The following is a 259,894-nucleotide window of genomic DNA, read 5'->3' on the forward strand; positions in this document are numbered from 1 at the left end:
CTGTATAGACTAGCTAGAGCAGACCATATTCTGGTCTCCATAACACTAGACCTGGACAGTTTGCCTGAGCTGACCAGCTATGTTAAGCATGACTGTGAAAAAATAGATTGGGCAAAGCTCTCAGAATATGATCTTTGGAAATACAACTGTCAAACTGACATAAGTCTTAGTAATATTGATATTCCTTGTGAAGCCATTATATGTGATGACATAAATTGCAAGAGCCAGTAGCATCACAGTGATATACTTAAAATGTATGAAAGAATGGTGACCAGTTTAATTAATGTCAGTAAATAATTTGCTCAAGAGAAAAGAAAACACAAAACCATGCCAGGGTGAAATGATCAGGTGTCTGACTTATATGCTGAGGCTAAAGAAGCTTTCCACAGATGGGAATTAGCCGGAAAAGTCAGACATGGGCCTGAGTTTGAACACAGGAAAAAACAAATGCTAAGTTTAAATATGCCATACGCTATATTAAAAAGAATGAGCAGATGATGAGAGCTAACTCCATGGCAAGGAAACTTCAAAAGAATGATGTCAATGTTTTTGGAAGGAGGTTAAAGTCATTAACAGCAGTAAAATACCCCTGTCATCAAATATTGATGGTGTCTCTGGTGATGAAAACATTGCTGAGCTATGGGGAAAACATTATAGTAAGCTTTTTACCTGTGTTGAGAGTGTTGAGTTTAATGTTGGTAATGTTGTCGACAATCATGGTATGGTGATTAAGCCATAGCTACAGACCTATTGCTCTGGCAAGTACACCTTCTAAGGTGCTAGAGTGGATTTTATTAGGCAGACTCCAAGAATATGTAACAACCAGTAAATATCAATTTGGTTTTAAAAATGAGCATGGCACAGATCTGTGTGTGTATGCACTAAAAGAAGTAGTGTCTAAATATAAGAGGCACAATACAACAGTGTTTATGTGGGGTTTTTTGATGCAATGAAAGCTTTCGATCGTATCAACCATGGCAAGCTGTTCACTATACTACAAGAGCGAGGGGTCCCCCCCTATTTGATACGTATCTTGTACTATTGGTACACCAAGAAGAGTGTGGTTATGATAGCCAGAACAAAGGAAGACCAAAAGCAAACGTTTCCTTCTTTTTTTCTGTCTGAGCAAGAACTTTGTTGTCACCAAGGTTAAATACCTGGGGCATATTATTCGAGATAACCTCTGTGATAATGATGATGTGCAACGCCAATGCTGTAAGCTATATGCTCAAGCAAATATACTTGCACGCAAATTTCACATGTGCTCAAAGGATGTTAAAATTGCTGTCTTTAGAGCCTACTGTACACCACTGTATACAGCACACCTCTGGTGCAATTATAGCAAAGTTAAGATGAATAAGATCAAGGTTGCGTATAATGACGCCCTTCGAATCTTATTGAGGTACCCAGGATGGGAAAGTGCCAGCCATATGTTTGTGACCTGTAATATCCCTACATTCAATGCCTTGCTCAGGAATTTTATTTTTAGTTTATGTGTAGAATGTGTCGATCCAAGAATGGAATCATAATGTCTCTGACTGACCCTACACCGAGTGACTCAAGATATACCTCTATGTATTGGAAATATTGGCTTGAACAACTGCAACTTTTTTAATTTGTGTGTGGACAGACATAGTGCTGTCTATATTGTTTGTTTGTCTGTTTGTTAGTAACCTGTTGTCTGTTTTTAACATTGGACCTGGAGTCTGTAAATAAATAAAGAAGATTATTAACAATGTACACAAATGACTAAAAAATAATGCAGTGATAAAGGTTGTCTCTTACCAACAGGAACAAGAAAGTGGGCTCTCCTGAAGTCTCAAAATGGCGACTGTGTGGCACCACAGAGAAACTACAGGTTGGAAAAAAAACATTTTGACTGCATTGCACTGCACAATATATGCACCTATGCTTGTTGCAACAATGCACACAAACTCTACAATGTACATATAACCTGTACTGTTTATATACAATATTACAACCAGCTAACAACATATTGTAAAAAGCCCAGCCTTCACAATTTCACTCTAACACTTCCTTAGCCAACTGCATTAGCCGTTAGCATAAGAGTTGTGAGTTTAGCTTAATGTCTCACTCAGAAACAGTTCAACTCACTGGGAAGAGTCCCAGTATATCCAAAAGTCTCTCTTAACAGATAACATTCATTAGCCTGTTGGTTAACAAAACCATTTCTGACCATTTTCGACTGAAAAAAGGCATTATCTTGTTCTGACCATAGGTTCTGACCCAGAAGGTGAAGTTTATTTGCGCAGTTCCTTTTAGCGGACACAAGGGGGCAGAGTTTCCCCCCTTTCGCTTCACAGATTTTCAAAATGAAATTCACCTGCCTTTAAAGATAATCAGCACCAAAACAATTTATTTCTAATACCTAAGAATAGACTGATGTTTTATGCAACATTATGAATAAATAGACACCCTCCAATCAAATCTGGGCTAGTTTTATATGTGGTCCTCTATCCGATACACAATCATTAGTCATGTGACCTCTGTGAGAACAGTCATATTGGAATTCATGTGTCTCTCCATACATATATGATTTTTCCACGTCGTACTTCACTATGAAGGCACATATCTCTCACAGTATCGGAGCAGTCAGTTGAAACTACAGAATGCCGCTGTAACCGTACTGCTGCTGTGGTATTCTGCCCCAGTTGCCAGCCAATAAAGTCCAACTGTCAGAGGCTTTCTGACAGGGATAGCTTGCCTACATTCTGACTCCTGTCAGTGTGGTCATGACGAACCAAGAGAGATATTGGAATTAGCCCTGGACATAAAGTTTTGGAGAAACTGTTCCTCCATGAAACCCTTGACACCGTGGCCCCACCACTCCTGAACTACCACAGGGTGGCCATGGATTCGTAATAAGTCTTAAAAAGTATTACATTTTATTCTAAAAATTTAATGTCACAAAATGTCTTATAAATCTTATTCTTACTAGTGAAAGTTGTCTCTATGTCGGGATTTGGTTTCCATATTGAGTTAGCATTATATGATTGATTACTAATTTTTTTTGTGGATTTGCATGTAACATCTTGCATTCAGGTAACTTATACATATGTTGCACTGTCTCACAAACTGTGAATGGAAGAAAACGCTAGCATGATGAGAAAACTCACCTAGGGTGCATAATGTGCTGCACACTGCACTGGGGCCCAGTACTCTTTCTTGCATTGTATAAAACTTTGGATCTATGGGAATTTTTGAGAATAATATCTGATTATTATTGTGTTTTTTCAGTCTTGAGACCATGCTAATATAGCTCTACAACAAATAAAATACATAGGATTGTATGAGAGTCATGTAGCAATACATGAACATTTATTTTTATAGAGCATCAACCTTTATTGAACAATGGCGCTTGTAAAAATGGGGACAACCGCCACTGATGCAAAAAGGATTGGTCAATATCCCCCAACTTTCAAGTCTGATCGGAAAGAGGACACAAACACTGACTCGCCTTCCAGATATGACAGCACACGTATCACTTCTCATCATGATGACACAGTAGCACATTAAAACATCTCCCCTACTTTCTGTTTAACAGGATGAGCCGCGGTTGTTTGATCTTAACACCTAAGTACCAGCTGGCATCACGCATGAATAGCATCTTTCCTCTCTGAACAAATGCTCGGCTTGTTGATTCGGCCGATGTGACGGGGCCTGTGTCTAATGGGTTGAGAGTAACAGGTGGACTTGGCAGAGTGGTAAAATTGGCCCACCTGAGCAGACCCATCTTCCGCCTCCTATTACAGTATATAAGACCACAAAGTAAGAGACAAGGGTTAGAGACAGACACCACAAACAAGCAGAGGAACTAACAGCACCATTCTTTGGAAAGAAAGAAGAATAGGTGAGTTGTGTTTTGTTGCAATGGAGAAACCATTGTACCTTTAGCTAAAGCTTTTTTCTGATCCAATATCCAATGCAATCCAATATGTGTGTGTGTGGTTCTGTGGTGCAGGATATAACCATGAAAAGCATCCACTCCCTGGCTGGTATCCTCCTGGTCCTCGGCTTTGTCCAGGGCAGCTGGCAAGTTTCTCTGCAGGAGGCTGATGACAGCTCAAGGTACAGAGATCACATCTAAACAAATTAAGTTGGTTTCGCTACTTTTACTACCTTTGTATTAAAACCCCAGAGCACAGAAACAGAAAATTCTCTGTCGCAAAAAGGGTTTAAATCTGACTGAATCACAATTAAAACTGTGGTAATGGTGGGTAATTTCAGGTCAAATTCCAAATAGTCAGCGTGGTTTGATGTGACATGAGACAACGAAAAGAAAGCCAGGTTATATGTGGCATTGAACCCAAATCTGCAAAGTGATGGGGACAACCATGAGAACAGATCTCAAACTGAAATTTGTTCCTGCAAAGACCCCAAATGTGTCTAAAACAAAGAGGATAAAACTTTTAGAATTATAATAGTTTGGTATTTTCCGTTAGTTTTTTATTTAATTTTTAGTTGTTGTTTTCAATGAAGTTTAGTTTCCTTTAGTTTCCAGAGTGAGTTTGCTTGTTTCAGTTTAGTTTTTGTTGTTTTAAAATGTTTCGCTTTTATCATGTTTGGATTTATTTATTTATTTATTTTTTAATAATATGGTGGGTATTTGTCAGGGGCAAGATAAGTTGCCTCGGCAATGACTCAGTCATGTAGACATCTCAGTCTCAGTAAACTCACAAATTTGACTAAACTGACAAAGACTAAAATTAGAGACATTTCCTGTTTATGAATTTTATTGTAGTTAGTTTTGTAAATAGGCTACGTAATGTTTCATTAAGTTTTCCTTTTTTTCCTGAAGTCTAGTTTTTATTGTTAATAATTTTTTTTCACACCCAGTTTTACTTTTTAGTTTAGTTTTAGTTAACTATAATAACCTTGGATAAAGGTAATTTTAAGAATTAAACCGTGTATGATATACTGTACTGTACATTTCTCCTAAAGACGTATGCTGCTTTAAATGTGGATCATCAAATTGCTAAAATACAACTAAAACAATGGAAGACTCTTGTATCAATGAAAAATATGAGATAGATTTGAAAAATATGTTTGGAAGATACAGAGGCTGCATTTTATAACCCCAAATAAATATACTGCATATGATTCATCTGCATCATCTTAAGTGTTGTGTAGAATTCTGTGCAAACCTGACCCATATATTTTGGTCATGTGAAATCAAATTGATCATACTGTTCTCCCTCCTGCACTGTAGTTTTGAGGCAGACACATTAGCGGAAGGGCCGAGGGAGCTGGCGAGCATGAAGAGACATTCAGAGGGAACCTTCTCAAACGACTACAGCAAATACCTGGAGGAGAGGAGGGCGCAGGACTTCGTTCAGTGGCTGATGAACAACAAGAGGAGCGGGTCAGTACGGGAACAAATTCCTGAAATTATCATAAGAATTTATATTGTAAAAAAGCTTTGACTTGTTAGCCTTGTATTTAAACAGTGAAACACTGGCTATGTTCAAACTCAGGATGTTACAATCAACAATTAAGGGACTAAACAGCAGTGGTGGAAGATGTGCTCAGATTTATTACTTCTTAATTAAATGAACATAAAAAGTATTCATTCTGTAGTAAAAATATGTCCTGTGACTGATAAGTATATATGAAATCATTGGATTGCATAAGTGTATAAGCAGCATTTTAAACTACTGTATATACAGCTAGTTTGGTTTGAGCCCCTTCAAAGGGTCACAAGGTAAATCTATCTATCTATCTATCTATCTATCTATATATATATAGATATATATATATGTTGAGCCACTTAAGTCCAAAAAGGTTATATGTTTAAGTTTTGGGGCGTCGTACTATAAATAGAGAGAGATGTCTCTTTGAGGGAGCTGCTAACAGACATCTAAATTCAGAAACTTTTTCAGCTCACAAGCCAAAATTGGATTTTTACATGGATGTGTTGTGTTAGAACAGCTTATTAAAACTTTAAAATGCTGTGTTTTTAGTGCTGATGAAAAGCGCCATGCAGACGGGACCTTCACCAGCGACGTGAGCTCATACCTCAAGGAACAGGCAATCAAAGACTTTGTCGCCAGGCTCAAGTCGGGACAAGTCAGAAGAGAGTAGGCTGCCCCTCCGTCCTTCTCCTCCTCCTGCAGTACCAAAACCCCTGCCGGCCTGCCTTCCTGTGTCTGATTCCACCGTGATGAGAGAGACAGAGTCAGAGAGAAAGAGCTAATCATCTGCTTCTTGTGTCACTCCACCTTTTTCCTTTCTTTGCTTATTTTCTCGATGTTCCTTGTGGTTGTGCAAAAATAAATCACCTTAACTTTTTGCACCGCGTTGATTGATGTGTTTCTACACTGTGTGATGATTGTCTGAAATGATTTTACACAAAACATGCAAACAGACAATGAACCAATCACAGAATGATCACAGCAACAACATATTTGTACTCATCAGAAAAAAATAACAACAACTAACGTGATGATTCCCTGATTAACTCAGAACTGCGGGTCAAATATAAGAGCTCAAATGGCAGGTTTCAACAATGTGGGGCTACTGACCCTTAACGGGCAGTGTTTACATTATGTGCCTGTGTACATACTCAGATCTGAAACGGACAGGTGGGGTGAGTCGTTCAGCAGGAGGCATGTAGATGGAAGCTTCACCAGTGATGTGAGCAAGGTGCTGGACTCCATGGCTGCCAAGGAATATTTACTCTGGGTCATGACCTCCAAGCCTTCAGGGCAGAGGTAAAACTGAGTCACATGGCTGATGTGATCATTTCCAAAAATGCTGAACTCAACATGATCGTGATTTTCTCTCTTTTGCAGTATGAAAAGACAAGAGGACCAATGAGGCGCTCATCAAGGACTCCCTCTGTGTGCTGCACACAAAGCCATATTCAGGAGGAACAGAAAGCCATACTGCTTTGCATGTTGTAATGTCAACACATCTTTTTTTACTTACCGTATGTAATGCAAAGATACAAAAACTACTACTCTTCCATAGTTTTTATGGTGCACCAGAGAAAAGAAATGGAATTGAGGGCATTATTTTTTTCTACAAATTTAAATTATTTTCTATATTTATTAGGTGAAAACAAGAACACAAAAAGTGAAATCTCAGGTAGGCCTACAGAAAACACATGTAGTGTAGTTGGTTTTCATCGCATATTATTGATTCGCTCTGCAAAAATAAAGTTGTTCATTGAGTGTTTGTGGCATTATTTTAAGATAGACATCTTTAATGAGCTTCATATAAATGCTTGAACTGTGTCATTGAGGGTTAGCATTACAACATTTTTTCTTAGTGGAGACGTGAAGCTTTAAATACGGCTCAATTTTTTTTAAATTTTTTATATCTTAATTAGTGATACAGAGTAAGGAGATAAAGAAGGACAAATAACAAAGACCTCCAGCACAACTAAAACCTGGAACGTTATGGTTCATGGTCAGCGCCTACAACTCCTTGGCCACCACAGCACACCATGAATTCGCAATAGCTGTGTCTGCCAAAGTGCGGGGGCATTTTTGTGGACCAACCAAAAGAGAGAGCGAGCTGTAGAGCTGTAGATCGCAGCTTAAAACACTCAGTAATTCCCTAAAACAGCTGGTCACTGGAGTTCCTATCATAGGCTACTCAAACAGTAGGAAACAGTGTATTTGTTGGGTACTATTTTCAGCAGTGGATTAATCCAGAGTTGGTGCTCTAGTGTTTGGGGTAGCAGGACAGTGTTTGTGGGACCATGTCAAGATAAACTACAGAGTGTGTTCTGTTACAGGTGAAGTCATGCATTTAACTTTTACATTAAGGTCTAGTGTGTAGGATTTACTGGCATCTAGCTGTGAGGTTACAGACTGCAAACCAACTCAAACTTCTCCCACATGCCAAGTGAGTAGGAGAACAACTGTGGCTGACGAAAAAATGCAAAAATGGCTCTATCTAAAGTCAGTCTTTGATTTGTCTGTTCTGGGTTACTGTAGAAACAACATGGATAATGGCTGACTTCATAGAAGAGGAGTCGCTCTGTAGATTTTAATGGCTCATTCTACGGTAACAAAAACTCAATAATTCTTCAGTTGCTCATAAACACATGAAAACATACATCTGCCAATGTGTTCCCCTAAATCCTACACACTGGATCTTTGAGTAGAAGTACTCAAATTCAATCTGGGAAATATACCCATATTAAATTAATACTGTGGTATGAAACCAGCTATCGTCTTAGATTTTGGTAATAAAAGTTGTCTTTTCCTGATCCCATAGGCTGTATTACAGTAAAGTGATGTAATTTTCTGAACTTACCAGACTGTTCTGTCCTGCTACTTGCCACTTAGTCGTTATGTCCACATTAGTAACCCAATATTTATTGAAAATTTCAATTTTTAAAATATCTTGAGAAAGCACCAATAGTCAACCCTACAATATTGTCACAATATAAATGTCGAGGTATTTGGTAAAAAAAAATATTGTGATATTTGATTTTCTCTATATCACCTAAACCTAACTTGACGTAAAAATACTAATTATGCATAATGGCTCATATCAGAATAATATATACATTACTGGATTATAATTATCAATGCATTAATGTCACACATCATTATCTTAACATATATCAATATATTATAACTTATTTGTTGATTACAGTTTGTATTATTCATCTGAATCTGCAATAACTAAATGAATGGAGTACAAGTGAAACTGAATACTCAAGTTATGAAATGAACCGCAACTCTCAATGAAAATTTCATATAATCCAAGCCTGTCCTGTCTCCCACATTTCATGGCATCAGGAATCAGGGAAAGCCTCACAGCACAAATCATAATAGGCCTGCAGGAAGTGCAACAGTCTTTACAGATTCCTCCCACTATTTCTGATATATGATTTTAAACAAGGATACTGGTCTCTCTGGGAGCATCAACAGCAGCATCACGGGTCAGTCACCTCCTGTAGCTCTGCCCCACGGAGGCTAGAGGAGCTTCAGCCTGAGGGTGCGGGCTGCTCTGCACACCCCTGCTCCAATGAAGCCAAAGACACGGAGCTCCTGGGGTCAAAGGTGGAGACAAGACAGCCAGTATTCACACACTACTGACACTGTATCTGGAGAGTAGTATAGAATAACTCTGGGGTACAGTATGGTACAATATTGAACAAATATTTATATATAACAGTATGGTGAGAATGAGCTATCCTATGTGACCTCTGACCTCCCTGTAAACAAGAGCAAGTAAAGGGATCAATAAAGCACCACATGATTTCAGCAGTTTGTTTAAGATCTTTATTTATGCTTTCACTCAGTCACACTCTCATTCTCATGAAACAAATCACAATATAACAACAGATCTGAACTGATAGGTTTCTATACAGGTGACTTAAATTATTAAACAGAAAGTGTACAGCTATCACTACCAAATTTAAGGCAGAATTCCACACAGAAGTGGTCAAAATATTTGATATTGATATAATTCTGACCCCTTATTAATTTCTCTAATCAACTAAGAACCATCAATTAGACAATGGGAAAAGAACATCTACAACAAAAACCTGCCTTCAACACTGACTTCATGTTAGTAATATATTAGTAACATTTTACATGAATAAAATATACTATTTATTATACATTGTTAAGACTCTTTACCGTTTATTACATGTTGCCCTTCCCAGAAAAAAGGTATTATTGCATCTCTAGAAGTAACCATGGTCCTGCAGCGAGACAGTCAAGTCTGTTTCGTCATCATGCAGGTGTTTTCTTTTTAAAACAATTAGCTTCAGATGCTAACACATTGAGGGTCATTTGGATAGGAGATCACATGTCCATGGATGACACTTACTGACAAGATGACAAAGAGTATGCAGGTGGAAAACATAGAGCTGTCTGTACAGTCACCCTAAAGTTCAGCATTCACAAGTTGGATGAGTTTTTAAAAAGCCAAGGCCAAGTAGCTAAAGGTGATGAAAGATCCAGGACTATGCTGAAATGCTAGCTTGAAAATGTTCCAATAAGCTGCCCCCAAAGTACATTATCATCAAGTGAATAATTTTGGGAAATATTCACTTTCTTGCCAAGAGTTAGATAAAGAGACCGATACCTCTCTCATTTCTGTGCGCTAAATATTAAGCAATTATTAAGCAAGTAGCGAAACTAAAATGAGGCGTTTTACAGTTCAGTTTTTGTATGGATTTAGCAAACAATATTTTAAATTTGTGAGTTTTAGCCAGATTTTGTCACATTTGGCAGAGCTAGGCTAGCTGTTCCACCATTTTCAGTCTTTATGCTAAGCTAAGCTAGGTAGCTGCTAGCTCTAGCTTTATCTTTCGCGCACAAACGTGTTGGGTATCAATCTTCTTGTCTAACACTCAGCAATAAAACAAATAAGTGTATTTCCCAGAGTGTCAAACTATTCCTTTAAACTCGTTTGGAGACATGCTTTATTGGAAGGGAGACATTTATTTGTAAAATAGCAATGGAGAAGACTCTGGAGTGATATGAGCTGTCACTGTCACAAAAACATTTAGATATACAGAATATATAAAACGTTTAATCAATACTTTCAAAAAATTACTAGATTCGCTATATAGCCGACTCTTAGATACCAGTGAAATAGATTAGTATTGGCAAATATCTACTTTTTAAGGTTTTCTATTGTGAAATCAAGTCAATCGCGGCATTAGATGCTGCACACAAAATCCCCTTATTTGCAGTTTGCTGTGGCAGGTTTCTTAAAAGGACAACTCACAACTGTTGTTGTTGGAAAAATATAAAAACATACAAAATACAAATAAAATAGATTTAAAAATTGTTTAAAATGTTTACGTTAATTGGCCCATTGACACAGCAGTTACTGTAAGTGTCATGAAGTTCTGGCTTCCTTCTGTTGCTGGTATCACCAAACATTGATATACATAGAAAAAGAACACAAATGTGTCTCGGTTCCTCGTGTTAATACTGTTTCTAACAATTTTTTTCTTCGTTTTACACAACTTGCACACGGACTTACATGACAAAAACACAGTGTAGCACAGTACAAAGGTGGTTGAGTGTGGCACGGTATCATTTTTTTTGTTTTTTGTTTTTTGATCTACTGATTGACAGCACAGTGGCACCGCCAGTATGTGTCATCACAAACTTGTCTCCCTGTCCAAGCTCTTCTCATGTCTCCGGCGCTTGTGCCGCTTTTCGCCGCCGCTGGAACAACTGCACAAAAAAAGTATTTAAACCAGGAAAATATTAAAAAGAGAACAAGCAAGCGTATTGATGTTTTGGGACAACATTCTCACAATTCAAGACACAAGTGCAGAATACAGATGCATTGCCAGCTGGCTGATAATCACTCATTTAATCCAGATCACACAGCATGCAAATATGTCTCATAAAGCTTAACAGCAGTTTGCCCTAATACTTCAATATCTTGTGACACTAAAATATAATAATAGAGCTATTCATTTTACAGCTTTTACAACATGCAAATAGCATCATAAAATGTGTCCTTGAAGTAACATGCACGCCCAGGCCATGCTGTTCTGTCAACACCAATTTATTACTGATTTATCTCTCTATTTCTTGAGTCAACTTCCATCACCGAACCATTACTTGCAGCACAGGCAAACACTGTTTTCATCATGCAACAATCAACAGTCATTAGCAGTAAACAGAAGACACAGGACAAGACTCTCCATGCTGAGGGACTGGGAACAACTTACCTTTGGGATATCAGCTTCTGAGAGGTTAGGAAGGGGAGCTTAGGGGTGGAGTGGAATGAGAGAGGCAGGCAGGAGACACTATGTTAGTCTACTCTGTGGGAACTCTGTGAGGGCAGGGCTGCTCTTAGATAAACCATTTTTATCCAAACATACTAGCTCCTCAGTTTCCTGGAAAAATAGAAAGTAAATGTTCCATAACAATTTAATAGTAAACATCTGCCACTGCTTGCTTTGACACTCAAAGACACAGTTTTCCCCTAGAAACTGACATTATTATGACCCTGCAAAAACACATTTAAATCAGCAAGTCTCTATGCAGCATGTGGTATTGAAGCCAATACTAATCTGGATAGCTAAGAGTAATGTGGACAAGGAGGCTCACCTTTTAGTGCTTGGTTCCTTCTTTGTGCTCTCACTAGGGTTGACACTCTTCCACACATTTCCAAAAGATCCTTTAGACATCTCATCAGTGATGTTCACTGTGGCTGGGTCACACCTTCAAAAACACGAGCAGAGGGACAAAAATGATGATTTCCCTTTGCTGAAGAATCATGGACAAAAGGGAGACAGGTCGAGCTATAGTTGAACATTTGGGGAAATGATCTGCCGTCTTGCTGAGCGTTAGATAAGAAGACTGATATCACTCCCACATGAGGGTGGTATCAATCTTCACCTTGAACTCTGAGGCTGAAAGAGAATGTGATTATTTCCCAAAATGTCACACTATTCCTTCAGGTCTGGAAGGAAACTCTCACTACTTTTAAGCATATCACTTAATTGAACATAAACAACATATCCAGCTCAAGATTTTAAACATAGATTCATATTTTACAGTAAAATAGCAAAATACTAAAGCTAAATACCTTTGACTACTGCATTTAAACAGATGTAGTTGCTCTGACTCTGTCTTCATTTGATTTACTCAAGTACTGTACATGCATACAGCTGTTATGTACTTGTAGCAGTTTACATGTATATTGCATCACTGACAAAAGAGAAGAAGATAGAGAATACGTAACAAATGTGTTATTTTCACCTATTATATTTGAATATTTCTGCACACTGGTTCCAACAGTATTGGAATTGCATAATTTGGGTATGACTGAAAAGCCGAGACTCAGATGTATTTATGCATAATGATTTTAGCCCCCATAGTAGCCATTTCATTGTAGTAGCACCATTTTTCAAGGGATCTCACTGTATAAAATGACCTATTTTGATGGATAATCACAGCCTCAAAGTTTTTGATGCAAAATCCCAGCATGGCTTTTTCTATGGTGTCCCTCAAGGTCTTGGTGTCTTAATGAGGTGTTCTGGAGGGATTTTTGAACATTTTATCTAATTCTCAAGTAGTCGAAAATGTTTAAATTTAGCACCAAATCAGTGTTACAAATGGCCATCATATACTTTCATCATTATGTTCTAAGCTACTATACACTCTTAACCTTTGAAGTTTGATTAGGTCCCTAACCAAAATGTTTAATGTTTATTACGGGTTTATAGCTAGAAAAACCTGACACACAGTGCTGAGCTGCAGCTCATATTAATCCTCAGCTTCCAGCTTTCAGATGATGTACACCACTTTTATGTGGCATCTAATGTTGACCTGCTTTCTCCCCCTAAAGATCCCCTGCCCCCCCTAAAAAAGACAAATATGGGGCTATGGTAGGGAGGGGTGGAGTGGAAGAGATAAAAGACCAAAATGACTTACTTATAGTGTCCCTCCAGTGGCACTTGTACAATGCCTTCTTCCTCTGCAATAATACTGTGCTCCTCCTGAAGAAAAAGACAAATAGAGAAACTGGTTGGCAGCTTTGCCGATGCAGTGGTGGAAATTTGAAGTCATCACTGTTGGCATTTTGTCATCTCTGCTGTAGTCTGTTCATGAACCTCCTCTGCTGCATCCTCCAGTTTCTTCTTCTTCCACTCTGGCATCAGATCATCCAGCCAGCTTAGTTCTCTCTTGCTGAAGATGAAGTCTAGCAGCTTACGAATGAACACCAGGGCCAAGACCTGACGCAGCAGAAACAGAGAGATGTCAACCAATCATATAAGCACAAAACTAAACATACATACACAAGCACACTCTCTGGTTACCATCATGGGGAAGACGATGGCGGCTCTGGAAGTCTTGATGACCCAGAGCAGGATCAAGCAGCTGAGCTGGATGATGGTAAAGAGGTGCACCTTCCTCAGTGGGACGTGACGAAGGTAGATGAAGTCTGGCTGATGTTTGGCCGGCATGCCAAACAGCCTCAGACGGTCAAAGAACTGCACAGATGTAAACACAAATCCATTCAAGAATTCATCCTGCTTCTTTTCTCTGTTACTCCTTCTTGTAAAATACCAGCAGGCAGAATTCAGAGCTCACCTGAATGCCTCTGAGTGAGGAAGCCCCCATGTACAGAAAGACTCCGTACAGCACAGGCATGGGGATAAACTGGAGACAGACGGAATAATAATTATGTTTCTTCTAAATATAGTTTTTATTGTCATCTTGAAAAAATAAACTGCAAAGCTAGTGAAATCACTGTGTATATTTTGGTGTTTATCCTCTCACCTTCAGCACAGAGGTCATGAAGACAGAGCAGCCCATCAGGGTGAAGATCATGAAGCCAGTGAAGCGCTGCTCTCGGATGCCCAGGAACTTGGGCTGCTCTCCGGGGGCCGAACACTCCGACTCCAGCTTCAGGCTGTTGACATGGGAGATGGAGAGCACGGTGGCTGCCACAAACCACGGCAGGCCCATCACCGAGCACACGCCCAGCATCACCCCCACCACAAACAGGTCCAGGTGGTAGCCACAGCCTTTCTGCAGGGAGCCGGACAAGGACAGTGGGGTTTAGATACAGCAGTTATTACTTTAGGGGAGCTCTGTTATTGCTTGACCCACTTTAGGAAAATCAGAGGTCAGGGTCGATGACAGAACAGCAGTCCTGGAGCTGGCAGGAATATTATTTTTGAGATTCATTAACACACTTGTTGCGCAAGTGGGGAATAACTAGACGACTCTATGGCTAAGTGGTTTAGGCACTTAGCACATGGTTGGCCAGACCATTTGCTGCATGTCATTCATTTATTTGAAGTACAATTTTACCTGTACTTTACTTGAGCATTTCCATTTTACACCACTTTATACTTCTACTACATTATATTAAGGCAAACTTTTTACTTCACAGAATTTATTTAGAAACTTATGTTACTTTGCAGATTCAGATTATCAATACAATATTCAAGAACTAAGAAATGATGATGCATTATTACAGATTAAACTGACCAGATCTTTTAGTACTTTGAGTATAATGTGATGCTAATACTTTTGTTTCTTTACGTGGTTTTGAATGCAGGACTTTTACTTGTAAGAGGTTATTTTTACAATGTTGTATTGCAACTTTTATTTAAGTAAAAGATCTGTGAAGTTAGCATTAAATCTCATCCTAAATGGTATCAAATAGGGCCCGTATTCACAAAGAATCCTAAGACTAAAAGTAGCTCTTAGTGACATCATTCTAAGGAAAAATCTTAGAATTCCTCGAATTTTAAGATTTTTCTTAGAATTTTCCCTTGGTAAGATAAAAGTTATTCACAAAGCATCTTAAGCCTTAAGAGAGCTCCTAAGGTGAAAAACTGTTAAGAGGAGGGAGGAGGACTTTTAAGAAGCCTAAGAGTGTCTTAAACAGAGAAGATGGCAGAAAGACAGAGAGGAAGGAGAGATATTCTCCGTATATTGAACGACAGTGATTTAATAAGACGCTACCGGCTTGATCGTGCAGGGATAATGTTTGTGGCTGACCTCATCAAGGATGAGCTTACTTTTCCCACCCAGCGTAGTAACGCAATAACGCCTGAGATGAAGGTCATCACAACATTGCGATGCCTGGCTACGGGGAAAATGCAACAGTGTGTAGCAGTAATGACTTGGGTCTGTCACAACCCTCTGTCAGCAGAGTGGTCAGTCAGACCATTAGGCTACGGCGCTTTAACAGCCTCGTATTGCTGCAATCTCCGCTCTCGCTTTGGATTGCAGCACGTAGGAGCGCTTCTCACACTCATCCCTTGTGCATAAAAGGAGAGGGAACGAGGCATTGATTTGTCAGGCAATGCGCTCCCAAGTCTGCCTATTCCCTTGTGCCATGATCCCGGGACCGAATTTCCCTCTTAAAACTCCCTTGTTCTCTTCCACGAGCTGTGCCAACAGCAGGCACTGCTCTTCTGTCCAGTTCGGCTTTCTTGTTCTTTTTTCCTCCATTTCATTCGTTGTTTTGGTCATTCTGCCAAAGCAAACTGCTTTTTACAAGGAGGCCAGCAATCACAGTAATTGCTGACGGCTGAGTCTGCATCCACCATTAATATCAAATAGATTATGTAGTAAAATTACCAGCATGGCGAGTAAACATAACAATAAGCAAATCAATATAATAATCGGCATGTGAATGAGGTACGTTCAAACATTTTGAAGCTGTGTAACAATTAATTTAATTTTGCTGAGTTTCATCATCATGACATAAAATTATTTTCACGATTACGCATTTCTTAATACAGTCTAAGTTCTATGATCGGTTCATTTCACTGTCCATTCATTACTAGGAGCGCATTTCTTTTTTCCTTTCCTTTCTTTTCAGCTTTTAGAAGACTGCATCATACCTAGCAACGGGGTCAACCACACCTCCTCACTAGGATAAAAGTTTCTGTCCCTTCCTTGCTTAGAGTTGCTCTCAGAAACTTCCTGAATCGCTCTTAAGCTAAGATTCCTTGCTAGGAATTTTAGGCTAAGTTAGGAACTCTCTGAGAGGACTCTGAGAATCTTTGTGAATACGGGCCCAGGTCTCTAAATGTCTTGGAGAACCCTGGGGGTACCATGTAAACCAAAGTTTTGAAATGCCTTTAGTTTGTGCTCCTTCCTGTTGATAATGACGGCTGTGATCTGTTGGTCCATGAAGATGAGGATGGTGCAGAGCAGCGCGGGGACAAAGGTGATGATGGTGGTCCACCAGGGATTAGGCCCCACAGGGTTTATGACCCAGCCACGATCATCCCTGGTTGGCTAGGGGAGAGTGAAAAGAAAGGCAGAAATGAGTTGAAGAATGTGTTAATACACAGAGAATATACACACACGTGTGCTTCTACAAGCTGCCTGAACTAAAATATATGTTTGATTCCATACAAACTAGCTTCATGGCTTTAACTTGGCTTTCACAAAGGACTTCAAGTTGATTTCCTGTTGCTCAAATAAGTGTTTGAAGAAGCTACGACCAACCAAAGGATTGACAGAATTATGAAAGATGTGCAGAACAGTTTACATTTCTCACAAAAGCACTTAGATGATTTTACAAAAGACTCTCCAACCACGCTACCAGTCTGAAATACATTTCAATTGTGCAATCCATTTTTGACAATCTTTCTGCCAAGTTTAAGTATCTGGAGAGTCAATCAAAGAGGAACAATATAATCACTGATGAAGTCTGTCAAGAAAAAAGTGATTATAGCTAAATATGCAGATTGCAAAGAAACATTTAACAGGCAAGCTAACAGGCCACAATCAACTGTAATGCAGCTCTTAAGATTAAAGTAGCAATTCTTTGTCTTCTCCTGTCACATCTGTTTTACTTATTTAATCTGATTTTATGCTGTTACACAATCAAATGTGTGGAAACATATTTAATCAATGTTAAAATAACATGACCCTTAGCATCAATCTAAATGATATTCTTATTATGCATTCATTGGAGTATGCTGTTTAAGATTTCAAGGTGTAAAAGAAAGGATATGAAATTGACGCATGCAGCAGTTTTCATGTGGACTTACTTTGAACTTGCTGGGGACCTGTAACTTAGGTGAGGGGATCCCCAAGGCATAATCTATGAGAACCATAGTGAGGATGGTAATGAAGACCGCAAAGTCACTGATGATGGCGCGCACCTGGATGGAACAAAGAGAGACACCCTTCAGACACAGTTCATGTTACGTCAAAATATCATAGAAAAAGGTGCTGATTCAAGAAAAGAAAAAAAAATCTAAAGACAGGATTCAGACAAAAGATCAACACACTGTACTGATAGCTCCCAGCTAATCTTATTTTACAGATTTAAACATTAAAACCCACTCTGGACACTAACTGTAACTAAACTACACTGAAAACAAAAGCTTAAAAAAAAAAAAAAAGTAAAATAAAACCAAAGGAAAAATGGGTAAGTAATATGTTATTATTATTAGTTTCTATTTCTTTATATATACATTTCTGTGTAGCAAATTCTATAATCGTTGTTTACTTTTTGGATATTGTTACATATACTGTATATTTCTTTAATTTTTGCTCTTTCCATAGAGGCATGTTTTGTCCCCTACATACACACTCAGTCCAGCTGTCCAGCTCTGCTCTGATGGTCCAGTGTGAGCACAGACTGACTCAGTCGCCCCCTCAGTGATGAGTGTTTGTGTCCACATGTGTTTTATTCTGCTGTTGTTCAGATGTTGATTTGACAATGATCTCTGTGAGACTGAAATATGGCTCTGTTAAATTTAATTTACTGTGAGCTATCAGAAAGATTCTGTTGCAGAACTTTTCTCTGGCTTGACATCTACATTAAGTACTGTACAGTCAGACTACAGTGTCGTTATCATCACCACAAGGTGGCGCTGGTACACTATAGATGAGTTTTCCAGCATCACGCCACACATTAGCTCATGAGTGTCATCTCAATGATAAATCATAGAAATTGCACACATAGAAGGGCCACACAGTCTGCAGGGCTTCTGCTGTGACACAGACCAACAAATAGATGGCAGTAGAATCTAAAATGACAGACTGAGGCAAAGCTCTGGCATGTGAAGCAATTTCAGTCCCATAACAAAATGAGTGAAAGTGAATGCAGGACTCTAAAATTAATGAAGCACATCAATTTTACTTGAACACAGTGTCGAGCAGGTACTCTAAAAGAGTGCGTACTTCATAATGGATGCAAAGATTTTAAAATAATGGTAAGAAGTGGGTGTTTGAGCTTTATTCAGGAATGACTATAGCGTGATACATGCCTTGGTGGGGAAGTAGCGGCTCGTCTTGAACTCCTTGAGGAAGGCGGACATGAAGACGGTGGAGAAGAAGAGGACCACGCACCAGAAGAGGACATCGGGGATGTAGGGGCCGTGGGGACTGCAGGCGCTGCCAACAAACTCCCCGTGCAACATCTCGCACTCCTACTGGCACCAGAGGACACAGTAATGATGTTGATGAGGATGAAGATGGTGCCGATAAAAATGATTATAGGATGGCAGAGGAGATAATGGCGATGATGAATGTACGTGTCAGTGGTGCATTCAGTTTTGATGTATTCAGCACTCTAGGCTTTAAATATCTATATAGTACATGATTCATCCATTTGCATACGCTCCCAGTGGCCTCCCGTGCCTCTCGAACTGTTTGCTGCTATACCACTAACAAGCATGTGTAGGAGTCACATGCCGCCACTGGCACGACTTATTTGTGTCTGACAGTGAGAGAATCCACTCTTCACACTTCATCTCCATGCTCATTCTGCACGGCTAAATCCCGTCAAATCCTGCCCACATGTTCTTAATCCGCGCCTAGACTTATGACACTTCTTGATTGAGGCAAAGTGTGGGAGACACGATGCCGTGCCAGAGACTGTAAAACATATCACCAACTTTCTTGGGTATTTTGTTTGTGGCTGCGTAAGTGACTGTGATCAGATGTGCTATTTCTGTCTCCACAGCCTATCCTCTTCTCTCCTCCTCACTGCTATTTTTTAACGTCTTATGTTTTCAGATCTTCTTTGGGATTCTATTAAAAGTCCACCTGAACACAAGAGCTAAAGATTTAAGGCTAAAGATAATCCTCATTTCTTTGCGCCTTATGTACAGTTATTTTGCTGTTATTCACCCCATATTGTCTCGGGTTCCTTACCTTGACCTCCAGCATGGTCCAGTTGACCTGTGAGGCTGTGATGTTTCTCTCCTCCCAGTACCGCAGAGTCTCATTGCTGGGGTCCATGGGCTCCACACACGCACACCTATAGAGGATATTTTTATTAAGTTTTGTCCAAATACTTATCAGAGATCAAGATGTGTATAACATTAGAAAATAAAAACAAATTCATTCAGAAGGACAAATTCAAAAGACTGAGAAAAACAAACAAAAGAAAGTCAAAACTAACAAACGTGCGACGTAACTTTCGGTAAATAATTAAGATTCTCAGTATCTTCATTAAGGACCATTTGTGTTCACCATACTGGTTACTTAGGCTGCTACTGAAACTGAAATTTCCTGTACCCCCTTTTATATATTTGATTAGGATCCCATATATTTACTCTCCAAAGCCCTGTGGTGAAGATATGCATGGAGCAAGACATCTCACCGCTGAAAATCAAACCTGTCAGTGTTTTATAATGTATAATTTATGATTCAAAATAACATCAAAACAATCTTGGGCATTTCTGCACTGATATTTCTTGTCATTCCCAAGTCTTCCCTATTTCAATGTTTGAAAATGCTCCAGTAATGAGTAAGAACACTGCAGCTGGGGCCTTGGTGGCTTAGTGGTAGAGCAGGCGCCCTATGTACAAGGCTGTTGCCGCAGTGGCCCGGGTTCGAGTCCAGCCTGTGGCCCTTTGCTGCATGTCACCCCCTCTCTCTCTCCCCCCCTTCAGGCTCATATATTATTATTCTAAGTGTCAACATTATGAAAGGATCCTTAAGGAGATAGGCCTTTTTTTTATTAAGAGTAAAATCATTTTCGTTTAACCAGAAACGTCCTAAGAATGGCTACTGCCAAATTCACCAGAGTCCATTTAAATAAAAAATCATTTCAGCATCATAAAACCTTCATTCATTGTCAACAGAAACAAAATAAAACTCACAAAAACCATCTTGGTACATCTTTCCACTGCTCCAACAATCACAAACCTTGGTTTGGTTGAAATGAACCCTTAATTTACCTTTTGAGATGTATACACATGCTGGTTGCATACACAATTATTGTTTTCTTAAATAAAGTCTGGTGGGTTTGGTGATACAAATTTCGAGGCTGTTTTTGGCTACAGAAAATGGATCTTACTCTTACACAAAAAGGTCTATCTCTTTAGGGATCCTATCCATAATGATGTCAACACTCATAAAAAAAGCCTGTCAGTGGCAAAAACAAGCACTTTTACTGGACGCAAATTGACGGTTCGAACAACTGAGTGGTTACACTGACATCCTGTGTTGCACCTTGCTAAATACTAGACATGGAAAAATAGGGTCCAAGTTGAAAAACACAGAAGTTACCCTTTAGAGAACAATCCACAGACTGGCAGTTGCAGCAATTATTTGCTGCATTTGAAAGCTTTATAAAAAGATTAGTTATACATACATTTCTTCTAAATAGATTTGTCTTCATTTTGTGCTTTCACATACCATGGCAACTTCAACAAGACAACAAATGCCATTTAGGGGGATGTCCACCCAAAATTTTGTGGCTTGTAAAGGTTAATATCTATTAACCACAGGATCGCATTTTATGATTAAATCATAATAAAACCCCGCAAAGATCTCTACAGAGCTTTTCGGTACAAATACAGAACATGTATAACTACTATCTGTTGTATGAGCAATCTAAAGTCCCACTCACTGATATTGATCATTGTTTTAAGTCTTTTTTTAAGCCAAAGTGCCAAAAATTAATTAAATATTAATATTATTAATTATTATTATTATTATTATTTATTAATAATAAATATTTGCTGAGCTTCTTAGTGTCCTGGATATTAAACTAAATATCTTTGGATTTTGGACTGTTAGTGGCACCAAACAAGCAAGTTTAATATGTACACTTTGGAATTAGTGATGGGCACTTTTTCCAATTTTATAGAGGAAACAATTCATTTAATAATCAAGAAAATTATGGGCAGATTAATTGCAGTCCTGCAGTGTTTCACTCTTCATTACACACCACTTCCGACACGTTCAACCATCAACATGAAATGACTTATTCTGCTGGCATTTTACAAAACTAAATGTCAGCATCCCCTGCTGTCCACTACACCAGAATAGAAAACCACAGAAGGAGCTCTTGGCTTGACACAGCCACCAGCCAGCTTATGTGTCGGGATAATGCACGATGCTCCTGACACACGCTCAACATGGGATTATTCACCATAAAGCACCATTACTGAAAAACTGGACAGTGTGTCTACTATACCACTGCACCATCTGTCATTTGATGATGCAGCAAAACTCTAGAGCACGTGGGTGTAAATGTGCCAAGTTGGATACACTGTGTATGCAACGCAGGCTGCAACAACAATGGCAACATCAGTACAGAATGTCTCAAGGGTCAGAGTGGATATTTGACATCAGTTAGCTCATAATTTTTCCAAACAGATATTTAATGGGTGGTCATGTTTTGACTTCACTCTAAATTCAAGAAAGGAAATTATTCCTCTGGCAATGAAAGCCTATGTCTCAGCCAAAAAGTTGCATATGAGCACACTGGAAAGACTACAGCTGAAGGCCATCTAGCACACACGTTCTGTGCCTGCATGAGAGGAAATAACTCTCCACACCAGGAGACGGCGGTAGTCTGTAATCGTCATTCAAAAAGGGAAACCTTAACACAGTCCAGTGTTGAAAGAACAAAGCATATTTACCGTTGCTAGTGAACAAGACCACAAACCATCAAGCAATGTTTCTGCTAAAGAAAATATTATAATTTAATAATAACAATAATAATAATAATAATATAATTTATAATATTGTAATATTAAAAAAAAAAAAAATCTTACCGTTTGTAACAAGTTTGTTTTGGTCTCACTCCCTCTTGCCTTTAGCTCTTTGTTCACTTTCCTGACTTCTGTTTCTCATCTTGTGTGCTAAGCTGAACTGCCAGTCAGAATGATTTAATTCACTGAAGGGCTCTGCTGTCACTGATTCAACATGCGTAATCAGCAAAAAATAAGCCAATGGTTGCCAGCGAGGGGAGATGGTGCAGGACACACACTGCACCAACTAGGGCAACAGACACTCACCGATGGCCCAACGTTGACTGACAGCTAACTGTCTGTTTGGTGTGTCAGGGTCTTTGGTCACACTGAATCTAAAAGTATGTGTATCATGTCTGTGTGTTCACATTTGAGTTTGAGTTGTTTTTCCAAGAAATAAATTCAGGCTCACTCCTCTCCCTCCTCTGTCTTTATCCAACAGTCCAAAATTACAATCAAACAAACACAAACAGCAGCACTTATGGATTTTCAAAAGAGCACTTACGAGTACTGTGTAAGTTTCTGAAGGTTGTTGTTTTTATTGATGGGGTAGTGCACCCCCAGGTGGATCAGCTTCTCTAGTGCCTCGTAGATGAAGATGATGCAGATCAGCGCAGCAAAAGCTTCCTCAGTGAAGCGTGTGATGTAACAGACAAGTGAGCTGGCATCCGTGGCCACCAGCAGTAGACAGAAGAAGGCCGTCCAGAGGCCAATACAGGCCCTCAGGGAGAGGTAGGAGAGGCCATACTCCCTGAGAGAGACAGGACACACACACACACATACACAGGAGTGAAGGGATAAGCAATTAGATATGGCATCCGCACTCAAGCAGAAAGCACACACTTTCTAGTACGACAAAAACACAATTTGTACTGAAAATCGAAGATGATAACCTACTTGCAGAACTTGAAGAGGATTTTTTCAAAGACAAGAACAGGCCCAGTGCTGCCCAGGATGGTGAGGGGCTGGCCGGCGAAAAGAGAGTAGGCTATTCCAGTCATGGAAGCCCCAAACAGGGACTCAATAGCACTCTGGAAACACAGGAAACTAAGTAATGTGAGACACTTTCCTTGTCTAGATGCTGTTAATCATTTGTTAAAAACACAATCTAACATTTAGTAAATATTTCTGTTTCTAGAAGAACATCATTTCCCATAAGCCCTTGACAATTGTAGGTAAAATGTCACAGTTCATACAAACGGTATGGATGCTTCTGGACAGCAGAGATCGAACTAACAGGTCGGGGGAAATGACCCTACAAGAGAGTGTTGGTGAGCTTTATGTTTATACTGTATATCTTAGCACTAAACGTCAAGTGGAGCTAAGTCTGATAGGAACATCATCAGTTTTGCAGGTAGTTTGTCATAAACCAAGTATCGCACAAACAAAATTTTGACCTGATGATGACTGGAAATAAATAGCCTAAGAGGGGTAAATCTGTGAATCAGTGAGTTGCTGGATAAAAGACATCAGGTAAGATAACTTTACATTTGTGCATGGAACACAGCTCAGTTACCTTGCAAGCTAGCTAGCTAGCTGGTGTTGGTGACGTATGTCGTCCCGGATGAGAGATGAAGTTAACTGGTTTTTATATAAAATTAAATGGTACAACAATAAACCTACAACAAACTGTGCCTTTCTTGACTTGCAAAATTATGTTGAAAATCGACAAACATCATATGTGTAATTCATGGCACAATTTAAAAGGGATCAAAAAATGATTTGTCTCTTGCCATTGACTACTGTACATATTTTTTTCCCAAAATAAGATCCCATTAGGGACAGTGATTAGGAAGGGATTTTGCCCCTCTCTCGATCCAGTTGTTTTTGAGACATTTCATTCAAAACTACAAATATCAACCTAATAGTGACACTAAATCAGGTCAGGGGATCACCAAGTCATATTAGGATCAATTGTCTGGGTGCCATGAATGCCTGTACAGATTTTCAAAGCAGTTCATCCAGTGGATGCTGAGATATTTCACTCCAAACCAAAGCGGTGAAAAAGCCAACCAACAGACTGACATTGCCATCCCTTAAGCCGCAATATCAGTTTTAAATGAAAAAGAAATGTATGTAGGTATGTGTAGATATGTGGAGCACTATCAGCAATTCAAGCGAGAGTATGTGTTCTTTTTACTCAGAAATTAGTTTCAAGGAGCCTGTGAGCAAGACCTGTCAAGCCTTTGTTTCAGGGTGCTGCTGAAAAAGAGCGTGTGTTCTGAGTCATGTCCTCCCCAGATACTCAGGCAAAATATGTAGATTCAAGGAAATATCTGACCTTGGTTGTTTCTAAAGTGTTTCAAAACTCTACTCTTGTGAATATATTGGCCATGACTGTACAATGACGTGGTGATGATATATCAATGTTGTGGTCATGACTTCAAGAATCAGTTATTGCAAGTTTAAGACAAAATGTTTCGGTGTGAGTCTCAATAAAGATGTTGCTTCTTACCACACGTCCCTCTGTGGCCTCACCCAGGAGTCCTCCGAAGGTGATGACAGGTGACATGCAGGCGCAGTAGAGGAAGAGGAAGGAGGCCAGACACTGCAGACTGACGGCATCTGTGTAGTCGGAAAGGTAGTGAGGAGCCTTTCGCTTGATGTCCATGACGAACCCGCCAAATAACCTGTGGTGAAACAAGAATTTTATTTAACAATCGCTCGCAAACATTAGGTATACATATGCTTATGGCACCACAAATGGCATCTGGGGGTTCTGTGAACAGAACTTGAAACACAGTTCGACATGACAGTGGTATTGATCTTCTCATCTAACTTATTTACTGTCTTAATAAACTGTATCATGTTCTAATGCTGCAGTGACTAAGACCTCAATAATTGCAGTTTGGCAGCACTTCTCTCCGCTGCTGAACAAAAGTGAGCTTAGCAGAGAAGTATTAAGAGTACTAGCTCCTCTGCTTTCAGTATATATAGTGTTACTCATGTGAACCAAAATATTAAAAAGGGACAATGCTCCCACACGAAGCCTACTTGCGTGTTGCACGTGATAATATCCATGGAAGTGTGTACATTTGTGGACTCACGCATCTATCTCGGAATGACTCTCAGCCACAGTGAGCAGGCCTGCCTGCTGCAGTGAGCCGGGACCGCGGTGAACCAGCTAGAGATGGTTGCTATGGCAACAGTGGGTGGGACATTATGCTTATTTCAGTCTGAGGCAGCAGTGCCATGTCCCACGAGGTGCTGGTGGAGAAGTAAGGGTGGGGGGTGGGGTGGGGGGTGATAGCTGAGACTGAGCTTCCAGCCAATCTTAGTTGGGATAAGATCCTGTACTGCAGCATGCCACAGCTCAGCGGCACCACATCACTCACTCGCCTGCAATTAAACCAATGAGATGTACACTTAACATCCCTGCACACTGCTCTATCATTTCATTGTTCCAAGCTGGAGCTCAAGAATCCCCCGGTTGCCATCAGGGGATTTCTGGGTGATGACAACATAATGCTTTTTTCATCTTTATTTCCTTCTGTAAATATTAATATCTGGCTTGTCAAATCATGCTGTCCCTTTGCACCATCAAAATATGTGAAAACTTAATTCTTGCTGTCAAGACTTAACAGAAATAACAACAGTACATTTTGAGTTTTAACCCTTAAAAGCCTGGGTGCTCTCTCACACATTTATACATAGCCTGGGACTTTAGAGACAGATCTACTCTTTCTCCTTCGTTGAGAAATTATAGTTATACGATAACTATATCCGACAAAGCAATCTGATTGGTCAACTATACATTTAGAACATGAGCAAATCACCATGACAGCACACCTTCCTCATCACTCCAAAAACACCTTGGTCCTGCTGCATTACTGCCCTGCCAGTAATGACAGTAAAGCACAACCTCTTGTGTAATATTGTTTAAATGCGGCCATTTCTCCACCCACCGCTGCTTGTGGCAGGTTTTGCATTGACTTTCGGCTCTCTCCAGTGCTCCTCATGCTAGGCTGACTGGTGAAAAGAGCAGTGTGCATCAAGATTGCTAATGTTAGCTTTAGTGGAATCATCGGAGAGATTCAGCCGTACGTGTTTAAGCCTCAGTCAGACCCAGACTCAGATAAGGAGTCAGTATACATACAAGTCATACAAGTCAGAATGGTCAAGATCAGACATTTTAGGGGACATAAACAGAAGAAAACACATTTTTGATTGGAGGAGGGACTTTGAATATATTTCTAAAAATAAATAAAAGTATACTGAAAAGTAAAATACTAGCTCTGCAGAAATAGTTCATGTGACTGATATATTATTATATATGACATTTTTAGATTGTCAATACAGATGCATCAATGTGTAAGCAGCATTTTAATTGCTGTTATTGCCCGAGGTGGAGCTTATTTGATCTACTTTATATATACAATTAGGTAGTTTAGTCCAGTGGTTACCAACCTAGGGGTTGGGCCCCTCCAAAGGGGCACAAGACAAATCTGAGGGGTCATGATATGACCCCTTTTTTTGGACTTTTTTCTAATTTTTGTTTTTCTTTTAAATGTTGGACAATTTGTCCTCTTTGGGCCTCATACAGTTATTTCAATGAAACCATCATGTGAAAGGCTGAGAAGGAAAATTCTGATTGAATTTTAAGAAAATCAGAATAAAAAAATAACATTTGAAAAGAATCCTGTAACTTTAGGTGTCAGATAAATTTAGTATTAAGCATTCAATGGAGGTATTCAAGTGAAGTACAAGCACCTCAAAACTTTGCATAAGTACAGTATTTGAGTAAATGTACTTGAACGAGGCATGGGCTAAATAATGTCACAATGTTGTAATATTGAAGAATGTACCTTTGTGTGTGATAAAGTGCTGGACTATCTAAACTCTTAATGAATAAAACTCAAACAAAAGGTCTTTGTGGAGTTGAAGTGTGAGGAATGATAATGGGCCAGTACGGTAGTCTGCCTCTTAAGAGAGCTATATTTATAGTTTGGGGGACAGCGAGACAGCTAACAGGCGACAGGAAGACAGAGACAAAGACGCGCTCAGAGAGCTCAAGGCTGTACAACACAAATCACACCGTCTCCATGTAACACTCACCTCCCAGTGCGCTGGAGCTCAGGGCCACCATGCCCTCCATGTTCCTCCGACTCTCCAAGATCTGTCACTCCGTTGGGAACGGGAGGAATCTTTCGCTTTTCCTGTACAGTTAAGATCACTGTCAGTCAACTGTCTGTTACTGGCCATCATCATGAGAACGATAACAAGCGCCAGCTGCACTAAAATCTCCACTCAGACATTTGTTGCAGCAGATTTTACAGTTATTCCAACAAACTTATATCCAAGCCAAAACGCAAAATGACTGATATCTCGTGCATGAATCTGGCAGTTCTGATACACAGTTCATCAGCACATGCAGTCTAATTGCACAGTGGCATGTCATTAATTCACCACACGAGCCTAATGACAATGAGGAAAAGAAAGTCAAGACTCTTTTAATCATCTGGAGCAGCTTTCTGTTAGATAACAAAATTTCTCTCCCAAACAAGATGGCGGATTTTCAAAGTAGACCAAAATAACTAATGGAGAAAAGATAACTACTGTTTTGGAGAGGATTGAGAGCAGAACCCTGGGGAGCGGCATCAAAGCACAGAGTACAACGCAGTTGAGATTAGAGGAGAACACAGATGTTTAAATATTTCTCAGCGGGCGGTGTGACGCAGAGGAGACTCACAGGCACATTTTCAAAGAACAGTGATATATACAGACTGTCCAACTGTAAACAGTCTAGTTTTGGTTGAGCTTTTTGCGTGGCAACAATGAAGGGGGTCTTAAAAATGGCACCAGTCATCCTATGTACTTCATGTTACAGATTCCACCCAAACCCTCAATAGGGGTTCAGTTCAGAACCTTTGAACCTTTCCACCTTCTAAGGGTGCAAACAAGAGCCCACCCAAGGGCTTCTACCGAAAACCCTTTTATATCCAAAGGGTTTCATCTAGTACCCACCCAGGAGGGCTCTTAAAATAATAATAATTGACAACATTTCCCATGGATCTCTCTTGCTCTCATCAGGGTTTTAGAATAACAAGTTAGCCTGGAACCAAGGGAACCACGTCCTGCAGCCTCAGGCATCATGAGGCTCCTAAAGCGCTGGGGCTGATGTGCTCCAGCCAGCACAACACTCAGGGTTCACAATTATGTTTTAAGGGGGAGCAGATTTAGTTAATATTATTTCAACGTTGCAGTAAAGTTGTGAACCAAAACTCTGTTCCAGAGATCCAGATACAAAGGGACATGTACTGGGTACATGTTAAAAAAAAAAAGAAGACGACCGCAGGTATTGCATGGCATGAAAAGATGGTAAAGATATCAACTATGGCAGAGCAAAAGTAAAATGAATTGATTAAGGGGATTCCAGAAACATCTACATCTTAAAACACCATTTGAAACATAGGTAAACATTTGAATATTTTAGGGTGAAGATCTTTTAACACCCATGCTTTCAACAATCCTTGAAGAACTCTCTGTTTCAAAAAGGGTTCACTGGATGGAAAGGATTCTTAATGGAACCCTAAAGCTGTGTCTCAAATTCAGGGGCTGTAGCCTTTGAAGGAAGCGGCCTTTGCGGTCGATGTAGTTGTGCGGTCAAACGGTCTCCAAAATGGGACATCCGGTCTGCGGGGGATTTCCTGGTTGCATCACCAGTTGTTCTTGCCCCGACCCATTGGCGTTCATTACTTAGCAACCAGCTGCACTTGAAAAAAGAAGGAGTAAGTTAGTTAGCCCTAAATCATGGACCCAGAGATTGTTATTATGTATATTTTTTTTTTTATTTAATACTTGAGGAGATGATTCACCATCGTAGACACCACCATTTTGATATATTTCAGGCTGATGGACTGTTGTCAGGTAAATTTATTAAATTAAGATTGTTTAAGCTGTGTGCTTTTCGCTAATAGTAATGTTAACAACAGTTAACCGTTAGCTAGTTAATGACTGTTACTTAACGCAATATATAATCGTCACCAGCCTGCAGTGCATCTTTGGAAAGGCTAGGCCTCAAAGGATTCATCCATTGCATTCTCGGAAAAGAAGGCTGCATTTCTCGGCCGCATTTAAAGGAGCCTTCGAAATGGGACGGCCGTGGTCGCGCCAATGTGACGCAATCTGCCCTCAAATTCAGCCTTTGAAGGCTGCAGCCCCTGAATTGAGACACAGCTTAAGTCTTACAAAGAACTCTTGAAGGACCCTTTCTTCAAAATAGGGTTCTTCAGAAGCAAATGGTTCTAGGTAGAGCTTCAGCCCTTCGTGAAGAAGCCTACTGGAACCCATATTTCTAAGAGTGTACAAACAACCAATCAATTTGTACCAAAAAACACACTTGAAAAAAGAAAAGAAAAGAAAAGAAAAAGTAAACTAGTTTACCTGAGAGGGAACGTTTTTGGGAGGCTCTATTCTGATGGAAGGGTCCCACTCTCCAGGGGGTAACACTGTCACCTGGTCCAGGAACTCATCGATGCCTGCCACCAAGTCATTCCTGTCTTTGGCCTTGTAAGCAACATCATGGAAAATCTGTGGAGACAGATGAAGAGAGCTCTTTTCTTTAACAGTCTGTTCTGTGCTACAACGCTGAGTCACTGAGTACATTTAAATCGATTTACAAAAGTCATATACCAACGCCATAAAAGGTTTTGTCAGTAGAGGATTATTACTATCACCATACATGAAATAAACACATCAATGTGAAATATGCAGAATGTCAATCAGCCGTCATCATACTGTATTTATATGGAAAACAGAATATGATTTTTGCACACAGTGGCTGTAAAGCATATCATAGTGATGGGTACAATTCATTCCCATACATAATGAAGTAGGCTGACATCCATACACTTCTATTTTCATACATCCCACAGGACCGCTGCCAACAAAAGAAAAAAAGCAACATCTGGCACTTATGACAGTCAGCTACGTTAGCTCATGGCTGCACTGGGAAATCCTGTCACTGTTTTTATGACATACTCTAGATACTAGAGCTCTTAGGTGGATTTACAGGATGGTTTCCCTACTCCCTAAAATACCCTAATGCCATATATAAAAATTAAAAAATATATATAGAAAATATCTCACATCTACAGTGAGTAACTTAAAGATAGAGTTTTATCATGGAACTGACATCTAGTGGTTGAAAGCACATCAGTATATCTCCTCAAGCACTGTACTTATAGCACAGTCGCCACACAAAAATGTTGGCACTGTATGTTTCTGCAGACCACAAATATGTTACATTTATACCTTTACTGACAGCAGTAAACAAGCAGTCCCAAGTGCTTTTAAAGAGGCAAGTTGGGGTGGTGCACGGGTCACAAAAAAAAAAAAAAAAAAGTTTTCCCCCCAGGACTTTTCCCTCGAGTCATGTGTTCGGATCTGTGTGAACTTTTGAGTCATTTTAAGGTACATCCTCGCCATGTTACTCCTCCTAAATCTAACCACAGTAACTTTTATTGCCTAAAACTAACCTCCATAACTTTAAGTTAATTACGTAGCTGTACCTTAAGGACGTAATGTCATTCACGCGAATATGTTGCAGCCTGAGCATTTACACCAAAAATACACAAAGCAGTGGTGAAGGTTGGCCTGTGGTGAGATGCAATTATTTGATTTAGCCGTTTGATTCCCGGCTTCGAACGACTTATTTAAAATAGGAAAGGTGACATGAAAACTAAGTATTTCTAATAATCAATACAATAGACAAATGAAAACATTTTAATAGTTATGTTAAATATTTGACAAAAACCAAAAGGATCTCTTTAAATAACTAAAGCAGGCAGGAACTAGAACATAAATAAGTGATTTTTATGGCAGAATCATTTACATGGCTGCAGGGAAGAAAATATATGCTGGAGAGGAGGTTAACACTATTAAGCTACTCGTTTATGAGTATAGATGAATCGATTTGATAATGAAAGGTTATTTTTTTTCTCATCTGAATTCAGAGTTTTCCTCATTTTACTCTGGAGCCAGCTGCTACAACTAAAGGTGTGCATTAGGTTATGGAGACACTGATGCTTCCTGGTCATGTTATTCATTAATCATGACAGTCTGGCAGAGCACCAACAGCTTAAACTACATTTAGTAGATCATTTTCAATATTTATGGGTCACCAAGACAAGTCTGCTCAGCTTTTAGCCTTCATTTCTAAAGTGAGTCCAGTCTCAAAGCACAAGTTCTCATTTTTGTTATGGCATATGTTCACATTGTTGTATTTCCACTATCATGAAAGTAAAATAACTGAATAGTTTGTCCACCACTGCTAGCATCAATACCACAGCTCGGATCTGAACCTTGATAATGTGCCTCACCTCATCAGTCATCAGTGTAGCAATAGACCGACCAATTTCATGATACTGTGGACCCTTTCCCATCGGGCCAAGCAGGATGAAAAGAAACCTGTGCAACACAAAGGACAACAGGTTTGGGTAAAAGTCCAATCCTTTCCTAGTGAAGCATTCAGGGGATTATCAGCTCATCTGTCCAGACTTGACACAGAATACAGAGAGAAAGAGAAGCAGAGAGAAGCAGGGAGCTTTTCCAGCAGTTTGTGTATAACCTGGTGGTGATGGGAACCTCAGCCAGGCCATTGAGCAGCACAGCAGGAGCCAGGCGGACGAAAGCCACCACAGGGCGCTCTAGGAATTCCAGCTCTCCCACCAGGACGTTAGATGCCTCAGCACCAGGAGGGATCTTCTTCATGAAGTGGAGGTCAATCTGTGTGACAGAAAGAAACCATCTTTAGACAAAACACATGTATGAATGTTCTGTTCTGCTTTTACCTTACAGATTGACTGTGACTATTATAATAAATAATCTGAATTAAAATCCAACACTGGCTGAATCTGTCTCCACACAACAAAAGAAAACAAACTTTACTCCTGTTAAATTCCAGTTGGTTTCCCAGGGTCAGAGGCTTATAGTGACCATTTCACATGTAACCCAACCTTGGTTAAATATGCAGCACTAGTTATGTTTCCAGATATCAGTGGCTGTAGATAAACAGTAGGATCAGTGGTGGGTCTGGTTGCTCACCTTGCTGAAGTCGACTGCGCTGTTTTCTCGGCTGACGTCCTGTTTGCCCTCATTGTTAGCTGGCTGGGATTGAGGTGAAACCGTTTGGCCTGTCAGGCAGAGCAGGAAAGCATCATTATGTCAATTTTCACGGAGACTCAGCCTATTACAACACTACTTTCCCACACAAAGACAAAGGTCTCCAGTGAGTAATGAGAGGGTACAGTTACATTCTCTGAAACAGATGATACAACAGTGGACCCCTTTGTTGTAGGTGCTGTACATTTACTGATAAAAGGGGTTCAGCCCTAAAGACAAAGGACAATATTGTATCTGGTTTCAGAGTGTACCTGGTGAGTTAGCTTAATATAAATCTGATGAATACTCAGTGGTGCAGTGGACACAGTGGTTATACTTAGACCTCAGGCTCAGTCTCTCCAAATCAAGTGTAATTAAAATAAATGAGGTACAATCTTTAACTTCAATTTCAAATTTAAGTGTATCAACAAATAGAGTGCTCCAGGGAGTTGTTCTGTTGGCTGACGTGAAAGTTAGCGTCGCCTTGGTTCCTCATCAAAAAACACACTGACTTCAAGACAAGGGAACTGTGAGTACCGTGAGTAGTAAATACTAACTTATTTTCAGGTTGTAGGACTCATTCCTGGGACACGCTATAGGTGCTTATTTAAAATGGTTTTTTTGTTTCAGTTCCACTGAAACAAAGTCAAAGATTGCTCCTTTTAAACTTAAATCTCAACCAACAGGGAATGGGAATCACAGAGCATTCTAAGGCGGCGCCGCCATCTTGGAAGGATAAGCTAAGGTAGCTACTGGTCTAATCATCTCTTATCTTTGAAATGTTCATCATCAAAAATGTAAAAATATTTGCGAAAGACAAATGTCTGTATAAAGAGGAGCTCTTGATAGAGGCAAAGGAGCAAAATATTACAAAACTGAAGTTAGTTAAAGCTATTGATCGTTCGAGACATTGACAGCTTGCCACTCATTAAGGTTATGGGCCCTGATGTCTATGTAGTGTTTGGTGTTAGCACTGACACCTGTCTGCAATTCAAAAACTTGGAGGCCCAATCATCTGGACAAAGATAAGCTAGCAAATATTACGCTAACATAATGCTAACAAAACATCAACTAACAATGCATTACTAATCTACCAGCATCTATCAAAATGAAACACACAACTTTAGCCTACCTTTGTGTCTGACTGTATACAGTATTTATGACAGTTTTTTGAATCTCTGAATAGTGTTTTAAGCAGTTCTTTTTGACACAGTAAACAGCAGTGGATGGTACTCTTACCCTTATCCTTCCAAAACGTCCGACCCACCGTTAATGACAACACATTCCCATTTCCTGTTTGTGATGTGAATGCACCTGTTGCAGCTGTGTGAGCTAAATACAGCACTTGAAGGCAACGTTAAAATGTGGCTTGTTTAAAATGACACCTGTTTCAGTAAAGGAGTGATGCTACTACCACTAAAGGAATTGTTGGATGCTTTAGGATATATTCTTATATGCTCTTCTGCAGAGAGTCAGATAAAAAGATTGAAACCACCCTCATGGCTGTCAGTTCAACATGAAGCTATAGAAGGCCTGTGGCCAGCAGCTGGTTAGCCAAGTTTAGCTAACTAGAAATAGCTAGCCTGGCTCTCCAGTGGTAACAAATTCCTTGCACTTGCATCTCTTAAACTCACCACTAAGCTAAGCTAACCAGCTGCTTGCTGTAGCTTCATATTTAGCATACGAACATGAGAATGATATCGATTGTCTCATCGTGCCCAAAATGTTAAAAGATTCCTTTGAGAGAATAGTTCAGAAATACATGCAACAAGTCGGATGAGAATATCGATACCACTCTCAAAATTAAGGCAGAGCCAGTAGCTGGTTAGCTTAGTTTAGCATAAATACTCCAGAACATAACCCTCATCGTCAAACCCCAAACAGTTATTTTTACACTTACCTTTTAATACAGACAAAAAAAACTAATGTAACGTGTCACTTAGTGAGTTATGGTGCTTGTAGGCAGATTTTTATCACCCTCAGACAAAGCCAGGCAAGCTGTTTCCCCTTGTTTCTAGACCGTATGCTAAGCTAAGCTAAACAGCTTCACATTTAGGCTACCGTTAAGACATAAGGAGAAACAAAGTGGTGCAGGGATGACATTTTTTTTTAAGCCCACAAGGAAGTTAACATTGGCCCTGGTTCCCTTAATACAGGATTTTTTTAACTGGATTTTGGATTATTGCAGAAAATAAGACCTATGACAAACAAAATTAAGCTCAATTCAACAAGATAAACTTCACAAATGAACATTATGTTTATGATTTTTGAAAAGTAAATGCAATCACCAGAAGTAAAAGGCAAAGGCTTCTTAGCAACTATCTTTATTAAGACATGTAGAGGCTTCAAAATTCATGGGTGGGGTATTTACTTATGTATTTTATGTCATAAAACAAAATGTGAAAGTCTCTTAAGCTTGTGTTAACCGCAGACCTTATTTCAGGCGTCTAACCATAAACCATTCAAAAAAACCATTGACTTTGAGACAAGGGAAATTGGAGATTCAAGGTGATAAAATGCTAACTCATTTCTGGGTCATTCCTGCACCACACTATAACTAACTCTCTGCAAGAAAGAGCATATTCCGAAAATATTGAACTATTTCTTTGAATGACAAAGGCAACAAAACAAAGATTAAATTTCGTGTTGGGGTGTCACACAATGAATAAAGCAAAGAGCTACCACTATTACTAATTAGACATTGTTATGGGTGAAAAACACGAGTCACAAATCTCCTATGGTTTCTAGTCATTAAACAAATTGTTGACGATGACAAAAAGTGGAGAGCATTACCATGACAACACTGCACCCGCCCTGTTTGGCCTTATAAATAATTCTGTAGAATGACTACTACTTAAAAATTATTCGAAGATACTTAAGATACTTAAAGTACAAAAAAGGTCTGCATACTTTACTACATCCTTTTTATTTTTTAAATAAAGTTTCAAAATAGAAGAGCCAAAGGAGCATCACGACAGTGAGCTTTGAATACGGATGCACGAATTTAAGAATGCAGAGGTCCTCTCTCTTCTTGACTGCAAATAACCCATTCTAACCTTTCATGATGATGCTCTCCACTTTAATTTGCTCCTTTTTATTCTATTACTACAGCAGGACTATCTCTAGGCTTTTAGTGTTAAGCATCAGCTTGGGCGCTCTGGTTGCCTGTGCAGATTTCCTGCTCTGTGTCTTCATATGCGATGGGACAGTAGCCCTGTGCAACTGCCTGGAGACCACTAAGGCGTTTGGTGTTGGTTTTGCCAAAGGGCGTGTCTGGGGTCATGTGGCCAAAGCTCCTGGAGGAGCTAGATGGAGGGGTGGACAAACATGACACACAACACACACACCGCCGCCATGCCACGCAGGAAAAGGCCTTCCTAGGTGGAGTGCTCTTGGGGAGTTCAGGCAAACACTTGGGAGATTTCAAAGTGTAATAATGGAGGCCATTTACTGGTTAAGTGAATGACACACGTGCACACACACACACACACATGCAACATACAGCAGACAAGAACACATACGGAGAAACACGGAGAAACACAAACAAGAGGAGAAAATGAGACATCAAACAGCAGTAAAACAGCAAGTCACAGATGGACACACTTTGGAAAAATCATGCAAAGGATTATGACGTCATACATATAATACATCCTGTATATATTAACATACAACAACATTTATGGTCACCATGGAAAGAGTAGAGAATATAACAGGGTGATGTGTATGTGCTCACCATTCTTGTCCATGGAATGAGGCTCAGATTGCTTCTTGCCTATGTCAGCGAAGGAGCGTACAATAGGTATGCGGTTTGCCAGTTTCTTGTGGTTTTGGTGGTGGTGCTGTTTGAGGAGGGCTTCACGGATCCTCTTCCTGGCATCCTGACCTACAGTGCCCGACAACTCATGCTGATCCAGAACCATGTCTGACAAGTAAAACACACATAAGGGAACACATAAATGTAGGTTTCCTCATTACTCATTGAACAGTTCATTTTAAACTCACAAAGGCTACTCCTCCGGCCAGAGATGCTAAGCTGATTATTCCGACAAAAACTGACCCACTGCTGCTGATTTAATCGCACCAAACCAGGTTAAGTTCGCCAGATCTCTTCAGTAGCACAGTTTTTCCCACAATGACATAAACACTCTGCCCTCAAAAACTAAAACACAGTTTTCTAGGTGGACATCTGTTTACTGGTCATGATGTCAGCCTTGTTGACCTGACTTCTGCCCCGCTGCAAAGCTTTCAAGTTGGTTGTATTGTGAAGGGGAAAGTCTCTTACAGGACTTGTGGGCTATATGTACTGCATATATGTTATAATGCCTTCTGTGGTTGCAGAAGGAGCTGTGCAAAGTCTGAGTAATTACCTCAAGTGAAGTCAGCTGGGGCCGGGGAGACTTTAAAAACTATGAATGTAACAAAGGCCCAATCCCATTTCTTATTTTTAGCCCATCATTCATTTTCGAATGCCCCTTTGCCCTTCAGAACAGAGTAACAGGGAGTAACATTAGTGGTTAAAATCTTCCCCTCTGAAATGGGACGACCCTTTGAGACTCGGATACATCATCAGTATCGTTATGATCATTGATGGCATTTTCTAAGATAAACTAGGATAAAGGTCTTTATAGTTTTAATATCTTTATTAATTTCTCATAACTCTCGGTTTTGAGTAAAACATCTCTGTTTGGAGGGCTATGTAGCCCTGACACTTCACCCGACCCCTCTATCCCAACAAGAATTAGGACACGCTTGACATGAATGTGCAAAACAGAGGCATAAGGGCTAAGTAATAGGGACAAGGGGTGTACTGGGATTGAGCCAATATTACATATGTCAAACCAGGGGTGTCTTCTTTTAAGTAATTATGTGTGTTGACTGTGTAATCATGTTAAGATACTTTGTTTATCATAATCTGAGGTAGTAAAGGTTAAAAAGAAGAGGCCCGCCAATGGAGCCTTGGGGAACTCCACATAATTTTTGTTTGCTCAGATGTGGCACAGAGTGTTTACCTGCAATCTCCTCCAGAGAGTTGGCTCTCATGTCCAGCATTACGGTGCCATTCATGATGCAGCTGCGAAGCTCAAAGAGACTATGTAGAGACAGAGTGGCTACGTAGGGTTTACTCCACCGCTCGCCACCATCCTCAACATCCTCCTCAAACTTAAGCCACCTGCACACATTAATATCACAACTTGGTAAATACATAAAGATGTGAAGCATTTATGTTTGACAGTATAAAGTATAGAGTAAGTAAGTATAAAAAGCTGATTTCTTATTAAACATGCCTGCACAGATCAATTTTACTCTTGACAAGCAGCACAATTAAGGTCAAAATGTATTTTTATAAGAAGTGCTAGTAAGCTTTGATGAAGTAAAAAAGCGTGTAGTGTAAAATGAAGTAACGTGTTGACACCCTTAGAGATACGTCGCCATAACAACAGCCCTGTGATAAAAGCTTGCAGTCAAACACGAACAGGATCAAACTCTCAGGTGCAACAAAGGAACAATGGCACAGCTGGACAGATCCAGCCCATGTGGCCAACTGCAGTGGTGTACCTGGCTGTCTCTTTCCATTCTGCGTCCTCACCCTCCCTGAGGCAGATTTCGTCCAGCTCGGTGAATAGGGCGTGGGGGATGTGTTCCTCATCGCCATCCTCTGTCCCCAACAGAAACTGCACCCTCTGAGCTGGTGTGTCTGCTGCACCAAATGGGACAGGCGGAGGACGAGTGGAGATTGAGAATGAAGAAGGAAAGCATGCAACAGAAAAGATTTGACACAGAGAAATAGAACGTGATGCACACTGGTGGAAGTGGTTTGGAGTTAACTCAAATCTTCCCTAAAAAATGAGATTTTTCATATTTTTTAAAGTCAATTCAGTCAATTCAAGAGTTAGCATCAGTCCATTTTGAAGACCTACTGTGTGAAGGGGATTCTCTTCCATCATCAGCTGAGGAGTCCCTCTCCTTGGACCTCTTCCTGTGTCTGTGTCCGTGGTGACGGTGGCGTCGGTGCGACCTCCTGCCCAGGGGAACGTGAACCCCAATGTAGAGAGTACGGTGACCTGGAGACAAGATGCAGCAGACAACATTAGATTCTTCCATCTGTCCTTTAAATCTAACACTAATTTGATCTTTCTCACCCTTTTACAATGTCATCCATCTCATGTTTCCTTCTACCTAATTTAAAAGTACTTCTTTATAACACAAATTTAAGAGGCTTCTGACTCTACTCATGCACTAGGAAGAGATGTCAGATGAAGAGGTTCTTGACTGCTGCTCTGAAAAGAAAAAGAGTGCAAAGGCCTAAGAGTTTTTCAGATTGTTCATCACTTCATCTTTTGCATGACACATAGAATCAGTGAAGTAGGTAAAAATGCTACAATAAATTATCCAAGGCCACTTCTTTAGGTCATCCTCCTATCACACCGAAGGAGAAGGACTTATTATTCCTTTTTTCAGGTTCATACTTGTATTTAAGATTTCTACTAGAATGTATACATGCTTTAATGGTAAAAAGAGTAACACTTTATATTCTTCATACTGTCTGTGCTGTACCACCTGTTTTTTTACCTCTGTCAAAAACACTAAAAAGCCCCGTCTGTTCTAATTGGTCAGTACCATCATTGCAGCTGGGAAACGACTGTAAAATCACCATTAAAAGCTTCTAAACACAACCACACATGTTCCTGCAGGACCAAGATCTGAAATTAATGACAAATGACCACCAGCAACAAAGATTACAGGTTTCCCTGATGTTAGGATGTAGCTACTTGTATGTTCACAACATACTGGCAGGCGGTGAATAACTGTAATGATGACATGTTTCACCAGGAATCTGATCTGATACCTGAGAGAAATCTACAACATCTGCAACCAAGATTACATGTTCCCCTGATGTTAGCATACAGTTTTGTTTAGCAGTGTAGGCTACGTAATATAAACAGTAGTGTGCCTGTAGCATGCCTGCATACTATGACATCATACTGCAGCCAGTAGAAAAAACTGCTGGACACACACAACAAACAAACACAGAACAGTAGGAAGCCTGAGGTTTTTGCTCTTGGGGTTTTCTTTTGCATACATTTACCTTATTATTTGAAACTTTGGCCATGTTTTATATGAACATCCTTTATTGTAACAGTATATAAGACACAAAATACATGAAAGCATAATAGGTCCCTTTTTAAGGCTGTGCTACCTCATCTCAAAAGGGAAGACACCTACTGCATACTATTAACTCTCACAGATCAGTTTAGTGAAAGAATAAAAACAGGAGTGATGCTCATAATTCACATAAGGTATCATGAGGTTGGAAATAAGGTAGGCTTTCAGAGCTCGTAGCTTCCAATATTGGCAGTGAGAGCAATGACGTGACTGTGACTAAGTGGTTGAGTCAGTAACCCTGAAACTCACATGGTCAAAAGAAATATGCAGTGAAAAACAACTATTGAAACACAAAGTAATAGACAGTAGCACGTCATGTAGTCACTTAGAGTGGAACCAGAGAAGCAGCTCTTAATGGATCTTCTGCCATCTCCACGCCCTCCTGTGCCCACACTTGAATAAAAAGCTATTGTCCTCTTTGAAATCGATTTTGAAACTGGATGACCTTCACAATTATGAAGATTTTAATTTTAAATCAATACAGAAGAAATAATGAGACTGGGATTCTGAAAGGATATTGTACAATGCAAGCACAAGGGCCTTTCTCTGATGTGTGTGCGTGTACGTGCACACATGAGCGTGAATCCACAGGGTCAGCGTGAAGATAATGCGAGCTGACTCTCTCCTCCTTTATTGCAGGCGAGCTGCCTGGCCGCTGTTTCCTTCCCGCCGGCTTTCGGCTCAGTGGCCGGACACAGACAGGACTATCGGACACCCTGTTCTCTTTATCTGCCTCCTGCACTGAATGAGGCGCCATAGTTTCCAGCATAATGTGACACCAAGGGCAATTTGATGCTTGAGAGCTAAACTGGGGTCCATCAGAGGATAATAAATTGATTTCCTATAACATATTTACCTCTTTTTTAAGCACAATGACAGATTACAAAGGGATCATTTTTAATAATACATGATGCTCACTTTACTGCTAAAGTACAGGCAGTCCAAACACATTGTTCCATGTTGCAAAAATATTCTCAGATAACATTTTTGAAACTGTGATGGAACCAATGGCAGAATTCTTACTGATGATGGGGTCACTGTTTGACCTTATACGCCCCATATTGCCTCTCAGGCAACATCTAAGCTGCCCTACCTTTTTAGTGGGGCTGCTGGGGCTGAATGTAGCTTGAGAGAAAGGCTGCAGACACTATTCAGGGCTGAAAAAAGTTCCCCAACTCTTCTGCGTTTTTGGATAAAAAATAAATGATTCTCCTGAAAAAGATGCAAGAACTGATCCTTAATAAAGGTTATACAGCAAAAGGCAGAGCTGTATGTGACATTCAGGGTATTAATATACCAGCAAACTCTAAGCAAAGATATAGTGAAGTAATGGTGCCCTGAGCAGAGAATGAAGTCACACTCCCTCTGTGTGTTGTAATGCGAGCTTCTCTGTTCTTTGCTTTGGTAGACGGGCCTGCCAACGTACATGTTAGGCAAGGCAAGGCAAGGCAAGGCAAGGCAAGTTTATTTGTAGAGCACAATTCGTACACAAAGTAATTCAAAGTGCTTTATAGAACAAAAAAAAATGTTAGTGCATGTGTGAGCCTGTGTATGTGCCCCAGCTAGCTAACAGTTAACAGTTAACAGTGGCAGTTACCACTGATAATGGCATCCCGACCCACAGTGGCCAAATGGCATCACTGCAAAACACCCCCCCCCATGTTAACACTGTTCATTCTGTTAGCACTGTTGCCTTTGTTAGCACTGTCTATGCTGTTAGCACCATTAAATGCTAGCTGCTGGCTCAGTCACCTCCATGTTGAGAGCCATGTGCAGGCAATCCCGGCCCATCCTCTGAATCAAACAGTAGATACGTATGCTCTAAATTTTGCATACAGCCCCTTTAAGGTTTAATTGCTGACACTGGAAATGGTCATTTCTTTTGTTGTTTTTCATGTAACATAATAATAATATTTATCAAAAGCTAACAGACCACTATCAAGGTAAATTGTATGTTATAGTGCAGTATAATGCAGAAATTCACGTGGCTTTTGTATACTAATATTATCATGAAAAGAAAACAATCATAAATTATAAATTGTGAAGAAAATAAATAAATGAAGAAAATGACATTGATGTTACTTGTTTATCACTGTGAAAATATACTATTTGTTTTGACTTTAAAAAAAAGTGTTCGGGCTGCCTTCAAATTTTACATTGACTGAATTTGTGAAGGCAAATTGAATCACTACAAAATAACCTCAAACAAAAACTTTCTTTTTACAGTGTACTTGTTTTTTGTTTGTTTTTTATAAAAGAATCCCTGACTTCCTTGTGTCTTATTCATCTCTGAAACCAACCTGTGCCCTTGATTCTAATCTATTAAAAATGTTGGGGAACCCATTTTGCTTTCAAAATGAAATCCAATGGCTCAAGTTCAGCCATGTGTGCAAGTTCGGAAATAACTGAGCTCATCCTGTTTCTTATTGTCAGACTTACAGTGAGAAATCACACGATATTTTCATTTTGTCTGAGGGGAGGATATCCCACATGAACGCCTTAAATTGTTTTCACTTGCTTGGAGACACGACTAATCACATTGTAGCACTCTAATCAGATTTAAGGAATGCACAGACATAACATGAATCACCTAAGAGCATGCTGACATCACAGCATTTGAAGAGACACTTACTCAGTATCTAATCCAGGACAGAGGTTAAGTGAGGTCTCAGAGAACGTAATGAGAACTAAATGTCAAAATGTCTTTACACTTTGAGAGTGTATTGTACTCTGTTAGTGTATTGCTGAAGACGCATTCATCCAGAGCAAATTACTGTTAGCATTGCATAAATTATGTATGTAATAGAAGCAGAGGGAAGCCCGACTATGCACATGAAGCAAATTTCAAAATAAAAGGCACATTCCAGCAGACAGGAACAATAAGGTATCTGAGGAAAACATAAGAACGGGGCACTAAAGCTTCTGAGTTCATGAGTCAAGACTCGTGAGTGGAGGACTTAAATAGCTCGCCTCCTCCAGGCCTGAACTACTGCTGATGTCATACAATCTCTTCTCTTTTCTTCTGTCAGTCAAGGCCTGAATTCATGCAGCGGTGTGTGACGTGCTGGGTTTCGGCATTCCATATCCTGAAGAGTTTCTGTGTGTATTCATGTATGTACTTCTTTACATGGCCACTGAGTACAGCACTTTTGATTGGCTGGGGGTTGTGTTCTCTTCAGACAAGTGGCTCCAGCTATGCGGCTCTGATGCTGGAGCACAATCGCTTCTCTAAATTATTCTCATAGTTGCGGTTACAAGGTAATGACTTCTCCTACTTACTGGGGTTGTAAAGCCAAATTTATTACCATGTTCACTCAAAATTTCTATTCAAATATCATAAAAAAAACTAATATTTTGACTTCCAGAAAGTGCTTAGGTGCTTTAATGAGTATTTGGGGTAGCAGGACAGTGTATATGGGATTGAGTCAAAATAAGCAACAGTGTGTGTGTTCATGTTAATGAAGGACCTTGTTGCCCAATCTAATGTTCTCCCTTTATTACCCCTGTAACTTAGAGGCTGGAAAATGTACAGTGTAGTGTACATTCTGTTACTGCTTGTTCCAATGCTTCACAAAATGCTGAGTGATATGATCAAATCAAATGGTTGCATAATTCTTTCAAATAGAAATCTTGTATATTAGGCTGCTGTTTGTGTCTCTGGCTCCACAGCCATTCAGATAACACTGCTTAGTGTGATAAATGTATTGTAGGTTTTGTTTTGAGATTTGTCAATGGTAAGAAAAACATAAAATATCACCAGACTAATCCTTTAAATCCCCTGGCACTGTCTCTTTCTCAACCATCTTAAAAAATTCAAGCCATAACACAAAGTAATAAACCAATCATGGACTCCCAATAGAAACAGATGTCTGCCCACTGTTTTATCCCTAATGTGAGAGTGTACGAAAATGAGGAAGCAGGTGAGTGCTGGAGCGGAGAGGCGCTGTATGTATGAGCAAGATAACTTCAGAGGATCTCCTTCTCCTGCGTGGTGCTAACGCAGTGTCAGCGTTACCGCAACACCAGACAGAGAGCTTGTCATCGCGGCAACCATCATCCGAGGATGAGGGTCCTTGAGATGAAAGCACCATCTCACCGGCACTGTCAGAATCAAAGAGTGACATCTTTGCCGGCTGCCTCAGCGAATGTTGCCTGGCAACAAAACTACAGTGGATGCTGACGGGGGAACCAAATCTCTCGGTGATGGACTTTTATTGCCTCAATTTTCTCATACTTTACTTTCTTGTCTTACACATAATGCAGCTGTCCGGCTGCAAAAAGAAAAAGTTCTCCCTAATAAACAAGTCATATATGTCATCAGGGACACTTCTGTCAGTATCAGCATTTTCCTGAACGTGAAACTTCTTAACAATAAGGATAATACGTTTGTACCTGGTTGTTTATCCTTTTTCTCTGCAATAATGTTTAAATAATTGCACTACCTTTACCTGTATTGTTTTATCTTTCCTGCTGTTTTTTATATTTTAGCATGCAGTTTTTTTTAAATCTATATGAATATTCAAATAAAGAATCTCAAAAGTCTGGAAAAGAAATTGTCTTACATCAGTTTATATTCTTTGAGAGAGATTCTGCTTTCACTCAGGAAAGACAAAAAATGAGTTTTCAGAACAGGCCCTGTGTCAATTCAGGATGCTGTCGGTGCAGAAACAGGCATCTCTGTCTCTTTTACGATGGATGAAATGCTGATGCAAACACACGTGCAGAGAATAAAGCCCTCGCTCTTTGATGCTGCAGGACTCGCATCAAAACCTAATATCCATTTGTAATGATTTGGACAGGTGGTCGGACAAGTTTTCTGCTATTAGTAAGCTCTGCTGTCAGTAAATCTGCCAGGTTGGACAAGTTTACTGCTTTCAAACTGTAATAGTGCTTGGCTAGAAATATATTGTAACATCCCATCAATTAAAGTTGACTACAAAGGTAGAGACAATACACCTCCAAATGACAAAATGGGGCAAAAATACAAAAAAAAAACAACAACAATGGCTCTTTGTAAACGTTGAGGCACATCATATTGTGTCACTTAAAGGTTATAGGAATGCAAGGCTAATCCCAAAATCATTTTCTCCATCTAAAATATGGAATGCAGCTGTAATGTCCTCTTGATTGTGTGATGTAAATGTTCAAGCTGTCGTTGGTACAAAAATACATATTTGTCATATTTGCCGAAACTGTCACGACATCCTCACATCAGTGCATGAGACATTTAATCTGTAGAGGAATTAAATTCCTCCCCCTCATAGTGCTTCTCATGGTATTTGCTAGAATGAACAAAAATAACCAATCAGAGCTGAGGAGTCTCAAAAGCAGCTGTCAATCACTGCTCATGAACTGCAGTCAAACTGTCAATCTAGGCATGCTGATCAAATACGAATCAAGATTCTGTTACTGCATTGTCTATTTCTGACCTCAAATGTTTGTTGGTTATGCTGACAGACAGCCAGCTGGCTTGCTTTAACATGCGAAAACATAGCACACTTGGCCCACCCTCTGGTCTCCACAGGTTAGCTAATGTTAGCCTTGTTTGCCATTATTATGATGGTGTATGGTCGCCACCTTCCGCTCTCCCCTCAGGTCATCCTGGCTAGTAAGCGGCTTCATTTTTAGCCACAAAACCCCTTTAGCCATGTTGACTATGTTAGCACCAATAGCTATGTTGACACCTCTAACAGCACTGACAGTAGTGATCAAAGCTGTGGGGGTTAAAATTGAACCGCTTACTGACTGGGGTGACACGGGGGGAGAGCAGGAGAGTGGGCCCAAAGTTTCCATAGCAGGGCTGCTGGGTGGGCGTTATATTTACCAAATAACGGTTAACTGCTGACATCCCTTCTTCAGTGTTCATGAGCCTTACGTTGTAACATGTAAACAACATGGCAGCTTCAAAGAAGATGTGCCGTATTTTATCGCTCAGAGTATTTGAACAACACGGTGACAACAAAGAGCAAAGGAAATGGATCTGGTGAGTAATAAAATATGATTGGGAACTAATTTTTCAGATTATTCCAACACCGCATGAATGCAGCACAAGGCTGCAGAGGCAACTGGGACATCTGCTCAGTTGAAGAACCACAGATCGTTGGACAGTGACATTTCTGTAACAATGTCTTGAGCTTACACAGCCTACCTACATACAAGTGGGATGCTGAATCAATGCATTAAAATAAATATTTTATTTTCATGAATGTAAAGTTTTGTGGAGTGGGCGGGACTAGCTGTCAAACATGCATGTACTATAACAAGAGTGACACAATGAAACTGACACCATATTTTGCAAAAAGTATCTAAGCTCAAAGGAACTTTACTGTGAAAGGAATCTGTCCACTCGTCACTAGGATGTAGTGCCAGTTTCAGCAAATATGACAAAAAGGGGTTGTTTTTTTTTTATAAAAGTTACCAACTGTAGTTTAATGATCACTTATGGGAGTTACCTTCTAGTTCTTCCTTTTCAAAGTTGGTGTTGAGCATGGAGCGTGTGCCCCCACGGTCCACCACTGCCTCCTCATCAGTTCTCTAGAAGAGACACGCACAGAAAAGGATGCATGTTACACAGATTCATACACATATACAGTAAGTACATTGGAGGTTAACGTGAGTTGACACATGACACTAACTCTACACTTACTCAGAGTTAATAATTAATACAAGTACATTTGACACTCCTTAACACTGATCTCTGACTCCTCACGACACATGTCCATCTAGAGCCCGTCTGTCCTCACTGAAGCAAAATCCATATTTCATCTAAATGCTACAAGTTGTTACGTAAGAGCTCCCCCTCACTCCCCCCCTTGCCTAGTGGGAAGATGTGTCCTGAAATGAAAACACACAAAACTCAGCATCATCACGCTAACTTCCCCCGACTGTCACCATGGCAACAAAAGGCAGCCAATCGCAATTTGAAAAAAAGGCCACGCTCATCTGCTGAGTGCCAGATTACACAGTTTTTGAGTCATGGTTTTAACAAGAATACATCATTGTGCGTAAGCCTTAAATCATGTAAATGCTCTAGCACCCACACCTCTGGCAAGATGAATGTCTGAACTGGAGCAACAGCAGAGTGGAGGGAACAAGGCCTGGTGCTAATGGGTGCAACATCGTGCTTTTCTCGTTACTCCATGCTATAAATAGCTCTGACCTTGAAAAATGAAAAAGGGACGGGTCTTTGAATGCTTACTCTGCTTTTTAATATTTAATGAAAACACTGGCTTGGTATTCGTGTTTCCAGTTGTTTTCATAAACTTGCACACCATCTCATCCTGAGACAGATCATATATAAGGAAAATGATCACACAGAAACACTGCTGCAGAGCGAAACTGTTAGCTCTGATAGTGTAGAAATCCCCACTTTGTGTCTGTACGTCTGCACCAATCAGACTTATTTTAGCTCTTTTGATCATTTTGAACAGAAGACCTCAAGCCATATCAGCGCTCCAATCAACACTTATCAACTCAAAATATATGTCACTGAAAAACCAACCCTTATTAACACTGAGGGTTTAGTAATAACATAAGGCTGCATGTATCCAGTCATGATCATCAAGCAAGTGGACAGTGATGCTGACATTTTTAGCCTCAATATAGAGAGATGGCTTCCTGTGCTTGTTTAGATCAAACTCAAAAACTTGCTGTCCAGGGAGCTGCATGCCAATACCGCCATGAACACCAGGACAAGAAGGTGCTCTGGTTACACTTCCTCCATCACCTTCTCCCTCCTCTCCTGCCTCCCTCTGGTCTGTGTATGTGTGTGTGTGTGTGTGTGTGTGTTTGTTGTGTTTATCATTAGGATCATGTGTTCTCTGCCCTCCAGACGTCCTCCATGTATTTGCTGTGGGTCCTGACTGTGTCCTGCATCAGGTCATTAGTGCTGTAACAGCACTTATTTTTCACATTGGTGAGTTGAGTCATTCTGTTACTTGTTTATGAGCCTACCAACTACTACCAATAAGCTCAAACATAGTTGGCAGAACAATAAGCAAAACATGTCATCGACTTTTAGAAAAAGATCCACACTTGGATTCACGCTTGTATGCACACTGAGAGCTATAAATACCACATATATAATCTGTAAAGAAAATCATGCCTCCGCTTCTTTGTTGTGGTTCTAATGGCATTACTGCACAAGAAAATCAACAACTGACCAAAGCTGAGGATTCTCTATCAGAGCGGTCAATCATGTCAATCACTGCTCAAAGCAATGTCCTGCAAGCAGCTCTACAATGAAGGAAGATTTTCCAAATAAGTGCACAAGTACATCAGTGTATGGGAAACACTGGACATTAGAAGGGAAGTACACTCTGCTGTTGGATTGTTGTTGTTTTCCTGTTAGCTATGAGACAGATGACTCCAGCTTACTGTACGTCATGACAGCGTAAACAATTTGCAATGCTGCATTAGTTTGCAAAATTATAAAGTATTATTTGTGCATCGCTAATAGTATATGAGGTTTGGATTTTCACAACAAATTTATGTGTAATAAACTTTGACAAAAATGACAAAATTATTGGTTTATAAGCTATACTAGATTGACTCCAATGTTCAATACAATCTGATGATTAAAAAAGACTCAAATGTCAGCAGTTTTCATTGACTTAAACTATACTGAAATAGTTATGGCTTTCTTTGACTAAGAGATAAAAATGTGCAGACTTTTTGTCAACTACAAATTGATTTAAAAACTACATGATGAGGTTAAATAAATATGGTAAAAACTAACAGGGACATTTGACACTAAGACTAACCTTTGATGTAAAAAAAGCTGACAAAATTAACACCATACAACAACAATCTGCTTAGCCTGGTCTAACTCTGAGGACATCAAAAAGTGTCTCTTGGTCAGTGGTATCCTCTGCATCAGATACAGACACACAATACAAGTGTCCATAAAAGACCCATCTGGCTTTCAACTAACTCCAGTGCAAACCCATTCGCAACATTAATAGATGTTTATAGCAACGGACCGAGTATAAATAGTGCGAAAGTCTGTTTTGGGCAAGTGGGAGAGGAGGTGGAGGGGTTCAACAAGCACAGGACTTTGACCAAGGAGATCAGGGATTATGTCCTGTGTGAAACCAAAAGTCAGCATTGAGTTATTTTGTCAAGTCAGTTGACTCATGTGACGAACATCAACCACAGTCTTGCCCTCACCAAGTAGTTTTGTTGCCTAAACCTAACCGCCAAACCCTTGCGTCAAGATACAAGACAAAAGGCTGCCCCCAACATCAATACAGTGATAATAGCTTGGGCAGAAGCCTCGGTGGCAATATATAAGGAGCAGGGATGATATCAGATTAATCTGCTGTACATGCTTTCAGTCCTCAATCAGATTTGCCCACATATGATTTATGGGCAAGATATGAGATATAATGCCCTTAATGGATTAACCAGCATGGGAATGTTTAAATGAGGAGCTGAAGCTGCAGTGACTACATGAGTCTATGGGTATTTTACAATGAAGGCATACAGAGTGGAGGTAAGTCTGCCTTGACTGAGCTCAGGTTCTTTTCTCTGAGTGCTACACAATACTGTAGACAACTGCATCAAACCATGACCGACACAGGGGGCATGTGTTATACTGTATTGTGACAAGCTAAAGGTGGCTGATGCTGGCCATCAATCCCTGATCCTGAGAGATTAAGTAAGAGCAGTGGTGGTACATCACTCTCACACACAGAGACACACACACACATGCCCACACACATGGCTGACCATGTGAGAAACAAGCTAATGCATCAAAGGAGTGTGTGGACAGATGCTGAGAACTGACATGGTGGGCTTACTGTATAGGCAGCATTAACAGAGGAAGTCCTCTCCTAGACATGCAAGCACACATACACACACAGACACAGGCCGAGATGAGGAGTCATTATCAAGTCCCTGTAGACAGACTTCCCGAGATTTCCCCTGACAGATGGGTAATGGTAATCTGAAATACTTTGACATTTTATTAATGTGTTAATTTGTCATTGTCCGTGCCTCTGCATTCCAATTCACTCCGATCCAGCCCTCCACAGACTGACCACTGCACACCATCTACTGTGAGAGGAATCACAGGCATAATCAGCACTCAAGACAGAGAGGTAATATCCAAATGCCAGAGTGGGCAATATACATGCATAAAGACTTGACAGACTTGACTATAAAATAATACATTCATTTTCTTCTTTTTTGCCTTCATGGCAGTGACAGCAGCTAAAATGTGAGTGTTCTTGACAAGCCTATGAGAGAAGCAGGGGTTTTGGCTCTGTAGGTCCATAGAGAACCTCAGTCAGTCTCAGTAACGCACTGTCTCCCTGTCTCTGACCCACGAGAACAACAAAAATCTAAATACATAACAATGCATAACAACCCTGAGATAACTGCGGGACCCCTTGGAGAAAATAATTTGAGGCCAACATTACTGTCTTTAAGAGGCTGGGGCATGCTCCTTTTTTAGGCTAGTGCGAAGGTAGTGGTATCCTGTTAACAAGACAACCTAATGCATCCATTGGTACCAACCATGTCAGCATAGCTTGACTGCAAGGGGACTACATAGTGCTCCAAATTTATGTTAAATTTTGGTGAGGGAACAACTGGCTTGGCCATTCTCAAGGATGTCCCTTGAACTCTCACCTCAAGGTATCTGAATCAATCAATCAATCAATTTTATTTATAAAGCCCAATATCACAAATCACAATTTGCCTCACAGGGCTTTACAGCATACGACATCCCTCTGTCCTTAAGACCCTCACAGCGGATAAGGAAAAACTCCCCAAAAAAAACCCTTTAACGGGGGAAAAAAAACGGTAGAAACCTCAGGAAGAGCAACTGAGGAGGGATCCCTCTTCCAGGACGGACAGACGTGCAATAGATGTCGTACAGAACAGATCAGCATAATAAATTAACAGTAATCCATATGACACAATGAGACAGAGAGAGAGAGAGAGAGAGAGAGAGAGAGAGAGAGATGCAGGTAATGACAGTATCTTACAACAACATTAATGGAAGTAATAATATTATAGTTATAGTTCTGGTTACTGCGGTACAATATGTTGAAAGTATGTATTAATATCTGGCAGTATACATGTGTGACAATAATCATATGTGTATAATAACAGAAGAAGTATGACTAATGACTAATGATGGCAGCAGCAGCAGGAGGCATCTGGCGGGACCACGGCAGCAGCACAACCACACACGTCACGCTGTCCAGGCACCGCTGCGGTATGAGTTAATCTGAGAGACAGTGGAGCACAAAGGCTCCGGAGAAGAAGCCAAGTTAGTGACATCCAGAATGGCCGGGTTAGCTAGATGCAGTAATAGGATACGAGAGAGAGAGAGAGAGAGAGAGAGAGAGAGAGAGAGAGAGAGAGAAGGGGCCCGGTGTATTATAGAGGGGTCCTCCGGCAGACTAGGCCTAAGTCAGCCTAACTAAGGGCTGGTACAGGGCAAGCCTGAGCCAGCCCTAACTATAAGCTTTATCAAAGAGGAAAGTCTTAAGTCTAGTCTTAAATGTGGAGACGGTGTCTGCCTCCCGGACCGTAACAGGAAGATGATTCCACAGGAGAGGAGCCTGATAGCTAAAGGCTCTGGCTCCTGATCTACTTTTGGAGACTTTAGGGACCACGAGTAACCCTGCGTTCTCAGAGCGCAGTGTTCTGGTGGGATAATATGGCACTATGAGCTCTCTAAGATATGACGGAGCTTGACCATTTAGAGCTTTATAAGTTAACAGTAGGATTTTAAATTCAATTCTGGATTTTACAGGGAGAATGAATGAAAATGAGTTCAGTGGATACCCACTAGTCTCCCTTAAACTTGAGAAGGCTTGTTCCCAGTAAATGTTTTGTTCAGTGACAGTAAAATAAGAAACCAAAGTATATCAGTATGCAATTCCTTAACTTTGATATTGACATAGTTTTCAACTAGCCTGTTTTCTTTGACAGGACAATAGAATTCCCGAAATGTAACTGTGGCTTTTAGTTTCGGTGTGCCACCGTAAGGTCTGCAGTGGCCCCATCTGGCAACCCCTCTGAAAAATTTCTGGGAGCACCACTGAATGAGACTTACTGTGTGTAACCCATTTGTCTCTCTAATACATGTCTACCAAGTACATCAATAGCCATCTCTGTCTATCCTGCATCTCCCCTGCATTAGCACTGCAGTGGTCACTGCACCACTGTATATCAAAGTGTGACAGGCAAACTGTAACACATTTATCCGAAGTTGCCTCACTGAGGAAAAGACACAGGACAGCCGTATTATCTATAGTAGAAAAAAGGTACACGCACACTGGTATCCTCGCAATGATCACGTTTTGGACATGCACATGTAAACACCATCAACTGGTGTTGCAAACATACATAAGTCCTTACCATGATCTTGAGAAACCTTGATATGCTTGGGGCAGGGATTCTGTAGCATGTACACAGGTTTCTAATCACTCTCTGCCAGGTGCATCATCACCATTACCATCGTTAATCATATGATCCACACGTTAAAATAAATGAAAAGTTTGACTTTGGTTATGCTGATCATACATAGTGTTGTGTCACCGTGTCTTATGTAACATCTTGCAGACATGCAGACACTGAAACTCGCTGCCATTACAGTACTCAATGCCATTTCACAGTGTCATTTGAATTTATTATTCAAGACAGTTGGTGACCTCACCACTATAAGTTAATAGGTGAAAAGGTGACATCCAAAGTGAACAGCACTAACTACATGTGTAAACAACCACCAGGACACATTGTGATCCCATCACTCAAATCACTTGCAGATGGGGTCTGGAACCAATTTGACCACATATCTTTGGTAGTGTAAGCGCTAATACATCCTGATGCATCCATGACAGGGACTATGTCATCAAAGCAGAACATGGTGGTTGTCGCTGTGACAGTGGCTGACACTCCATAACTTGGATGTTTTATGACGAGTTGGACAAAGTGTTGCGTGACCGTCCATCAGTATTGACTTATGGAAGGAGATGTGTTGGATTCTGCTGACAGCGATATCTCCAGCTGTACCGACAAAACTGCTAATGTGACAAGTGAGCAGCTAGTGAGAGCGTGGACGTATTAATTGTGTGTGGGGCCCTTTGACCTTCTCGTGTAATTGACATAGGCGGTAACAAAATCTGAACCCTAGAGGTCAGCTGGAGATGCATGATTGACACAGGTATGAATGGCGATGTATCTCTGCTGTCTACTTGTGTTCAGATCACAAAAACGCACATTAATACCAGGTATTAACAGACTCTAAGCTCTGAGATATTTAACTTTATCTCAATGGAGCTTCCTGAATGAATAAAGCCTAAAAATCAAAATATATTAATAGTTGTCTGATTAAATGTCAAACTATGATTGCTTCTCATAAATTATACTGTTTTCACTTCATACTACCCAATGCCAGTTTTGATACCAATGAACGCATTTTCGGATGACAGAAAAAGTCTGCAAGAATATCCGGGGAATACATTTCTTTAAACATTGACATGATGTATTCTGCTGTTCATTGACTGTGAAACATTTTCCTTAACTTGTTTGCCCCTTTAACTGGATCTATAAGATTTTATTAACATGGAAAGAAGTAGGGCTTTATGTACATTTACAATATTGGTTTCACCTAAACAAAACAAAAACACGGTCTTAAAAAGAATTAAATCCACCTCCTTTCCCAGCTGATCTGAAATAATGACATATCTAAGCCTGATGCTATGCCCCCTCCGCTTTGTCCCAAACAAAGCTTTACCCTGTTCAGTACGACATGAGCCAGAATCTCCTGCCCGCAGGTCTCTGCTCCTATTTATAGACACTGGTTTCTCTACCTCATGATGCTGACCCCAGACCAGCCCAGAGAGTTGCATCCCTGCTCGCCAATCTGGGTTGAGATTAATCTGCCAGCCTTTAAAACCTTGTCTCTGACCATGGGATCAGTGATGGAGGGCCCTGCGTGGTGGAGAGAATTAAATCAGCCGTTTCTCGGTTGGCCCGCTGGCCGGTGATGAAGGCTTCGGGGGAACGAGAGCAGAAAGCACGTGACCAAGACTCCAGGGGAGTCCGAATGGTAGAGGTGGAGGAGGGGTAGACATGTGACAGGCATGATAAATACACGCACGCTAATATAACATGAACGTATATTCTGTCTACATTTTCTCACCATGAAGCTTTTTTTCATTATAAGCCTCTTTGCTTTACTGGTTATTGATCTGGATACACAGTCCTATACTCATTAATTACATGTGCAGCATGTACCAACTGATTGAATGCAGGCTGCACATGTACACAGGGGCACACATCATACATCGGCCTGCTCATGCACACAGTTCCTCTGCAGGCAGTGGTGTGATGGGGCGGAGCAGTGTACATAAATGAGCCACACACAGGGGGAAGAGGAGCAAAATGCTTCAGGCCTGGACACAAACCGAGGACCAGAGGATGTTCTAATGTCACACTGTGTTAAGAGTGCATGTGTGTGTTCGTGTACTGTATGTACGCACAATGCAAGCATTTATGCAGTGATGGTAAGTAGAGCATCCTGACCTTGAAAGGACTTCATCTGATTTTGATTCAATGCACAGTGTGTCAGTGTATACAGTATAGAATCAAAGTCAATATCCTGTATTGACATAGATACTCTTGCTCATTAGTTTTTGGTTTTAATTTCATTTATTTAACGATGGAATAAGTAAGTTTGTGGCTTGTGGTATGTAAACGCAATATTAAAGTTGCTTATGATTTGGCGTCTGGTTGCTACGTTTTGATTGAGTCCCACCCTCACACCTTAAGTGCCATTTTTGGGTGGGGGCTACACAACACTGCCCAAAGGCTTGCTGCCTGAAACGTCCCAAACACATCAAAATAAGGAAATCCCCTATCATGAACAGGGAAATTAGCTATAGAGACCAAAACTGTTTTTTGTACCAGGCTATAAACATGTTTTACATTCAATCACTTCAGGGGCAAACCTCAAACTGCATTTTAGGCACTTTCCCTATTTACAGGCATCTCTGGAAGTACTGGATCTGTGAGACAGTGCACAGGTTTCCCACAGGTTGATATATTATTCGTGGTGTAAGCTGGATGTATGTGGGGAGCTGCAAGAAGCATTGAATTCACACAGTAACAAGCATTTGCACTTAAAAGCTTTAGAATGCATTTTCTGGGGCCAAATAAATTCTATACAAGGGCATCACTGGACTCATTTCTTAACCAATCTATCCGCCACCTCTCAACACCTGATTCCATGTCCCGACCACTCTTCCTAATGAGTTTCATGCCTGACATTGTTAAACAGTGCCTGCAGAGGATGGAGTGATTGTCCTGAAAGGGCCAACAAAGCCAGCATATCCTCAGGATCACCAGGCAGCCAACACTCTGGCTTCAACACATCTAATGACCACTGCTGAGCTGAAAAAGAATGAACTATCGTGGGAAACAGACAGAACAATCTTTCCTTGTACACATACACACACCTGCACTTACTCCTACTATCCTAACTGCACTTACAGCTACTTTGATATTCATTGAATTGTTCTTGAGCCAACATGGGACAAAGGATGACAAAAACGCGTGGTGTACTCTCAGCGTAATCCTGTACACAGCATCTTGTGGTGTACTTTCATCGGATACATGCCAAAAATAAACCCAGCCAACAGTGAAAGTGACCTGAAATGTGTCTGCCTGAACTCAGATGATACTCTCTGAACATCCTGCTCCAAAAACAACTCTATCAAGACTCATTTTACATCTCACAGATCCAAATTTCCTCTACAATATGCCCCAGTTTCCTCCTGACTCTGACCTCTCTGTGTAAGTGCAGTAAAAGGTGAATGCCACTCAATTGAAACTGACAGTGACAGGCAAGTCAGCATTCCTTCAGATGTACAGTTATAAACCACACAGCTGAAAACTAGAGAGCGAATTTAATTTGGTTTGTCATAGCAGTGTACTGCCTGGGGCTACTGTAGTGACAATCAATGAGAGACTGACTTTGTTGACTGATGTTGTTTGTATAAATGCAGGAACTGTTTGAGGGTACTTTTAATCACCATCAACCCTGATTATATCATCATGTAACTTAGTTTTATAATTTATAACAGGAAGCCAGCATTACCAACAGGAGGTGTGAAAGAAGTTGGCATTTAGGAGTCAGTCAGTCTCCAACAGGGTCAAGGGTGGAGGTTTCATTTTAACATTTGGGGGGGGAGTGTACATATACAACTGGGGGTTTGGGAGTCCTCCATCAGAAAATTCTGAGCATTACAAACTTAATTTCCTGTTTCAGCCCATTTTTTTGCCTGCATAATTTCTTGGTGTGAATGTCTTTAATTGTGTTGCTGAGTGCCTCACTTTTTCCACTCGATGCACCTCACATTTTTGCAAGAGCTCCTATACACCAAAAACAACAACAAAAAACCTCAACTCAGAGTGGAAAAGTCAACGTCATTTATGTTATTTTCCATTGTCCATTCGGATGACTTGAGAGGCAGGCCTTCATCAATGGTGATGACAACAAACTAGTGGTGGCGATTGCTGGATACTTGGGTCTGCATGACTTTACCAACCGTAGCTACCATGATCTGACAGCAACACAGGGTAAAAAGGATGTTAGTTATAACAGCCAGTCAGTTGCCAAACAATAAACCTTGATATTAGAAAGTAGTCGAGGCTACAGTTTGTTAAGATATGTCTCGCAGCCTCCCAAACTGACATTGAGAGTGAGCAAATGTTGGCTTGACACAAACAATGAAATGTATGCTACCCAAGGCCCTGATCACACAGAAAGCGTTTTAGCAGCTGCAGGCGCGTTTTTGTAATTGTTTTTAATGAGAATGAAGCTTTTTGCTCGCATTTTTTGCGGTGCGACACACCTTACGTTTCTGTGCTCTCGTTTTTTGCCGAAGCACTCTGAACTCCTTGAGTTGGAAAAACTTCAACTCAAGGTGGAAAAAGGCCCAAGGTCTGCTCTTTTTTTCTCATTCTCCAATTGGATGATTTGAGAGGCGGGCCTTCTGTGGTGGTCACGACAAGAAGTTTACAGTTGTAAACAAGAGAGGAGAATCTGGTGGTAGCGGTTGCCGGATACCCAGATCTATACAGTCTGACGATAGACAGCAGCTTGTCAAACTGCCCCTGACTCATCCTAAAATATGCCTGGAAACGGCCATCATCGAGGCATAACCCTTGACCAACTGGTGGTACTCCCCATGATCCACCCTCTCTTTTAGGGTCTCATGTACCCACACAGATCTCTGTTTCCTTGAGCCCAACATACTATTTGCTGACAGCCTCTCACTGTCAACCAGAGCTACAGCAAGTGCCCTCTGCCTCAACATTTTAGGAACTAGATACTAATTACTGTCAAATAACTAAAATGTATAAATAAACTGTAGATCGATTACACAGGAAGGTTAGAATACAAAGTTGAGATTTTGCAGGTTGCAAAATACTTTCTGTGTGATCAGGGCCTAAAACTAGTACAGTATAAATTTATTTTAAAAAAAAAAAGAAAAAGAAAGAAAATGTACCCAAAATCTCAGCTGGCTGCTAAAACGTGCTGTTTGATCAGGCCTAAATGAAGGATCTATCAGCCTCTTCTACTTCGATTTTGACGATTCTTTTTTTCAATTTTTCTCTTGTGAACTCTCAACTTTATAATAATAATAATAATAATAATAATAATAATAATTAATACTATATAATGCTATATACTAAATGCTGGAATACTCATAATGATTTTCCTGTGGCACCAAATGCTCTGTATTGATATTGACATTTAAGTTACTTTCATTTCACCAACAAAACACAACTCAAAATAATTTGAAAGTTTGCCTCCTGCACCACCCCATGAAATTACAGTAAGTCATAAACTGGAAGGAGGAATGTGAAAAATAATTTTCTCTGGATCTAGTTATGGAGAAGTACTATCATGTGGCATCATATGTAAATATTAAAATTCACACCTTTCTGTGAAGACTTCTTTGTGATCGTTTTGAGTATTCTGACTATGGATGCTACAGGCAAAAATATGATTCAATGTTCTGCTAAGATGAAAAAGAAAATTACTGTTTCACATTCAGCTCTCAAATATCATTTTTAGAGCCCTGACTTTCAAACTATTGCTTTCAGCACTAGAGATAGAGTGGTCAAATCAGGATTAGTCTGCAAAACAACAATGATAGTCATTCTTATAAAATTCGTGTCTTTTTATTTTCATACAGAATTTTCTACCAGCACTTGGGAGTGAAAACACAAGACGTAATAGAAAAAATATCATCAGTGCAGTACTGGCTGGGCATGTTAACTATCCAGTGATGTTATCTTTTGTACTTAACGGTCATAAAACAACAGAGAGGATGTCTTCAAGTGTCAGCACCTCCAGATTTGTCTGAGAGCTTATATTCCATTTTCTTGGCCAGTACAAATCACAGACCTATTGATTCCCACAAGCCCCTTTCCAGGAATCTGTGCACATTATCACATGACTCTCAGGGAAGCAGATATGTGACCTCATTTCTATGTTCGTCAGGGATTTCTCCTGAGGCTTTCACAACAGCAGGGATGATGAATGTTTACATTACTATACCTTGAGATCTGGGCCAGGAGGTGTACTCTAAAAATCATATCAGATGTAGTAAGTTGCACACATTCTCCACAGTAAGCCCAGAAAATAACCAAGCAGGTGGCGTCTGATACAAAACCCATACGAATGGGTCTAAATGTAAATCTGTCTATTTACTTTCAATCTGCTTTAGGGGACTTTTTACTGTACATGTGCTAAGAGCCACAATGACTCTATAGCTTGTAGCTAGCTAAGAGGGGAGATGGATTATCAGCAGCTGAACAAGCCCTATGATTGGCTGACAGCTTCTGTTGTCATGGTTTTCATCCCTACAGATGGCCATGGTTACCGTGGCAATGGCAGCAGGATCAGCATCGGCAGCATCACAGGGAAGAATATGCTAAGTACACTGAGAACATTTCTACATCATCACTTCTCTATGACCTTGTCGGACACAGGGAGATAAGAAGTGTGAACGCTGTCCTCCATAATAAGATTTAAGGGTAAGATTTTTGAAAGCTGTTTGGCATTGTACTATCAGAGAACTTTCTGCATGTCTCAAAAACACAAACAGCCCAGAAAACATCTATGTATGTAACAATGTGCTCAAACACAAACAAATCCAGTGTTCCTGGCTTTTGTTCGCCCGTTTCCCCCTCAGAGATCACCAGGGTCAGTACAGCGGGTATAAGCTGTTGGCTGACAGTCCCATCTGTCAGCCAACCTCCCCGGGACCTTTCGCATGCACATCAGCACAACTGGCCCTCTCTGCAGCACAGGAGGCGAGCCTTCCGCAGACTACCACCTATACATGATTTACATTTTGCGGCCAGTAGATCACATGTAAGCTTTTTCCAGATAATATCTGCCATCTCCTTTATCTGCTATTTGATATCAATGTCACAACAAAAGTGCGTTCAAATCAGAAATCAATCCAAATCTTGACTAATTAACAGATGTATATTTTTGCATGTTGTCTAAATTGACAAAAGCAACGTAAAGTACAGCAAAGTCAAAGAAATGCTCACTCTATTACTGCTTACATACTTTTGAGAGCAAGATCAGAGTGACCTACCTGATAAATAAATCCTTTATTGTGGTCCACTGAGAGCATGGTGTGCCTCCTATAAGGTTGGGGCAGGATGCCCGCTAACTCCCCTTGTGCTTGCAGCAATGGTAAGACGAGAGGCTAAGGCTCAGGGCCTGAGCCCCACTCTGGACTCAGAGTGTATGTTTGTGGTTGTGAATGAAAGTCAGAGAGAACAGCAGACACAGATGAAGTCAGCCTCTCTGCTGGGCCATTAGTCGAACCCTCTCCTCTCCTCAGCCGCTCTCTTCAGCAGCTCTTCCCATGCTGGAATATGGCAGCAACCTCACCCCGAAAGCTCCACGAACACAACATAAAAACAAAAGCAGGGAGCTCAGCACAGCTCCGACTCTGCCTCTGCCTCTCCCTCTGCCTCCAACGGCTTTCATCCAGAGTAGCATCAAATGTTTCTGACAAGCGTCCATCCGCCAATCCCCCCAGAGAGATTAGCGCTCTGACATCACTGACGCTGTGCTGTGCACAGTTCTGCTCTGTAGCTCTGTTACCTAAGAGAAGCCTTAGGTCGCACGGAGTCAAACAATACCATCTTGTATGAGGGGCTTCACACAGCCCCAGTGCACCTGACGGCTACATGTGCCACGGTCACTACACACCTCACATAAAAGAAGCAGTAAGCAGAGTTGGCGTTGCAGTCTTGCTGTATATGTGCATCTTTAAGTGTATGTGTCTGAGGGAGTGTGTCTGCACAACCTACCTGAGGCAAAGAAGCTGCTCCCTGGCTGTAGTGCATTGTCAGCGAAACTGTGATCGAGGCATGGTGTGCTAGAAACAGATCCGGAGGAACAAGCAACTATTTCTGCTGCACTGCCTGAGTACCTGTCTCTGTGCTTTGTGCCATCTGATATTTCTTGAAGTTTTCAATGACAAAGATGACATGTATAATATTCACGGGTGAAGATTAGACAGAAAAATCACAATACAACATCTAATTTTCTGTACACCTCTCTCCCCTCATCTTACCATCTGTCTCTCACGTTCTTCATCCAGCTCCGTATCCTCTCCCTCTACCTACCTCCATGCCCTCTTCACCCTCCTCCCCACTGACACTGCTATAATTAACCATGGAAAGGAGCACAGCCGGTCTGGGCTCCTAGCTGCGGTGGGGAGGCTTCCTGCCTGCCTGCCAGTTTTGCACAGTTGGATCACCAAGTCAAACAGAGATTTCACACTGATCCAAGAACACCACGCTCAAAAGAACAAGCCCGGGCATCTCCAGCAAACTTCCTCCGTCTGTTCTCACTGATCTTCTCCGACCTTGCCAATCAACCAGCCCCTAACTAGACAGCCTGGCAGAGAGCCTGCTGTTATGTCAGAGTTGTAATGAGGACCACGGCAATCAAGTCCAAGTCAAATCTAGGACCAGGTCCACTCGAGTTCAAGTCAAGAAGTAGACAGACTTTCAAGGCAAGCAAAGATATCAAACTCTGTAGCTATACAACAAAGCATACCATGACCATAGAAAATACACATTAAAAACATGTGTTGTACCTTGTTGTACATTATTACTTACTACAGTATTCCACAAATTTCTACAGGTCAAGCCCCTTTTCATACGGTTGCAAAAATACACAACTAACAATAAAACCTGTAATGATTTAGCAAGTCATTGCTGTGTTTCTTGCTGCTTTTCAGACACCAAACATGGGTGTAATCTGGCAACATGTCGTTGTTTTTCCAGGGGGGATAGTGGCACAAAGAGCTGTTTTTCCTTACAGAGACATCACTGCTTTTCAAGTGGAGATTGTGTCCTCAAAACTGGGTATTTTAAGCAAAAACATGATCTTTTCATAACCATAATGAAGTGTTTTCTGTGCCTAAACCTAACCACATGTTCACTACAGTGTTGTTGAAAAGTAATGTTTCAGTGTATCTGCTACATAATAACGCACAAATGTAAAGTATCCAGTGTTTGCGGAAATGTAAAATGCCAACATTTATTCGGGCAATTGGATTTGGTCCAGACTTAAATAAGTCTGTTTCAAACCAGGAACAAGTCAAAGCTTTCAAGACAGATTTCTCAAGATCAGATTCAAGATTACAACAACAGTCTGACATATATTGTGTTATTACTCTTATTACCTATTCACTGTCTTGCTGAGAGTTAGATAAGAACATTGATAGTCTCTATGCTAAGTATGTAGCTGAGTCAGCAATCAGTAACCTGACTGGAAACAGGGGAAAACACATGTTTCCAGTCCACATTAAGAAAACACATGCAAATAGACAATACACGAGCAATTTAAAACAAATATCTTCACAACTTTGACAACACATGCACAGCATTTTTAAAAAACACAGTAGCACCACACAACAATGGCTGTAGTTACTTTCAAAAATGTCACCAATTAACGTTCAAGGGAAATAAATTGCAAACTGTTTAATTAATGATTTTCAAAAAGTCAAAATAAGTTGCCATTTGACGTCATGAACATTATTTTTAAATTGATACCAAACCTTTCTGTAATGACAGAACAGGCAGCACTAACTTTATTGTTAACAGATAAACAAATCAAGCAAAGGGAATTCTTTCAATTTGTCATGTGAGCAAAACCTACTGCTGGTTTAACTTACATGTCCCCTAACAGAGATTCTTTAAATAACTATCAATGTTATATCTGGCTAACATAATGTAAGCCTCAGTTAACCATTCCTGCTTCAGCTAACCCCTTTCATTCTACTCAGCAGTTGGAAAGCAAGACACAGTCGGGAACATTACATGGCCGTTAGCAGCTCAGGTATTTATTCAGTCAAACTGAAACCTACACTGTACATTTCGGGGTTTTTTTTGTTTGTTTGTTTTTTGTTTGTTTGTTTTTTTGTTTTTGTTTTTTGAGTTGTGTTATTGTTAGGCCTCCAGGAAGTGCACTGGACTTTGAAGCCAATTTGACAAAGTGAAATAACAACTTCAAAGTCTGTGACGTGATGTCATTGGGCCTAAAAAGACTTTTTCTCATCGACCTATGTAAATCAGTGGATACATTTTTTGAGCATCACAACCCCCCAAAAATTACATGTTTCACTATCAGGATTTGATCCATTCAGTCCAACAACATTTCAAAAGTTTAGAAGAGCTGCACAATTAAAGCATTTTTATCCCAATTCAGGTTTGTTAAACTGGAAGTAGCCAGCTCAGCCAGTGGAAGTTAGCCACTCGGCTGACAAAGTCTGTTGTGCACTTGCTCTGTGGGCCCAATGATGCTGAAGATCTGGGTTTTAATTCTAATTTTATTGTTATTTTTGTGAAAAAGGAGACTTGAAATTAATTGTATGGTGTAAACCGCTGAGTTTTTACTGTGCATATAAACTTCTTGAATTTTGAATCTTAATTTTACAGTCGGTGTGTCAAACGTTTTATGGCTTCATGCACCATTGTGCAACTTTCATAGGAATAAATGGATCCCACCTCCAACACTGTATCCAGTTGTCTTTATACATCAATGGTTGCCAGGGGCAGCTATAGCTTGGCATTTCACTGTTTTGTCAATACAATATTTTGTCCACACAGGCTTATTTATTTTAATTGTGCTTTTAAACTTGCATTTTTTTCCTTTTGTATGGTGTCTACTTATGCAGCTATCATTTCTTTTTGAGGACAAATGATGCTTTATATTACATTTACTCTGTTCTGTTGTGCTTTGTAGATTTTTCAAACAAAATTTGTGATGTGAGAAATGTAAGAAACTTTAAGATACTAATGTTAATAGAAAAACTGTAAGATACTAATGTTACTAATTAAAATAAATATGAGAAGTAAAGAGTAAAAAAGTAAATGAATGTTGTTCCGACATGTGAGTATGCACGCACTTTATGCCGCCCCTGCATAAGTCAGTGCCCTACTTGGGCCACTTACATTGAGCTCTCAGGGCCACTGTACAGCTAAGCTAACAAGGTACTGGCTATAGCTTCATATTAAGCGTACAGGCATGAGTGGTATCAAACTTTTCAGCTGACTCTCTGCAAGACAGTGAATAAGCAGCTTTCCCTACATGTTGAACTATTTCTTAAGGATCAGTTAAATGCCACAGCACTGATGCTGTCGGAGGTGGTGTTTCATCAGGTGCTTTTCTGGAGTGAGTCATCACGTGTCACACGAGTCCACAAACTATCATATTTAATCTAGTAGGCCTATAAAACATTTGTTTTAGTGTAAAAATTGCTGAAGGCTACACAAAATATTCTATAACAGTCTTTTTGACATGTTGATAAGCAGCTTTGTGTCCTAGAAAATGAGATACATTATGACAGAGTTTAATGAAAAAATAAATCCTGCAGAAATTTTGATCCTTTAGGTTAAAAGATTAGCACTGAGCTCATGTTTATATTTATTCAAAAACTAAGATTTGAAATAATTTACTATTTATAATCATTAAATTCCATCGATGTAGCAAGCAACCTCAGCTCCTGAGGAGTACAAGGGTTAACACTAACAAACAACAAAAGTGGCAAATATCCCTGCATCCTAACATTATTTAGGAAAGTACAAGTCCGAAGGGGGAAAATGAAGTTCTACTAAGTGGAGGATTCACAGTTTAGCCACTGGCAGGCACTTTGTACTCAGTTCTTGTCCTCAGTCTGGCTTGCAGCCCACAGTTGCATAAGCAATATTTTGTCAGGACAGATGACATGCATGCATCAAAACTCCTCTCTGCGACCGGCTCAATTGTCTGTTTATGCTCGTAACCTTTGAGCTCTTAAAGCAATTGCACTTAATTCCCATTATCTATTATTATTTATTTACCCGGCGTGTTCTCAGCCTTGTGTGATTGCCAGATGCATCGTGGCATGTGTGACAATTGCCTCTAAAAATACACAACATCTGCTAAACAAGCTGGCTAATCAAAGATATAAAAACAAATGCAGTTGTGCAATATTACCGTAGATTACAGATTATAGAAAACATGGATTAACAGCAAAATATGATCATATCAGATCAGAGCATGGATGGATTACTGAATGGGCCTACAGGGCCCGAAGTGTCAGGGGCATCCTGGCCCTCACCTGCAAAATGTCACTCAAATTAACAGGAATTGACCAAGAAAGACTCAGTAAGACCACAAAGAGAAGCAAAGGAAATGCAATGAGACACAAAATAACTTCAGAGACAAAAAAAAAAACAAAAAAACAAAATAACCTCAAAGTGACACAAACTTACAACAAAATGACACAGAATAACCTCAGAGACACAAAATGACCTCAAAGAGATAAAAAAAAATACTACAAGGAGACACAAACTGACTAATAAAAGACAGAAATTACCAAAAAAGACAAAAACAGCCTGCCTGAAATCTGCCTATTTTTTTTTACTTTTTAAACTTTAAATGACCTCTTTAGCAGAGGTATTTCGGCCCTTTACTGAATTAAAATCACAACTGTAACTTTGTAAAGTACTAAGTTACAAGTAAAAGTCCTATATTCAACATTGCCATATTATTACCATATAAAGTTATTAAGGGAAACTTGTGAGTTACACATCAGGCAGGTACAAAGCAACATAAACATTCAGTTGGAGTAGTGTTTGTCCTATATTCAATCTCTTTTTTACTTTATTTTTTACAGACTTGCTGTAACACTACAACAGTCAGCACTGCCCTTTATATTTCTTGTTTTATTGTTTTTACTATTGATTTTCTGATTGTGTCCATGCTGGGTTTTAAAACTAGTCCTTAACAACTGCACTGCATTGACTTATCATTGTCATTACTGAGCAGATCAATATGACATTTGTCCATGCCAGATGAAGAGAATGAGAGAAGTACTCACCACTTCTTTATTTTCTTGGGGACTTTGCTCCTGCAAGTCAGAGAACATCAAGAAATAAGACAACAAAACAAGGCATTCATTACTGTAATGTGTAAACTCAAGTGTCTAAACTCTAACAACTGAGAAAGAGTGCATTATGGCAATGAGGCATTCAGATACACTCCTTCCTGCTGTAAATTATACATGCTCTCATGCTTGACCTTGGGAACCTGGTAACCTGGTAAAATGGAGTACAATAGGATAGTTCTCTCTAACCATGTTGTGTACCGAGGACTCCCTGAAATTCTCACCATACTAACACCTCACATACCCATACACATCCTAGTGAAACCATGACAACGCATTCGCTTGCTGCGTAGGAGGAGGGACAGTGGGGAAGCAGCACTGAGTTACAATGACAGGGAAGCAACCACACTGCATTGAGACTGCAGGGGAAAACAGAGCAGCCATCCCACGCCACATCAGCCCGGCTGTCAGGCTTCAACTGTACACTGTACGCTCTGGAAAACTAAGTCCTCATGTAACACGTCCACAAATAGAACAAGGAGAGTATTGATTTGGCTCCAGAGCAATCACTGCTTTTAAACATGGGGAGCACAAAGCAATGTATTTCATCTCTTTCCGGCATTAACAGTGCACCCAAGGCAGCATGCTTTTTTTTTTCTCAGCACCTGAATGTTCATGAGGAGAGGCTGACCGCAGACGCAGGATCTGCCTTCAAGTGGCTGTTAGGTTTGATACATGGTCATTTGAAATTTTGCCAGTGGCCTGTGACCTGAGTGGATGCAGATTCAACCCCTTTGATCCCTGCTGTAGTCCACCAACACGTGGGGGGTGCTTGGGCAGCAACTCTCTATCATTCAGGCCGATGGATGGTGATTTCAAGAGAGGGGAGGATAACTGCTCAGTCGAGAATACCATGATGAGCATGTTAAAGAATCTGATTTTTATGAATTTCTGTTATGCTCTCAAAATGTGCACAAATAGGCCAAACGGGTTATGAATAAGTCGTAATAATCCAGTGAGGCTCCCCATGGAAAGATGGAAAGACGGTGAGCTCATTATATCCAACTGATGAGGCATACCTTCCACTGTCTGCTCACTGTTCAAACACTTTATGCTCTCATCTCAGTGCAACATCATGGACCCACAGGACTGTATACATAAAGCAACAGCTTAATAGCAGGTCTGATATAGAGCATAACAACTGGGTCGACTGACTATATGATTTGGTTGAAAGGCAACATATTAAAGGAGCCTTTCCATGCAGGCAGAAAGCTACAACACATTACTGTAGCAGCTGTGTAACATATCAACCTGTACAGTGCATCACAAATGCCTTCTGTGTGAAAGCGTAGGCGTTTGTAGTGATAGCGAGATAATTGCTTGCCCAAATATGAATTGTGCACACGGCGAAAAGATCAATTTGGTCAATTTGTGGTGCGCAACATTCATGCTTGTCACGATATCCACGCGACACCAGCAAAACAGTCAAAATATGGGTCATTTTGAAACAGAGGTATTGAATATGAATCGTACATTGATGGTCATCCCAAGTGTGCGTGCTTTATTCTAAAGAGAAATTATATAAACTGAGGACCAAGAGTCCATTCAGCTCTGTCTAAGATTCCACAGTTTATGAAATTCAATATAACAATAGCGTGTCTATCTACCGTCGGTAAGAGCGGCTCCATTTGAGCTCCTTGATCCGTGATGTCCATCTTTTCTTCTCCTCAGCCTCACAATAGGAAAGTCGTGATGCGCTACTCCTCTTCTGCCAGACGCTGGTTGAAGGCGGCTTTTTGTGTTTTCTTTTTTTTTTTGTCTTTCTCTCTCAGATTCACCGGCCGGGTTTTCTCAAATGGAGGTAGCACAGCATTCCCGTCCTGCCCTACATAATTTACGCATGAAGGAGGGAGGCAGTGCTTCCCATTACACGCGTTCAACCCTGGACGCGGCGATGATGAGGCGCACAAGTGAGACGCGCTGTGCGCACACTTTTATCCAGTGATTCATTTGTTAACACTGCTCCAACAGAATTATGTATAAATAGCCACAGAGAAATATTTGAGTCTAAATAAGCGTGGGCTCTTACATGAAAAATCTCTTCCAATTGGCTGTTTCATTACAGGGGCATGTGTATCACGCGATTTTGAATTTAAAGCGACCTGGCGTTTCATCCATATATCAATCTGTCATTACACATAAAATCCCAGTGTATCATGACATCCAGTTTAAAAACAGCAGCAATACCAATACATTCATGTTGCAGTGCCTTCTCAGTGTAGGCAGTGTGCCTTGTTGGAGCGACCCATGTGGATTTTCTCAACCACTGGCCTGCGCCATACAAGCGAAGATTAGAACAGGTTGTACAGACATCAATGTGATCAGAATCTGTCCTCAGTTATAAATAAATATTATATGATCGGCCTATTGCATCCAATGTTCTCTGCGACAACAAAAACACCAGCTGCAGTTATGCACCGGCCATCCTGTCATTATATGTAGCTGCAGCACGCGATGGTGCACCGGCATCAGCATCCAGATTACACAAGGATGCCACTGCAGAAAAGTTTATACACTGGCGCCCTCCTCTGGGGAAACACATGAAACGTCAATTAAACTCAAGTAGCACTGATGCATTGCAAGTAGCACTGGTTGGGAAATCACTGGAATTTGATTTAGTCAATGCAATTGTGTTATCTCAATTAAGGAGTAGGCAGTATAATGCTATTACCTGAGTATCAGTATTACAGATGACTTTAAGTGTTTTACTGTAATTAAGTTACCACAGTAATGCAACCTTTAATAATAAAAAGTGGATTTGGTAGGATTAGCTGCCGGTGAGTTAAGGCAGTGATTCCCAAGATGGAGCGTATAACCTGATAGGCTTTCACATTGCCTCATTGCAAACTAGGAAGAGATTTAATCAGTATCTCTACTTTTATGAAGCTATAGCTGTGTAAAGGTGGTTTATGAATTACCTTAAAGAGATATTGTACATACAGTAGATGTCAGTCGGCACACACCTAGTTTGGAAAACCAGGCTGGAGTCAGACGCAGAAGCTAAACAATATACTGCTGTGGATGGGAGTCAAAAACAAAACATATTTTAGCCACCTACGGAAAGAGTCCCACCCAAAAATGTGGGATCAATGTCTGCTAAATGAATGCTACATTAAGAGTATTTTCACCACTTTCACCTTTCTGTTTAACAGCTTCAATCCTTGATCTATGCTCTCATCAAAGCCACCAAACTCCACTGACAAAAACAGTCATTTTATCTTGCTGAACACAGGAGCTGCTGGTCTACAGCTGCTTTGATTGGTTGGTTTGTTTGTGTTACTGTGTGACTTTGGTGAATCTGAACTAATTCTTTTAAACCCCAAAGTCACATAACAAAAGAAAGAACATAGCTATTTGAGGCAGTGGTAAACCAGCAGCTCCTGTTCTTAGCAATGTTAAATCACCATTTTTCTCAATGGAGTCTGGCTTTCAAGAGAGTGACATAACAGCTTAATTTTCCCATTGGAAATCACTTTCTGACATTCAGGTGAAGCAGCAAAACTATTCTAAAATTAGCATTCACTTAAATTGCCATTGTTTTTTCAGTGGGACTTTTTTTAGGTGGCTAAAATATATTTTGTTGCTGACCCCTCCACAGCAGTACATTGCTGAGCTTCTGTGTCTGACTCCAGCCTTCTTTTTGAAACTAGGGGCATGATGACTGACATCTACTGTATAGATGCACTGTCCATGAATCAGTACTCCATACATCCCCACTTCAAAAAAAATCTGAACTATCCCTTTAATAGCACTCTCTCAGGCTGTGTGGACCAAATCATCAACTGTAGTATCCTTAGATGTGATCATGAATTGCACAGTCATAATAAAACAATTTAATGTAGCTCTCTCTGTATATCACTGACTCATAATTTTTTTGGGAAACCTCGGTCCATGCAACTCGCATCAGCACCTGAGAGAGCAGTCAGGATGTTGCTGTTGATCCGGATCCGGATCCGCCCAGCCAGGCGTCACAGCTCCGACAAGATGGCCGAGAGTACAGGACGAAAGTGAGGGAGGAAACAAAAACACTGGCGAGCTATCCTTGCCGCAAATGCCAGACCTGTAGAGCTGCCGAAGACAAGTTAGTGCAAAGATAAAAAGCTGGGTCATCGGTTTGTTCAAGACTCCATTCTGTGGGTGACATTTTCGATATGCAGACCAATCGTGCTCCAAGCCAGCCCGCTGACAGAACGTTTGTCAGGTTGTCTGCGTTAGCTAGCTAGCTAGCGAGCTAACCATGTTAGCTAGCTGACAACACCGTTTGCGAGAGAATACGCGTTGAGAAAGTGACAGTGGGGTAATTTTGTTATAATTAGTTGTTGCTACTTCTTCGTTTCTGACAGCTACAATTTGTTTCAGCAGCATTACTTCCCTGAGTGGGAAATCGGATTTAACGCACTAGTTGACGCTTAGCCAGCGGGTTAGCAAACTAACATTGCGGATTTCTTGCTTGCAGCTTCGGAGTTAGCATTAGCAGACGGCTGTTAGCTTGCTCAGCTGTTTTGGGTGACTTGGGGTTGTTCCGACACAGGAGAGGTACACCAGCGTGTGTGGAAGGACATTTTCTCTCTGCATAAAAGTACCTGGGACGGCTCTCAGTAGGCCCGTGTGACCAGGAGCCCTGGAAGCTTGCTAACATTAACGGCACCACAGCCGGGACTGTAAACAAGTGAAGCCGAGGACAGCTCAGCCCTGCGTTTTTGGACGAGGCGCATATCCAGGCAGCATCACCATGGCTCATTCTCCAGTTCAGGGTAACCTGCCGGGGATGCAGGTAAGACTGATGTCTTTTGGATTTGTTCCGCAATAAGTAGTTCACTGCCAGAACACAATGTACACTCTCTGACTCCCTGCTGTGTGTTTGTGCAATGCACACCTATGCAACTCTGTGACTTTGAGCATCTCAAGTACACCTCGTAAACTCTACAACTCCCGAGGTCGGAAGCATGTCAGAGATCGTGTACTGATGTGTATTCGTGCTGCATTGATTAGGAGAAAATGCATGCTCGGTGTGTAACTGATGTCAATATTGATTGAAAGAAAAAATGAGAAATAAAGGTCCATGATAGCAATTATAATTTATATGGAACGCCAGACATTATAGTGAAAAGCTAATTTACATCTCTGCTATGTCATCATTATTAATGTTATGTTGTCTGCCAGCCTCTGAATGCCACATCTCTGCAACAGAAAGATTGAATGCAAAATTCCGATATTTCAGCCGTGACTTGAAAGCAATAGAGCTCCCTGAGTCCCCTGTACAAAGAAACTATTATGCACACATGAGCCTTGTTCTTGCCTTTGCTGCTATCTTTAGGATTTTGCCTGTAGGGGATAATTGTGTTCGGCAGATAACTAGAGGAGATAACTGTTCCTAAAGTAAACTGCCTCATGCACCAGATTATATTCCCTGTGCAGGCTTGTTAGCAGATTTCTCTGCTTTGGAAGTAAGGACATGCAGACTCAGAACCTGGGGGAGGATGCATCAGAGGCAGACAAACTGCTGGGATTTTGGCACCTATAAAACCCTCAGCCCATCTAAAACATAATAACTCATGCTAAGTTGTAAAGAAGTTTTTGCTGCCAGTCAGGTGAAGATTGTATGTAGCGATTATTCTTAAATTAAACCACAGGACACAGAAGCACAGCATTTTGAGTTGAATTCTAAATTTCAACGACTGCTGTGAGACCAGTTAAATGTAAGTTGTAAATCTGGCAGGAAAAGTCAGTATCTTTAACTTGAAGCTCTAGTGCCAGTTTGAATCCTTGTCCCCAAACAAAGCATCTTAATTGTTTTAATAAAATATGACTCATCAATTTATCACTTCTGTATCACACTTTACATTACACTGCTCAGTTTCTGAAATATATCTCTTTCATGGCACCAAAAGGATCTTCACTGCTGAGATGAGGATCCCCTCTTGCATGAGGCAGCTGTTAAATTTTTGGCTGTCTCAAAACGGGCATATTGACCCTTTCTCTGCTCAAAAGAGGTCATAAAAGGAAGTTGTTTTTGTCGGCTCCTGCTCTTGTGTTTCCCACATAACAGCCTCTGGAGAGTTAAGTCATTTTTGTTCACTTCCTGCGGCATTCAAGTAGTTTTTTCTTGAGTCAACACTCACATACACATGCTACAGTGTGCTGCTCCAGAAAAGTTGGAAATGTGGTTTGTAATTGGTTCACTGAACACATGTTCAGCATTTTCCCTTACTCATAAACACTTCAAAGGTCCACCTAAGCTTTTTTTTTTTTTGTCTGACCATTTTAACACAGTTTGGAATCATGCATCAGTGCTTGATTTGTGTTTCCTGTCCTTACGGCCTCAAGAGGAGTTATCATTGCGTCTCAGAGTGCCAAGGGTCATTTGGGCTGTAAACAGAGTATGATGTTAGAGATTGTTCATCATTGCATCTCAGCACAAACTGGCTCCTTTACAAATACAGCACTTTATCTGTCCAAAACCCAGGCATATGTAAAATCTTTAATGGCATGAGATTCAGCATGAGATTCTGCATGAGGTTTCATGCTGACGTCACCAAATCAATATAAATACATTTAATTTAAACTGTTCATGATAGACTTGTATATTTTTATTTAAGTCATATCAAATTTAGTTAAATTAACTCCTCTCCATATGTCTCTCATGTTTGTTTGTTATGGATTAGAAAAGTAAACCATCTACACTAGGGCTGGTATGCATAAATTCACTCAGAGTCAGGAGCGCACCATCAGGCAATTCATATCAGACAAATGTTTAGGTGATCATATTGGCATATTTTGCAATGACAACTATAAACCCCCTTAAGCCTCCCACAAAGGCATGATACAGTGCACTGCTACTGCTCCAAAATCCTGGATACTGTTAGAGAGGACAGTCTTCTAGCTACCTGTAACTGCCATACAGTCCAACGTTAGGTGTAACCGTCAGAACAACCATCAGAACCTCAAACGAATCTTTTGCCTGGACCCGCACAGAGTCTAGGATTGCCACTGCTCGGAGTAAAATTTTGGCCTTAAATGTGTCAGAATTCTATGAATGACATTTTTTTGTCATTTTTCAAGCAAAAATGCCAAAAACATTGCTGTTTCAGCAGCGCAAACCATAAGATTCCCTGCATGTGTCTGCTTTTATCAATTTTTATTATTGCAATTTGAATATCTTGGGCTTCTGTACTGTTGGTTGGACAAAACAAGACATTTGAAGACATGTCAATGGACTGATTTTCTGACATTTTATGGGATTAATAAGAGAAAGTGACTAGCCAATCATGAACCACCTGTACCAAAGGTACAGCAGGGTATTGGAAAAAATCTATTTAAGGAGCATATTTGTGTTATTTAAATTCCTTTTAACGTGCCTGTTATCCAACTGTTACACTCTTTCCCTTTCATTCTCCTGTGTCTTTCTCTCTGTGTACACAAACACAAGGTGCTGTAATGAGTGAATTAATGTATCCTGTAAGAATGGCACCCTGCTGGTGTTTCCTATTTACTCCCCAACATTCAGTTCTTTTCAAACATTCCTTTTTCTTTCCTTTTCTTTTGTTTGTTTTAAATCCACCTTCCCTTTCCTCCCCTGCTTTGTTCCCCCTCCCATCACCGCCAGAACGCCAAAGCTGACCCAGAGGAGCTGTTCACCAAGCTGGAGCGCATTGGCAAGGGCTCGTTTGGCGAGGTGTTCAAAGGCATCGACAATCGCACACAGAAAGTGGTGGCCATCAAGATCATTGACCTGGAGGAAGCGGAAGACGAGATTGAAGACATTCAGCAGGAGATCACAGTGTTGAGCCAGTGCGACAGCCCCTTTGTCACCAAGTACTACGGCTCATACCTGAAGGTGATGCTTTTACATATATGATGTCACAGGTCAAAGTTATAGCCATAGTGATATGAATTAAGAGTTTTTTTTCATCGGTTTTCCCCTCAAAGTGAGCAAATGGGATGAGACATAAAAAGGATTTCTCTTCCTCTACCCACTTTTTCCCCAAAATAATCCTAAATTAAAAAGGGATTAGCCTCATACAAATTCAGACACCCACCAAGCCCTTATTAGTGTCATCACGACTTGTTTTGGAATGCACCTGGCTCTTGACGCTTTGCAATAAGCCGGCAACCATCTTCATAAACAAGCTATGAATATGTCTCCACAAATGCAACCCAGTGCTTAATGACCCCCTTTTGCTCATCACTGGGAGCTCATTCTCCTGTCTCTCTGTCTCCACTGTTTCAGGACACAAAGTTATGGATCATTATGGAGTATTTAGGTGGAGGCTCAGCATTAGATTTGGTAAGTGATTCCTGCTTTGGGTTTTTGTTGCACTGGGGAATGTGATTGCTGGAGAGATACACGTTGATGTATCTGACACTTTTGACAGCCTCTCTTATTTCCTTAATATTACGAAGTGCTGCTCTCTGCAAAGTAAACATACAGTATGACTGGAGTGGGCTTTAGTGACAGCAACGCCCCAGTATCAGGGGTAACTGCTGCAGGGTCGATGAGTTAGCTGGGGCGATGCACATATGCAGGCACGCACAGCCAGACTGGCTTACCACAATTCATTCTCTGATCAGGACGCCATTACTCCACTCCATCTTTACATATGTATACACACCAAGTGGAAACCTCGGGGGCTGATAAATGAAGCCAACAGTAAGTGCCAAAAACAAGAAAAACTGCAGTTCTTTGAAAGGCCACTTGAAGTTCGCTTCAGAGGCCAGTCAATCTCTGTAGACCTCCATGTTACAATGTCCAACTTTACAGCAGAAATAACCATGCTGCCTGGTAAAAAAAAAAAAAAAAAAAAGTTTTGGTCTCTATAGCTAATTTCCCTATTTCATAACAACTGTACTGGGGATTGTGATGTGGCTACCATGTTGGAAATGGTCGACAGAAGCATCAGGCACCAGCCCAACCAGCTTTTCCTATTACACAGCTAAACAATGTGCTAAAATATGTTTCTGAAAACATGTGAGGTGACAAATAGGCAATAACAGAATATTAATTCATATTTGATCAGCGCTGCCTAGTTTAACAGTTTGAGTTCACAAGCAGTGATTGACGTGATTCACAGCTGCGATAGAGACTCATTGACTCTAATTGGTTGTATTTGTTCACATGCAATAAGGTCATTAGAAGCACTACAAGGCAATAGAGTAGCCAGAGGAGTATCATTTTTTTCATAGACCTGTCTCATTAAGTGCTGTGTAAATATAGTGACACTTTAAACAAACATGACAGTTACAAACTGCAGCTCTAAATACCTCCTTTGCTGTGTCATGTGGCACATCTGCTCGTTTTCTCTGAAGCTTAATAACCCCAATATTACATTTCATAAAAATGATAGTTTCCTCTGACGTTAGCGGAGGCATGAAACGTGGCGCCTCCATTATAAAAATTGTGAAAAACGCCGAATATGCTTTTCCTGTCATATCTCCTCCTTATGTGCTCACACAGGTTTCTTTTTTCTCCAGAGATACAGTTGCTACACATATTCAATAGAAAGACAGGAAGGAAGAGAACATGAAAGAGAAAAGAGGAATAGGTAGAGAGGGGAAGTAATTAAAAAACAAACAAATGTATGCCGCAGAGGAATAAGATATATCGTCGTTATACTTGTTAGTAGATGCATTCATTGTTGGTTTGGCTTTTTTCATGGGATTTAACGTGAATAAGGAAAGTTATATCACCAGACGTATTCTTTAGTGTAGTTTAGGTAAGCTGCTCCTTTCAATCTGAATCAAAGTCGTGTGTTTAGCTTTAGATGCTCTACTGTCAGCCCTGTAGAATGAATAATTGTCCCTAGAGGCTCAGCTGACACCCACAGTTTATGGTCTTTGTTTGTTTTTCTTCTAAAGATGGAGCCTGGAGCTCTGGATGAGACCCAGATCGCCACGATTCTTAGAGAAATCCTCAAGGGCCTGGAGTATCTGCACTCTGAGAAGAAGATCCACAGGGACATCAAAGGTAGCGGGCTGACTGAGAGTGCTGCTATTAGAGGAGGGAGGTTTCAGCTCACTAAATGGCATCATTGAGCACACACAAATATCACATAGCATGTTAATGGTACTGACGTCCACTTATGGTTTCATTCATTATATAGTTTGTATTTCATCAGGGAATTGAGATGATGAACCTCTGCAGCAGTTCACTAAAAGGCTTTTGACAGTTGTTGCCTCTTTATTAAATAAATTGGCGATGCTTATAAATGGCGTCGGCAGAAGTGTCTGAAGATGTGTGTTCTGAGCTGCATCACATCAAACCATCCATCTGTGCTCCCCTCCACAGCTGCCAACGTGCTTCTGTCCGAGCAAGGAGAGGTGAAGCTGGCAGATTTCGGTGTGGCGGGACAGCTCACCGACACTCAGATCAAACGCAACACCTTTGTAGGCACGCCCTTCTGGATGGCCCCTGAGGTCATCAAACAGTCAGCTTATGACTCCAAGGTAAGGTCAAAGACGATGAGTCATACACTCTTTTCACTACATTGATTTTTTTATTCCTCCACAAACAGTACTGACAACTGAGTACTAACTACAAATACTTTCTCAGTATGTAAAAACAAATGCTGCTGCTATTTGTGACTGCTTTGCAGCTGGAAAGCATGTTGTGTTACTATGACAGCAGGCAGCTATGCGCTGTCGTTGCCAGTATAGGGTTTACACCTGGTATTAATATAGGTGATCAGATTAGGGTTGGGCGATATATTAAAAATTTCCAACCGGCCACCGTCAGCCCATCAACCGGCGGTTGCCGATATATTCGGCAGTTGTGTGTGTGTGGCGGAGAAACAAAAAAAAGAGGGGGGATGTTGCATTCATGTGATGTCGGAAAGAATCGGAAAAATGACTTTCAGAATGGGATAATTCACATGAACGCCACCTCATGTCAGAAAAACAACTCGGCAACTCGGATCTCCCGACACCACATGAATGCAGCAAAAAAAATGCAGTGTGCTTTGCGAGCCGACTCATGTCCAACATGGCACGGAAATATCTGTGCATACCGGCAACAAGCACGCCATCAGAGAGGGTGTTTAGCACGGCTGGTAACATTGTTAACCATATGCGCACTTTGCTTAAGCCAGATATGGTTCACATGCTCGTTTTCCTCTCCAAAAACATGTAAAACACTGTGTTTTTGAGTTAAAGACAGCGCAAAGGGACTTTATTATTTTATGTGATTTTTGCACTTTATTTTTCCATTGTTCTTCGTTCGTAAGTGTCACGTCAAGCGTCTTGTTATTACATATATTTGAGTTACCTACAAGTTTACTGTACTGTTTGTCATCTACTCGCTTTCAAATGTCCGCCACGGACATTTACACAATGTCATGGATAAACATGGGTAAATGCATGAAAAAAAATCATCACATATCACCTCTGATAAGGGTTTATTCATTAAAAAACACATTGTGCTCATTTACCACACTATTTTGTGTAGTTTTATCTGCTGGAGGGTCGCGTAGGGGAGTGTAGCGCGACAAAAATAGAAGAGCATCCTAAAATAGAGAGTTGTCGCGCGGCAGACGGGGGTTATCGCGCCGCTCCCGTTGCCGGCGGAGCCGCTGATTAACAGGGGGGCGAGCTGCTACAGGACTCGCACTGCAGGCATGTCGCGCCGCTGACGTGCCCGGTGGTCTCCGGTAACTTTCAGCTCCGCCATCACTGACGTGTTTTGTGAAAGACTCGTCGGAAATCAGTGTGAAGCTGCCAGTTCCAATACGCACACACTTTGAATTGTGCTCTACATAGTAATTATGGACTACATGTACTGAGTTGAATTCTGTGGAGACAGACCATTAATTTAGCAAAATAAAATGACAAAAATTGCCCAAAAAATCGCCAAAAATGAAACCAACCGTGATGGACTCAGTCGATTTGCGATTGGTGATATATTCATCCAATCGCCCAAGCCTAGATCAGATCAGCTTTAAGTGCAGGTGTGAATGCACCCAGTGCATCCTCAATGCATCTTGAGATCCAATCACTCAGACCACAATAAGAAAGTGACTCAGACCACATTTGGAGGTCCGCATATGGCCACTTTCGTTCAGCAGTGGGTATGCTGATGTGTCCAGGGCCACACTGAAGGACTGCCTACTCAGCTGACGTCCTTGCATATCAACTCCCTGCTGGTACAGGCAGCGCTGACGGCTGTTGTCCCCCCCCCCCCCAGCAAATCGTAGAGTTTGGTACCTACCAAATGACATTGGTACTACAGAGTACCGACTCATGTTAAATCTATTGGTGCCAAATGTCAGTACCTGAGAGTGCATCTGAGAGAGACCGACGGGTGTAGACAAGAGGCAGAAGTGCTGCAAAGCTCCTCAAAGCCTGGAAGCCAGCCACGGAGCTCCAAGGCTGGCGACAAAGCTCTGCTGAGCCCCAGGATCAATTTCAGACACGAGGTGGAAGTGCCCCAAGCCAGGAAGCTGGCCACGGAGCTCTGCAGCCACTCCACTGGCCACTCGGTCAGCTTACCAGTGGGTCAAAACTATTACTGTCGCGCTGACCTGCACCGACGGTTTTGGCGTCTTGTCTGTTTTCTGTTTTTCTATATTATTTTAGTAAAGGCTTAGTGTCGCTGCTAAACTAGCAGACACACACAAACACACTCGCCCACTCACACCCACACAAGCAGACAGATAGATTAGCTCTATGTGTGATTAGAAAATAACAGAGGAATAGAATAGTGTTTTAGTTTACTACAACACCCCAGCAGCTTTTATTACAGAGAAAGTGAAGTACTGAGAAAGGTACCGTTAGGTACAGGTACCAGGTGGTACCCATCCCTAGGGAACAGCGACTTCAACTCAAAACCAACACCACAACGGGTCAACTCTGCTGTTAAACTCTTGAGTAACGTTAACTGTGTAATGCCAGCAGTTAGCCCTGTCACTGTGTGTATGCAGGTCGACTCACTAGGAGTAGTCTCTTAGTGGTGCGCATAGCATGACAAATCTGCCATCATCGAAAAACAACACATTTGGTCTTTGCAAACAGAAATGATGTACATGTAGTTTGCATGTAAAGCAGGGAGGTGAGAGCCGATCACAAGTGAGACACGCGGAAATGCATTCAAATGCCAAGTGCGAACAGACAGACTCAAGCTGTCCGCTTGTGATCAGATCACCCAAGGCGCACATAAATACCAGCTGTTAACAGGCTTTTAGTTGCTGCGTAACTGCATCATATTTTTAATACAGTGGTTTAAGTTTTTTGGCTTATTTCTCCCACTTGGATGTTTCAGCACGTTAAAAAATTCACGGTTTAAAACATCAAACTTACAGCTTATAAAGAGTTGAAATAAATCTTGCAGCACCTGTGGCTCATCATTATTGGTCCCATGTGGAGTTTTAGACCTTCAGGAGTGCTATGAGCCAACCACAGGGCATTCGCTTTGGCATGACTGACTTTTAGTCGAATTTTTTGCTGTTTTACTACATGTACTCAGTTATTTTGAGCACAGCTTTGGCTGCTGTACCTTCCTCTGTTGAGAGGTCAATGATTTCTACAGAGGTTTAGCTCAGAACACTAGAATTAAAAAGCAATATAGAGCATATAATAAGCACCATAAGGCTGAAGTCATACAATGACAGGAAAAAAGTTAAAGAAGAAGTGGATTACTGTAGAGATTCTATTAGTAGCTCTGATTGTTGGTTAGCTTGTATAGATATTATTCATACAAAGATACTACCATGTCTCTCTGTGTGTTTCAGGCTGATATCTGGTCTCTGGGCATCACAGCCATCGAGCTGGCAAAAGGTGAGCCGCCCCATTCAGACCTCCACCCTATGAAGGTTTTATTCCTCATCCCAAAGAACAACCCGCCCACACTGGAGGGCAACTACAGCAAACCGCTCAAGGAGTTTGTCGAGGCCTGTCTCAACAAAGAGCCCAGTTTTGTAAGTAGCATTTCATATTGAAAGATTTTTTTTGTGTGTCTGCACAGAGGATGTTTCTTCTGACCGTATCATGTGTTCATCTCTACGTTTCCACAGAGGCCGACTGCCAAAGAGCTGTTGAAGCATAAGCTGATCGTCCGCCATGCGAAAAAAACCTCCTACTTGACTGAGCTGGTGGACAAGTACAAGAGGTGGAAGGCAGAACAGTCAAGAACCACAGAGTCAAGTTCTGATGAGTCTGACTCGTAAGTCTGACACCATCCTCCTTACTTGTGATGTTTGCCTTTTTGTTTCTTCTGCATGCAGCTCTTTTACTCCGATTTGAAAAAGTGCTAAAGTCAATTTGACACAAACACATCCTGCTGCAGGAGAGAAACATCCTCAGTGCTGCTTTCCTCCCACATTTGTTATGATAGGCTTTAAGCACTTAACATGCATGACTTCATCACCCATCCTGATAAATGCTCAAAGCCGCTTTAATACCTGTCCAATCAGAGAGCAAGATGGCCAGGCATCGGGCGGGAACGACTTTGGCAGTGACGACTGGATCTTCACCATCCGAGAGAAGGACCCCAAGAAGCTACAGAATGGGGAGGGACAGTCGGGGGCAACAGACCAGGTGAGGCCTTCATCTCACTGCAACAGAACAACATTGATATTGGGCATTATTTCACAAGAACTAATCCATGGTAAAATGGTGTGATGTTATTTGGGCAAATACGCAGCTAATTTTAAATAATTCCCCCTAAGGTGAAGTTGCACTAATTTAATTTCCTTCCACTCTCCCTGTTCTCATGTCTGTCTCACTCTGTCTACAGACAAAAGACATTCCAAAGAGGCCTTATTCACAGAGCCTGGCCACTGTCATCTCTCCTGCATTAGCTGAGGTAAGGAGCTTTATCTGATAGAGGTGGGGGAAATAATCGATTCTTAGACGCACCGCGATGAGGACATGGACGATCTGGCATCAATTCACGAATGTCAGAAATTGATTATCTAAATTTTTTGTTAATATCAAGATGTTGATGGAATGAAGGAGGCGTAACTCAGCCGTGAGACCAGCAGACAAGCACAGTCTACAGCGCACCACAATCAACTTGCAGTTTATCTTCACAAAAGGCAGCGGTTGCTTATTTTAATTTAATATCTAAATGATTACATTTGCGAGGCAAACGTGAAGTATATTGTATATACTTTCTACGCCATCACCCAAAGACGAACATTAAGTGGAGCAGCGATCACCATGTAAACAAATGAGACCAGACGATCAACACACACACTGCAACATTAAAAAAATTAAACCAACTCTGTGGTGAAGAAAATAACTCTCTGCTTAGTCTGTTGCACTTCAAAAACCATGTGCATGGCCCACTCAGCATCCTAGCTTTTCCTGGAGCTAATGTGCAGCAGAGAAGCTGCTCTCCACTGCTCGAGACGTTAAAACAACACAGTGTTGCACTCCGCCTCCCCCTCATACAGGCAGGAGACTGTAAGCTGCTTTAACATTAATTAATTCATTAATTAATGCAGTTAACGTTTACAAATAAAAAGGCTTCGGACCATTTACTACTCAACAGTACATGAATTGTATACTATTTCCAGTGAATTTTACAGTATGTAAACACTGACATAAATATCCCACAGTGGGTTAGTATGAGCATCCACAGATAGATACAGTCCAACTGGCACTTCCTGGTTTAAAAGTAACTGTGTGGAAGCTTTCTGGTTATAAGGTTGAAGGGAAGATGGACCTGTACTAGAGCCACACTGAATGTAAGTGAATTAATTTGTTAAAGTATGGATCACCACAAATGCAGTACGCAACTTTTTAAAAGTAGCAAGTAGAACAGAAATCAAAAATGTTGATGCGTCAAGATGCATCTGAATCATTTTCGAATCATGAGGTGCTTGGAGATTCCCATCCCTACCATATGATAACCAACAGACCGGCTGGCCACAAATCAATCTCCCTGACACTCACAACTGGACAATAAAGAATTTTATTGCATATTGTGATTAAAAAAAAACCCACTCACAGTAAGTTGATGTTGGTTTCCATTGTCAGGATAATTGTGAATATCGTGTCCAGTAGCACCCAAAGACGCCCTTCATCCCTTGCATTAAAAAGCCTTTTGGGTGATGGGGTTGCAATTAGATAGTGCTTGACCACATCAAAGTGCAGGTGTGACTGCAGCCAAAACGCATTGAGGATGGACTATGATCTGCCAAACCACATCCAGATGTTGTCAGGGATGCACTGTGACCACACCCAACACAAGTGTAAATGCAATTGTGTTTTCAATTCAAATACAGCTGGGTGGAAATATTGTGCACGACTGTTATAAACCAGTGCAGCAGCAGCAGCAGCAGCCATTAGCCAGTTCTACTAACTTGTCATGCTAGTAGCACTGCACAATATCCCAAAACGGAATGTGCTTTGCCCTGAAGGGTTGTTTCTCTGAAAGCATGCTGAACACACTGCCAAACAGAAGAATTGGGATAATTATTATGTAGAACGATGTCATCAGATTCAGGGCTGGGTACCAACAATAAGAGAGACTCTGCAAAAACCAGCTGTGTGTACAGCAAATTCAAATAATGCAAAAGATCTCAATCAACCATGGTGTGTTTTGTATCAAAAGATATGAAGCCATTTCACATAGTTGAAAAACTGGCTTTTTAAGATTTCTTGTCATGAAAAATTGTTTTAAAAAATGTGTGTCCTTTCTGTGAGGCAAGACAAATATTTGTCTCTTAACAAAACATAAAGTTAAATGATTCCAGTATGTTTAAGTGTCATTTTAAGAGCTTTAAGCATATTATGATGATTATCAGGATAATATTGTGAATCAGAATTATTGTGGCCAGGATATACATGACCAAAAATGTTCATTTGTCCCATGCCTAGTCATGACTAGGCCTATGTTGAATGTAGTGAAATGTTACTTTTGTACTTTGTGCCTCAAACTGACTTTTTGGGTGCTTTCACAGAAAACGAACTCTGGTACGTTGACCTAGAATTATACCCTGATGGCTCCCTGCTCAGATCAAATTGGAGATCTCATCTTATCTGTATTTTGTCAGTCTAATCAAATCTCGGCCTCCTCTCCTTTCCCCTTGCTACCAGCTGAAGGCGAGACAGGAGCAGGTGAATGGAAACCCCATGGTCCTGGATGAGCTGAGGCAGGCCATCCTGCTGGCTGAGGAGGCCTATCCTGGCATCTCCGATTCCCTGGTGGCTCACATGGTCCACAGGCTCCAGAGGTAACATTTGACTCTGATTTTGTGCACAAAGCAGAATCCTCATCATATAATCCAGATTAGGGATGTCAGTTTTGGTCAAGTTTCCGTTCGATAGCCTTACACCAATTAACCGGTAATTAACTGGTTAATTTTGTAAGAAAAAACGCATACAAGAGAGTTTAGTTTGGTGCCTCATTGACTCAGTGAGCTTGAGTGCTGCATTTTGAAAAGCTATCCATTTATATGTTTTTTATGCAGTAGATGACAATAATTTATCATTTTTGTTTTCCTTTTTTTGTAGTTTCTCCACAGGTAGGACGTCCTCCTCCACCCCCTAGTAATTGGCTCTCTGCCCCAGCCCTGCTCTCCCATGCCCCCACCCCCCAACACCACAGCCAGGTCAGAGGGTTAAAAGTCAGGGGTCAAGTCATTCAATACCAGCTGACCGCGTTTGACCTCCCGTGTGGGGGGGGGGCTAATCTAGCCTGTAAAAATTACTGAACTCCAAAGCGGAGCTACTTTCGAGAGGATAAATACAGGGGGCAGCAGAGCCCATGGAATCGGCTGTGATGGGACAAGACTCAAAGTCAGAGCAAGCCCACCAGTAAAACAGCAACAGCCAAGTCAGACTCTGGGCTCTGTATACGCAAGACTTCCAAAGCCTCACACCATGGAGTCTCTACATGGAATTTGTTCGACGAGGAGCCGAAAATCTCCCCCAAAATCCTAGACAAGACTTCAGTCCCCCTCTTAATGCAGGCGTCATATCCCCAGAACCTCTGAAAGCATGCTTGATGAACCTGCAGGGATATTATCTTAGTGTGCAAGCTGCGTGTGTGCGTGCTTAAATGCACAACATGTGTGTGGGCACCTCTGCGAGCGTGTGTGTGTGTGTGTGTGTGTGTGTGTGTGTGCGTGTGCGTGTGTGTGCACGTGTGCTCTTGCGTATGTAAGACTCCCTGTTAAGGCAAATTGCAGCATTCTTAATGAAACCTCAGGTAAAGTGCTTTAAGTGGACTTTGTCCTCCGAGGCAGTGGGAGGAGGAGGAGGAGGAGGAGGGGGTAGGGGCGTCGCCAAGCTGTACATGATTACAAGTTGTCATTGCGGGAAATGAATCACTGTGTACAAAATGGTCATGCGCATTTTGTAGATACTGATAATGTTAAAAAGTAGATATTTAAAGATTTCAAAAGTTACTCCAACAGAAAGAACAGAAAATGCCTTGCCTTTTTGAGATACACACATCTACGTTCTGGCATTTCATCTGAGATTTAGTTTCTTTTACTTGTCGGTGAATGATATTCAGTTCAGTATTCATCAGTGTTCTCCTTATAAATGACTGAGTTCCAATCTTCCATTTCAATCACCTGCTGAATCACCGAACTAACTATGATACTAAGCTTATTTGTTTAGAGGCAGAAGCTTTTCCTTTGTTTTTGTAGTCAGGGGAGAAGCTGCTGCTTGTACTTACGTTTAGACAATTTAAGTCAGTTTTGAAATTGTTTAGGACAAGAATGGAGGTAGATCTGTGTTGGCAGCGGCTCTTAAATAACAGTATTGAGTGGAGCTGAGGACAATTACAAGGGGAAACCACTGAGCGTGGTTGATTGCTGATATTATGTGAAGTATTATTTTTCCTTGGCTTGTAATTTATCCTTAGCGTTACTTTAAAAGTGGAGGCGAGGAAAAACTGGCAAGGACCATCACAGGCAATCCCATCATGATACGTGCTCATGGCCAAACTAAGCTGCAGACCAGGACGAGCCAAGCTGCAGACATCAACGCCATCCTTATTTCCTCACTCCAGACATTTCTGTTCTCACTTCCACACCACGCTAGAAGTGCCATGTCCTCTTTTATGCTCTCACCAGATGTTTGTAGTATGATTTGCACCTTTTTGTTTTTGTTTTTTTAATTTTCAGATCAGTTTTTTGCACTTTGAAAGTGTGTCGAGTATTTAAAGAAACACGTAAGAGGAAAAAAAAAAAAAAAGAAAAAAGTCGCTAATAGCCATGTTTTACTATATATGTTTACTTAAGAGTTCCAGAATTTACTACTGTGCTAATGCAGCAATAATGTTGAGGAGTTGCATCAAGACGCACTTGTCAACACAGGGATTGAAAGAAATAAAGAAATATCTGATATTTTTATAACGGCAAAGAGTTAAGTATGGAAATATGGAATGCTTTATGGATACGGGCACCTGCCTCGGGCAAAAAAAAAATATCTATACCTTACAGAAAAACATATGCTACGGAAATAACTACAAAATGTGTACATTTGGTCTCCTTTATCATAGCTGACAGTTTATAGTACTGTATATAATCTTTGCTTGTGTCATTTGAGAATTCCCAAGTTAAATGTAAGCTCCTTGTAAGCTTTCAAAGTGACATGAGAAATAAAGATCTAATGCTAACTGAGCTTTGTTGTGTGTGCGTCATTATCTGGAAGCATTAAAAACAGTTTTTAAAAAAAGACACACATCCCAGTATCCAATGAAATGGGTGCTGGGTCAAATAACAATCTAGCAGAGCAGAAACAAATGGATCCGCACACAAGAAGCTCCCATGATCAGTTTCTGGAAGCACCAATGTGCCAAAATGCAGCTTCACAGAGCCACTGGCATAGTTAAAGGCTCATACTGTGCATGCCAATACCAAAACTACCATATTATTTAGTATGCCAGAAAAATATAAAGCATGTCTCAATATATAATATGTTAACGCAGTGTGTCAAAAATACCAGGATGTTGTACTACATCCAATTGGATTTTGCAGTAATCAAGCCAGCATGCTTTTGCGCAGAGGGAGGTATTTCATCGAATGAGCCACTAACAAACAGCAGTCAGAAGCCGCAATGATGGATGACAGTGGACGCAAGTGCCTGATAAGTCCAGTATAGGAATATTAATTATTTAAGTGAACAAAATAATCATAACCCACATCAAAAGGACATAAGTATGAAAAGAACAATGACAGAAATGCCAGTGTAATTTTACTGCCATGAATATGTCTGAATCTATGTCCACAGTTATTACTTAAAAGTTAAACTACATACATTGCAAAGTAACAACAGCAGAGCTCTCTGGGTTGACCTCCATCTCTGGCTATCTTGGTGAATGATGTTTTGTTGTATCTCCAAGGTAACTGATATATATGAGCAAGGGGTCAACATTTAGGGTGCAATGTTGCGACGAAGTAGTATGTCCCAATTGTGTGCATGCTGCATAAAACAGTTTGTACTTTGTAAGGGCAGCTGCAGTACCTAAGAAAAGTTAGAAGATAAAATGTGTGATTCAAAACAGCTCGGAAGTGTTTGTAAACTGAGGACACAAATTGTTGAAGTGTTAAAAGTGAAATTCTTTCTCATTCTTGCTTGATATATGACTTCAGTTGCTCAACACTCCAGGCTGTCTCCTGTCATATTTTGTGCTTCATAATTCACCACACATTTTCAATGGGAGATAGGCCTGGACTAAAGGCAAGCCAGTCGAGCACCTGCACTCTTTCACTATGAAGCCACGTTGTTGTAACATATGCACAGTGTGGCTTGGCAGGGACATCCCAGAAAAGGACGACATCTGGATGGCAGCAGACTCATCAGGGTAGAGAAAGGTGACAGAGATGTAAACCCCATAGAGAGGGTCTGAGGGCATGCTCCCGTGGCGAGTTTTTTTTTTTTGTTTTTTTTTTTAAATATCAGCATGAACATAGACTGAAAACTATCACTATATGAGCGTGCAGAGCAGGTCTAAAATTGTATTAAAGCACATTGTACTACGTCGTAGGTAGTAAAAAATTAATGTGAATGAATTCCAACTGCTGTTTGATCAAGTAAAACAAATCTTAGATACTACGTTTTCAACTGCCACTTAATCTTAAAGGAAAACGGTGACAATTTGCCCCCTTCTCAGGTGGGTCCATGTCATTGGTCCGACATCCCATTAGTTCGACTGTCCGCGGTGCTGAACGGCTCCCGGCGGGCGTATTTCTACCTTGATGCCGCGACCGGCTCTGGGTCAGCTGGGAAAGGCTTGAGGCGAAGCAGGCTCACAGCTTATGTGTTTGTCACTTTCTTTTTCATTTTAACCCACACCATGATCTTTTCCTAACCCTAACCAAGTGGTTTTTGAGCCTAAACCTAACCAGACCTTAATCACAGGGCATCATGATGATTTCGGAACAATGGGTTTAATATGGTCGGAACAATGGAATGTCGGATCAATGGGCAGTTCCCTTCTCAGGTGACATAATTAGCCTGTAGCAGGCATTGTCTTAAAACTAAATCATAAGGAACGTAGGTCGATTTTAGCCAATTGTCCACATTTTCTCATTTAGTTCAACAAAATGTCAACACTGTGTAAACATTCAAGATGGCTCGTATATTATACTGTAAGAGATGAGGCACTTATATACTGGCATAATGTCAAGGACTGTGACCTGTTCACTCCTTCACTGCAGTTTATGCTCGTATATACAGGGCGGGCACAACGGACAGGCTCAACATTGTGCATTGTAGCGGAGCTCGTGCACTTGACCATTTGATTTAATCCGTTATTCGGGCAGTGGAAACTCGCTTCCGGCGCCAAACAAACTCGGTCGGCCTCCGCCTCGCAACATAATGAGAGCTGAACAGGCTGCACCTGCTGCTAGCTGGCACTTCAAATTATGTTGTTATTGTCGGCAAAAACGTTAACGAGTTGTCCCGGAGCGCCAATAAAGGTGGAGTTTGATATAACAAGTGGTATGCTAGCTAGCTGACATTAGCCTCCATGAAAATACCGTAACGTACGTCCAAATGGTGATGGCTAACGGCTAACGTTAAATCAAAGCAACTTAACCTTATCATTCCCAAATTGTAAACATCTTCATAAAAGCCAATTAAGATTATCATAAAGCTACTGTAAGAGATTCTTACCGAAAAGGTCCAGTGTTCAGAGTTTAGTGGTCTTCAGCAGTGAAGTTGCAGAAACTTCTCCGGTGTGCCAAGTGTGTAGGATAACTACGGTAGAAAACGGGAATGACCCTATCTAGAGCCAGTGTTTTTTATTTGTCCGTTCTGGGCTACTGTAGAAACAACATGGCGGACTCAATGGAAGAATTGCTTCAAATGTATAAATAACTTTTTTTAGGTCATAAAAACACAAAGCTTTTGTTTTAGGGTAATTATAAACTAATAAAAACATAGTTATGAATATCAACTAACATTTCTGCTGACAGATGCCCCTAAATCATACACACTGGACCTTCAAGGCATACAGCCAGTGACTCTGTCCTTGATGACCCAGATTTGCCCATGATACCAAAGATACTGGATTACTACGATACTATCATCTGTTAACCATGTAGCCCCCTGTTGGTTTTTTGTGCATCTCACAACTTTCCCTGTCTTTTGTTGCCCCTGTCCCAACTACTCTCATTTTCAGGTAATTGTGCACAAAATAAAACTTAACTTATTATTATATTCAATTTCTGCCAATATATGCCCCTAAATCCTACACATTTGACCTTTAAATATCTTGTTTCTGTGCTGTATTCAGTTGAATATAGGTTGAAAAGGATTTCCAAATCATAGCATTGTTTTTGTGTATATTTTACACAGCATCACAACTTTTCTGGAATCTGAGTTGTGTTACAGTAAATTACAAAATGCCAGTTGCAGTCCTATGTGTGATTAAAGATTAATATAAGCAACAGAAACATCAGATTTTGTAAACAGAAAAATAAATGTATTAACATAATGCCACAGAATAGCTGAAAGAAAGCAATGTGTACACATTTATTGATGACAACACCTTGCTAGCATCTTTATTGAAGACTTTGGTGAGCAGCCATTATCACGGGGCAGTGTTCTACCGGGCCAAGATGAAATCTGAGATTGAATATGGAATATAATTAAACATTTTCTGACTCAATAAGCAGTATTTGGTGTTAGATTTTTTCCCTGGAGCAGATGAGAATATCATACACATATAAAACACACTATATTACAATACATACAACACTATGCTTGGAAATAAATACATGTTGGAATGGTTTCTTTGTATGTTTACCCGGGCACATTATAAAATCCTATGAAACTAGAAATTACATATGTAGATGTTGCTACGTACAGTGCAAAATAAATCATTGCAAAAAAAAATTTACAACAGTGAAAGCACAAATTGTTAACCAGTAAAGTTCTGGGGATTTTAATGATATGAGTAACCTGTTTAAATGAATTTTCTCTCAAAGTTTTTTGCTTAAATGGTGATAACAGTGTTTGATTTATCCCTTCACCAACACTGTACACCAAGAGCTTAATCATCAAAGCCCTGTTTCTGTGTTCTGCTAACATCAGCACCATTTCACTCATCCATTCATTCATTCTAACCACTACATGTTCAGTAGTGTACTGGACTCAGACATGAAACACAGAACCAAGCAGCATTTGTACAAAAGAGGGGATAGCCGTAGAGGATGGTCGCTTTAGATCTTGGTCTGTTTGACTTCCTCCTCGTCAGAGCTGGAGTCAGAACCCTTCCTGTCCTCCTTGCGGTTCTTAACCGAGTCCTTCCTCTTCATTTCTACACTCTTCCTCCTCTCTTTCTCTTCAGGTTCCTTCTGGGCAAACCGGGCTTCTTCCTGGGTTGGGTCGATGTAGGTGTAGAAATAAGCCATGAAGGCAAAGATGAAGCACACTAACAGCAGCAGAGAGGCAAAGAGGATGTACTCGGCCCACTGGTAAACAGAAACAAACACAGTGTTAATTTGGAGCTAAACTGAGAGGAACAGCTCGGCATTTTGGGAAATTCATTGCTTTTTTGCGGAGAGTTTGATGAGAAGATTTATACCACTCTCATGTCTGTCTGTTGAATATGGAGCTCAGAGAGTTAGCTTGGATTTATCTAACTTAACCTCTGTTATTATGTTTAATCAAAAGCAACTACAGCCAGTTTCAAACACTAATTAAAGGTTTCATATCTCATAAAATGAAGGTCAGTGGGGACAATATGCATCTACCAATGGTTTATATAAAATCCACCCACCTGATCTGGGAGCGTTGCAGCCTCGGCCACAATCAGCACAATGATGTTACCTACAGCAACAGTGAACAGCCAACCAGCCTGCAGCACAGACTTCATGTTGCTGGGTGCCTGGAAAGTAAAAAGAGAGTAATATAAACCTACATATTACAGCAAATTATAAATGACATCAATAAGTATTTTGTGTCTCTGGACAAATTAACATTAGGACAGACTTTATTATCCAATTCAACTTCTATTACCTCTGCCAAAGAGGGTATGTTCTGGTTGGGTTTGTGTGTTGTTTGATATGTTGTTTGTCAGCAGGATTACAGAATAGCTACTGGCCTGACACACAGGGCAGCCAGACAAATTATTTTTCACTTTTGTTAACATTTGTGAGATAGATCATTTGGCCTTGGTGGAGGTCTGCGCTCTCTGAGTGTCCTTCCACTTATCTCCACCAGGAGGTAGGGTCTGCAAGTTCACTGGAAATTGGCTTGGTGAAAAACAACAAGCCTTACCATCTGTTGCAGGACACATTTTGGCCTATGTCGTGGCTCAAAACCTGACATTCATAGAAATGTTAAGTCTTATTTTAAACTGGAGCATCTGCAGATTAATTCTGTACCCAATCCACTAAAGTTAGGCAAGTTAGGAGATTAATTAGTCCCTGTTTTTGTTATCATCACTGCCACCTTGACTGTAAGGGAGCTGGGAGGAACAATTTCACCAGGCATATAAACAAAGCAAAAGAGATTACAGACCTTTGATTATCAGTCATTCTAACACCCTATCCAGGGATACCAAAGATGGCGATAGGAGCCAATGGAACGAGAGTCAGATCCAATATCTTAGATATAACGTCAAAAAAAGATCTCCAATATTCCACTAGGCTTGGGCATGACCAGATCATATGAGTGAAGTTTGCTCGTGCCTGAGAGCATCTGTCGCAAGTATCAGAGAGGCTTGGAAAGATCTTTGATAGTCTAGCTTTGTTAAAATGGATCCTGTGAAGAATTTTGAACTGAATGAGACTAAGCCTCACACAAGAGGGGGATAAATTGATTGCTTTCAATGCATCATCCCACCATTCATCTGACAATGTGATACCTATTTCGGCTTCCCAGCCTGATTGAATCTTATACAGAGCAGGGGGAGTCACTGTTGATAAAAGGTTGTAAATGAACGAAATGTGGCCTCTTGGCAGTTCAGTAACTGCAAGTCAGGTCATTTATTCTTGATATTTGTGCTTCTATCACAAGCAAGTAAGCAGGCTTTGTTAAATTGTTTCTTTTTTTTTGTCTATTTTTGTTGTGTTTATTGTTGTCAATTTGTTGTACTGTAGCCTATAGATGAAGGTAATACCATTCAAAGTCCAGTTATGAATGACATGTATCAAAGATTTGTAGCTATGTTTTCACAGGAAAACTTGATCTACTCTTTGTAACATGCAGCGGCTCTGTCAAAAATAGACAACGCATGTATTTTTATTAGCTTTTAGGACATTTCTGAAACGTGCTGCAGCGCACCTGCTGAATTACAAGAATTGTCTAGAGTGGCCACAATCAGCCGCAGCGACCCCAGCAGAGGTCTGCACTCTACTGAACGCACTTTTGTAGTTATTTGTTTTCAGTTGTTGTCAGATATGTAAGGAGAGCACACTCTACCTGTGAGTAGGAGAACTCCAGGCCGGTGACAGAGAAGACCACCTCTCCTGCAGTGATGAGGAAATACTGAGGAATCTGCCAGGCCATGTGGATGGTGTTGGGCTTGATGTCCATCACTGGATGGATGTTCTGTTCACACTACAGGACATAAAGCAGCCAAGTACCAAGATGTGTTACTTCAGTCAAAAACATTTAAGCTATATTGAGACTCAAAATGAATTCTTGAATTACATTTTGTCCAAATGTGAAAGTTGGCGGGATGATCACGGTGAAGGAGCTGCCGAAGCCCAGCTCTTGACTGTAGACACACTCTTGTCCAGTAGCACTCTTGATCAGGAACTTTGCTCTGATACAACAAGAAAACATCCATCAGAGCATTGACTTTTCTCCAGTGTAACTGTATGTGAAATACATAACGAAATCAGCCTTACAGTCCCCGTGGTACCCCAACATATTTTGACATGTTGTTGGTGGTGATCTCCCCAAAGTCCTGGTCACCCACTGTTACATTCAAAAGTGAGTCATAGCCACTGAAAAATCTGGGGAAGAAGAATTCAGAACAAAATAGGTGAGACAGTGTTAAAGTGAGACTATGAAACATTTGAAACAAGATTAAACACATTCTTCCTCTTACAAATGAAAAGTTGAATTTATAATCAGGAAGACGAACCCTTGCTCAATTCATACATGTCAATATTTTCTCACTATGTTGTGATCTCCAAATAACCAGCTTAGTTATGTCTCTAACGGCTGTCTAAAGCAGTGGTTTATGGCCCCCAAGCTGTTCCAAGCGAAACCTGAGGTCAGTGGTGCCCCCATTGGCCATATGGGCCCACTGGAAAATCTTGGGGTGACACACCAAAACCAAAAGCCATGACTAAATATCAGGAATTCTATTGTGCTGTTGAAGTATATAGGCGAGTTGAAAACCATGTCAGTATGAAATTTAAGTAATCGCATGGTGATATACTTTGCATTTTGCATTTTTGAGTTCCACAATAATCCTGTTTTAATGTCTTACGTATCTATACATGTTGGGCAATTCACTGAACTTCAAATAGGCTGCTTGTCCTTTTCTTTCAAAAGACAAATATACAGCTTTAATTTGAAGGAGTACATTGTTCTGGGAACAAGCTCAAGTTTAGGGGAGACGTGTAGGTACCTATGGAACCCATTTCATTCAGATATCTTGAGATGACAGTTCAAGGGACCCCTCTGAAAATGGCAATGTCAGTTGTTCCCTTGCCAAAATTAAGCTCAACTTTGGAGCGTTATTTAGCCCTCTTCATGATAAACTATGCTGACATGGTTAGTATCAATGGATGCCTGAGGTTGTCTAGTTTTACAACATGCCAATATCTTTGTGGTAGATTAAAAAATGAGCGCGCCACAGCCTCTTAAATACAGTAATGTTGGCCGACTTTTATTATTTTCACCAAGGGGGCCAGTGAGGGGGCAGCAATAGTACCGCCTCTTGTGGGCACCCTTGCTTTTCTGTTACAAAAATGTGGTTTCATTTTATCTGGATTTGCCCCTTTTCCTGTTAAATACTGAAACTTTAGGTACTTTAATCATATATTAAATAAAAATAAAACAATCTGAGAAGGAAAAACAACTAACACAGGCACACTATCACTTGCAGTTAGATTAAAAGAAAATTGCAGACAATTACAAACTCATTCCTTTAAGTTTTATAACATTGTGAAACTTGCCTGATATCATTAGCGCCCTGTTCCGGTTTTGTTTTGATGTCCACGAACTGGAGATAGAAAGATACTTTAGAGCCTCCACATCTTTGTACTTAGAGTTATATTTTTATATATAATGCATGATAAAGAAACACACACTACAATCATAATTACAGTCCAACTGAGATAACATTTAGACATCCCTTGTTGCTGTCAAATAATGCGACGTGTTTTTTAAATGTTTTGTTTGATTGACAGCAGCTGGCAGGCTGAGCTCTAGCAGGGGAACAACAGATGGAGTGAACAAACTCATGCATCAGCTTACAAACCATGGAAGACAAGGTTTTATTAGCAGTGTCACTGACGTTCACACCAGCAACCTGACCTGTGTGACATTTGCAGGTATGCTTACATGCCGTTTTATGCGCCGCAGCTGAGCACCTAATGAGCTATCTAGCTTTGCGTAGACAGTCGGACTTAATCTGGCAGTGTACTCACCCCCAAAGGCTTAGGTAGAGACCCATCCTGAACAATGACTACAGTGCTACGATTACCATCCACTAAACTGGTTAAGTAAATGGCATTTCCCCCTAGATTCAGTTGAAATTGATCATCAAAGGTCAGGTAATCATCATTGGCCTGCAGGACAAAAGAAAAGTCAGTATGAAAATGTTCTCCTACTTTTAGTGGGTGGTGACTTACAGACCTTCTTAATTTTAGTACATGTGGATAACGAGTGTCTGTGCGCTGTCTAGTGCTGACTGGAGTACCGTGTAAGGCTTCAAGGTGAACTCGTTGGTTCCAGCTTTGACGTCCAGCGATCTGTCAAGCATGTTGATGAACTTTGCTTGGCCAACAGTGCTTGATGGGAACTTAGGCAGAGTTTTCTAGAAGAGAAATGGAACTGTGTTTCACACGGTAATGTGCATTTAAGTTGCCCAGTGTATATTTTTATGCGTGTTACACTCACATCAATTTGTATTTGGACCAGGGCAGCACAAATGAATGCAAGAGCAGCAAGGAACATCCCAACAGTCATCCTCTTTAATGGACTACAGAACAAACAAATGCACACACACACACACACACACACACACACACACACATTTTTAAACATTTGAGTTTATATCTCTTCACCATATTCAATCACTCGGAACAGGAGGGATTTCAGGAGGCTAAAACAGTATCTGTCACTTCATTTTATCTCCCAACTTTGTGGTTATAAGCATGAGCGGATTATCAGACTATGGGCCCCTGGGAACAGATATGCAAATGGCCCCACCACCTGTCCTGCACAGGAGCAAGAAACACAGACCTTTTTTTGGTTATGCCTCTTTTTTTGTTGTTGTTTCGTGTGTCTTTTATTTCAGTTTGTGTATATTTGGTCTTTATAGTCATTTTGTGTCTCTTTGAGGTCATTCTGTTGTTGTTTTTTATAGTACTTTTGTGTCTCTTTGAGGTCTTGTTGTTTCTTACACGGTAGTTTTTGTTTCTTTGTAGTTCTTTTGTGTCTTTTTGAGATCTTTTTTTGTAGTAATTTTGTGTCTCTTTGAGGTCTTTTATTGTCTTTTTGGAGTAATTTTGCATCTCTTAGAAGTCATTTTTGTCTTTTTGGAGTAATTTTGTGTCTCTGAGCTCTTTTTTTGTCTTTTTTGAGTACTTTTGTGTCTCTCTAAGGTCATTTTGTGTCTTACTCTGTCATTTTTGTTTCTTTGTGGTTATTTTGTGTGTTTTTGAGGTCTTTTTTGTCTTTTTGTAGTATTTTTTGTGTCTCTGAGATACGACTGAAAGCTCTGAAAGAAATTGAGTAAGGGGACGTTAAGTTTGTTTGGGTTTTATTGTTGTTTTTTGGGCCAAACTGCTATTTCAGAGGTAAGATCCAACTTTGAAGCTCAGCCTGTCTTCATGAGTTTTGAACACATTTAAGCAGTTTGAAATCATATTTGATCATTTGTACATTAATAATTAGTGTTTTATAAAATACTAATTAGCTTATAGTAACATTATTTAAGTATCATGTAGAGACAAGCTGCCAAGCTTTACACAGTATCTCATTTATATTTAGACCGTAGGTATTAAGATATTTAAAGGCACGAGGACAGAGTGGATCGTTACAACATGGAGTGAAAAAGTCACTAAAATGGGCTGAGATAAAATCACTTTTTATATCAATAGTAATATAGTTTAATTGCTTACATTTTCCTGCCTAATTTGTGTGTATAAAAAGTTAAACATTTTTTTTAACTTAAACTGTTCTATAGTAATATTTTGAGTGATTATCACAAAAGAAAAAAATGAATACATAGAAAATTTGCAAAATAACCTAGACTCCAGTAATATTTTCCATCACACAGAAACAAAACAGGAAAATAAACTCACGTGAAGTTTAATTTGCACTTGGCAATCAGCGGGTAGATCAAACTGTCCATGACTGGCACCAAAACCAGGATCAAGATAGGGTTGACAGTCTGTTAAGTAGGAGAGTCACTCTTTTAGTGCTTTTTTCAAGCACAAGCATCAAGAAACATCCCAACAAAGTAAGTAAAATATAATCAACACAAGTGTCTTACCTGCATCTGATCAGGCTGGATTATAAGAAGTCCCTGTTGAAGAAAAAAAGGGAGGGAGACAGAATCTCAAATTAAAAAAACAGTCTGTGGTTTGTACTCACAAGGTTTGTCATAGGAAAACAATAAAACACTTACAAAGTCGCCGTCCATGGTGGTTGCCTGGAGGGTCCATCTGGAGCCCTGTAGAGGAGACACAGCTCTCCTTTAGTCTGTCTTTGGATTCTTTTGGTGCACATCTGGGTGCACATTATCTTTGTCTTTTTCTTTTGCTACTGATCACAGCTACATACAGTAAGTGTCAAGGAGAAATTGGTGGTTACCTGCTGGTCAAAGAGAGCCCAGAACATTGGCAGAGGGATGTAGAGGAACAGCACCTTCAGCACCATCTTCACCTGAGCAATCAGGAGTTTCTGGAACCAAACATAGAAAAGGGTTAGGATTTTTACATCACTGAATATACTGTTTGTATTTGCATATACATGTATAATGCTCTTACATCGTATTTCTCCTCAGCCCAGTCCATCCAGTGGGTTCTCTTCGGGTACTCAGGAGCACGATGCCTAAAGCGGTTCTTGATAGCAAACTACAGATGGCAGAGAGGACAGTTCAATGTGAATTTTTCTCTGACTAAATAACATTTTGTTACCTAACCTAGACTAAAAAGTTAATAAAAAGTTCAAGTTTGAATAATTGTGATGTTCCCCGGTTCTATTTAAAACCATTGTACTCCATTTTCAAAACAAAAAAAACCTTTTGGAATAACAAAATGTTCACCTTTGAGGACCCACTTACCCCGATGCATTTGCAGACTTTGACCAAGATGTTGCCCTGAGGGGCGTTCTTAGTGTACATCCCACTTCCAACAATGAACACAACTGCAGACACACACCAAATATATATCTTAACATTTGACTACTTGTCAGAACAGCAACAGGAAGTTATAAGAAAAAATAGGAGGTCATCATCAATGTGGCAAACCAGAAGGATTATTTATCTATAAAAAGAATGAATCAATAACTTGTTAAAGGGGCATTTCAACTATGTAGCACTGTACTTTCATTAAGCTAGGGAGACTCACAAGAGACAAAGTTGAAGTAACAGAGGCTGAATTATCTTGACTTTAAAGCTCTGTGTACACATATACAGATACTTTTGAAACATATTTTTTATCTCTACATTTTGGCCTCTTGTCCACACAAACATTTTTAGGGAGTTTTAGGTCACTGAAATTTGTTTCAAAACGCCTTCCAAGATGCAGATTTATAAACTTCTGGTTTATCTGTGTGGTCATGTAAGACGAAGCATAATCTCCTCAATTCGCACATACCCATTGTTGCTTTGTGTAATGAGCATACACTAAAAACAACAACAATGGTGGACTTGGTTTGCTAACATTTTGTTAGCTCTGCTTGGTCTCATGACTACTGTATACCTAACCTTATTGCTGCACCACTTCACAGACAAACGGAGGCATACGCTACACCCAATGTTTTTACTTCACCTCAGCATTCACAGTTTAAAGTCCACCAGAAACGAGAGTTTTGGATCAGGTCTGGTCTAACCAGCAGATGGTGGGATATTTTCCAGTGTGGGATTGTTGTCGATGAGGAATGGAAGGAAAAGGTTCACGTTTCCAGAGCAAAAAAGAAATGAATGCTTACTCAGAGCTACCACCATGAGAGCAGCAGGGACACCAAAGGCCAGTGGGTAGCACTTCTGCTGGGTGTGAATACCGCAGTCCTGAGCTGGAAATCACAGCACACACAGACACACAGTTTTAGAACTTCAACACCTGAGTCAACGATGTATTTTATGCTCTGTGATCAACATCAGCGAACCTCTGAGGATGGGAGTGATGACAGTGGATAATAGACTGCCAGCATTGATGGACAGGTAGAAGATGGAGAAGAAGGTGCTCCTCTGCTTCTCCTGTTGGACACAAGGAGGTTAAACAGGTTCTGGACAAAAAAGCACTGATGTACATTTTTCATTCATCACACTACTGGATGCATTTTATATAACATCTCATTTCAATAGAGTCATTGAGGCAATCTTTGTCCCTGGCCTTGAACAGTGTCATAAAGTCACTAAGACAGATGTACTTGTGGTTATTAGTTAATAAACAACGAGCTGGAAACAAATAGAGATACAAGAAGTGCTGACGAGTAAGTTGTCTTTTTAATTGCTGTGTGGGGCGTGTGTTCACGCATGCAAGAAAGAGTAAGAGATAAAAAAAGTGTCCTGCATGTGGCCGATGCATGCATGGTCATAAGGAGACTAGTATATGTGTATAATGCCAAATAAATGAAAGAATTACATGCTCCTTGACAGTAAAAACCTCAGTAACACTTTATTTCACAGATCTGAATTTTTTCCAAATATGTTTCAAGTTTCTCAAGAAGTTTTTGTAATTTAGCGCATTTTCTTTTAAGAAAAAAGAAAGCTTGATTTTATAGAAACAGATTACATTCACCCAACAAAGGCCTGATCTCCTAATTATGACCTCCATATCGCATAATTATGACATACTTTCTCATAACAAGAGATGTTTTCCGATGTTTTTTGTTTGTTTGTTTGTTTGTTTTTTTTGTAAATCATTTTTGAGCCTTTGCAGTTTTCTTGCAGCTGTGTGCTTGACTCTAGACAGATGTTCTGTTGTGACTGAAAGACTTTAGGTCAGCGATAGTGACCTAGTGATTGGTGGTTGCCCGAAGTGGCTGCCCACTGACCACTTTCTAATTCACATGAAAATAAATATTTTTATTATATATTTTTTTTTAATATATTTTTTTTCTTTGAATGCAAATAAGGTGAAACAATGCATTAAAAATCATCCTGTCATTTTGTATAAGTGGCCCATGGGCAAAGCAAGTTGAGTAAATCTGGTCTAGGTCATGCCAGCAGCTGCCTGGATTTAACTGTTCTTGTAGCAGTTGTACTGTCTCTATTGCCCTTAAATTAAGTAATCAATAAATATTTTTTTTCCAAGAAACTTCATGGAAGTTAGTAGGAAATAAACCAGAACTTACCGGCAACAATAATAAGCCCTCCAGTATTTATCACAGGACTGTTCCAGGTCTCATAAGACTGTAATCTGTCACCTCTGCCATGTGTATACAGTATGTTTGCGTGTGCTTGAGCAACATCTAACCTGATCGTCGTCAAACTGATCTCCACCAAAGGCAGCCACGCAGGGTTTGATGCCTCCTGTACCCAGGGCAATAAGGAGCAAACCCACCATGGACAGAGCTCTGAGGTCGAAGCACAGCACAGATACAGTGTCACTACTATTTTTCTCTGTTGTGTTTCTGCGCACAGTTCTGTGTGTGTTCAACTCACATGTGGAAGGTCATGTTGTCGGGGTTGCCATCTTTGTTTGCATCCGTGATGTCATGGATAGCACTTACTGCCAAGATAACCTGTCCCAGTGCGTAAACGATGGACAGGTAAACAATAGTCCTGTGCAGAGGGAGGAGGAGGAGGAGGAAGGAGGAGTAGAGTAAAACAGATGTACAGGTTCAGGTACAGATAAGATAGACAAGGGTCAAAAATCCAAGGATGACATTTAACAGCCCATTCTGTGAGATATACTTTAACCCCAAATCTACTTCTCTATGTACTACAACAGCATGTAAAGCTAGTTGTATACTCCTAATGCATGTCTGTATTTGGTTGTAGGTAAAAGAGTCGCTGGATTTAAAACTCACTTGAACTTGCCGAGCCATGAATCAGCCACTATGGCTCCCAGGATGGGTGTCAGGTAGCAGAGAGCCACAAAGGTATGGTAGATAGTGGTGGCAAAGTCATCATCCCATCTCAGGAAGTACTTGAAGTACAGCACGAGCACGGCTGCAGACAGGGAAGGAGACGGAGGAAAATGGGAGAAAGTAAAAATAATAATGCAGAAAAAGGTGGAAGTATTCACAACTTTTACGACAGTGTAAATATGCTCCTATTACAAACGACAGTCCTGCATTTAAAAGCTTACTCACATAAAAAATATACAGGTATAACCAGAAAATATATTTTAAGTATTTAAAGCAAAAACTGTCATATTATTATAGCTATTTTTAGATATTTATGTTTTTCTAATATGTGAATGAAGTAGTTTCATGACAGTGCATGAGATCCAGACCAAACCCTCTCACCTCGCATGCCATAGTAGGAGAATCGTTCGCAGAACTCATTGACGACGATGAAGAAGATGCTTATTGGGAAGCCAAAAACAGTCGCCTGTTAGAGGAGAAAGGAAAAACTTCAGTGACTGAAAAAGGAGTTTACAGGTTCTGCACAGCAAGTAGGACACTTACTGTTGTTTCACTGACGTGTTAATAACTTACTTTGCAGTTTACAAGACCTTCGTCCCCTGACACCAAGAGTCACTTTCATACCTGAATTGTTTTTCAATGCCATGATGATGTGATTATAATTATTTATGAATTTTTAAATACTCATAGATGAGTGCATATTTTTCCTCTTGGAAATTCAGTCCTGTTGGGTATAATGACAGTAACTAATAAATAGGTGCATTTTTAACTACTACAGACATTTTGACTTACACTCTTTTTCTTGGGCTTCCTCATCTCGTCTTTGTCTGCAGAAATGAAGTCACACATTATGCAAACTAACATTTTTTTCTGAGATAAAATACAAAAAAGTGAAATATGCAGATAAATATTGTTAAATGTGACAACAAATTTAGCTTGTTTGTGTAAATTTCTGCCAAGTGCATGAAGCAAATACCAATAATCATATAACCAAGTGTAATGCATGAGATAAACAGAGAATATTTCTCTGACACTTGCAGGAAAAGAAATCCCAAAATGTAAGGATGGGTCCCTGAGCGTCCGAGTCACAGGGTTCCCATCCAGACTGGGACTCACCTGCCATGGCTGCTGTGTGTGTCGACTTTAGGTCACTTCTCCAACAAAATCCTTCAGTAAAAAGACACAGAGAGACTTGTGACCCCTGTTCAGATCAGATCCACGACACGAAGACCGAGCCGAGGCCTGGCCGGCTTCCTTTGTAACCTCCCATCAACCCTCCTGCAACGCCCACTGATGCTGAACTGTGGATCATACACACCTCCCAACATGCAAGTCACCATTATTCCCACCTCCCAGCACATTCTCTTTATCATAATCACAAGTGTGTGTGTGTGTGTGTGTGTGTGTCAGTAATTACTTTATGACTCAGGAAACTCAGGTAGAATATGAGGGTCTTGCCTTGCAGATAAAGAGGATTTGACAGGTCAGCTGATAAAGCACACAACCTTCATACTGTATTTATCACTGCTTTCTAAATGAAAAATCTGATGCTTAGCTCTGAGACAGGGATGTGATACATGCAAAGCACAAACTGCGATTATATTTATGACAGCAACAGCAGTAGCAGCTAAAACATGAACATATAAAACTGTAGCTTACAATATAGAAATCTTGAAAATGTGTAATTTCCAAAGAAAGACACACAAGCACACACCATGACAGGCTAGTAGGACTCACACTGGACACATGATGTTTAGCAGCCCAAATCTCCAAAACAATGACACAGTCAGGGTGTTTGTGACACAGAGTGCAGAGGGGATTTTACAGGAGTCAGCATCCTGATTTCACTCCCGTCTCTCCTGTTTCCGTTTACTGAATGCTCAGCTCCATCAACTCACTGACCATCATGGCGACTCATGACCACATGCACAAACAGAGAGAGACACACACATTTTAAAGAAGGAAACATTAGTCATTTTTCATTATAGTTATTCTAACTAACATTAGAAAATGACATCATCATGTGCAAGGACACACCCAGAGCTCATTCTCAAAACTAAATTTTTAAAGCACTAATGTATGGAGCCCTGCAGCTGACAAAATAGTGAGGGTTGTCAGACAAGTCTAAACTGTAACTGAGCCCAGTTAGCAAGCTAAATTAGCTAGTGTTAGCTTGCTGGTTAAAATCCCTTTGCTGCTGTTTACAGTTTATACTGTAGCCTATACAGTAGTGAGTGGCCTATATTTAACTATAATGAACACTGCTCACATAGCTGGCTAGTAGCTGAAATGGTGCTAAAATTGTTTAGCTACCAGTGTTTTCTATTAACTATCCAGATAGTAAAGACAGGAAATGAGGGGGAAGAGAGTAGTAGAGGATAAAGGCCTACAAAAAGGGTCCCAGAGCAACATCTGAAGCAATAACTATTTAAAGTTTGCAAACATCATCATAAACTGCTGGTCAAACCAGACCAAGTCTGGTTGTAGCGGCAAAAACAAATATGAAAATTAGCAAAAGTGTGTTTTATTGTTTCTGAATTCAACTTTTTCATTTGTTGTTTCTTTTTTAAAGCTACACACTGGAGTTTAAAGTAAAAATCTGAAACTTTATGGACCCTATTTAAATGATCTATTGCTCATGATCTAAAGTGCAAGAGGCACAAGTGCATTTAGGGCATAGCCAACCACTTTTGCTAGTTAAACTGCTCAAAATATGGGTGCAAAATAAGGCGCAAGGGGCAAAGGATTTAGTCCCTTAATAAGGTGTGTGTGGGCATAACATCTCCCATTCCCTTCAAAAGCCAAGTGTGCAAGTAGATTGTATGCACATTGTGAGCCTGCCTATGTAGGCACATTTGAATTACAAGCCCTTTACAGTAAATATCAGGAACTCCATCTTTCTGATGTCAGACCAGGTTTTTGCTGCCTCAAAATAGCAACACGCCAACAATGCGCATTTGCATACCCATGGGTGCGAGAACAATTTACACAAAGTGGGTGCTGGCTGTAAAAATGACAAATGTGTCAGTCTAAAACTAGCAATGACAGTGTGTAAGATGTGGCCCTATATCTCTTTTTAGACTCTGTTTTAATTATCTTATAATATTATTTATTAATGCATACCATTATATTCTTTACTTTTCTGATAATATTGCTAGATTTTGTCAGTTTTGGGCCTCCATACTGATATACACTTCTGCTGCCGAAAACAAATTCTCAAAGTTAGTCTTCTGGGACATACACAGCACTTGTCAACTGATTCAGTATCATCAATGTGCAGTATAAATAATGCATACAATTTAGTGTAAGGCAGGTAACCGTCAATTTTTTCAACTTACCCATGGTACCAAACTGCCATATATCCACCATATTTATGAGTACTTCTTCCTCTGTGTGTTTACACTGTCCAGGGAGAGTTGCAAAAGCTTTACTGACAGTTGGGAGTCTGTGGCTTCTGCTTCACAGATAAGAGACAGCTTTGAGTTATATCTGAAATAAGAAAAGGGGCTTGGAGGGTTAAAGTGTGTTCAAGGACTTTCAAAACTAAACATGAAATAAAATGCTTTCACATTCTCACATTGTTGCAAATTGAAAGTGGACATAGTGAGGTGATATTAAAAGCAACACATGGGCAAAGGTATTATTACATTTTTTATTTATAAGTCTTAAACATATTTACATGAGCAGTCATTAAGTAAAAATGTATCTTTAATCTTACCTCACAGATAATAAAAGGCATCTACATGACAGACAAAGAAACAAAGGGGGTAGATTACAAATTGTCACACCCTTGTCTTGCCTCGCACAGTCTTTTTCTAATGTCTTTGGCAAGAGTGGTTTTCTGTGCAGTATGTGTCCTTGGTAACGATAGAAAATATTGCACACGCTTTTCTTTACAGAAAATAGGTTAAAACATTGCGGTTCACTTGGCTTTAGACAGTTTCTATACACGTCCATTGGCCTAAAATAGATTGAATGATTCTTTAAATGTCCACGTTAAGATAAAAGATAAACTCTGATGCTTCTGCGCTGCATGGAAAATGCATCTGCTGTAACAGGGAATCAATGGAGAAGAATAGAAAAGGGAGAAGTAAAAATACTGTGTATCAGCTTAAGAATGTATGTACGGTTACAGCAGCGGCATTTATTCATTTATTTCCATTAAAAACTTAATTGAAGTACTCTCTCTTACAAACACTGTACATGAAAGGGAGCCCTACAGTTAAAAACAGATAAGGTGATGACTGGGGTCAAATACTGAAGTACCTCAAGTTTGTTACACATCCCTTGGGTGGAGCTTAAGACACCAGGATAATTAAGATAACACCATGTTGTTGGTCACAGTATTGGACACACAGCTGCTGTGCTCAACCCCATCTTACACAGACAAAAAATATACAGAGGGATAAATGACCCAGAACTGGCAAAATGTCGACAGAATTGCTGTTCACAAGTCAACAGTGTTGACTGGAGTCTCCATAGGAAACAAGAACAATGGGCCAACTGACAACAGGCAGGGAACATGACATTTTCCAGCTCATGACGTGTAAAGAAATAGCAAGATAAAAAATACCAATGTATGATGGCTTCAGTTTGTGTTTAAGTACTTAGAATTTGTCCAAGTTGTTTCGTCTTGACAGACAGGAAGTTTAATCAGTCATTCGTGGTGAAGAAGGCATGAGTCTGGTGTATCAGAGTATGGTGGTGGAGCCATGTGGGTTGGCACTGGTCGGTGTGCCACTGATGGCGTTGAAGATGCCCATGGAGTCAGACAGAGTGCTTCTTGAACCGTCTTCCACTGGGTTTATCTGGAAGGATCATTGGGAAAGATATTTATTTTATTCTGTTGAAAAGTGAAGTTCAGGGAATGTAGGAAAATTACAGTGTTTTGGTGTTTTGGCTACAACATTTTTTTTTTCTGTCTTCCATTGTCTACAGTGGCCACAATCAGTTCTGTCAGACACTTCGCAGCCAGAATGCAGTGATTTTATATGAATCGGTACTTGGTAGTACTGACGTAATTTGGTTAGGTTCCCTTAAACAAACGAGTTCAGTACCCAAACGTTGTGGCCAGTCATTCATTTGGTGGCTGTAGTTTATTTAACACTCCTTTATTTTGTTGGAATATTCACCATTTTGTAAAGTTGGTCATAACAATATGAATTTGCGATATTGGGGGGAGGGTAGTGCATTTTTTGTGTGAACCAGAGGAAGTATTAAAAAAATGTTTAACATACTGGCATCGGCTTTACTTTTGTATAATACAAAAAAATAATATTCAGCCCCACTCCACATCCTAATAATATTCATACAGTCCCTTACTATTCTTTAAAAGAGTACACCAGTAACAAAAGCAGCATTACCATCCAATCTGCTCAGGCCAGCACAAAGAGAGCAGGAGACAGGAGACAGGGTTAGTAAATGAGCAGAAGACTGCAGCAGTGGACATCTCTTTAAGGTTACAGTGGTTACAGTGATGCATGTGCAGCTTTAAATATTTCCACATGCTATCTGATGGACCCCAAGTACCTTAGAGAATCGTGGGATCACATATTTCAATCAAAAGTCATAAAATTCAATATGTAGATATCTTACATTTGTAAAATACATTAGACAGGAAACTCGGTGCACTGAGGTCATTTAAGGTGTACTAAATATTCACAGAGGTGTGTTAAAATAAAGCTAAAGAGAAAAAAATTCAATAAATTCATTTCAGAAACAGTTTTTATAGAGTGCACAAGCTGGGTTCTTCAGGGATGGGCTTATGGATGATAAAATATGTGTCAGACATCTAGCGTCTGCAGCTAAAACTTGTCTTACATAGTTCGCTACATGCAATAACAGCTGATCCTAGTCTGAATGATATAGCATATATCCATTACCACCTCTGGGGTTCCTACCTGCTCATGCATGATGTTTGATAGCTCCCTGGTAAGGTCCCTGTAGTTGGCCTTCATCTCATCATGATACTCCTGCTGGTCCTCTTTGATCAGCCTCTCGTTCACTCCCAGCCCCTGACCACAGGCATCCACAAACTGCCTGAGAGGAAAGGTAACAGGGTTTTAATGCCAATTCAAAACACATATGAACAACATGCAAAGAGTAGAGAGAGAAGAGTAACATGGTGGGCCACATTTTAGACTGATAAGCAGTGCAGTTATTCGTCCTAGATGCTGATATGGTTATTATGGAGAGGAGAACAGGAGAGTAAAAAGGCTGGCAGACAAAATCATCAGATTTGTGTGTACTGATTAGGAGAATGTCATCAAAAATAATAAATAAAATGAACAGAAACTTTATATTTCCATTGTGTTTTCTACATTCCCTACATTTTATTAGTAGCTCTACTTCCCCTCATTAACGTCCTCTCAGCCCTTGGTATTACATAACAGCATACTTTGTAAAGGCCACTAAGAAAGTGGAGATGTGGGCATGGAGGGAGCGGGCAGTTTAAATGGCACACACCTGCCCTCATGAGCTTTAAGTCCAAACTATCATGGATCACTTGTAGGCTTAGTGCTACACTGCCGACAATTTCAAAACATCTGATTTAGAAATTTGTGTTTGTGATCTGCGACAGTTTTATGATATCTTGCAAAACAACAATTTTCCCATGCATTTACAGATAATGTTGGGAATAAAGATATGACACCAGCTGAACCCTACAACAATCTAAGTACATATTAACTGCAATTAGTTATATTGCATTTAAAAATGTCAAGTTATAAATGAGATTTTCTATCTAAACTAGCCATACCCTGCCATAAACGAGATATGATGCAGGGAAAGAGGAAAAGTTCAAGCTTCAATTTTACATATGCAAATGTTTCAGTCAGTGATGAGTACCTGAACACCTCTTTGAGCTGTTTGACCTTGTTGTCAGGATACTTCTTGGCACTACCGTCGTCGAGGAAAGCTCTGGCGTAAGCAAGTGGACCAGCATTGACCTGAAAAACAAAAGAGGTCAAAGACTGTAAATGACACTGATAAAAAGTAAAACAATTTGCAACAGTGCAACGTGGTGGTTTGTACCTGAACACTGATGCTGCCTTGCAGTTTGAGCTGCAGGCGGATCATGTCTACTTCAGAGGCCGAGCACAGCAGTCGCAGCTCGGCCACCTTGGCACTCATCTCGTCTATGGCCACCTCGATGGGGCTCAGGTCAGTCTGGTGTTGGTACATGACTGCTATACGCTTCTTCACATAGGGGAAACAGTGGGTGGCTGGATGGGAATGAGATAGGAGGAGGAAAAAAAAGGACAGTATCTTGTAACAGTAGCATCAACCAGGTGCTAGCTTGGACACTGAAACACCCCTATATGCATACCATTGTGTGTCTAGTTTTGTCTGCGTGATAACACTCATAACCAGGATGTTAATCAAGTCCAACCATGCATGTTAACAGTCACTGACAGAACTCACTATCAGTTAGCGTGATTATTACTGAGGCAAGATAACACCTGAACTTTGGGATTGAGTGGACAGGCCAGTAATAAATCTCACCTGGCATTATCTGATTAACGTTTCAGGTGACTGACGCTAAGGCCAGACACCTCAGAGTAATAATACATGGCAACCAGGAAGATATTCTTCTTTGCTTCCTGACACAGCTGTGTTGATACAGCTGGCTGGAAAACCTTGATTCATTTCTTTATTGCACATTAACTTCACATTATATATCTTGCTCCTGTCTAAACTGCAGTGATGAAACATAATTTTTATCGACCTACTGGTGAGAATGGTCCGACGTTTACACTGCTCCTCCACCCCTCCCTGCTTCTTGCCCGACACCGTGAATGGCGTCTCAAACACAAAGCGACGGATGTTGTGGCTCTTCTCAAAGTCGGTCTTCCTGTCCTCCAGCTCCTTGTCGTCCAAGTAGGGTGTGACGTGGGTCACCTGGATGTAGGCGTACTTGGAATCTAGGTCCCTCGGGTTCACCTGTGGTGGCACAAGAGGAAGAGATATTGTATTTTGACTCAAACATAGATAGCCATAAAATTTCTGGGGTCATGGAAAAACTGATACTTTGACATTTTGGGAAATGTGCTTACAAACAAGATACACTCTCTTGATTGGTGTGGGTAGGCCAGGCTAAAGACAACTGCACACCAAGTCTGTACTTTTCATCCGACATTGTCGCATGTTCAAAAATAAATACACACGCTGCCAGTCACATTTGAACACTGACTCCAAAACTTTCATCCATCATTAAAATATTCTCCTGGCTCCAGATGGATATTTAACCTATATGAGAGTGGCATTTATTTTTGTAACTACAAGTGAACCCTCTCACACTGCATACACAGTCATTTGAGCCTTTATCAATAAAATGATATTGATTATAACAGCTTTAATGTGTTCACATGCCTAATCATACAGGGAAAAATACTACTGGAAATGATACAGGGAAAGATTAAACACAAAAACACATGTACATAAGGAAGTTTATCACAAATTAAAACATTTAATTGATGAGTTGTGGTATGTAGTTGTATTTTAAACATGAATTTTCTGAACGCCGTCACTGAAATCTGCACTAGAAACCTTCAATAACGATTGCATAACTGTCGGGGTCTACCATTTATCGTCACAATCATATAAAGACACACAAATGTGTGATCCCACCTTGCCAGAGTCCTGAATGATTTTGACGTTCTCCTGACCAAACTTGTCAGAGTAGAGCTTCAGGAGCCTCTGGGAAATCTCAGACAGCGGAGTGAACTTTGGCTCCTTGTAGATGTATTCCTTTCCATCTTCATCCTCAAAGAAGCCCTGCAGAGGAGAGGAAGGAAGTCATAAACTCAGGGCCACTTTATCATCTGCAGCTAGGATAAGTCAAACCTTGAAAAAGTTATAACTGCCAATCTTTTTTGTTCTTTGTCATGGTGTTAAAAATCCAGAATCAATCCAGCTTTTAGGGGAATACTTCACCCCACAAATTGGTTGTGCAGCGATAACTCATCTTGTGTGATGTTACATTTGTGAAGAAAACTTAGTTTATCCTCTTCACAAATTCAACGTAACACAGGTTTAGTAAATGACACACAAATGGTCATATGAGGGGGCAAAGTGAAAACTAACTTTTCAAGGGAAGTCCTTTTTCAAAATTTGACAACTTTTATCCTATAAAGACAAAAAAACTTTTCTGAAACAGTACATACAGTGAGCCCATTCTCATTCCTAAATCGTCAAGTACCAACGCTTTCTCAAGCCCCTTGATGTGTGATAGTGACGCAGTATAAATAGCTAGAAGGTCTGTGTAGAATTAGAGGGAGCGGTGGTGGATTGGCCAGACAAACACAGATTTTCACCCAGGAGACTGTAAAACCAAAAATCAAACTAAGTAGTAACATGACATATGTACATCACATTGCCTACTTAGTTTAACCCAAAACATGATGTTTGTCCTAAACCCAACCAAGTAGCTTTGTTTCCTAAACCTAACTGGGACTATATGACAACTTTAGGCACATGTTAGAACGTGTTTCAGCCAGGAGACGCTAAAGGGATCATCTCACAGAGATGCCAAAGGGTGCCACACCAAGGAGAGTGAGAAAGAGTTGGTATTTGACGACCTGGGATGGGAAACTCTTGATACAGAACACGGACAAACAAAAATGTGTTGTTGGAAAAAAAAATTTAATATATAAGGCATGCCATTTGAGTGAGGTACTATATACTAAAGCTACTGAAAAGGACAACTAATCAAACAAAGAAAGAACAATGTACTTTGTATAGAAATCTTACACCACATGCAAAATGAAAAAGAAACACCCTACAATAAAGCAAAGAGAGGAAAAAACTATGAACACATTCAACATGCAAGCTTCAGCCAGTCACCTCACAAACATAATCTATTTTATACAAGCATATGTAACAGCTTATCAGTGGAAAAGTACACAGATGTGTGTGCACAGGTAAAAACAGGCCAGTATAGTCACTGAGGGTAAAATGGCTGATCAAGGAAAAGGTTAACCAAAGAAACACACTGGATTACTTTTGTTGTCATATATGCAACAACATCTGCATTAATCTCCTGTTCTTCCACTACTGGGACCCAAGATCTTCTCCGCTACTGTTCAGCGATCACAAGCCACTATACAGCTAAATGTAGATCTACAACTACATCTTCTCACTAATTAAATCGTAACTAAATAAGATAAGCCCACAAAAACTATAATGATGCAAGAATGAGCACACCAGGCCAACACACACAGCTAAACCTTCACACACTTACCGCAGCCTTGGTGGGGGAGGAGAAAAGAAGAGAAATCTCTATTAAAAAGAGAGCTGGCGTTGGGGAAGATTAAAATTCAAAGGTGTGTGTGTGTTTCAGTGTCTGCGTGCATGCGAAAGGCAAGAGTTAACATAACCATCATGCTTACATTAGGAGTTTATATTATGTAAGTATTTATGCAATGCAGAAACAGTTGGTTATTGTATTACATCTGTGGTTAACTTGTTTTTGCTCACTTTGTTTTCACTTTGTAAGCTTTACCTGTCCAAAGAAGGCAACCCTGAAGTATGTGCCCAGCAGTCTTTTGCCGCTGTGCATCACCTCCATCACTTTAGTATAGGCACGGTGGAGGGTATCGTACAGGTGAGTCAGTTTCTGTTCCACAGAAATACAGAAAAATATTTGCAAAAAATCAATATATAAGACAGAAAAGTAACTGTTTATTAAATGTATTTATAGATCATGTTTCTGGCAGGTTTATGTAAGGATAACATAGCTCCTGCCATGCCATCCCTGTTCTATCACCATGCTCACTGTGTGCAGTTTACCTCAAAGTCTCTGCGCTGTTCGTAGATGGGAATGATGAGCCTGTAGACATCAGCGATTAGCTCATAACGCTCTGCCTTCCAGAGGCCCTCAGCACACTCCTCTAACAGCTCCATCAGTACCTCCTGGACACACAGATAAATACATTTAAACTTCATTAAACGTCCCCCTCTTCCCTGCAGTTTCAGCTCAGAATATTTAACTGTTGCAAAGAAGGTCAATTCTGTCTGTTCTTATTTGTCTAGAAGGCTGCAGTGAACTTAAACTGAGCGCAGTGTTCTTGTAAAGACAGCAGACGTGGGAGTAAATGGATCTATCATCTCCTCTTTTTATTGGGGGATGAGTCCAGCTCATAAAGGAGAAAGGTTTTCAGTGCAGATGGAAGGTAAAAGCATTTTTCATTACCTGCAAATCTGTTGACTGACTCATAAAAGCTCACACATACTATAGCTCACACTTTCTATAGCCATCACTTTCAATTTCATTGGGTTATCAGTTCACATATAGAGCTGGTCTCAGGCCTCTGTGTCAACAAGCCACTGCCTCTGCTGGACTATCCTGAACACTTCTCTGAGTGCTGAGTCCTCATCAGATTTCCCAAGACTGCTCTGCCTGCCAGCTCACTGATGTTCTACATGTGATTAATAACACATGCACCAAGCCCTGTGTCAAAGTCTACAGTCTTGTCAGTCTAGCAATTGATACTCTTAACAGAGATAAGAGCTCTTCTCGACAGTCATAATGTGCAACGTGATACAAATGAAGAAGCTAAAAATCATCCTTAATGCTTGGTCAACACAGTGGGACTGGCACATATTCAAAGCTCTTTGTGTAATATATGACATGCAGAAAAGCTCACAATACCTCATTGAAGTGAACATCCTGCATCCCTACGTCCTCCATCATGGCTGCCTCCTCATCAATGTTTGGAGTGATGACACGAAAAGCCGAGCAGCCCTGCCTGAACATACCTAACACACAGATACAGAACCAACATGAGACAAGTTTCCCCTTATATACAGTATACTGTATATAATGTGGTACGTCAGTGCTCTGTCACTGTTTGGGACCAAAAATCAACTGCAGATACATGGAAAGGGGGTAAAGAAAAAACAGAAAAATTTATATTATACAGTATTTTCCACTGCCATACACCATTTCCCCACCAGCGTATGATGTTCCTTACTGGTATATGTTACTGCTTTGGCAGAGGTATGCCGAATTCATGACATATCAATTCTATGCATCCAACACAATCTATTTTTACATTAGATTAAGAAATAAAAATGACATTTTGCAAACCAATTGCACAAATGCATTTCATCTGCATGTTATTATGTAGCAGATATGTTTAAATTTAATGTGTGATTAGGTTTAGACACAAAAACCACCTGGTTATGTTAGGAAAAAATGTTTTAACCTAAAACACCGTTTAAAGGGCACAATCCCCACTGGAAACGCTGTGATGACTCAGTAAAAAAAAACAACCACTTTTCATGGCACTATTCCTCCTGAAAGACAGCGACAGGTTGCTAAAAAACACCTTCATTTGGGGGCTAAAAACTGCAGGAAACACAGCAGTGACTCGCCAAAAAACAACCAGTTTTGTGGTGTGTTGGTCTCCAACAACTTGGCAGACGTCCTGTCTAGGTGTCAAACACTCCACGATCCCCTCAACCTCCACATGACAAAGTCAGCTCTACATTACGTCAGTTTAGAAACGTTGATATGATAATTATGAAATGTGCAGCTGTAACAAATTAGTGGTTTACAGAAACATACAATGCCAACATTTTTTTCTTGTGACTGGGCTGTGTTGTGATGGTCAACCCTGTCAAGGGTAGCCATATAGGCTAATATGTGCAGTAGTTACAGCTATCTCTGCTTGTTAAGCTACCGTCTTTGCAGTTCACCTTTATCTTTATGGCCGACATTAAACCTGTACCTTTGGGTGAAATGTGGCACCTGACAGTGAAACACCACTGACATAATGAAATTTTTGACTTTGTACTGCAACTGCTGCGAAACAATTTCCCTCTGGATGCCACTCCAGTGTGAGTGCCTCAGTAGCTGAGCAGTTACAGCACATGTCAAATTACAGCAACGTCCCAGGTTTGACTCCAGCCTTTGGTCCTGTGTTGCATGTCATACCCCTCTCTCTTCTCTGTTTTCAATCAAAAAATACACGTGAGGGAAACTTCCTTGGACCAAAAGGGTGACGTAGTCTTTGGAGTTTCTGCCACTTACAATTTACAGATTCACAACACAAGTTTAAGCTACTGTTAAACACTCTGACTGACCTGACAATGAACTGGAGCTTATGTAATCGAGCCCCTCCAAAGTCTGAACACAGTATGCGTTTTGATGTATGAAGAAGCACGAGAGGGAATCTTATCTAGGGTATGTGTTGGAGTGTTTTTAACGCAGCAATGACCCTTGGACAAGTGTTTCTGTGTGTATATGTGTAGGTGTGTGTGGAACATGGCACACACCTACACATACAGTATACATAGTTAAAGAACCAAGCAGTGTGAAAAACAAATAAATAAACTAGGGAATATTTAGTCACCTTTCATCTGCAAATCATGTAAATCATCTTATTTATAATTTTAATTGTTGGTGGTGTACTGATTTACTGTAGTATAGTCTAATTACAAATGAGAGGGAGTCTGCATCAACAGTGGAGACAGCCAAAGTTTTAATATGTGTAAGTTATAAAGCTTGAATTATCATCGTGTACAATCTTTCTTCAGGACACAACAGTAAATCAAATCAATTTTATTGAGTTTGTAAAACAATTATCCCGGTATAATCTTCTTTGTACTGTGTTAACCTTAACCAGTGACTCATTATATGGCCTCTGTAAACTGGGATTATAAACATGTTCGAATTGAGTTTTACAGCTGTTATTTACTTTAAAAGGAAGCATACCATTACCAGGAGACTTACAGCCCACTGCATATCCTCAACTCACCTTTTCTCCACAGGTACTCAGCTACCAGGGCAGCAACATGCACGTAACACATGGCTGCCTGTGTATGAGGGAGACAAGCAAAGACAAGTCACAGGTTAGCACAAAAATGCAAAGGGACTAAATTGAAATGTCCCTTTGAAAGCATTGCTTCCTGTAGGTCTGTGCCAGCTAAGCTGAAAATGTAACCCAAAAGAACATTTGAAATACCTCTGAAAGATCTCCATTCTTGTTATGGATGCGAGCCATGCTGTCCAGCCAGGTCTTGCGCAGCTCAGGCGTGCTGGTGTAGGACTTGGCCAAGCTGTACTGGAGGTCCACCAGCATCTCCGGGTCATTCTCATGCTCCTTCATCTGTTCTGTGGCCATCAGCACTGTCCTGATGCGCTTTGTCAGGTCCTTTACATCTGAGGGAAATGCTGTGTGCTACAACAGTACAATAGCAACATTAGTTATCTATTAGGGACTGTAATAATAACTTATTACTTATTATGGTTATTATCATCACACTGTGAGGTGGTGTCCACCTCTCACCTTGATGCTTTTGTCACTGTTGGCACAGTTGTTAATGATGGAGAGGGACTGCTGGAAACGTGTACCCCCAATGCCGATGACATCAGCAATCAGCTGACTCACAGCAATTACCACCTGGAGAGTAGAGATGAGTAGAGAAGGAGAACAAACCAAGAATAAATCAATTCTGCACAAACGTATGATAGACGCATTAGAAAGACAGAACAGTAAAAACAACCATACTTGACTCACATACCTGCAGGTGTGTTCGTACGAAAGACTTGCGTCCCGTGTAGTCAAAGTTGCTTTTCATGAGGAAGTAAAGAAGATGGGCGGCATCATTGCGGATAGAGCTCAGCTTGGAGTTACAGCACTTGAGGATTTCATAGCACAGAGAGGCACACATGTCGGCTCTGCCATCAAAGAAGGTACAGGGGAACTGGAGGACACGTGGGGAGAGACAGGATGTAAAATCAATAACAGAAAGAAAGTGGGTTTTTATTTTAGAAACAAGCTTTGCTTTTCCTTGGAGGCCAGAAGAAGAAGTGTTGCTGCCACTTCTATGTCTGCGCTGGATGTTTGCGATGTTTTATATGTGCATGGATCTTCACAATGCCTATTCACTCTGGATACTGTCTACCATGGAGCAGTGAGATTTAAAACAAATCCAAAAGCCCTTACTTACAATTGCTCTCTGCATGCTTGGGTTGGATGGTCTACATTGTCTAAGTGTGATTTAATGAGGTGGCATGGTTAAACAGAGGGTGGATCAAAGAAGGGAGACTCTGTCACCTTGTAGATGAAGGTCCTGAGTGAGGTGAAGACCTGCTTGAGGGCGGCCTCGGACTGAGGGATCTGCAGGAAGCACAGATGCACCTGGAAAACTTTCTTCATCAGGGGGTTGTGACCAAGGTCTGAAGTCAGCTGGGTCTGAGGAAAGAGGAGAGTGTGAGGACCAGACAACCACAATGTGATTAAGATGCAGAATGTCACGTATCTCAGCAGCTTGGATGGAAAATTAATACCTTGAATCCCATGATGAAGATGCTGAGTGTGTCCAGCACAGTCAGACAGACCTCTGTAGACACGTTGGCCTCCAGCAGGCACTGGCTGCTCACGTCTGCTTCCGTATGAGAGTACACTGTACAGACAGCACAGACGCAAGGTCACTGTTAGATGTTATCACTTTATTAGAGCAATAAATACATAACAAATCATCTGCTTGATCAGGTTGTTAATCAGTACTGATGACTAAATGAACATTTGTCAAGTGCTTATATTTCTGCTTGCTCATAGGAGATAAGCTTCATTGTTATAACAACTTCAAGTGGCAGCCAGCAGAGGTCAGTAAATGACACAGATTAATGATGCAGGAAAAATGTCATCAACCATTGTTTTAAAAATACTTTGTTGGCATGTTTAAAACTAAGATAATTTCTCTACTTGTCAGAGGTAAACCGCATTTAAAATTATATATAAAAAAAAAAGTTAGAAAAAAGTGTTTGTAGTAGAGACGCACACTTAATCTGTAAAAATATAATAAGGATCTTTTATTGACACTGGCAGGAGCAACGTATTTCATTTACTGCTTCATCAGGCTCATGAAAATGTGCACAAGTCTCTATTTTCCATTAGTTCTTAATTCTTAGATTTATGGACATCTACCTCCACTGTAAAAAGTGAGTTCTGCTGATTGTAGCAGTGTGTGTATGATGTCTGTGTGTTTCATTTTAACTGAGTTATGACTCTTAAAAACTTGTTTTACTGCAAAAATGCTGTCAGATCTCATTAGTATTAGTTATTGTATTCATATTCATTTACAATCCCACTATTGGTCCCATAAAAGTCAGAGCAGGACGAGAGGGCTTACTGTTGTTGAAGGTGTGAGCGTTTTCCAGAGTTCCCAGCTGCTGAAGGCGGGCGTGCAAGATCCCCGCCCTGTTACGAGACACAGGCAGAGTCAGAGACTTCCTGTCTTGAGCTACAGACCCTGCCCCCTCCTGGCTCCTGTTGGGAGAAGAGAAATATCATTAAAAGTAAGTCTGGATACCAGCTAAAAGATGGAGACAAGACAGTGAAGTTAATACATAGAAGCCTAAAGGGTTCAGATGAACGCAAATCAAATGAGGAAATGTCTCAGTGGTGTTGCACAGAGGAAAAGAGCAAAAGAAAGAAACACAGTAGATACTTAAATGGCAGGAATGTCATGTCATTTTTTTTTGCATGTGCGTCATGCATTTAACTAAGCAAAGTGAGACCAAAAGACAGCAATGTCTTACCCATGCAGGAGGGGCCCGGGGCCGCAACATTAACCACAAAGCAACGTGTCAGCAGTGTTACAGAGAAGAGAACCAACCAAAGGCAAAGGGTTAACAGATTCAGTAAAGACTAGTGTTTGTGTGAGTCATATTATCACATAGATGATGAACGTAATTAGCTCCAGTTCAAGAATCATTCCATAAACTCAGTGTCAAATGAGATATCTGACACAATCCATTTCCTTGAACACTCTACCTGACGATGAATCTCTTCCCCATGTATCGAAACTGATGAAGGCAGACTCTGCAGGACAAACACAAAAGCTTCAGTCAGAGATCATTACTAAATTCAAGGCTTCGCATTCACATTTAACTTTATGAAAACAGGAAGCTCTTAGGATGGACAGAAATGTCAAGATATACTATCATGTTTCACCCACCTTCAGTCTTTGTGTTGGGCGAAGCAGCTAAGCTAACTGCCTGCTGTCTCTAGCTTCATAATTAATGTACAGACATTAAGAGAAGTATTGATCTTCTCATCTGCACTTTGCAAGAAAGTGAATAAGTGTAGTTCCCCCAAAGTCACACAACTCCAAGAGCAGGGAAACAATTAGCTTAGCTAAGCATAAAAACTGAAAGCAGGGGGAAACAGCAAGCTTGGCATTGTCCAGAGGCTAAAAAAATAATCTTTTTGGGCTGTGAACAGAAACAATTTAACGTTTTACAAGCGTTTATTATTGAGATCCAGAGGTGCTATGATATGCATTTTTGAACTATAGACAGAGACAGATGAGATTTTTCCACCTCTTAAGTCTTAAACTAAACCACTCTAAGCTAAGCTAAGCTAAGTTAAGATAAGATAATCAAAGCCTGGCTCTGGCTACATAGTTAACAAACAAGGAATACCTGGATTTCCCAAAATATTTTACCAATTTCTCAGATGCTCTTGTGTGCTGGATTTTAACTTTATCAGCAATTTGCTTTCTCTTTTTCATCATTAATTTTATTTCCCATCAAACTTTGACCATTCAGTATTATGAGTGAAACCTGATTTGAATCCCAATCTCAGCTGCACATGTACATGATCATAAAAAGGTCGTCTAGTCCTGTACTTACTCTATTAATGTAAAGAAGTCCATTAGTTCTGAGGGAGCTGCTTTGTTCCAGTATGCAAAAAGGGCCTCTAAAGGGATGACATGATCAGAAAACATTTCTGTGAAGTGACTGCTCATATCAACTCGTGTCAAAATCCAGTACAATGCCTCAAACAGGCTGTCCTACCCTCTGACATGCTCTTGAGAATATGCAGAAAGCACATGAGCAGGTGTTTGATCTCGTCTCGGTCCAGTTTGTCACAGCGCAGCACAGTGCTGCCCAGAGCTGATGCACACTGGTTCTGATGGAGGAAAGTAGGGAAAGACAGAGAACAAACGAAAGTGAAAAGATTTTAGTTTTTTGGTGCAGACGTGCAGAGTTGAAGGAAACTCTAAACTGGAAGAACAACACTCAATCAAACCCAAGCTTCAGAAACGGGAAATGTCAAGTATTTTCCTTGGGGTGGGGGTGGGGAGGTGGGGGGAGTACACAAGAGCAAGGAAAGCACATTTGCTGAAGCAGCTCTGTGCTTTGAGATAGCAACATCAGTTGCAGGTTTGAAGAAACACATTTAAAGTTACATCACAGCATCTGAGGAAATAAATGAGAAAGGCCACGAGTCAGTGGTCAGCTCAACATCCGCATTGCTAGAAGCACACACACTCCCTGAAGTGGGACACTCAGAAGAGAAGAATGTTGGGAGGAACTTTGGGAGGATTTTGGACGTATTGTACAGATTTCTGAGTACTGTATTTTTTGATCTCTTAACTGGAATTCATGGACACAAAAAGTACCAAGGGCATCCAATCTGGTTTATCATTATAAATCAGAAGTTTGCTGTACAATTGTAACCCAAATCTCTGGTGGTGGAGAGGTCACAAAGGTCAAACGGAATACTTGTATTGGTATGTTTTCCTCATCATTTCCATCCACCCTCTGGCCTGCAGCTTGTTTGTCATTATCACTGTCACTGTCCTGCAGCAGGTCAGGCACGGGCACAGAGAGGAGGGAGAAGTCCATGGTGACCCGCTTGGTCGCACGGTTTAGAGGTGGAGCTCTGTCCTCTGGGTCCAGAGGGAGAGGGGGCACGTTGACCGAGTGCCTCCTGGTAAATCTCTCCTTTGGTTGGGGTTGGAAAGTTACAGTGCAAAGAGAAGGGGTGTGGGAGCTCTGGAGGAGGGGGTGGGAGGAGAGTGTGGATGTCCAAGAGTGAAGATAATGTGAAATGAAGATAAAATATATGGGAGTGCTGTGCAAACTAACCTTAACCTTGGTGTTTTGTTGACACTGGCTTTACTTTCATTACATTGCAGCCCAGAAAATGTTGGCACTGTCCATGTGCAAACCACGCATATGTTGCATCTGTACATTTCATAGGTATCATATCAACATTTGATATATCATATAGCTCCATAACAACGTTTCTAAGGTGACGTATTATATAAGCTGAATCTGTCATCTAGGAAAGGCAGAGGTGGTGGATAGCTGACACCTCGACAAAATGCCAGCCAAGCTGCAGACCACTGATGAAGACCAACAAACAACAAAACCGATTGTGAGACATCATTGCATTTCCTGCTAGGATAGTGCCACAAAAACCAGTTGTTTTTTAGCAAGACACTGCAGCTTGTTCTGCTGGGATAGTGCTATAATAAGCAATTGTTTATGACCAAAATCTTTCTACGTTTACTGCCGAAATAGTGCCATAAACATCAGTTGTCTCTACAGAGATACTGCTGTGTTAGCTGCCAGGATAGTGCCATCAAAACCAGGTATTTTCCCTAACCATAACCAAATGGCTTTAGTGCCTAAACCTGACTTCATGTTAATCACAGTGTTGTTCAACTTATCTGCAACATAATACAAATGTAAAATGCCAACATTTTTTTTCTAGTGTTGCAGCATTGGTCTCACAGACCTGGGGCTTTGTGTCACAAATCAAATATTGCAAAAATAGTAGCCATCCAGTATTCATCTACCTTCTCCAGGGAGTTGGTCTTGTCACTGCTCTTGTCCAGCAGGCTGTTTCCTGAGTCAGTGGAGACCAGGGAGCCTCTGGAGTCTGCGTGGTGAACTGAGCTGATGTTAGGAGTGGAGCTGTGAGGGGAGGCTGCAGGGACAGAGCACAAAAAAATACCCTGTTTCTTGCATGTCAGAAGCCGGGATGAATCTACAGTGTACAGTTGACATGCACAACAGCATAGGCATTTGCTGCCAAGTTAAACATTGCAGAAACAAGTATTTCGTTTGAGGTCCAACATGGTCCAACATTTTCACCTTAAAGTATTAATGCCAGGTACAGTATGTCTTTGAGAGAACATTTATCTCTGACTATGTGCTTCTCAGTGGTACATGCTGGAGTGAAGATTTACCTGTTCCAGAGATAACTCCAAAAACATCTTTGTGAAGTGCATTTTCAATGCAGCTCCCAGGTTTCTGAGGGGTCACCATGGAGTTGGGCACAAGAGAGTCCTCCCTGGCATTCTGAGACAGAAAATGAGCTAGTTTAGCTGGGCAACTAGAATCACAGTAAAAGCTGAAGAGAAAACACCAACGATGTCTGACATTAACCCAGTAATAACAGAAACAGCTGCTATTCACTTTCCTACCACTGGGTGTCAGGCTTACATTGTGGTTGCTGAGGGGGGCTGCCTCTTTACTGTCAAGTCTGTAGACGTTCTCCTGGAGCAGACCAAACATAGGGAGGTAGAGTGTGGCAAGCCTGGCCTGCTGACTCTGTAATGACACAGTAGGTGCTCATGAGTCATATAGTCAAAAATCGTGACCCAAAATCTTTGCCAAATAAAAAAATAATCTTTGGGAAGTGGTATAAAAAAAGCTGACGAGAATATTTTAAGAACTGCAGAGGGGGTTGAGCGCTGACGAACTCACTTTTGCAGCGTAGCGGTCGTCAAATGTGTGTTTGATCATCAGCCCCTTGAGCACCTGGACGGCGATCTGACGGATCTCTCGAAACTCCTGAAGAGCACTGCCCACCTCCCTCAGCAGCAGCCCCACCAGGAAGTGGTTGCGACAGAAGTCATCAGTCAGGGAATAGTCCAGCTGGAGATCTGTAGCAGGCATCAATCAACAGAAATAACATTCAAATTAAAGTCACAAAGAGAACAGGGTGCAAAGAACAAGCAAAATATAAATTTTACTACGCTTAAATGAAAGTGACGTTAAGTGTCATTTACCCTGGAACCTTTGAATTCTGCCTTTTCCAAAGGGCATGGGCAGATTAAGAGGGACATAGTGCTCATGGTTGCAAACAACCCGCAGGAACTCAAACTTGAATTCATACAAAGTCTGGAAGGAACACAAGAGAAAAAGCATTTGAGCGAAGCTTGCATGGCTTTAAGATAGCTTTACATTAATGTTTAATGACTTCAATAAGGACTATTTAAGATAAGAGCAGGAAAGCAGTTTAACCTTGGGGTCTCCAGGCATAAAACAGTTCATGTAGTTGTTGATCTGCTTGAATACAAAGCCTCTGTCCATGAAGGTGAAGCAGCGCTGTGAAAAGGTGAGTGAACACACCTTATTAATAACACATAACATAACAGATGTGGTGATTTCTTTTGATTTCTGCAAACTGCATTCTTGTTAAATCAAACTGATTAACTGTTTTAAACTATCTGCTGAGGATGACTTGCACAGAGCTCTGCAGTCCTTGACATTTTAATGTTTACCCTAAGCCAAAGAGCAGTTTTTCAAAGTCATCTGCATATCAAAGGGCAATACGGCATTGCAGGCATCGGGAGGAGTGCCAACCTTGATGAAAACTGCCAGGCTGTGATTGGCATTGCGAGCTGCATCCAGGTTGTCCTTGTATTTCTGGGTGATGTGTGGCATCAGCATATTCACCAGAGTTTCCACTGCATGGTAGAAGGACGCTGAGAAACGTTGGTTCCTAGAGAGCTGGACAAGGAAAGCAAAATAAAAAAAGAGGGAGCACATTTAGGCTTGGAGGGAAGGGGTGAAAGAAGAGAAGACTAAAACAAGACCTACCTTGACCTTTCCGCTCTCCATGAGATAATGAGCCACTGATTTCACCAGAGCTTCAAAGAAGTACCACGAGTACTGCAACACAAACACAGGAAAACTATAAAAGTAATGTACAAAAGACATTTCAGTTAACCTCTATTTAAAAAAGATCAGGTCTTTTGCAGGAAAATGTATCATTTCTCTGGTGAAATTAAAAAAACAGTTAATAAATATGTGGGAAAAAAAATGATTTTAGAATCCTACTTATTGACTTGACTTGAGGGTGTATGACATTACAGCCTTTACTTAGGTAATTGTTATTACCTTCAGTAGCTTGTTGCTAGTTAGGAAGTCTGTGGATGGCTTGAGAATGGCTGTCATAGCTTTAGCCAGCTCCTCGTGAACTGTTTTCACATTGGTGGAGGAATAAGGCTCTGGCTTGAACACAAACTGAGTAGAGAGGGGGAAAAACAGACTGTATCAATTTAATTTCTACAGAAACACGGGAACATACAAATTTATTTTCTGTATATCATCAGCATAAATATAGTGAGAAAAGACTGCACCTTGATATAAGATCTCAAATAATGTTCAAGCCCTTCTTCATGGCACTGTGCTACAACATGAACCATCACCCTGAAGAGAAAAAGATAAAACCACAGAAATATAAAGGAGGAAGTGCTGGAAGGGACAAGCCAAAGATAGGAATTACATTTATTCATGCTAAGGCACTAACACCTCATTTACTCACTGCCTACAGAGCTTCAAAGACTAGTCACACACAAAACTGAGACGTAAGACACATACATGGAGTGTGCAAACCATAGGTGAGTGTCTAATGAGAGAAAGGATTCAGGCTATTAAAGAAAAACAGGGGAATGCGCTTTGGAATGAGAGCCAGATGGAAGTGCTGCTATTGTGATTTTCTACGGATGAAGTGTGTTAAAAGAGACTAAAAATATTGCTGTTACACGTCGCTCTCTGCTGCTGGAAACACACATTTCACACACGTGTGTCTAAATGTGTGTGTGGCTTGCCTTGTCACGTTGACAGCCACATCCTCATGTGTGGCTCTGGTTAAGACACAGAACAGCTGGTTGAGGATGGTGGGCAGAAAGTTGACCATCACATGACCCTCCATCGCATGGAGACTCTACAAAGGAGGGGAGGAAGTAAGAACAGAAAAAAACATTGAATGAATGTAGGCTCTGGTTTGTCATACTCCCGGAAATGCCACATTACAAGATTGTATTTGATGAGGCGTGAACAAAAGGGTGTGTTCCTGTGGTTTCCTTGGAGCATTAGAAACAAATGCCCAGAATACCTTCAGGTATTTAACCAGCTCCCCCTCTGAAGCTTGTTCTGACATCTCCATGATTTGACAGTGGTGGAAGAAGTTGTGCAAGTGCTGATCCTAAAGGAAACATTATTTGAATAGATATTTAATTTGCATTTTAAAGTACATTTACATTCTTTTTTTATCGAACAACAATGACCAAGTGATATCAATGGATATAATGTGTTTATACCTGAGTGTAAACTGTGGAAACAAGATGAGTTGAGACTTTGAACAGGGCTTTTCCTCCGTCTACCCATTTGATCTCCGAGCCAGAATGCTACAATGACAAGTGGGTCATAATCAGAGGTGGGACCAAGTCATTGTTTTGTGGGTCCCGAGTCAAGACAAGCAAGTTCGGAGTCAAGATCCAAGTCCTAAACTTTGAGTTTGGAATCCTGAACGAGCCATAGTGCAGTCTTCAACAAAGTAATAATGCCAATATCAAATTGGCAAAAATGATGAATACTAAGTTTGTGAAATAATTACTTAGCTGTTAAGCTAATGTTAGCTTAGCATTAGCTCACTCACTATGTTGATATTAGCTTTGACTTTTTGTTTTTTGTGCAACTTGAAATGTTGTATATATTATATATTATTGTACTCATTTAGTGGACTGCCCTTTACTCTTTCATATTTTTGCTCATTGTTTATGTCCTGATTCTGTCTTTGTCTATATGTTTTGTACATTAATGTTTCTGCACTGTTTTTAACTTTGCACATGAACTCTGTTTTAATAGCGAAAGCCTAACCAGGGACAGGGGTTGCGAATTAGCTTCAGCTAGAAACTTGTATGCATGACATCTGTTTTGTATTTTATATGAAATAATGTTTAATGCATTTGTCCCTGATCAATAAACGTCTAAATAAATAAATAAAATTGTACAAAGTTGGAAGTTGTGCGTCCTCACCTGTAATTTTCCACCCGCTCATTTTGCAATTTGTTTTTTGTTGATCACCATGTAGCTATTGTACATGAACTACATCTGTGTCAGAAAGTTCAAGTCCAAGGGAAGTTAGTTATGAGTCATTGGTGTTCAAGTCTGAGTCAAGTTGCAGGTCTTTTTTGATTCTCTCAAGTCAAGTCTAAAGTCATCAAGTTTCAAGAGTCTCAGTCATGTAACTCGAGTCCACGCCTCTTGTAACAATTATTGCACTACATGATGAATAAAAAACACACACTGTGTTGATTTCTAAGAGCACTCAGATAATTTTTTTGTAAAATAAGACGAAAAGCTAAAGTTTCTAACATACGGCTGCAGTGTACTACAAGATAGATAAAGTAAAGCTTTTGAAACTGGAGTTCTTATGAAGGAATAGCAAATTTTGTGTGTTTATTTCCTGCAACATATGTCCTACCAAACAACTGAGTTTATAGACTCAATGTTAGCTCATTTTGATAGGAGTGCTTCTTACACAGGTAGTTCAATTTGAATTCAGCACTAAGCTTCATGCACAAATGCTTATTTTATGAGCCACTTTTGTATGTATATTAATTCAATTTGTACTAAACCCATTAGCTTTGCATAAAAAAACACAACACCAAGGGATCTAAATGGTAAGATGACACTGATTGTTAGCTTTAATGGATTACATTTTAATGCCGATCAGATTTCACAGGCATTTCAAGTGAAAGCCTGTTAGAGCTCTGCAAGGTCCCAATCCAATCTCGGCAAATAAGATCTTTATCCACTAACCACAAATTGCATCCGTGAGATGTGAGATATCCCATCTTTAAAACCATTTTGGAAATCTGAGGGCAACACACTAGTGGAAAATACTTTGACCTGCAAAACAACTCAGCACTAAGGCACTCTACTTAAACAGAATATTGTAGCTATCAATTACTTGCCATAAACAACAGGAAGACGTGCAATCACAGATTTCTAGAGGGTCTTAAAAGCTAAATGGATAATGGGCTCTCATTACAGTCAGTGCATCTCAATTTTCCACATAACTTTTAAACTGTTTTTTAGAATAATCGTTCTTTTTACCTTGTTGACACCATCCTGGGACCCGAGGTACCCTGCAGGCAGATTGGCGGCCACAGGCAGTTGCTGTTCATTCATGATGACTCTGCCATCCCTGAGCAGAGGCAGCCATGCCGAGCCCACTGTGTGTAAAGTAGCCACATGTTTGTAAAGTAATGGTAATACTGGAGTGTCTGCAGCATGAACATCATGATTTCAGATTTCTCCACGTACTGGGGAGACTCATAAAACTACTATGTGTAAATTATGCCTGGATCAAACTGCTTTTGCCCACATTTTGCACGTCATATATTTACATCAGTTCATAGCATTGTTTTTGATAAAATGCACAGACAGGAGACAAGATTTAAGCTGCAGCCTACCTGGAGTCTCCACCAGGTCTTTCTTCTTGCTGTTGCTGTCACAGCTAACATGATAGAAGGTGAAGAGAAGGTGATGCTTCTCATGCAGCTGAGTAGGCAGCTCTATCTTTATCTAAAGGCAAGAAAAAACACAGATTCCCCGGGTTGGTTCCCAAATACAGAGGGAGCTTTGTTCAGGAAAATGAGAGTGAAAAATGCCTTCAGAGTATTCCTGTGAGGATTCAATGTTGAATTGAAATGTGCTCAAACAATACAAGAGGAGGCGAGAGGTACCGCCATACTTCAAAACACACTGCTTTCAAAAAGGATATAACTTTTTGACTTTGAACATATGTAAGAGAATATGTTAGACTCTCTCCATTGATGGTTTTTAGCCAATAATATGTAGATTACAAACTGCATTATATTAATATGAGTAGCAAAAGCAAAGACATACCTCATCGTAGAACTCAGGGTTCTGCTGGTGATGCAGAACGGCTGCATAGGCATGCTTAGTGAATAGAGGACCTCCTGGATGACCATAGATGCACTGCAGTAGATTCAGAAAGTAGGAGACAATCAAGAGATAATTAAGAGCTGGGTGCTTTTTGGTTTGGCTATGAAGTCAAGACCCAAGAACAACAAGTCCCAAGTCGAATGCCCAGTCAAAACCAGGGAGTCCCGAGTCAGGACCTAAATCAAGACTAACAAGTATGTCAAGACCCAAGTCAAGACCAGGCTGGCAGGTTGGGGATGAGAGGGCCAATTATTGTTGGTGATATGTTGGTGATTTTCAGGAGCTTGTAAACATAGTGAAATAGCAAGTGGTGCAGTACAGGATGGAGGAAGAGGGTGGGTTCAATAATGCTACGACACAAGAGCAGGAGGTGCGGTTTGACCAAGAGCGTCCTTAGTTTGCGGGTAGGGGGAGGCTTTGTTGGCAGCATTTATGTATGTCTGTGGTGTAGTGCTCAAGGCTCAGTTTATTGTACAAGATGATGTTGAGGTACTTAAAGGTCTCCACCATCTCAACTGGTTGGCCATTTCTAGAGGTGTGGTGGGTTTGTTGCGGTGCCGGGTGTTACAGATGAGCTCCCTTGTCTTGGTGACAATGAGGAGGAGGTGACTAGACAACCAAAAATGGATTTTAATCGTGGACAGCTGCTGGCTACAAGCAACAAAGAACTGTGGCTGGATATGTGGTGGATGAAATGTTGTTTGTTCGAACTCCACGATTAGCTCCCTGTCTTTCAAAGAGATCCTTTGGTCAAAACCCACAAGTCTAAAGTCAAGTCCTAAGTCAAGTTGTTTAACAAGACCAAAATGTCCTAAGCTGAGTTCCAAATAAAGACCGAGGACCAAAGAGTCAAGACCAAAGAGTCCAAAGTTCAGTCCCAAGTCAAGCTGAAATTAAGAGCTGAAATAATTACTGTGTTAAGCATTTCCTGATATGCAAACGCACCTTCAGTGGCTGGGCTTCATCCTCATCAGAATCCCTGAATTCAATGCAGACTGCAATATTCCTCGCCTAGAGACGGGAGACAAACGTTTAAAACAGGAAGATCATAAAAGCAAGAACCAGTTCTAAGATATCCCTGCTGGCCCAGAACCAATTTTTTGCCATCTGTGTCCATTTCAGATGTCCATTAGTGTCTATAAAGAGAGGGAAAGTATTTTAGGAAAAGGATTGCCAGCTCTCATTTAAAATAAAAGAGGGCACAGAGACAGATGGGGGAGAGAAGGCAGGTTATTTTCCTATATGGAGCTGACCCAGTGAAAATACCAACCCTGTATTAATGTATTAATCAGAAGCTGCTGTTCTGTGTAAGGATAATTCTATCCAGCTCTGCTGCTTGGCTGAACCAGCCTGAGGCGGTTGCCAGTTGTCTCGCAGGCTAAACAGGAACACAATACGATGATGACAAGAGAATGCGAGCCAAGCAGAAGCATCAGTTTCCAAAAAGGACAAGTCATGTGTTTTGGATTGATTTTATGTTATGTATAAAGGGGCAAAATACAGATTGTGCAGGAAAGCTCAAAATTTAAAAAGGCACTGTCACATATTCCCTCTTGTTAATGTTCATTAACTCTAATGTATTGCTCTGCATCCACACTGCTCTTACCTTAGCAAAGGATTTCTGTCCGTCATATTTGAGGTGTTTTGGATACACATAGAGGTGGTTGTTATAGATGGTGAATGGTTGGGAGCACTTAGCGATGCAGGGCACAAACTCCTCCACCTCCAGGAGAGCGCTGCCAGGCCCGTTCCCTTCAAAGTTCCTCACAGGGATGTAGGAGGAAGTGACACAGTCTGCAGGCAGGAAATGAGAGGAGTAAGTGGGTAAACGTCCAATGATTATAAATAGACAATTAAAAAGGGTTTTAAAAATATTTTGAGGACTTACTGGTTACATCCGGTGCCACGCTGTCGATAGTTACATCTAAGTTCCCTAAGAGCACAGGGAGTTTGGCCATTTTCTCTGGTCTGTTGGGAAAACAGACAAAGAATCAGCAATTACAAAAATATATCAAAACCAGCTTGTAAAATATCTTAGAGAGAGGGGAAAAGGCGTACTTTCTGAAGTCAGTGAGCAGCTTGAACATGTCCTCGTCTGACAGCTTGCTGCTGTCCTGTCTGTAAAGAGCTGAGAAGCGAGAGCTTTTGTCCAAAGTTCCTGATGCATCTTTGAACACAGGCCTGCAGAGACAAAATGAAAAATCTACTGGAGAAAGAGCACATTTCAGTTCTACACTGCTGGTTTAAAGATTTGTGTCTCCCAGCAGGCCAACTTTCTTTTGACACTTTCCACTGACTTAATACGCAGAATCCTAAATCTGAATCACTATGTGGTATTATGGCACAAGAGAATAAGTCCCCTTGATTTTTAGAAGCTATAATTTTTCCTCAGCTGCAAGAAATCATCAGTAATATTTTGAGTCTTTATTCTTGTTCTCACTCTGTCATGCTGCAGTCAGATTAATTATCTTTATTTGAAAGGGGTCTTTCATACCTAGCAGCCCAAGCGAATGGCATCCTGTACTGTCCCAGTCTGCTGCAGGCTGTCTTAGCATTCTTCAACACCTTTTGAGCCATCTACAGGCAGCCAAGAAAACGGGATTATTTTCACTCATGAATCATTCGAGATGACTCGAGCACACTGTAATTCACAGCCACATCCTTGTCATCTCTGCTAACCTCTGTACCTTGGTGGAGTCTGAGCTCTTCATGTAGGGTTCAGTGCAGTGGGTGATCCCACCCTGCAGGACCTTCTCAACCCTGGCCACCAGAAAGATCTCTGGATGGGGGCACGTGACTGAGAACACCCCCTGTCTGGGGTACTGGAGAGCACCCACTTGGAGCCCACTGGCCTGCCTGTGGCCAGCCAGGGGACCATCACCGCTGCCATTGATGTGCAAGTCCTGTCCGCTACTCGCGCCTGACGTCATTTGTCGGACCAAAGGGTGGTTGAGATCCACGTGGAAGTCGGCCGAGATCTTTCGACTGTTCTGGACGTCAAAGAGGGACAGGACCACGTAGAAAGGCTCCACCTTTGATGGAAAGAGATCAAGAAAAATATTTTTCTTTTTTTTTTTTGATGACGTACGACAACCAAAGATTTAACACACATGTAGTCCCCTTACAGAAAACAGCTTTCTGATAGAAGTTGGAAGATGTGAAACAAACAGAGAAAATAGAGGACGGGAAAAATAAAGTAAACGCTTATGGGACACCCTTCCTTCCTAATGCACTTCTCTTTTTCTATCAAATCAAAATGTACCATTGATGTAATTCATCCTCCCATTCATTCTTTCCACCATGCATTGCCATTACACAACCCATTTGTGTGTGTGTGTGTGTTCTGAGTAGCAGAGTTAATAGCTGTGGTTTCCCAGCTGAGTGCTGAGTGTAGAACGATTCCTCCTTCTGCAGAGACAGAGACCTTGGAGAGTGATGGCAGGAAACCGACCTCAGACTGGTGCTGATGCATGGTGGGAGGCCCAGGCTGGTTGCCATGGTAGCGGGCATTCCCTCATGCCAACAACACCAGTTTTGACGAGGGCCAGCCAAGTGGGCCATCTGAACTGTTTGTGATCTTCTTAACTGATTTAGACCTTGCCCTTGTTTGGAAAAAGACATTTCCCGGAATTATGCTTGAAGTGTGTTTTTGCACTTGCAAATACATGTGCATTCATAGAAGTGTGATTTCTGAGTCAACTTTGATTAAATCAGACAGTTTGGCTTGTGATTTACACCCACAACTATATTTGACTATTTGGTTTTCACTGAAACATACATTAGTTGTTGGTCCCTCTTCATTTTCTGCGACACAGCCCTGCAGGTTGAAAGACAGATCGTGGCAGCTGACCAGGACTCTCTTTCCGAACTTCTCTTCAAACTGCCGCACGTCTGGCTCAATGCCAGAGAAGTCCAATTTCTGTGGGGACAGGAGATGTTGTCAAAAGGCTTAAACTGCCAAAACAAAAACATTTGGTCATGAAGTCGATAAACAACAGGAGCAAAACTGACTGTGGAACTACTGGGAATTTAAACAGCATTCATACAAAATACACAGGGATTTGTACAGTAGTCAGGTATTATCATTGTCACCTGTGTGTCAGGGTCCAGAGTGAACAGTTTCAGGCGAGCTTCACTCCTCATTTTGGACTCAATATCTCTGGCAGTCTGTCGTAAACAAAGCAAAAAAAGTGATCACTGAAAAGCGTATTATTTGAAAAGAGAGAAGGATGGAAACACACATACTGTGCATCCTTCAAGAGACCCCACATATATAGCACAGCCTATTGATTTAGAAATAAAATATAAAATATATTTGTGTTTAAAAATATATGTGTCAGCCCTATCATAGTCGGCAACATGTCCAGGGTATACCCTGCCCATCGCAAGCCTGAATAGGAGAAGTGGATGCGGATAATGAATGAATTAATGAAAATGGTGAATGAATGATATCCAAATATTGATTATTGCAGCTTTGACCCTGTATGTTGACTTGGTAAATACAGCAAATCATAGACTACGCCTTTAAAAGTTTGTTTTCCGACTGCCACGTTCCACTGCAGCACTCCTATTCGACACCAGTGTTGGCCTCATCTGGCCTCTGCATTTGCAGACCATACACACTCGACCAGATGTTTGCTTGGTTAGCACCAACAGGAAACCTGGTTGCAGGAAATACAGCTGTCTAGCAATTCCACTGAAAGCAAAATAGTAACAGTTCAGACTGCTTCCAAATGAGGCCATATGGCACCTGCAGACATCCAAAGCACCTCTGCAATATGTGGACGTATCCATATGGTGTGGGCGAACAGAGGTGGTGAGCATTGTTGTAATGTTATTATAGATGGGAAAAACAGGCTACCTGAAAGCTGTCTTGAAAACTTCCGGAGGAGAGGTCTGTTTTTCCATGCTCCTCATCTGTTCAAGAGATCGACATGAGCTCTGTTAGCGGATGTAATTATATAAAAACATAACGATGTGTTGGTCTCTGCATCTCTGTGAGGAGAAAAGGATTGACTAAGAACAAAATATTGATAATAAAGTTGTTTATCAAGCATTTGTGATTTTCATAAGGAAACGTCCTAGAGATAGATTATTCCATGGGGTACAGGCGAATTGAAGCAGCCTGCAGGAGTAGCAAGCATCAAAACATGGAGACAAACAAATGCAAACACAAACACTGAAAGCAGGCAAATAAATACATGCAGAAATAATTAAGATGCTACAAAAGGCACCGTCATGCAGGTCTCCGTTCCTCTTCTCCTGCATGGCCTGTTCAAAGCTGCTGTGGAGGATCTTGTTGAGTGTGCCGATCCACTCGTCCATCTCTGCTTCGCTGTCTGCAGCCAGCAGGAACGTGCTCTTATCCTGCATCTTCAGCTCAAAGGCAAACCGACGCACTTTGCTGTTCTGAAAGAACACAAATGCAAACATTGATTGGCTTTCAAGTGTTTATTACATTTCAACCCTTTAGAGGCATTTTTTTCTACAAGAATCTCACATAATGTACACTTTAATTCCTCTGACTTCATACTGTAATATGTGTTTTCAAAGGCCCCAGTGTGTGAGGTCCTTTACCTGAACAACTCCCATGCATGAATCAAGGAAGATGGTTCCTTTGGGTTCCTTGGAGGTGTTCTCGTCTTTGTAGAAGTTGAGGTTGTAGGATCCATCTCCAAGCTGGGCCAGATGGAAGTACCTCCTCTTGAAGGACTGGAGGACAAACACAGAGATGTTAACGTCCCAAATGGCCTCTTTCACTCTAAAAATACCGTAAGGGGTGGAGATGGGGCATGGGAAAGCTAAAGCGTAAAATGACTAAGTACAACAAGTCATGGGCTACCATAAGCAAGGGCTAATTTGATTTCCACATGTTCAGAGAGAAAATGAAGAGTGGACTGGAGAGAATCCAAGATTTTACCTATCATTGATATCATTATGTTCTTGTGTAAAGAGAAAAAGTGTTAAACTGCTCTGGCTTACTATACTTCATTAGAGGCTTCACTTCAAAATACCACTATCAACATAAAGGGCTACTCCAACTATTAAGTTGTTGTAATTATTGGTGTCAATCCAAGTCATCGTTAGGTTTGTGTTTTGATGCTAAAGCTGTCACTGTACCCACCCGCATGGTAACACTGATTGCACTGTTCATGTTGCCTTTGTACAGCCAGCCATGTTTAGACACTCCTCCCTTCTGAGAGCCAAGAGAGGCTGTGTCCTGCAGGAGGAGGAACAAAGATCACACATTAATATATGTTTTCTACCGTCATTAATAAACAACACACACACACACACACACTCACAGACTCATTTATTTACATGCTTTGAGCTTAAAAACCTGCTGACTGCCCACAAGGCCAGTGGGAGGAGAGGCCTTCATTGACTGTCTGTTGAGTCCTGAAAAGGATGCTCTTCATTAAGAGCAACATTTGGATCAACGCTGCACTTCCCTAATCTCAGGAGATTTAAGCTGAGACTGTGTTTCAATCAAAGGTCACTGGCCTTCAGTTAAATCGAAGCCTGAAGCGAGGTAATTATTGTGAGGAGATGTGCCCTTAAAATGCTACTAATGTCATGAAGATGTCAGCTATTCTGGGAAACAGCAAGGGCTTTGAACATTAAACAAAACATCCCAAAGGTTGGCTTGTAATGAAAGGGCTGAAATTAAATAAATGAATACAATGTTGCGCAATAAATTAAATAAATTATTTGTGCTCTATTGCATTCTCTTGTAAACAAGTTTCTGTTTAATCAGAGTTTGCTGAGGAGCCAGTTGTGCTCCTCATATGAGCAGAAATGAATTCTGAGAGTACTTAAAAACTGAATCATCATGACGTAACACTAAAAACAACAGCGGTAGACCAGTCATTCCTGTGTCCTGTGAAGTAAAATTTACTGTTTTTGTCATTGGAGTCTGGTGGCTTAAGTTTCCTCTTGGAAAGGGCTGTTTGACGCAATGCAAAGTGGTAAAAATATTCTAAATATAACTTACATTTAAACTGACATGAACATTTTTAGGTGTTTTTTTAGGTGGTTTAGGTGAGTTTGCTCATTACTGTTTCATTTTATGTATGTGATACAGTGATTTTCTACCTGGAAGTTATTAATAACTAAAATGATAAATGGTAAAAGCAGAATACTCTTAAAATAAGAGAGAATGAATTACTAAGAGTGAAACTCTGGGCACATAGTAAAAACAGGGTAAGATGAATTAAAATGTCATAAAATGTAAGTAAAATCAATGAAAAGCAAGTCTAAAAAAGTAGGGTTTTTTTAGGTGATTTAGAATCCGAGAGAGTTTGTGGCCCTGATCTTCTTATGTATTGTGATACGGTCTATAGAAACAAAGAGGGAAAAAAAAAGTCTGAGACTGGACTTACCTCATCTTTCTCCACATCTTCATCCACCTCAAACAGGTGAGCTGCAAGTTTCTCAGGTCTCAACACCTTACTGAAAGAACAGGGAAAAGACAATTTAGAACTCTCTCACTAAGTTCAATTTCAGCTTTGGTTAATTTACGAGCACATCACCCAAGGATTTACATGTACTGCACTCTTTCCAGGTTAAAATATTAACATCATACAAACAATTACGGTGATTCACATGTGTACACACAGGCAGAATCCAAAACAAACATGTAAAAATGCTAATACAGCAACAGGATTGCTGTGTTTTGGACCAAATGAAGACCTTAATGTTACTGCCATGGATAGGCCACAGAAAATAACATTCTTAATATATGGTTCAAAGAAAAGAGATAATCAATAATTATTCCCAAGAATATGTATTTCAGATTTTGAATTTTAGTGCTGTTCATAACTGCTTCTAGCTTTACAGGATGTAGCCCAAATACTGCAGCTGTTTCTCTAAGTGCAGCTCAAACCCCAAGCGGACAGTTTGACTTTTGACCTTTGCAAGACCCAGCTTGCTCAGGGGAACTACTAGCATAAACAGTGTCAAGGCCAAGGCCAGGGCCTGACTAGTTTGTACCCCACAATGTTTAAACCATGACACACGACATCTGTAAAGCACATTCCTGTCCTTAAGTAAAGTGGCTCGTCCAAGGACACATAAGGCATTGTGGGATTTCCCTTAGGATTTAATGATATCAATCAGCAGCAGTCCCAGAATAGCTCTGCTTATCCTTGGTAGAAAAACATCGGAAGCTCTCTATTGTTGTTGTGGAAGAGCTCGGAGCGTCCGAGACACAGATTTCCGTGTTTCTAGAGTTCTTGCTGAAACATTCTCTGGGGTGTAAACAAAGGGCAGTGTCACTGAACAATATAAGATTTATCATATCCCCTGGAGGGTGTTTGCTGCATTGTGTGCTGTGCGATGGACAAAGCAGCTGAACAGCACATGCATCTATGGATATAAAGCTACAGAGAAAACAACTGCACTTTTCTATGAGACATCCAGGACTGCCTTTCACACAGTGACTGAGGCAGTTACAAACAGCGTTAGTATGGGTCAAGAATTTAAAAACACTGGATCCTACATTTCCCATAATGCAACAAGGTAGCATCTTTCGTAGGAAACTCCCGGCCTTTCAAACTCCACATTTCTAGTTTGTAACAGACTTTATGTAAAAACTGATATTGACTATTGAGGTGGGCCTTTTTCATTTTAGGTATGTAATTAAGGGTTTGTTTTTTTTTTACCAGGGAGTTACTGTGAGCAAACATTGTGATTCGATTTGTTCTCCCAAAGATACCCTGATAACATCAGCATGACATCAGAAGGGTTATTTTCTCAGACTAGACAAAGTTCACTTCAGAGTCACAGACTACATTAGTTGATAAAATCAAGTAAAGTGATCTTCATGTGTAAAATCCGTGGAATGCCCCTTTAACATCAAGAATAAGCAGCCAATTATAGTCAGATATGACTGTGACAGATTTTCCAGTTCAGCAAACTGTTAGATGACAGTAACCCTGGCGTCAACAATGTAGCTTCATAGATTGTTTGGACAGTACTGTACTATTACACTCTTGCACTGATACCACAGCCTGGTGATGGCACCTACACCTCACAGCACCTGTTCATATAGCTGCAGCACACACACTCACTTTGGGAGCTGGCGGAAGTCTCCAGAATACTCCTCGTACTTGTAATTGACTACGTGCCAGTCAGACTTGTAGGTTTTGATACACTGCAGAGACAGAAAGGGAAGAAGGGGTGAGGGGTCATTTCAACAAGAGCAAATTAAGATGTGTACTTTACATACATGGTCCTGACACAGACAGGCTCAGGTTTCTAAAAGGACCTCGGGAAAGTATATTTAATTTCCATCCAAGAACGTTTTAGTAAGAATGAACCAGGGCGGACTGTTGCTTTAAAAAGGTTCAGCGTGTAGGGTTTAAGGGCGTACATTGGCGGAAATGGCATATAATAATCATAACTATGTTTTCATTAGTTTATGATCACGCGTGTTGTGTTACTGTTATGTTAGAATGAGTCGTTTATATCTACATACGGAGCAGGTCCTGTTCTTCTGAGTCTGCCATGTTGTTCCACTGCTTTTTGTCATTGTCTGTTCAAGCTTAAAAGTTTTTGAGGGATTATATTTTTCTATTTTTCATTTTTTACCCATAGAGAGGAGAGAGGCGACCAAAACATTTGACACAACCCCTAGACAAACACCAGCTGTATGAGTTGGTTTGTGATATTCCAAAATGTGTTAATCAATTCTGCGAATTCATAAAATACACATGTGGACTGAAACAAGAGGTCACCAAAAAGTGGAAAAATAAATTCAGAGAACAGCCCGTCTGTTAAAGGCCTCACAGCTACTCCAGATGTAGTTATGATGTAATTGCTGGCCGCAGCCATGGGGGACTATCCCCTATCAGGCTCTATCAGGCCGCACCCCGACCAACCCCAGCACACAGCTCCTCTGAAACAACATGACGTGAACCATTACTGAACTGTGTGGACTCCATCTGTGACCGATCCTCTGCACCATCAGGAAACACGTGAGGGCGGAGAACACAAGTGGAAGTTCATTTAAAGGCTAACAGAAACATTTTTGACGTGCGCAGTATCAGTTTCCCCCTGTCTCTAAATCATGTGAGTGGTCAACAAACACTTTTCTTTTTCACTAGCTTCCTCTGAAATCTAATCTGTTCAGCTTTTTCCATACACCATAAACAGATCAGGATGAATCGCTGGCTGGATTCATGTCTGCATTTATGACCTCCAGTATCTGATGGGTGTGCGCTATCTGGACAGAGGCGAAGCACCTGTGTTTGGGTGAAAGGCGAGAAAACATGGCTGCCCTCCAAACAAAAGGATAGAGCAGGGCCTTGGTCACGACAGAGAGGTAGCGGCTTAGGCCAAGACGGCAGGATAAAGAATGGACAAAGCAGGCTTACGTCCAGGTATGTATTAGTTTTACCTCTTGGACAAACAGCGAGTGAGCTTCTTTCTCTGCAGTCTCTGGCACAGTGGAGAACAGAGTCCTGCCCTGGCGCCTTAGGGTGGAGATCTGAGGAGAGAATGAGGGATCAGGTATGAAAACAGACTGATAGAAGACAGCGGCACAACAGAACCATCCTGCTGGTGTTTTTAAACAACACTCACTCACACAGTATTGGGTGTATGCACAGTGTTGGTTTTACTGCTCCTCCTGATTATATAAAACTTTATTGATCCCCATGGGGCAGTTCTCTTTGTACTTTCCTTCAAAAGAAGGTCAGGGATCGAGGTAAGCTACAGATCGGCCTCCTGCACGGCTAGCAAATGGTCAAATCATATCAGATTATTAGCTCTGATTGTCAAATCTGACAAGTTCTACATTTTGGGAAAGGCACTTCCTCCATTTCTTGTAGAGAGTTAGATGAGAAGATTGACACCACTCTCCAGAGTATTAGAAGTTTATTTTAATTTAGTCTTTCGAGGCTGATTTAACCTGCAATTCTATTTCATTTTAGTTTCGTGTTGTATTTGTTCATTGAGATTTTTATTTAGTTTTTGAAAACTGGCATTTTTATTTTCATTTTAGTTAACAGATTTTTTCACCGCTAGTTTTAGTTTTTGTTAACTATAATAACCCTCCCATTCTCATATGCAGCAACCTCCAGAGCTGAAAAATAAAGCCAAGGTGAAAGGGTCAAACTATGCAGTTCCTTGAATACCACTGAAGCTGGCTCCAGATGTTAAAATGCTGAACATTCATGACAACTGCACAGGGGCGAATTCTGATATAACTGACCCATTTACATTTTATTGAGGCCTAAATTTATAAAGGTATCAAGGCAGTGACAGGCTGTCTGAGAGGTGTCACCACAGTCAGATACACCCCTCCCTCCTCCACAGCTCTCTTGTCCAAATTTGGTCAGTTCTGGTTTCAAAAAAACAATATGGCTACAGCTGTAATGCTGAACTCGGGGCTTCAAAAAAGGAGTCCACAAACCGATGGATGACGTCACGCAAACTACATCCATTATTTTAGACAATACATGGTCTAATCATATTATTGATCATTAATCACAAACTGTTCGTTTGAAGTTAAAAAGCAGAGATGAAAGTCGATTCTACTTTTGTTCTTTTATGCTGCTCAAAGAAAAGAGAAGAAACAGCACTGCAGAAAATGACAGCCTGCAGCCTGTATTATTCCAGTCCTAATTCTTTCCCCTGCTAGCCTTATTAGACGGATACAGACAGAGAGAGGAGAGCGAGGATCCATAGCTGAGGAGCAAAAGGCGCCTCGGGGCGACAAGCCTTCCAAGCTATTGGACGCTGCAGCCACCATTGCTCCCACTTAGTGTTCTGCTTTTCTACTCAACCCACAAAGATGAGTAGGAAAGCAGTGGCACAATGACCTAGTTTTGTCATAAATGTCCTATTCTTACAGTAGCATGCATATACAGTCATTGAGCCTCTGCCCGCATTTGTCCAGTTCACTCTTGCAGTAGCTATCAAAGACTTGTCAGTGGCCCCAAATGAGCTCAGTTCTTTCGGCCCTGTATAATCTGTGTGGAGATCAAATAGAGTGAATCTAAGTCAGTGGCACCAGTGATATGTTTAAACATCTGCAGTGAGGAAGATATTGGTCACCCAGGCCAACAATGCAGAGGTTTGGCTTCAAAAGATTTGAGCTATTTGGAAAAATCAAACAGACAGGCTTTTTGTTGTAGCTGTATAAAAGTACAGATTTATATGAAGCTGGAGCTAGCAGGCGTTATCTTAGCTTAGCCTAAAGAGAGCAGGGTGGATCAGCTAGCCTGGTTCTGTATCGTGTCATGTCAGAGCTGGCATTTCGGAACAAGGTTTATCAAATATTAGCAACACGTTATTAGCTGACTGTTTGATAATTTAGTCAGGAAGGCTCATGTTATTGTTTACAAGCAGATGTTTGTGTGGCTAATGAGCAAAGTCAAAGGTGTGCAGGTACGCTCAAGCTGCAGACGGGTGGCTGAGGGGCGGAGATAATTTTCATATTCATTGATTCATGCATACTAAATAAGGCAAAGGTGTAGAGTTACATCTAAGGATGTTTTCCATGGGGAAAAAAGCTTGTAAATATGTAAGTTTGTTGAACAGAGATGAGTTTCTGGGGGTTTAATCAATGCCCAGAGAGGGAGGTTGACTTCAATAGCGTGTCAACATGAGTGGAGGGTTTGGGGCTAAGTTGCTCTGCGTTTGTAGATAATGGCTGAATTTTAATTTTTGGGTGAATGACCAATTAGTACACCGCAGAACAACACAATATGACACTTCACAGACCTTCTGTTGTACACGCACAAGCTTCAGAGCCTATTTCTCAGTCACTGAAAACACAGCCTGTCCGTTTGACCAGTCAGTCACGGGAGACTTTGACCAAAGCACACCCCTGTCAATCAACTGTTAGCAAGAACTGCTGGCTGCCAATTAACAGCATTCCTTTCACAGTCATTAAACCAGGGCTTTGATGGTTTCCACTGGGCCAGAGGAGCGTGTTCCCACAGGCAGTGACACTGCAGGGCAGATGATGATGCCAGGCAGGAATTAAATTCTGTAGCAGGGATATCTGGGCAGAGTGGTAAGGGGAGGAGAGGAGTCTTCTGAAGTCCTCTTTCAACTTTGAGAGATGAAAGTGACTGTACTGTGACTACGTTATCTGTACATATGTGTGGTTACATATGTGCAGGATAAAAAATGTGAAGACTCTGGATCAGCAAAAGAGAAATGTTATTCTTATCGTACTCTGTTCTCTTAAAATATTGACCAGATTCAGTCCAATATCCACATGTACATGTAGGGGAAGTTAATCCATAACTCAACACTTAACCTCCCTCCACACTGCAGCTTTTTCTCACACGCCCAGGTTCTGTGTGCAAGTATGTGTCCATATGTGTGTGTGTGTCTGTGCAGCACGTGCACATGCTAGGCCCATATGTCTGGCTGCTCCCTCCTCCTTCTTCTCTCTGCCCGGTGATGTAAAACATATGGCAGGTTAGACAGATGGACGGACTGGGTCGGACCAGACACACACTCGCTCGCACAAAGGGCAGTTACTAATGGCTGTGCACTGCAGACAGCCTTGCAATGAAAACCACTCATCATCTACTGATTGTGAAATAGTTTGGAAGCAGACTGTACACTGAGGATTTCCCAGCATATACTCTGTTAGGGCTATACTCTTCAACTTCAAGTGTATGGATTTTACTCTCTTGTTTTGGTGCCTTAATTTGACTGTAACGGTGTAGTATTGTTTATATGACAAGATAAGAATCTTATATAACTGGTCACAAATACAAACTGGTGGTTTAATCTTCATAAAAGGCTATGTGATTTCTTCAAACAGTTGGCCACTGTAGCTTTTCGGAAATGATACACAAACAGGAGAAAACAGTGTATTTGTTGGGACTATTTTCAGTGGTGATTAATACACATTTATTGCTCTGGTGAGTATTTGGGGCAGCAGGATGGTTTAAGCGGGTTTGAGTCAAAATAAACTACAGGGTGTGTTTTCATGGTCGATGACTGTATATAAAGATGGACGACACAATCAAAAGTCAAATCAGAAGCCAAAACATCTCGACTGGCATGGTGGCTGGCTGCATTATAGGTCATGAACCCTGCCCCTCCATTTTAGCGGATTGGACATGGATCAAACTAAAAAGTCAAAATACAAGTCAAACAAAATCTTTCCCAAAGATGGTCTCTGTCATTTTAGGTGGTCTTTATCACTCTGATGTATGTTCAAGTGTTCATTTTTTTCTAAGTGAGGTTATAATTAGTTATTTGATGCTATAAATAAGGGGTGTATGTCATAACTGACAGCTGTGTGTTAATCGGTGTGTTCACGATCAATGGTGATGCATGAGATTGGTCAGGTGTTGTGGGCGGGAACTCGATACTGTGGCTTCACTTCCTGATCACTACTGCGCAGACTTTGGCTCCAAAAACCCAAGACACTGACACAAATATCCGGGATATTTTGGCTTTATTTTTGTGCAGTGGGAGAACGTGGAGACATGTTGTCTATTTCTATATTCAGTCTGTGGCTCAAGGTAATCAAGGAACATGTCACCCAATGCAACATTTAGGCTCACTGGGGTTTTTAACAGTTTTTGGTACAACAATGAAGCTCTATGGCACAAAAGCAGAAGATATATCAGGCTTTGATAAACACACACACATGGAATTTGTTACTAGTAAGAAAAATATTGAATATGACTGGGCTTATCCTTTAAAGTCTGATTACTCGCCACATTTTACAGGAGACTTGAGGAATGACAAATATACGAGCATGAGTCTGTCCCTGTTTTCTCTTTCTCTCTCAGACTGGGAGTGGACGCTGCTGAGATCCATCGCAGCACTACAGGGGTGTCATGTTGATACAGTCTTTGAGCTCCTTTGAACACAAGCCGCAGATCTATGTAGCGTGTAAATGTTTATAAGACCGTGAGCCAGCAATTCAACGCAGTGCATGGAGAAGTCAAATTTATAGCAGATTTAACACATATGGGTCCAACAAATAATGTCATAATTTGCACAGTCAAGCACAGTGAAGAGATACTTTAACAGCATGAACTGTCTGGTGTGTCCATGAATTGTTTTGCGTTGCATCTCCTATTTGTAAATCCATTGCTAAGTGTGTGTAAAGCAAACAGCAACTCATAATGACGCAAAAGTGCCAAAAACTGCAGTTCCTCAAATGGCCACGTGAGGCTGGCTCCAAAAGCGAGGCAATCCCCAATGACCCCTACGATAACATGCCCTACTGTAGCAGAAATAAACATGTTAACAGCCTGATTCAAACAACGGCTTTGGTTTAAATGGCTACCAATGGCTCTCCATTGGAGATAAATCTTTATATAACTCACCTTTAAAAAGGTTATTAAAGCTTTTAAATGTTTTGGTTGCCTACAAAAAGTTGTTCAGTGGTTGTAAAAGACACCCTTTAAAGGAGTCCTATGTACAGTTTTTCCAGTAAGCAGATTTTGTTTTAATAGTGTTTTTTGCTAGCTACAACTTTGCATTAGCATTATCACAGTTAACCATGACCAGTTATTTAACCAGTTAAATGCACTGTACTATCCAAGATAGCAGTTAATGTTTGGGTTAGCTCCACCCTTTGGACTAAATATGATCACTTCTAGCTCCAAAAATCCAAGATGCCGACAGCCAAAATGCCGAGAGGCTTCGAACACTAGCATACAAATCAATGGGTGACATCACAGTGACTACGTCCATTATTCTATGCAGACTGTGGTGTTAAGTCATTCCTAATTTCTTAGTAACAACCTAGTTTTAGGCTAGTGATTTACTAAACTAGGTTGCATAAATAAAGCTTAAGAAATGTCTATTAAACACATTAGCAATGAGTAAATCAGTTGACCTAACTAAGCCAATCTCCCAAACTATGCAGTATCCTGATCCACACAACTACAGACATCTGTATTCATTCATATCCACACTGAGAAGCTTCCACTTCTGGCCTTTGTCAACCTCTGTCAATTACATTACCCTTGTGCTCTCATCATATTTGTTTGTCTTCACTTGAGGTGAGACAACAGCAAAAAGGACAATTCCACCTCTCTCTCAATGCTTGCTTCATGAGTCTCTGTCATGCTGATGCTGCAGTCTTTTATAACATCTTTGTCTGATTCAAATTATGACACGAAACATACATAGAGAGTGGAGCTGTACGCCTCAGCGCAGCTTCATTCAACCATGCCCAGCATTAAAACCTGCAACTTGAGGTTTATTTACAAGCCGTGTTCGAAAAAAACCTGTCAAACTGTACATTATCATTTCGTTCACAGCATTCCAGGAGTTATTTTGTGATTACGTATTGCTGTCTTCACATTATCTCAACATGCTTCATTCTGCCTCAAATACTTTGAACAATCTGCAGAGAACAAGTGTTGATTTTTGTTGTTGAAATTGACATTACAATTTGGACTCTTACAAAACAATCTAAAAATACTGTGATAAAACATAATTATGAGTGGCAAAATTGTCTACAGGTAAAGTAACAGATTCAAAGTCGCTGCTCTGTGACTGAGTTTGACCAATGGGAGGGGAAAAGCAGGGCTTCATAAATAACCCTCTGCGTCTTACCTGGAAGTCATCCGTGGGGAACTGTAGCATGTCTCGTAGAACATCACTAATGATTTGGGTCTTCCTCTGTAGGAGTACATTCTCATAGTCCAGAGGCTCTATGATCTTGGGCTTTACCTGAAAGAGCAAATAACAGCAGTGGATCAGCAAAGTGGCAACATGTGGCACCTGCGTTTGGTCTGTTTGGTTCTCTTTGCTTCTTCTTTGTGGTCTTTTAGTTCATTTTCATCATTCTTTGACCAGTAACTGTACAATTATTGAGGGTATCAGTGTATGGAATGAGTGACAAGTCTGGGGTATTCACACTTTCTGGACAACGAGTTGCTATTGTCTTTTTGCAGAGTTACTGACAGCTACGGCAGCAGGAGCTGGCACAGAGACAGAGCTGAATGTGGGTTAACAGAAGAGGAGATGAGACAAGCGAGGGATGGATGGATGAGCCAGAGTCTGTGTGTGCTATTGTACCAGTCACTGTGTCATGAGCTCACGTGCAAAACTGAACTATATAGCGGTCATTGCAGCGCAACAGATCAGGAACAGACATTCTCTTCTCATACCAAAGCTGGAATGCTGGATATGCAGTCCAAGCAGGATCAATCATTTACGCAGCATTATAACAGAGATGACTTTGTAAACATTGATGCTTGGTAAAAGAGTGGAGCGTGGTAGCTCATAATCTAACAGAGATTGAACTCGCCTGTCACAGCTGACATCGGCTCCAACATTCTATAGAAAAAACCCAAGGGATTCCTCCAGCATGTCCTCCACAACAAGCCTGACTGTGATATCAGAAAACCATCTTCACATATTACACACACATGGCTCTGTCACACATATCAAGAGGAAGTAAACAAAGCTTTGATCCATTTAAAGCTGAGCCACGACAGATTTTAGTTTTTAAATACTTCACAAAACATTGTTCATGTGGAAGTATGCGACACCCTGCCTAGTTTTCTAACTGTAGATTTGATTTTCAAATTGTGTTTTTAAAAAAATCATTGTGCATAAAGTTGTGAGACAGTAAAAGGGGACAAATAAAGGAGACGAAAGCTGAACTCAGCCATGGTAATTATTTCCTCCCTTCTATTTCCTATGCTACACAGCATCAAAGAAAGGCCAGATTCAGCCCAGTCGCCAGAGGAAAATGTTGGCATTGCATGTTTCTGCAAACCATGAATACAGTACATGTGTGCATTTCACATGTATGAAATCAGCGTTTCCAAAGCATGCCTTTGTCATCGGGAGGTGGACGGGACGGTGGATGGCCCGTCACTGTTTGAAACCAACAAACAAAACTTGTTGTGATTTAGCGAGGCACTGCTGTGTTTCCAGCAACCTTTTAGGCACCAAACGTGGCTGTTTTGTAGCAACCTGTTGCTGCTTTTTCAGAGGGGACAGAGGCACACAAAGCAGTTATTTGTCTACTTTTCCTGCCAGGATTGTGCCCCCAAAACCAAGCATTTTTATCCAAACATGAGCTTTTCCTCCTCATTACCAAATGGGTTCTGTGTCTAAACCAGCCACCAGACAATATGTTACCAAAAAGTTACCATCTTTCTGTATGTTTGTAAATGGCTCCTGGTCTGAATATAGCAGCTAGGCGTGGCTGTAATCCATATTATTTGGATAAGCCTCCTGGTCTGGATCCAACAAACACATAACAAACTGAGGCCAATTAAACAGTCGTCTGACTGTAGATTTACATTTTGATTCATCCAACCAATCCCCCCGATGATGTAATGAAAATATCCCTTCGTATCTCTCGGGCCTTTGGATGTAAAAGATCATCTGATAAGCACAAAATCGTCATCCCTGATTTCCAGCTGGATAATTGCCATTCAGACACAAGATAACAACAAGCAGCTGTGAACTGTGACTTGCTAGTAATTATCTCTGAATACATTAGAGACACAGTTTTGTGGTTTACCTTAAAAACTGATAGAGATGTGGCTATTATTATGCTCCATTAACTAAAATACTGACAGTTTAAAAATACTCTTACCTAATAAGCAGACTGCAGTTTATAATCTTGATATGCTGATAAAAAAGAATCCAAATTCAAATTTTGCAATAAAATGACACCCTACGTGTTTAGTAAAATAGTAGTAAAGATACAAATTCATAGATTTCCAAACACTTGTCCAACTATGGAAATATCTACATCTCTAAAAAGGAAAGAAAATACAGTCTGCTGCTTTTAACAGTGTCCTCCAACAAACTAGTGACCTGCATCTTTATCATTGCACCAACTTTGCAGCCAACTTGCCAATCTGTTTGACTCCGAGGCACAGGAACAGTTAATGAACAAAGAGAGCCACAAGTGCTCCATTTCCTAAAAAAAGATCAACATTCAGCCCCCTGGAGAGATGTACCCTGAAGCTGCTATTTCCCATTTCCGTCTCACCCTTTTAAAAAATCTTCAAAGCTGCTCTTGAAAGGAAATCTAAGAGATAAAAAACTTGTTTAAACAATCCGATCCCATCAGTTCCGTTTACGACGACCAGAACAAGAGAACATTTTAGAAAAGAAAAAATTAGTTCTAAGTAAAAGATGGCACAGTGCACACTTACCGCTGCCACCTGTGACCCAGCCTCCACCTCTGCCTCAATCTCAGCCAGGCTCTTGTACTGCTGTGGAGACTCTATCACCATCTCCCTTTTGGGGGCTTTGCCAGCCCGGCCCTGCATGGTGGTCAGTCCTGCCTGCCTGTACACAGGTGTGAGACTCACTGCACACACATGGCCATGGGACAAAGTAGTTGCCCGCAGTGTGTGAAGGTAAAGAGAGCTTTGCCGTCGTCCGGTGAGATTCACTCTGTACTCAATCACAATAGCCCAGCCTCCCTCTCCCTCTCTCCCGCTCTGTCTCTCATCAGAAGGGTAGGGCCCCTCCCACCCTCACAGCTGTGCAGCTGTGTGGATATGAGTGTGTGTTTGTATGTACAGTATGTGATTTGTGTGAGGAGGAGGAGGAGGAGGGGAGGAGAGACTGACCACTCCCCCATTAAAAACTTAGAAGAGGCCCAGGGATCATGTTGTCATGAGACAGCTCCACCTGCCTAGTGTGTCTGTTAGAAATATAAGTGTCAGAAAAGGCAGAAGAAAAGAGTAAATGGAAAAAAAAAGTTGTGTAACATTTTAAATTACAGCCTGCAAATTACAGTGCAAATCTTTTGTATATTCGGGATACCAATTACAATCTCACTGTGTTCGAGGTACAAGTGAAGAGACGTAACATTAACTTTTATCAGTCTTCAGACAGCTCCCTCAGGGGACACTTAGAGAACTCACAGAGAATGCACACTAAAGACTTCCGCCGGCAGAATGGCTAACTTCTGGTTTAGCCCTCTGCTAACTTGAATTAGGAAAAAATGATTTAATTGTGCGGCTGTACGAGACTTCTGAAATGTTATGGAACCGAATGGATCAAATCCCGATTGTGAAGCATGTCATTAAACTCAAACAATGTAACCACTGATTTACAGATGTCTCTTTCACAATGTAAGTCTATGGGACTGATCCACCAATAAGTAAGGCCGATATACTGGTCAATATTAGCTCAATGCTGATATATCGTATATATGGTGTATATGTCGGCCAATAAATGACAAGAAAGTGACTAACAAAAATGTAGCTACACTATAACTACTAAGAAGAAATGATAAACTGCTTTATTTATGAGGTCACAAGGTTCACTTATTGTCATTCTACAACACAGGGTTGCATAACAAAATGCAAGCTATGATCCAAAGCAAAACAAAACCAAATGTTTTTTATGTTGGAGTATGGAGGATGAGTTGAGGACTCTTACAGCCTGAGGAAAAGATGTCTTACAGCTTGCATACTCTCAAACTACACTATAATTACTGTGAAAGGGTAGGGCTCTCCTGAATACATTTTTGGAGCTTTGGGAGGGGGGGGGCATGAACATGCTGAATATGACTCCGGAAGGGCCCAGCCAGACATTCCTCCATTGAGATGGACCACATTGCGCTGCGACACATGTCTTTTGGTTTAATTGAAAGAATCAGTCTTGTCAGATATCAGACAGCACTGTCAGCTTCTTTCCACTCTCCACTCTAACCCATTTTCCCTAACCTATCACTAGAGACCAACATATCTACCTGAATCTCACATAATTTTAAGTAGACACTGATGCGTAGCCATGCCAACATACTTGTTTTCCAGGGTTTTAAGAGTGGTGGGGAGCAAAGTAAAACAAACTATGATATCGTGAAATATTGAGAAGACATGTTGATTTAGAACAGCCTCGAAAGCAGCATCAATATTGTCTACAGCGCTTGCCATTGTTGTTGTTGCCCATGGCGCTGATTGGATCATTTTTCTATTTTAACGAAGAAACCATTGTTTCATGTCATGATGCCACAAGAATCATTCAACTCAAACTCAGTGGAGTGGGTGGATTCAAAGGTCTGGCCCCAGGCAAGCATTAACATGTAAGGATTCTGTCATTCCACAGAATAGTTTTTTGTATTGTTAATATATTATACATGTGGTTACTAATAAAACATTTTACAAAAGGTTTGGTGTTTTATGCATGCTTGTAATCCCCTGACATAATAACAGCTTGTGACAGTTTTTCTTGTCACAGATAACTCACAGTTATATAAATCCTCAAAATATCAGGTTCTAAATCTGACACAACGCTTGATGAAGCGCTATGAAACAGAGGCACAGAAACAGCACAAAAGCTCCAACAGATTTAACATTAGAGGTTAATATTTATTTATAACTTCTTAATTGTCATTTTTACGTACTGAAGTGAAATTCTCTATCTCATTTCATTTAACATCTGAAACAAACAGTCTGTTATTTGGGTCCAGCTCTCTTACAAAGAAACGGCCATCACCTTGGCTGGAAGTACTCGAGCAATCATACAAAAGTTGCCAAAAAAAAAAATTAAAGAAAATGTCATGACATTGTCCAACAATGATGATATAACAGGACATAAAAGATGGATCTTCTCTAACATCAGTTTTGATTTTTAGATGTGTCCTAAATTGGATTGAAACAGCGTAACTGTTAAAATCACTAAAAAATAACTGTCACAAGCCACAGTAAGAGTATTTAGACACTCAGTCTGTGTTGATAAAGTTCCACTCCCCATTGATATTTTGCTTTGCTTTGAAGTACTTCTATGCCGTATCCGCTGCAGTGGGCACTCACAGCAGGGTCAGTGAAAACGCACTTCCCCCTTATCCGGCTCTCAGACGCAACACACACACACACACACACACACACACACACACACACTCCTGCTGCTTCAGAAACAGTTTTAGCTGCCCCTTGTTTCTCCATCCAGTCAGCATTCTCTCTGAGGAGAATCACTCGCCTTTTATCTTTAAGCAACGGAGGCGCCTCGGCTCAGCTGTTTTTTATCGAAGAGTGTGTTTCAGAATGATGACATTTAACGTTTCAAATGAGGAAATACTGTGGGTGAATTTATGCAAATCCTGAGGTTTTTCTCTCTCGCATATGCTGTGTTACACACAACTCCCAAACCACACCGACGTTTACAAGCCACTGAATCTTTCTGGCTTAACAAGCACGATTAATAACTCATCCAATTATCTCTATGGGAAGAGAAGTTGGGGCTCTCCGATGCACACAGAATGAGAAGGGGAGAGGTGGGATGTCAGACAGAGTGGATGGCATGCCATGGGTCAGAATGACTTCAAAGGCCGTTGTCTTTCTGTTGCAGTTCCAGCGCCATCGCTCCTAACAAAATGTAGCACAAAGGCGGGCAAGGGTGTGTGTGTGTATGTGCAGCAGGGTTCTCTGATGTGTAAGGCACTATGCATAATTTGCATAACTTGTTTTAACTGTACTCGCTTCAAAGGGACTTGCTGAAACGTACCATTCAGAGAAATAACTTATGTTAAAAACACAGGAAACCGCACAGAGGCAGTAAAATGAGGTTGTTCATCTTCGCCAGCAGGGCACCCACGAGGTGAGGCTAGATAGGAAAAGCTTTATGGGTCACAGGAATAACCACCGTGAATGGAGCAGCATTAGTACCGTAACTAATACAAGTATGGAGGGCTGCCACTGCTACAACAACAGTTGAGCTAACACACAAACTAACACATATTTTAAAGGATATTAGTGTTAAGCTCAAGAGCACACCTAGCAAATACATTCAAAAACAAATTTGATGGACCAGTTTATAAATAAAAGGCTGACCATAAGGGATGCACCAAGAAACAGACACCAAGTGTGGGTGGTTTTTTGTGACCTGTCACTGTTTTTCCAATGGCGACAGTGCCACAAAAAGCGGTTGTTTTTTAACCAAGTCATCGCTGTTTTTCCTGCCAGAATAGTGCCACAAAAAGCATAAGGAGACATAAAGAGATGTAAACTTTCAGCATATCCACAACATAATAAGATGCAAGTGTAACATATCCATGGTTTGCAGAAATGTACAATGCCAACAATTATTCTAATGATTAAGATGTGAAAACATTTGAGGAAAAAGGCGTCATATATCATTCAAAGGTTTCACAGATGTGGGCCTTCTAAATCACTCTGTGGCGTGATTGCTAATCTACAAAACACTTGGATTCTGATGCTCAAGCTGGTTATGAAACATCTCATGTTTCTTTTGAGCAGCCTTATTAATTATAGGAGTGCTAGAAAAGGCTGAGAGATAAAACTAAATTGGAACACTCAATGTATGCTCTAAAGGATATTTTTGGGGTGAAATATTTAAAACCAATCTAATGCAGCTCTCTGATTTGAGCGTCCTTTGGCCTCAGTCTGTAAAGGACTGCTGACTGTACAGCGGAGGCCTCAGTGACAGTGTCACCAGCTCAGCGTGATAATCAGCCTCTTGTCAAAGGCCCTGGCTGCACTGAGGTCATCCCGCTTCATTCACCCACATCTTTGGAGCGCTCTCATGCCATCACGCTTCCTGGAGCTATCGCTGGTACTATGCCAGCAATACCACGAAGGGTGTGTGTCTGAATGTGTGTACAGTGGGGGTGAAAATTAGTTTACAAGACCATCTGCGTAGGAGCTTGACGTAACAAAAAAAGTTGTTCGAGAGAGAGTTTTCACACAGCTTGAACCCATTAAGACATGTGAGCCTTCCACACCCTTCCCAAGAGGCATGCACACACACACACACTTACAGACATAGAGCGTCACTCAAGTCTGCGGAGGATTGCATAAGGGCAGGTTGACGTAATGTTTGGGAGCCAACCATCACTACAGGCGCCCCAGAGAGAGAAAGTGTGAGGGTGTTGCCTTGAAAGAAGCGAAACTTCACTGTCAGATTGACCAGTGATACACACATGAAAACGTGTAGCAATCACATGCAAGTTAGCTTCCTGACCTAAAACTCAGTAATCTGTCACAAGCCATCATCCGTCACAAAAATGCAGAATGTCTTTTAATCAAAGAAGCAAAGAGCAGCTCTGTCTTGTGGTCGAGACTGTAATACTGTGGCTCCAGGTAGTGCAGGGAAAACATGTGGGACAAGTTAAATATGATACCACAGATGGGAGTTGCTTTAGTCTCTATGATGTCAAAGCTATTAGAGGTGCTGAGAGCTCGGCTCAAGACGGCCACATTAACTGAAGCGCAGAAAGTCCCTGGGATTAGTCCATAGGAACTCTTTTACAAAGGGATGATGGTCTCCATGAAGCAGGATTTCCGTTTTATTATGTACATACCAGCAAACAATATGCATTAGCGGATATAACAAAATTAGTCAGTATTTTTTTTCCTTTAACACTGTGCTGGAGAACACAATGAAAGTGCTATAGGGCATTGGACCCATCAAATGCAACACTTGTGCTCTATCTACACTAATTTCTGCAAAAATATATCAACATATGTATGAAGATATAATCAAATAAATAAATACACAATTAAATTAATAAATAAAAGAATAAATAAATGCTGATATAAATACAGAAATGAAGAAACAAAGGCAGGTTAAGACCTCTCTAGTCATTAATATACAGACACAGAAATACATAAATAAATATAGTTAAACAAAAATGTGTGAAAAAATGAATTTATATATATTTATGTCCCGTTAAATAAGCAACTTATATTTTTTCTATTTATGAATTCATCTTTACATTTCCATATTTATTTCAACACTTATTTATTAATTTATTCCTTTATTTATTTATTCATACATACATGTATTTTTTTCTGTATTTCTCATTTATGTTGCACTTATTCATTTATTTATGTAATTATTTATTGACTCCTGTTTTAAATTTTACATTTATTTATTTATTTATTTATTGATACTTCAGTAATTTTTCATCCTCCATATGATGCAGTGTACTGCTGCTGCCCCCAAACCCTCCGAGATGGGGCCCCTTCCAGCTACCATATGACAGCTGGGTGTTAAAATACTGAGACGTGTGTGTTCACATAATGTTATTTATTATTTTTTATTTTTTCAGTTTATGACATTTGATTAAGCAAATTTGACTGAATGCATTTTTTAACAGAACGGACTGAATGCATTTTATGGGGGCTCAATGGGCTTTCTTGCCTGGGGCCCCCAGAATCTATAGGATCACCACTGCTATTGACCAGTTAAGTTTTAGTGGGCTTTGGCTGCATGCAGGTAGCCAGTCAGAGCAGAGCAAAAGAGGTGGACCACATTGGCTTAACTGCAATGTTGGAACCCACTGGGTATGATCTAATGACAGTTTAGCTTTTTTATTATCTTTTTCTTATCTGCATTCATGTGTCGATATCTGTTTATAGACACTAACTCCATTATTGCGTCTCAAGTTGCAAATCAGACTATACATAATAACTGGAGCACGGAAGTGGAAGTCTTGGCTTGGACATCTGTGATTCGGATATTCAGTGGCCTCACCGTAACCCCCGAAATATTGGCTGTTGCCCCCAGATACTAAATTGTCATCAGACCTATAGCCTAAAAGTACCTTACTGTATAGATACATGACAACAAAAGAATCTATCAAGGCCTTGACCAATACTAGGCCATCTTAACAATGAGGACCTCTGTGGGAATGGAGAGCTGCAGAGTCTAAAATAGAGGAAGCTATCGTAGCTTAGCTGTGTTTCATCCTCCTCTTTCAGAGAATAAATTGCTCCACAAAAGAGGCATGATCTTCAGACAGTAACAAGAAGCAGAACCTACATTTTGGTTGTCAGTACAAGGCTCAGTTCTGGTTGCTTGTTTTCCAGCTGAGCGACCATTAGGATGTTAAGGGAACCATATATTCCACTGCAACTGCAGATGATGTTGTTGTTTTTAAAGGAAGGGTTATGGGAGGCCAACCACAGCTTAATGCCTGCAAAAAAACAATGCATCCTCAAGTGATAATGGTTTATGGTGAATGTCCTTGACTCAGTGTGCTCTAGCAATCCTACTTAACCCCCTCACTATTGATTGTCCATTAGATGTCTTTGATTTAACACAGGGCAAGCTGCGGGCTAATGGAACTAACTTGAGGGAAGTAGCTTACTATGGGAGTGCATAAATCCAAGTGGAAGACAACATGGCTACAGACCTAGATTTTGCTTTCCTCGCTCAGAACGAGCAAACTCGTGCGAATCCTGAGACTTGTATTTCCTCACAGCCAAATGTTAAGCTTTTGATGTGCTGCACCAGTAATTGTGAAAGATACACTTGACTTCTAAATCTAGTCCCTCAAGGGACTCTATTAGGGAGATTATTAGCCAAAATTCTGCTGATCTGTGCGGTAACTCATGTTTAATCCGACAAGACTCCGTTCGATCTATAAATTATTCAATTTTTACCTAGTTTCTATTCTCAAGAAAGTATGTGTGTAATATGTATAGAAAAGACTGTAGCTCTAGCTCGTGGAGTCGCTGATCAAATACATAGGGAAGAGCAAGGGGATTACTCTCTCACCAATGGTGTTGATTGGTTTCAAATATGGGGGGACACATTTTAAGCAGGGGTATGGTGGGAAGAAATTTAGAGCACTTAACACTTTATTTCCTGCATTCTGGTGATTTTTTTTATGCACCAATTTCTGCTTCTTCTGCATCAATTTATGATGGAGATGTCATGGTACTTCCTGCTTCAATTGTATACTGCCACCAACTGCTTTACTGGAGGCGTTGTTGCGTCTATGAGTTGTGTTCTAGCATTTCATTAAAATAAAAGTCCTCTGCTACTGTCATGTTTTTATTGGCAGGGGCAAGTGCACAGAATGTACACCTTTGTCTATAATCAATTAAAGGAGGCTATTATAAATCCTCCTTGTCATATGGAGTTTAATATCTACCTACTTACAGATTTAAACTCATTTTCGACCTGTAATTTTGTCTGGTAAACATTCTGGTTAATAGCTGCATAAGAATGAAACTGGAAAAAGAAACAGGCATGCTGAAATGTAATTTAGTTAAAATCTCAACTGATTGCAAAAGAGTGGAAAATTACTGGAAAATACCCATATACCCGGCAGCAAAGAGGTAAATTTCAAAGCGAGTTTACCAGAGCAGTGGTGGGAATCCACTGTTGAGATCCCCTGAGACTCAGTGTTTCCTCCTCCTCCTCCAAACCCCCCAGCTCCACTGCCCCCTTGATGTAGCCACAGTTCCTCTCAAGGATGGAGCGCAGCCCCTCCAACAAAACTATGCTGGTGGTGCATCCCATGGTGCCACCAAACACTCACCACCACCATGCAGAAAAGAAAAAAATTCTAAATATCTAAACTCTTCGCCCAGGTAGATGTCCCAACTTGATCTCTCAACCTTGACCCTGTCCACATGTAGAGCAAGTCCTCTCACAGGTGTACTGACAGGTTTTGAAATTCACTCAGGTATCAGTCTCCTCTCCCACAGCTGAGGAAGGTTCCCAATCATTCCGCTTGAAGCACAACCACTGTCTTCGAAAGCAAATCTTAGCCCAAGCTCTGGGCCGCTGAGTCGTATCCTCCTGTGTGCTGCTCAGCAGGGATGGAGGGATGAGCTTGCGAAGGAGAGAAGCTGCTCAGTCAGTCGGAGCAGGGCGTCTACTCTCCGGCTCCTCTTCCTTCCTTCCTCCTTCTGCCGAGGGATGCTCAGACGCTCTCACTTCGGTCTCTCCCTCTCACTCACTCCTCTTCACTGGTTTGCTTTCTCTCCCTCTTCTCTCAACCTTGCCATCTCTCTCCATCACGCACTCATGCCTGTCACTTTCACTTCTTCTCTCCTCAGCGGGCTCTCTCCTCCCTCACTCTAACAGCTTAGTCATTTCTCTGACTCTGCATGCTTTGTCAACAGTAAAAGCAGACTGTTACCAACAAAGACACACACACAGTCTCACCCACACACACACAAACTAGCTGCTGCAGACAATGTTTTACTCTTTCTCTCTGCGTCTTTCCCTACGTCCTCCTTCTCCCACTGACAATGAAATTACAAGCGATGCAGTCATCTTTCTGATGTCATTTACATGCTCTCCAAGACATAAAAAGGAATGATTTAACTTCTCTTGACCCACGTTGCCAGGCCCACAGCCATTAACACTTGGCCAGACTGATCGCTCAAACATGATGCGTCATAGGACAACCAGGACAAACCTGGCAACCCTCTGCAAATCATCAGCTAATTACCATCACAGCATCCTCACATCCTCAAGGGTGTCAGCTGGAGGATACAGGCTTGTTTATGTAAGGCTAATTTAAATGCACATACGAACAATTCTGTGAGTTTTCTTCTGCCTCTCTCCGGTGGCTGGTGTAAATATTTCATCAGGGGTTGACACACTCACCTACTTTTAAGTGGATGATGCAGCAAAATGGGTAAGGAGGAAAATCATATTAAAAAGCAAGAGAGAGCACAAAGTAGAATCATGGGAATCTTTTTGTCGAGTTCAATGCTGAGATTTTGTCATGGATTATGAAACTGATGAAATACGGAAAAGTTGCAGTAAATATATACGAAAAGAAGCTCAAATATGAGTTGATAAAAATGCTGAAATAAGTTTCAGTCACAACTGATCTTCCAGTGTACAATAGGTGAAGCTGTTGACTAGTTTCTGTCCTTGCAGCTTTTTCCCAGCTCATTCGAAAAGCTTTAACAGCATCCTTTGAACAATGTCATTACATTAGGGCTATCCCTCAGAGGATGCATTAATCTAATGAAATTCTCACTGCACCCCACAATGCACCCAATAACCTTCTCACACAGACATCTGCAAAGTGGGGAGACCACAGATTGCATTGGACCACAAAATTGTTTCATCAGAATCCACAAATGACATTCATGAGTTGTAAACAAGGTACAGTGGAAAAGATAAAAATCCCCCTCAGTCAGCAAAGCAAATTTAATGCTCTTCTCAGATGCTCATCTTGAGATCTACAAAACAGTCAAGTACATCCGTCCTTGTTCATAAATCTACTAAATAAACTTTATAGGTTTTTGCATCTGCAAGTTTAGATCAAAATGTGAATCTTTTAGCAGCTTTTAAAAGTGGTAAATCCTTCCAAAAAACATATTTTTCCTCTTACCTGTAGTGCTATTTATCAAACTACATCTCCAACACTCGGCCACTCACACCAAAACAATCTAGACTTATAAATAGCTCTGCAGGTAAGATTAAAAAAAAAAATAGTAATTTTTTATTTGGGGTGAACTATCCCTTTAATAACAGTTTTTATTCTGAAAACAAGGACAAAAATTAGATATGAGAGATTAAGGTTGGTCTCCTGGCAACAAGACAGTTATTTTACATCAAGTAAAGAAATGAATGAGGGACATTTTGGTGGGCAGCAATCAATCATGCCAACACACATCAGTGTTTTTCTCATTGCACAAGCTTCATAAACCAAATAAATCAAACCTTGTGTAAAGATTTATAGAAGGAATGACTAAACTAAACCTTTATTTCCAGGACTAATGAATGTAAAAGTGCCATGCTATTGCAAAATGCTGACACAATAACAAACATGCATGCAAGAACTTCCTCTCCTCTGCTCTAAGAGGGCACAAGTCTTTGCCTTTACATGTTTGAATGCTTGCAGCATGATCACTTATGTACACTAGGATAGAGGACAGTGAGAAGACGTGCATCACTGCTGCCTCCCACAGGCAGCTTGTAACACTGCAACAACACTGAAGCTTAATGACTCACTGGAAAAAATAGACAGACAATGCCTCTTACCTCATCTTTTCTAATAGATTTTGACAAACACTCCCACCACATCCACATGAACCGAACACAAATACTGGGTAGGGAGACATAATCTTGAAAGCTTTGCCCAAAACATACTGTAATGTGACCCAGAGAGCATGCAAAGCAGAGAAGTGATTCAAAAGACGGCATGGCAGCCAAGTTTCACTGCAGTGGTTTGACATAAGGGGCTGGAAAAACTATCTAAGGTTTGTTTTGCAAAAGTAGGCCTGGGAGACTTAATCTACCCAGAGTTTATTTTGTCAGCCATGTCACAGCAGGTAGAATGAACCCATGTTCAGTGTGATTACATAGCATTAACACATTGATTGAATTTTCTTTATAATTCTCTTCATTTCATTTTTCATCCTAATGACTATGGAACAAAGCTAAGAGTCAACAAGCATGCTAGCAGCTCTGTGAGGCTGTTGGTCTGCATAGTGGTGCTTTGAGCTAAATGCTAACATGCTGATCTTAACCTGCAAAATGTCACTCAAATTAAAACATACAACCCAGGAATAAAAAAAAGATAATCACAAAAAGATACATAGAGACACAAAACAACCAAAAAAGACACATAATTACCTTAAATAGACATAAAAAGGCCTCCAAGAGACAAAAATCACCTCAAAGAGACACAAAAAAAAACTACAAAACACAAAATGACCTCAAAGAGACACAAATCAACTACAGAGACACAAAATGACTTCAAAGAGATACAAATCAACCACACAGCGAAACTAAATGACCTCAAAGAGACATAAATCAACTACAGAGAAACAAAATGACCCCAAAGACACATAAAATTACCTGAAAGAGACACAAATCAACCACAGAGAAACAAAATGACCCCAAAGAGACATAAAATTACCTGAAAGAGATACAAATCAACCACAGAGCGAAACTAAATGATCTCAAAGAGACACAAATCAACTACAGAGAAACAAAATGATCTCAAACAGACACAAATCAACCAGAGACACAAAATGACTTCAAAGAGATACAAATCAACCACACAGCGAAACTAAATGATCTCAAAGAGACACAAATCAACTACAGAGAAACAAAATGATCTCAAACAGACACAAATCAACCACACAGAGAAACTAAATGATCTCAAAGAGACACAAATGATTTCAAAGAGATACAAATCAACCACACAGAGAAATTAAATGATCTCATACAGACACAAATCTACCACACAGAGAAACTAAGAGACACAAAATGACCTCAAAGAGACACAAAACAACTACAGAGAAAAAAATGACCTCAAAGAGACACAAAACAACTACACAAAGAAACAAAATGACCTTAAAGAGACACAAAACAACTATACAGAGAAACAAAATGACCTCAAAGAGACACAAAACAACGACACAGAGAAACAAAATGACCTCAAAGAGACACAAAATGACCTCAAAGAGACACAAATCAACCACACAGAGAAACTAAATGACCTAAAAGAGACACAAAACAATGACACAGAGAAACTAAATGACCTCAAAGAGACACAAATCAACTACAGAGAAACAAAATTACCTCAAGGAGACACAAATCAACCATGCTGAGAAACTAAATGACCTCAAAGACACACAAAACAACTACAAATGGACTCAAAACAGCAAAAGGATGCATAACAACTCTAAAGAGACACAAAAAAAAACAAAGTAAAAAGAGGCAAAACCACCACACCACAGCCTATGCTTCTTGCTCCTATGTCAGAGAGGTGGTAGAGTCTTTTGCATATCTGTGCCCAGGGGCCCCACTCTGTCACAATCCGCTCATGTTCACATGACAATGTATGCTAATGTTTAGCAGGTATATTTTATGCCATAGTCATCTTCTTAGTTTAATGTGCTAGCATGCTAAAATTTGCTAACAAAGTGCAGCTGATGCCGATGGGAATATAATTGGTCTTGGTATTTTTACAAGTACAGTCTTATTTGGATATTGCATGAGACATTGTCTACAGCAGGGAGAGCAGTTATTACTTGTTCAAGGATTGCGTTCCAAGTCTCATTCGTATGTGGCCCAGATCATGTTCCCATTGCACTTTCATTATATATAGTGCAAGCTGTAACTGGGATTCTCTTCATCTCTCAGGCAAATGTGCCAATAGTTTCATCAGGGACCTAAATTCAGGCTAACAATAATGAATGTTAGAATCTGGGTTACACTGATGTGAATTGGGTACTGGGTGTCTCATGAAAGGCCTGCAGGTTATCTGGCAGACTAGGACAAGATCCCTGTGCACAATGAAAGACAGAGGAAGGGATTTTGGCTGTGTTTGATACTCTTCATGGCTAACAAACCAGTAATGAGATAAACAAGCACACTGCTGCTGCCTTTTTCTGTAATATATTCTAACCAGATCACTGCTTAATGTGCTCTAATTTTACTTAACTCAGCCTTAACTTTTACATGGAAGGATTCTCAGGCAGCCAAAAGCACTATGAATGTTTTCCACACTAAAGTGAAATGGCTATTTTTACACAGAGAACTGGGTGTGCAACTGTGTCAACTGGGTTTTTTATGGTCACTGCACAATTTTTGCACACACGGCTGGCTGCACTGCTGATTAGAATAGCAACTGTTCTCTTAATCGTGGTTTTATTAAAGACATAAAATAAATGACACGAAGTTAAAGGGGCACTACACCAATTTAACACGTCAAAGTCAGTTTATTTGTCATGGGGAGTACTACTCAGAGTGTGAAAACAGTCTTCTGTAGCTCTGAAGGGGCTTTGGCAAGTCTGAGAAGATAACCCTGATGATGTCGTGATGATGATGATGATATCATCTGGGTTATTTCAGCGTGGGGAGACTACAAATGTGAAACAAACTGGAGGTTCGGGACCAAGCAGGGCAGGTCTAACCAAATGTGTTATTGGCTGCATTATGGGAAATGTAGGTCTCAGTGCTTTTGGAGCTTACGTCTTTTGAATCTCTGGTAGGGACTACTACTGTGTTCCATTAACCTAGGAAGTTGGAACTTGGAATGACATCACACCCGAGTTGACCATGTTCCAGTACGACAATTTGGAAAACCAAGATGTTGTTAGCAATACCAGTTCTAGCCAGGTTAGCCATTGTTAGCAACACATCACGCTGTATTCTGTGCACACAAACACCATAGCAACATGCCCATAGATAGAAGTTGGACAGTTGGGCGTTGGACTGTTTCAATGAGACACAAATTAGACAGTGCTAATAAACAGTATATTACAACAGCATTCAATACTGTTGAAGCACAGAGCAGCCATCTTGGATCTTGGATTTTGTTTCTTACCCTGTTTCCCAACAATTCCCCAAGTTTATGGACGTTCACTATCAACCTCAACCCGGACGGCCAAGGACGGCCCTAATGGTGCATCATTACAAAGAACTAAAACGTTAAAAGAACTCCTGTGATCGTATGCAAAACCTTCATTTTGAGTTACTTATATATAAAAAATGTCTAGTCTTCGTTATATACCTACATAAATGCTATTTCTCATATGCAAATACATCTTCACATGTATCTGTTCATGATCAAGTAGCTACTGTGTGTTCAGTGCAAATTAGCAAAGGTTAGCATGCTAAGATGCTAAACTATATTGATGAGCATGGTAAACATTATACCTGCATATCAATGAAATATTAGCACTGTCATTGTGAGCATGTTAGTATGGTGACAGTACAGCTTTACAGAGTCACTAGCATGACTGAAGACTAATGAGCTGTATCCCAAATCTATACTACATACTAATTCTATACAATATAAGCTAAGCTCTTCTTGGATTTAGTAAACAAAAAGTTAGTATACAATACATGTGTCCCTGGACGACAATCAAACTGGGACTTTGGAGCTGCCGATAAAACTTCCCAAAAGACAACAAAATGTTTTTCCAATAATGTCATACTTTTGTTTTGTTTTGTTTTCTGGAGCTGTTTCGCCACAGCCCACACTTTATTGTAATGTTTTTCAGCTGGGAGCAGCATTTGTGTTGTTTCACTAGAAATGCTCTTCCACAGTCTGCTGAACTTTTTAATTTTTATCTTACTGAAGTGCTTGTGATTATACTCTGTGGAATTTGCATGCACTATATGATCTGAGCACAGGGTTCCTACAGAACACACTGCCAGTCATGGTCATACACTGTACTGATACAGTTCCCATCTCTAATATTTCATCTTAAGTCTTTTACTTTGGGAATATGATTCTATTTAGCAGCCTGGTGTTGACCCAAAAATCTGATTTACTGAACCAGACATTTTTTTCACAGTGATGAGACAATAATTTACAAAGTTCCGTTGGGATTGTGGGAGTTTGTGAAACTGTCTGCTAAACTTGAAATGTAATGTTACTGTCTGCTAAACCTTGGCGGATTCTTACAATAAACAACAAAAGAAACCTCAAAACACTGAAGATGTTGCAATAAGTTGAAATCTCCCTTACACACTCTCTTGAATCAACACTGCGGGCCATGCAGCAGAAACAAAAACACGCAGCAACTATCCAATAAAAATGATATGGCACTCAAACAAGAACAGACTTTTTCGTTTTTGAGCCTGCAGGCTCTAAAGAATGATCACAGCCTCGTTTGCTGCTGTGGTGGAAACTGGCAAGATGTCAAAATCATGTCATGAAGTAGGAATTTTGTTTTACAGTGATGCCGAATCTTGCTGTTTTCTGTCAATCTTAAAGGAGAGTAGAAGTCTCACATGTGGGCGGGAAAATGACATACAAGACCGTCTACATACGCAAACACTCACATGACAAACTGGCCATGAAAGCGAAAAGACAGCAGGGTGTGTGTTTACGCCAGTGTAAGGGTGGTAACGAGACAGAGCATGAGGTAGCCTAAATAAAGAAGACATGGAAACCACACGGCCAGAGAAGCCCTAGCCTCAGCTATCAGCGGCAGCAACTCGTGACACCACAAACCTAGCAGACGACCATACGCCCCGCTTCATCGCAGGTCCTGTATCATGACACAGATATAGGTCAGCAGTGCTAAAGCATCTGCAAATCTGCAGATTATCTCTGCAAGGTTTTTTATGCTCTAATCAGACCAAATCCTCTAAAGTGGAGTTCACTCTTAAGTGGAATTCCACAGCTTGAACTGCAGGTCTGAACCAACCCTAAATGGGAGGTGATATTAAGCTATCAGGATGCACATTATAGGGTTAGTGCTTCTGAGTCCCATAGCCAGACAGAAGAAGAAGAGAAGAGAAACAACCAAAAGCTTAAAAAGACAAAGACAGAATTTGCAGTATATATGTGTGTGTGCATGAAGAAGTAAGTAAAGACACTCATTCAGCATGGCAGTGAGAGGGCAGAGGTATAAAAACCTCTAAGCAAGCATTCTCCGCAGTTGGAAGTGATTATTAAAACTGCAGGGGCTGTCTTTACTGCTCTACTGCTTGGCCTCCACTCTAAGGTACAGCTGAGCGCCAGCCACGCCTGCAGTAACTATGGTTCGTATAATGTGAGCATCTAACTTGCCTGATCTGGCCTCAGTCTTGAATCTAGATGATTTATCACATATGCAGGTATTCATAATTGATGGTCCCCTGGGTGCTTAGTGTGACACTAAGTTACAGAGGAGAAAGAGGGCAAGTTTAAAAATAGCCAGGACACCTACCATCATCTCATCCATTATTAAATACAGCCCAGGGATCTGATCTGACATCCATTATGCCACTCGCCACACTGTGGACTAACTCAGAATTAACAGGCTACTATGATATAATTGCTAAGTGTGGAGATTAAGATTAAAACTAAAAAAAGGATTGTGTCCCACATGAACCAGGAAGAGATGTATTGCAAATTTGAGACTTTCCTTCATGTACAAAATACTAAGTGCAACCTTTTGATTTAAACTTACAAAACCAGTTTGATCAGATCAAAGTTGTCAGTTAAGCATCACACCACAATCTGAGGCGCGCCAACCTGCTTCTTGCTGGGTGAAATCTGAGCTGTCGAGGAAATTCTTTGATGTCCAGTATACTATATATATATTTTCTTTTACCATACCAGCATGTCAATGTCAAATGGGCAGGGGAAACAGCTGCACCATAAGTACACAGTCAAAAATAGAGGAACAGCAGAAGTACGGTTTTCACAGTAGGGCCATAACAGGCACATAATGGGACCCAGATGCGTACCTTGTGATCCACCATGAAGGTACAAAGTCACTTCTATTAGCTTAAAGTACAGATCTCTGCTAACTCAGCCTGAACTTAATGTACAGCTGTCAAAGTTAGTTAAAGGGGCACTCATTTATAGTGGTGTAAATCACAAGTTTCATTACATTATGATAGTATATTGGATCTTTGGACAGCGATATGAAATGTGGTGATATCACAGAGTCAACCATGATCATTTAAAAATCAATTCAGGGGCCTGTGATCGATATGAGACAATATCAGTAAATATCTTCATTGTTTTTTTCTTAGCTGCTGCCAATTGTCTGCCTGGTGCTAGGCTGCTAACACTGTTTGAATGTTTAGGAAGGTGGTATGCTTGGAAGGAAATGGTGACATAGACGTGCCAAGGGGATTTCAAAATTAAGGCATTTCTCAAAGATGACTACATGTATCAATGTTTCTCAATATATCGATCCAGATCGATGTACCGCTACAACCCCTATTTGTAGCACTACTCAACTTGTGAAAATAACCTTAATCATATTATAATGATATCATCAGGGCTATCTCAGCTTAGGCTTGGAGACTATATGTTTATAACAGAAAATCTGTGATACAAATTGGACATGGAGTGTTTAATTATTGTGGGTATGTAGAACGTAAGGAGGGTTTAATCAAATATTTCATTAGTGGCATTATGGGAAATAGTGTTTTTAGACACTTTTAAGCCCCAGACACACTGAACTGGCATCAGAGACTTAGTGGCAAAGAAGGCCAGTTGTTGCGTTACCTGTGTCTCGCCAAAAAGTTGAACACACCACAAAGAGTACAACCAACAGCCAATCAGCATGTGCACTGTGTTGCTGTGTGAGAGGAAAAAACTCTCCATAGCAGCAGGCAGCGGTAATCTGTATTTATTACTCATAAAGGGAAAAGGGAAGACCAGCGGGATGGATTCAAGATGCTAATTAGCCAGTTAGCACATTAACAACACAACCTAATGTTAAAAGAACAGATATTTACCATACACTAGCCAACAGTTACACAATTACACACCATTTGTGCTAAAGAGCTCAATAACTTATAAAAAAAACAATCGATCTCACACCCTCTTGACTTATGTCATTTGTTTGCTTTCCTCACTTCCATTTCTCTTCTCATGCACTGAGCTGAACTGACAAGCAGAGGAATTTCTCTCACCGACAGGCTCAACCTTGCCTGACGCCGACTCATGCTTCTTTTTTTTAAATCAACTTTGTGGAAATGTGTTGCTAAATTGCTGGAGTACCCCTTTAAAGTAATAGTAATAGTAATAGTAAGTAGTTCAGCGTTTTGGGATTATGCACCAACTCGCGTTCTTATCAAGAGTTAAAGTTAAATATTGTTACCACTCTCAGCCTGTCAAATATAACTCCAGACAGCAGCCAGTTAGATTGGCTTAGCATTAAGTCTGGCAGCTGTCTGGGGAAACGACTAATTTGTCTGTCCACACACAAAGTAAAGTGTAAAATGGACTGATTTCTGGAGTCTCCAACTGAATGTGCTGCCTATAGACAAGCCCATTATTTTGTACAACAACATTTAGCTATACATCTCTTTCCACTCTTGCTGAGCGCATAGCCTCACTGCCTGTGCTATGAAGGCAGTGATGCACAGTATGTGAGTGTAACATGATGACCCATGCCCAACCCCAATACAAACACATTAGCACTGACCGGATCTCATGGTCACTGGACCCCTGAGCTCCCCATGTCACATAGTCTCAGCAACATTTGGAAATTACACCAGCCAGGCAAGAGTGATACTTCTGAATGTACAGTCCACTTCCTGAGTGCTGGCTCTGTTCTGAACTGACTTTATTGGTGCACTGGGAGCCAGACATACAGATACATACAATTTGTCTTGACAGTTAAGGTGGATTTCATGGCTCTCAGGTCCCATAATAACCGAGACTAAACTGTCTGTGCCTTTTGATGACTTTATTACAAGATCAATAGGTGCACTGGGACCATGGAGAGAGAAAGCAGCCATAATTGACAGCAAACCCCATTAGTTGCAGAAAAATGGCATATTGATCACCATTATGAGGCAAGGCACCGTCACGGGGTTCGTCAGGGTAAGTCCCTAAAAATGATGAGACTATAAAACAGAAAACCGCATCACCAAGAATGCAATATGCAAAGAAAAAAAACATGATCTAAAGGAGCAACATAATATAACTTGTTTAAACACAGAGAAAGACGTCATGCCTTTATCATCACCACCATACAAGTGTGTCTTTGGCAAGTTGTACCTTTGTTATTACTCAGCTGTTTCTGCCTAACCTATCTGGTTGCAAGTTGCACCTGGGGGGTCAGATGACAGGTGAACTAAAGAAGTGTGCAGGCATGTGTGTGTGTGTGTGTGTGTGTGTGTGTGTGTGTGTGTGTGTGTGTGTCGTCTTTCTAGTCCCTTTTAGAGCTGGAGGTGTATATTTCAGTTACCTGGCAACCCCTTTGAGAAAGTTGTAACAATAGACACCCTGCAGACATGGGGAATATGCTCCAGTAAAGTGACAGCATAACTACAGAAATGTCACCATTCTCAAATAAATGACGTTGTAGAATGCAGTGCCTCAACTTACAGCTAAAGAGACCAGGATTTAAGACCCATACAGTGAGCATACAGTCCTCTTATGTGCGTGCGTAACAGACAGTTTAGTTTTTCGTCTTACCACCAACACTGACGTCCTGACGGCCTCCGAGACGCTTTGCCTGAGCTCTGCGGCGGTGCCCGGTTTGTTGAGCCCCCGGGTGAACTTCCTCGCCTCAGGTGGAACAGAAGCCATAGTATAGCCCACCTTTCATCAGACAGCCAGGTAGCGAGAAGGGCAGACTGTGGAGGCTTTTCCAAGCAGTGGCACGAAGGCTGAAATCCTGCGCTCCAGGCTGTCCGACGTGCGTAAATGCACACTGGCGCTGTTTCTATCCTGCCATTGCGTTTTTCCTAAACTTTAGCTCCGTCATATAGAGACAGCTGTCCAGGATACCAGAAGATGACTTGCCTGCTCAACAGCAACCGGAGAACAACATCCAAATACTGCTATTCTCTGTCCCGTCAGCGGAGGTCCCTTGCGAAAACTGGCACGCCCCCCTTCCTCGGTGATGCCCAGTGGGACAGCACTGTAAACTAACCCATCCATCTTATTTGGAGGCTATACGTAGGAGAGAATAAGTGCTACTGTGCATAACATGACTGCATTATTTCTACAGTGTGGGTGTGGGACACTCCAAACACCACTTTATGATATTTTCTATCTCCAGTATCACTACAATGTATCCATCATAAATAATATATAGGAATATTTAGATTTAGATGCCAATCAATATCTCAATTGTTGTATTAATACAGGCGCATGAAGTATTTGAGCCGCACTAAATAGTATTTTGGGGTTATATAACTACAAACAGCACACTATTCAGCCGCAGGCACAGGCTAACATTGCCACCTGCTGGAATAATCATTGTTTTAACCATATAGTCTGTGCGAGAGGCTTTTAACTCTGTATAAAGTTATGTGACCACACAGAGGCAGTAAAGTAACACTAAGAGTTGAGTAACTACTGATGCCTTTAATAGCAGTCGGAAATAGTGGGATTGAGCAAGTCAACGTGTGAAACGTTGAAATAAGGGCAGAGGTCATATGTAACTAAGTACATTTACTGAAATATTGTCCTTAGGTTTAATTTTGAGGTGCTTGTACTTTACTCAAATATTTTTATTTTATGCAACTTTCTATTTATACACTACTCCAGTACATTTCAGATGTACATATTGTCCTCTTTATGTCACTACATTTATAGACTAGGTACCTTGCAAATGAAGATAATTAATATGAAACATAAATGAACTAATAGGTTACAATGTATTATTATAGGTTAAATTAATTTAAATCAGCTCGACATTTAACAGCTGCAACATTAAAGTGATACACATATGAATGCACCATGAATACTATTATATTATTCTGAAATGGGCCATTCTGCATAAAGAGTACTTCTACCTTTGAAACATAAAGTCTATGTTGATATGAATACTTTTGTACTCAAATAAGATTTCAAATACATGATTTCTACTTGTAACAGAGTACTTTCACACCGTGATATTGCTACTTTTACTCAAGTAAAAGATCTGGATACTTCTTCCATCACTTTATAAGTGGATATCCATGGGAATAATAATAATCAGTGTTGGGGAGTATGTAATTAAACTACAATAAATGCAATTGTAATCAGTTACAGTTACTGGGAGAAAATATGTAATTACTTTGCAGTTACTGATCAAAATGTTGGTGATAAAGGGGTTACATCTGAATATATTCTTTTCAGTAAATGCTTATATGTAGAATAAAACATTAATTCTGTTGCTTTGCATGTTTTCCCCATGCAGGAATGCTTTCTTTTGGCAGAGCCTATTTCCTCACATTTCTCGGATTTATTGCCCAGTTTAAAATATTTGCTAAAAGTGTAACCAAAAAGTAGTCAAATGTACTAAGTTACATTACCTTGATGAAGAAATTAAAATAGTTACATTACTGATTACATAATTAGTCATTATTTAACTCTCCCTTTACAATATCTGAAATAAGTATGTATATATTTTCCCTGCAGGTTTTGCACAGGTTGCATTCGGATTGCTTAAGTGTTTTATAATGCATGCTCAAACTGACAGAGTTTACAATAAAGTAAGAAGTCGTAGAGTTGCATCCGGAGCCTGAATGCAGCACATAATTCCAGGGTGTTTTATCCATAGTCTGCGGCACAGCGGCGCTGCTACACCCCTCCTGACAATGTAGGACTGTCCTCCACCCCCAACACCAACCCACAGCAACCTGATACCGGAGACGAGCGGTCCAGACAAGCCTGCAAACGAGGCGTTCCCAGCCGCCCTGCCTGTCTGTCTGTCTGCCCAGCGGAGCTCCAAACCGTCAATGCCAAACGCTGCAGACTGCCTCGGGGAAGATCAGACCAAGAGATATACAATCCCTCAACCCGTCGTCTGCCAGAACCGGAGTAACGTCAATAATCACCGTCTGTAGCAAACCAGAAGAGCTCACCGTTGGCGCCGATGACTTGTGAATTATTTTTTTCCCCACAACGAAGACCGTGAAATGAGACGGGACGCGAAGAACTAACTGGCTAGCTATCAGGCTAACATTGGTTAGCATCAGTAGCAGTCAGCTTGCAACCTAACCGAGCTAACTGGCTAACGTTTATATACCAAATTCTTGCTAGTTGTGTCAAACGAGTTGACATTTTTTGAAGCGAACAACTGAGAATGATCTGTACGTAGATAAATTAGTTGTGCGCCGATTATTTTTGCGATATTTACCTTCTTTGCGTAAGTTTTCTAGCACCAGACAGTCGCCCGAGGCAGCTAGCATGTTAGCTAGCAGATATGGACGTTGTTGGCTGGCTAGTTGTGGATGGCAGATCCGCCAAGCAAGTTAGCTTCTTGGTGTGTCTGTGCGGGAGTCGATAGCGGGACCAACTTTTATTGGCACTGAATGTTTGTTATCAAATCACGTCAATCGACTCCGACGGAACAGCGCCTTTTTTTCGCATCATTTCTCAATGTGTTGTTCCATGCCTGAGAGACCAGTTCAAGTTATTGAGCTGACGTGAGGAAAAAGGGGTGAAAACAATCTGCTAAATAAGAGGACCAGAAGAAGTATAAGAAGACTTGAAGGAGCTCAAACTACGAGACCAAAGTCAGTGTACGCTGTCATGGCTGTGGGCCGAATCACGATGAAATCACTCGCTAAATTTGGGGTTTGCCTGGCGATTCTCCTGACTTCTGTGGCTGGTAAGTGGCTTAATGTTGTTAGTGAATTGATTTTTGGAAAGAGGTAAATGTGCTTCTCATGAATATTTGATGCTTTCCTTTTGGTTCGTGCTGCCTCTATTTCGTCCACAGAGCCAGTTTGGTGCAGATGTTGTAGCCTGAATAATGTGAGCCACTGTAGCCTCCAGCCAAATTATATTTTTATTTGACTGTGGTAGCTCTAGGGTTGATTATATTTGGGTTATTATTTAGTCATTTTATTACAGATAGTCGTCCTAATAGACAGACATGATTTCCCTAATTCATCATATCCTCCCTATGTGTTTGTGTGTCTGGCAGACCTGCCTGTCTGTTTATCCCCTAACTATCATTTCCATGTTGTCGTCTGCCTGGCTCATTTCTAGAGTGATCTGTGGAGCCCATCTCATTGTAACTAAGTAAACCTTCACAGATATCTTCACTTGAACAGAGTGCAAGTGCACCCCTGGCTCCCTTTTAATCATTCTGTGTACAAAGGCCTGGAAAAACACTGCCAAACATACCGCAGTCCTTGTCTGCCAAGTTGTGCCCCTGTTCAAGACTTTGGGCTGAAGCCAGGCTTCTGTGAGACCTTGAGCATGATAAGATAGTAGCTCTGCTGCACAGAGATGGAGGAGCAGAGCATGCAAGGAGGGGAAAAAGGTGGAATGTGTGGGAAGGGATTTTACAAGATGGGTAATTTAGGTGATAGAAGTTCAACATGGTGCTTAGGCTTTGGCTGTGTGTTTGAAAATAGGTGGTACTGTAGCCCAGTTTGCTCATCCAGTGTTCCAGCCGAGTGCGTGGGTGTGAATGTGTGTATAAACAGCTTCTTAATAATGTATTGTGAGTGTGTGTGTGTGTGTGTGTGTGTGTGTGTGTGTGTGTGTTATTGTTGAGGCTCCTCCATCCATTCATAGACAGGGTGTTATCAGAGGCCCAGAATAATAACTGCTGTAGAGGGAAATATGTGAGTGTGGAGCATAATTTGAACACACAGTGTGACTGTGTTCATTACTTAAGGCTGGTAGTGCGGAGAGACCATGGTCCTTTTTGCATTTACATTTGCATTTAAAAGACATGTGGTCTGAGTATTTTTTATTGCCACTTTAATAAAAGAGGAAGAGAGGACTTTTATTATTAGCGTTGCAATGTCAAGATAGCATTTGACATTCTTTGATTATGAGCTCAGACATGATATAGGAGAAATGCCTACTGCTTCCACTGAAATTTAGAAAAACTGAAGCAAGTAGAGGAGTAAGGTATAGAAGCGGGGTGATTCAGCGGAGAGAGCGGGACATGATGCTTTTACTGAAGAGATGAGTTGTCAGGTTGTGACGTAGGATTAGTAGAGGGTGGGGGTGATGGAAAATGCTGAGTGCAATTTTTATCCCAAATCGTTATATTCAGCAAAATGTAAAACTGTAATTTATCATGTCAGCAGCATGCCCGCTGAAAGATTTCTCATCACCACAAAATATTATTGCTTTGATAAGCTCACCTTTATGAGACATGGCATGCAAATTAGTATTCCCTCTCGAGCGGCTTAACGACTACAGTGACAGGCAGAGGATTGACATATTCACTCAATAACCAGCACAAGGACGATTAATGGATACTTCTATGCATGCGCGCCATGTAAACAGCCAATAAATTCAAATCGTTGCACTGTGCAAAATTAATTACGGTAGCAGTCAGACTTTGTTGGCATAATGGCTGTAAAGAGGCAGGAGACAGACCACTCGCTCCCTCTGTGCTGCTGTTCAGCTCATGAATGCAAAGTAGAGACATCCCAGTGCCCATTTCTTTGGATGATACTTCTAATGATGATGATTAAAGGAAGCAGAAGGCCTAATAGTCTTCAGGAGCACAGTTACTCTGACCCAACACCTTTCCCTTTGCTCCCTTTGTCTCCGCACCAGTGTTATTGCCTCCTCATTTCCCATCTCAGCTATTACCTCTGTTAATTCCTTTTTCAAATTGTTATCCAGTTCCTTTCACCTGCCATGTGTTTAACCTGTTCACAGCTGAGCTGATGTCGTCCTTCCGCGCCCTGTCCCCTGTGACTAATCAGTGTGTGGGTGTATGCCTGCTGCTCCAAAATCTGGAGTAAAAACCGTTCCAAACATGGCACAAGCCTGCAGACACTACCTGTGGCATGACCACAGGTGTTCTTAAGTAGTGGCATTACATCAGGACAGACGTTATCCAAAATTCTTATCAAGTGAAGTTCAATTTGTAGCACATACACGCTCATAATGTATGCCACAACCCACATTCAGGCCCTGTTGTCCCAGGTAAGCTGAAGGTTTTGGGGTCCAAAGAGGATTAGAGCAGAAGTATTATACCATAGCATAAAAAGGACTGCTCATTTGCTTCGCTTGTCCAAACTCTGAAGCTGTGTCTCGCGGGCCCCATACTGTGGCGTTGACAGGCCCACTGTTCCCCAGCCGGGCCGCTCCTCTCCAGGCCACAGGGGACTCTTGAAGCTGTCGGGTCCGCGGTCACATCAGCGGCTCAACAGAAAGTGAAGTTATTGGCTCGAGATTATGGACTCGTGCTGAATGGGTTCAAGTCTGTTTACAGCGCAGGCTAGCTCAGATTGGAGCCTGCAAAATTTAGTGAGCCAGGTACACACTGCTGTCAGCCCTGGCATTTAATCTATGATTTTAATTTCTAAGGTTGGTTGGAGAAGACTAAGAAGAGGATGAATCAGAATTGCTGAAATGCCAAGTACAATACATGATCAGAATTTGCCTTGGTGTCACTGCAGCAGAGACATTTTAAAAAATAGAAAAGTAAGGGCTGGAACAGTGCAGAGAGAGCGGGGCTGCAACTAAAGATCATTTTCATTATAGATTAAAGTAGGCCTTCACCGATTGCACACAACAAGGTGTATTTCCAGCTGCTGTGGAATACTTCTGCATATTTGCTTTGTGAAGTGTGATAAATGTGATGTTACTTGAGTCATCGTTGGTTGTAACTGAAAACTACAAGATTGAAAATGAAAAAATCTGGGGTATGGGGTTAGAAAGAAGTGACCTTACCAGACTTCTGTAGCTCCCCATCTCTGTGTAGGCCACATTAGCCACTGCTAGCATAACACAGCTGACTCTCCAACCAAACTGGCACCAGTGAAGTTGCATCGTGGGTAATGTACCATAGGTGCCAGGTTTTGTCAAGGAAGAAGAAACTGTGGAATGAAAAAAACACATCGCTGCTTGTTTACTGATTTGGATCCCTTTTGACTCTCCATCATGAGTCTAACAATATCATAGTGGAGTTATCTTGGACCGTTACTCTCTCAATTAATCATTTGCTCTATAGTGTCAAAAAATAGTGAAAAATGCCCATCACAATTTCCTACAGTACAAAGATGTGGTTTCAAATATCTTGTTTTGTCAGTCTCACACACCAAACCCCAAAAGATAGTCAATTTTTAAAAGGTACAAAACTGGGAAAGGCAGCTTTTGCAATTTGCTACCATCTCATACCATTGTATTTCTGTAATAATAATTCCAGCAAATACATACATTTGAAATAAAAGCCAGGGACTTTAAGAAAGTAGCACAATAACTACATGTGTGTCAGATAACAGCACTTATTTTTCCTGAAGCCCAGGGACCCACTTTACTAAGCTGCATCACCTTTAGCTCTCATGATAGTCTGCTGAATGTGAATTATGGTTCTTTCAGGATGTGGATGCAGCATCCTTCTGGAGGTAAATACAACAACAGTAAATAGGTTAAAGTAGCTCATAAAATGTTAAAATTCGTTAGCGTAGAAGCAAAATTAGGGTTGATATAATGATGTGTGCCCACTCTGTCTAAGCCAACAATTTGATATCTGTATTTAGACAGGAAAATGAGGAAGTGGTTGAAAAGACCGACGGATATTAAAGCACTGCGCCCACTTTGATTCCTTAATATTTTACACTCGGTCCACATCATTATTTTGTGAGAAAAGATGACACTGACTGCGGCTAGAAACAGGCCAGTGAGTGCAGGAACACAGATTGCCTGATATTAGATGAAAAAAAATCAATGTCTGTCTTTCTCTTATTACCTTGGTTTGAGTTCTGAGCAGAGGTAAAAGCAAAGCGAGATACAATAGAACAGTGTTCAGCCGTCCTTCTGGTTTGGCAAAAAGAAGAAATTAGTGGATGTTTTAGAAAACAAAAGGTGCAGCCTTGAGATGGTAACTCAGAGTGACAGCCTATGATTAACACGAAGCGTTCTCCTTGACCAGCAGAGACAATAAGTCTAGAGCGCGCAAAAAATGTTGCTCGGAGTATGGATGAACTGTTTTAGTGTGGGGCTTTTGTATTTTCATGGACAGAAGCTTTAAAAGAACGGCACTTAATAGCAACTGCAGAGCTTTAAGGTGATCTTGTTTTTATAATCTCTAGTAGCTGGGCCACATCTGAGGATATAGCTCTGGCTTTGTAGTTTTCCTCTGTATACTGTGTATATCTCAGGCCTAATATGTTTCTATCCACATCAGCTTATAATGGTTGCAGCAACAGAACAAGGTGCAGTTACTAGATCCCAGGATTACAAGCAATCATCTGTGAAAAGTACAGGTTTCAGACCAATTGTGTAAAAGAAAAATAGCTGAGGAGAGCAGAAAATGGCTTTTGGGCGTGATAAGTGTTGTTAACTCTTACAAATGCCCGCAAACCTGTTTGAAGCATTTCTGCACTGCAACGTCTGCACTGCAACTTGGATACAATACCTGAAAATATTGATATTCCACACCATTTTTTTTATACCATGGAGAAAATTTAAATGTATAAAACGTAACCTTTTTTTAAGTCAAAAGATAAATATAACAAAGCTTTAACATGATAACATTCTTTTCTTGGTTAGTAGTAGGGCTGCCACTAACGATTATTTTCATTGTCGACTAATCTGTCGATTATTTCTTCGATTAGTCGACTAATCATTTCATCGAAAAATGTGTTAAAATGTTGAAAAATGTCGGTCTGTCTTGCCCAAACCCCCAAATTACATCATCTAATGTCGTGTTTCATACTCACGCCAAAGGGTTTTAGTTCACTGTCACAGGAGAGTGTGTAAAGCTGCCAATATCTGAACTTAAGAAGCTGCAGTAAGAGTATTTTGGGGTACTTTTATATTACTTTTCTATGAAAAATGACTCAAACCGATTAGTCGACTACTAAAATAGTCATCGATTATTTTAATAGTCGATTAGTCATCGATTAGTCAACTAATCGTGGCAGCCCTAGTTAGTAGTAGAAAACAGCAGAATGACTGTCGTAAACATTACCAATAAGGGATCAATACTCCGGGAAACAATGTATAGATGAACTGGTATTTTGACGACACTGCGTTATATCAATACTGATAGCAATAAGTTAATATTGGTCTGGCTCTAGTGATAATGTTCAGTTAATCATTGTTTTTGTTAGCGATTAATCTGCTGATTATTTTCTATATCAATCATGTAATCATTTGGTATGTAAAACTTTAGAAAATAGTAGTTGTAGATTCCTCTTACCATTTCTTAAAGCCCAGTGTGATAGAAGAGGAATGTTTGAATGGTTTTCGATTTACTGTCACATAAGTCAAAGAAAAACAGATCACAATGCAGACGGCATTTTTGCTTTTAAAATTACTTAGAAGTTTATTAAAATAGGTACCAATACATTTTTCTATCAATGAACTAATTAATTCATCAACTAATTCTTTCAGCACTGCTCTTTCTTAAAAGGATGACGTCTTGGTTCACAAGCACAGTACCAGTTAGCTCTCCCAGTACAGGTGAAAACCCATCATACCAGACAACCACAGGCTCTTGTTAAGCTATTATGTAGCCCGTCAGGTCGGTAGTGGCTGTTCATTTATTCAACAAGGAAAACATGTTGTCATAAACAAAGAGCAAATTCAGATGCAGCCTGAAACCAAACTTTTGCTTGCTCATAAATAATCTGAGATTATGCCCCCTGTGGTGTGATAGTAAACACCACCTCGGTCACTCTGTCATCTGTGTTTTCATGACATATTCGGGAAAGTTAAGGTATGGCGGGAGGGAGGGAGGAAAGGAGGGGGAGAATATTTGGTATAAATGCATCGTGGTCAATAATGGAGGCCTCTAAGCTTTGAGGGTATAAGCCCCAGGATTAGCATAACTGTACCAGACCCAGACAGACACAGACTGAGTGGTGGTGTTTTTGAGGGGGGGGGGGGTCAGCAGTCCCGAGGCAACAGATGGGACAGATTAAAGCCCACTCGGCCTCCACCCCCCATTCCACATCTTTAAACTCAACCGGGAGACTTGGAAAATTGGGGGTGTCAGCAAATACCCCTGAAACCCATCCATCCTACCTCAGCAACAAGCGTGCACCCAAACAGCAGCAGCAGGTACGATTAGGGCCGATAACATGCTTCTGATGGCGGTCGCAGCAGCTTGAGCTTTTGTGATAATGAAAACACCGTGCACATGGGTATACATCGTGCATTTCAAACACTTTTTGTCTGTGTATGCACTCGCCATGCATGACAGCACATTATTGGCGGCCGGGTGGCAAAAGTAAACACCAGAGAGATGGACCATTTAAATACATACATTTTTGATGCAAGTTCAGAACCAGTACTGTACAAAGGCTCTGCATTGAAGCATTTAGCCAGTTCTCCCCATAAACACCCCAGCGAGAGAGCAAAGCTTGTATAGTTCTGTGGACAGTATACACATGCCTGCAGAGATGGTATTGCACGGGTACACTGGGCACGTTTCAGCCTTAAGTCAAGAAGGCCTCCTCTGCTTTTTCTCCTCTGCTTTTTTTCTGCCCCTCCCACTTCGTGTTTCTGCCTCTTATCTCGGATGTGAACTCGGAACCAGTTGTGTAGAGAGAACATCCAACACATCGGTGCACTTGGTGACTTTTAATCAAGTCTCAGAGTGCCGTGTCTTGCATCTCTCCGATGGGCCTTGGCAGGAGGAAGGAGAGAGCCAGATTAAATCGCTGTTGTTTTTTAGCAGCAAGGCTGAGGGGAAGGGGGTAGTCCGCAAAGGGAGGGTGGGGGGGGTTGCACCGAAGGCCAATTGGAGGAGGAGGCTTAGAGGGGGTAGAGATTAGCAAATAACTGGGCCATGGGTAAACACTCAGCAGTGCCCGCCATCATCCAATGAACATGCTTGGAGCAGAAAACTACTCTGAAGCCTTTTGATATGACTACCCTCTCTCTCCCTCTCCCTCTCTCTCTTTCTCTTTCTCTCTTTCTCCCTCTCTCATCGGCCTCACTCCACTGGCCTTGCCTGCATACTCTGACCCACAATCCAATACTGCAGTAGAAGCCAAGATCACACAGCAAGCTCCACAGAGCAGAACCAGGGACAGAGCCTGCCACGGCCAATCACAGATAAAACACAGAAATTGGCATCCAACCAGAAACGCTCAGAAAAAAAGACCAAATTCAGTTGAAGAACCAACCACAGTCGAGCAGAGCAGCAGACAAACCAATGAGATTTGACTACAGGAGTGCTCCCATGGCTCGGACTGCAAATGAGCAAAGCCTTGTTGTGACTGCTTGGGTTTGAACTCCATCCCATGCAACAACGTCTTGCCTCTATGTTCACTTTGTGTATTGAGATACTAAATCCAATAAATATATTTCAGAGAGTGAATAGCCCCTTCATGTTAAGAATAAGGAAGAAGTAGGAATTAAAGAAGCAGGCTGTGAGCTCCATTTATGGTGTGAATGCTTGTTATGCGTAGTGGTGCCCACACAATGAAATCTATTATCATCGGGATATGTGATATCTACTACACTTAGTCGTGTTTATATGGAGGCATTGCTTTCTTGCTTTTGATTAAAGCAACAAAAAAGTATTGAAATAACCTTCTCCCTTATGACAATGAAGTGCAAAAATCAATCACACTTGTGAATGGGAACCCGAAATCAATTTCTAGATTGGACTCAGGACATAAGCCTTTTATTTGCTGTTTCAGGTTTTCCATGCCCAAGAGCTCTTGTAGACCAAGCATCATTATGGTGTTTTCATTTCATAGCCTTGGATTGTAGTAAAAATATTAATAATTAATGTCAGTATAAAGTATCTATCTAGCTTTGGGAGAAAGACAAGAGATACTCTGCTCTATGGATTTCTGTTCTCCAATCCTGGAGTACAAGGTCAGTCTGTTTGTCTAACTGTCTATGGGTGTTGTCACCGGCTCTGCACTTCCTTCTATTGTTCCTTTATGTTTCTCCTCTTTTTACTAGAGTTCCTCCTCTACAACTCCTGTCCTCACCTCCATGGCTCTCTCCCCTTGGTTTCTTGTTCTCGATTATTGAAGAGAAAGTGTATTTGAGGCAGAAAAGATCACTGTTAAGCCTATCATTATGTCTAGCCTTGTGGTATTCTTTTTTTTTTTTTTTAACAAATTGCTTTATACCAGCCACATCTAAAAGGGTACACAAGATTTTGGCTGTGGTTGAATATTCAAAAAATTTACTAACCACTCTTCCTTGATCTCAATGGAACCATCATGAGGTCATCCTCCTTTCCACTTACTCCACAAAGTAATGAATACAGATTGTATGAATATAATCGTTAAGTTTATGCAAGATAGGCGTAACGTGTACAAATCTAACATACCACAGCAGATGTCGTCATCTGGCTAAAAACTTATGTTTTCCCTGAAAGACAGATGTTAGAATATTAAAGAAGAACTTCTGCTGAGAGGCTCCATTAAAGAAAAAGTGTAAATGGTAAATATAAAATGACATATAAAATATAATCGCAGAATAAGCACGTAAGAAGCAATAAAAACATGTTTTTGAAAATATGTATGTATTTAAGGCAAAGATCTGACAATCAGTCTATGCACGTCATAGCTTAAGAACCACCACACAACTCTAGTTGATTGCCCAAAGAACGGCCCAAATGGTGTGTCGCTTTAAATGTTGCTACCACAACAAATTGCGGGACAACATCCTCTCCTTTGGTAAAGGATGGTCTCGTGTATCATATGCTAAAGGAAATAAGAAAAGAAGCATTGAAGCACCTTTCCTTAAAGAATTTGAACAGCTTGTATCATAGCTGCTGCTAAGATACTTTCAGGTCATTTCATTCAGGAACCTTCCGAAGCAAAAAGGACTATTGACCGCAGCCTCAATACAGCCAAGGAAAGCGCATAGGCTCTCTTAATCATACTTAAGATGCTAAATTTGAAACCAAAATTAATATTTAAATAAATAAATTTAAATAAATTTCGTATCAAACACGTACGCTTATGATATAAAACATTTACAATGACAATGAGACCACATTTCACTCGAAATTTGGTAATTTTCAAAACAGTGGGTCCTTGATTTCAGACTGTTCTAAACAGAAGCAGGCTGTCCATTTGTCAGCTGTGACTAGCTAGCAATTTAAGCTAACATTATAGTCATGGGTTTTATTGAAAATGTTTCTGACTGACTTTTTAATGTTTTCATGTTTGCGTGCATGTTATGAAATGGCCCTGGAAATACCACTTACTACTGTAGGAATTAAGCTAGTTATCCGGACACACTAACATTTGTGGCTTATGTCAGAGTGGACAAAAATGGTTTAATTCATTCCAAAAAGTTTTTGGTTTTGGAAAAGCAACATGTCAAAGCCTTTCTGGTAAGGGTTGCTTAGTTATGATTGGACAATCGCTGTTTGGAGGAGGGGTTTCACAAGTAGTCAACTGGTGCACATGATCTACTTATCTGGCATGTATTGATTAAAAAATGATGATTAAAAAAGATGAAGTATCTGCATGACATGAAATCAGTTGACCTGCAATACAGTGAACTTTAATCGCTGAAGTGGCTTGATCAAATATTGTCTTCTCATCTCTGCTAACATGTCCTGCTGTGGCAAGGTCTGCTGAAAATACTTTGTTTTCAGTAATAGACTATGGAGAGAAAAATAAAGAGCAAATAAGAGCTTTGCTTACTCTGCTGCAGATAAGCCACCATGCCCTAAATTATTAAACAAAAGAGAACAATACAGCCTGAAACTACAGTTTTGATGATAAAAGGTAAATATATTTAGATTTCCACAGTGATTTTAGTATAACCAGTTTAAAAAATGTTCTTCGGTCTTTAAAATCAAGACAGTACATTCCTGGAGTGTTCATGAGTAGATTTTTTTTTTTTTTTTTTTTTTTTTATAAACACATCATCGGTTGTCAGACTCCCAACAGATCAGAGCTGATCTTCCCTCTGCAGCAATAGAAAGTGGTAAAATTTGAATGAATATCTGCCCATTATGTCTCCCCCCTGTAGTGTTCTGGTTTAATGTTAGAGCTGATGTTTATTTTAGGGGAAATCTTGGTTCAGGCTTGTTACTTTTCACATCTTCCAAGCAAAGAGCTAGCGTTTGCTTTGGGCTGAAATAAAACAACAGCTCTAGAAGACGATTGCTTTTCTGCGTTCATCTGCTCAGTATTTACTTGGTATATTTCATGCTTGGTAGGTGGAAGGTCAGTGCTGGTTTTTTTTTTTATAAAGGTTAGTTTGATACAGTGAGAATATGTACAGTATGACAGTTGCTGAATGCATGTACTATTTGGTAGTCACTGTAGCACAGAGCGTGTTAATGTGCTGTAAATACAAGAGAAACGTCTGCTTCATTGGGAATCTAACCGCTAAACCTGGCCGTGCCATTACCAGCTCATTGAAATTCAGTTTCCTCATCAAAATGAAAATTCCTCCACATACTTAACCCTTAGTTTAAACTCCTTTCCCACTCAGCATGTACACAGCGTGCTTCCCCCTGTAGGCAAAGTCATTCCCACAGAACAGTAGGCAGTGAAGGCCCACAGGTTGAGGGCAGCGAGGCCCACAGTAGGCCAGGGTTGATAGCTTTATCTGAGGATGGGAGCAGAGGAGGAAAGTTGGCGCCATGCCCAGCAGAGCTACCACTCCATCGCGTCACCCTCTGCCCACACAGGCTAGTTTGACCTTGGGCAGGGTACAGGCACCCTCCTCCCTCCACCCCTCTGTATTAGACTCCCCACCCACTCTCCTTCCCGGATGGAGGAAAGGGAGGAGCTGGGAGTAAGGGAAACAAACTGGCACATCATGTTTCCCTTATCTGAAATTACCCACAACGCAGGCTACGTACACAAACACACATGCTGACATTGGCTCAAACTATTTCTCCCTGGCATTGTTTACAGTTTCCCGGACTTTAACTGCAAATTAACAAGCAAACTGTCCATTTCACAACCAGACACAGCCTGGCCTTTCTTTGCACTCAAAACACATTTGACACTATCTGAAATTCATCCATATTTTCTGTAAACCAAACATAGAAAAACAAACTTTGTCCAAGCTGAATATATTTAATGACGACCGCCTTAACATGTGTTGAACATTCATTTCTCATTTTCTGACATTTAGTTTTCTTTGCACTGTTTTAATGGTCATCTCATGTCTTTGTTTATATTCTTAATAAGGGTTATTTGAGCCCTAATGTCTGCTTTTCTCTGCGCCTCTGCATATGTTTGTGTTATGTCCTCCAGGCTAGAGTTTAAATTGGTATTTCTATTGATCTGTGCCTGCAAATACTGCTGCCTCTCACAAGCCAGACAGCTATTTTTCAGCTGTGGGTTCTTCCTGTAATAGATAGACGCAGTCCAAGTATCAATCTGACTCTGTGTTTTGTAGACAAGAACTGACGGTGTATATATGTGTGTGCTTTTATAAATATATAATGTGAAAATATGTCTGTTTGTGCATTTGCTGTAATAGAAAATGGTTGATGTGAGTGACTTTCATCTACATCAGACAGTTTTCATCATAAATGTGCATAGTAAAGGTGTGCGTCAGTGGAATGAGAAAGTAATCAATACAGAGATGTGATGAAATGGCATAAATTAATGAAGCTGTTGAGCTGTCTCTCTCTCCTCACCACACCTGATTATCAACACAAACTCACAAACTGCCTCCATCTTAGAATTGTACGTGCTTGACTCTTGTCATCCAGCTATGCAGCTCAGACTTGCCCTCGACTTACCAACTCCTCTGTATCTTCACAGCAGCGCAGGGCGAGGAGAGGGAGTGTGCCTTCACGGACCAGCAGCAGCAGTGGGAGGTGGAGCGAGTCGCAGGGGGCGAAGGCCGGGTCTCCCCAGAGAACACCACCATTCGATGCGCCAAGGGCAGCTACTGCTTTGGCTTGTGGGAGAAAAGCCCTCCAGGCGAAGTGCGACTGGTCAAACAAGGTGCAACTTGAGAGACACTATGTACTTGTAAAAATGGCACAAATGCCCGAGATAATAGACACTTGAATTTTACCTGTGATGTACTTAGTCCATTGTTGGAGCTGTTGTCTGGGGGTCAAATGGGCCTAGGCGCACTTTTCTAAGCGGGTCAAATTGTGAAATCTGTTGTAGAAAACACTATTAAATTGCTGGTAGAAATTTAACTAGTTTTCTGTGACACCAAAATTTGAATATTAAGTGAATTATGAAATTATGTGATTGAAAATAGCACAATCAGAATCACTGACAAACATTTTATCAGTATTCTGCGTGAATTATTATTTTTATGACAAGTCTTCATTACTGTCTGTCACCTCTCTCTGTCAGGTTGCTGGACTCACCTGAGCGACCACCAGGGTTGCCGTGACGAACGCTGTGTAGTGACCAACTTCCCTCCACAGATCCAGAATGGGACATATCACTTCTGCTGCTGCGGCAGCGACATGTGCAACGTCAACTTCACAGAGGACTTCCCACCACCCAGTCCCACCACGGCACAACCCATCTGTAAGGACACCACAATTAATTACTGCTGTGCTCTGTACATGCAGGGATACAACAGATGACATCCATTGCTGACTTGTTTTGTAGCGAGTTTCACTAAATTTCTCGCCAACAGACTCCTTTCTAGTCGTGACGCATCTTCCTTTTATATGACCGGTGTTTAGCAGTTCTACTGCAAGGATTAACTGTAAGAAGAGTATTAGAGTATTTCTTTGATAGGAAATCTGTTTTGGATTTATACTTCCTGAATTCAGTTTAGATGATGTTACTTTGTCCTTCTTTTCATACAGATACATTGACCCGGGACCCTGTTTTTTTAGAGACTCTAACTTCTGCCACGGTTGCTTGCAATCATCTCTTACACAATTGGGTGCACTAGGCGGGGGGAATGAATGAAAGAAAATGACTAACAATGGAAAAAAGTGGGAGAAAACAAATGCAGGCCCACACAGCCCTGAAACACAAAGCTATTAACAGAAAAGAATGAAAGGATGTTTGATATCATCAGAGCTAAAGTATCTACACCTACTTGTAGCTCCGTTTGCTCTCGTCCTCCTCCTCCTCTGCTTCATCATTCAGTTTTAAAACTGAGCCTCCTGATTGCCATCCATTATGAGCCTTGACAGCTATTTATCACAGAGATGAATTGGTTTGTGTTCACGGACAGATAAGCTGTGAGCATTCTCAGTGTTCTCACTCAGAGGCGCTATAGATTATATCCGTCGAAGAGCCATGAAAGTATTTGGTACCAAATTCCGTTTCTGTCAGTGCCTTTTTTTTAATAAGTTGTCTTTGAGCTCTTCGTAAGGTGTCAAACCAAGTTAACAAATGTATTGTTAATTTTTCCTTCCTTTCAAGGTTTAGCTATGAATGAAAGCAATGTGTGTGGCAGGAGGAGGGAGGGGGGTGACGGCGGCACTTCATCATCTCTCCTGCCCACACATAAACACAAACACACACTCTCTACCATCCATGTCGTCTCTCTGCATTCCACGGATTACAAGGCGTCTGCTCTATCTGTCTGTCTGCGGGCGTGCCAGTGACTGTTCCACTGAGTTTACAGATGACGAAAAAATTGGGGGGAAAATAACCATTTGGTGTTAGAAGGACATTTGATTGATCTGAGATGTCTAACTCTGGCTTGTATTGCAACTTTGAATCCTGTTTCTGTTTTTGCTTGGTTAATTACTTGCATGTCGGGGCAGATTTATGTCAGTATTAGTAGGAAATGGTTTGAGTCAGTCGGCTGTTTGAGTGATCTTCAGCCAAGAACCACGGATGACGACATTCAGGGTGAGGTGGTGGGACACGTCCTCAGATCTTTTACTTAGGTAAAGGTAGCACTGCCTCAGTGTAGGAGTAAAAGTCCTGCACTCAAAATTTTACCCAAGAAAAAAAGGATCTACATCAAAATATCCTAGGGATGTACGATATTGTATTTTTGCCGATATCTTATACTGCGTAAATGAACATTTTTAAAACGTCAATCAGATTTTTTTAATTACCAAATTCTATTTTAAATAAAGGCCGCTGAAATGTGTGGCACTTTGGACTGTGCATTATCAACATTGTACATTATCCTACAAAACATGACAACAAATCACATAATCAAGTAGAAGTAAACAAATAACATTTTTTGGAAACTATTTTTTGGGAAATTCCTGGGATAATTCTTCAGGAAACATGCCTGATTATTACAACAGCATTTTCACTGGGTGAATGCAATTGTATAAAATAATATTTTTAATAATAAGTTTGACCAATTAATATTTCTGGTTCCGACTAGCAAGGGTAGCAACATTTGATCAAGTTGACTAAATCATGCACATCCCCTAATTCCTTCCAAGTTGACATGTCATTTCCCAGATCCACTTTGTTTAGTTAAAGAAAATGATCATTTTAAAAATATATATATCGAAAATAATTTTGTTTGCGCACAAAAACTAGATGGAAGCAAAATGATTGGAGTATGCAAAACATGCTGCTCAAAAGTTACAGACGGACACGCAACAACTTTTAACAAACAAATTTTAAAAGCATGTATGATATTTATAAATTTAAGATATTATTTTTCTGTTGTTAAAATGGCATTACATCTAGTAAAGAGGACATTTTGACTTGTTGAGGATTCTAAACTTAATGTTTAGGACTTGGGACTTGTCAGTTTTGGCTTGGGACCTACTTGGGACTTGCAAAACACTGACTTGGCCCCTCTGGTGCACACTATTAAAATTCGACATAATTTACTCGTTGATTCTATTTTGTATTTATAATCCAAATATGCAAATTAGCTATTAGCTACAATTTAGCGGAGTAGAGACATAAAGCTGCATAAAATGAAAATGCTTTGTTAACATAATGAAGACACATTTTTGGGTGTGCTAGTGTGTGTGTCTGTGTTTGTCAGATGGCTTCCTGAGCAACCTTTCTTGTTGACGATGAACTCACTGACCTTGGCATTTGAGGGGAGCTGTGTCAACTCCTGTGTGTGTGTGCCAGAGCTTGTGTGTATGCATGCTCATGCTAGTATGTCAGTCAAAGCTGCCCTGAGGCTCTCGAGGTCATCAATTATTGATAAAGCCTGTGTCTCACGGCAGCACCAGTGTGTTGACAAATATAACGGATGCATGAGAGAGCGTGATTCTGTGTGTTTCTGGGCAGCTGCTCTGGATTGTTATACATTTTCTGCAGTGTACACTAGTGGTGCGTAAGAGCAGGGCAAATGTTGGTATATTTAAGTGTGAGAATGTTTGTCTCCAGAGTAGCACTTACAGCAGATGCAGTTTCATTAATCACATATACCTGACAGCTGAAACTGCAGCAACCTCAGCTAACTGCTTCTACCTGCCACTGTAACCAAATTCATCTGACCAGCTCTCTAGTGTTCTCTCTGTTTTCTCTCACTCTCTCCATTCACTTCCCACACATCCTCTGATTCTCTCGTCCTGTGCTGCTCTCCCGTCTGTTGATTATGCTTCATGGTTGTTTGGGCTTAATTGATGTTTTCTGTCTTTTCCTCAAAGCGCTTCGCAGCATGCCTGACTGTTCACAAACACACACACTTGCACACCCAAGGCATTTAAATGTTTGTGTATGTTGGCCTGTGCTGGGAAAGAAACCAAAAATAATATAACATATGTCATGCCCACTTACTAGTCTGTTCAAAATGTTGCAGTCATGGGCAAAAAGTGCCCTGCAGTTATTGCCCTGCTGGAGTTTTTACCTGAACAGCAACAGTGACTTGGTGTTGGAATCACCTGTCAGTATTGTCCAACTCTGATTTTGACCTCTTGTCCATTTCACGGTACAAAATAGAGGAAGAAAATATTAAAAGCCACAGCAAAATTCTAATAGGTTGAAACCCAAGGAAAGAATTGTACAGTAACAAATAGTGCTGTCACGATACTGGAATATCTCTCTTTAAAACAGTACCTTGAAAAATATCAATATTTGAAACCATTTTCGATATGGCGGGGAAAATTGACACTGAGGGCATACATTTTTAATTTTCTTTAAATGATAACTATGATAAGGATATAACATGAAAAAAAAGATTTTTCTTTTCTTGGTTAGGAGCAGAGAACAGCAGAATGACTGGAGTAAATGGTAAAAAATTAAAGAGGGTGAGAAAGCGGTACTTGTTTATCAATACTGCAGAAAATTAGTATTGAAATCATTTCAAATATTCAGAATTCATATATTTATAAATTGATATTTTTGACAACTCTAGTACAACCTACAATATGTGCAGACAGAGCTAAAAAGCCAAGAGGCTTATGGTGTGGCTCACAGTGAAAATTAAAGGTGCCTTTGTGGCGTTTTCTTGTAAACAAAAGTTCTGCTTACCTTTTAGTTTTATTCACTAAAACAATATTTGTGCATCCCTAAAGTCAAACATGTTTTTGACAGCTGATATATTTAAAAATAAAAAAAGAAGAAGAATTTACATCTATGCTTATGACTGGATGTGTTTTCTTCCCTGCCTTTGTTTGGTGCACTGTTATGCCTCTTACGTAGCAGTACGTCAACTGTTACAAGGGCTGGGCCTTGGTGCTCAATACCTTTTAGGGTACTGACTGAAATAACTCACTTCTAAGTAGTAACAAAATATCTGTTGTCGAACGATACCTGCATACAGTCCTTTTTACGCCAGTAATTTGATCCCAGACTATCCCGACTCTCTGCTGTATCAGCAATCTCACTGTTGCTGCTGTCTCTAGTGCTGCTGTCCTCAAGGAACGGTCGGTTCAACATCCGCCTTGTTAGCCCTAGCTAATACAACACCTGCGGCTAACGTCCAACAGTCATTAAATGGTCCCAGCAAAATCACACCAACACTGTGAAGGCTCGATTCTGTCGTTAAACTCCTTAGCCATGTGATGCTAACAGATAGCCCTGTCAATGTGCGTGCAGTTGAGTGGACCCACAAAACTGTCCCTGGCACGAAGCTCGCACTCCCGCAGCAGTTACAACCCATTCAGTCTGTGGTGTGGTGAAGTCAAGCATGGCATATTAACAGAGTTGGCAGTTCAACGTGCTGAGATGCCACCAAAACGTTAAAAAATTGGCTAAACTATACAGCACTCCGCTCACATTAGGATATTAAATGAAATACTCTGTTGGTATCAGTATCACTTTAACGGTACTGTTATTGTTACTGGTATCTGAATTTTTTAAAACGATACCAAGGCCTTTCTTTTACTGCCACCAACTTTTGATCAGCAGAACAACGTTCAACGCATCATCCAGATGCCTATGTGCATACATGTGCGTCCTTATATGCATGTTTGCATACAAAGACAACAGGAACCCACTTATAGAAACATTGCTTTATAGTGCTAGTAGTGGTCAAAAACTCTTTTTGACCATTATAAAAATACATATCCCTGTGTTTTATCTCTATGTCAGATTGAAGCATATTAATACATGGTTTTTAGTCTTAGTGTCTTGATCCAAAGGCTCATTATCTGTAAGAATATTTCAATCAACACCCAGTACAAAGCTGCAGATCTGTTGAACTGGACAGCATTGATTGTAAAAGTGTACCTAATAAACTGGTAACTCAGTGTATGGATATCCACTGTTGTACATGGCCTTCCTCTGACTTCTTGCTCACAAATCAAAGGCCAGCACATGGTTTCAGTTGTTTGCTCTTCCCACAGAAAGGTCACAGTTTGATTTGTACTTTTGTTTTTGATGTGTCCCCTTGTAGACCCTCGCACACTGCGCCACGAAGAGACAATAATTATCGCCCTGGCAACAGTCTCCGTGCTGGCCGTCGTTGCAGTAGCAGCCTTCTTTGGTTATCGCATGATGCACGGTGAGTTGCCATGGCGCCATGCTGCGAGGAAGAGCAGGGAACATTCATTATTCAAGGCCATTTAAACGTTTTCGGTAGAATTTCAATTAATTTAGCAAATGGAATCAGAGCTGATCTCTTGTTTAAATGCATCTGCATGTTTTTAAATTTACCGAACTCCTCTGTGTGCGTGTGTGTGTGTTTTAACAGGAGATGGTAAGCAAGGCCTTCACAACCTGAATATGATGGAGGCTGCTGGCTCAGAGAGCTCTCTGGACTTAGATAATCTCAAACTGCTGGAGGTTAGTGCGTACAGTGTGTTCTCTGTTCACCTGTCTACCTCTGTCTTTGTGTCTACTGGCTGCAGCATGCCATATTTTTAGTTTTGTACTAAACAGTCATCTGTTCATCAATTGTATCAATTTGTTTCCTGCCCCAGGAAAGAGCCAACCATTGTAGTACCAGCATAGAGTGCCAGCATAGCACTGTGAAACACAACTCTTAATAACCATATGAGCCAATAGGGGCCAGTACAGCTGTGATTGTAAATAGTTTAACGGTAATTTGACTAATCAAGATTTAGTAACATTACTGCTACAGTTCCCCATGGGCGTATAGTTTTAGTTGAAAAAGTAAATCCCCCTCAACAGCATGGCTCACTGCAACCTTTATACCCCAAATCCTGCAGATTTCTACTTGCCTGTTTTTCAGAGATGAGAGCTTGTATCATTGGGTCAGACATGTAGTGCTCTCAGCATCTCTACACACAGTGTGTGTCTATGTGTACAGGAGGGAGGGAAACATGAGTTGGGAAAAGAAAGGAGAAACCAAAGGCACAGAGGCAAAAATACACCCAAAATACATCAAGGTTTATGGTTACATTTGTCGTGTCAATGTGACCTTTATCATCTGATCACAGCAGAACGCATTAAGTGACAGGTCAGGGCGCACAAAAATAGGATTTTGCTTGCAATGACACAGGATCCCGAGAACCTGATATGGAAGGGGGAGAGCTTATATTGTGATAGGAAGTCAATGGAGTCGGGATGATATTCAGTCACAATGACAATATAAGCAGGGTAAAGGGATTAAAAGGCGTGCAGGGGAAATGAATGCAGCCACCGATTTAAATAAAATCCAGCCACAGGACACAGCATGATGGCAGCTGTAACTTTTAAAGTACAATTGAACTTTTCTAAAAAAACATTGCAGCCAATCTGTCTTGTTTTTGATAACAATTTCTCCAATTGAAAGACACATTTTCAAAGCAACACAAGGCTATTTTGGTGCTTTTCAAAAGCTGATTGTCAGATGAATACTGAAAAGAAAATTCCAGGGTTTTTCAACCTTGATCTTATTTTAGTAATTATGTCTATTCTGACTATGAGTTACAATAACTCTGCACTTACCACTTCCATATTGAAGATTCAGGAAACTTAGATCCATCTCATATGATATGTGATGCAATGAAATTACACAGTGGTTATTACTTTTGAAATTGGTTCGACATGACCAGAGAAAACAGAGGAAAAAATGCTTTGGTGTTCGCTTTTGCTCAAAAGTGAGAAAACCTACAACTACCAGAATGCACTGCATGGCATTGGACCAAAAAACGATCCCGTTGGGAAAGGAGCGGGGAGATCAGGGTGTTGGCAAGATGGAACGGAATTTAACATAGTTTGTTTCACATACTACACACATTGTTATGATACAAAGCTGGTTGCAAATCAGCAAAGTATTTATGAGAATAAGAGCCAGTTTGAAAGAAAAACAAAAAACTGTCATCTTTACAAGCACCAGAAAACTCCATGCATATTTTACAGGATCATGCTGGTGTTTTTGTGCATTTTATTTTCTACAGTGCACCAGCCTAGCATGCCAGCATGCTTTCAGCTGCGTTACCATACAGTGATAACATTACTGACAAAACCAAAACCAAGCACTGAGTTCTCCCAAGACAGTTCAAGTCTCTGCAAGTTGGTTATCATACTAAAAAAAGGTGAAATCAGTGCTAGGGGCTGACTGGAAGGCAGAAAACAGTGATAGAAATCAAAAACTCTACGGCATGCTTGTAGAAAAGGCCCACAGTAATATTAACTATACATGATTTCTAGTAAATTAGCTAAAAATGCAAATGCAGAGGTGTGATGTCTTCTATGTGAAATGTTAGCTGTCTCAAAAGATGATGCTTTCTGTCAAGAAAGAAACACAGCCAGCCAATTGGTGCTGAATGTCATGATCCAACTACAGAAATGCCGTGATGTTTTGTTTTTTTTTTTCCCTTTTGACATCTATTCAGTGCATTTCAGACCAAAGCGAGAGAGCAATATCTTTACAGGCAGGAGTTGAATTCGGAATGCTGTCCTTGTGCCTTATCAAATGCAGGCACACGTTCTTTCACATCAAACTCATTGCGGGGGGGGGTCGTGCAGTCTCACTCAAAGACAAAACAGAGGCCAATGCTTTCACAGTGTATTTTATAGGCAGAGATAAATGTTTTTAGCAGCCGTGGAGGTGGCAACACACAGAAATAGAGTCACTCCTTAATTCATTTCTTACTCCCATGCAGATGACTGTAAAAGCAGAGTGTTTGGACCTTAATGGCACACTGTGCTCTGGCCAATTCAGGGCACTAATTGAATGATTTGGAAGTGACTTGAGGCTATTTTAACTGCTTAACCCTGCTGTTTGTCTGTAATTCAGTTTATTTCCTATCTCCCCTCTGCCTGCCTGGTTGTCTTTATTTGTCTACCTCTCCTCATGTGTTTCTATTTGTTTTCTGTATTTGTCAAGCATTCTTTCTATATCCTGGCTTGTCAGTGTTTCTGTGACATTTCAAAGCTGCACAAACAAAATTATCATTTCATTCCCACTGATTTCATGTTTCTTGTTTGACAAGTGAGAGTTAAAGGTCTAGATTTACAAAAGAGTCTATAAATATTTTTTTTTCCATCCCACCACCATTACCTCTTTCAGCTGATTGGCCGTGGTAGATATGGTACTGTTTACTGTGGCTCTTTGGATGAGCGGCCCGTGGCTGTGAAGGTGTTCACTGCAGCCAACCGCCAGAACTTCCTCAATGAATGCTCCATCTACCGGCTACCGCTGCTGGAGCATGACAACATCGCCCGGTTTGTTGCCGCAGACGAGCGGACAGGCCCTGAGGGACGCACAGAGTACCTGCTGGTCATGGACTACTACCCACATGTGAGTAGTGGTGGGGAGTAGGATGTGTTGTTTATAGAGTGTGTGTGTGTGTGTGTGTGTGTGTGTGTGTGTGTTCAACATGAAGACAGGCAAAATTTGCACATTTGAACGAAAAAATCTGAGGAATTTACTGTGGCTGATGCTCCTTGTTCCATGCAGTCTGTCTGTACGATGCGCACGTGTTACAGGCGTTGTTACATGACGCAACTTTCACTGTCAGTCATTCTCAAGTACTGCAGTGGGAAGGAGAGAAGGGTTCAAGGAAGAAAATGGCGGCATGGCCAACAAACAGTTGCAGCTCTAATAAAATAGTTTTTATGGTGATCAATTTGTTTATTATTTTTAAAATTAATTGTCACGGGCCTCTAGATTGTTACACATTAGGTCACACACCCTGAAATGGTAAGATTTTGCTTCAGGGACCTTCGTCTGAAAAGATGTTTAATATAAATCACAGCAGACTTCTATAGTTGTCAATTACATTTTGAGACATAAGCGCTGAGGAAGTGAAACCTATGATCAGAATAGTCAGTCTTGTGACTCATATTAGGCTCACTTCTTTTTTTTCTTTTTTTATCAAGTGTTTATTGTTCAAAATTTTAGAAAAAGACAGTATACACTTAAAACCAATATAACATGAGACAACTGAAATAATTAGAATGCAATGACAGGAGGATAAAACCTGACCTCCACCCCCACCCAAAGGCACCCCAGGACTAATGATTGCAAACCCTAACATGACCAGGTAAGATGGCCAGATCTGCTCCCAAAATTTATTTCAGCTGCTGACACCCAAAAACCAATACTGGGGTCCTGAACAGTTGCGCAAGCAGTGACAACTCCAAGTAAATTACATCGAGAAACGTGACAATCCAGTCGCTCACTGAGAGGTTTGCCTCAGTACCGCTTGGGGCGCCTGACCAAGGCAGCCCCCTTACTCTAACATCTTTCCACTTTGTGCATGTATAGGTCCTGTTTGGGCATGTCTGTGTCTTTCGGACCTGTGTGTTAATGACAAAAGAGTGGAAAAAATTGAATTTCCCCTCAGGGGGATTAATAAAGTAAATAAAATCAAAAATTGAATTAATTAAGGCCAGCAAAAAACATTGCACTCACTTCTATGGTGTTTTAAATGGTGAAACTAACATATTCCCCATTTTTCTGGGGACCCCCAGGAACTCCCTCAAGGACCTCTGGTTGACCCCAGACCCCTGGTTGACAACCACTGGTCTAGAAAATGTCAGATAATAGTGGAAAATGCCTTCCAGAGTCCAAAGAGACCAGTGGTCCAAAACCCAAAGATATTTAAGTTGCTATAGTTGCAGCAAATCTTCACATTTGAGAAACCGATTGATTGACATAAAATTAATCTCCATTAATGTTGTTAGTGTACTTATCCAGAAACTGTCTGATGTTTTCAGCACTGAAAATGATGCATTTGGAGTTAATGTGAATTATTTAGTGTGTGTCTGCTCATAAAGAAGGGTGAATTGTCAGGGGTTGTGAAGGAGATTGCCCTGGTCTATCACTACACACTATGTACTATCACCTTTCCCCCTTTTTCCCAAGGGGGAAAGGTGGATGTGGATTCTGAGATGGACAGGGTAGTCATTATAAATTTAAAAAAAAAACAAAAAAAAAAACATTTAATCCACGTCAGCTTCTGCTGCAGACAAATAATGAACATGCAGCTGGCGTAGCAAAAGAAAACTTGGACACTGACTGCTGCAGGCTGCCTCTGGGAACTCTATATTAATGCAGATGTACCTTAAAACTGAATCTGTTTGCTGTCAAAGCCTTCAGCATCATAATTACAAGTGAGTGAACCCCCACCCAGCCGGTGAAAGAAGCCTTTTTTGCATCGTAACCATTACGCCAGTACATGTTGTCATAGAAACGTGGTGCAAGCCAGGACAGGAGACCGAGACACATAATGCATTCAAGTAAATGATAATATAATTTATTTAAAATGAACAGATGTAATGTAATTTTATTTAGTAGCGGATGTGCGAATTGCCTCGTGATTGATTTTGAGAGAATAGATGAAATGTAAGTGCACATGTGTGTTTGTGTATCAGGGCTAGACCAGTAATGGATTATCAAGGCTGATGGAGATAATTAAGGAAGCAGTTTAATAACATCCAGCATAATTTCTGGTTAACATTTTCATAGAGTCTTTGAGAAGACATTATCATCTTTACACAAACCAGAATTGCATGTTGCTTTCCCTCTGCAAAAATCTAATAACTTGAGGAAACTGCAAGGCTTTTATTGAGTGGTGATAAAATGTTTTGTAAGTCAACTTCATTGTGAAACTCTGCCCCCTCCACAGGGAGGTCAAAGCACAAGGCTTTTTTTATGTTCTAAATTATAAATGTGAATATAATCTTTTCAGAAGATGTCTTTACCCTCTTTATTGATGGTGATGCTACGCAATTTATTGTAAAAATTAATTGAATATGTGTCAGATGGGGTTGAACACAGTAGCATGGCCAGAAATATTGTGATAGTTGAGTCAGCCATAATTGAATGGTAAAACAATTACAAAAAGAAGTTTGGTCAGGAATAAGAATGTTTGGAGAGGGAGAAAAACATATCTCTGGTTCTGCAGCATTGATTTTGATCCTTTATTTATTGTCCATTGTGAGTCTGACAGTGTTACACAAGTGCAATGTTAATTTGGTAGAGTACTCTTCTAAATTCATAAGACTGAAATAAGCCTGGAAGACGCAGGTCCTCTGTTTTTAAATCATATATAAAGTAACCCAACAGGTTTTCTTTATATGTTCATTATTCATACCAGTTGAGCCTGGTTTGAGTGCAAATGCAGAAGACTGTCAAATTCTCACAAAATATTACTAAAAAATTTTCATATTGTACTAAGTCAGAAAACAGACATATGCATAATACATTTAAAAACCGTAAAACCAGAACTGCAGATACTAAGCCCTAGGCAGCAATGTTGACTAATGCACAGTTTATTATTCAACAAGTGACAGCTAGCCAAAGGCTATTCACCTACTGCACACTAAATATAAGAATCAACCATTGCCTTATCAATCTAATCTCAATCACTGATTGTGTCAGGAGTGACTTAAGCATAGGCTGACAGACGGGCTCATTTACAGCAGAGAGGTCACTTATTGGGCGATCAATCACCTGGGGTGGATATGCCTCAGAGCCACTAGGGGCTTGGGAAGCAGGTGATGTGGGCTCAGCGTGCTGTGAGGGGGTGGGATAGGCACTTTCTGTCATGTAGGATCACTTACTATGTTTATATGCACACTAATATTTCACTGTATTCCAAATATGACAGTATTCTGATTTTGATATGGGTCATGTAAACGTTATATTCCGTTTGGATATTCTGAAGTAGGCTTTTTGGCGAATGCACCATTTTCCGATTAAGCCTTGGGATATGCGGGCAGAGATTGGGTTTTAGGAGCATTCGGTGTAAATGTATACAGCAGTTTGCAACACACGGCCTCTTGCGTGTTTATCGTCAGCTTATGGTTGCCATGGATATGCTGTACATCAACTGGCCAGCCAACTGTTTGCATGGCTGGGTAGAGATGAATGTCCAAAAGAAAAGCTCACATTTCTGGTCAGAAGGAGAAAGACATCTACTTTTAAACATTATGAAAGACTTACATATTATATGTAGAGGGAAGATGTGTTTGCACAGTCTAACAAGTCCGCCACTGATGAAAAACTTTGAAAACATCCTATTAAGACGCAAAATAGCTAAAGCGGCATCAACCGTTCTTCTTTTCCATTTTTTGACATGATAAACTATGCTAGGGTGCATTAATCGGAATATACACGGCTGCATGTCAACAGGAATATTAGTGGAATATCAGGTTTTTTTGCCATGCAAACAGGTTTGTAGGATTGTCGTCTTTTTTGGATGAGGCTATGTCGTCACTGTAATTGTTAATGTTGTCCGTTTGGAGATTGGGCTCACCTCTAAGATTTAGGCAGCTTGAGATTACTAATTTTTCTTGTGACACATCTCTTGAAAAACTGAAACTCTGAGCCCTGTTTTGCCTCACGGAGTTACTGGACTGTTTAGCCTTTACACAAGTTAGCTAGCTTGATCACTGTCAGTTTTTTCAGACCTGTTGTTGCCAGCTGCTGATTGTGTCCCCTACAGCCCTACAGTTACCCTCTGAGCTGATATTTATTTTATTCACACATTTTATTAACTCATCCATTTTTGAAATGGGTGGCGCACACACAAAATTGGGAGGCCACTGGCCCACCTGTCCCTACGCAGATGGGTGGGTGGACACACACACACACACACACACACACACACACACATACATACACATTACTTGCTGTTTGTTGACTGAAGTGAAAAACACCAAGTCAGCCATTTTTTCCCTTCTTCCTTTTTTTTTTTTTTTTTTTTTTTAAGATTTTGTTATTCCTGCACATTTGTGTGTCTTTATATCAGTTAGATCTTTGATGCTGGTGGTTGATTTTCTCTGTATTCTCTCTCCGTCTCTCCCGTGTTCGTCCGTCTAATCTCCCTTGTTTACCTTCCTCATCCATCTCTGTTTCTGTCTGTTTTTATCCTCGTTTTTTTCCCCCTCACTCTCTGCACCCTCTATCCTTCCCTGTCCTCTGTGCCCATGCACTCCTCAGGGCTCTCTGAGCCGCTACCTGGGCGTCCAGACCAATGATTGGGTCAGCAGCTGCCGGCTCGCTCACTCTGTCACCCGCGGCCTGGCGTACCTGCACACTGAGCTCTTCAAAGGAGGTGAGCTGGAGGACACACACACACACAAACACACTCATTTAATTACATAACTGCTCACAGTTTATTCAGACTGAAGTTCCAAGGCTGTTCCTTCCATCTGTTACTGAAACACATACAAAGAATTGTGGTGGAAAAAGGGAAAGCCTTTGTGTGTGTTTCCCTGTTAGTTTAGCTTGTTTAGAAAGGCTTTAGTCTGTAGACTGTCTCACTGCCTGGCGCTTGAGCCGTCTTATGACATGCACACTGCAGCTCCACGTGGGTCTGTTTGGCTTGGAGCGCTTTGCATCCCTGCATTTTGACAAACACACACATACACACTGCGTGCACGCCCAGCCAAGGGTATTTATAGACTGGCCTCGAGCTAGCCTAGGAGAGTGTAAAAAATGGAGAGAGGGACAAACTAGGGGGAAGGAAGGCGGATGAAAGATAGGGATTCAGATGACATGTGAGTATCCCCGTGGCTCAATGAAATCAGTCTTGGGAGGCAGAAGTGACAACTGAACTAAGCCTTGACTCTTTTTTCCCTGTCACCAAACCTCAGCCTCAGCGGTTGCACTTAGCCCTCCTCCTCTCTCTTCATCAGTGCAGATACACATCAAACAGTCTTTGAGGCGAGGGGCGAAGAAAGTGCACTTGAAGTAGTGTGTGAAGTAAAAGAATAGAAGTTATTCTGTTTGTGCAAGCATGTGACAAATACAAGCGGGGGTGTCTATCTCCTTTCGTTCTCTCGCCCTGCAAGTCCAAAGTGATCGTCAGAGCGGAGAAGTGACAGGAGAGAAAGAGAGGGCTGGTGTTTGTGTGTAGCTGCTAACAGCAGAATCTCTCAGGCTTTGGTACAGTCGTCATCCTCCCCCACTCCTCCTGCACATCAATAGAAGGCAGCAGATAACTGGTGGCTGCCACAACTTCCAGCCGCCCTCTGCCTCACTGCACCCTCTGCTGGACAGTAACACACTGCAGGCAGAGGCTACTCTGTGTTATGGTCTTAATCCCATTGTTGTAGATTAGATTAGAGGGTTTAGCTGTCTGTTGACAGTGGAGCTTGCTTTGGTGAACAATGAGTAATGAGGGTAAAAGAAAGCTATATGAAAGGATTTTCTGGATGTTAACATTCATTTGCAAATACCACAAACACAGCAGGAGAATATTGTATCTTTGAAGCAAACATTTTGGGAGTGTTGTACAGGCTTACATTTTCAATGAAAGATAAATCAGCCCAATCCTTTTGTCTTGTGTCTTCTCCTGATTCTCTCTTTGTCATTTTTTTTGTCCCTCTCTCCTTTCATCCATCAAGACTTGTACAAGCCGGCGGTGTCCCACAGGGACCTGAACAGCCGGAATGTTCTTGTCAAGGCTGACGGCACGTGTGTCATCATCGATTTTGGCCTGTCCATGAAGCTGACAGGAAACAGGCCGGCGCGTCATGGGGAGGAGGAAAATGCAGCCATAAGTGAGGTGAATAGTCAGGAGCTTTTAGAATCTATATATGAGGTCAGTGCAATATGAGATGATCGGGAGAATACAGTATAAAATCTGACATCATTCCTTATCTTTTTCTTTGCTTTCTTCCTGTCTCTTTGTCTTTCATTACATACCTTTTCTCATGACTCACCTCTCCTAAATCCCGTACACATCTTTTTTCCTTCTTCTTTTATTCCTGCTTTGTTTGCCAGGTGGGGACAATCCGCTATATGGCTCCAGAGGTTCTGGAGGGTGCGGTGAACCTGAGGGACTGTGAGTCAGCACTGAAGCAGGTGGATATGTACGCCCTGGGGCTGATCTACTGGGAGACCTTCATGAGATGCACTGACCTTTTCCCTGGTAAGACAGACAGACAGACAGACAGACAGACAGACAGACAAAGGCACTGTGTGAAGGCTGTCTTTAGACACAAAGATACAAATGGTTGTAGTGCTGTTTAAATTGTACTCCCATTATTATAACAAACAACAAAAGAACGAGCCCCTCCCATGCAACAAAGAGCAAAAAGCCATTAAATACACATTCATCATAGTGGGAAGCAGACATAGAACGCAGATAGCGCATTCATGAGTTTAATGAATATTTCTGCTTCATGAAAAATATCTAAAACACATCCTTCCTCTTCCTGCCCTACCTCTAGGAGAGTCTGTGCCAGAGTACCAGATGGCTTTCCAGGCGGAGGCAGGGAACCACCCGACGTTTGAGGACATGCAGGTCCTGGTATCCAGGGAGAAGCAACGGCCCAAATTCCCCGAGGCCTGGAAAGAGAACAGTTTGGTATGTTCATATGTGTGTGTGACAGCAGTGCCAGACAAATTATAATACACCGTCAGCAAAGTGTGAAACGTGTCATTACAACTTTATCTTGAGATGATTGTCTTTGGTACATACAGTACAGGAAATATTGGGGGCAAAAGAGAGGCACAATATGCTATAAACGTCACTGGCCAGATTCAAATTGGGCACACAGTGGTTACATGGCATGTATCTCAATCTCTAGGCCACTGGGACACCACATCTTTGGGAAAGATATGGTCATTTTTGTCCTTGCAGGGCATGGAAAGTAAAATGGACAATTTAATAATTATTGCACATAGACATTATAGTATCTAGTACACTTAATCCCCTCTGGAGATTTATGGAGTCTTCTGTATGTGCAACCATAGTCCAACCAGAATCTCATGAAGCTGGAAAATAGTATTATGTTGTTGGCAGATTGCTATTTTGAGGCACCAACAAAACCATGGTCTTAAGTCATGACTGAGTATTTTCATGCCATTTTAAGGGTGTATTATTCATATAGTAAGATACACCTACATAGGAGGGTTCACAACGTGCGTTCTTTAAAGTGTGAACAGAGCAAAGCTGCAGAGCTTCTGTCTGCTGCTGCTCTGCACCAGTCTCCCCATTAAGAGAGACACTATGCACATTAAGGCACTGAGAGCAAAATTTACCATGTAAATAGCGTGCCAGGAGATGACACTCTGATTGGTTGAATTCATGTTACACCTAAAACACACTCATCATTATTTGAGGGACTAAGTACAACCCTTTTACCCCTTGCACCTTACTCTGCATCCAGATTTTGCGCCGTTTAACCGACAAAAGTGAAGTTGGACTTATGCCACATCCTTTAGAACATGCACAAAGATGGTTTAAATAGGGCACTAAGACACAGTTTCTGTTGAGCTTTAAGGACAAATAATTCTCTTCTGTGCATTGAAATTGTTTTTGTTGGCTATAATAATTACTCCTGTTCATACTGGCTGCAAAGACAAAACCCACAGTCTTTGTTTTGCGTACGAACGACTTGCAGCGTTCAGCTGAAGCTAATATGAGGCTTCATCAGTCTGAGTTAGACAAATAAAGTGGGTATCCTCCAAAGTAGGTCTTTTCAGTTTAAAATTTCCCATGTGTGCCCTCAACTGTGTTTACTTACTGAACTGCAGAGGAGTGGAGTGACACAAGGAGGAAAATGGCACAAAAATGACTAACTTATGAAGATGCCCACTTGATTTGACTATCACACATTTCTCAAGACTTAGGAATGCATTTTAACATAGGATAAGGGCTGAGAGTTTGTCCCCAAACACTTAAATTGAAATTGCCCTACAAAGGGAACTCTTTGCAACCGCTATGGAGAGGGAAACAATCACAGCGACCAATAACTCTTTCAGTCTACAAACTGTATGGGCATGTGAGCAATGTGTTCAGATAGGCTTGAAAATGCTCTGGTCGTGTGGGCATGCCGGTGGCTCAGGGGTTAAGAGCTTGACCAATTAACAGAAACATCGAGTCCCCCCAGGGACCTTTTGTTGCATCTTTCTTTCCCTCATCTGTCTTACAACAACATTGTCATGCACATGTAGACATAAAACAGTTGTTGGTCACTGTAATTGTTACTCCAGTCTGTACTTGCTGTGAAGAGATCCCTTCTTACACTTCCTTTAGTGTAAAATACGGGTGGAAAAATCCAGGAAATGTTTCTATAGCAATCAATGTTTATATTGCTCAAATTTTAAATATGAAAACTGTGTCTCCTCCAGGCGGTTCGCTCTTTGAAAGAGACAATGGAGGACTGTTGGGACCAGGATGCAGAGGCCCGACTCACAGCACAGTGTGCTGAGGAACGACTGGCAGAACTGCTCCTCATATGGGACCGCTCCAAGTCCGTCAGCCCGACACTCAACCCCATGTCCACCACACTGCACAATGAGAGGTAGGCGTGAACACAGACCTACCTCTGTCATGGCGGTACTTGTTTCAAATCTTGACTTTAACATTTTCTGCACTGTCTATGTTTTCTGCCAGAAATCGTATGACGCCAAAGTCTGGCCCGTACACTGACCACCCCTCCACTTACATTGAAGAGCACGAGGGCGTTGCCAAGAATACACAGGCTGAGACCACTGGCTCTGTAAGTGGTCGAGCTGGGCCTGGGACCGGAGAGAGAAACCGAAATTCAATCAACCAGGAGCGCCAGCAGCAAGCCAACGCCCGCCTACCAAGCCCAGAGGGCAGCAGCACCAGTATGGGCCTGAGAGGCAGCCCCTCAGCCTCCACTACAACCACCACTATTATCTCTGACTCTGAGGGACCTGCAGGGACTGCCACAGTCCCCGTATGCCTCCATCTGACCCAGGAAGACCTGGAAACCACCAAGCTTGACCCGAAAGAAGTAGACAAGAACCTGAAGGAGAGCTCAGACGAGAACCTCATGGAGCACTCGCAGAAGCAGTTCTGCTCTCCAGATCCACTGAGCCCCGGCAGCTCCAGCCTCCTTTACCCCCTCATCAAGATGGCCAGTGAGGCTGCAGGCACATCGGACCCCACTGGCTCCATGCCCACCACCATCTTCCCCCTGCCCAAGCAGCAGAACCTGCCCAAGAGGCCATCAAGTCTGCCTCTGCGCACCAAGCCCACCAAGAAGGAGTCGTCGTCTTCACTCAGGTTCAAGTTTGGACGCTCGGGGAAGTCCAACTTGCGACAGGTGGAGGGAACAAAGATGAACATTGGTGCAGTAACAGGCACAAACACAGCTGTAGAGCCCCATCGGGGCACAGGCACAAACAACACACCTGCTCTACGAGACACGCATGTTAATGGTAGCGTTAATGGCGCTGTCAATGGTCACGCCAGTGCTGGGATCTCGTCTATGGCTGCAGGTGGAGCGACAGGTTTCGGAGGATCCAGCATAACTCAGAATGGGTCTGGAGCCCTGAGGTCAGACGACAGCCGTCTGAGCCTCGGCGTCATCACAGCCAGCCCCGATGAACATGAGCCACTTCTGAGCCGCGAGCAAGAGCAGCCCGATCCAAGAGAAACGTCCTCGAGCGTCGCAGCTCTCCGCTCAGCCCGACCCAACACGAACAACAACAACAGCAACACCGGCCATGGCCAGGGGGACGGGGAGAGTGGAGGAGAGAGTGATGGAGGAGAGGAGGAGGGGAGTGGGGAGGGAGGAAGCAGGGAAACCACGGGGCCCCCAGGAGAAAGCTCGGGTTCGGGGTCTGGCATGGCTGCCCCCCAGGGCGAAGCTCCGGTCACCATGAGAGGGGAGGCCCTGCTCAGGCAGCCTCGAGCCCGCAGGCCTGAGAGACCAAACTCCTTGGACCTGTCCTTCACAACACAGGACCTGGCCTCATTAGGTGATTTCATACACCAACACCTCACACAAGAGTCATTTTCATGTCCAGTGCAACAGTATGGCTCATTGATGTGTTTTATAGTTTGTGGGTAACAGTGGAGCTAATAAGAATTAGATATATCAGGCTTTAATACACATAAATGTGGTGGATGCATTCACTGATGGTTTGAATGTGCACATGGGATTTGTTGACAGTAACAACAAAAATACAGTTATCCTTTTGTTTAAAATGATATAAGATGCAAATCTTCGCACTGGAGAAACTACCAATGTTTGACATTTTTTATTTGATAAATTCCTTAAAATTATTTGGGTGATTCATAAGTTTTTTGTTAACAAACTAACCTGATTAATAATTTAAGCACTCTATTGCTCTATTGTGTAATAGATCAACTATGACGAGTTATGTAGCCTTAAAGAGACACTACGCCAATTTTAGACATCAAGATCAGTCTGCTTGTTATGTGGAGTACTACTCAGCCTGTGAAAATAAACCCTGATGTCATAGATGTATCATTGGGCCTATCTCAGTTTAGGCTTGGAGACTTGTGACAGAAAGTTTCTTACTGGGGCATGCAGTTGGAATAAAATAGACATTACCAGGCAGGAAGGGTCTGATGAAACTATCGATTGCATTACAGGAAATGTGGAATTCAGTGACTTTGGAGATTGACTAGGGAATAAAAGTCAGGATATCTTGGCCTCTGCTACTTCACTTTTGACAATATTTTCAAAATGATGTTTCCCAACTTAATTGAAGTGTAACATCCAGGCCATACTGCTTTGCATGAGCAGCGTATGATGACTACCTTTCTGAACTGCTGTGGCTCACATGGGTGCAGTTTTCACACTGACAGGCTTGCTGCTGCAGCACTGTTGCAGAGCTGCCTGCCAGCCCAATCTCTCCTCACTGAACGCTTCTTTGATAGTGGCTGGTATGACTTCCGTATTTTTACAGTTAAAAGCCAGTACTCCACTAAATTATGGAGCTTTGCAAGCCACTGCATTTTGAACAACATAGCCTTGCAAATATTTCACTATATTGTCACTTTTTTTTTCATGTCTGTGACAGATGAAGACATTGGACCTGTAGTGAAAGGTGGTGTGATGTCAGTATATCAAAAGACCATTTTCATTGTCTGATTTTGCCAAAAACTGTGTGTCACATGGAAAATGTGCAAGATTACGAATCTCTAGATGTTCGGCAGCTGAGCAGCAACTGAGCCATGCTGCTCATGTGAGCAGTGTAGCCCGGGTGTAAAACTAAATTGCTAGAGTGCTGTTTTAATAAATGGTAATACTAAAGCGACCCTTTCAAGGACTTGTAGTCTTACATGCCCTACAGAAGACTGGTATTGAATATGTTTCATGTAGACTGGTATAAAAAAAACTTGGAACAAAACACTTACCAGTGTTCTCTCTGTTTTCCAGGGGAGGGTTTGGTACAGACAGATGGAGCCTTGGGGACAGGAGATAAGATCAAGAAGCGCGTCAAAACGCCTTATTCCCTGAAGAAGTGGCGACCCACCACATGGGTTATCTCCTCAGACACCAGGGGGCCGGAGGTCAACAACAACGGCTCCTCCCGTGGTCAAGGTCACAGTCAGAACCGGCCTAAATCCAGTTCGCCATCTACCTGCGGGGAGGGAGCTTGGCGAGTGAGCCCAGCGACACGCAAGTGTGAACTCAGACCCTCTGACAAGACTGGAAAAAAATAAGCAGAGTGCGTTTGGTTTCTGTCTGTTGAGCTCTCTGCTCTAAATCAGCAAGAGGAAGCTATGGAGTGTCTTGTGAACAAACAGTCGAGTCTGATCGTGTACAGTAATTAGGCCTGTCTCACTCCTGTGTGTCTTTCTAATGATGGCATTGCTTTAAATGGAATCCAGCTATGCAGCATTTTCATCTGCTTCTGTTTCTGCATTTTATTAATCTCCCTTTGTTGTTGTTTTTTTTTTATTTTTTTTTTTACATGTTTCACCCTCATGAGCATAGCAATCTTTTAAATGGATTTCTTTCTTTCTATGTGCACTTTGAACCGACTAAAATCAGTGTTTAGAAGTCCTGTCTGTTGCGACCACAACAAGAGGTGGTCTCTAAACTTAAAAAGGCGATGAAAAACAATCAACTCTTTGAGCGTTCTTTCTCGTACTCTGCTGTATCACGCAACATTCGAGAGAAGGCTCTGTAAAAGAATTGACGGTCTTAAAAGACGGAACAAACTACTATAATTTTTATTTCCTTGATTTGTATGCAATACCAATTTTATCTTTTTCGACTGTATCCATTTTTTTGTATCATAATTTTTAATTGTGCAATAGGATGTAGCTTTTAGATGCTTTCAATGTTTTATCGCCTCCATTATTTTGGTCATTGTTTTATCCCGTCGTTATTTTTGATATGTTAATCTCTGTTGCACTTAAGAATTGTCACAATCGTTTTGTAAACAATCCACCATACTCTATCACCCCCTGACTCGAGAGGAGAAAATGGATGACAATCCTCCTCTTGTTCCTTCTCTGAACTATTTTTAGGGGGACACAAACACTAACAATCAATCCCAGCTGACTGGAAAAGTGAGTTTTCATGGAACTCCTCTGCTTGCACAATTACACTAGGAATGGCTCACACTCTGGGGTCTTTAAACACTACAATCACCAGAATCAAATCTACGGAGGGATCTGTTACAGTGGCCGACTCAATCACTGTACCACTATCACCTGACCTCACTGTGGACTCTGTGTTTAGCTGTCTGTATGTGACTGAAAGACCTGAAACACTCAGCCCAGATTCTGCTCTTTGAACTCTGTTGGAAATCAGATACTAGTAGAAAAGAAACCAAACCCCTCTGAAGCACGCTGGATATTATTTCTGCTTCTTGTTGTCTCATCCCTTGATGTTCGAATGACTGATTTCAGTGTGTGTGTGTGTGTGTGTGTGTGTGTGTGTGTGTGTGTGTGTGTGTGCGCACGTGTTGTGTTTCTTTACGTCAGCAAGCATTAAAATTGTTGGGGCCTAGCGCTGTACAGGCGTGCTGAAATGTCATTGTACCCATTCTGTATTTTCAGCGCTGCTTCAGGGCATATTAAAAGATCTCATTTATGTTTTTGTAATCTGTAATTTGTATGAGAAAACATATGTAAGTGTATTGCATTGATATTTGCATCGTTTTTATGGAATTCTGTTTTGCATTCAATGGACATGGCCTTTGATTCCATTGCTATGCATCTGCTCTACAGTTTCTGTAAACATTTTCAAGTCAATATGGAAGAAAAAAACTCAATAAATGTATGAAATAACTGTTGGTTACATCTGTCCAGGGCATGTCTCATTTGGGTTTCAGGCACTTATATAAATATCAGTAGTAGTTTTACAAAGAAGTAAGAAAGATAATTGCTTTAATAGGCCTTTCTTACTGCAGACATTCTGACTTGTCATAGTAGGATATGCACAGGTGTCACTAATTACACTAACAATGGCTCTGTTGTATTGAAGCACTGCAATGAGAGTGACAGTGAGCCGGCACACACAATACTGAGATCCTAAAAGCAACGTAGCTCAGTGAAACTCGGCCATCATTAATTTCATTATTTACACCTGTGTTCCTCCTACTGTGACATGAAAAAGGCCTCTAGAGGTTTAAAACTGGGACTGTTTTAATTAAATGACTTTGGACTTTCATACCTTTTATGCTAAACATGAAACTGCAGCAAGCAACCTGTTTTTCCAACTCCATATTAACACTGAAAATCCCCTTAGTTTATAAATGTACATAAACCTAATTGTAAAAAAGACAATTTTGATTGTAACGATGGGGGGAATAGTGCCAAAATGCTTAACTATTCCTTTAAAAAACTCTCAGTGATAGTTGTGTGTTATCTCATTTCTGTTGTTCTCATGTTTGCATTTTAATAAAAACACCTTTTCATACTTTAAAATGTAGGTGGCTATGTAAAGTAGGAGTTCAAATTGTATTATCAGTAAAAGGCAACACTGACCGTACTATTTTGGTAGCCATATTAGTTTTTGCATACGTCAGAAGAGGACAGCAGTAGAGGACCACAGCTGTGTGACGTACAGTCCTATTCCTCGGTTCATGGTTAAAATAAGTCAGAAACAGCTTAAATATACATTTTAGTAACCCTGTCACACAAAACAGCTCTCAGAGACTCACCATCAGTTGCTGCAGTCGACACAGGAGGGAGACATTTCCTCTCCTCCACTTGTTTACCTCACTTCTCTCCGCCGTCTGCTCCACGCGCCCTAGCAACTGCAGCATCAGCACGAGCAGCGCAGCGTTGGTACGCTACGTCACAGCTCTGCTTCGGCAGCGTCAAGTCAGCGAGAGGCAGCCTGGACGTCACGGCGGCACCGGAAACTCGCCGGTTTTAATTTTGGTTTCAATTCAGTTCCGTTTCAGTTGATAGCATGAGTTTGCTTGTTTCAGTTTAATTTTTATTGTTAATTTTTTTTTTTGTTTTGATTTAGTTTTTAATAGTTTCAGTACAAGTTTTAGTTATTATACATTATAAAATGGGCATGTATGTGTCAGGGGCCAGATTTAAGAAACAGCAAACAGTACCTTAGTCTACAGTCATGGCCAAATCAATCTGCAAGGGGGTCCCTGTTACTCACCCCCATAAAACGCCAAATTGCAACAACTGATGTCTTATGACTAGATTTTACCACATGGTCCGACTTCATGCTAGGGCTCTACGATCAGATAACATAGAAGGATCTTTTTGTGTCTTTTTGTGGTTATTTTATGTCTCTTTGACATCATTTTGTGTCTTTCCTTTTTTTTTTTATCTCTGTAGTTATTTTGTGTCTCTTTGACATCATTTTGTGTCTTTTCTGGGGGATTGTGTGTTTTTTGTGGTTATTTTATGTCTCTTTGACATGATTTTGTGTCTTTCCTGTTTTTTGTGTGTCTCTTTGTAGTTATTTTGTGTGTCTTTGTGTTTGTTTTGCCTCATTTGTGGTTCATTTGTGTCTCCTTCACATGTGTTTTTCTCAGGTTATTTTGTGTCTTTTGTAGTTGTTATGTGTCTCTTTGAGGTAACTTTGTGTCTTTTTGGTCATTTTATGTCTCCTTGTAGCTATTTTGTATCTGTTCAACATCATTTTGTGTCCCTTCTGGTTATTTTGCATCCCTTTGTAGCTCGTTTTATGTCTGTGTTTGTTTTGTTTGTTATTTTGTGTCTCCTTGCAGTCATTTTGTGCCTCTTTGTGTTTGTTTTGCCCATTTTGTAGTAGTTTTGTGTCTTTGCAGTTGCTTTGCATCTTTGTGGTGTTTTTGTGGTCTTTTTTCCTGGTTGGTAGATGTTCATTTGAGTGGCATTTTGCATATGAAAACCAGGGGCCCTTGACACGTTGGGCCCCTGGGCCTATGCCCAGCAGGCCTGTTCAGTAATCTAACCATGCACATAATGTCAGATGATACGTTGCTTCAGTCATGTATTCCCTCAAACACATTTTAAGTAAATTATCGCACACTGGTTCACTGCTGAAAAGTCCTCTATGGAAATAAGACGCGCTGAGAAATTTTACTTTGAAAGTACCAACCGGAAGTATAGGTGTTTATTCCGCCGAGCTTCACACTGGTCCCTCTCCCGTCGTGTCAACCGAGGCTAGCCCAGCATCACCGCCTTCTTCTTTCTATCCCTTCTGTATTTTCTGTCCCTCTGTTATTTTTTCCGTCGTTTTCCGACACTTCACGAACTCCACCAGGCGCACAACGCACCCTCCTCTTTTTATACTCATCTTTTCTTCGACCACAAAGCGTTTTGGTTGCTGCTTCAGCCGTCGTGCCGCATCAACCGGGAGAGAAAAACATCCATCCACGACGACGAGGAGGCAGGGTGCGAACACAGCAACGCCCATTTTGACACCTACTGTATCACTACTATCTCCTCGAAGACGCTTTAGTGTCTTTTCTATGTCTGCCTGTTTATATCCAAGAGGGCTTTCCTCACTTGCAGCCTGCACCGTCGTCCCGTCGCCCTGTCTGTTTCTACCGCCTCTTTAGCATCTTCGAGTAGCGGCAAATATCAACAGGGGCTGAGGTGCTGAGGAGCTGCATGCCCCTCTGCATGATCACATTTCTGCAGGTGAGTGTGTTTACCGTCACACATTTCATCTCAGCAACATGAGCCTGGATGATGCTCCTCTGTCATATGGTGTTTAGGTGTAGACTAGCATGCAGTGTGTGTTGATGATGGTGATGATATGTTTGGGGAGGTGTTGCATGCTTCGCTACCAGTAAACAAAATTGGCCTATATTATACTGTACGTCCGTGTGCATGGAGGTATGATGTCCAGGAGCATCTGTTATGTCGTATTGTGTTTTATTCTTAAAATTAATGCCTAGTCAGGAATTATAATAGGCTGAAAATTGTGTATTTTAAGCATTATCTCCGTTTTAGCCCTAGTATATGATTATTAATAGCAGGGATATTGCAAGATAAATGTGCATATTTTATTTTGTGTGGTTGTCTTCTTGTCCCATTAGTTTCTATTCCATTTCATTCAGAATGCACAGATATGGCAATTAAGTGCAAAAGCACTTGTGTAAACTGGATTTGTAACAATTAATTGTCAAGCAACCCAGAATTTAACAACAATTTTATTATATTTTGAGCTAAAGTAATAAGAAAAGTGAATATTTGGTGGTTTTCCCAGTTTACTATGATATATTGTAATTATTATAATAGTAGGTGACTGTTGGTTGGACGTTATAACCTATTTGAAGGCATCACTTTGGGCTTATAGATGTCTGTGCAAGCTGGCCTTTTGCTCTTGGCTAATTAAAGAAGTCTGTCTTGTGTTATGAGCTTATCTGTTTTGCAGTGACCTCAGTGTAACTCCTGCAAAAATGGCTTGAAATTATATCACCCACAAACCCATGATACAACCAAATAACGTCTGGTACTACCAGTGCTCCTGCTACTACCAGTGCTGTCAGCCTACAGTACATTGTAGTGGGTTTCTGATTTGTGTTTGCAGACAGGAAAAGCAGCAGTCAAAATAAAGAAGGCTGAGCATTTTGCTAGCAGACTGCTGATACCCAAACCCCTGTTTACTCACAAACACACACACACACACACACACACACTCACACATTGTTTTAATGAAGATCAGTCGGCCCCGTTCCCTAGCAACAGCAATGTGTGCTGGTCAAGGCCCTGCCAAATTTAGCTCCTGGACCAGCACCGACAGTCAATGCTGTGTGTTTGTGCGCACAGATACATGCTGCAGGTACAGTGTGTTGTTATCAGGACTGGGGAGGTTTGCAGTTCAGTTTGGGAACAGCCAACAAAAGAAAATAAATGCATCTTCAATCCTGCAAGGTGCTTTGCTTCCAGTAAAATTGATTCTGTTGTTTGTGTGTAGATGGACTGGTTTATTAATGCTGCATTGTTGTATCATTTAATATTAATCAGGGTTTAACCCCACACAGGGGCAGAATCCTACTGAGTGTGTGCTGATTTACTATTATATTATTAGTAGTAGTTGTATTAGTAGTAGTATTAGTACTTGTTGTTTTCCTCTGCAGCAGTTATAACTGTGGATTGAAGCAAGAGGCAGAAACATGAAATGTGGTCCAACAACTGGAAATGGTGTGTAAATGTTTCCCGAGAAATATGAGCCCAAGTGGCCACATGGTGGCGCTGTAATTGACGCCCAAAAACGCGATTTTAAAAGGCCATGTGCCACACACAGTAAATCCAATTGATTTGAAATTTGGGACACATATTCAGCACAGTGTGATTTACAAAAAACCTCTGGATCATAAAAGGCAGCCATGATGAATTCATTACTAATTTGTAAAGTGGGGGTGAGATGGCGAGACTTGAGTGTGCCGTTATTGAAATGCTGTATACATTGTAATGACGGTGTGATTGGTCTCACTCCTTCTTTAGCCAGAATTAAACCAGCTGAATTGACTTTGCTCAGCCTTGCTCAGCCCAACACCCACTCACTGCTGCTTCCTTCTGTTGGCCAAGAAAGGGCTTGGACCTACTTGCGGTGATATTATTATTAAAATTGGTTGTTTTACATCACAGTTAACTTTCTAGTGCAGTTCAATGCAACAAGCATCCACTTGATTGTTAAGACAATTTAGCATGTTAGCCTATTCTAAAATATTGTGAATTATGCTATACGTGGAGATATTATAGGGATAATTATGGAAACTATCATAGAAGTATATACACTGTGTATTCTCTTACTTGAATCAATTGTAACAACATTTTCTAGGCATGTGATCATGTGAAAATTTCATGTAATGTGACCAAAATAAATGGAATTAATGATATTCCAAAATCATCAAAATATGCTTACAAATCTTAAAATGGCACTAAATGTTTGTATATTTAAGGTTTGTTGTGTTTGTTTTCTAATGCAAAACTGGAATCTGAAATTAGAAATTAGAATTTGCTGATGCTAGCTGATACCGTAGAAGGGCCCATAGGCGTCGGTGGACCTGTGCACCCATGCAAAACATGTTGCTGCATCTCTGAATCAGGGTCAGTCGGGCAGAAGTCAGCACCTGCCCTCAGTGCCTCCTCCACCCCCACCGCCCTGCTTTAAGCTGTGTTAATGCCATTAACCAGGGGCTGTGTGAGACTAGAGGGGGCATATCCTCTGCCCAGCACGGGACGGATTAACATCAATCTGGCAACACACACTCATAGACACAAATGCACCCACGCACACACAAACCTAGACAGACAGGGTAAGACAGCCACAAGCTTATCCTGCAGGCCAGCTGTGTGTCTGTTGATTTGTTGATGTGTTTACCATGTGTTGACAAATAAGTTGTTTACAGGCAGACCTAACTCATCCTGGCTCCTCTCTGTCTTTCCTCCTCAGACTGCATCTGTGGCCTTAACCTCCCACATCTTCCTGCGGTTCTCCTCCACGTCCTCCGCCGTCCCCCTACTCTCCCTCTGAGCGCTCTGCTCCCCATTCTCCTCTTGGTTACCCGCCATCGCGTCCAGCTGTGGCCCTCACAGGGCGCGCTCGCTGGCTCTCACCTGACAGGTCCCTGGCCTCAGGACGACAGCCAGCACCAACAATCTCCCTACATGAGGGACAAAGCGACTCAGGTGAGTGTTGTAGGGAGTTTATGTTTGTGTGAGTGGTGCATGAGTTTGAGTTGTGTTTATATGCACAGGTTGAAATCAAACAAATAACATTTAAATGAAAGTGCATGTGCAGAGAAAAGAAAAATCCACTAGGGCTTATTGATTTCCTCAAACTAAAAAATACTAAAGCTGTTAAAAATAGGATATGACATAACAAAACAATAACAGAGATTGAAAATGGGTGCCTTTTAAATATGTTCTGTAGGATTTAGTCATTTTAAATAAATAAGAAAAAGAGTGTCATTAATTAGACCCCTCTATCTGTTTAAAAAAGGACCTCTGCCTCTCAGATGTTTGGGAAGATTAGACAACTGTCTGCTTTGCCTCTTTGAATTGTGTCTTATACACATTTAGACAATGCTAATATCACAATTAGCCAGAAGCCTCCAGAAATAAAGGTGCAAGGACTTGTGTGGGTGGCATCTATAACAAAGTGTTTCTGGAGAATTAACCCAAAATTAGAAACAGAGGCTATATGATACATAGAAACTGTAAGCAAATAAATAGTCAGTAGCCAAACTGTGGCCTGATGCCTGTGTTTAAATGGCCCATGGCAAATTTTTAAAAATAAACCAGGATATGACCTGAGCATATTTCTAATAAATTGCACAGTATGAACATTGCACAGCCTAGTTTAAACACAATGTTGCTGCCATTGTAAATAACGACAGCTAGCAAGCCCTGCCATTGCACGTTTGAATTTGAGTGCCAGATTTTGCTCCTTCACCTACTGATTGATTACTAGTCAATGCAAACATTTACTTCAGTAAACATGGGGGTAGACCTGAAAAGAGGGAGAGCAGAGAAATAATTTTTGTAATTGTGGGTGCACTAGTAAACTACTGTAATGTCAAAATTTCTGGTCTAAAAAGCACTGATTTTCTTGCAGTGTAACCAGTTGAAAATTATCTATTTACTTTTATTTGGCCCGTGACTCCTTGAATTTGACTGTATTTGGCCCACAATCAAAAAAAGTTTGGCCACCTCTGGTCGACAGCCACACTGACGGTTCTGCAGGGCTGTATTCACGCACAGGGGTGCTTTAAACTCCATGCTAACTTTAGCATGCTAACATGCTCACAGTTGCTATGCTAACATGCCTATGTTTAGCAGGTGTAGTGGTTACCATGTTCATCTTAGTTTAGCTCGTTAGCATGCTAACATTTGCTTATTAACACTAAACAAAGTAGAGCAGAGGCTGGTGGGAATGTCATGTACAAAATTTCATCACATTCATCTGATAGTTTAAATATTTCTGTCTGGACCAAGTAGTGGACAGACAGACTGACTATGGCAACCTGAACCAAAAAAAAAAGGGTTTGTGTGGTCTTTGCGTCTGTGTGTTCCTTCTTCAAACGAGCCATACTGAATGCCTGCAAGACATACGTGTGTTCATGAAGCAGGCGATCAATACGATTGCAGACGGTTGCATCATCATTATCATGCTGTGTTTCCTCCGACTATCACTCACAGACTGACTTTGAACCAGACTCAGGTCAAACAGAAGCTGTAAGATATTTCTTTAACGGAGGGTCATGTCAGTCCACAAACCAGACTGGACACACAGACGTTTCAAAATCGCCTCAGCTGTTGTTTCTGTTCTGTTTTTACATCACTAAAGAGAACATTTCTTGTACTTTTAACAACATGCTTAGCTGTAATGTGGGTCCTTTGGTGCTGCTGACAGTGCTTGTTTGTCGACATTATTAACTTGATTATTACTGCATTTCTCCTCCTTGTTTTAGTCTCCTTAGAGTAGTCTTTCCTAACATGTTTGACTTGTGACCCCATATGAAGCAACGTCTCCTTGTAGCCAGTTGTCACAGTTTATGGCCTCAGCAGTAATGAGCAGTTTCCTTCTAAGGTTGTTTCTTCAATCTTTTTTCCTGGCATTTTTATTTATTATATATGTATTACTTTATAGGACTTCACATTTGTTTTTCTTATTCTCTAGCCTTCTCGACAGCCTTTAAAGAATTCTGCATTTCACAACATACATTTTTGATGAAGTTAAAAGCAAAGTTGACTCAGTAAAAAGGCCGTTTTTGCAGTAATCTTTTTTTGTTGTGCAATAAAATGATTATAGAACAAGAAAAGACATGTACAGGGACACGTAGACAGCCAAAAGAGATCATATAAAATTAGACTAAAACAAACGATAAAGATTTTGCAGTGGCCTTGTGAGCAGAAATGACAGAAAAACATTAGAAACTGGGTTTTAGGATGTTATGATTGGCCTCATATGATTAGGTAAGCCCCTCCTATGCAGGACTCCAAACCAAAACTATGGATTATTTGCATTATTTATGGATTAATGAATCCAGGTCTGGTTTTCTTGTTACTTTCTTCCTCCCACGTTTCTTAAAATTAAGCTGTTTTGTGCTTCAGATGTTTGATATTTAGCTCTAACCGCTCTCTGTGTGTCTGTGTGTATCAGACCCCCAGGGCCTGGGCAGATGAGAGGAGGAGGGGCTCTCACAAACGCTCGGCCTCCTGTGGGAGCACCGATCAGCTCAAGGAGGTCAGTTTCTTTCCTGATTTTACAGTCCAAATAAACAACCAGCTGGACAGAAAATGCTCTGTTGTGTTGTAAATAAAAGCTTTTTCTGAGTGTTTCTATGCAGCAGTTATCACTGAACACACCACCATTAACAAGACATGCCTATACATCTATATGTCTAAAGTGTCTGTGCGTGTGTGTGTGAAACTCCCCAGATTGCCAAACTGCGCCAGCAGCTTCAGCGCAGCAAACGCAGCAGCCGCCATCGGAGGGATAAAGAGCGCAAGTCCCCGTTCAATGGCAGTCACACCATTATCCAGTCGCAGGTGATCAATAGAGACAGTGTGCTTGAGTGTGTGTGTATGTGTGTGTGTGTGTGTGTGTGTGTGTGTGTGTGTGTGTGAGTGTGCTCTGTCTCTGAGAGGAACTAGGTTGGCTCCCTGATCTGGAGAGTTTTGAGGACGTCCCACTTTTACTTACGATCCTGTTAATTTGATTTGTGACGTGGAGTTTTGAACAGCCTCTGGTCTATGAAAACTCAGCTGAATTGGGTTTCTCTGTTACTGCAGACACTCACACATGCTCCTAACGCCCACTCCTGTCATGTTGCTGTGTCAGTGACAGTGGCACAGCCAGTCATGCGCTCCCTGTGGAGTCTGCTGGAGCGCAGCTGTCCTGCTTTCTGGGCCTCCTCATGAGACAGAGAAAGGAGGACTGGCTGTGTCCACATGCAGCCTTTCTCAATAAACCTCTGACAGGCTTGTTAACTGATACAAAGAGCCACCAGCTAGCAGGACCACACTTACAGAGTAACATAAAGATGAAGACTAGCATAACTTTTTTGGGGGATCAATGTTTTGATTATTTTTGTTGCAAGACAATAAAGCAAAACTATCAAGAGATTCGGAGACATGACATCATCAGTCCATGTGTTAATGCTGCAATCCATTGCAAGTCAATGGTCGATAATTCCGAGTCGGTATCCCTGACTTCCAATCTAAATGTGTCCCAGTGCATCTGCTCGTGAAAACATGGACACCTGGAGCAAGTGTCTGAGCTTCACAAGCACGCACAGAAGACCTACACCAATTACTACAGCACCATAAGTGAAGAGAAACGCGTCGAATGATTGTTTCATCGCACTTTTCCACATTAATTTCATGCAACTCTGTGATCTTTGACCTTGCTTATGAAAAAAAAGGTGCAAACTGTATGTGCTATGTGGTTGAAATGTGCAGGCATTAAGCTGCCTGTGGTTCTATAGAAACTGGGTTTTTGTGTGGGAGGAGGAAAATCAAGTGATGGAGCTGTTATTTTTCATAGTGCATTGTTCCCTGTAATAATGAATGCACTGTTGAGTTAATGATTCCAAGTCTCCTGTTTCTGAGGCTTATTTCAATATTTATGATTTATGCATGCTCATGTTGGTATTACAAATGCGGCTGTAATTTTTCTTGTGTGGGCTGAGAAATATCAAGCGTATATTTGTATTTTTCCTGTCTGTGGCTGCAGTGTTCCTGCTTACTGCAGCTAAATGAAAGTCAAAGTGCTCACAACATCTGTGAATAGGTGCAGAGTCTGTATTAACTGCAGCCGTGTGTGTTTGGGTCTTGTGTGTTTTGCAGTCACCTATGCCCAAGACTATTCTGATACCCATCCCTATATCCAAGTCATCGGCCCCTCGTTTCCGAAACAGCGTGGAGGGCCTCAACCAGGAGATCGAACGCATCATCATCCGAGACACCCCTGAAAAGGACGAGACTATCGTTGTGAGTTCCTCTGACAAACAGACTGGGGTTAGGGTGTTTAGAAAATGTGCTTTCAAATATTTGGTCCTTCCCTGAAAACATTTTGTTCTTCACTGAAGTAATTAATTCAGGTTTTTTAAGGATTCACGCACCACCACTGTACAGGGTTTAAGCCCCTGGTGCTACATTGTTATTGTGACCTGACCTCATTTGTGTTTGTATGACAGCCACAGGATGTCCCAGATGGGCACCGTGCACCCCCACCCGTCCCCCCACAGCGCAGCAGCAGCACCCGCAGCATTGACACACAGACTCCCTCAGGGGGCGGCCTGAGTGGTAACCACAGCAATTGTAGTAGCCGTCCCGACTCCATCTCGCCCTCCTACCTCACCGTCCTCAATGACACGGGTGGAGGCAGCCCCTATGAGGACAAAGGTGACTAACACACACACACACACACACACACACACACACCAAATATTGCACACCTGCTGTGCCAAAGTCTCTTTTAGCATGACCTGTAGCTGAGCCCAACCTTTGACCTCCAATCTCTCCACATTATCTGTCCTCAGAGCTGGGCCCCTGCTCCCCGCTGCCTAAATACGCTGCTTCTCCTCGACCCAACAACAGCTACATGTTCAAGAGAGAACCTCCAGAGGGCTGTGAGAAGGTCAAAGTGTCCGAAGAGACCATGTAAGTCAAAAAACTCGACTTATGTAAAAAAAAATGTATGTATCTACAAGGGCTTTACAATTAAATGAATATTAATCTCAATCACAACTTTGGCTCCACACAATTAAATGAACATGACAAATGCGATATTGATGTTTAAAAGGCGTGCTATGGTCATAGAAAGCTCGGCTGAATATCAAATCAAGCGCTTCTTAAACTAATAACCATGACAGCTGTCTGGCTGATGTACACACACTGTAGTTTATTTTGACTCAATCCAACATGGAGCCAGCAAACAAACACATCTTCAATACACCTCATCCTATAAGGGTGATGTCACCACTTGTATTAGTATTAGTACACAGCTAAGTGTGTCCCTGTGTGTGTGTTTTCAGGCCCAAACCTCTGCAGGAGATCCCTCCTTTCTTGTGTCCCGACCGCAACAAGGTCAACTTCATCCCCAACAGCGGCTCTGCCTTCTGCCTCACAGCATCCTTAAGCCCTTACTCCCGCCCCGGACCTCAACTTCCGCTCCGGGGTGGGCCTCCGAAGCCTGTCCCCGTCCCTCGTGCCTCTGTCCACCCAGCCCTGCCTCCTGGAGGAGCCCGAGAGCTTCTGACAGCCCACGAGGGCTTCAAGTCACCACAGCCCCCGAAAGGTCCCCCCAACAAAATCAAAATACATTTACCAGGAAACAACCCTTCTGCTCCAAAAAAATGCCTTCAGCATGCCAGCTAAGCTCTCTCTGATGTCCTTATCTTGTTGAAAAAGCGCTTCCCACTGCCTCTCCTCCTCAGACGACTACAACGTGAGAGTCCTGCAGCCCGGGTGTTTGCAGCTAACATTTCATCGCTTTCTTCTACCTTTAGTGCTGGTTATGTTCCTGTTTTTTGGGAGGAAAAGGGCGAAAGGACAGACTCTTTTATTTCATCGTATTATACCATGGCGCCTTTCCACGGACATATCTCTTTTTCTATCTGTAGTTATTTCTCTTGATATATAAAATATGCCTTCCATTAAGAAAAAAAAAAAGGCCGCTGGTTTCCTTGGCGACCAAGAGTTTGACCACGGAGGCTAATTTTGGTGCTGCCAGATTTATCGTAGCAAAACTTGAACGGTCGCGATAAGGAGAAGTTAAAAAATGTGCCTGATATTTTAGACCGCTCAGTTTCGCTAAACCAATGTAGTGCTCGGATCATGTTTGTTTCTTTAGCATGACACACATGATGTTTGCACTATGATGGCCATAGATACATACAGGAAGGCAGGGACAAGCAAAATATATACAAGTAAGCCCACACTGAGAAACAATACATATTAAGACCACCTGTGATCTAAATCCAGACATCTGTTTTGTACTTTCATCAGCCATTTACAGTGAAAGCTGACTGTAAACTGGTACAAGCTGATGCCTTTGTTACGCTAACTGGTAGCAGTGAACCGGTCCCCTGCCAGACGGTGTGTATCTATGGGAAACACAGGCCAGGGCTATGATGTGTGCAGCGTGTTCAACCTGTGTCTGCTTGCCCCTTCTTCCAAAGCGCCAGCCTTTGCTCGAAATGTCCCTTTTGACTTCACGTCCATCACAACTGCCCCCTTCTGTTCCTTCTCCTTCCAGCTCTTTCTCTCCTTTTCTTTCCTCACTGTAATGCTGATTTCCTTTTGTCTTGCTCAGCTAGTGTTGTTGTGAAATGTGTCCAGAAGGGCGCCGTCCTCGCAGGACGGGCTCTCTCTGGCTTGCAGGGCCTTGAGCAAGGAGAGGTTGGTACACCCAAATACTACACTGCAGAGCATGATGGTAGATGAAGTTCTACAAATCAGATTGAACCCAACAGTGCTGTGTTGTGTACTCAGCTGGTTTCCATCCAAAAATGATAGATCATTGCAGGTTATGACTAAATACGCAACGTCTTGTGTGGGCGTGGTTTGATCAGATTTGACTGACAGTGGCTGGTGGCTGTGGCTCAGGAGGTAGAGCGGTTGTTTGACCCCTAGCCTCTGCAGTCTACATGTCAAAGTGTCCTTGGGCAAGATACTTCCCTGTTACGGTGTATGAGTGTAAATTGTTATTAGGGCTGAACGATATGGAGAAAATCAAAGTTCACAATATAAGCTAAGAATGAAATCAAATGAAGTTACATCACTTTACTGTAATGCAGCCTTTAAAACCAGGAAACGACACCACTTACTGTTATTAGTATCTGTACAACCAATTAAATTATCTTGATCTGTATCCATAGTCAGACTAGATGGGGTTCACACTGGAAACTGGGTGTGCTTTAAGACAGAAACAGGCAGAGTTTAAACCAGAGAACTGGAAAACGGCTGGGTCCTAACCTTAAGTTTTTATTTCTAACCTGAAATTGATATGGGTTGATACCTATATATATTATTTATTAGAAAACGTAACTATTTACAGACCAATCTCAGGTTTGATCTTAGATTATTTTTGATCTGAAGATTACGAGATGAGATGATTTTCTGTCATCACGAGTGCACTCTGACAGATTTTACTCAGATGATAAATCTAAGACATCTAAAATTGGTAGTTTCATACAACAGTATCAATATATTGATATACTGACGAGCCCTATTGGTTTTTGCTCCTGATGAGCAGGTGCCACCTTGCCTTGTAAAGCGCTTTGAGTGCTTGCCAAGCACAGAAATATGTGACATCATTTTTCCCCAGCTGAGGTCTGCTCACTTCAAACCAGCGACCAAAGCAAGAACTGTAGTTTATTGGTTGACAGCCTCTCCGTGCTCCGCCCATCTTCCTGTAAATGTCATTACTACTTGACTGTGCCTGCTACGGTGGGATAGGAATGTACTGGGTTTGTAAATATAGAGGCACACTGTGTTTGTATTATCGGCTGACAAAGATATGTATCTGAATGAGTCAATAATTGTACCATACACCCTCCTCCTCCTCCGCTCCTCTTCCTCCCCCCTCCTGCTTTTTCTCCGCTGAGTACTGTGAATTACTACATGTCTCATTATTGTGAATAATAATGTATTTATTTATCAGGAGTGTAATTGGGTCTTCAGAGAATTTTAATCAAGAATAGATTACATCGTCCATCTCAGGTTGTAGTGAATAGGATACAAAAAAAGAAGAGATATACTAACTTCTCAGCGCACACTAACAAGTCTACTATTAAAGAGAGCAAACCAACAGCTGCTATCTATGTAGCCTCACACAGTGGAAATCCTGAATGATGTAAACCTGTAGCAGAGTAGAAGTAGAGAGAAGTGTGGATGTCATTTATCCAGTGACCTGATTTGGCATGAGTAACGTTTTTCTCGAGAATAAGTGAAGAAACGAAGAGTTCAGTTCCAAAATGAGATATCCACTTGCTGAAAAACAATCACACTTACAGCGACATGTTCTTATTTGTCGTTTTTAGACGTCTGTTTACAAAAACAAAAGTAGTTTGAAAGAGCAGATTCATACGAATACAGATTTATTTCAGATAATTTTTTTTTTCAAAGTGGATAAACCGCATTTTGGAATGAGGCTCGACAAGAGAAACACTTAACACAATGATTCTTTGTTTGCTTGTCCAGTTTATTGGAAATAGAACTGCCAAGTTTTCGTCTGTTAAACCCCTCGAGTGAAATAAAAAGGCATAGTTGAATTAAATAAAGCATTTGTGATTGACTTGAGAAATACATTCTTTTTTTTTAAGTGTGTAAATCAAGAGTAAACAGTATAATACATGATGTGACACTGATACAGTTATAGTTTCCCTTGTGACCAACGCACATCAGTAGACTTCCTTCCTGTGTCACATTAAAAACAAAAAAGAAAAAAATTACTTGACTGTATCGTATTTAAAAAAGCAGAGATAGGATAGTGCAGCTGATATAAAAAGTGTTTTTGGAGTTGTCTGACTCATAATTTTTTCCCCATGATGCACCTTAGCTCCACTGAGTGAGATTTATACAGGCACACAAATGTCGTTACTGAGGATTTGGTTTCAGTTGGTGCTCACAGACGTCATATTCACATCTCAGCAATTAGAAACCCGACTATACATCTTCATATTGTAACTGTTAACTAAACCACACACTCCAAAATGTCAGTCTTGGTCATTATTTCCCTCAAAATATAATCAGTGGGAATTAATTCTGTGAGATGGTAACAGTTCTCCAGTGTTGATTCTTTTCCGTAAAATAATAAATGCATCTCAAAATACACAACACACAGTTAAAAATAGACTTTACAGTGTTATTTTAGGGTCACTTTCTCAGTGTACTGCACAACAAAGACATCTGATTTTGCAAACAGTGTTATAATCTGAAAATAAATACATTTTGATGCATCTTAGGTGCAGAGTTACAGGATTTAAATAACCCACCCATCCCAAAACACTCTAATCCTTCATCCTGTTTTAAAATTTCCCTCAAGAACAAAATAAATGTTTCCTCCTTCACACATTTTTCTTGGCCTTGGACTTGTGATTGTGAAATCTAAACGACAGATGGGACTGAAGATGATTTAAAACGCATCCTATTATTACCCACACTACATTCAGAGCCAGCAGAATCTGGGATCAGGGTAGACGATTAGCATGAAGAGGCTGATGGTGGCGCAAAAGCACAAAGAGTTTGGACAGTGTGAGTTTCCACTGTGCCTGTAATCTGACTCCAGTTCAGGCTGTCATGACACCATCAGTGCTCTCCAGAGAGGCTCACAGTTCAGTGTTAGCCATTAGACTGAATCCCTAAGAGAAAACTGAGAATTTCCTCACAGGGTTCAATAAAGCGTCACATTATTTCTCAAACTGGTGGAGTCTTCAAAATCCAGAGTTTGTGCAGGGGTCTGTATCACAAAGCAAGTTCAAGTTTCGTTACCTGACTTCACTGAGCCTAACATCAGTGATCCTGGATGAAATGTTGGAGTTACATTTTTAAATACATTTCATCCATCTTAATTTACAGTGTGTGACCTTGTCGCCGTCATCAGGTCAAAGTTTTAATGTGTCCAATACTTTGGTTTATCATCAAATACCTGCAAAACTAATAACATTTCCCATTAACCTCAGTTGTATTTTGCGTTTAATGTTAGCATGCTAACATTCTAAACTTAGAGGATTGAAATGGTTAATTAATACCAAAGTAACTGCTTCAGATGAGCCTGTTAGCATTGTTATTGTGAGCATGTTAGCATGCTGATGTTAGCATTTAACTTAATGAGGCTCTATGCGAAATTCAGGAGACATTATTAGCTGCAGACACATTATGTTCTGAGCGTACACGATATGCCCTACAAACCACCCCCACCAACAATATCAGATAAACCCAACAGCGTGGCAATTCATTGAACACTGCTGCAATGCCACATGGTAGTAAATAAATGTGAAGCAAAATGTTACAATTGTGATTCATCTTATGTCTAACAACATGTCATCCTCACCTAAACCTCCTCTCTTTTAACTTAATACCGTATGGCTGTATAAATGCTAACTTGGCATTTTCATCAGGGCTTTCAGTTCTGGACCAAGGGGCGAAGGGAGCTGATCATGTAGGCATGGTGGGCGAGTCATGTAGCTCCTTCAGCTGGAGCTATACCTACTCGAAATTTAGAGCATTTGAGTTGTCTGCACAGGGTTCTCAACGTTGAAGTGGATGAGTGGGTGGCTAGCAGCTAACGGTGCTAACTCCATAAAAAACACTAAACAATGGCAACAGTGCTGACAAAGCTAAACTAAGGTGATAGATCATGGTTAATTTGTACCAAAGTATACATCAGCATTGTCATTGTGAGCACGTTAGCATGCTATGTTAGCATTATGCTGATGTTAGCATTTATCTTAGGTGCAGCCTGAAAGAGCTGCTAGCAAAATCCTCCCATTGTGTTATCCTGAGCTGCACTGATGGGATAGGAGTGTAAAGCATCAGTACCGTCAGAATGGTGATCCACCCCATGGCCAAAAAAACAAACCAAAAAAGAGTATGCATTGTTATAAAAGAAAGAAAGAGTTAAGTCCAAACAGAGCTGGATAACCCACTGATCTTGCTTTGTGATACAGGCCCATGATGCAGCTTGAGCTTCAACTGTTAGTGTGCAAATACAGGCTCAGTGACAGGCTCAGGGTCCCTTCTCATCTCCTATATATACTGTACGCCCTTCATCCCTTCATTCATATGTGACAATCGTGTGCTACGATGTTTAAACATTAAGCAGTAAATAGAGATCTTTTTACATCCTGGGTCCCCTGTGATGTGTACACACAGCATACCAACACGCCCAAACAATGCAAACATAAAAAATAAAAAACACACACACAAAAAAACATGCAACGCCATCCAAAATAAACCTGTAACCCAAACATTCTCTCTGCCTGACAGAAGCTGCAATAACTAAAAAGGTAACACAAACCACATGAGGTTTGCTGTGTGCACATGAGTCAGTAGCATCACATGTAGAGTTAACAGTCATTTACAGAGCTGCAGAGAGCAGCTGTGAGTCGCTGAGGAAAACGTTTAACAGCCGACAGTGTTTTCATTTTCCAGTGTAACACAAATATGTGTGTGTATTGCAAGTGTGGATATGTACACATCTCTCCTGGTAACAGAAATGTGTATGTGTGTGTGTATATGTGCATCAAGTTCTCTGTGTGTGTTTTTCATTGTTAAGGTTATGTTCTTTTACTTGGTTGTTGACATGAAAACTTGCTGACATCCAGATTCTGTGCGAGAAATTATACACTGCTGCTGCACACTCTCAAACACACACACCAACAGAGCTTTAGGCATTGAGCAGCTCATCCGCGGAACGTCCAATGGCGTCAGGGTTGGAGAGGGGGTCCAGGTCTGCGAACAGGTTGAACCAGGCAGACATGTCTTTGGATCCACCTGGAGCAGCTGCACGCAAGAGCACACACACGTAGCGTTAGAAGGAAGTTTAGGTTAAGCAACTTAGATTAAACACAATATAAACTTACATGAAAAAAAAAACAAACTGCAGTTCCTCTAGTGGCCACTTGAGGCTGACTCCAGGAGCGAGTCAATCCCCATAGACCCCCATGTTAAAATGCCCAACTTTACAGCAGAAATAAACATGTTTACAGCCTGGTACAAAAAATAATTTTGGTCTTTATAACTAATTTCCCCGTTCATGACAACTGTACGGTGGTGAATTTTACATAACTCACCTTTACATTTTATAAAGGCTTAAAGTTTTGCATAATTAATGGCGTAACTTTGAGCTGCCATGGAGACAATGCTGGTTTGGTAGCGTAACCATGGTGCAACCCCAGATTCACAAAGTATAGGCATAGTCAAAGTTGCTGTTTCAGTGTGTTTTCAGTTCATGAAAGTAACATTTTGGTTGCCTAAAAAAAGTCTTGCTCAGTGTTTAGTTGTACTAAAAGACCCTTTTAAGGCTAATTCATGCTCAACATTATATATATGGAGACGATGAACGGAGCACTCTATCCATACACTGCGTTCATTTTGTCCGTATTTGTGCACATTTTCTGAAAGCATATGGATGCAGACAAAACAGAGCAGTACCACCGGAGATCGTGGAGGCAATGTAGCATAGTTCAAACGAGATGCAACTGCAGTAGATGACAAAGAAATTTAAATAATGGCGGTAATATAGTGAGAAGAATACTCTGTCCGCATGCCATGATGTACTTAATGGTCTCAAAGACCACCGCTGTCTACAATGCTGCCTCCATTTAAAGGCAAATTATTAAAACTTACTCCACCTTCACCTTGTTTGTTGTTGTGTGAAACTTTGTGCTTGTGCCATCCACTGGCTGCACCTATGCCATCTTAAAGGATGCAGGGTGGTATGAGGGCAGTGACGTTTACAACATTTAAAATGAACATATCCATTTTCATATGTAAAGGGAGTGTAAATGAGCCTTGACAAGTCAGATGTTCAGTTTGCCAGTAATTACATTTTGTTTTAATGGTTTTACGCTAGCCATAGTTAGCATTAGCATTACCACAGTAAACTATAGCTATAAATGCATCATGCTAACTAAGCTAGCAGCTGACATTAGGGTTATCGACACCCTTTTCTCCAAATATGGTAACTTCTGACTCCAAAAATTCAAGATGGCAAGAGGCAAAATGCCAGACAGGGGGCTTCAAAGCAGAAGTCCACAAACCAGTGAGTGACGTTATGGTGGCTACGTCCATTATTAAATACAGTCTATGGTTTGAAGAGATTTGTTTTTTTCAGCTGGTATTTTGCTTAGAAGGTGTATATTCATAAATTAATTTGGATTTAATACAAATGCCACATTGCACCTGGGGCTGCGTAATATTGTGTGATGCACAAAAAGAACACAACCACTGATAGAAAGCATACCATTAGCTGCTGTACTTGGAGCTGGCTGTGCTGATTGGCTCTGACCGGGAGGAGGCTGCAGGGGTGGAGCTTGGAACATAGGTGGAGTTGACCAGCCTAAAAGACAAAGCAGGGTTAAGAAAAGTAATGAAAGTCATCGGTCAGTGTGCTGCAGTGAGCCCATCCCTCCAGCAGAGTGCAGTGTGGCTGACCTGTAGAGCTCAGACTGTGATCCAGCAGCTGGGAGGGCAGGAAGCCTGTGGGGCTGGGGGGGGTTGAGGGTCGAAGTGCTGCTGGTGCATTACTTGCTGCTGGTGCACTACTTGCTGCTCCTGTGCCATGTGGAGGAACGCTGGGAGGGTCAAACAGCCCGAAAGCGTCCTGCCATTCTTTGCTGAACTCGTCGCTGGCCCCTGGGCCTGGGCTGAGGAGGTCTTTGAGGAAAGCCATGTCACCCTGTTCGCCATCTTCCACTTCTGGTCTCAGCGGTGTCCCAGCAATGTGGGACAGACCACCTGAAAGCACAGGGAAGGGAGAAAGACGGGAAGGGTTCTGTATTAGACCAGAGGCAAATACATCACAGTTGACTCTGAAAAGGCACCAGCTTGTTATCAAAGCAGAGATACAGATCACAGAGGTTAATTAGTTTGAAAAAGAAAAAGTCAAAAGGAGAAATGAGGGCCAAAATTACTAAAAAGACAACTTAATATTCAGGGCTGAAATTTTCTTAAGTTCACATTAATCCATTAGGAACATGTTGTATTTCCATGCTTGTATACTTTTTTAATCAAGAAAACACTATACGTCGAGCTGATTTTATTTGGCAGCAGAAAAATGCAATCTAACACCTTTCCTCTACAGCAGAAAGGTGTCAGGGGGAGATAAGGAGCCCTTTTGTCTGACATCCTAATTACCCTTTCATTTCATCACACAGCAATGTGACTTGGTAATTCAGAACACCTTCTAAATTTAATCTGAAATCCTGCAGAAGGTAGTTATCAAGACCAAGGCTCTTTCATGACAAAGCCAAGCTTCCAATTTGTAGACTGGTGGAAAATGTGGAGTGACATTTAAGTCAAATAAACCTTTTTACAGCAGACTTGTGAGACACAGGTGCAACTAATGACATCAGTGGCTGCAAAGCACTGCAGTAATTACTGGGACTGAGCCATTGTTAATGGTATTAGTTCCACCTGTGCTTCTGCTGCGGTGAAAAGGGTCTATTTGGGAAGAACAAAGAAACAAGAGTGCTCTGATGCTAGGAAGACTTGCAAGATTCAAGATTTATTCAGGATAACATGTCGTGTATCAAATCCTAAATTAGTGTGTTTAAGTTTAACTTTTTTCTGCACAAAGAAACTGACAAGAAACATAATGAAATAATTTTGGCTTTCAAAGGAGGTGTGACACAAAAGGTTTGGGGTCGCTGTGGCTTTTGATGACTTAAATGTAATTTGCAAGGTCTAGGAAACATTTTTTTGTATTGACCATTCTCAGTTTTTGTGCTATATTATGATCCTGTGGATGTGGACCATGGCCACTGCATTTACCACGTATACTTGCATAGTACAGGTGTGTTCTATTAGATGTCATGAGACAGACTGAGATCCCCCTTTGTCAAACATTTGCTCCGATGAAGGTCGCTTGGCTTCAGGCTTCAGGCTTTATCTGCAAATACTTTGAGATTCTCTGCATTTTGGAAAATGGGATTTTTCCCTCCTTTGCTTTCAGAAACCTCCCAGCCACACAAGCACTATTATAAAAACATCTCCATCCAAATAGAAAACAAGACAAGAGAATGCCAAACCAACGGGCAGCAATATAATCGTAACCTTAAAGTTGCACAAACAAGCAGATGAAGATGCTGGCCAATCACAGGCCTGAAGAATAAAGCTATTACCAGAAGGCTACCTGGAGCAGTGACCTCGGAGTGCATTGTGACACCTCTGTTAATTAAAAAGTGGAAGTGTGACTGTACATTTATGTGTAAACATGTAAGAAGTCTTGTTAGCAGGGTTAGAACACGCACTACATTAGTTGCATCTGCCACTAAACAAAATGTCGCTTTATTTGTGATGCAAACAAATTTTAAAAAAAGGTCTGCTTTCAGTGACCTGAAATGCAGTTTGCACACGGACAAAAGGCCAAAATGCAAAAAAAAAAAAAAAAAAAAAGGCTGCTTTCCAAATATACCCATGCATGTATGGACAAGGCTCAAGTGTACTGAATTCAACTCAAAAGACAGTTATCACTGAACCTGCCTGTTGTGCCTTAAAACTAATAACACAGAAGCCATGGTTAGAAAAAGGGACACCCAATCTGGGTGTTGCACACTGTACAAAATTACTTGTGAAACTTTTCAGTCAATCAATGGTCAGTAAATGCAACCCAGAATATCAAAGAAGTGAGTCTTAGGAGTGAAGAAGATGCTTGACTGTTTTCCTAAATAACAAGTGAAGACAGACTGAATCCAGATCCAAAGTGCTGAAGGAAGCAGAGCTGAAGTCCCTTGAGAGGTAAATATGTGTGACAACCAAGCGAAGTGAGATGAGAAAGCTGAGAACTAGCAAGACAAGTAGAAGAAACAGGAGACAGCAGGCCAGTTTACCAGTGGCAGGCAGCTGTAACTGGTGGCCTCCAAAGCCCCAGGGTGCATTCGGGCCTCCACCCTGCGGAGGAGGCAGGAGCTGAGGGTGGAGAGGGAAGTTTGCTGGGGCTGGGAGCTGTGGCAGATCACAGGCCATGAGCATCAGGTCATCATCAGAGCCCGCTGACAGTCCCCTGAGGTCTTGGAGGGCTGGAGTAGGTGTGGTAGTGTTTTGGGGCACTGAGATCAAAGGATCATAAAGCCAACAGGCATCCGGTCTACAGTCAGCATCAGCAATCCCAATGTACACATTTACACAAGTGCTGCTGGTTATAGAAATGCCAAGCAATACCATTTCTGTATAAGTTCTCAACATACACACAGACTTACCATTGTCACTGGTTTGGCTCTGACCATCACTGCTGTGGCTGTGGTCTGGAAAATAGGGCACATGAAAAACAGCAGGATTACACATGATTTTTTTATTTGAAAATGTGACATAAACAAAGAAATCAAGCCAAAATAACACGAGTGCTGTTTAAAAGCAGCTGCTGTTAGTTGTGTCTTGATCTATTTTTTTACCCCGTCAATTCCAGAGAGAATCATTAGTTTGTTTTCAATAGTTTAACCTCATTTTCTAAAACACTGCTGCAGCTTTCAAACAATTAAGAGCAGTTACCAAATCATTTTATACAATAAATCATAAGTTTAAAAAATTAAAGCTGTCATATACAATAAAGACAAATCATTAGGGACTCATTATATTAGCAGTTTCATATCTGATATTTGCCCTTACAATACCCAACAATCTCTTCGCATGGTGCAACCATTTGCTACATGTGATGTTCTCGTTCTCTGTGTCTTTCAGTCACTTAAACTCTGTGTTTAAGACCACAGGGGCACATACCTGCTCCAGAGGCACTTCCTGATGGCTTGTCGTCATCCAAGGACACCAGACTGAGGAAGAAGGAAGGAGCAAGGGAGGAGGGGAGAAAATTAAAGAGTGCCTTATCGAGCTGGCGAGACACCGTTTTGCTATTTTTAGCAATGCAGTAGCCTCTATTTAATTTGGAGCTGTAGTCCTCAGGTTCACTACTCTAAAGGCCTCAACTACCACGTGGATCACGGCTGATCACCATATGTAAAAGCTGCCACACACACACACACACACTTACTTGTGAGTAAAAATGGGCATGACATTGGCCTCATGTTTGATGAAGACATAGCTGAGGTTATTGAGTGCAGAAACAGACAAAAGGACAGTGAAGTGAAATGATAACGGAAGATGGAGAACAGCTGACAACAAAGGCGCGTGTGTGTCTGTTCATGATGACAGGGCAGAAAGGAGTAAATTCCGTATTAACATGCTATTTAGTACACTAAAATAGTATGTATGATTTTTTTTAGTATGTCCCAAACCTCAGGATGAAACCAACAGTGCATGACTTGCAGAATATTACAGCATACAATCATTGGACACTATGCCAGCATAAATATTGCACAATGCAATGCAGTAGTTATGACAATGTTCATGACAGACAATGGCCGACAGCGACCAAGCCAGACGCACTGTTGTGGCAGGTGCGCCTTTAATTCGAGTCCATTAGAAGTGCTTGTTTTAGCCACTTACAGGCTCAGATTGTTATTATGAATATCTTAAAATATTATGGAAAGGATCCTACAGCGAAATAAAAAGTATTTTTTACCTTCCTCAAATTTCAGTGTGTGTTTAGTGTGTTCTCTCACCTGTCTGTGTTGCTCTGTAGAGCCTTCTCCTTCTTCTCCTCTTTTTTCTGCATGTCTGTTAATTCCTCCAGCGGGTCTCGCAGGTCCTACAGGAGGGAGGAACACTTGTACTAACACATCACTTCCGTTGAGAGGACTGCTACAGTTACAGTTGTGTATTCATACTGTGCTGTTGCTGTCTCCCTGGGATAACACGAGAGTGTCTCTTAAATTTGAAGTACCTTGAGTGTGGTGAACTGGTACGGTACATGTCCTTGAAAGGCCTCGTGGATTTCTGACATGGCGTGGGCCGTCTTCTCCCAAAACTGCAGCAGAGTGGTCTGCCATGACAACACGTAGCACATTAAATAAATGACAAAGACAAGTAAGGTAAACAGATTCAGATACTTGATGGGAGTGTTATTCAAAACCTAGCTGATTACACCCGTGGGAAGAGTCCCTCTACTACTTTTTTTTTGATATTTCAACCAAAGATGTAATAATGGTGACAGAATCACTGTTGACAGACACATACCTGGTAGGTACAGAGGGAGTGGGAGAGCATGTTGCAGCGGCTTGCTCCCAGCATGTCAACCTTCTGACACACATCATTCTTCAGCTTCTCAAACTGGCCCTTTGTCCCTCGGACCTGGGTTTGGACCTGAAAACAGAAAAAAAAACAAGACAATGAAAAACATGCACACACACTATAAACCATTAAAGTGGAAATAGACAAGTTTTTTCTTTGATTACACAATTTAATATCACTGTCCCAGTTACGGAAGTGGCATACAGAGGAACAACCAATGTTACTTTGGAAAACAAAATGCAGTGTGTCCTGTGTTGCTGATAGTTGCTCGGCTCTATCAGCTCCAACAATAGTGCCACTTGGAAATGCTAGAGGGAGGATGGGTGTTGAAAAGTTGTCTGCTTCCACTTTAAGAGGGTGTCAACTTGCACCCTAATACACGCAAACAAGCGCCCCCCTACCTTGCGGAACTTTTCCAGCTGTTTGTAGGTGTCTGGGTCCAGTTCTTGGGAGACGTCTTTCATCCAGAGCAGAGCTCCTCTGTACTCTGTGCGGGCCTTCTCCATACGGCTGACTGTCAGTAGCGTGTCAGCGATGGCACGACGCCTGAACGTCTCCACTTCCTGGTGCAAACGGTGCAGTGGTGGGCAAAGTGCCATCCTACGGAATAAGGAAAAGATACAATTTCATAAAATTATGAAAGTGATTTTTCACTTTAGGGTTTATGACGGTATAGAATGCACTGTATATTCATCTTTTTAACACATGATCATTGGTTGCATTATTTTCCGCCGCTGACCTCTGCTTGGCGGAGGTGCACAGAGCCTTGCTGGTGGCGTCCATCATGTTGCCAGCCTTTGTGCGATCGTGTTCAGCCTGGAAACGCAGGAACAGGCCAAGCTCGTTCTCCTCCTGAGACAAGCCTGTGGAAAGAGCTCACAGTCAAAGTCCCACATGTACACAGAGGACCAAATGGCTTTGAGAACAAAACAAAATGAGACTACAGACTGTTTACAACAAAATCCTCTGAACCCAGAGGCACCAGTTTATCTTTTACAAAGACAAAGCAAAGATCATCTCAATCTCTGTAAATGCTTTTTCTTTTTAGATTAGTGATGAGTGATGTAGTTTCATAGCTGACTTCCTCATACCATGACTGTAGAGGTGAGTATACTATTAACACTGTTTGAACGTTATTTTGAGTAGTGGAGACCAGTGTTTCCCAAAAGCTTCTTAGGGCTAATATGGTCGTAAATTCCCTCTTATGAACTATCCTAAGCTTAAGAAGTGTTTCCCAAAAGCCTTGTATGTGTAAATATATTGCTACCAGGATATAGAGCCCAAGTTTGTCTTAAATTTTGGACAAAAGCAGCTGCAGAACAAACACAAAAGACATAAACTGCATCTTCTATTTGGGAAAAGACGGTTAGTTGTATGCCTCTTGACTCATCTGACATTGTAACGTCTGAAATTAATCTCTCCTGTTGTTAGTCAGAGACGATGTCATGTAACAGGTTTAGTTTCGACTGTCACTCACGTGTGATTCTGTGCTGGTACTTCTCAATCACCTTCAACAGCTCTGTGCACGTGAACTGAACTGAGCGAAAGAACTGCAGACACAAACAATACGATTAGAATACGGGGTTACTATGACAGTTTTCATCTCAAGACCTTTTCTCAAAACACTTTTTTTAAGCTACACATAGTTTTGAGATGTTCCGCCACTTCATGTCAATAATACCAAGACTTTATTTTGCAGTGTGGTGCTTCAGTGAGGCAGCACTCAGTGAACACAACATATTTTTCTCTCTTCCTTGCTTATTGTCTGGCAGTCAGCTGCCTCTCCTCCCATCTGGGGGACAACAACAGTGACTAAAGGATGAGTGTGTGTTATAGCAAAGCCGAAACAAATAGATCCGCACACCCGTTAGAAGGATTTTAAAGCTGTGTAACGTTTTGAGCACCAGACCCTGGATAAATAAGGAGCGCCATCTTAAATACCCATAGGGCATTTACAAGCACACATAAATAAAGGGTTATCCATCGTGTTTTTGTCTGTGTCATAGCAACACAGATTTTGAGGCCACTCTGGTGCTGATATCCGATAGGAAGGAAGAATTAAAGGATAAGGGGGTTATCTCATGTCTGCTAGAAATCATTAGTTACAGCTGATGTGTGGTCTCTTCTCTCTGTCCTGGTAAAGCATAGGTGTAAATTATAAAATGAATGCTGGCTGAATTCCATTTAGCTGCTTCAGTTTCAGGGTCCTGGTGTTGTTTATGACGACTGTCACACTGCCATGACTTGCAGGGACACTTGAAAAGAATGCAGCTACTGTCATCAGTGCTACCTGTGTTTTTCCTTCTGTGACAAGGGAAAATGTCTGCTGGGGAAGAAGACTGACTCATTGGCAGCTGAGCCAGATAGATGAGGAGGTCACCTCACATATCCCAAGAGTGATTCAGAGGAACGCACCATAATAATGCTGCAGGTTCACCGGGAAAATATTCATTAAAGTTTGACGTGTCTGGATGTAGAGTTAAGCTAAGCTAATGACAGAGCAACAGCACCTATCAGACTCTGTCATTCAGTGAAACGTATGAAGATCAGTACAGCACTGCCAGTTTCTTCTCCTGCACCCAGACAGGTGTAAGACTGTAAAGAGCAAAGGGAGGAGGTGACTTGTAGTTACTGATTAGCTGCAGAATAAACAGTCACTACCTTCAGTCTGGCTGCCTCAGCAGTGGCCAAACACCTGTTAGCGTCACATCTCTGGCAGTGTACAGGTCAGCGCACCTCTTCTGATGTTTATTAGTGAGATGACCGATACTGATCAATCCATCAAGATCATGTTTAACTAATGGCAGCTGCTCGGTCTGAGTCACAGCAGTATGGCCGGGGAAAACAGAGGCATGGAGATAAACATCCGTGCCTGCCTTTGTGCAGACAAACAACTCTACATTCAGTTTTTCTAATTGAGATTTTCTGTGCCGGAGTCAAAATTTTCTCCATCACCCAGACAAAGAAAAATACTGACTACTACAAATAATAAAAATCAGAACTCAGCAGAGATGAAATTTGAACATGCACTGAGGCAATGTTGTGATAAAAAATCAGGTTAAAATCAGGTTAGCTGTAAGGCTGACATCCAGAAGCGGTTCCAAATCTAATCTGCCCTGGTGGGTTTTAGTGCTCTGCTGCTTCACAGTTGGCTCGGAGTCGAGATGAAATTTATGAAGGAGATTAAGTAAAGCAAAAAAGTGACAAGACAGATCTGCGAGTTTACTTTTTGTAAATGTCAGTAATGTGGTATCTTTGCGTGTGAATCTCTCTCTGCCTTGCACTTCACGTCTTTAACACTTTCCCCTCTTGTCTGAATTTGTCTCTGTCTCAGCGGGTACAAACGGAGGCACAATAGCAGGAGGACAGAAGAGGCCTGATCTTGTTCCAGAGTGAACAAAAGCATCACAGTGCGGCTCTAGCAGCTCAGTGAAACTCTACCACGTCCCCGTCTCACAGGAGCAGACAGCCTGTCACAACTAAATGCCAGCCAGGTTTCAACCAACCAAAAGTGTCCACTCTCATTTGTTGCGCGAGTGAGAAATGACTGAGAGGCAGAGGAGCAAACTGTTGACATCACTTCTCACAGCTGGGATGTGGTGTTAAGACATTTCACGTATAATTTGAACTCCTATAACTTGTAACAGCAAGAAAAGATCTGTGCAAACAGGGGACACCTTGTGCCAACACACTGCTGATGTTCTGAAAAACCTTTCTTCATATTCATTCTGCAGACACTTAATACCTATGATGTTGCCTCTGGCGAGTTCCCATGATTGTGTCAGTATTGGAAAGTAATTAATTACATTTTAATTACATTTACTCACTCCAGAGGGAAATATTGTACTTTGCACTTCGAATACATTTATCGGTTACTTCTCACCACGCAGATGGAAGCAGCATCCACTCATGGACGAGAGGCTTGTGCTCGTGACAACGCTAGATGTAAACATTAATGGCGTCCTCCTCAACCGAGCTGTAGCATTAGCTCATTCAGTAGTGCTAGGTGAGCTAGCAGTAGATGCACACTGCCTCTTTGTTGATAACACTAATGCACTTATACTTAAGTAAGATTTTGGATGCAGGAATTTATCTTGTAACAAAGAGGTGGCAGGAATGGTGCTAGCCATTGTTTGTCACTTCCTGTATCTCACAAGGTTAGGTAAACAGGTGTCAAGTTAAATGATGGAATATGGTTTTTCCTTTACAAGCTCCACAGTAAGACATACGAGAACAATTCTGGAAATAAAATAGACCCGTGTGAAGTGTTTGGCACTGTTATTGGTGTGAATTAAAGCAATGGTTTTAACCAAATGTAAAATCAAACAGACATAATACTTAAATAGCCACAAGTGGTAGATAGCACTTTGAAAAACGCAACGTTGGCGCAACGGAAGATAAGTGGTGGTAAGTCTTTACAGGGGAACATTACTGACTTAAACATATGACAATAAAAATAGTAAGCAACATTTCCATAACTAATTTTTATCTGGAGAATGGATTACAATAAATCTAGCAGTGATTAAGTATTGATGGAAAAAAAGAGGCAACATGGAAACAAAGCTTGTGTTTTTGCAGCTAAATAAATCTCTCCTGTCCTACCTCCAGCTTGGCATCCAGGTCAGCATCAGAAGCCACTACGTACTCATCCTCCTTCTTGCCCGTGGCTTTGATGAGGACCTGCTTGGTCTTCAGAACTTCTTCTGCATGCGAGCCATCACCGAGCTGTCCTCACCAAGCAGAGCCCGGCCGCCGCTCAGCATGTCCCCTGCAAACCTGGAGCCGAGACTTCAGTCAGTGACGTGTCCTACTGTGTAGTTGTGCTCATAACAACGGTGTAGTTTTGTCACGATACTTGTCTCTAACCCGGCAGAATACTTTGAAAGATAGAGATTGAGTAGGGATGGGAACTGATAGGATTTAACTAATACAGATGCCATTATTGATTCCGCATTTCGGTCTGATTCTTTATTGATTCCCTTATTTATTTCTGATCAATTTTCCGAGTGGAAAAAAGTCAGGCTACACAGATTTAACATAGTGTATATGAAATGAGAAAAGAAAAACTCATCATCCTACCTGCATGGTGCTAATATTATTATAACATAGGACAATTACCTCTCAGTAATGGAAGCACTGCTCAGTTGGAAAGAAGTGGCACTCGTACGTAGTGTAAGACGTTTCAGCATATTTTGAAATCATCATTTTACAGTTATAACAAGTAACACTTTTGTCATCTCTCTAAGATGCACTGCTGTCTCCTCTCCGGCATGACTCCTTGTTGCAGTCAGTTCCCAGCATCATCATCGCATCAGTTTGACATCATTGTTTTGCAATGAACTGTCAGTAAAACATGCTAGCATTGAAACAAAGGAATTGATAAGCTCGGAGGCTAACGATTCTGACAGACTGCACAATTTCAAACCAGATCTCAACTTGAACAGGTTCTTGATTCCCACCCCTAATGCTGAGGGCATAAAGTTAAAAATGTATAGCTTTTATTTGCTCGTTTAGTTGGAGAGAACAGCAGTAGCTGACTGTAGAAATTAACAATAAAAGAGAGCAAGAAAGTCAACGGTATATCGATTCTGTAGTACTGAAACCATTTCAATTCATAAGAATCAATATGTATGGATACATCAATATTTTTTACAATACGCTATTGTAATTAAGTGAACATGAATTTTGCACATACCCATCCATCATTGGATATCAGCCTTTTTCTGTTCTGAAAATAACAAAAAATACAGAGGTGATGTTAGACAAACAAAGAATACTGATAACAGGGTGAACCTTAAAAACCTGCATAAAGGTATAAAGTATAACTGATGTCAAAGACTGTCCATCTGGTTTTTATGTGTCTTTTTTAGGGTCCTTAACGTTACACAGAAAGACATGACAATGAACACTGCAGACTTTCTGATCTAGAAGAGATTTTGTGTAAGACTGACCGTTTCATGTTAAGTAGGAGGGACTGTCACTTTCTAACAATGAATTAAATAACTGCAAAATGACCTGCTGCTGCTTTTCCTGTTGCATTTTGCTGTGATACATACAAGGCAAACATGAAAACAGAGCTGACAGCTGTTCCCCAGTCAGGTATAATCGAGTTATCATACAGGTTTATCTGTGGCTGGACAAAACTCATCGGTGCTAAAGGCTAAAAAGCTAATCTAATATTGTTCTTGGAGCAGAGATCAGACACCTGCGACTGTACGGAGTCAGGAGATACTGAGAGCCAGCTGTCTGAGGAGCAGGTGTTCAGTTACAGCAAATGCTGCCTTAATGACACGGGAAGAAACGGCAAAGTCATTTTGGCACTTACCGATACAGTACATACATTCACATTAAGGTATAAAAGTAGAAATAAACGTAACGTTGGTCGAGAAAACCTGCCAGAAATCGTCAGTGAAGGAGCTTGTGTGCTAGCAGCAGTTTAGCTCGTAGCAATGTCGTGGCAAACACAGTAATGTCTGGACACATTTAGCTAAGCGACCAAGCAATTCAAACATGTCCGGTTTTTCTGTTATGGTTAGATAATTTAATGAGGTGAATAAACCTTTACCTTGCTGTTAGTTTTATCCAGCAGTGCGAGCATCTATGCAGCGCTGCTCGGCTAGCCTCCTCTGCCGATAGCAGTCATAATCTGAGTCAGAGAAACAGGATATGCAAACTAGCTTTGGCGCCGTTTGGACACAAGGGGTCGCTGCTGTTCAGGCCATACCGAAGATCGTCTATTGTAAGGGTGTGTCACTCATAGCTAACAATAGGCTACAAAAGCGGACTACACGTGGCCTAAAACTCAGTATAACCAGCTGAAATTTCTACTGTCACAAATTCAATGTGTTGCAATTGTCTACATCCGAAGAAATAAAGGAGCAGCATGACCCATATTTGTCGCTTTTTGACATAAAAGCAGACTTTCAGCCACCCCACTTTGACTTTGTAGTACAATTAATACTCCATAGTGACACCTCTTCGTTTTACGCCCTCTCTGGTCAAACCAGTCTGAGGAGGAAAAAGTCCAGTTATCTACCACACATAAAGATTGTCTTTTGCGAGCCCTAAATGTAAAAAACAATATATTTAATGATCTCTTACTTCTATCATCAGTAGTCTATTAAGCCACCATGGAGGTACAGAATTTTTCTTCTTTCCTCTCCTATTAAACATCTCATGACCCCTCAGATTTGTCTGTCAACCTTTTGGAGAGTGGACCACCCGGGTTGGGAACCAAACCAGCTTACTGTTTATAAAGTAGTTAAAGGGTTTGTTCACCCCAAAATCAACAATACTCATTTTTTTCTCTTACTTGTAGTGCTGTTTATCAGTCAAATTGTTTTGGTATGGTATGAGAGATGTCTGCCTTCTCTCCAATACAATGGAAATAGATGGCACTTGGTTTGTGGTGCTCAATGTGCCAAAAACATACATTTGCAAAACCACCATTGAAATATCACAAATAAACTGCCAAGCAGAAAAACTGATGAAACACTAGATAGGACACTTTTTAGGAGACAAAATTAATTTATAGTTTTCTTAGGTTACAGGAAAACAAAGACAATCTGTAAGAAAATAGGTGTAAAAAATTGAGGGGTAAAAATAACCAGGACAGCAAAGAACAAAGCAAGCAAAGTTCTGTACTGTACAAAATTCAAATTCAAATTCACTGCTGCTTTCGTCCGTCTGTCACAACACTGATATTGTCCATCCTCCCGTCCTTTATGTCTGTGGTGACTGATGTGGTGGAGTCCATGCTGGATGTTGAGCCTACGCCCCCGCATCTGTCTGACAGGCTGAGTATCTGTAGGTGTACAGCTTATTATCTGCACCTCCACTTAACATCAGCTGAAAAGACACAGACAAAAGAACAGCAAGTTAGATGTTGTTGAACTGAAATATTTAAAGCTGCTGCATATTTGTCTTCAGTATACTGTTGCTTTTTCCAGCAGTCTTACCCACTTTCTGTCCAGTCCACACAAAACACTTTGTCTTCGTGGGCCGCCAGGTCATACAGAGGGGCCTTACAGCTGCGAGACATAAGAGCATCATTTACCTATTAGCTTTATTCACTGCATGCCTTTAACACAGAGGTTTAACACACAAAGAATGAAGAAACAAGAAAACCACAAAAAGGACAAAAATATACCAAAATACAACAAATGGCAGATTTCAATTGAGCGACGAGATGCAGTGGGTGTAGGCTAAAGAAACAGGGAGCTTCCTAAGACAGGAAGCTTGGTCCAGACAGAAAGCTGTTTTCTTTCAGATGCCTGGAAGTAACAGGATGTCCTGCTCTACGTCTGCATGAGTGACCTTTCACACTGGAACAGCATAGGTTATGATCCAGCTTATGCTCTGACAGCTTTTGAAAATGAAACCAAAATATAAATGGTCTCAATGTAGCAAAAAAAAGAGGAAGAACTGGAATTTATTTGGTGCAAAGTGAAGTTGGACAAACGTGAGTGCAAACACCAACTTCCCATGACCTTAAAGAAATAATTGGGGTTAATGGCTGATTTAAAGTCAGTCAGGGAAGTCATAACGTATTGGACGATGGACTACAATAACATTGATTTGTTGACAAAAACAAAATACTATAGAATATCCTCTAAGTCCTGATGGGATTATGTTACCGACGTCTGATTGCAACACACATTTTTCAAAGTATACACAGTAAAACTATGTGCTTCACAGACCTTCTCGTATCCCACAGTTTGACCAGGTTGTCAAGGGAACCGGAGACCAGCTGGTGCTCATGTGACGGCGCCCACTTCACAGCGGTGACCCAGCCAGTGTGGGAGGTCAGAGACAGCAGCACCAGCGACCCGTCTGGAGAGGAGAGGAGGCGTTTATAACAGTGAAGAGGAAAGGTGCTCGCAGAGAGTGGAAATAAAACCATGCTGCAAAAACAGCTATGACAGTGTCTGTCGTCTGTGGTATTTTGAAGGAAGTGGTACCTTTGGTTCGAGGGTCCCATAGTCTGATGTGTCTGTCAGTGCTTCCTGAGGCCAGCCGCCGACACAGAGGTGAGTAGGAAATACAGTTAAACACTTTACTGCCCGTCTGTGGGAAAGGATGAAAACATTGGTCAGTTAATTTAGGAAATGACAAATAAATAGTGTCAAAATGTTTCCAGATTTCTAACGATTTTAATAATGTATGTATGTATATATATATAAAGAGCGCTGTATTTTACTGCCCTATGTTCAAATGATGTTCAATGCTACTGTCTTTTAGGCCTTTATTGACTGTAAATGATAAAAAAAAATAGATAGTTTGTTTGAAACAGCTTTGTTGCCCCAGTTTCTGTTTTACAATGTGTTTCTCACCAGTGTAGTCTTCATTCCTCCTGTCTCGACGTCCCACACGCGGATGGTGTGGTCCCACGATGCACTACAAACTTCCTCACTGTCGCACCACAGGACAGATGACACCGCCTCATTGTGTCCAGATAACGTCATCAGGGGGGTCTGTGTCAGTATGACAACATTAGAACCTCATTTTTTTAATTTCCCGGCAACATGTTTGCCTAATACATTCGTTTTATATTAGCAGCTTAGCCATACTGATATGACTGTCTTGGATCATTCACCCTAGTGAGGCCGAGCTGTTGAGTCTTCTGTTTCTTCCTCGGTCTGTCCGCAGGTTCTTCAACCTCATCTGCCTCGTCCGTGGGTACTGTAAGAACAAGGTTGGAGCTTGTTGGGGAGTTGCTTTTTATTCAGTCATGCTTTACATGCAATAAGTCATTCTGGCAACCTACCTGCTGACCAAATCTTCAACATTTTGTCCCAGGAGCCACTGCAGAACTGTATAGGAGCAACACAAATGCTTTGAGTGACAAATTACAACTGTTAAAGTCATTCTCCTTCCTTGATTTTCCCCCATTTGCCACTATCCACCCCTCTTTACCTTTGAGCCAGTTGGGTCTGTTGCAACAGTATCAACGCTCCCTGTGTGTCCCCGACAGCAGTGTCTGGCTTTCACTTTGTTCCTCTCCGAGTTCCACTCCCACAGCAGAAGGGTTTGGTCCAGAGAGGCCGTCAGAAGCAGAGAGGTCAGACCATCTGCACCGGAGCAGATGTTTTAAGAAAGGCTGCCGTATTACTAGCAGAGTGAACATCTGCCATTCTGTCCTACTCACCTCTTTGACCCAGGCTACATCCTTCACCACATCTGTGTGTCCGGCCACTGTCATCACCGCTTGCCCTCCACAGACCAGATCCTGGCTGTCTTGTCATATGATCCTGTAAGGATCCTGCAAATAAGTAAGTTAAAAACAAATAAAAGTAAGCAAAACAAACATAATGTCATATTGCTGGCTCTTGTTTGAGATGTGGTCGTCTTACCATTCAGTGTCTGCATCCACAGAGCTAATCCAGTCATCGTGCATCATGCACTCCTCGGGCTCTGGAGCTGTGACCCGCTCTACGTACTCTATCTCCACCACTTCTTCCTGAAACACAGACAGATGCACGGATGCATAAACATCAAGTTCCCAACAATGAAGTCCCCATTCGTACCTCTTCTGATTTAGACTTAAATCAAACACTGGATGTCTGCAAATGTCAATCATTGGAAGTATTTGGTGCCAGTAACGTTGCAAACACAAAGCATATTCACGCAGGTTTAAGCAGGCAGGCTGATCATACCGTTGATATGCCTTCTGTGTCCATGTGAGTGGCCAGCGGCGTTCGCAGGAACTGACCCCTGACCAGGAAGTCGAACTCCACTTCGCTGTGAGATGCTGTGGAAACAAAAAATGACACATGCGTTCAAAATATTGCAATTATTGGTGTTAAATGTGTATTAAAAGTGTAATAGTAATAGCCCTGCTTGGACTGGAAACTCAGTGAGCCAGAAATAGTCACATCTGTACCATTTTTAGCCTCCAGCAGCTTGTTGATGACATTGCTGAGGTCCTGCACTTCAGAGGCAGCAGGGATGGAGAATGGGACATCATCCACAACATACCTGTAAAGACAGATATGTTCTCAGTTTGTACCCTACACCCATCCAAATGCATTTAATATTAAATTGACTTGTTTGACATAAAAGTTACTATCTATATGAGGACAGCAGTAAGCCATAGCTTTGGACTGTTAGCATTAGCCAGCTAACTCAACAAGCTAAAACAGCTACGAACCGTTTAGAAGCAAATAGCAATAGGAGATGTAGCCATGAGTTACAGTACACATGCATGGGTAAAAGGCAGAGTAGTGTCTCACAGTAGTGTCGCACTGTTTACTGTAAGTTACAGCTCGTTAGCCAGCCTGCTAGCCATCCCTGTTAGTTTACATCTGTTTAGATAAAGGGAATTGAAAACGTACCTTTGGTTCTCTGTGAAGAACCTCGCTTGTAACTGCGACATTTTTTAGTTATATGTGTCTCTTACAGACCACTAGCGATGTGAATCTAAGATATGGCGAAGTAGTTAGTGTGCTCCTTCATAACACATCGAACTCCCATGTAGTCATGCCATGTGGTACCAATGCTAGGCGCTGTAGCAGAGCACAGATGCAGTCGATCGATGATGCGGATCTGTGTTCCTCTAGTAATGACTTGTATCCATGGGCTGCCCTTACCATTCCTGCGGTGGTTTTTTGCCATAAGTCTGTATATTCAGGAACAGCTATCTCCAGTGGTGAGAAAACTATTCAGATCCTTGGCTAAAAAAAATACACCATTATAAATATACATATATTGTACACAGAAAATACAACTTGAGTATAAGTATGTAAGTATTGTAAGCAAAATGTATTTAAAGTATCAAAAGTACTCACTATGCAGAGATGGAAAGAACTGACCCAGTGAGTATTATGCTATAAAATATATTCTTGGGTTTATTATTGGATTATAATTATTATTGGTCCTAGGTTTTTTTAATTGTCTTTTTTGTCTCAAACAAAACAAAAACAAACAAAAAATCAACAAAAAATCAAAAATAAATAAAAAAAAAAAGTACTGATTCCTTGATACAATCCCTTACATCCACATCGGCATATCCTTGCTTAACCTCCTCCTGTGTACTTACATATACATATCTACCTACAGTGACACATTCCTATCTGTCAGCACCTCTTCAGTCAGTCATTTCAAGGGCCCAAGTTTCATTTTAACATTGACAGGCAGTGTTGTAATGGTGGTTGATGAGGGGGGTGTATTTCTAGGGAGGAGGAGGTGCAGGGTACCGAGGGGGTGGTGGGTCTGCTGTCCATATTCCTTTTTAGTTTTTTGCCAATAGGTGGGTATATTGTAATCTGACAGAAAGAGGTAGGTTTGCCCCATATACCTGCATTTTATTTACCCAGCACTACATCACTGTTGGCGGAACACATATATTGGGGTGTTTGATTGTCCTAAACCAGATAAGTTTGAGCATCAAACACTGAATTTTCTGTGTTCTGGTATATTTTCATCAGTTTATAGTGTCAGTGTCTTTAACTTTGTCACAACAAAATCCCCTGCTATAGATGTTTTTAATGGGGGGGCACGACATTTGAGGGGGGCATACCCAAAATCCATATGGCTGATGCAATGTTGTGTGCAGTGTTTTGCTGTTGTATGTTTTGTATGAAAAAAATCCTCATCTTGACAGAAACTAATGCTCTCAGATTAATGTGGTCAAGTAGGTACAAAGGCAGCTTTAAATTTTAATTACTGTCTTAAATTTGTCCTTTGGTACAGTACTTTATTGTACAAAGTCACATTCAGCCCATTTGTGATCTTATATGTAACAAACTGCAGGCATGTAACCTTCTCATAAGGATATTATGTGTGCAGGTAAGATTTGTCTCATGGTTATAAATCTTCAGAAACACTTATCTTTCAGAGGCTGAGGTGGCTCACTGTAAGTGTTTGAATTAAGCAAGAATGCATTTTCCTGCTTACAAGCTGCACTGTTCATTCCTTCCAAAGTAAAATTGTCACACCCTACAGTTTGAGTCCTGCACTGAATAATCAAATTACATTTTTATATTTACACCACTGCAGCGTACACAATCAAAAGACACCATTACAGCAAAAACTGTTTATTTCACAGTCTGAGACAATAAAAAGATTTGTCAAAGAGATCAGAGGAATCTTTCCTCAGCAACTCATCACTCTGCTCTGCCTTTGATGCTTGTCTGATACAGATGTGTTCACAAATAAAAATCAACATAAAACTTTGAAATCAGAGTAGTAGATTACAAACTTAACATTGTTTAAAAAATATAGATTTACATTTTCACTCGTTCTATACCTGGAAATAATCCGTGCTTTCAAACCACACTGTTTGCAGTTATAAAAGGAGATCGAATGATGATTTTCTTTCACATGAACTCTTTTTGAAGCACAGGCACAGGCATTCAATACAGTTTTACCCTTGACATAAACATATGACACAAAACTAAAATAACATAAAACTATAACAGAAAATATATACACTCTCTGCTATTTCACTCGTCTTCTTCCTCCTCCTCCTTGACCTTCTTTTTCTTCTTCTTTTTCTTCTTTTCTGTTGACTGGAGAGATAACACAAGTCAACACAACTGGAAAATCTGTCAAATGTCATATGAATGATCTTTAAGTTTCCTAACAGATTGTTACCTCTGTTACTGCGACCTCTTCCTCCTTTGACACCTCAGGTTCAGCCTCCTCTTTCTTGTCCTTCTTTTTCTTCTTCTTTTTCTTGGGAGTCTCCTCTGCTACTGGATGTCTCTGCTTCTTCTACAAAACATGCAGAAAAAAAAACCACTTTGAGCATCATTAGCTCCATTGTGGACGCAAAGCCACAAGATTAGGTCCATTCCCATTCTTCCCACCTTCTGTTACTGGTTCCTTTTTGGGCTTTTTGGATTTGACTGCCGGTGTTACAGGCTCTTCAGCCTCCTCCTCCTCCTCGACCTCCTCAAACTTCCTCTTCTTTGAGGTGGAGGGAATTGTAGAATCTCCAGATGGATCGTACATTCTCACTTCACTGTGGAGAAACAAGTAGGTGCTTAACATCTTTGACATTTACATGTGGAAATACAGAATTATTGAAAAGGGACAGTTCGAGAGTGTTCACCTCTTGTGCTGGTATTTGTCTGCCTTTGCCATTGCTTTGCCTGTTCCACTGATTCTTCGGATCTGGGGAGAAAAGAAAATGGAGACAAAAATCAGATAAGAAGCAGAGAGAAAGCCCAGAACAAATACCAGATAGATAAACATTTACCTACTTAATCAGCACAGCAAGAATGAAACGAGAAAATGATCTGGGGCCAATATGTAACAATAAACACGAGTGAATGAATTCTTAGTGCAAGGTAAGACTCAGAAGCATTCTAAAAAGAAACTGGAAATAACTTTGAGCAAAGTCTAGGTGGTGTTATGTATAGTGGTAGTTGTGATACCAGAGTAGTTTTACTTACTCCTTTCTCCTCCAGCTGGCGCAGCCTGGCCTCCAGTTTGGCACGGTTCTCTGCTCCCATTTCTGCATTTGTGTCCTCTCCCAGGGCATCGTAGCGAATAGCCAGGGCTGCTTTAGCTGCCAGCATTCTGGAGATCTGGACAAATATGATGGAAAAACAGAGCCCGTGTTTATTTTCCTACCACCAGACAGTGATGATCACTACCCAGTCCAATTACCGGTCCTTCTGAACTTACCTTGCCCTTATTCTTGGCAGTGGTCTGGCCCACTAGGGAGGCATGGTAGATGAGACCGTACTTGGGAGTATCTTTGCGAGTCTTCAGGGCTCTGAAAAGAGCTTTCTCGGCTCCAAGGATCTGCACTGTAGACGCCGGATGCTTTGCCAGATTCAGAAGGGACCCTTAAAAACAGCATGGAGAAAGACAAGTAAATATGCTGCTCCCTCCATCACCTGCCCACTGGGTCTCTTTACACAAGCTCAGATGAGGTAGTGACTTAAAACCATCAGACATTTTCAGGAAAGTGACATAATGTCGTCATCATCACTGCTTGGCTGTATTTCACAGTCCCTTTCTGTGACTCACCTGCATGTGAGATGAGCCCGACCAGCTCACCCACCATTACTGTCAGGTTGGGAGCGATAGCCATCATTCTGTTCTTCAGGTAGTCGTACAGCTGAGCGCGGTATTCTGAAATCTCAATAACCTGTTGAAAATAAAGAGATACAGTTTGCATTACAACTGCGAGCAGAAAAAAGGCCAAAGCAGTTATGAAGTGAAGACCTGGAGCCATGAATTGCGACTGTTCAGATGAGGTAGTGACTGAAAACCCACATGATTTGTTCAGGGTAAAGACAACTGTCGTCATCATCACTACTGTCACTTGTGCTCACGTGTAAAGAAAAAACAAAGACAGACATACCTGATCGCACAGGTGCTTGATGTTGCCAATGTCCTGCTCTGAAACCTCTGTTCCCATGGAGATCTCAGCAGCCAGTTTAACTTCAGCTTCGATTTCCTCTGGAAGGATTTCTGACAGATCAGAGCCAGCTACATTTGTGCGATCACCTGGAGACACACAGAGATACCATCATAAATTGTATAGCCTGGTGAAATTTCAGGGAGCTTAGAAAATATGAAAGAATAGATACCATCCAAGCCTATCAAAACTTCAAAAGACATGGGCTTTACCAAGCAGGGGATTTCTGGTGAAATGTGTTTGTGTGTTCCCCTTAAAATAGTAAAGTGCAAATACAGATTTATTTTTTTATTTTTTTTTTTACCAATATGGCGGACAGCTTTGCAGTAGGCCAAGTTGTCAGTGATGACTTTGCCCAGCTCAGGAAAGTGCCAGCCGTACCACTCTCTGCAGCGCATAATGTAGTTGTTAAGCTCCTTATCCAGGTCATCCAAAAGAGCTGTGGGGACAAAGACAAAAATACTAAATGTCAGACTGCAAATTCAAATACACAACAGACATTAATCATCATTAAAAATGAAAAATTTAGTCATTCCATTATCATTTTATGGTCCTTTTGAGAAAAAAAATGGAAGGAAAAAAATAGACTAAAATTAATATATTTTTTGACGTTTGTTGGCAATTGTGATAGTAATTTTATCTGATGACTTGATAATGAAAAGAAATTTGCTGCAGCATCACTAATGTTTTTCTTACTTCATAAACAACACAACTTACAGATGGCTTGCACAATCATCGTGTCCACTTTGTCTGGACTGAACTTCAGCTTGTAGCGGGACAAACTGGAGAACACAGAGAGAAGACTTATTAGTGACTCATTTCACACGTCAACCAAGTTATCATTTTTCTTTGCTTGATAGGTAGAGACTGCTGCCTCAGTGGTAGTGACGAATGCTGAAGAAAATCTACACAAGTGTTTCAGACAGCAAGTGTAATCATAGGCAGCAGTCGCATTCATGCAATGCTGTAGCTGTGTGCCACCTTACCTGTGAGCCAACCCCAGAGACATGGCACTGATCTCCCTGGGAGGAAGTCCAGTGATGAGGCTCTCCATCTGGCCCCTGATGCATCTCATCAGTTCAGCCACTGCAGGGCTGTGTACACAGCTCAGGTCCATCTTTTCCTGCAAACCAGAGCCCGTTAAAGCCATCACTCTTGCATATAGTGCTTAGCTACTAATATGTACGCAAATGTTGAACCCCTTACTTTGATGACGCCACCGAGTTTTGCATCACTGATGGCCAGCTGCTCATGAGCTTCCTTGGCAACAACTTTCTTCAAGACTTTTTTCAAACTCTTGCCAACTTTTCCCTCAGTAAGGGCAGTGGCAGCTGAGAGGCAAAGGATGGAAACACTGCATTAAAACACGCCTTACAAAACTGATCGTAAAACCTGAAAACAGTCAACTGAATAAGCCTAAGCCAAATAACTTTGTTCACCATCTAAACTACCTCATAGCTTTAAACACTGTGGTCTCAGTGGTAGTGACGAGTACTGTGGAAAGCCTCATGTTTTAATCAGACACAGACATACATCACAGACCACATTCTCACTGTGTACATAAGTGGACAAAGATAAATCTCATTACCTGCCAATGCCTCCGTTGTGTCCTGAAACTTCTCAAAGTGCTTCAGCTTCACACTGGAAGGGGAAAAAACAAAACATTTAATACATGCTTTATCATAATTTCATGAGCCACACAGTATCACATGGTGACAACTTGCTGATTCCATCATGTCATGGCTGAAAGCACCGCTCAACACTTACACTTTGTTCGCCTTTTCAGGAGTTTCAAACTCCTTGTACAGGCTGTCGACCTGCTGCAGCTTGGATTCATCAAGGACCTGGAATATAGCAGAAGCGAATTAGATAGGTGTCATGCATTAACAAAAGATCTGGGCAGAAATGACAAATACTACTAGGTAAACATCTTTAAGATTTGTGTGCATGTGAACATGGTGATGTGAAGAGTAGAAAGTCACTTATTAGAGCCTCAACATGCACACGTGGTCACGGGGCCTTTACACCGCTACCTCGCGTTAGCTTGAGCATTAACAAAAACACTCACGCAAAACATTAATTTAACCCGTACACATGTCTGTGTACAAATAAAATTATTATTATTTTAATTTGCTCACTGCCAGTCACGTTACATAAAGCTAAAGTAGCATGCTTTCTGGATAACTAGCAGCGAGGCTAACCTAAGCTAACACAGCTAGCTAAGGCGTAATAACTATATCTGCTTAAAGCGACAGGAAACACAAAGTGAAAACATACTTTAAATATCGCATATCCAGCGGCGGTCTCAAATAACACCAGCATTTTGGCGGCGGCTCGGTTACTTTACAAAGTTTCAAACTCTCTATGTAGAGAGCCGTCAGATTTTCTCAAAGCCACCACGCTGCTGCTCCACTCTGTCTGAAACACATGCGGCTACATAGTACCCTGCCGGAAACTGCTGGGTTGCCAAGTCCGTTCACTTGAGATCCCCGATATCAAAAGTATTTTAAACCTTTACCTATATTTCATCTGATTTTTAAACTACAATGCATGTGTTTTCTAAGAATATAAAATATCACATTAATGTAGTGTGCGTTGTCAACATAGTTTAACATTGCAGATGTTTCATTTTATTGTTAACATAAAAATAACAGCAAAATGGAGTTGACTAATGAGAGTGTCACCAAAACGTGTCCGGCGTCTCATTTCTATACCATTAAAAAATATATTCTGCACGTTTTCCCCCCCATAAGTAACCGAATATTCGTTTATTTACTCTTACTCTTTTTAAAACTCCCCTCCTGTAATGATTTAAAAAAAAAAAAAAAAAAGCATTGAAAACATCCCCCACGTCGATTTAAAAAAAAAGATTAAAAACATCACAGATAACTGAATAATTCAAATGTATAATTTTTGAATAATCAAAATAATTTAAATGTATAATCTTAAAAGACTTATGATGTAGTGGCGCCTGTTATCATGTGATTATCAACTTTTTGTTTATTTTAGTGCTTATTTATTCTTGTTTAAATCATTTATATTGTTGTATTATATTGTGTAGTTTATTAACTAGATTATAATAGTTACCTTTTATAATTTGACACTGGTCTGTTTTAAAATTTAAGTGTTGCATTGTTAAAATGTAAAAATACTGTTTGTACTAAACAAAACTCAACCTGGCAATCCAAGAAGAGGGTTGTTTAAATCTCATGAGAACTTGTCATAAACATAAAATGATAATTTTTTTTATTAAAAACACGAATGGGACACAGCTTTATTAAGCACAAGACGTGTAATTTCCACAAAAATATCATACATTTATGATAATAGGTAACGTTATCGTTAATGTTGTTTTTTTGGTTGTGTTCGTCGTTTTATGTCCTTCCTGTTCTCGCGGAAGTGACGAACTTGTGATTGAACCGATTGAACAGGAGCAAAACATGCACATGTGAGAGCTGCGTGGTGAGGAACCCAACTTTGCTTCAACTAGACACCACTTTAGACTTGAAGAAAAACTCCAGGCGTGGAGTATGGCTGAACCGGGACACTATCCTCCGCCGGACTTCGGCTGTCCCCCTCCTAATACCATCCAGTCTTTCCAGCAGCAGCAACAGCAACAGCAGCAGCAGCAGCAGTCCCGCTTGAGCAGCTTCCAGCCCAGTATGTGGAGCTGGAGCGAGACACCCACCGAACCCGTCTGGGACTACAGCAATCAGCCGGGATGGCAACACGGGGCAGCGGCAGGGTCTGGTTTCCCATCAGGCCGTGGAAATTATGGAGCTAAACGTCCATATGGTGAGGATAGCCTATACAGTAGTCTGTTAAGGTGATGAGTCACCTTAAAACAATAATTAGGTATTATTGGCAGCTTAAAATAATTATTTTAATTTACAATCAGAAAAAAAATTACGTTTTCTCGTTTTTTATAAACCAACAATACAAAAACTTAGTGGGAACGAATTTAAGTGATACTCCTAGTTGTGTTACACTTCTAGAAGATTATGAGGCTCACAAGAAACACATTTGAAAAAAAAAGGATGGTCCAAATCAAAGCAACAGGGGCTGAGACATCCTGACTTGTAGTCCTTAGTAATGGACAAGATCCAAATCACTGACTGGATCCTGTTCCCATAATGCCAGTTGTAGCATTGGTTAAATCACCCTGCCTGATAAATGCCCATGTCTTTCAAACTCCAACCCTCCAGGGAATAATAGTTATAATAGTTTGGTGTCTCCAACGTCAAGCTCAGATAACCCAGATGACATCACTCTGACACCATCAGGGTTATTTCTCAGACTTGACAAAGCTCCTTCAGAGCCACAGGAGACATTACACACCTGTATCCGCATGCTGAGTCCTCATGGTGCGTGTGTTACTATGTCATGCCTCTAACTTCATTCTTGTCTTCAGGTCAAAATTTTGGTCGTGAATGGGGTCAAGGTGGACATCGAGGTGGAAGACCGAATTTCGGAGCCCCTAATAATCGTGGGAAAAAGGTAACTATCTGTTGGAACACTACCATTCAAATCATGACCAGTGCACTCTGAACTAGCCACAGCATGAACTGATCTGTTTGTAATCCACAGCAAAGAAATAAGAAAGAACCAGAGTATTCCCATTTTTGTGACACCTGTGACCGGGGCTTCAAAAACCAGGAGAAGTACGATGAACATATCTCTCAACACGTCAAGGTAATTTTGCAAGTACATTTAGCTTTATTTTATTTTATTTATGGAAATCATTATTCAAAATTTCACTGACTTACTCCATCAAATCTCTTTCGTAGTGTTGTGTGCCCGACTGTAGCTTCATGGCTCATGAGAAATTAGTCAGCATCCACTGGAAAAATGTAAGTCAAACAACTCGCTGTGTATCTGAAACATATGCTCTCAGTGTATTCCCTTGCTAACAGCAGTCTTTTTTTATCCTGACTGCAGAACCATGCACCAGGCACCAAAAGAATAAAGCTGGACACAGCAGAGGAGATTGCAAAATGGAGAGAGGAGAGGCGCAAGTCAGTATCCACAAATACATTTCAAAAACAGTGGCAGCCATAAACTATTGATGACATTACACCATAAAATGATGTCACGGATTTTGCCTGTGATGTCTATTTCCAGTCAGCAAAATGTGTTGTCTTTCCAGAAACTACCCAACACTTCAGAATATCGACAAGAAGAAAAAGTTGATGGAGGTGGAGGAGACAGGAGCTGTTCTAGAGACCGCTCAGTTTGGGTAAATGCACACGTTTAATGTGTAAATGATGTATTTTGCGCTGCATCTTTTTATGTTCTCTTTTTTTATTTGAAACAAAATCTAAACTTTAATATTTCATTCACAGGCGAATGAGAGGCAGAGGCCGAGGAGGATGGGGTCGAGGTTGGGGGAACAGAGGGCTCCATGGACGACACCCTCGGGGCCCTCACCCATCGGACAGCAGTGTTACAGGAAGATCTCCACCCCTCACCCAGCCCGGCAGGGATGGGGATCCACTGGGAGTGCTGGCCAGCAGTGACCATGGTGAGTGATTGTGGGCGTCATTAACACATGGAAGAAATTTGATGTGATATTGTCCACATTTTTGGAAATATGTAACAAACAAATGTAACTGATATGTGTTGCAATGTGTGTCTTGTGCTTCCAGATTCGGACCGAGAGGATGCAGGTCCTGAGGCCAGGACTGGTGGCCTGGTTGTGGCTCCTAAACAGATGAGCTCAGCTTTGGGCTCCTGCTCGCCAACTATGGCTCTATGAGTGAAAGTGACGAGGAACCAGAGGGTGAGTTAACCAACATGCTCAACCTGCTACAGAACAGCATGCATATTGCCTATACCATTAATATAGCGGTGGCATATGACACGAGGAATACAGATAACATTAAACAAGAGAGGAATTCCCTCAGCCATCTTGGCACTGCTGGCTGCATTTTTGAGTCACATTGTTGAATTTTTTGAGTGGTATTTCACACGTTAAGTTGACTCATGCTAGCTTTAAGTGAAGGGGTGTCTTTGTTTAAATTTTTTGATAAATAAAAGCATTTCTTCGTGAGTCTGGAAAATTTTAGAAAGTGGCATAAAACTCGTTAACTTCACAGTCATTTAAAAAAAAAATCCAACAAATGGTAGAAATCAGATTAAAAGGCCTTTCACATGCTGCATTTGTTTTGAGCCTTCACATCCACTTTTGTCACTTTTGAGTGTGCATTTAAGTTCGCGCACGTGTTCCTAAGTGCAAACACTGCACCCTGAGTTAAACAAAGTTAGCTTTTGGAAGGCAGCACTGTGCACTGCAGCTTATGTAATGAGGAACAACCTCATGAAAACATTTTCATCAGTGTGTTTTCATTTCTGCCAATATATCCCCCTAAATCTTACAAGCTGGACCTTTAATTAGGGTATTTAATTCGACAGGCTGTATTATAGGTAGGTTAGTTTTATTCTGTTAACACATAAGGGTTGTATATAAATCATTAGACAAAAAACCACATTGAAAAATAGCAAGTCACTGGAAGAAATATTTTAATGTAATATTATTTTTCCCTGTGTTTCAGCCACCCCTATTAAGAGAGCCAAAGATCTTGTGCAAGAAAACCAGGCTCTCCTAAGCACAACTACACTGAACTCTCAGGACAGAGGACCCTCTAGAGCCCCGCAAACCTCTTCACAGGTTACAGTGGCTCATAAAGATGGCTGCCCGAACAATGCCCTTCACACACCTAACAGCAGGAGAGGAAGAGGGGGACGAGGAAGAGGAGGAAGGGGTGGTCGAGGAGGACACCAAGATACACCGCAGACTCGTCGTGCAACTCTGCTTGAGATGGTAAGATTGAACAAGCATATTTTACAGGATTTTAAATAGAGAGAATACACTTCACTCTACTTATATTTGCATCTCTATTTTTCACTTTGTTTAGTTACTGGCTCCAGATATCCGCCATGAGAGGAATGTCCTCTTGCAATGTGTGCGCTATATTGTCGAAACAACTTCTTTGGCCTGGAGAGCAAACCTCAGAATCAGAAGGGGATAAAGGATAAAGTCACACCAGCTATCCCAACCGGAGAGCATGAAGGGAGGCAGGAGAAGTCATCGGAGGAATCCAAGTGTGTGCCTCGGTCCACCTCTCTGGGTGGTGGCGAGAGGAGTTCAGCAGAAGTTAGTAATCAGGAGGATTTAGAAACAACTAAAGCTGTTGCAGATGACCAGTATTCTTGCTCAGAACCATCAAAGGACACACCTGAGGACTCAAGAGCAAGTGCTCAGCAGTTCGCAGGGGATTTAATCCAAAATGCTGAGGAGACAACTGCCAAAGACTGCCAAAGCCTCTATTTGACAGGCACAGATAAAATCAGATCTACCTCTAATATTTATGATGATGAAATATGGGAGAGCCCTGGTGCTGTTATGTGAAATGTGAAATTATGAAAAGGATTAATCTTATTTTGTTAGAAAGCATAAAAATCAGTTTTGTCTTTCAGAGACTGAATCTTTGAAATTAGTATTTTTCAAGGACTATCTTGTTTTTTTACATGATGTGATGTTACTTTGACTAACAATATGCAGTTATATTTTTGTATCATGCAATACTTAAAGACTGTCTTTTTTTCATGTGAAATAAAACACAAACACTGTTGATCACTTTACATTTGTACAAATGTTTGTTTCATGATATTTTAAGCTTGAATTCGGGATATATGTTTATGTTTTGTTCGTGCAGCTGTTGAGTCATTAAGTGAAAGGAAATCCATAATAATTAGGTGTATTACAACTCTTTATTGCATCATATTATCAGTTACAAAAGTATTATGAGCAGTGTAGTGGCAACATAATCGTTCACTGTAGTTTAGGCCAGACAATGAGAGTTAGATTGATTCAACTATCCTTACAGCAAATTAAGCCGTTACACCCAACGGAAAACGGTGAAGAGGAAGCGGAGATAAACTGTGAAATCACTTGTTTTTGGAAAGCACCAGCTCCTTTTAATAATGAGAGTCTTAACTGACACTTACAGTATCAAGAACATTAATTTACTCGATAATAAACAAGACGTTTTGGTTCCATATGAAGGTTTACTGCCTTGTGTCAGCAGCTGCACCGTCCACCTGGACTGCTCTAGTTTATTAAACGAGCGCAACTGTCAGAGTCAGTCGTCGCCTAGAAACCACCTGAGCAGTCAACGGCTGCGTAGTACAACGTTTGGGTAGCAACAGTAAAGTTGACCATCGGTATGCGAGTGTACAAGTCGACAAAACTGCGCTTTAATTTCCTTTAAACGCAAGTTAAAGAGAAGAAGAATATGTTGGGGCGTCTGTAAGTCAGTAACGTAGTAACTAAAAAGTCATATCATGGCTGGAAGGTGTGTTCGAGTTGACCCACCGCTCGTCGAGTTCAACGATGTCAAAGTTGGGCAGGTCTACAAGACTACAGTCACGGCGACAAATACTGGGAAAGCTTCGAAGAAAATAATAATTGAAAAGCCTGCGTCAAAGGTAAAGTAAACTCAGGGGTGTTTTTTAATGAACTGACAAGTAATATGAAATCTTTAAAAATAAAATGACGTAATTGACGTTAGCTAGAGAGTTTGGCGCTTATGCTAGCTACATTGCTCGTTGACGCTTGTTAGCTAGCGCGTGCGAGAAATTACGAAAGCTAGCTAGCGAAATTTAATGATTACTATTGGCCAAGCCCAGTAATATAAACCAAGCTATCTATCTATCTATCAGTTATTGTTTTTATTTATTCACGGTTATGTTATCCTGTTTATCAATGGTCTAACGACGTTAGTAGCTGAAAGTTAGGTGTTACTAAGTTACTGTTAAAATCAAATTGTTAGGTAATAGGAATTTGTACGCATAAATACATAATTATATATATGTATGTATATTTTTATATTTATATACATATATATTTACTTACATATATCTTAGCAGGATAGTACCTTTTTCTTCTTTTTCTCGTTTTAATAGAGTTATCAATGTTTCAAGAGAGCCTTACTTTGCCCTGCATACTCTCAAATGCTAACACATTATACTCTGTGTATTCTGTGTTAGCATTTAAATAGTAAGATGCTTATGTATGTCTCTTAAATGCATGTCTCTTAATGTTAAAGGTACCACAGTACCAAAGTTGTTCTTTCAAGAGGTGGAACTCACCAGAAGCCCCATGATACAATATTATCACGATATATTATCACAATTAGTAAATCAGGATAGTGTATTATTGAGATTTTAAATGTTTGACGAAATGCTGAGTAATGCCATAACATATATGTCTATTTATTACCCATTTTCAACTGCCAATTATGTACCCAAAGAAAAACTTTGTCAACACTTGTTTTATCTAATAAGGTAAAGTTTTTATTCATTTCAATCATTTTTTTGCTGCAAAATGTATCTAGTCGACTGAAAAAGCGATTCATTTTATAATTCTAGTAGGTTACCAAAAGTTAAATTTGTATTTGCAATTTTAAAATCTTTATAAAATAAAAAAATCAATACTTGGCATTTTTACATCATTCAATATTGCCATGCACAATACTACAATGCAACGTTGTATCGATTTTCTCCTGCCCTTTATTCATTCTGTACATTTGATTGATGCCCTTTTCTCCCTCTTCTTCTTTTCCATTTGTTTCTTGTGCAGTTGTTCAAGTTAACAGCATCCAGCGCAGCCAAGGTGGTCGCTCCTGGTCTGTCTGTAAGTGGCTTGCTGGAGTTTACCCCAGAGAAAGAAGAGGAGGTCAGAGCCTGCCTTCTGATTCATATAGATGATGTAGAGACCATAAAAATACCAGTGCTGGGGTAAGAAGGCTACACACATGATGCATATTAACATATTACAGTATAGTAAAAATATTTAGGACCAAATACACTGCCTGCGACATTTGTTGACATCTCTACGGTGTTTTGACATTTCAACTCTCTGTCTGTCTTTATGTGCTCCTCTAGGTTTCCCAGGGCTTGTTCCTTCTTAATGGACTCAGCACTAGACTTTGGGTGTATTGCTGCAAATAGTCAGGTGATCAGCAAACATCATCATATAACCAATCAGGGATCAGCACCAGGTAAATCAAGTGTGTCTTTCTTGGTGTGGAGATACTGAATCTAAGTTGCTCACATCAGTACAACATACTCATTTTCTAAAAGACAGGCTCCATGACCCATCAAATTAAAGTATTAATCAAAACCTTTTAAACGCCTGACAATGTCATTCCCTCTTTTGTGTTAATCAGAGTACTTAATCAACCAATTCATATGAAAATGGTAAAAATCTTTCAGTCAGAGACATTGCAGAGACGGTTGTGGGATGCAAGAATAGAAAACATTAGAACACTCACATGATAAACAATGTACAATAGCTTATAACGTGAAAACATACCCACCCACGTGTTCTGTGGTTTTCACTATAGACAGTCTGTAAATACTTAAAATACAGTTTGAGTTTTGAAATAAAACAGATAAAGATGATTTTAAGGATTTTACAGTTGATTAAGAAAAACGACAAACAGACAAACAAGTCTGTTAATTGTATATAATGCTTTTATTGAGGAGACTGATCTAATACTGTTGTGCAAGTGACCTCATTCTTTACCCTTTCCTCATTTAAAACACTAATATTCAACATTACAAAAGAAGGCTAGTAGTTGATAAGATATAATATACTTGCATTTCTTTATAAAGACATCTTGTCTGATAGCATATTCATGCTGGACTATGTGAGAAAGAAATCATGCAGCACTGTGCGCACATAAAATGTGATCTGTGCATGTAATTCGCGGTTCCACATACACATGTGCATGTAACTTGGTACAGACAATATGTTGCCCAGGGCTGGTATTCTCATTTTCTTAGATGCAGTGAGCTTTTTATGCTAAATACATTGCCATTGATAAACTGTTGTTCGAGAAAATAGGTTTGCCCTGTTAACACATGAACTGTCTGGATGTGAAGGTATCTGTTCTCAGATTTAAACCTGTACTGGGATTGCATTAAGCAGTACAAACAATTTACTAAATTCAGTCCATGGAAATACTCATGTGTTTGTGTGTGTGCATTGGAGGTGAGTTTCAGGTGCAGTACAATGGAGACCCCTCAGTCAGACTCTCACCCTTCAGTGGAGTCATAGCACCTGGTGCCACCCAGCGGCTTAAAGTGGAACTGCGCACAGACAGACCGAGGCAGATTGATGAGAAGGCTCTGTAAGAAAAGCTCTGCAACACCAGTCCAAGATAATTGTGAACACAGACAACATGTATTGATGCAGATTTTTGTAGAAGCTCAAAAAATTAGCTCTTGATATTTTGTGAAGGAGAATACATTGTAAGTAGGGGTACCAGTAGTCTTACGGGAAAATAATTGTATCATTTTATGCTGGGAAATGTACATTGAAGTACACGTCCACTTTACATATGCCTCACCCTCTCTTTGTCACAGGCTGAAATTCCAGAATCACCCTGCTGTAGTTCTCAGTATAAGGGCTAAGGTGGTGGACCAGCGCCTTGAGGTTTTTGACCTGCAGGTAATTCAGTGGTTCCTGTGTAATTGATATAGCACTTAATGGTGATAATCCATTGATCCTTTATCTCTTTAACTGGTGTTCATGTAAAGATGTTTGTGCTTATTTCTGTAGCTGAACAAAATATAACTCTGTGCGGTTTTACAGGGGGCTCCACTATCCTGTCTGTGGTTTGGACCTGCATACTTTGGGACGTCCCGTGTGGAGAATGTGGTTTTGAGAAATAACGCGCCCACGGCATGTGACTGGGTCTGCCTGCTCCAGGACACTGCTGCTGGGACTGAGGTGGTGAGTGATGCCCTCAGGGGAAGTAGGTGTAGCTGCCAGCCTGCACAGCTGCTATGCAAATAGGCATTGTTACAGGTTGGAGACCAGTTGTACTAAACTAAAAATGAAACAATGCTTTGACTGTGATGGCTGTGTAGGGAACAGACCTGCAGAAGAGCACAGACGCCGCCCTGCTGGAGAGAATGAAGAGGTGCAGTCCAGCCACCCAAGACGTCTCTCAGGTCCTGGTATGTGTTCCCAAGCAGGGTCAACTTAAACCGTATGAAAAAACCACTGTGGCAGTGTGCTTCAGCCCCATCTGTAAGAGGTAAGTTGTATATCAATGTGTCTGGAAAAAATACAGCTACTTTTCTGAATTTAATGCCAGTGAATGTAACATACACAAACATTTATGTTAAAATAAAATAAAATCATCCTGTAGTACAATGTCCTATTGAAACAAGATAAAGGTTAATGTCATAGGCAGTGAGTGAAACATGAGGTGAATGTAATGACACTGTTGGGGAGGGGAAAGAGAAAAAGTGTTACTCCCCGTCGGGGAATCGAACCCCGGTCTCCCGCGCGGGCGGCGAGTATAGTAGACACTAACTCCCTTAACTTTTCCATTCATTCTCAACGGTAGTTCTTACCCTAACACTGCAATATATATTTTGACCACAAGTGGGATTTTGGTGGCGCTGTTTCCCCCCTTTCTTTACAGTAAGGAGACGTTATCTCTGTGAGTGACAGACAGAACAACAGCAGCAGTAAACAGAGAGCAGTGGGCTTTTTCCATTTCGCGGTGTTTTTTATCACAGTAAACAAAGAGTCATACTCGTCAAACGTAAGTTTTAAGTACAAAATTAACGATTCTCAGATGAGTATTTGGCCAAACTGTATAATATTGCAAAGAGTATGCTCAAGTTTTGTTGTTCTGTCTCGGTCTGTTGTTTGCTAACGTTAACTGTATTACAGTAACGTTAGCTGAGGTTCGGTACGTTACATTAAGGTTATGGGCTGTATGTAAAATTATATGTCAGTGTTAACAATGGCTAATTTTAGTACTTTGCACATGTGAAAGAGCTGTCAATCCCTTTTTCAGTCCCTCTCTTGCTGAGACTGACATGAAATCTTGTTTTATGTGACTCATTCATCATGTTTTGTAACGTGACTTTAAAACTGAGGTCTTTTGTCCCATCGTTTTGTAAGTTCATGAGCAGTTATTGTGAATATTTTGCCACAGTCATATTTTGGGCAGGTTTAGTGTACATTTTGAGTGGGTAAAGAGTCTACATGTTAGAATGAATGAATGAATGAATGAATGATTTTAGTGAAACAGACATTTTGTCATCTCATTTCTTTCATGTTATCTATCTATATGTCTGTCAGTCTGCCTGCCTGCATGTATGTCTATTCATCCACAATTTGTGCATGTGTGTGTATTTTGGGCCTGTGTGTATATGAAAATAGAGTGAAAAAAATAGAATTTACCCTTAGGGATTAATAAAGTATATCTCCTTCTATCTTCTTTATCTACCATCCATCTGTGTAATATCAAACATTGTTACCTAGACATTAAAAATGCTGATTGATTAATGTAAACATGAATAACTCTGCTGACGGCAGGATTACATGTTTAATTATTACCATATAATGTGCATTGTTTGTGCTGTGCACAGGAGATAATGAAGAAGTCCTTCAGCTTCTTCCCAGGAAGGATGACAGTGTCCTTCAGGAAGGGTCCATCTGGCCATCTGCGGCAGGACCCCTCAGATGAGGCCATGAGAATTAAAAAAAACCCTTCTCTTCAGGACAAGTCTCCCCCTCAGAGACATGACCTTGTGAGGTCTAATGCTCTCACTGCGGTCCTTCAGCGGGGGGGTGATGTGTCGGACCGACAGGAGGTGATGGGGGAGTACATGCTGCAGTTTGGAAAATACAAGGGGAAACCATACAGGTGGCTCCTTGAAAATGATGTCGGCTACACCATCTACCTCATCAATAAGGTAGAAGAGGAGGAGAGAGCTGGGACCTTCAACCCCCAAGGGAACAGCAAGGACAGCCTGCTGTCATTCCTGGACTATGCCAGGAGCTTCCAGGAAATTGAGGACCTGAGGGAGTACCTTCTCTCCAGGAAGCCTGCGCCACCAGTCTCATCAGAGGGGGACAATGTAGTTGGCTTTGGAGCCAAGCACACCTGGAGGCAGATCTGGGAGAGCAGGGAGGACGGTTACGCTGCTTTTATTGTCGGAGTAAAGTGTATTAAAAACAGCAAGATGTACAACCTGCAGCAGTACCTCCTCCAGCAGCAGAGGGCTGAGTCCTGTCCACCGCCTGCAGAAGTCTCTTCTACATCGGCTGCTTCCACACACACATCTAGATCTCTTGGTCAGTTTACAAAAATATGCAAATACTGATTTAATGTGAACATTAAATGTACCTAACACAATAAATATTACTGTTATTTGTCGCCTAGTGATGGAGGAGGATGAGGAGCTGGAGAGAGCGATGTTAAACCTGCCTCCATCTGAATTTGACATTGAATTCAGTAAGTGGATCTATTGTATTAATTAACAGAGTTTCTTTAAAATGTTACTGTACATGATTAAAGTTTTGTATCACCTGTGCTTTCAGAGCCACCAGCAGAAGTCTCCAGTGCCCCAGCTGTATCTCTATCAACAGGTTTTACTCTATCAGTGTGGAGGGAGGATTCTGTTTGAACCAGAATTCACCTGCCATTACTGTTCTGTCAACTAGTTTGTTGTTTTGGCCATGTTCCGGCCTGTTCTGATGCTTGTGTTCTTTTACTCTCCTACTAACATAAGGAATTAACATGTCAGCGATGATGGTAAGTGCTTTGGTTTTTTTTTGCATGCTTTTTTCAGTCTGTCATATAAGGATGTGGCATGTTAAAAATGTAGCTCAGATACAGGTTAACATGCCACATCTTTGACTGACAGGTGATGTGTGTACTATAGTTTATTAATGTTGTTTCTGTGCTTTACCTGTTTGCAAACACTTTAAAGCTTTTATTTTTTTCTATTTAAAATAATGGCAATTCACAATTTAGTAAAACTGGATGTTTTTAGTCTGTACCAGCAGTTACTACAGAAACAACAGGTAAAGACACATTGTTAAGCTTAAACAAACTTGACTGTGTGAGGAAAATGACATTGAATTTTACAGCTCACAGGACAAAGCCAACAGCTACAGCTACTGTTTCCAGACCTGCTGAGCCTAGTGACCCCCCTGTGAAAGGTTATTTTAGTTCTTTACTTCACACTTTAAATTATCTTGAATGTCGTGTGAACTTTCTTGTTTTTTTTCTTTTAATCCTACAGCTACAGTGAAGACCCCACTGCCAGTCCCTCCTCAGCTGCTTGCCATCGCTCCACAACTTGGGATAGAAGAGCAGACGCCCAAAGTGTTTAGACAAAGTATGTCATCCTCTTATACTACCAGTGTATCTCAGATATTGATCAGTTTCATTCTGACAAATCAAATGTGTTAAATAATGTGAAGTAGATACGACATCCGGTGTCTGTTAAGGTTTTATACAATTTTTGTTGCAACTTTTTTAAAAGCACATGAAAAGCCAGTCTCCCACAGTTCATCTTCTGGGCCTGGGATAACAGCAGCTCCATGTCTTCCTGAAGGTAAATGTTTTATTTTCTTACATGCTGTGAGACAGAATATCTTAATTTTCATAAGTAATCTGTATGTCTCACATGCCTGTCCTGTTTGTATCTCACCATCCCAGATTCATCATTACAGAATATTGCCCCTGTGGAAGCACAAATAGACACTGTCCTTGATGAAGGTATTTATTTTTGTGACACTGTTTTAATCATAGAAAAAAGATAATAACACGCACATCCCAAAGAAATATTGAAAGGGTGCTGGATCATAAACTTCTAACATGCATCAAAAAAGGAAAAATAGTAACGCAGGCTCTTCCTCAGACTTGTAATGGGTACAAGTCTGAGGAAGAGCTCTGCGTTGTTTGAAACGTCACTTGACACAAAATAAATCATGGATTAATGGGAGCTCTATCAGTTTGCGGATCATTTTGTCCTTTATTGCTGCATTGTTTTAACCATAGCAGTCACTGGTACAGAGGTCTCTTCCTTTTTCTCTTATTGTGTATATACTGTAGTTTTTTGTTGTGTTTTAACAGCTTCGCCATGTCCAGCACCTCCTGTCCCATTAGATGCCCCACACCAGCCTGCAGCCTCTGTCCCAGGCCATGATCAAGATGTTGCACAGTGGAACTGCTCCCAGCAGCAGAAGATCTGGATGAAGACTGAGATGGAGGCGTTGGGGCTCTGGCCGGGGTCACGCCCAGTACGTCACCTGATGAACATGCTGTCCCTGTGGCGTTATCCACCTCAGCCTGAGCTCATCGACTCAATCTCTGAGCTGCCCTCACCAAAGTACTTTCAGCTTCATCCATTTTTCATCTGGAAGCCAGAGCACACAATCATGGAGAGGGTTAGAAACAATTACATCTTGCCCTGTCTTTATGGCTGTCCCAACCCTCAGGTAGCTTCCTCTGGCGTCGGAAGGCCCAGAGTCGTCATTGGCACCAGCGGACAGTATTATATTTTAGCCTCGCGGCTCACCTGCAAGGCTTGTAAAAAGTACTGGCATGCTGACAAGCCGTGGCTGGAGAAGCTACCAGAGCGCTTCAGCAACATTGTGCCAGCTTTCCTGACACAAAAAGGCCATCTGCAAGTCTGTGATGGACGAGATGAGACGAGCGGCAGATCACCAGAGGACATGTCCAAGCAGCTGACGGAGGCACTTCATCTTAAATATGAGAGAGCTCACCTGGCCTACCTGCTGAGTGTGCAGAACGTCAGGGACGGTGAAGCAGGAGTCTACGGCCAGAGAACCATCACTGGGCTCCTCAGACAGGCAGATACTCCTGCGCCATTTGGTGGATACTCAGATGCAGATGGCTGGTGCGGAGTGTCTGTTTCATCTCACTACCTTGTCGATTGCCTGGTCCGAGTATCAGCGCCAGGAGCAGCTCCTCACTCTGCTGCTTCAAGGTACCTTTGGACAGGCACTGAGGGCAGATCACCCGCAAAGTAGCTAGGAAGGTTGTGCTGTCATCTGGCACCATGTCTTCCTATGCTATTATGAACGAGAACTGGATGATCCTGAGCTGGGTGATGCTGCAGTCTGAGTGTGATAGGTCCCTTTATACCATGTATGAGGGTCTGTCGCAACGCTACACTGCAGCAGGAGTGCAGAAGGCAAACTTCCAGTGGGTTGACAGGTATAAAGAATAAGTTTCAATTGAAAACATTATTTTAGTATTTTAACTTGTTGTACATTACATATTTTTTAATGCTGTTTTTGTGTTGTTGTTTTTTCTTTTGTTTTTTTGCACAGCTTATATAGTAATTGACGTTTTGTTAGGCCAAATACATACCAAAAATAAAAGAGATGGAAAACTTGCAGTAAATTGTTTTATATTGTGAATAAGACCCATTTTGTACAGAACAAATTGTAAGATACAGGTATTTTTGTCTTTTCAATGTTTTAGGGACTGCTGTGCTGCCTTTAAGGTCCTGCAACCTGGGGCTCAGGATCACATCTCATGGGACTGCTGGAGGACCTCAGAGGCCATCGTGGCACAAGCGACCTCTGGAAACCTGGCAAACAACAGTGCCTCAAGACTCAAGTTTAACCAAGACATCACCATCAAGTTAGACTTGTTTCACTGCATGCGCCGGTTTACCAGAGAGTGTGTGTCAGAACACCATTCCCTTTATAGTTCCTTTTGCCAGTTCCTCTCTGCAGCATTCGTTGTGGTGGACCAGGGTGACCTCAAGAGGCTCCAGGAGGCGTACAAGTTCTGCAAAATCTCTCCTGCTAACCCCACCAAGCAGCACATCAGAGAGCACTGTAGAACGAAGGTGCCACAGCCCAGAGAACTGCTGCAGAGGGTAGAAGATGTTTTACATCATTTCTACCTGGCAAAGGACAGCAACGATGTGCCCCTCTTCAAGGCCTCCATGTTGAGGGTGTGGAGGATTCAGCGCATCCACATCCTGAGAGGCTGCCTGAGCGACCCTGAGGTCAAGGAGGAATCCTATACAGGTATGGTGGCACCTTGCAGCTCAATAACACCAAGGGCGCAGGAGCTGCTGTACCTATTTGGATTCCCGTGAGAGGCACATCTCAGCAGGAGGGCTTCCACTCTCACCAAGCCCAGTGGGTGACAGGAAACCGGGTTTCCTGTGAGCTCTTCCAGGCCCAGGCATTGACTGGAGTGGTGAGGTGGAACTTTCAGCGGCTGGTGGACCTGAAGCAGCCTGGTGTCGAGCTGCCAGCTGTGTTTGACCCCCTGTTGATTACACAGCTAAACACAGCCTCTGTCAGAGTGACAGGAGGGCCAAATATGCAGCTCTGCAGGCATTAAACAGGGACACAGGGAGAGATTTGGGCTGCAGTATCTAGAGCCAGGCTGTCGTCCGGTTGTTTTAGACTGGGACAAACACAGGACACAAGTCAACACTGAAGCTGCTGAAGTCGTGGAGATGGAGGATCACTTCTCTGCTGCTGCAGTGAGCACAGACTCTCAGGTAATCCAGGTTAATCACTCAGACAGATTGAAGAAATCACTATACAGACAGATTGAAGAAATCACTATACTTGATTCTATATTTCAGGAGCCCAGTGATGATGGAGTTGGACCAGTGCCAGTCCTGTCTTCTCAACAGTGCTCTGCAGAAGTTTCAAGTCCCAGCAGCCACTGATACCAGCTTCTGCCACAGGTAAACCAGAGACTCAGACTTTGATGTATACAGGTCATTTGATGTATACAGGTCATTTAAATTACCCACTTACCATCCCTCACACAGGCCTCACTGTTAAAAAAGACTTGGACACTGTGGTTGGAATTTATTTCATGACAGTGATATTAATATATTGTACATTAACAACTATTATTGACCGAGTGTATGCAGAATTTAAAAACTATGGAAAAATTTGATTGTCACAAATTGAACTGTTTGTTATTTCAAACAACTTCACAAATGCCGCATACACATTTTTATCCATGTTGCTTTTTCCCAGTAAAATTTGCTTGTAATTGTAACTTTAGACGACAGGACTGTGCCTAACCATGTTACAATGTGACTGTATTATCATAATCTTAGTCATTCAAAGCTAGACAAAAACAGGATAATAAACATATGCTTTATTGTTTAGACCTGCCAGGGTAGCGCCATTGCCCATAGCCTCCTCTCCCGGGCCGCCCGCACTGGACCAAT

General features: G+C 41.0%; 12 protein-coding genes, 2 long non-coding RNA genes, 4 other non-coding genes and 1 pseudogene across 21 annotated transcripts in view; 7 read left to right on the forward strand and 12 right to left on the reverse strand.

The window, feature by feature from the left end:
* Positions 1-3,780: 3,780 nt before the first annotated feature.
* LOC125884716 (glucagon-1-like) lies at positions 3,781-6,852 on the forward strand. Its single transcript, XM_049569832.1, has 6 exons — positions 3,781-3,871; positions 3,983-4,089; positions 5,231-5,383; positions 5,982-6,098; positions 6,588-6,731; positions 6,813-6,852. Exons 2-6 carry the CDS (start codon positions 3,992-3,994, stop codon positions 6,835-6,837), a joined length of 537 nt encoding a protein of 178 aa, XP_049425789.1. The 5' UTR covers positions 3,781-3,871; positions 3,983-3,991; the 3' UTR covers positions 6,838-6,852.
* A 2,423-nt stretch (positions 6,853-9,275) lies between these two features.
* LOC125884705 (sodium-driven chloride bicarbonate exchanger-like) lies at positions 9,276-67,241 on the reverse strand. Of its 2 annotated transcripts, XM_049569821.1 has the most exons (27): positions 66,813-67,232; positions 65,140-65,169; positions 46,159-46,240; positions 38,461-38,604; positions 38,099-38,240; positions 37,552-37,712; positions 36,276-36,464; positions 32,486-32,574; positions 32,010-32,167; positions 31,762-31,849; positions 29,825-29,971; positions 27,497-27,597; positions 24,897-25,071; positions 23,339-23,472; positions 22,947-23,192; positions 19,608-19,713; positions 18,719-18,880; positions 17,492-17,605; positions 16,569-16,730; positions 14,247-14,498; positions 14,058-14,126; positions 13,784-13,957; positions 13,577-13,699; positions 13,398-13,462; positions 12,069-12,182; positions 11,687-11,724; positions 9,276-11,180 (listed from the first exon to the last, which is right to left on the reverse strand). In XM_049569821.1, exons 1-26 carry the CDS (start codon positions 66,858-66,860, stop codon positions 11,712-11,714), a joined length of 3,288 nt encoding a protein of 1,095 aa, XP_049425778.1. In that variant the 5' UTR covers positions 66,861-67,232; the 3' UTR covers positions 9,276-11,180; positions 11,687-11,711. The 2 variants fall into 2 exon arrangements, with proteins under 2 accessions (XP_049425778.1, XP_049425779.1); XM_049569822.1 differs by lacking the exon at positions 11,687-11,724 and having other exon boundaries at positions 66,813-67,241.
* Positions 67,242-69,154: 1,913 nt separating this feature from the next.
* Positions 69,155-84,767, forward strand: stk24b (serine/threonine kinase 24b (STE20 homolog, yeast)). Its single transcript, XM_049569829.1, has 11 exons — positions 69,155-69,979; positions 72,812-73,042; positions 73,436-73,492; positions 75,061-75,169; positions 75,491-75,648; positions 78,924-79,109; positions 79,206-79,354; positions 79,605-79,728; positions 79,928-79,996; positions 82,237-82,373; positions 82,654-84,767. Exons 1-11 carry the CDS (start codon positions 69,938-69,940, stop codon positions 82,688-82,690), a joined length of 1,299 nt encoding a protein of 432 aa, XP_049425786.1. The 5' UTR covers positions 69,155-69,937; the 3' UTR covers positions 82,691-84,767.
* A 3,363-nt stretch (positions 84,768-88,130) lies between these two features.
* LOC125884707 (solute carrier family 15 member 1-like) lies at positions 88,131-102,502 on the reverse strand. Of its 2 annotated transcripts, XM_049569825.1 has the most exons (24): positions 100,789-102,502; positions 100,168-100,218; positions 99,844-99,878; positions 99,433-99,517; positions 98,992-99,133; positions 98,624-98,743; positions 98,436-98,535; positions 97,123-97,213; positions 96,946-97,029; positions 96,077-96,159; positions 95,781-95,867; positions 95,605-95,694; positions 95,420-95,464; positions 95,285-95,317; positions 95,094-95,182; positions 93,685-93,766; positions 93,485-93,601; positions 93,213-93,353; positions 92,739-92,785; positions 91,458-91,565; positions 91,258-91,372; positions 91,027-91,164; positions 89,381-89,488; positions 88,131-89,072 (listed from the first exon to the last, which is right to left on the reverse strand). In XM_049569825.1, the coding sequence occupies exons 2-24, from the start codon at positions 100,172-100,174 to the stop codon at positions 88,821-88,823; spliced, it is 2,199 nt and encodes a 732-aa protein (XP_049425782.1). In that variant the 5' UTR covers positions 100,175-100,218; positions 100,789-102,502; the 3' UTR covers positions 88,131-88,820. The 2 variants fall into 2 exon arrangements, with proteins under 2 accessions (XP_049425782.1, XP_049425781.1); XM_049569824.1 differs by lacking the exon at positions 100,789-102,502 and having other exon boundaries at positions 100,168-100,403.
* A 187-nt stretch (positions 102,503-102,689) lies between these two features.
* LOC125884704 (dedicator of cytokinesis protein 9-like) lies at positions 102,690-163,795 on the reverse strand. Of its 2 annotated transcripts, none has more exons than XM_049569820.1 (52): positions 163,389-163,795; positions 141,401-141,517; positions 135,246-135,335; positions 133,918-134,000; positions 132,229-132,298; positions 130,971-131,066; positions 130,424-130,558; positions 130,081-130,255; positions 129,708-129,763; positions 128,939-129,013; positions 128,625-128,765; positions 127,534-127,878; positions 127,341-127,423; positions 126,905-127,027; positions 126,735-126,814; positions 126,453-126,640; positions 125,792-125,857; positions 124,787-124,879; positions 124,351-124,462; positions 123,992-124,110; positions 122,191-122,277; positions 121,986-122,075; positions 121,699-121,814; positions 121,228-121,297; positions 120,986-121,111; positions 120,686-120,757; positions 120,449-120,595; positions 120,107-120,190; positions 119,872-119,983; positions 119,567-119,745; positions 119,303-119,410; positions 119,047-119,158; positions 118,654-118,784; positions 116,861-116,975; positions 116,696-116,762; positions 115,836-115,883; positions 115,192-115,328; positions 114,347-114,462; positions 114,114-114,251; positions 113,578-113,760; positions 113,343-113,456; positions 113,019-113,234; positions 112,812-112,869; positions 110,702-110,808; positions 109,840-109,962; positions 109,553-109,666; positions 107,680-107,826; positions 106,782-106,992; positions 106,084-106,274; positions 105,898-105,998; positions 104,952-105,090; positions 102,690-103,859 (listed from the first exon to the last, which is right to left on the reverse strand). In XM_049569820.1, the coding sequence occupies exons 1-52, from the start codon at positions 163,500-163,502 to the stop codon at positions 103,743-103,745; spliced, it is 6,237 nt and encodes a 2,078-aa protein (XP_049425777.1). In that variant the 5' UTR covers positions 163,503-163,795; the 3' UTR covers positions 102,690-103,742. The 2 variants fall into 2 exon arrangements, with proteins under 2 accessions (XP_049425777.1, XP_049425776.1); XM_049569819.1 differs by lacking the exon at positions 163,389-163,795 and adding an exon at positions 143,971-144,261.
* Positions 163,796-165,133: 1,338 nt separating this feature from the next.
* LOC125884706 (bone morphogenetic protein receptor type-2-like) lies at positions 165,134-200,586 on the forward strand. The gene is given in 14 exon segments (XM_049569823.1): positions 165,134-166,518; positions 178,553-178,738; positions 179,105-179,284; positions 184,494-184,601; positions 184,791-184,882; positions 187,557-187,787; positions 192,438-192,552; positions 193,847-194,007; positions 194,226-194,373; positions 194,675-194,811; positions 196,581-196,753; positions 196,846-198,182; positions 199,613-199,804; positions 199,807-200,586. Coding segments are annotated over 14 exon segments (3,198 nt in total). The 5' UTR covers positions 165,134-166,439; the 3' UTR covers positions 199,866-200,586.
* On the reverse strand, positions 193,821-202,419 carry LOC125884722 (uncharacterized). Its single transcript, XR_007448756.1, has 4 exons — positions 202,353-202,419; positions 194,669-194,792; positions 194,165-194,370; positions 193,821-193,950 (listed from the first exon to the last, which is right to left on the reverse strand). It is a non-coding gene; the product is annotated as an uncharacterized LOC125884722 (long non-coding RNA).
* A 2,663-nt stretch (positions 202,420-205,082) lies between these two features.
* LOC125885262 (protein FAM117B-like) lies at positions 205,083-214,053 on the forward strand. Its single transcript, XM_049570812.1, has 9 exons — positions 205,083-205,137; positions 207,053-207,288; positions 209,765-209,848; positions 210,043-210,153; positions 211,453-211,596; positions 211,803-212,010; positions 212,148-212,268; positions 212,643-212,905; positions 213,923-214,053. Exons 1-9 carry the CDS (start codon positions 205,083-205,085, stop codon positions 214,051-214,053), a joined length of 1,353 nt encoding a protein of 450 aa, XP_049426769.1.
* A 4,109-nt stretch (positions 214,054-218,162) lies between these two features.
* The window catches only part of LOC125884709 (islet cell autoantigen 1-like), a 74,688-nt pseudogene continuing 32,956 nt past the window's right edge, over positions 218,163-259,894 (reverse strand).
* On the reverse strand, positions 218,978-231,177 carry LOC125884710 (islet cell autoantigen 1-like). Its single transcript, XM_049569826.1, is given in 15 exon segments — positions 218,978-219,114; positions 220,577-220,672; positions 220,768-221,070; positions 223,164-223,382; positions 223,533-223,577; positions 224,050-224,099; positions 224,889-224,974; positions 225,110-225,208; positions 225,403-225,528; positions 225,858-226,056; positions 226,196-226,319; positions 226,934-227,006; positions 230,059-230,150; positions 230,153-230,232; positions 231,152-231,177. Coding segments are annotated over 15 exon segments (1,719 nt in total). The 5' UTR covers positions 231,163-231,177; the 3' UTR covers positions 218,978-218,998.
* Positions 232,974-236,965, reverse strand: LOC125884720 (ribosome biogenesis protein wdr12-like). The gene is given in 14 exon segments (XM_049569834.1): positions 232,974-233,304; positions 233,414-233,486; positions 234,156-234,288; positions 234,417-234,522; positions 234,789-234,929; positions 235,052-235,137; positions 235,223-235,268; positions 235,372-235,526; positions 235,600-235,662; positions 235,665-235,717; positions 235,809-235,915; positions 236,112-236,206; positions 236,339-236,433; positions 236,790-236,965. Coding segments are annotated over 14 exon segments (1,272 nt in total). The 5' UTR covers positions 236,831-236,965; the 3' UTR covers positions 232,974-233,226.
* LOC125884712 (nucleolar protein 58-like) lies at positions 238,475-243,216 on the reverse strand. The gene is given in 16 exon segments (XM_049569828.1): positions 238,475-238,964; positions 239,050-239,149; positions 239,151-239,169; positions 239,265-239,419; positions 239,510-239,571; positions 239,853-239,987; positions 240,088-240,251; positions 240,436-240,556; positions 240,773-240,918; positions 241,134-241,268; positions 241,547-241,611; positions 241,816-241,952; positions 242,036-242,160; positions 242,418-242,470; positions 242,597-242,673; positions 243,107-243,216. Coding segments are annotated over 16 exon segments (1,605 nt in total). The 5' UTR covers positions 243,152-243,216; the 3' UTR covers positions 238,475-238,898.
* Positions 240,323-240,405, reverse strand: LOC125885278 (small nucleolar RNA SNORD11B). Its single transcript, XR_007448848.1, has one exon. It is a non-coding gene; the product is annotated as a small nucleolar RNA SNORD11B (small nucleolar RNA).
* Positions 240,650-240,732, reverse strand: LOC125885276 (small nucleolar RNA SNORD11B). The gene has a single exon (XR_007448846.1). It is a non-coding gene; the product is annotated as a small nucleolar RNA SNORD11B (small nucleolar RNA).
* LOC125885272 (small nucleolar RNA SNORD70) lies at positions 241,693-241,781 on the reverse strand. The gene has a single exon (XR_007448843.1). It is a non-coding gene; the product is annotated as a small nucleolar RNA SNORD70 (small nucleolar RNA).
* On the reverse strand, positions 242,293-242,380 carry LOC125885288 (small nucleolar RNA SNORD70). The gene has a single exon (XR_007448857.1). It is a non-coding gene; the product is annotated as a small nucleolar RNA SNORD70 (small nucleolar RNA).
* LOC125884715 (nuclear fragile X mental retardation-interacting protein 1-like) lies at positions 244,332-248,237 on the forward strand. Its single transcript, XM_049569831.1, is given in 12 exon segments — positions 244,332-244,624; positions 245,241-245,326; positions 245,417-245,521; positions 245,617-245,679; positions 245,768-245,844; positions 245,976-246,065; positions 246,172-246,350; positions 246,475-246,555; positions 246,558-246,608; positions 247,381-247,649; positions 247,744-247,801; positions 247,804-248,237. Coding segments are annotated over 12 exon segments (1,758 nt in total). The 5' UTR covers positions 244,332-244,359.
* Positions 248,968-259,894, forward strand: part of LOC125884717 (cilia- and flagella-associated protein 47-like) — a 124,358-nt gene continuing 113,431 nt past the window's right edge. The window contains exons 1-7 of the mRNA XM_049569833.1: positions 248,968-249,316; positions 250,470-250,627; positions 250,775-250,890; positions 251,886-252,024; positions 252,260-252,344; positions 252,489-252,629; positions 252,767-252,936. Coding sequence (XP_049425790.1) covers positions 249,173-249,316; positions 250,470-250,627; positions 250,775-250,890; positions 251,886-252,024; positions 252,260-252,344; positions 252,489-252,629; positions 252,767-252,936 — 953 coding nt within the window. The 5' untranslated portion in view covers positions 248,968-249,172. The remainder of the gene's footprint in view (positions 249,317-250,469; positions 250,628-250,774; positions 250,891-251,885; positions 252,025-252,259; positions 252,345-252,488; positions 252,630-252,766; positions 252,937-259,894) is intronic.
* LOC125884721 (uncharacterized) lies at positions 254,866-257,210 on the forward strand. Its single transcript, XR_007448755.1, has 8 exons — positions 254,866-254,996; positions 255,085-255,156; positions 255,243-255,456; positions 255,795-255,866; positions 255,950-256,045; positions 256,193-256,264; positions 256,369-256,428; positions 256,786-257,210. It is a non-coding gene; the product is annotated as an uncharacterized LOC125884721 (long non-coding RNA).

The sequence above is a fragment of the Epinephelus fuscoguttatus genome, linkage group LG24, assembly GCF_011397635.1.
Source record: "Epinephelus fuscoguttatus linkage group LG24, E.fuscoguttatus.final_Chr_v1".
In the NCBI taxonomy this organism is placed as follows: Eukaryota; Metazoa; Chordata; class Actinopteri; order Perciformes; family Serranidae; genus Epinephelus; species Epinephelus fuscoguttatus.

Coding starts and splice junctions, on each gene's coding strand:
- LOC125884716 (XM_049569832.1), top strand. CDS start 3,992: ATGAAAAGCATCCACTCCCTGGCTGGTATCCTCCTGGTCCTCGGCTTT. Junction 4,090..5,230: donor GAGGCTGATGACAGCTCAAG/GTACAGAGATCA, acceptor CCTGCACTGTAG/TTTTGAGGCAGACACATTAG. Junction 5,384..5,981: donor ATGAACAACAAGAGGAGCGG/GTCAGTACGGGA, acceptor CTGTGTTTTTAG/TGCTGATGAAAAGCGCCATG.
- LOC125884705 (XM_049569822.1), bottom strand. CDS start 66,860: ATGGACATCACGGATCAAGGAGCTCAAATGGAGCCGCTCTTACCGACG. Junction 17,606..18,718: donor GCCGCTACTTCCCCACCAAG/GCATGTATCACG, acceptor TGTTCCATCCAG/GTGCGCGCCATCATCAGTGA. Junction 12,183..13,397: donor CCACTGGAGGGACACTATAA/GTAAGTCATTTT, acceptor GTGTTTTTGAAG/GTGTGACCCAGCCACAGTGA.
- stk24b (XM_049569829.1), top strand. CDS start 69,938: ATGGCTCATTCTCCAGTTCAGGGTAACCTGCCGGGGATGCAG. Junction 73,043..73,435: donor ACTACGGCTCATACCTGAAG/GTGATGCTTTTA, acceptor CCACTGTTTCAG/GACACAAAGTTATGGATCAT. Junction 75,170..75,490: donor GATCCACAGGGACATCAAAG/GTAGCGGGCTGA, acceptor TCCCCTCCACAG/CTGCCAACGTGCTTCTGTCC.
- LOC125884707 (XM_049569825.1), bottom strand. Junction 97,214..98,435: donor ATCAGTTTGACGACGATCAG/GTTAGATGTTGC, acceptor TGTGTCCAACAG/GAGAAGCAGAGGAGCACCTT. Junction 91,566..92,738: donor CAGGGCGCTAATGATATCAG/GCAAGTTTCACA, acceptor CTTCTTCCCCAG/ATTTTTCAGTGGCTATGACT.
- LOC125884704 (XM_049569819.1), bottom strand. CDS start 144,087: ATGCAGGGCCGGGCTGGCAAAGCCCCCAAAAGGGAGATGGTGATAGAG. Junction 122,076..122,190: donor TTTCCACAGTTTACACTCAG/GTATAAACACAT, acceptor TGTTTCCTTTAG/GATCAGCACTTGCACAACTT. Junction 119,159..119,302: donor CCCCCCTCAGCAACCACAAT/GTAAGCCTGACA, acceptor TTTCTGTCTCAG/AATGCCAGGGAGGACTCTCT.
- LOC125885262 (XM_049570812.1), top strand. CDS start 205,083: ATGATACAACCAAATAACGTCTGGTACTACCAGTGCTCCTGCTACTAC. Junction 207,289..209,764: donor TGAGGGACAAAGCGACTCAG/GTGAGTGTTGTA, acceptor TGTGTGTATCAG/ACCCCCAGGGCCTGGGCAGA. Junction 212,269..212,642: donor AAAGTGTCCGAAGAGACCAT/GTAAGTCAAAAA, acceptor GTGTGTTTTCAG/GCCCAAACCTCTGCAGGAGA.